Here is a 202,255-nt window from a genome sequence, read left to right as displayed (position 1 = left end):
GTCTGTGGTCTTTTATTTCTGTCTTCCCTGTGGGTGGGCGTGTTCCAGTGAGGAACTCCTGGCGAAATTAGTCTCGAGACGCAGCCAGACCTAATCTACTGCTCCCACCTCCGCAGCCGTTTCTCCCCCTCGCCTGCAAGTGCCACGAGGCTGGTCCCCATCCCGGGGCGGTCGGGCCTGCCTGCTCGGGAGCTGACTTGCCTTCCTTCCTGCAGCAGGGCCAAACGGAGGGACGCTCCGGGCACGTCCACGCGTGGCTGCCCACGCTGCCCTTTCTCCTGCTTTGCTCACGTGGCCTAGACGAGCGTCGAGCCCTGTCGGGACCGTCTCAGAGAGAGCCGCAGCAGTTCCTCCTGTCCCGTCGGGCGTTCCTGAGCGCCCCTCTGCAGCCCCGGGTGGCCGCGTGCCCTCGCCCCTCAGCAGCAGCCTCTCCTGCTTCCCTGTGGCTCTGGGGCCTCCGCCCTTGGGGCCCCAGGCTGTGTTCGCAGGCGCGTGCGAGAAAGGGAGTCCTGGCCGGTGCCCTTTTCCCAGGCTGGAGCTGGTTTCTGCAAACTTACGGCCCTCGAAGGTAATTCACCTTGATTAAGAGACGGGTCATCGTTAGAGCCCAAAAGTTGGATTTCCACGGGATGGCAGCTAACAAGCTCTCCGCTGGCTTTGTATATCGCTTCTTCGCTTCTTCTTCCCAGGGCCTACGTCCGTCCGTGCTCCTACTTTCAAAAAGGCGCAGACAAAGGCAGGCCAGAGGGCCCCTCTGTGTGCTGTCCTGGTGGCACGCCATCTCCGCCGCGGGGTGATTGGACGGAGCGGATGCCAGGGGCTTTGTCAAAGTGCTTTTCCTGCCCAGGGTATTAGCGGCCGGCTGGGCGGGTGAGCCAGCTTCCTTCCCAGATCTGCTGCCTCCCCGGCTTGAAAGGCCGTGGGCTACAAATGAAGTTCCTTATTCACTCCCAGGTCAAAGGTCGCCTCTGGTGGCAGTCCTTTCCCATAGAGTGGGAGCATCTAATAGACTTCTAATCAGGATCAGAAAGGTCAGCTTGGCTGATGCGCTTTCCGAGCAGCTCGGGCTCTGGTGGGGCTGCAAGTTGCCCTGTCCTTGACGGAGTGACGTGCCCAGCCACGTGGGCTCCAGAGGAGAGGGTCTTAAGGATTATCTCGGCTGCTCTTCAGAGCTCACGGGGGGCGTTTGAGGACACGCACTTGGACCAATCTTCCGAAAAAAAGAAATGTGTTTTTAAAATCCAGGAAAGGTATCTTGGTATTGTTATTTTATTTATTTATTTATTTATTTAGCTTTTTGGGTCACACCCGGCGATGCACAGGGGTTACTCCTGGCTCTGCACTCAGGCATTACTCCTGGCAGTGCTCAGGGGACCATATGGGATGCTGGGAATCGAACCTGGGTCGGCTTCGTGCAAGGCAAACGCCCTACCCGCTGTGCTATCACTCCAGCCCCTCTTGGTATTGTTATTTCACGGAAAGAACTGACCCTGACTGGGAGAAAGGTGTAGATGAGGCTGGTCGGAACTGTCCACAAGCCCAAGATGAAATGTGGTGTGTTTGGGAGGACTTTCCGTGCTAAAGGTCGCGTGGGCCCTCCCACTGTGTCTTATCCCTGAAGTCACGTAGCCTTGCCGGGGCAGGTCAGGTGGCTGTGCCCTGCGGAGGAAGCTGCTAGAGAAGCTGCCGTGTTCATTCTGCCAAGTGCGATTTTCTCTGGATGACTTGCTCCCTGCTTGTGTGTGTGTGTGCTGTGCTCACTGTCTTCCTGGAGGAGGCGGTGGAGGGCGGCACGGGGTGGGGCTGGAAGCGGCCTGTGCGCGTGCAGCAGCATGCCTTCCCCTGCACCCCCGAGGCAGTCCCAGAGATGGCACTCGCAGGGCACCCAGTCTGTCTAGGGTCAGTGTTCCATTTGAGGCGAACTCTAAAGCCTCCAGGATGTGGAGACCAGTTGAGGACCACTAACTCCGGCTGCATCATAGTTGCCATATTTTCCCACCACCAGAGACGAAATAGTTTCCGTAACATGGAATGTGGGAAAGACTCCCACCCTTAGTGCAGGCTGACCATGCAGTCGCCTGTCTCGGGCTATTTGTGGTGAATAAGCAAGAGTATTTTTAAACGCCTTGGAATAAAAAAGAAAAAGCCAGGGCCTTAAAAGTTGTTGACAAATAGTTCCTGAAGTCGGATTTAGAAACCTCTAAACAATGGCTAAAGTGCTCTGATTATTTTCTTCGGGGTGGTGGGGAGGGACGCCCACCTGGTGGTGTTCAGAGCTTACTACTTGGTCCTGCTCTCAGGGACCACTGCTGGCAGTGCTTGGGGGGACCATATTGGGGCTGGGGATCGAACTGGGGTCGGCCACATGGTCAAGGACCCCGCTTGCTCTCCTGTCTCTGGCCCTGGATCAAACCTGCATCTGATGTGGCTTCTTGATGCAGTTTTTACTAAGAGGACTCAAGGATTCGTAGCTCTGAGACCAGTTCCCACAGCGCCGTGGAGAGGCGCCCAGAGCCTGTGCGCTGCTTTAGTTCTCCACAGAGCTCGTCACGGCTGGAGAAACATCCCTGGTCTGAACAGACACTGCGGTTCTCTGAGACGGAGCGGCCGAGCACTGACGGTTCCCGCTGCCCCTCCGTGGACAGGGATGGAGGGCCTCTTGCGGGGACAGTGAGGGCCAGGGCTGCCGCCTCTCAGGGGCTGTCAGATGCCTGAGGAGACGTCATGACCCTTTACAAGGACTTCTCAAATACCTGGGGAATAGTTCTGAAAAGCAAAGTCCATTCAGCCTAATACGCCCTGGATTTGAGGGGTGGAGGAAGCAAGTTTCAGCCCGAGCTGGCGGTTCTGTGTGAGGGTGACGGCACTTGCACCTGGAGATGTTCCGGAGCCCGAATGACGCTGACTAAACTGCAACTGGCCCCGGGGGAGGCCTGGACCCCTAACTCGCCCCTGGACTCGCTCTCTGGTCCACGTGGTGGTTTTTGAAGAATGGCACATTTGTATTTCCTTAACTACTGGCAATAGAGGAAAACTCATTTGTTTTTATTTAGTTTGGGTTTAGGGCCACACCTGGTGGGGCTTGGGGGACCATGTGGGGTGCCGAGGATGGAACCTGGGTCGCCTGCAGGTAAGGCAGGTGCCCTCCCCGCTGCACTCTCTCCAGCCCTGCAGGTACAGCTGCGTCCCCCGCATGCTGGGTCTCACACGGCAGGGCTGGTACTGCAGAGGAGCGACGCTCTGGCCTGGGTGTTGGTGCTGATGGCTCCTAGGGGCACTCGTGTTGATGCTCAGGGGTTATTCCTGGCTCTGTACTCAGGAATTACCCCCTGGAGGTGCTGGGGGGACCATGTGGGATGCCGGGGATTGAACCCGGGTCGGCCACATGCAAGGCAAAACACCTTACCTGCTGTGCTATCGCTCGGACCCCAGAACTAACTACTGGCTGAGCTTTATGATGGGCTTTAGATGACGTACTGTTACCCTCTGTCACTGAGAAAATCCAGAACCACGTGAGATGGAACATCTCCACTGGGAATGTTTATTGCGGAAGGAACCAGGAACATTCGAATTTCAGACGGGAAAAGTATCTAATTGCTATTTTGACTAGCATTTCTAGCCTTGTGCTTTTGTTTTGGGGGCCACATCTGGCAGTGCTCAGATGAAAACTGGGACAGCCTCGTGCAAGGCAAACGCCCCACCTGGTACTTGAAAATTTGCCTTCTTGCCAGAACTTAATGACATAAAGCCATCTAGGTTGAAAGTGCTAAGACAATGTGCCCTGGGCTAAGTCAGCAGTGTCTGAGGGACCCCTTGGTTCCACGTGCACCCCCGCCCTTTGAGCCATCTGCCCGGGCCCTGCAATAGAAGTCTCACCTCAGGCCTGTACCCCGAAATCCTGCAGGCCTTTTGAATGTTATCAACGTAAGCACTAATTGTGTTCATTCCCGTAAGAGACTGCCACGAAGCTGACCTCACGCCCGCCCTGCCCCTCGAAGAGCCCTCGCCCGAGCCACCGCTGTGCTACAGATCAAGGTCAAAGTCAGTATTAGAAATGTTATACTTTATTGAGCAACTAATCTACCCTCTCATGTTGACGAACGACAGGAAGAACAGAAGAAATCTAGGATGTTAAATGTGTACGCCACCGTTAAAAATGTTTTAACAACTTTCACGGAACTGGTGAGGCAATTATAATATACCCGCAAGTATATATAGTAATGATACATTCTTGTTCAAACAAGAAGCGATTTCACTCGGGAGTCTGAAGTGAATTTATTCACACTGATTGTGCCCTCGACTTTAGGCAAGTTTTGGCTTCTGGCGCTTCCTTTCTCTGATATTCAAGTTTGGAAACAGTGACGCGCCCTGGGGAGGCCGGAGGAGGTGAAGCGGGAAGCACAGCACAGCCTGCGCCGGACGGGGGCGGGGCTGCACCTTTGTCCTTGCAGTGAAATTCCTTCTAGAGACTCAGCTAAGAAGACAGACTCTTTTGTTTTGTTTTTTTGTTTTTGGTATAACAAGCATTTTTGCTACTAAGAGAAATGTAGAAGTGAAGACGTCTCCAGGTGAAGCTACTGCCGACAATTCCAGACCAGTCCCAAAGTGAAGAGGAGACACTTCTGCAGAGCCGTTGTGACCAGTCACGAGGCCAGAGACGTGTGGAGGGGACCGTGACCTTAAACGAAGACCGTGTCCGCTCACGGGAGCATTACACTTCTCCACCGAGAGACACGAGAATTCGGGGCGCGGCGGAGAGCGGTTTCTAAGGTAACAGCACTGGGATCCCCTCTGCCACCGTCGCCCTCAGCGTGTCCCGATCCACCGTCAGCTACCGATGAGGAAACGAAAGAGTGACAGGCCGGTGCGGCTCCCGGCCTGGCTGCACCCTCATCTTCTGTCTGCAGAGTGCAGCGCCAGAACTAAAACAAGGATCTCCGAGTGCCGAGAGCAGCCGGAGTCCTCAGGAAATGTCCAGATGTCCCTTAGACAGAGCACCAGCCCCCGGCGAGAACCCCAGTGGGGCGTCCTTTGCTCCCGAGTCCTGCCAGAACTTATTTAATGGGTGCTCAGGGGTGGTTTTCGGCTTTTACTCTTCTTCCTCTTCCTCCTCTTCATCGTCATCTTCATCGTGGCAGTGAGTGATTTCCTGGGGGGCCAGTGGGAAGAGGTTGGGAGGTTTGATCTCGCTGATCGACCGTGTCAACTGGTGCCTCTTGTAGTCGGTGTCCTTGAAATCCACCGACGTGCGGTTGCGGGTGGCCAGCGGCGACTCCATCTCGTTGATGTCCACGTGCGTGTGCTCCACTGTTGACTCATGCGGCATCTAGGGCGGAGTCAGAGGTCAGGGGGTCATGGAGCGCCAAGCCAGAGGCCTAAGCGCGCCCTGAACTTGGGCTGTCTGGCCTGGCCTGTCACCCCGGCCTTGAAACAGAGCAGCTAACCTGACGCAGGGGCTGTGTGCACTAGAAACGAGCGATTCGACTCCTGCCACCCCACGAACTGGTCACACACGGAGCCTTTTTGGTTTCGGATTATACCCGGCGATACCCAGGGGACCATACGGGGTGCCAGGGATGGAATTCAGGCAAGCACCCTGCCGCTGTCCTATCACTCTGGCCCTGAGCATCGCACCTGAGAGTGCCTGAGGTCGTCACTCACAGCTGCCTGCACTCACCAAGACGTGCGCGGCCCGGAAGAGGTAGCTGAACGGGTAGTAGAGCAGATTGATGAAGGACGCCGCGTACAGGTCGGCGTAGCGCATCACCTGGCTGGCGAAGAGCGTCTGCCGGGAGCCACTGCGGAACAGGCTCCCCATCATGCCGTAGCACATGTCCATGTCGTGCGTCACTTTCTGAAACAAGAAGCAACCTCAGCTCACCAGCAAACCCTGCCTGCACCCCTGCTCTGGGAGAGGCTCTGAAGGAACCAGGATGTGAGGCGTGAAACCGTCTCGAGCCCGTTCAAGTACCTTGATGCGTCTCTGAATGGAGCTGATGTCTGGGCGCTCGTTGCTGCTGCTGTCGAGGTGCCTGGAGACAAAGGGAAGTGATTAACGGCCCCCGTTCCGCTGCGGGGTTCCCGGACAGCAGACAGTGAAGGAAGCGTAGATTGCAACTTACTTGTAGAGTTCAGCCAAGAAGATGTCCAAGCTCTGAAGTTCTTCAAAAAGCGCTGTGTAGGGTTTGGAAGAAAAGGAAAATGTTAGGATTAAATAAAAAGTGCCCAGTCTGTCCCGGCTGCTGGGCCGGGGGGTGCACTGAGACAGTCTGCAGCAGGTCCGTGCCCCTGTCCTCTTTAACCTGCCTTTCCTCTGCCTACGAGCTGCTTCTGAACCCACACACCCTGTTCTCGCGCTTAAAGTTCCATTTTCAGATAAACTGAGAATCGGGTGACTTGTCCAGAGTGGCAGAGGTCAAGAAATAAGAACCAAATCAGCAAGATGCCTAAACCAGTAGAGCATACGTAATGGCAACAGCCAGCAGGCCACGTGCTTTCTACGTGTTCTACCTTTTCTCTAGCTGGGCCCCCCCACACACCCCAAAAGTCAGTCCTATCCTCTGTCACTCACTTTCCTTACTACCTTTGGGAGAACTGACAACCGTTCGCTACGTCTCACCCCGGGATGAGGTAGGTTCCTCATCCCTCACACTTGAAGAAGGCGAAGGTAAAGGCGGGCCAGAGAGACAGCACAAGGGCTAGGGTGCAGGCAGCCAAACCCAACTCCATCCCGGGCCCCCGAGCACTGCCTGGGAGCGTCTCAGGGCCCTGCCCGGAGCACGCTGCTAGTACAGAGTCCGAGTCATGGGCCAGGGAGCACTAATCACACGGGGCAGATCGGGCTAGGACGGGCGAGAGAACGTCCACGTTAAAGCATCTTTCAGTAGCGAGATCTCCCTCCGTACTCGGAGCACTGTGTCTCTGCCCAGAGAGAGCGATCTGGCTCCATTCCCTACTTCTCAGAGAAGGGCTGGCGGGAGCCGAGCATCCCGGCCTGGGTCCCCTCCCTGGCACCCCCCACTCCGATCCCAGCATTGAATTCCTGGCCCAATCAGCCAAGTATAGCCAGGAGTGGTACCTGGACCCCCTGAACACCACTTGGTGGTCTCGCCACCCCAATTTGCAAAAAGCACCAGAAGGTAATGAAACTTAAGGCCATCAAGGCCATCCTGTCCATACAGGAGCTACAAGCTCGGGTAAGGGGCTTTAGCAGCCATGGCTGGAGAAAATGGGCCACAGCAGAAGGGGTAGTTTTCAGTTTAGCTGCTTCTGTAACTGAACCCTGGGTAGTGCCATTCTATACTCAACTTCACAGAGATTCACGAAGGTGAACAAGACAGACTGTCATTATTCCTACCAAGCCTCGACTTCAGTTAACTAGCGAGCTATATGAGCAGGTGCAGTCTGGCATCAATACCCCTGCCCCCCTCATCCCCCCCCCCACCCCGCACAAAGGACGGGTCCTCAAACTCTGCCAACACGCATGCAGAAAACGGCTCCTTACAGCTCTTGTCAGTCCAGACGTGCAGCTCCTGTGCAAGTTCAGGAATCACCAGGAAAGTTCGCCAGCCTTGCCGTTTCTTTGATTTTAAAATGTCCCCGAAAATGTGGTCTCCAATGTACAAAATGTCCTTGCCCTTGGCTCCCAACAGATCACAGATGGTATCAGAGGAACCTGAAACAACGGGGCAGACAGTGAAAATCAAAATCCCTCTGCAGTAAAGATCAATGTTCCAAGTGCCACATCATCAAACTGTGCCCATTTCAACCTGAGCATCTACAACCCTCCAAGTACCCCCACCGTTTCTGATCTGCCATCAGGCTGGCTGTGTTCAACTGTTTTCTGCTCCAAAAAAGTGTGCATCTGTGCCCACGGGGGCACCTCAAGAACCCTCTGGGCCTCTTGAGAGCCACCCCCAAATGATTCCAAGTCTCTGAGAAAAAAGCCTCAAGTAAAAAATTAAGTGTTCTTTCCTGCGCCCTCTTCAGGTGGACCTGGGGCTTTTGGAGGCGACACAGAAATGTAAAATGAGTCTCCACAGGACCCAGAGAGAAGATGGCACAAATTCCTCCCTGAATCCTGTAGCTGAAAAGAAAACAATCATTTCAGCCCAAAGCAATGAATCATTAGGACACACTGGAGGCCAGAGATACGGTAAAGGGGCAGGGAACCTGCTGCGTGCAGCCAACCCCAGGTCAACCCTTAGTACAATATGGCCCCTGAGCACCGTCTGGACAGCACCAAAACAAAACATCAGGACATACTGTCACCGTCTCTCTTTTTTGGTGTTTGGGCCACACCCAGCGATGCTCAGGGGTTACTCCTGGCTCTGCACTCAGGAATTATTCCTGGCGGTGCCCAGGTGACCATATGCGATGCCGGAGATCGAACCCAGGTCAGATGTGTGCAAGGCAAGAGCCCGACCCACTGAACTAACACTCCAGCTCCCCTCACCTCAAATTCACTTCTCCCTACTGCATCAGTAACTACCGAAATATTTGCCTTCAGTAGATAAGCAAAGAATACACTCACGCTGTGTCAGGAGAACAAAGCCTTTTTATACCAAATACAGGGAAGCCTGGGGGCGGAGAAACAGTACAGGGGTTGAGGTCGTCGTGCAACCAGCCCAGCCGGATTCCGGCACTGCCGGGTGCTGTCCTGGAGGCCCTCAGACGAGAGCCACCAAACAGCGGCTCCCGGGCCCCCTGAGCCCCAAACCAATGAACAAATGAAAAATGCAAAAACGTAAAGAATAAAGGAAAGTCTAGGACTCACCTCCCGAGTAGACGATGCCGTGCTGTAAGGGGCCTGTATAGGTACCAATTTTCAACTTGCCAGTTTTCTGGGGGAAGAAATGATGGTCTTTGTATGTGTCATTCTCTCACGATCTCCACCCAAAGGGCTGACTAGGCAGCCAAATGCACAGCAACTTTGAGTTCTCACTCTTTTAAACTGGGTGCAGATACACAGACCAGAACTTGGATTAATTTCCAAGGAAAGACGTGGCCAAGAAGTCAGAAACGCCTGTTTTCCCAGGAGAGTGGGAGCGGGGGAGGGAGAAGCCTGGTGGGCAGTGTCCTGCAGACGCCGCCCCTCTGACTTACAGTGTCCACCTGCCGCAGCACCGTGCCCTCTCCGAAAAAGAGTGGTTTCCGTGCATCCACCAGGATCAGGTCAAAGTAGGACTGCCACGGCCGATGGGAGCTCCCGGGCTGACGGGGAACCAGCAAAAGGCAAACATCACTCAGAGTCCATCTCATTCAGATGCAATGAACATAGAAATACTACTAAGTGTAGCCAAAGATCTCACCATTTTATCTAAAACACGCTACCTTATAAATAAACCATAAATAAAACAATAACAACTAAACCCTACATTTAACAACGTCTATCGGTGAAAATTTAAGTCGACAACTAGTAAACCCCACATTGAACATCTATTTATTAGCTGAAAATCATTTGCTTCCATCCATTATTAGCCTCACTGCGATTTAAAATATGAAAGCTTGGATCTAGAGACAGTACAGCGGGGAGGGGTTTGCCCTGCACACGGCCGGCCCAGGTCCCATCCCCAGCATCCCATATAGTCCCCTGAGCACTGCCAGGAGTAATTCCGGAGTGCAAAATCAGGAATTACACCAGAGTGTAACCCCTGAGCATTGCCAGGTGTGACGCAGAAATATGAAAGCTCACACTTTGAAATGGGCCGGGGAAAGATGCAAACCTACACTCGGGAGACCCATCGAGGAAGGGGCTGCACACCAACGAGAACGGCCAGGAGGATCGTGTTTGTCCTAGCGGGAAACCAGACTGGGTGTGTCCTCAGCACAACGGCCCTATGTGAAACACGGCCCACACCTCTCTCTGCCTAACTAATGTCTAGTTAGGCATTCGTTTTTTAAGGTCATGCTGAAGAGCTTTGCACGGTGCTTCTGGGTGAGCTCCGAGCAGGATTTCTGGGGTTTGTTCCGAGGGACAGAACTGAACTTCCCAGGGATGTAACTGTCTCAGAGACTAACGCCAGGTGCAGCCACACTGCAGCTGTGAAGATCCTCGAAAAATAAATGCTGACTCTTCTCAACGCAAAACTCAGCAACAGTTAACAGCAGACTACAGATATTGTCAAGAACCTACTCATTTTCTGTTTTAGTGAGGTATCTTCCTCAACCCAAAAATCTCTTTGCCACATAAGTATAACAGTTCTGCTTAGACTTTCTTGGTCCTAAAGTTATTCTAGACCCATCTTACTAAATGCTGAATGAGTATCACCCTCCTGTCTGTGGACTCAGTATCCAGATTGCTACTGACTCCTGATTTACTTCTAATTTTAACAAAGATTTCTATATGGTTCCTGACCTGTTTCTTACCCTCAATATTCCAGGATAATTTAAGTGTATTCAACATTATTAAAGCAATGGTTTATTACGTTATGTGTAGTACCTTGGGGCCGTGTGGAAAATCAAACAGGTAAGTCATAATTTTCTGGAGGAAAAAAAACAACAACGTTAAGGTCCATATATTTGCAAAAGACATGTAACATCTAAAGAAGGTTTTCTTTTTTTGTAAAATGTCTGTTTCAAAACCATACTCTTTATATTTTCTAAAGTTTATGAAATCATGTCAGAAGGTCATGCTTCATCCTAATTAACAATCATTCCTGCACTCCCAGAGGACAGGCTTCGAGAAGACAGCTGGGGACAGAAATAGTCCAGGACAAGGTGTGCCCTGCATGTGGCCAACCCGATGCCTGGGCACCACCAGGAGTAACTCCTGAGCACAGACGGTACAAGACCCTGAGCACTGCTGGGTGTGGGCCCAAAAGCAAGTTAAAAGATATTTTTGCATTGGATTTATCCATATGTCCCTATTTAACTCTCGAGGAACCTGACAAGTCCTATGGAAGAGCTGAGTGCCTCGGTTCCACTGCAGGTCCAGACCAGGTCAGTCAAGGCTTCATAAGACGCTTTGGAGGCCAGAAACAAACCAGGAATTCAGGCGCTCGCCTTGCCTGGGGCCCACCCCAGTTCAAATCCCCAGCAACACATACTGGCCCGAGCTCATCAGGAGTGACCCTGAACAGGGAAAGCCCCCTGAGGATGGCCAGGGATGGCCCAAATCCCCTGACCCCCTCCCATACCGTACCCCAACCAAATGGCTGACTGACTCCAAATAATGGATTTCTAGATCGAGATTTTAATACGGAAAAGCAGAGAGGGGCCAGAGCGGTAGTACAGTGGGGAGGGCATTCGCCATGCACGGGGCTAACCCGATTCCGATCCCCAGCATCCCATAGAGTCCCCAGAGCACCACAAGGAGTAATTCCTGAGTGCAGAGCCAGGAGTAGCCCATGAGCATTGCCCTGGGTGTGACCCAAAAAGAAAGGAAGGAAAGAAAGGAAGAAAGAAGGAAAGAGAGAAAGGAAGGAAGAGAGGGAGGGAGGGTGGGAGGGTGGGAGGGAGAGACTGCCAAGCTTCTGGCTAGTACTCTAAACTTGTTAATGCATTTAACAAAAGTCCTGTTAACTCTTTTAACTAAAGTAAAGTGAGGTTAAGAATCAGCTTCTCTCTATGCTACACCCGCGGCATGACCACGTTTCAGAGATCAAAGGCGGCCGGTCTCCATGGCGGAGAATCAAAGCCCCTGCACCACTGCGCCAACTGTGATCCCAGAATTAAAAATATCTATCTTCAGGATGCTATGATGATTACTCTGGTGTCATCTTTATCCTCCATTATTTGCTGCTTTTCTTTTCACTCTGAAACGGCAAAATGAAGCTGCTCCCCTCCCCTCCGATCCTCTCCTCAATAAACAACTCCCCTTCTCATTAACGCCTCAAAAGACAAAACTATTTCCCCTACACAAATAAACAGACATCAAGAGCAAGCACTTACATCTGTATACTTATAATCACTGTTGGTGGCAAGAAATACCTTCCCGACTTCCTTCATGCGGCTCAGAAGCAAAGGCAGCTTTCCCTGAAACATAATTATTACGGTGAGTAAGACGCTCCAGCACAAGTACTTCGCCATAAACAGCGGAGTGACTACGTTACAGTGTAACCGCTCCCCCGACACTGCCCGCAGATCGGAACGCTGGACTGATGTCCACTGGGAGAGAGGCAGGGAAGCCCTCAGGGTTGCGATGCTTGTTTGGTTTCAGACTTGTAGGGAGCCAGAGCACATGGAGCAAAGATGGCGCCGACATCCGGCTGCCCTAGGTGGTAAAACAAAGTAAAGATGGCGCCGACTCCGGCTGCCCTAGGTAATAAATAACCTCCAGAGCGCGGGCCCTGGCATCGCCCCCCATGGGGTGATTGGAAGGCAGCCAACTGGCGAGCAACACGTCAGAAGTGAGGGGTCTTCTCTATAAAAAGGGTATCGCTCTGAGGGTCGGGGCCTTCCTCCCCCATTTGTGTAAGTGTGGAGATCTCCAATAAACTGCTGCAGAAGGACCCTCAACCGGTGTCGTCTCTCTTTGCTGGCAAAGGGAAACTGCGACAACGCGATTAACAACTGGTGCCGAAACCCGGGACGCCGGGTAAGTTTCATTCGCACCTTGGGGAAGGCCCCTTCGTTCCGAAGGGAGGGTTCAGAACTGCAGCACGGGATGCCTCGGAGAGGCAGACTATAAGTCTGTCAGAAACCGAGGGGTGCCTCGGAGAGGCAGACTATAAGTCTGTCAGAAACCGAGGGGTGACTCGGAGAGGCAGACTACAAGTCTGTCAGAAACCGAGGGGTGACTCGGAGAGGCAGACTATAAGTCTGTCAGAAACCGAGGGGTGACTCGGAGAGGCAGACTACAAGTCTGTCAGAAACCGAGGGGTGACTCGGAGAGGCAGACTATAAGTCTGTCAGAAACCGAGGGGTGGCTCGGAGAGGCAGACTACGGCCTGATTTCGTTGCCAGAGGTATGCCTGAGACCTAGGGGGTGGCAGCATTCCTTGTCCTCTTTCTGAGTATTGTGCTTTTGTTCTGCTTCTGCTGTTGGGACGCTGCCGCCGCACGTCAGCCTGACGTAGATAAGCAGCCGTGCTTGGCGGACTGAGGGCTCGGGAATACGGTCCCAACCATCATGGGGACCGTGCAATCTGTGCAGGAGACGCTTAACGATCTCCTCCGTCAGAGGGACATTCGTATTGCCCGCCGGACACTGCACAGTTTTGTTAAGGAAGTAGACCGTGTTGCTCCATGGTATGCGGTCTCCGGGTCCCTTACCCTCCGTTGTTGGAACAAGCTAGGGAAGGACCTAGATGCAGAACATAAGAAGGGCACGTTAAGAAATGGCACTAAGGCTATATGGAAGATGGTCAAAAACTGTTTAGAGGATGAGGCTTGTTCCCTGGTCGTCAGTGAGACTCGGCAAATTTTAGAAAAGGTCCAGGATAGTCTGTCAGAAACCGAGCGGTCGGAAAGATTAAGCGCGCATGAAAGGGTACCCGGGATTAAGAAAAAAAAAAAAAAAAAAAAAAAAAAAAAATTGCCCGATGATAGAGGCAAGGGCGAGGGAAGGGGGAGGGGAAAGTCCTCACCCCTCGCATTTGTAACAAAGGAAAAAGGACCGCCCGGAGGGGGCGAGAATGAGACGGGAGAGGAGGAGGCCACACCTCCCCCCACAGTTTGCGTACTTGCAACAAAGGAAAAAAGACCGCCCGGAGAGGGCGAGAATGAGGCGGGAGAGGAGAAGGCCACACCTCCCCCCACAGTTTACACAACTTGCTCTAGGCCGGGTGGGCCAAGGAAAATCTATCCCTGGGGGGATATGGCTGCAGCCAGCCTGAAACCCAAAGAGAGCTCTTCAGAAGACTCCCTTTCGAGCTCTGAAGAAGAGCAAATTCTAGACCAGGAAGCGGCACGCTACAAAGCGGCACACCGCTACGAAGCGGCACGCTATCGCCCCCCTGACCTCTGTAATCGAAACCGAAGCAGCAGAGCGCACTTACCGCGCCCCGTACCCTCGGCTCCCCCGCCCCCGCCGTACGCACGGGGGACGGAAGGAGCCCATGCATCCCAAACATCGTTACTTTCTGCTGAACTACATAAGCAGATGAGACTAGCAGGTTTAAGAATTTCTGTGTGAATGTACTGCGTTGGGTGCGCACCGGAATGAAAGAGGACCGGTCCGAATGAGTGCAGGAGTGTGATTTGCGCGAGTGCCTTTAGCGTGTGTGTATATTTGTCTCATTATATTTCTCTTAGTTATGCTTATTATTATCAGCAGAGAAGTCAGGAAAATGCAAGATCATGTGGTTGAGTGTTTAATAATATCAGGAATGAAAAAGAGTGTCTCTAAGGTGGTCTATCCACCTCAGAAGTAGTCTTGATCTTAAAATTGTAACATCTGACAACTTAGGTTTCAACAACTTGGTCATAGTTTTGCCGGCTTGTATCAACAAAAGCGCTTTCTTGACCCGTTTTTAACAAGCAGGAAACTGGCTGGTCAGACAGAGAAACGGGGAGCAATGTTCCCAATCGGCCGACAGGGCTCAATTTGCCCTGGGGACTGCTCTTTCCTTTCTCTGTCTATCAGTTTTTCTCCCTGCCGTTTTTGAAGGGTCAGATCGATCGATCAACTGCAAATGTGTGCATGTGTAGTGGTGTTTTTTAGTCAGTTCATTGTCTGTCTGTCTGTCTGACTGTCCGTCTGTCTGTCTGTCTGTCTGTGGAACACTCGAGTGTTAGAGCTAGTTTGAAGTCATTAATTCTTAGAACTGAGCAAACAAAATCAAGGGAGTCAGAGTGATATGTAGTCCAGCAATTTAAAAGATTTAGGTATCTTTGGAACTTGTTAGATCAGGTTTAAAGAAAGATTTCTAATCAGAATGTGGCGACCACGAAATAACTGATATATGAAAACAGGCTCAAAGAGTAATGCTTAGGTTTAAAATATTATTTTCTAGAGTTGCAATATTGGTTGAAAAACTTATCGTACCTGTGTTTTATTAGATCTCTGAGATTTCCGGTAACAAAACTTTTTAAAGCTACTTAGCTCAGGGTAATGAAGGGTTAATCTTAGATGTCAGTTTGAGAGATTTTTTTTTAAGATTTTCCCTGGGTCTACCCATCCCCCTGCTTTTCCAGCTCAGCAGGCTCTGCCTCAGTCGGACTGGATATGCAGACCCTCCCTCAACAATGAATTCTAATTACAGGTTTGCCCAGCAAATAAGACTTGCTAATCGGGTTTCTTAACTCTTCCAGGTATCTGGTTCTTGCAACTTTGTGAATGAGAAAGGGTCTGGGAAAACAATTGATTCTTATGTTCGCATTAAAATCTGACAAACACACAAAAAAAAGAAATAGTGTGAAACCCCTTGTAGGAGGAAAAGTCTATGCTTATATTTTAACAGATAACACCTACTATGTACTCTGGGTCCTGCTATGGCTTGGCTTCATCTGGAGTAAACTTCATTTTCCTGATAAAGACCCCAAACCACCTCAAACAGACCTCAGCTGGAAGTCACAAGGAAATCTGAGGAAGAAAGAACAGGCCGAATTGGCCTGAGGGTTTAGTCTGGGTTTTACGGTACCAACCTTATCCTGAACCGAGAGAACTTTGTATGCAAGTGTGAGATCCTTAATGTTTTACGGTAATCTATGAGTGTTTTAATCTTTATATTTGTGTTTTCCTAGAAATCAGAATTCTAAGATGTCTCCTGGTTAATTTCTATGTGGAGTGAACCTTTGCCCAATGAATATGTTGTAAGAACTTTAGTTGTGAGCATCTTTAAATTTGTTGAATATCTATAGAACTGACCTAATGCTTTTGAAATAACACTGAAAGTAGTTTTGTCATGTTAAATGAAATGATTGGTAATTTGTGCCCAAACTTGGAAGATCATGTTGTACTAAGTTCAGTAAAAATAAGAGTTTAGACTTGTGGGACTATAAAGAATATAGATGTATGTCTTAAGTCAGAAAGATAATGGATGCAGATATCATCAGTTGGAAAAAGGAAAGAAACTGATCACTGTTTTAAGAAACTCTTTAAATCACATGCAGAATTGTTCTAGTATGTTTTTGGTAGGATCTATGGAAAAGATATTGGATGGATTGTCTGGAACTCCTGTTACAGTGCTCTTAGATTATTGAATTCTTCAAAAGTTGTGGAAAATCAAGTGTTTTTTTTTTTAATGGGATTAAATGAATTAGACATGTTTAATTGTACACTGGACTCCCAGTACAGTGCTCTTATTAATGGGAAGTCAAGGTTTTCAACATGGAATTGAATGGGTTAAACATGATGTAAATTGTACACTTTTCCTCTACAGATTTTAGCTTCTTTGACTAGGACCCACAACAAATGGGTGTGTTGCATCTCACTGTGAGTAAAGTGAAATGTTTGCTTTTCTCTTCTTTTGTACCTTCAGTATGTTTTTGATGCTTCATGGCACTATGTTGGTTTGCATAAATCCAGATAAAAGTCTTTCCTCTCTGTAATAGGGTCTACCCCTCACGCAGACAGGAAAATCAGTTATGAGACCCCAAAGCCCTCTTTCAGGGAAAGAGTCAAGGGATTGGTCTAAATGACAGGAGCATGTATTTAACAGGTACTGTTTCAAGTACCCTACAAACCTCAGGGAGACCCTAGAGGCAGGCCGGCTCAAGGAAAGAATGGAAATCATCACTGCTATGGAGAATGAGGAATCCGGAAATCTATGTGACTGACATGGCCTGGCCTACTCTCAGCATCAAGAAAAACCCTGGAAACTAGGATCTCTCCCAGCCCTGAAGAAGGGAGGGGAGGGACTCCTTTCTGCCAGGATGCCTCTATGGCAAATGAGGCTCAAGGTCACCTCCAGTTCAACCTGAAGACCTGAAGCCATCCAGTTCATCGTGGGACATTTATGGCCAGGCCTGGGTAACTCTGACGTGCCACATAAGATTAATGCCGTTATTGGTATGCCTCCTGTCTTTAGCCAACCCCCAGGACTTCTCAGTAAATAATGGGGTACCCCAAATGGAGAGTTCTCCAATCTTGCTGTATTTATGCAAAAGAACAAGTCAGATTTGTTAAGCCATCAGGCAAATTTTAAAATGAAGGTGGAGAGAAAACCATGTTTCTGTAACTTGCTTTTTAAAGAATCAGATTCAAATTCTACAGAGTAATCTAGTAAATGTATTCTAATCTGGATCTAAAAGGTATCCCTTTTGGGTAATTCAGGTATAATGTGTTTTGCTGACTGTAAAGTAAGCAGCCTAGTCTTTGGGACCCAATGTTGAACATGCTGTCACTAGTCTGACCAGGGTATTGGAAGCCAGAGCTTTAGTGGGGGGAACCTCAGCTCAAAGTGCAGAATTAATGCTTTCCCCCAACCTGTCAATTGGCTACAGTGCCAAGTGTGGACATTTAAACTGGTTCTAAGTATTCACTTTTAGTTCTATGAACACAGTCATTTGGAGAGAACTAGAATTTTAACAGCTCTTAATTCTCGTTCCATCATGGGATTAATACCCCATCCAGAGAATACTCATCTAAGATACTCTGCAAAAGAGGAACAATAGGCATTGGAACAAGGTTTTCAAAAGGAAATTGATAAAGGGTTACACTAAGCTTCCAACACAAGTGAAAGCCATCTTTCATGGGAAGGAACTCAGAACTGTGCTTTCTGTTTCATTAATGAATTGTGGGCCTCCTTTCCTAACACTTGTAACTTCAAGGAACTTGCCGAGGAAAGGATTGGCAGATTGACATGCAAATGATCAAACGCTCATATATTCAAGATACGAACATCTACTGCTTCCAATTGATAGCTTTAGTGGATGGATAGCTTTTCCAGTCTGAGAAGTAGCTTGGTGTTTCTATGCCACTAGAAAAATCTGGACATGAGAAGTCATTTTCTATCAACCATGGGTGAAGCAGTTATTCCTTTTTCATTGTATTTATAATAGAAATGGGTATGGCATTACGTTGCTTTGATTTCTGTTGCTTTAACTCTTATGTTTTCTAAGACAGCAAACTATTTTGTCCTTACTAGGTCAGAAAGGACCTTCCACATCTCCAGGGTCTAATCATTTCAAAGTGCCATCCCTCAGTCTAATTGATCTGATCTTTTCTTTCAGATAACTTCAGGATCCCAACCAGTTCATTGCCTGGGGCCCACTAAAACTAAGGTAGCATGAGGTTTCACCCCTTACATAGGCAGAGTCTGCGCCCATCTGTCAGCATGAAGCAGCTTCAGAAGATGGATCACCGACCATTTTCCCCTTAAAGATTTAAGGTGGTGAAATCTCTAGGGGGGAATATGATGTAGACAGGTAGATAGGAAAAGGCCCTTGGCAATGAAAATTGAGATTTAACAGAGTCTCTGGGAAGGAGGCTCTTAAGATGTGCAGATTCAAGAAAACAAAAGACCCGGAATCTCTTTTGGTCCTTGGGCATTCCAACGCCTAACTCAGTTTATTAAAGATCAGGTGAATGCCGTGACCTCACGCAAGGTGGAAGTGTACTATCACCGACTGGTACAAGCCTATCCAGAAGAAGAGTTTGCATGAATTTTGTACAATAGCCTATCCTGCATAATACTGTGCCTTGTTTTTGATTGCGTATAATACCGTGCCTTGTTTTTTGATTGCGTATAAGACCGTGCCTTGTTTTTGACTGAATCTTGGCAGAGTGTAAGCTGGCGTAGGTGATGATGCCTAGTCTTTTTAGATCGTTTAGTCCCAATGGTTGCTCAGCCTAGGTGGTCTGTTCCCCCGCCGGAGGCATCGCCGCTTTAAATCAAGCTGCTCCGTGCTTTTTTTTATGCTGAGTGTAGCCCCTGCACACTCGGGATCTGTGGATCCATTGCACGAGTTTGGGTGCACCAGCAATGGTCTCAGGGAAGTGTGTCAGACTAGATGGTACTGCACTGGGTCTCTCTCCTCCCTGACCCAGGGCGACGAGCCGCTTGCATAGGGCCGCCCGTCGAAATTTTGCCCTGCCTGGAAAAGCGGACGGCGGGACAGGAGGAGCCTCATCGGATCCTGAAGAGGGACCCGTTGAGGCCACCTCAGTCCCTGATATTTTTACAGGCAGTGGTGTCCGTCGCCCCCTTTCTCGCAGAGACCGGCTCCTTAGTAAAGAGATAAGGGGGAGTTGTAGGGAGCCAGAGCACATGGAGCAAAGATGGCGCCGACATCCGGCTGCCCTAGGTGGTAAAACAAAGTAAAGATGGCGCCGACTCCGGCTGCCCTAGGTAATAAATAACCTCCAGAGCGCGGGCCCTGGCATCGCCCCCCATGGGGTGATTGGAAGGCAGCCAACTGGCGAGCAACACGTCAGAAGTGAGGGGTCTTCTCTATAAAAAGGGTATCGCTCTGAGGGTCGGGGCCTTCCTCCCCCATTTGTGTAAGTGTGGAGATCTCCAATAAACTGCTGCAGAAGGACCCTCAACCGGTGTCGTCTCTCTTTGCTGGCAAAGGGAAACTGCGACAACGCGATTAACACAGACTTTGTAATATAAAAGATAACACTACTGGGGCCAGGGAGATAGCTCAAAGGACTGGAGCCCAAGCTTTGCACGCAGGGGCCCTGGGTTCAATCCCCAGTACCGCCTGGTCTGTGAGCACCAACTGGGACTAGCTCTCGGCACCACTGGGTGCGGCACAAAAAAAGCGCAGAGAGAAAAGAGATGTAAGTGCAGGTCAAACATGAATCTGTATCGTATTCATGGTGCATGAGCACGAGTCCCTTAGCTTCTCCTGATTTTCCAGGGCTCAAAGTCCTCAGCTCCGGAGTTCGTGAGTCGAGTGTGTGAGATACCAAAGTCTCCATCGCCGGCAGCCAGAGCCCTGGGGCCGACTAGACCTGCTTCCCCACGAGCCCTCCCTGCCGGCAGTGCTCTGAGGAGGGGCTGGGGAGACAGGGCTCAGGAGGCTTCGTGGAGGTGTGAGGCCCAGGGTGTATCCTGGGAGCCGGTCCCCAAGCATGGTGGGACCTGGCGTTGAGCTGTGCAACCCAACTGGCTTGGTCTTGCTGGGCACTGCTTGAGAAGTGCCCCACCCCTACATCAGTGCATGATACAAGGACACGGGCATGATGCAACCTAGAAATGCCTCCACCCACCTGAAGAAAAATGAGGAAATTCTCCCAGGAAATATGTTCCCTTCACTCAAATTCTCCTAGAGCTCTCCTGAGCCCCTCAGTGCTTCTTTAACTAACAAGGGTACAGGTAGGAATCCGGCAGAAATTCTCACAACAAGGAATCTTGTACCAAGAAACTTTTGAGACAATATTACATTTATCTGCCTTTCTTTGGTGGGAGAGGAAAGAAGTAGCTTAAGCCTGGGTGTATATGCACATGTGTTATTTTTTTACTTTAAAATAATTTCAGACTTGCAAAAAGCTGTGAAATTTGTCGACATGTCCCCATACACTCTTCATCCAGCTTTTCTTAATATTATCATCTTATATAAACAGAATTAATATCAACTTTAGTATAATAAGATTATATCAAAATCAACTTTAGTACAAAATTAGTACATTATTAGTATAATATAAACAAACTATATCAAAATCAACATTAGAACAATAATATTAATTGGATTTCTAAAATATAAGGTTTTCCACTCATGTCTTTTAAAGGTACTTTAACATTTTCTTGCTGATAAGGCATGTGAATTAATCACAGACAATCTTTAGACAGCAGAAAGTCTCTTGCCCGCACGCCTGGCTGTCTTCCCCCGGCCCCTCAGAGGGGATGGGCTCCAGCTTCCCTCCCCACCCCGAGCAGAGCTCCTGGTGGCCGAAAACCACCAGAACCTAGCCACAGCCATGCTCAAGGCCCCTCTCCACACATTCGGACAGGCCTCACGCATGAAGGTACAGGCAGAGGAACCCAGGTGTGTGTAATCCCATCAACGGCCAATATCCCGAAACTTAAAAGCGAGCTCCCAGAAGCACGGCCACTCGATATTTTATAACCTACTTCTTCCTCTGGGAGAAACTTGCAAGCTACTAAGAGTTCCTGCCCACACAGGTCAGCCTTGCAAGCTTCCTATGTTGTATTCATAAGCTAAAGCCAGTATAACAAGATATATCTCATTCCTCTGACCCTGAAAGAGCCTCCAATGCGGCTCTGTTGGGAAGGCCGAGTGGAGAGAGGCTTCTAAAATCTCAGGGATAGGTTTCTGAGCTCGCTCAAGAAATCGATGATCAACGGGATTTCGTGATAATGATTGTGAATCTTTAGACGATTCAGCACGGTGGTTATTTGGAATAGGTTTAGGTGTGATTCTTACTGTATGAATTTTGACAAGTTACAATGCCTTAGTCAGGGTTAAACACTTGATTAGATAGGGTGACAATCATTTATCCTGGCTTATCTGTTCAGAGGGACCACTGTGTCTATTATCATAATTAGAGCCAAAAAGACAAATGAAACCTAGGTCTTTGGGCTTATCAACAAACAGAAAAAGCTGCCAGACTGCTGATCTGTCTGAAGTCTCCTGGTGATCATACCTAGTACATAAGATCCAGGGTATGGAAATATTTTCCATTTTTTTAAGTTTTTTTTTTCTCTTTTTGCTTTTCGGGTCACACCCAGTGACGCACAGGAGTTACTCCTGGTTCTGTGCTCAGGAATTACTCCTGGCGGTTCTCAGGGGACCATATGGGATGCTGGGAATCGAACCTGGGTCGGCCGCATGCAAGGCAAACGCCCTATCTGCTGTGCTATCACCCCAGTCCCCGAAATATTTTCCTTTTTTCATTTATTATAAATAGGCATATCACTCATTTTCCTGTTAGATAAAAACATAGATCTGTGTTCCTCTTTAATACTTACATCTTTGACTACATACTTCTCAAGATTTTCAACCGTCTTTTCCTTAAGAGAGCCCTAGAGGATAAGGAAATCAGGAAAAAGCAAAGTGAGTTTTTAAAAAGTTCTAAGAAAAACTGTGTCTACTCTATCAGCCCACGTGCATTCTAAGTATTGACCAGACTGGAAGAGTGAACAGGCTAAAGGGGGTCTCCACGAGGCAGCAAGCACGATCTGGTGAACTCTCGCTGTCCCAAACACAGATTCGGCAAGGGAAACTCTTTCTGCTAGAAACTAGACGTCAGAGCCCGAGACACCCGAGGGGAGGTGCTTGCCCCGGTGCACTCAGCCCTAGCGCCACACACACTCAGGGGCAGCACTGCGTCCTGAGCACCCCCGGGTGTGGGCCAAACCTCCCCCAAGTGGACCATGGTCATCCTCAAAGGATCTGGTAAGTACATTCTTAATACTGAAAAATCACTCTAGATTAAGTTGGGGGACACGCACACAGAAAGCAGGAGCCCAGCACCGCCACTGAGGCAGACGAACATTTCCTTGTAGAAGGAAGAAAACCAAAGCCAAGAACAACATCCTTGAGGGGGGAAATCCATGTTTCCTTTTGGTAGGAGAGGAAAAATTCTGCTCTATTTGTACTTTAGAAAGTTAATGTCAGGGGGCCAGAGATAGGACAGCGGGTGAGACGACTGGGCCTTGCACACAGTCACCTGGGTTTGGCCCCCAGCACCCCACATGTCTTTTGGGCACCAAGAAGAATGACCCCTGAGCAGACAGCCAGGGGCACGCCCTGGCCCAAATGACTCCCTCCAACCCCAAGGAAAGTTCTTTTTTGGGTCACACCCAGCAGTGCTCAGGGGCTACTCCTGGCTCTGCACTCAGGAATCACTCCTGGCGGTGCTTGGGGGACCAGCGGGGATGCCGGGGATTGAACTCAGGACGGCCGTGTGCAAGGCAAACGCCCTGCCTGCTGTACTATAACTCCGGCCCCCGCGAAAGAAAGTTCTTTTTCAATCATAAAACAGCCAGAGCCAGGGAGGTGCCACAGCCAGGGAGGTGCCACAGCAGGGTGGTGCACATGCGTGGCAGGTGTGGGGTCCTGTGTTGGGACTCCAGACCCACATGGCAGCTGCCCTGGAGCACTGCTAGGGCTGAGCGTCACAGGGAGCAGCTGCCGACGAGCAAGGGAAGCGGCAGCTCCCGGCTACCTTGTAATGCACCCAGTCAACGGCGTCTCTCACGTCCTGGAACATGCTTCGGTAAGACATGAAGAGGTCCCCGTCTTTGAATCCTGTCTCACAGCTAGAAAGAGATGGAAACAACATGACAGGGAGCCCAGGAGAAACGGGAGAACCAAGCACTGCCCCAGGGTGCCCAGAACTCCCACCATTACCACATGGATAAAGGCTGCAGCTAATAAACAACACCCATTACTGCGGCTGCCAATCCATGTGACCTCCAGAGATGACTCCCGTGTCCAGCTGCACACAACTGTAGACAAGGACCCATTAGAGAAAACTAGACTGATGGGCAGCTTAAAGGGCAGTTCCAAAATGATCAGATTCTTGAGCTCATCATTTAAAAAAAAAAAAAAAAAGCTTGCATACAAAAAAAAAAAAAGAGAAAAAGACAAAAAACAAAAATCCCTTAAAAGTGGTCATTTCGGTTCCCTCCACTCGGCCTTTCTGAGGCACCGCTTGCCTGTCTTCTAGCTAGCTTAGAGTCTCAGGGTCGGCTCCACCAAACCCAGTGCCTTGAACGGAAAAGGCCTAAGGAGGGTGACAGGTGAGCCAACCAACCCGGCGCCCGTGGCTGCAGGTTCAGCAACATCAGACAGTCCCCCTGGAAACCTGAGGATTCCCTGGCTCAAGACGGGCAAAATGTCACCTCCGAGAGGATTCCTTGTCCTCTACATTTATTCTTCATAGTGAATGGCTTATTCTTGATTTATAATAATCTACTGCAGTGAACAATAATGTGCATCTATTCTTGACGGAGGTGACTCTATCCCTCCACCAAGGCTGGGGGGCTGGGAGGGACACCGGATCACCCTCCCTGAGTGGCTCCTGGGTAGCTGCTGTGAAATGAGTTGGGGGGTTTCAGTGTAATTCTGCTTGGACAGATAAGCATCACACAAACCTCCCACTCAGTTGTCACAATTAGCACCGCTGCTGGCCGTCTTCATCCCCAGGAGAAGCCAATCAGAAGTGGTCCCTTCCGAACACGGCTGCAGCAGCGGCAGGGAGGGGCCGCGGGGGAGGTGAGGGCCTGCGTGAAGCTGCTGGTGCCGTCCCATCTCTCAGGCTGGCAATGTGGCATCTCTCACTAGCACTAAATTCACTTCAGAAAAGCAGAAAAGACCTACAATGGCCAGTTCTCTAAAACCCTGTACATTCATTTCAAAATCAATTGATCCAAAGAGAAAATCATAGATTCTACATACCTGGTGTATCTGGGACAATTAGTAAAAAAATCTACTAGGCAGGCCAACAGGTAGGTCTCTGAAAAATGAAGAACAGGTATTCATAAGCCCCCGCGGGGAAAGGCAAAGGGACGTCACCATCTCCCTTGAGCAAGGACAAGAATCGCGAACCGAGGGGAAGCATCAGTCCACGGAAACATAGGCGGGGTCTACCTGGTAGGTTGAACAGTGTATTCAGAATGTAAAATCTTTCAGTATCATCTCGTTGGATAAATTTATTTGGATATTGCTCTCTAGTTTCCGGTCTGAAAGAAAAGTTTTGAAAAAATTAACTAACATTCAAACAGTAACATGATGATAATCGTAAGAAATATCCATCACTCAAAAATTTCACTCTACAACTTTGCTGGCCACACACACGCCTGGCAGGGCTCCAGACAGTGCACGTGGGCAGCTATGGAGATGAGGTCCGGGGTCCAGCCCTAAAAAAGGTCTCAGTAAGGTAAGAGAAGTGAGTTACATGCAAGACAACTGCAACAAGGTAAAAAATTTTAAAAATTAAAGAATTAAAAAATAAAAACCACACACATAAATACCACACGGAAGAGGCAGAGAGGACTGAGGAAAGGAAGGAGGCAGAGGAGGATAGTCCAGCAAGGACTCCTGAGCACTGAGGCAGAGACCAGCCATTGTAGATCAGTGCAGGAAGGGGCCGGGGACAAGATGAAGCCAGAGACGACTGAAGCAGACTGTTGCTTTTGTTCTTACACTTTATTGAAGGGCAACAGAGGGCAGCAGTGGGACAAAACTATTTTAGTCAGACTGCACAATTAAAGTAGTAACAAGTGTTAGAGTAAGATGAAGAATATGTGGGCCAGAGCGATAGTACAGCAGGTAGGGCGCTTGCCTTACACACATCTGACCCGGGTTCGAGCCCCGGTGCCCGGCGTGGTCTCCTAAGCCTGGCCTCCAGTGATCCCTGGTTGCAGAAGCAGGAACAGGCCCCAGAGCACTGCCGAGTGTGACCCCCACGTCCCCATCCCCCTCAAAAAGAGGAAGAAAATGTGCTATTACAAACCTGGCTATAGTGGGGCCAGGGATGCAGCAGCAGAGCACTTTGCCGTGCACGTCTGAGGCCCTGGCTGAATTCCTGGCACTGCCAAAAATGCTACGAACTCTTCCTGGCCTTGGTAATGTGACTGCCGTGCCTCCAGCTGGCTCTCACAGCACCCAACAGGATCCAAGGAAAGACTTGAAAAACACCCATGTTTGGGGTGTGCCAATGCAGCGATACACAGAACCGCGTACATGAGAACGAAACAATCCACCGGCTGCCCAGAAACACGGAGCGCCACACCCCCACGGGCCAGGGTGGGAGCAAGGCTGTCCTAGCCCCGCTGAACGACCTCGGAATGAAGTGCCCAGCTAACTCCGCGTTTCGAGCTAAATAAAACGGCTGCTGTTTTAAGATACTAAGTGTTGAAGTCACTTATTGTGCAGCAAAAGCCAAGTGACACAGAAGCAAAGGAACAGAAAAGGTGGTGGTTCCGGCAGTTCCCACGAGAGCCGTCTGTCCAAGAGTGGCGGGAAGGCGATCAACAGGGAGAATGCATGAAGGGACGAAGGGACACTGCCAGGGAACAAGGAGCCAGGCGGGCGGCCCTGGGCACGCCGCTGCGGAGCGACAGAAGTCTGAGACCAGGCGCTCACACGAATGCATCTCGAGAGGATGGTGGAGCCGGGAACAGCATCTGAAGCTGAGGAAGATGCGGGAGTTTTACTCTGCCACACTAAACTCGAAGTAACCAGGTGTTTCACAGGCAACCAAGCACACAGGTCAAGAAACTCCAAGAGCAACTCAGACCTGAGAGAACAGATCCCTTATGCCAGAGACTGTGGGAGCAGGAGAGGAGAGAAGGGAAGAAGGCTGGGCTCAAACCCTGAATCAAGGACATTTAGGGGCTAAGGAGAGAGCCAGTGAGACCGACAAGTAGTATTAAGAGACACATGAAAATTTTGCAGAGTGAAATCAATAGTACTTCAAAGGACTATGGTATAAAAAAAAATGCACATATTTCCCAGTGAATATATGGAGATTAACCTAATAAGGCATCAAATTTAACATTCCTACTCAAACACACGGCATGAATCTGTGTTCATCAACTATCAGTAGTATAAACTCCAGGTAGGAAATAAACTCACATTAATTCCCTGTCTTGGTCACGCTTTCACGTTAAGAGATACCTCCTCAAAGAATAGCTATCGTATCTCATTTCTATAGTCTTCTGAGGCTCTCTGCTTATAAAAATTAGGGCGAAGGTAATAGTAATTATATGCTCTCTTTGGTCAGGTTTAGAAAAATGAAACTGTCCCTTAGGTCTATTTTCCTATCATCTGTTATTAGAAAGCAATTCCTTTCATGAGGATAATTCAGTTTTGCTTGTTTTGGGGACACACTCTGCAGTGCACAGGGCTTACTCCTGGCTCTGTGCTCCTGGTACCCTATGTGGTGCCAGGGATTGAGCCAGGGTCGGCGACATGCTAGACAGGTCGCCTTAATCCTTAATTTCTGGCCCCTGAATTATTTATTAGGCAATTAAAATCCAAACTGACACATATATAAAATATAAACAATTACATTTTAAGTTGTCAAATCATGCTAGTGTAATTATCCTATTCTGAAACTTAAAAAATCTTTATTATTTTCCAAACTAAGAAGTCTTAACTCACTGGCAGGCGGGTAAAGCAACAGGGGATGGTGCTGTGACAGGCCCTGAGGGCTTGGTGTCCGGCAACACTGACTCCGTTCACCCTCCCCTCCACCCTCAGGTTCCTTCCTTTGTGGCTTTCCCATATGACTCCTTTTATTTTCACAGTGCTAAATGCTGTTTGAATAGCGACATCCACTCATACATGCTTATGTTCCTTTCCTTTTTCTTTTGGTGTTAGGGCCATATCTAGTGGTACTTGGGACTTACTTACTCTTGGTTCTGTGCTCAGTGATCACCCCTGGCAATGCTCAGGGAACCATATGGGGTGCCAGGGATCAAACCAAGGTTGGCTGCATACATGGCAAGCACTTTAACACCCTGTATTCGCTCCCCAACTGGGGTCTTCTTTTCCTAAATTAGCAAACCTGACTTGTGATTCAAATTTATACAACTAATTCTCTTCCCTTTCTCTTCTCCCACCGCCACCCCCTACCACCCGCCATACCAAGTTCTTTTGCAAACATTAATAAACTAGAATTCTGGTTCATCGCCACTGGATTTCTTAATTATTGTGACAATAACCATAAATAAATTAGCTCTGGATGCTAGTGTTAGTTTCAGTTACTTCACAATCTAAATCCTGCTTCCTGGGACTTGCAGGTCCTTATTAACAAACCCAAAAGCATGAAATGATGATTTAACCACTGCCAGTCCAGATGTGCCAAGGTGGGATGCTGACTTTATTCTAGTCTCACTACACACACGCGGCATCTCCGAGCCACTGTCCTGCCAGCTAAAGAGTCTGGCATCAATGCTTCAGTTTCACATAGCTCATTGCCGTGAACTCAGATTTTCAGGAAACCGCTACAGTTCAGTTCCTGCCTCATAATGTCATAAAAGACATTCAACAAAAAAGACTGGTTTTACTACTCTGCCACTGAGAATACTACATGGAAAAGTTACACAAGAGACTAGCATACAATCTATTTTGGTTTTAGGCAAAGTTGCTCTGACCCTAATACAGTGACAGTAATAAATCAGCATAAAAGTAGAGATACTGCTCGTTTGGGGCACTCATTTCCTTTAGAGAAGGAAGAATGTCATCCTGGTGCAGTGCTCTAGAACCACGCCCAGTGCTGCATGGGGGATCTGGGTGATGCCAGGAGTGAAACAGGCTCCAGAATGCAAAGCATCAATACGTCCTGGGTACGACCTCCCCTCCCCAGCACAGGTGCTCTGATCTGTAAAGAAACCTGTGGGACGCTGGTGCCTAGAGACATAGTACAGAGTTAAGGCCTTTGCCTTCCAACAGCACCCCAGTTCAATCCCCAGGAGAGAGCCCTCAGCAGAGAGCCAGGAATAAGCCCTGAGCACAGCCAGATGTGGCTCAAACTCCCTCCTCCCAAATAAAGAACAAAACTGGGATGCTTCACTAAAAAAACACTCAATTTTATCTCCAAGGATAAAATTCAAAAGGATAGAACATCCAAACTTGGGGCTGGAGAGATAGCCCAGTGGTCAGGGCATTTGCCTTGTATGGGGCTGACTCAGCACTGATCCCCGGCATCCCATATGGAGCCCCGAACACTGCCAGGACTAACCCCTGAGCATTGCCAGGTGTGGCCCCAAAATGAAACCAAAAAAAAGTTTATTTGTGTATGGTTTAAATATTATCACCACCATTCATTTTTAACCCCAAAGTTTAAAAATTTGACCACATGATCACCTAAATAGCTAAATACCTAAAGCTATTTAACAGAATATAAAAATAAAGTATTAGGTATTAAAAGTCTTAGTCATTTACACTGCTGTAGTTTTAACTTCCCAAAGCACTTTTACATACATACCTCTTCTGAGCAGCTACCTGAGAACTGTATTAAAAAGGAGAAAATAAAAATCTTAGAATTTCCAAGAAGCCAAAGCCACTACTTTTGGGGCAAGTTTCAAGATTACTTTTGTTGGATGCTATGTAATTAATAGATTCTCAAAATATGATTGATAACTAGAAGTCAGTTTGGGTTCTAAGAGCCTAATAAGTTCCAAGTAACCTTGTGCAAAAGAGCTGCTCTTTGGCGATAAGGAACAGGAACCAATGTTACATTCGGGAGATGGTGTCATCTCCACAGTGACTGGAAACAGAGCCACTAACGGTTCTTTGTACTCACCCCCTTATGAAGTTAAATCCATGTGCACACACCAAAAGGTTTCCATAGGCATCAACTTTCAAAAGATTTCCATATAGTGTGTCAAAGACAAGTCCCCTAGATGAAAATGAAGACAGAATCAACTCCCAGCACAGCACACACCAAAAAATGAGGGGAAAGCTAGAAATGCAAACTGCCAAGGGGCTCCTGATGGCCAGTTAAGCGTACCACAGAAACATATAACCGCTCTCCGATTATCAGAGGGCAGAGGTGCCTGCCGGTTCTTCATTCCTGCACACAGATCTGTGGTGTGTGCTGCGGGCTGGCCAGGGCCCCACCCACATGCAAGGTGCCTCTGCCAAGCTACATCCCCAACTCAACAGGCGTTCTTCAACTAATGCACCAAGTTCAGCTCAGGAATAGTAGAAAGAAGGGGGGTGCTCTTAGGATCAAAAACCCTTTTCATGTCTTCCTGTTTGTCACTGGCCGAGGGTGATTTTGGAGTTACTAATTTGGGAGGTAGAAGGAAGCATCGGATCTTAATGCAAAAAAAGCCCTAAAAAGTCTTCAGTAGTTACCGGGTGGGGAACGTGGAATCGTAAGCGAAGCTGAGCAGCTCCTGGGGGTAGCCGATAGAAACCAGCCTCTCCACGGTGAGCTCGAAGCCGAGGGACTCGTACTCCGGAGACTTGTACACTGCACGACAGGAAGTTTCCAATTAAAGCAGAGGCAAACCAGTGAGCTTCTACCTTTTCTCCTGTCTCCCAAATCTGCCCGTTTTCTCTTTTTCCTCAGAACTCCATGTTCTGTGCTGCCCCAAGCAGTTACTAACTAGCACTCCACCGTCACACTGTGGAACAGCACAGGGCACAGCAAGAGCAGTGACAGAGGATTCCCGGGCACTCCAGAACAGTCCCCTCCTTCAGAAACCTGAGCTACACCTCCCCTCCTCTGCGTTCTTTCACAGCATTTGCAAGGCGAGAAGAAAAACCCTAAAATGCGTAACGTGGGCCGGAGTGGAAGTATAGTGGGCAAGGCGCTTGCCTGCACACAGTGGGCCAGGGCTCTATCCACTGCATCCCATACAGTCCCCAGGCCCAGCCAGGAGTAACTCCTGAGCCCCGAGCACTGCTGGGTGTGCCCCCAACCCCCCCAGTTTAAAAAGCGTAGTATGGTATAAACCACGAGCTAAGAAGCAGGAGAGTGGCTGGGCGGTGTGGGGGTCAAAGACTTCTGTGATGCACGGCTGGCGCAGGGCTTCTTCACAACGGGCTCCTCAATGTAAGTCTCCTGGGCCGGAGTGACAGTAAGGCAGGCAGGGCGTCTGCCTGGCACGCAGCCGGCCTGGGTTCGATCCCCAGCATTCCATGTGGTCTCCGGAGCACTGCCAGGAGTGATTCCTGACTTCAGAGCCAGGGGTAACCCTTAGTGCTGGGTGTGGGCCAACCACAAAGCCCTGCAAAATAAGTCTAAACTTCCATTTGGCCTGAAAGTTGTTTTATACTTCAATAAGCATAGTTCTGTTTGTCAGGAGTGACAACGTTTCTTCTTATCTGCCCAACAATGTCATAACCATCAAAATTTTATAAGTTTTTACTGTGAAAAACAATAAAAGGGTGTCTAGAACAATGAAAGAAATTTGAATGTGATCTGGAAATTAAGACTCATTGTATTAGACATGATTATAGAAGGATGAAGACAGGTGTGTGTGTGTGTGTGTGTGTGTGTGTGTGTGTGTGTGCACGTACTCAAGTGCACACATCCATCCTTTTCTGCCAAAAAAGCATATTGAGTTTTATTTTACAAGGGACATAAAACAGATTTTGGTGTTCCCTGCTACTGTATCTATCTGAATTTTTAGGGGCCAGAGTGGGTAAGGTGTTGGTCTTGCACCAGCCAACCCGGGTTCAATCCCTGGCATCCCATACGGTGGTACCCCAAACACCACCAGGAGTGATTCCTGAGTGCAGAGCCAGGAGTAACCCCTGAGCATCTCTGGGTGTGACCCAAAAGACAAAAAACAAAAAAAAGAAAGGAGATCTTATGTGATGAAAAACCCCTGAAGTTCACAGAGCACTGCAGGGCGGGAGGCACCAGTGCTGCCCCCAGGAGACGCAGGTTTGCTCCAGCACAGCAGCGACCCTGACGCTGACTCAGGAGCAGTCTCTGAGCACTGCTAGGGGCAACGGCCCCCAATCAAAATAAAAATTCTTTAAGCCTTTCAGAATTACATGTAAGTCAGCATAAAGAAAAAGCTGCTTTTTCAGTAGCTGCGTCTTTTAATAGGTTCCTTCAAAGTAAATATTTAAATAGGCATCCTTCCATCACTCTCTGGTTACAGGTGAGCCATATTAGAAATAAAAGAGCTAAAATCTTGCTAATGTGTAAGGAGGCCAAAATAATCCATTCTAGTCATAATGCGACTATTACAGTCCGATCTACAGTTCTATTTTACCTATGACACAAACCAATTTTCACTGCCATTAGTCTGCTTCTCCAAGCTGGTGCTAAGGTTTTAATGAGTAAGATTCAACTTTTCATTCCGAAAACCAGTATTTGAAAATAAAACAAAACAATCTTTTAGAGTATGTCTAGGAAGGATAACAGAGTCAACACTGGCAGCCTCCCGTAGTCCAGGGAAGGGAAGTGAGGAGCTAAGAAGGGGCAAAGATGACTATAGTGGGCCCTCCAAATCTGTTACATATTAATGGTCATCTATTTTTTGGATTAAACTGAATATTTTAAAATGGCACACTGAGCATGCAATTCCTTTCACAAATATTTATGTAGTTACAAAAGACTAAACATCTAAGGCTTTGAAGAGAGGCTTGAGGCTCAGCAGAATAATCCCAAGAGAAGCTGTTGCCTCTTTCGTTGTCATACAATTTAATGCCGCAAGGTATCTCATACTTTACACCACCGATGTACCAGGAGTGGCAGACCACATCTGATGGGGTTTAAAGTAGAAGGCAACCAATCTCGGGGAAAATCTCTCTCTCTCTCCCCCTCCCCACTCCCCTGTCTCCCCCCCCCTCTCTATATATATGTACACACAAACTTTAACAACATGTTACTAATCTCTTATAGAAGGGCTTAATGGCTCCAGGGTGAAATACACAACAATTTTCAGACACTTTCCTCTAAGGAAACTTTTTTGGATCATTTTTAGCAGATTATTCATAACAAGCAATACAAAATAAATTATTTCGGTTCTGCTATGGGGGCAGGGTTTGGGGTTGGTTCAAGGTGGAAACATTGGAAATATGGTGGTGGGAAGGTGTAATGGTGGCGGGATTGGTGATGGAATATTAACTGTAATAAATCACTGTGAACGACCTTATAAAAATAAAATTTAAAAAATTAATGCTGATGTTAATGCTAATATTTTCCAACTAATTTAATGCTAACATATTTCAACTTTTTCCCAAACTGGCTCTGTTTCCCTCGCCGCAGTCGCATGCCTCCATCTCCACCACTCTCCTCAAGCAAAACCCCCTGCATCTAGACAACATTCGTTATGAAGAGGGAGGACTGTGCTATAGATGAGGCACAGAAACAATGTCCTGGGCATGCCGGTGTATTGCCATAAAACCAGAGAGCACAGGACCTAGTAATGTAGGCCTGAAACCTTCTGAGAACAGAAAACTAATTATCTCCTGCCCCACCCGATGTATCTCCCTCAATACAAAGTAAATCTCATTTTAACACTACTTCCACAAAATATTTTATTTTTGCTGTTGTTTTGGTGGGGCAGAGGGCAGGGAGGCACAGTGTCGAGCTTTACACCTGGCTCTGCACTCAGGAATCACTCCTGGGGGGCTTGGGGGACCATAAGGGGTGTTGGGGGTTGAATTGGGGTCCGTCACGTGCAAGGCCAGCGCCCCAACCACTGTACCCGCTCTCGCCCCGAAGCTTACTTCTCAATCCCAACAAAGCCCCACTTATTTCAAACAACATCAAGTGAAACAAAACGCAATTATATTCCAGTACCTTGGACAATCCATTGACATTAATTCTTAAGTTGGACTGAGCCCATATAAACTATTCCAACAAGTTATTTTTCAAAAGGATCATTTGTTGCTGTGATAAAAAGAGCCTAATCCGTCCCAGGCAGGCTCACCCCTAAGTCAGCAACTCCCCCTAAGAATCAACTCTGGAGAACTGAAGTAACTGATGATCAAAACCTTGTGTCTATGAGATAATCTGGATTAAAATTCAATTTACTCCTAAATTTTAGAGGAGCAAAATACATCTGGGGGAGGGGCTTCAAGCCCCATTTTTACCCACACGGGCCCTGGAGTCTGGAAGTGAAGTGCTGTGCTCACTGCAGGGTACTGTCCCAAGGGTTCAACTGGGCCAACTTTCTAGAAATTCCATCTAGAATAAACACCTCATAGAATAAGTACCTCAAGATGTCCTTTCTCTCAAAGAGCTTAGGATACTTCCAGAAAATATGATGTATTTTCCCCATTTGCTGACCTAAAGTTATATAACAAGCACAGAAAATCCAACAGAGCCAGTGTTTCTTTCTCCCCACATCTCATGCAAAGCTCTCTGTGGCAAGGGCTTGTTACCATAGTTAAAATTAATTTCTGGATTACATAAACCATTCAAAATTATGGCTGGCATTAAAGCACTCTAGTGAAATACACTCCCTCCAATTTCTTTCATCGAGTCCAAAGTGATTTGCTGCCACAGGTGGGCACGGGCTGAGCAGAGCCTGAGTTCCAACCCAGACAACACCGTCGCGCTAAGCTCTGTATCAGTCACTAAGACCTACAAGCTACCGACATGTTCTCCTTGCTCCCCAGATAATCATTTCAGCAACATGAACTCCCGGGGCATTAAATCACCTGCCAGAGAACTCAACCATACAGCCAGCGCTGGAGAAGCTGAACTGCAGCTCCGTGGAACACAACCGTCCACGCCAGCCCCAACTCTTGGTTGAGAATGATCCCTACCTGCCCTGAGCTGGCAGCAAACCTGCCAACTTCGGACGCCTACCAAGTGCCCCTCTGCAGGCGTGTGAGCCTGCTCTTCTCACCAACCAGGCCCGGGAGAGCCGGGGGGACGCGTCAGGGCGCACCCCCTCCACGCTGCCTCACCATCTCCTCTCCATCTCCCTCACCAGTGAGCACAGGAAGCGGAGCTTCAAGCTCCACTCTTTCCATGGACCCCAAAGCACCACCCACACTTCAGAGAACGCGTGCATCTCACGCATTCGCTGCTCCGGCTCCTTCCCAAGAAGAATCCTCGGGTCTATCCTCCTTTACACAATACTCAGGGACAAAGGGAAAAGGTCACTTGACAGGCCAGAGCCCCAAGGAGGGGCCCGGCCCACGCAGGAGGGTAGCACTGCGGGTCAGAGAGATGTCTCTGCTCCGGAACCTGCAGGGGCAACAGCAACCCGACACTGCCACCTTCGGGTCCCTGGCTAGGGAAGATGCCACCTTCCTCCACTCGCTCCCGACAGACCCCAGACCCGGGGAGAGGGGACAGTCCCTCTGGCAGGGGAGTCTGGAATTCTCATGCACTTTTTACCTTTTCCACCAAGGCACACGGCATGGCAGTTTAGAGGTTTTAGAAAAGAGAGGGCAAACCTCGACAGAGGCCCCGGCCTAGCAGGGTGCTGCCGCCCGAAGGAGCGCTGGCGCGGCGGGCACACGCAGGTGCAGAGTGCCACTCCAGTCCTGAAGGGCTCACACCGGCTCGCCTGTTAAAAAAAACAAACAGAGCAACAAAACAAAACGAAAACAAAAACTGGTTTTAAAACTGCCGTGACGGGTGGAACAGAGACACCATTTGGCTACGGGCACCGGCAGGAGCTACTCTCCTCTCTGGAAGCCTCGGACCATCACTAAAGTTCACCGAATTAGCAGGAACAAGGCGGGATAGCGAAGATAAGCCCAAGCACAGGGCACTATTTCTTTTCTGGCACCCTGAACCTAGAATTTACGTCAAGTGTGATGCGTAAATGTCAAGCCAGTAGAGAAATCGAAGTATGCATTTATTTTGGGTTTTGTTTTGTTGTGGGGACATGCCCAGCAGTGCCCAGGGATCACCCCAGCCGGGCTAGGAGCAGGGGATGGTGGCTGCGTGCAAGGCAGCAGGCCCTACCCGCTGCACTGCCGCGCCGGCCCCTGTATTCACTTTTGCCTCAGTTTCTTTTCTCTAGCACGTTTGAAGTTACATGATAGAAACAGAATACAGCAAAGCATTTACAACTGAACTATCGTGAAAAAGAAAAAATTAAGGGAAGACCTAAAAAATAAACCAGAGCAATCTCATCTTACTTTCAAGTATCAGTTTAAACTAAGTCTACCTGTACTTAACTACCAACCTACTCTTAACCTTGCAATACCTCATTTTATCACTCCATATAGAAAAGAACCAACTGTATGCTGTTGAAAACCTAACCAGGTTTGTGCAATCTATGTGAAACATGTGTGTGTGTAAGACAGCGAGCGAGCGAGTGAGAGAGAGAGAGAGAGAGAGAGAGAGAGAGAGAGAGAGAGAGAGATTTGTGAATCTATGTGAAACAGAAGGTGTGTCTGTGTGTCCATCTCTGTGTGTGTGTGTGCGCGCGCTGCCAAACATCAAACTTGGGCCTCAGATACGTCGACAAGTGCATCACTACTGAGCCTTGTTCCTGAACCTTGAAGGGAATTTTGAAACGCTGGTTCTGTAAGTGGATACTTTCAACACCCTACTCTACTCTCAAAGTTAAACTGTCTTAACACTGACTTGAAGATACAAACATCTTTTAAAGACACCGACACTTTAAAAGATATGCATTACACATAATCTTAAGAGGAAAGTTGTTTGCCCCGAGACCTGGGTTGTTTTTTCATTTTAAATATGGTCAGATTCCTCTCAACTTCTAAATCTTTTCAGAAAGGGGAGATTGTCTAAATAGAGAATAACTAAATATAGTATCTGAAAGTCCTAAAAATATTACAACTGAGAGAAGCCACCACCACTAACCAAAATAAAAAGCATAAATTCAAGCCCAACACCCCTGAATATTGACTTTTATTTGATAAATATGATGAACATCTACATTGTATTGCAATTCTGATTTTGGTTCTTAGAGACTACAAGTAGAAAATTTTCATTTTGTAATGAACAGTACATTTTCATTATAAAAATTTTAGATAAAATTCCTCCTGTTAGCACAAGACAATACTAGAGGATGATTTAGACTTTTCAAATTATTTGAAAATGCTATCTTAGGATAGGCATAGGCAGAAATTTTATCTCCGACCCTAGAGAATCGGAAATGACTTGAATAAGACTTGAAATTTCTGACAACAATCTCACCTATTTACTTAAAATACAAAAGCCAGATACCCTGCAATGAATGTGTTATTAAATTAATAGTAATATTACTATTATTAGTAATATTACCATTACTATTACTATTAATAAAATTAATAGCAATATTCCTATTAATAGGGAACAGAATCTATTAAAATATGCTTGTACAATTACGATATTCCCATTTAAAAAATATACCACCAATAAAAGTCGATTTACACAACTTATTGATAAAATATAAGGCATACTGAATGTTAAAAAAAAAATAGCATGCCCACGAACGGCTCCTCTGCTCCTGAACAGCCATGATCCCAGAGGCACACAAACCAATCTCGAAACACAGCGACTGCTGGCAGAAATACCTCTGAACTTAATTACTAAAATACCAGAATTCCCAAACCGTGTGGCTGCTGTTTTAGCCATGCGATATCATATGCTCTTCATTATCAGTAACAGAAAACAAATGATTTAATGATGTCTTTTCGGCAGGTCTGATTGTTGGGGAAATATTCCAAATAATAATAGTGGGTTTTCTGTTGAAAACTGAATGTAATCAAAGTAAAGAGAGAGTAAAGTGAAAATCATCTGCCACACAGGCAGGGTGGGGGGTGGGATGGGGGGGTTATACTGGGGTTCTTGATGGTGGAACATGTGTACTGGTGAAGGGATGGGTGTTTGATTATTGTATGACTGAGATTTAAACCTGAAAGCTTTGTAACTGTTCTCATGGTGATTCAATAAAAAAAAAAAAGTGTGCAGAAGAGTAAGGGTTATGCAACTAAATAAACAGCACTGTGTTTATCACAAATACAGAAGGAAGATGTCACACAAATGCTGCACTGGTTCTGTCTGGGTCATTTTATTTCCTTTGCTATTTTAAAATTTTCTACAATGTTTACCATATCCATTTTATAATAAAAAGGCATTAATGCATTTTTATAGAACAACAGCTGTTACTTGACCACACACACAGAATAATTTTAGGTGGATTTAAGATCTAAATACACCACCACCCACAAATCTCCATTATTGGATAATGAACATAAGAATACAAAACTAGGGGCCGGAGTGATAGCACAGCAGATAGGGCATTTGCCCTGCACGCGGCCGACCCAGGTTCAATTCCCAGCATCCCATATGGTCCCCAAGCACCACCAGGAGTAATTCCTGAATTCAGAGCCATAACCCCAGAGCATCGCTAGCTGTGACTCAAAAAGAAAAAAAAATTTTTTTAAATACAAAACTATATTTTTCCAAGTTAAAAAAAGTAGGAAGTTTGTTTAGCTATCATGCATTTATATGTGGAATAAATCCAATAGATATGTAAAAAAGTCTTGAATTCTGGGTAATTTTTAACATGCAAAAGTGAATTTTCTTTCAGTCCTGTAAGCTGACGTTCAAGAGCTGGCTCTGTGCTGAAGAGTGATGAGCATAATGGCCGGCTGGAACTGAGCACGGAGGCCTTGTCGAGTGGCCTTGGGGAGCTGCAGGTGGTGTGTCCTCCAGCCCCCTTGCGTGTCCCCTTCCCGTGCCTCACCTCTGGAGATACCGGGACACACAGGCAACAAACCCAGGTGACGCACAGCACAGGGCCCCCCAGGCAGGGAGAGAGAGAACCCCAGGCAGAGGAGTCTCGGGGTGCCCAGAGCAAGGAGAGAGGAAGGTGGGGTGGGGAGGCGGAGTGGACACCAGGCGGCCTGAACCGAGTCCCAGTGAAGAGCTTGAAGTTTTAGGGTTTTTTGCAAGTTGTTTTTTGGAGGACTGTAGTGATAGCACAGTGTTTGCCTTGCATGCGGCCGACCTGGGTTCGATTCCTCCGCCCCTCTCAGAGAGCCCAGCAAGCTACCGAGAGTATCTCGCCTGCACAGCAGATCCTGGCAAGCTACCTGTGGCGTATTCGATATGCCAAAAACAGTAACGATGGGTCTCAACCACTGAGCCACATCACCAGCCCCTAGAAATCCATTTAAAATACAAGAAAGAATATCCTTTCTTTTAGCCAACAATAAACCCCAAAACAACTTCACTCTCCCCCACTGAACTTTATTTTGCTAATAATTTAGTATTTTTAATTATGATTTTAAATTTTTACATACGTGGTTTAACATTTTAAGTGTGTATATTCTTATGTCTATATTTACTAGTGACAGATCAAAAATTAAAAGATCTGGACTTCTCCAAACAAGTCAGAGAGTTCAGCCTGTAATAACGTAGACCCTGCCCCCGCAGCCGCTGTCTCTCGTCGGACAAGCCGTTCTACCACTGGAGAGGTGATGCCCGACCCAAACTGCAGAACCATCGATCTGAGGCTAATGGTCATAGACACCAGACTGACTCTCAAAACTCACTGGCCGAAAGTCAAACGCTCCCCCAGGAAGAGTATTAGGAGGAGGTGCAGATGGAGAGCGCGTGCCCTCTCCCCAGCTCCAGATGAAAGCCCGATGGCCACGAGCTTCTGGAGGCAAAACCCAGGTATGCAGGTTCCAGGACTAGGGCTCCAGGCCACATGGTGACAGCGGAGACAGGCTGGCCTTTCCCGTGTCCCCACCCGTGTGGGGTCCTGGCTGTCACGCCCATGATCTGCCTCTGGGCACCATCTCAGTGCACCAACGGCCCTGATCCAGACCCCCAAATGAATCTCAAAATGGGTTAGTTCCCTAAGGGATGTCTCTGGCCCCCAACCATCATGATGTTCATATACGCAATAGTGTAGGATAACATTGGGCTTATCCTTTCAGCCTTGCCGCAGGGAACTTCGGTTTATCGAGTTACACCCATCACAGCGCCCCCAAGCCACTCCCATTCCGTCATCTGCAAACTCTTCTCCATGCTCTCCTCTCCAGCTAGTTGATCAGACCCTTCTCAGAACACTGAACTTGGATGGTAAGTTATGCCTTTTGCACAGTTTACCTTAAAGCAATGTCCTTTCTGTATGGACACAGACAGAGCTAATATTATGCTTTTGTAACTTGGGAGTTAATTGAATCTGAATAATATCCACTCTGGGGCATCTCCTTTCTCGACTCAGTTGCCCTTAGTTCCTAATATCCCAAAAGCAGGGTCCCGACGAGGGACTGAATGGACCCAGGGCAATCTATGAGCTACCCTGGCATCAAAATGGGCCAGGCCAAGTGCCATAATACTTCACTTAACTATAAGTAAAGAGCACGTTCATGGACAAACTCTGTCATGACCCAAAAGAGGTAACTGGATAAGGACCCTGCTGGGGTTAGGAAGACTAGCCTGGCCTAGGACTGTGGTCTGGAATATATAGTGAGATGTCCCCAGGAAGAACCAAACTTTAAGTTTGATATATCTCTTACTGTGCCCATACAGAATGACATTGCTAGAAATATTAGAAGTAAATTTACTACAACTATTACTAGCTGAGGAAAGAAGAAAGCGACACATCCTGGATGGAATCCCACCCTTGGGTGGATCTCCCAGTAATCTGGAGTAATCTCCTTAGATGAGATTTTGTCCTTGAGCCAATCTCCTGGAGGAGTGGCCTTACCTCTCTGTTGATTTGTTAATGTTCAATCCCACCTTTGTATCACCAACCTACGTGATTGCTATATAAATTAAGACTGTAAGATCGGAGCAAGATCTAGGAGTGAAGAGTGTATGAGATGGGAGAGATGAGAGACTGAATCAACGGCAACTAATCAGCAACCAGCTTGGTCCTCATTCTTCCTTCGTCCAACCAAGGCAACAGCCGTCCCGGGTGGAGAAGCGGCTCGAGAGCACCAAACGTGGGGAGGAGAGGGAGAGAGAGACACAGACAGACAGACAGACAAATATATATCCTTTCATGTATATATTTTTTACACAATAGTAAATAAATTATCTAGCATCTGCCCCTGGCAGGTAGGTTTGAATGATGGTGGGATTGGTGCTGAAATATTGAACGTAATCAATTAATGCAAAGAACCTTGTGGAAATAAAATTTTAATAGTAAAAATTTAAAAAATTTGGGGCTGGAGTGATAGCACAGCGGGTAGGGCATTTGCCTTGCACACAACCAACCTGTGTTCAAATCCCAGCATCCCATATGGTCCCCTGAGCCCCGCCAATTATTTTCTTAATTCCTTAAATTCTAAAATCAAATATTGCCGAGTTAATTTGGAATTTCCTTTGGGGAATAATGGTCTCCGAAGAATAACTCCACATTTTATTCTGCAAAGAAAAATGTTATTTTCCACAACTCTTGAAGAAAGAAAGTAGGCTGATAGAAAAAAAAAGTGAATAGAGCCGGAGAGACAGTGCAGCAGGTAAGGCACCTGCCTCTCGTGCAGCCAGCCCTGGCCTGCTCCCCAGCATCCATTATGGCCCCCAAGCACTTCAGGAGTGATTCCTGGGTGTAGAGCCAGGAGTAACCTCTGAGCAATTTCACTGTGGCATAAAAACAAAGAAACAAATTTTAAAAAGCAAATGATAATAAAAGAACACCAAGAACACAACTGAATTTTAAAAATGGAAATCATGTGATAAGAAATATGTAATAATACCTATTGGTTTAATATATTCACAAGCCATAGCTGACAAAGGCCCAGAATTCAGAATATACATAATAAATTTCTGCAAGCCAACAACAACAAAAAGTTCGACTTAACAATGGGCATGTGAAAAAAAAACTTCACTTAACGGAGCTGGAGAGACAGCACAGAGAGAGTGTTTGCCCTGCATGCAGCCAACTTGGGTTCGATGTCCAACATTGATATTATTTATCCCTTGAGCATCGCCAGGAGTTAACTTCTGAGTGTGGGTGAACCCAGGAGTAAGCCCTGAGCATCACTGGTGTGAAACAAAAACCAAAGGGGATATACATATATAATTATAAACGTAGCTGACAAGGAAATGAAGATTTCTGACACTAGTTATGAGATAAAGACTAAAAACCAAAATGAGATAATATTACACAATCACTAGAAAGCCTGAAAATTCAAAGGACTTTGGAGAGGAGGAACGGAGCACCTCGGAAGCTCTTGCCAGCAAAAGGAACCTGAATCAGCATCCAGCCTCTGAGAACCACTCCCCAATCAAGTAAAAACATCATCTACTAACCCCACTCCTAATGTACTGGGGAGCAATAAAGAATCATCTCTGCAGAGGTTGGGGAGACAGTTCAAATGGCTGGAGCAATGCTTTGCTTGCAGGAGCCCTAGAATAGGTCCCCAACACCGGGCTGTCCAGAGAGCACAGCTGTGAGCAGCCCCTGAAAGTCACTGGGGGGGCCCACACAAAGTAAATGTTTTAAAAAGGGGCTGGTGTATCACAGCTGGGCTCCACAGAGATACTGACCTCCTAATGTTTCAGGTACATGAATTTATTTTCAGCTGCAAACTCCAGGCCTCCTCAGAGTCGGGGGGGGGGGGGCACCTCCCCCTAACTCCCCAAGCCCCGACAGCCACGCCCATGTCCCACCACTCCGTGTCAGCTCACCTACTGACCCTGCTCCAGAGACTCATAAATAAAGCTCAAAAGAGATCAACTACCCACAAAAATTTCTTAGATACCAGGTTCAAGCTGATAGGTCCCAGGGGATCTCGGGAGGTCGGGGTGGGCCAAGTCCCTGTCCTGCCAAAGCCCCCGCAGCCACACTCACACCCGACAGCTGCCGCCATACCCCTCACCGCCCTGCCCCTCACTGCCCTGCCCCTCACCGCCCTGCCTCTCACCGCCCTGCCCCTCACCGCCCTGCCTCTCACCACCCTGCCTCTCACCGCCCTGCTCAGTTGAATATTCTGGATTTTCTGGAGCAACACCTCCCATCTCGACAGCACCGGCATCCCAGTAGGAGCACACCAGACTGGATGGGGATGTAACTTAGCAGCCAACTGAGCTCGACTAACAAAAACATCAACACAGAAGGCTTAGCTAGCAACAACAGATTAGTAAACTTTCAGACAAGGACTTAATGTCCCCATAGTGAGATGTGACCATTTTCACAAATTTTCTTTTATTGACATAATTTTCCATCATTCCGTTAGCCATTTAGTGGTAATAAGCAATATAAAATAAATTATTGTGGGCCCACTATGGGCAGACTTGAAGGGAGGTTGGGGAAATTGGAGAAATGGTGGAGGAAGGTGACAGTGGTGGGGGGTTGGGGTCGGAACACTGAACGCCTCTAACAAATCATCATGAACAACTTTGTAAACCAGTGTTTAAATAAAGGGAAAAAAGTTGGAGAGCTGGGGAGCATGTAAAGAATAAATATGAATACATACACACATGTATTTCCACAAAAAGACTTATAAACAAACAATAGCAGCTTTGTTCCTAACTGATGGTTCAAACTAGAAACAACTGAAATGGCCATTAAAAGATAAACGGATTAACAAATGACGGTATCCCATACAACAAAATAGTTCTTGGCACCTCCTCCATAAAAGGAAAAAGCGTTTTTTAAAAAATATATATATGACAACAAAATGCAACGTGAGCATCTAGATTGGATCCTGCTTGAAATAAATAACTCCAGTGGCAAAACTGGTAAAAATGGAGTAAGAAGAATAGTTTGGGCTGGAAAGGGGGCAGGGAACTCGCCTTCCATGCAGCCGGCCTCAATTCAGCGCAGGATGCTGGGATAGTAGATGATTCCGACAGCCAAACAGGACTGACTCCTGAGCACAAAGCCAGGACTAAGCCCTGAGCTCAGCAGGTTGCAGGCCAAAAATATAAAGAAAACTATTATTTTGCCATCTTTTATATAGATCTAAAATCATTTCAAACAGAATCTTTAAAATATTTTTTAAATTTAGGATTTAAAAAAAAATGAATTATAGAAGTCCTTCCTTTAATTATGGTGTTGCTTTCTGCTGTTTTAATACTCTACACTCAGCTATAGCCCAAAGTATTAACCTTCAATTACCTTCAACTACATATTAAATGGGCTGGTGCGATAGCACAGCTATAAGGCGTTCGCCTTTCACGCGGCCGACCAGTGTTCGATTCCTCCTCCCGTCTCGAAGAGCCCGGCAAGCTACCGAGAGTATGGAGCCCGCACGGCAGAGCCTGGCAAGCTACCCGTGCGTATTGGATATGCCAAAAACAGTAACAATAAGTCTCTCAATGAGAGACGTTACCGGTGCCCGCTCAAACAAACTGATGAGCAACAGGATGACAGTGACATATTAAATTCAACGATAGCAAAAAATACAAGATATTTTGAGAGAAAATGACTATGTTCACATAATGTTTATTATAGTACATTATTATAATTCCATTTTATTAGGAGGCCAAAGAGCTAGTTCAGGGGTTAAGACTTGCCTTGCTCATGGCCAAGTGAGATTTGATCCCCAGCACCACATACGATCCCCTGAATACGCCCAGGAGCAACCCGGGAGCACAGTGCAAGGAGTAGCCTTTGAGTACAGCTTGGTGGGGCCCAAGGCACATCCCCCAACCTAGCTTACTATTGGCCATTACTGTTTATCTCTCACTGCGCCTAACTTAGGCATTAAACTCTTTCACAGTTTCCTCTACACAGTGCATATGACGAGGAAAACAGCAGGAATTCAAAACCACCTGCAGTTTCACGACTCCACTGGGAGTACTGGGACTCAGCCCCAGAGAACAAACAAATGCTGCCCCACTTATGAGACCCAACATGAATGCATCACAATGGGGGGGGGACTCCAAACATAATAGTGAGTTTTTTATTGAAATATTGAATGTAATCGAAGTAAAAAGAAAGTGAAGTGAAATTTATCAGCTACACAGGTGGGAGAGTGGGGGGGACGAATACTGTGATTCTTGGTGGTGGAATATGTGCACTGGGGAAGGGGTGGGTGTTCGAGCATTGTATAACTGAGACTTAAGCCTGAAAGCTTTGTAACTTTCCACATGGTGATTCAATAAAAAAAATAAAAAATAAAAATAAAGCATTAATGCAAAAAAAAAAAAAACCAACATGCTCACAACAAAGTAAGCATGCAACCAAAAAAGAGACTAAATATCTGCATGACTTCTCCAAAGGAGAGAGACAAATGATCCATTACACATGGAAGTAAATGTTCATTACTACTTATTAGGGAAATGCAAATCCAAATCACCATGAACTAACACCTTGTGTTGATGAGAACAGTATCTATAAAAAAGATTAAAACAGGGGGCTGGAGCGATAGCACAGTGGGTCGGGCGTTTGCCTTGCACGCGGCCAACCCGGGTTTGAATCCCAGCATCCCATATGGTCCCCTGAGCACCGCCAGGAGTAATTCCTGAGTGCAGAGCCAGGAGTAACCCCTGTGCATCGCCGGGTGTGACCCAAATGACCCAAAAAGCAAAAAAAAAAAAAAAAGATTAAAACAACCAATGTGAGAAAGGCTTGATGAAAAGGAACTCTGGTGCACTGCTGTGGGAATGAAAACTGGTGTTGCCCCTACAGAAAAGAGTACTAAAATTCCTTTTAAAAAATTAAAATCAATAAAATAAATAAATTAAAAAATTAAAAAAAAATTAAAATCAACTGCCAATGAGAAACTCAAATAGAGGACATGCCAGGAGCCAGGTGGATCCCCTGCATGGTACCATGCCCCAGTAGGACTGGGGGTAGCCCTGGAGGTCCCAGCACTGGGGCCAACCACTAAACCAACCAGTCCACATAGCTGGGCTAAAAGTTGCTGGCATTGACCTTCACGAACCCTGAGTTATTCTTCAGAGGCCATTAAAAAAAAAAAAAAGTAATGTGGAGTTCATGCCCAATTCAATCAGCTTAATAATGGCTGAATAAATAGCAGTGCTCCTACATTATAAAAAATAAAATAAATAAAGTTGTTCACAATAATTGATTACATTTAATATCTGAACACCAATCCCACCACCATTGCACCTTCCCACATTTCGAATGCTTCTATCCCGAACCCTAAACCCTGCCCCCCAAGCAGACTGAAGTAATTTATTTTGTATTGCTTGTTATGAATAACCCGCTAAAAATAATCCAAAAATGTTTTCTTAGAGAAAGTGTGTGAAAATTGTTGCATTTCACCCCGGAGCCATTAAGCCCTTCTATAAGAGATTAGTAAATATTGTTAAAGGTTGATCCTTGTGCGCTTATATCTATATTTGTATAGCACAGCAGATAGGGCGTTTGCCTTGCACGCAGGCTGACCCAGGTTCGATTCTTCCACCCCTCTCAGAAAGCCCGTCAAGCTACCGAGAGTATCTCGTCCACACAGCAGAGCCTGGCAAGCTACCCGTGGTGTATTCAATATGCCAAAAACAGTAACAAGTCTCACAATGGAGACATTACTGGTGCCCACTTGAGCAAATCAAGAAGCAATGAGATGACAGTGACAGTGATATTTCCCCCTAAGACGGGTTGCCTTCTACTTTAAACCCCACCCAATACCAAGTGCTACTCTTGGTACATCAGTGGTGAAAACTGAGATGTCCGGGAACAGGTTCACTCAGGGGTGGTGGGACTGGAGTCGGAACACTGAATGCCTGTAACACCTGTATTATGAACAACTTTGTATCATATACTTTAAAAGCATGCATTTAGTATATACAATGTATTCTTCAATAAATGTTAACTTTTAAAAATTAAGTTCATACTTAAAAGTATTTTGCTTGAATAACAAATGTGTATATTATTGGGTAAACTAAAGTGCCTTGATTCTTAAACTGTTATATTAAAACCAAACTGTTTGCTTTTAATACCCCCAAACTGTTCATGAATAGTTTACTTAGCACTTACTAAATTTGCCAAGCTTTCAGTAACACTTGGGATATAAATATGAAAGAAAGCTCTTGCCCTGAGGAGCTCAGAGGTCAGTGGGATACAGGTCAATAAAACAAAAGTTGCAAATGCTATGTAATTGCTATGAGGGAATGACAGGCAAAGGTGACAGGCTTGCAGAGATTGTTTCAGGATGAATATAGATGCTCTTAAAGAATTTATACCCTGGGAACAATTATATTACAGAAATATCCATCTCAAATACTTTAAAGCTTTCTTAACAACCACTTGTTTTAGTCTTGTCTCTATATGGCACACTTTTGTGATTCAAAGTGCAAAGTACTCAGTATTTCAGATGTTGGCTATTTGTTTTTGGGGGTGTCATGCCTGCAGTGGCTCACACTCAGGAATTACTCCTGGCGGTTGGAACCATATGGGGTGGGGGTCAGGCGTGCACAGGGCATGCACCCCACACACTGTATTAAGATGTAACTGGTTTCTAAATAACCAGATGCTACCTGCTGTTAACTTTAATGAACATCACTACAGGAAACAGAAAAGATCTGTCTCTAAAGTCAAGCTTGTTTCATACATGATGAAATGACAGTACCATAAGAATTACAATGCTTTTCAACCAGCACATTCATTCATTAGAATAACCCGGTATTTCAAGTGGGACTGCATTAAAGGACTTCTCAAAGCACCTTTTGAGTGCTTAAGTCCTGGTTTAAGTGAGAGAGCTTATTAATTTAAAATTATTTCTCAACCATGTCTTGGAAGTCGGCCTCACGTGCTGGGGGGAAAGGCAACTGGGATAGAGATGGGACCACTAAATAAATGAAAGTGGAAAGTGGAAGTAGAGTATGGACCAAACATGATGGCCTCTTAGTACCTGTATAGCAAACCGTAACACCCAAAAGGAGAGAGAAAGAGGGAATGTGCCTGCCCCAGCGGCAGGGGATGGGAAGCGGTGGGGGTGGTGGGAGGGGTGTTGGGAACACTGGTGGTGGAGGGATGGGTGCTCGATCACTGTATGACCAAAATGCACTCATGAAAGTTTGCAAGTCTGTAAGTGTATTTCATGGTGATTCAATAAAATAAATAACTAAAAATAAAATTATTGCTCACTATATATTTCATTACTTAAAAATTGTAATTTGTCTGTGTAGTGGCAGGATTGAACCCAGGGTTACACACATGGGAAAAGTATATCGTCTATTGCTAAACTATATCCCCAGCGACGCCTCAAAAAAATCTAACATACTACACACACACACACAAACACACACATATATACTTAAGTATATGCTTTGACCAAAGCTCTTAGTGTCATCTAGGGGAAAAAAAAAAGAGCAATCTGGGGCCAGAGCGATAGTACAGCAGGACAGTACAGGACACCTGAATTGAACAGGTTGAAGCCCCAGCACCCCATCTGGCCACCCAACACAGTCAGGAGGGATCCCTTACTACTAGGAGTAAGCCCTGAGCACCACCGGGAGCTGCCCCAAAAACAGAACAAAAAAGGGACAATATAGTAATATCTGCCTTATCACACTCTTATCTGTTTCATGTAGGCAGTGCTGAGGGGCTTCTCCCAGGTCCCAGGACCCTCAGGAAGCACCATGTCCCCGGGGTTGAACAAAGGCCTCCCACATGCAAAACACAGGCTCAGGCCCTCAGGCTCTCTCACTGGCCCCTTGGAACAGTTTTGTAAAGATTAAATAAATGATCTTGCTCTTTAAACCCATGTTCTCTCTTGAACACATATGTCTATATGTCTCTTTGAGGCTTTTTCCACTCTGGAGAAAACATATTTCTCTCTTGAAAACATATTTCCTCTTTTTCTGTCCCCTCACATCTTTATAAGTAAGTTTCATTCGATAAAAAACTACCTTGTTTTGGGCTGGAGCGATAACACAGTGGGTAGGGCATTTGCCTTGCACGCGGCCGACCCAGGTTCAATTCCCAGTATCCCATATGGTCCCCTGAGCACTGCCAGGAGTAATTTCTGAGTGCAGAGCCAGGAGTAACCCCTGAGCATCACCAGGTGTGACCCAAAAAAGGAAAAAACAAAAACCAAACTACCTTGTTACCTTGTCTCACTTTTTAAAAATTAAGTGTCATGATAAAAGTATAGATCAAAAGAAATCATTTATGTAAAATATTTAGAACAGGGCCTGGCATATACTAATCACTTAATAAATGTTACTAAATATTATTATAAGCCTGCTATAGTAGTGTCTAGATTAAGAATGAGCATTAAAATGTGAAATGGAATTTAAGAAAAGGAATAAAGAAATTATAAGGTATTTTTAAAGTTCAGAAACTAAAACTGAATGACTTTCCCCCCCCGAACATGATAATCCATTATTTCATTACTCTATAGGAATATACAATGTATTGTTAATATAGATGTGCCGGGTGTATTACCAGTTTTCAATACACTTACTGAATTAACAGTTTTAATATAATGATACTGTCTTAATAATGGGGTAGGGGGGTGTGACTTAGACCCACTGACTTCTGTTTCTGCCTTAGGAAATATTTCTTTCAGATGCCAAACTACCAGCCATTCTTTCCTCTGGAAAACTTTTCATTGTCAGCAGGAAAAAGATTATGAAATTTTCTCCCAATATGAACCACAAGAAAGTACACAGCATCCACCTAATTCCTAAGAAGTGCTCCTAAAAGTGTCTGTATCCAATGAGGAAAAAAAATATGAAGAATTTAAGTGCTGGAAAAATAACTTTAAAGCAAGCAAAAGCGAAAAAAGCTTATGCAGAGAAGAGAAACTCAAATTCAATCAGTGTATGTTTTTAATATGTATCTTGCTGATAAATAGTCACAGCTGCAACAGCATGGCAAGTTTCTACAGACTATAGGAGTAAAATTTTGTGTGCTGGTTTTATTCACCTGTATTGCAGCGACTGAAATCAAATTGAGATGTGTCTAACTTGAGAAAGACACAGACTTCCTTTGTTGTTGCTGTTAACTGTTTTGGACACGGGGGGGGGGGGGGGGGGAGGGGCTCGAGCTTCCCCATACACCTCCCCACCCCTCACTGAGGACTACCAGGCAGGGCACCTGCTGCTCCAGGGATCCCAGGGCCACACCTAAGGGTGCAGGGGGGCGGGGAGGGGAATGGTGCTGGGGATCGAACCAGGGTCCCAAACGTGCAAAGCATGACAGCACCCCACAGTGTGTACTATCTCCCTGCTCCAGAGAGCAGTTTTCTAACCGCTACACAAAAGGTTTCTTGAAGATAAGTGGCCGTATCAGTTTTTAAAGACAGTTTTATGATCTAAAGAGAGTGTCAGGAAGACCATACAGTATGCGCATAATATGACCGTTAATAATCAGCCCCTCATTCTTCTTCTTCTTCTTCTTCTTTTGCCTTTTTGGGTCACACCTGGAGAGCACAGGGGTTACTCCTGGCTCTGCACTCAGTTATTACTCCTGGTAGTACTCGGAGAACCATATGGGATGCTGGGAATCGAACCCGGGTTGGCCGTGTGCAAGGCAAATGCCCTACGCCGTACTATCACTCCAGCCCCTGCCCCTCATTCTTCTTAAATAAATCTTCACAGACTGTAAATATTTTAATAAAAATTTCATTTACTGGGACTAGACACCAAGTACCTCACCCCCATTGTTTTTCACACATTTTGAAAAGTATTAAAAATACTGAGTGATACACTGATTATTTAAAATATATTTTAGAGGGGCTGGAGTGAAAGTACAGTGGGGAAGGCATTTGCCTTGCACTCAGAAGATTCAAATTCGAGCCTCAGCATCCCTTATGGTTCCCCGAGCACTAGCAGGAGTAATTCCTAAGTGCAGAGCTAAGAGTAACCTTGAGCACTACTGAGTGTGACCGCCCACCCCACACACACACAAAAATTTAGAGATTGGAAGGGGAAAAAGCAACAGAGTGCTGGTGTCTGTAAAGCTGGAGCGATGGCTCAACGGGCAGAGGACACACTCTGCAAGCAGGAAGCCTGGGTTCCATCCCAAGCACCACCAGGAGAGGCCTCCGTGTACTGAGCTGAGCGCAGCCCTGAGCACTGCCCCTCGTAACCACAACTCCAAACTCTACAATAAAGCCTCAATCAAGAACAAATGCTAACAACTCAAGTCTGTTTGTTTTTAAAGTTTTTATATGGTGTGTGTGCGTGTGTACATTTCAATGGAAAATAAATTTCACTTTGGTACATCGACAGAATGGAATACTATGCAGCTGTTAGGAGAGATGAAATCATGAAATTTGCTTATAAGTGGATGGACATGGAGAGTATCATGCTAAGTGAAATGAGTCAGAAAGAGAGGGACAGACATAGAATGACCGCACTCATTTGTGGAATACAAAATAACACAGTGTGAGACTGACACCTAAGGACAGTAGACACAAGGGCCAGGAATACTGCCCCATAGTTGGAAGCCTGTCTCATGAGCTGGGGGAGAAGGCAGCTGGAATAGAAAAGGGATCACTAAGTCAATGATGGTTGGAAGGATCGCTCGGGATGGAAGATGTGTGCTGAAAGTAGATAACGGACCAAACATGATAACCTCTCAGTATCTGTATTGCAAACCATAATGACCAAAGTAGAGAGAGAGTATGGGGGAAATTGTCTGCCATGGAGGCAGGGGGAGGTTTGGAAAAGGGGGGTAATACTGGGGACACTGGTGGTGGAGAATGTGCACTGGCGGAGGGATGGGTGTTTGATCATTGTATGATGAAACTCAAACATGAAAGCTTTGTAACTGTATCTCACGGTGATTCAATAAAAAAATAAGTAAATTTCAAATAAATCCACTTTCCAGTTTTCTTAAAAGCAGCATCATATGGGGCTGGAGAGACAGTAGAGCAGGTAGGGCGCTTGCCTTCCACATGGCTGACCCAGGTTCAGTCTCTGACAGCCCAGACGGTCTCCCCCAAGAAATGAGTCAGAAAGCACCCCCAGAGTAGTTTCTGAATGCAGAGCCAGGTGCAACCCCTGAGTATCACTGGGTGTGGCCCCAGCACACCCACATCCCTCCACACACAAGAAAAAAAGGCAGCATTTTATTTTTTAATTGACTTTGTGGGGGCCGGAGTGATAGTCCAGTGGGTAGGGCATGCCTTTATGCAGCCAACCCTGGTTCAATCCCAGACATTCTATTTGGTACCCCAAGCACTGGCAGGAGTAATTCCTGAGTGCAGAGCCAGGAGTAACACCCAAGCATCGCTGGGTGCAGGCTCCAAAACAAGCAGGAACAAAAAAGCTGACCTGGTGGTAAAGTGAAAGAGAGAAAATTCCATCTTAGAAGAAAAACTTAGCGAAATAAAAATAAAAAGTAATGTGTTCAAATTTACACACTAGCGTGTGGTTTCATTATATCATTTCTTAACCAGGATTTCTTAATTTATTATTTATCCTACCTATGTGTACGAACCAAATTTCAAAGATATATGATAACTTCAATGTTAACAAAAATCAATGAAAGTATCTTGATATTAGGAAACTGTGATGATTAAATTAACAAGTGTTCATTGAGTTGCCTGTTGTTATAATTCAAAACATTGTTCTTAAGCAATGAGAATGTGCTACTTACCAGCAAGTGTGTAATCCATATCAAAACCAAAACACTTAATTTTTTCCATGGCTAAACTTCGGTTCACAAATACCCTACAGAAAGGAATAAAAAATGATAACCCAATTAATAAAAAAAATTCCTAAAATTTTAATGGGATTATTTGACTTTTTCAATCTCATTTAAATAATTTTAAGATCATAATGAAATTTACTCAAATCCTTCATATACAATTAGGAAAATCAGGTATTACACAGAAAATATATGGATTTTCTCATTCTGTCTTGGTATCAACAATGCCATGAACTCCAGACTTCAGAGTCAAATCTCCTTACATACGCCAAATACTAAACATCGTTGTTGGACATTAAGCATATTCATTTAACAATTACTGTATATTAACTATATATACATACCCAAACACAAATACATGCCAAGTACTGCAACTACCTTTCTTCATGTGACTTACATATTATAATCTCTATCCTTAAGTAAGAACTCAGGCAACATAAAACTTGAAAGGCAAAGAACTACAATTCAGTAAATGCTATAAAGTACCATGAGGAAGGGGCCAGAGATATAGGACAGCAGGTAGGGAACTTGTCTGGCACATGGCTGACCTTGGGTTCGATCCTCCGAACTCCGTATGGTCCCCCAAGCCCGACAGTGATTCCTGAGTGCAGAGCCAGGAGTTAGCCCTGAGACCACTGGGTGTCTCAGGAGAGAGAGAGAGAGAGAGAGAGAGAGAGAGAGAGAGAGAGCGAGAGAGAGAGCGAGAGAGAGAGCGAGAGAGAGAGCGAGAGAGAGAGCGAGAGAGAGAGAGAGAGAGAGAGAGAGAGAGAGAGAGAGAGAGAGAGAGAGAGAGAGAGAGAGAGAGAGAGAGAGACGGGGGGAGGGGGAGAGAACCCCTTGTTTAAAAACCAGAAGAAATACCTGAGCTGAATGCAATCAGTAGTCTCTGTCCAGGTAGGGTGAACCGAGCAACCCAGACGGGACCACCAAGCAAGGACCACACAGGCCTGCACCGACTACAGGATGTATGCTATGGGCGAAACAAGACGTTTCCTTTGGTCCTGTTTTTCTGATTGCTTTTTATTTTATTTTATTTTATTTTATTTTATTTTATTTTATTTATTTATTTATTTTTGCTTTTTGGGTCACACCCGATGCCCTGACCTAGACTAGCACTTCTTAACCAGGCCCCACATGGCCCCCCGTTTGATACCGGAATTTTCCAGAGGAATAGGGGTGAAAAATTATACAAATGTGCAGGAGCCAACTGGTAGGCCAGGGGCTACAAGGGAAGAGAACAAGGTCAGAAAGGGGGTGTGGCCAGAAAAAGGCTGAGAAACATGACCCGAGGTCAACAGTCTCTGAAAGGGAGTGACCACGCTGGGGGGCTGCAGAAGCTGCGCCAGGATTCAAGAAGAAAATAAACCTATGGATACTTAACCCAACATCCAAATAGCTCTAATTTGTGTCCGTTTCCTTCTATGAAGTTACAGCAGCATAAATAACTTATCAATAAGTACATTCAGAGATAAGTAGTCCACACTTTATCTGACAGAATAGCTGAAAACTTGGGAAGCATTTTTTAAGCTCTTCAATTCCTAAGTTAGCTTCCCATGTGAACACAGGCCAGGAGTATTGTCCAAAGGGCTACAGTGAACGAATGCTTTGCATGCAGAACCCCAGGGCTCAGCATATACCCAGCACCACACAGCCCCTAAACACACTGGGAGTAACCCCAAAATACAGAGCACAGAGTAGACACCAACTCCATCAGGTATGGCACAAAAAAACCCACAAAAAAGTAATTACAGATAACCTTTCATCTAAGGATACATGCACCACTCTAAAGGCAAGCAAATTTTCCTAATTTGCTCAAAGTAGTTTGAGGAAAATATTTATAGGTTCTTTAATTCAGAATGTTGATCCTTTGAAACTGAAATTGTAATTTTCTATAGTATTCTACACACAGAGTTAAATAATTTATATGTCCTTTTCCTAAGAAAAGTCTTCTGGAAAAATAAATATTTTGTCTTTGATTAGTTATCTATATGAGGAGAAAATGAGAGGAGATGGGGATGGAGCGAGGACTGGAGCGGTAGCACAGCAGGTAGGGTGTCTGCCTTGCACATGGCCGACCTGGGTTCGATTCTTCCGCCCCTCTCAGAGAGCCTGGCAAGCTACCGAGAGTATCCCGCCCGCACGGCAGAGCCTGGCAAGCTCCCTCTGGCGTATTCGATATGCCAAAAACAGTAACAACCAGTCCCACAATAGAGACGTTACTGGTGCCCGCTCAAGCAAATCGATGAACAACGGGACGACAGTGCTACAGACAGGGGATGGAGCAACAGGACAGTAGGCAGGTGCTTACTTCGCACACAGGCCACCAGCGTCAGTCCCCAGGAGGCCATATGGTCTTGTCCCAAGCACCACCAGGAGGGATTCCTGAGTGCAGAGCCAGGATTAGCCTCTGAGCATTGCGGGGTGTGGCCCACAAACAAACAAATAAATAAAACTTAAAAAAAAAAAAAAAGAATTAGAGGAGAAATGACATGGCACCAAAAGCTCTTAAACACTCCACGACCTCCAAATACGCTGTCATCATGATTCTACCATTTCATCTAAATCCTCTGTCTATACTGACAGACCTCATCTCCTGTACTGGCACCTTCCTAGTTACATACGCCCTTTCCCTCCCACTGTCATCACTGCCCCTGGTCACTACTGTTGCAGTGACTGGAAGTCACAAAGGTGGTTGTGGAGGCTGTGAAGTTCAGCAGCAGAACTGGCTTCAATGTGCAAAAAAAAAAAAAAAAAAAAATCACAAACTTTTGTCGTGGCACAAGAGATCACACACAGCATGTGACAGAGACTGACCCGCGGGCAGCTCTCCCACTCAGCCAATACCCCCTTGTGCAGGCCCCACACGGGTAAGACGTACGTGGTTCTAACTCTCAAAGGAAATAGGACCACTGAGGCTTGGGCTTTCCAAATACATTCTCAGTTCAGGCTGGGGCCAACTGGAGCAAATCCATAATCAGATACTGACATCAAACAGCTGACATGCCTAAAATGTTTGCTGGGAATTCAGGCAGGAATCAACCAGGAGTACTTTTCTTCCTTGTGATAATATCCGTAAGAGACCTATTTGAGACCACATAATTTAAAAAAAAAAAAGTTTCGATTCAGAGAAAACCACGTGAGTTGTTCTGGGCCTGGAGTAGAAGAGGTACTCACTAATCCCACCCATCAGCGTGAAAGGAAGGTAAAAACTAGCCAACAGGCGTAGCAAGAATTGACCAGATCCTTTCTTGACCAGGAAAGAGACTGAAATGCTTTCCTGTCGCCCCTGCCTCCCGAAGCGGTACCCAGGCAGCCTCCAGGCCACTCTGCCAGTCCGGCGGACACTGAAGTGAAGGGCTAGAGCGGGAGGATGCAACACGCCTCAGGCCCTGAAGTGCTGGGAACCACCAGGGCCACCCCCAGCAGTGTTTGGGGGCCTGCAGGGCCACACACGGAGATGATCAAGAGTGATAACACCTGGGTAGGGAGCATTCAAGACATACGCCCTAGCCCCCAGAACTGTCTCCCCACCCCAATTCTGTTTTTTACGGCTTTAAAGATCACAAGCTTTTCAGGTATACAAACTCTGGAAATGATACCCAAAGAAAACATCACAATCTCCTGCCCTACAGTGAGAGTGATGACTACTTACATATCCACCCAATGCAGTCTTCTCTTTTGGCTAGCTCCTCGACCACCCAAACGCACACAGAATGCCTCCTGCAAAGCCACCTCCCGTGACACACCCCAGCAGCTGCCCTTCAGCGAGCAGCCAGAGCAGGAGAAGCTTCCCGGGCAGAGCTGTTTCCCTTTGGAAGACTTTCACCAAACAGCCTTTTTCTTTTTCTTTCCAAGACAAGTTTGAAAATAACTAACTTATGTCATTCAAAATAAGTACTATCACTCAGAGAAATAATTCCCAACTGTAAAAGAGAAATAGTCTCAGAGCCAAAGCAATAGTAGAGGAGTAGGGGATGTGCCTTGCACACAGCCGACTCAGCTCGATTCCCGGCCTCCACATGGTCCCCCAAGCACTGCCAGGACTGACCCCTGAATGCAGAGCCAGGAGTAAGGCCTGAGCACTGCCTTGTGTGGCGCCAAAACCAAAACACCAAACCAAAACAAACCAACAAACAATATTCTTGTCCTCTCTAAATAATCATCTATTATAAAGTGAAAAACCTCATATGTTCATCTCCTTATGTTATGAAACATGGCAGGAGAGGGTAATAGAGAATTAAATGTAACTTGTATGCAAACTAAATCTAAAATGTCTAAACAAAGCTACTGGTAAATGAAAAACCTCCATTATAGTGCACTGGAATAATATATATGCAAAGATATACAAAAATAACAAACATCCAAACACTGAAAGTATGCACTGACTTCAACAGAGAGGCAGCCGGGAGCCAGAAATACCAGCTGGAGGATGGAGGGCTCTCAAGAGAATCTGTCTCCGGCCTCACACTTTCGGCCGCTCTTGACTGCTACACACAAGAAAGCATTAGGTCCCGCATCAATTAGAGCCATGACCAATGGCACACGACACAAGGAAAACAAAGATCAGACTGACCTACAGCACCTAAACGTTTCTGCTGGTCCCAGTACCCGAAACTGTCTTTGACCATGACAGTTTACTTGAGTCACTTTCTAAACCATTAACTAATGGAACATACTCTGTCTCCGTCTTCTAAGTGATATGTATCTTGAATATATTTATGAAATTAATTTTTAAAGCTTGTTAGTCACTCCAGAAACACGACTGAACCAGACATACAACTTTAAGACACAATTATCAGTCAGAAATTCCTACATACCAAATCCTTTCCAAGGTCCAGATTTGAAACCAAATAAGAGCAACGATCTTCAGAGGCACACGGGATCGCTCCCCACCCGACAGCCACCCAGACAGCACAGCAGCCTGTAACTAGAACACCCCACTGCAGAAAGGCATGAAATCTGAAGAAGTTCCATCCAAACAAGTAGAGCTATTAGCCATAAGAAGTAAGACTAATAATACATGTGCCTTCAGAAAAGGGATCTAATAGTCTTACACATAAGGAACATGAACATGCAATTACTAAACTGGAAATTCCGTAAACAGTTAACAAGCTCCTAATGGTTTTGATTTAACTCTAAATTCAAAGCAGCATTACCTCATCTGTCACTGGTTGCCGTTTTTTGCAAAGTGTGAAACTATCTGAGCCAACTAGTTCTTGAAGTCACATAACAAAAGTCTTCAAGTCCCTGGTATTAAAACTACTCTTTTGGTGTGTGCCTTTTAACCTAACTTCAAAGACTGGGTCTGAATCAGGCCTTCCGACAGCACGGGTCTTCCCGACAGAGCTGGAGAGAACACCTCTGTGTCTAATTTAACTTGTCATTGGATATCACTGTTGCTCCGGCAAATCCATTTGGAATAGAATTTCTCTGGCAATGGTGAACTTTATCCCTAACTCCTCCCCCCCGCCTCGGAGTCACAGTTTCCTGGCACAGCGCCCAGCAAGTTACTGCAACAACAAATGAGCCTGAGAATACATGCAGGAGATCTTCTTGGGAATGCTTCGGTCAGTGTTAGGGTTTCTGTAATTATACACTCAAAAGTCTGTCGCAAGCAAAGAAAGTTACCAGTGCTTTAAGAAAGAGTGAAAATTGAGATTATAATACAAATGACGTGTCTCTGTGTCCCTGTGTGTTTTACTGTTTTCACTTAAAAGGAAAATGCTGTAGATTTTTATTCTAAAATGTTTCTTTGCCCCCAAGACAGCTGCTGTTTCTGCACTTTCATTTTCCCACTCAAACCTAAAATCTAGTTAACAACCTTTTTTTTAATTTTAATTCTCTCCTCTCCCTCGAATCCACATCATCTCACATCTATGCCTTCATTTAAATTTCCAAATGTCTCTGGGATTTAGATGTTACATTCAATTTCCATGTTAACCTTTATCCAGATACTCACTACACTCATTAACTCTTCAGTAAGCACCTCCCATTTCTTCCTCCTGCAAACTAATGCCCAATTCATCGTTTTGAAGCATGTTATCAAATGCGGCCCATGGACCAACGTTCGTCTTACTAGTTATTTCCAATCCAGAACAAGATATATATAAAAATTTTAAATATTCGGACTTGTAAAGGTGTTTGACAGAGAGGGTTTTTTTTGTTTGTTTTTTTGTCAACAATAATGATAAAGAGCCAGTGCAACAGGTGACAGTACAGTGGGTAGGGCATGCAAGCAGCCAGCCCAAGGTAGATCCCTGGCACCCCAGAGGGTTCCCTGAGCTCTTTCAGAAGTGATCCATGAGTGTAGAGCCAGGAGTAAGCCCTGAGCACTGCTGGGTATAACCATAAAAAAGGAAAGACTTCATCGTGTCTCTTCTTCTTCCTAGCACTTTATTTTTATTACGTCTTGTAAGTGTAGTAAATTACTATCTAATAAAACACCCCTTTATATTATTATAAATATAGTACAAGTGACAGCATGTTATAATATTATAAGAACAATTTTGGTTTTTTGTTGTTTTGGGGGCCATACCCAGTGGTGTTCAGGGCTCCTATCTCTGCACTTAGGAATCACTCCTGGCGGGCTCAGGGGCCCATATGGGGAGCTGGGGATAGAGCCCGGGCTGGGCGCATGCAGGGCAAGCACCTTACCCACTGTACGATCTAGCTCTAATTTTAAAAAATAGTATTTCACTATTTTGAAACAGATGAGTTTCTTAAATCCTCCATTATAATTTGAAAAGCACTATCCTAAAACTCATCTCCAATCAAATCACTCTCCTATTTATTAACCTTTAAAAATTTCTCCCTGCCCAACTCATAAATTGCAATTTTTTATCTTCAAGGAGTTTCGGGTCTTTAGTGTCTTTCCCAAATCAGCTCACTGCTCCGGCTCACGTAGCACAGGGTGTGGCACAAAAAAACAAAAGAAACAAAAATATGACCTTTTAAAAATCAAAATGAACTACTATTTCTTCCCAGTACATTGCAGCTTTGCTTATGCTGTTTCAAATACCTGAACTGGCCTCCTCAGTTTTTCTACCTTATTTTCCAAGACCCAGTAGCAAGCTCAAACAACCTCTTCAAGAAACTGCTGTTTATGCCACAGGACTGTGTGACCATTTCTGAGGCCAGGATCTGTTGTCTTCCCAACATTTCTGAGCCTTGTAAAAACAGATATAATATTTAACAGAACTAAAAAAATCAAACTAAATCTTTAATTTAGTTAGCGGTTGCCACAGGCTGCAGGGGTAAGGAATGTGGGGTTTCTGCTAGAATGAGCACAGGATTTTTTGGGGCGCGAGGTGAGGGGTCACTTTTTGTGTCACACCTGATGATGTTTAGAGATTAATCCTGGCTCTGCACTCAGAAATTACTGCTGGTGGTGTCACACGACCACATGAGATGCTGAGGATCAAACCTGGGTCAGCCACATGCAAGGCAAACGCCCTATCTGCTGTGATTATAGCTCCGGCCTGAGCACAGGGTATCTGAAGGAAATGTGAGCGCTCATAATTAGTGGCAATTCTAAAAACACTGAAGTCACCCTTTCAAAAGATGAACTGACTGGCATCCAACCTTTCTCTATGAAAGCTGGCATGCCAGGAGAGGCCTCTGCACTCAGGGGAGCCAGGGCCCACCACTCCCAGTGACACCCGCCCAACTGTGTAAGTGAGAGACAGCTGGGTCCCGGGGGCTAGAGGTCCTGGGGGCACACCCAATACTGCTTGGGAGCCACAGAAGAATGGGCCGCAGGCAATGCTGGGGACCAAACTCAGCGCCTAAGCACATGCAAGGGGGGTGCTCAGGGGACAGTCAATGATTTCTAAAATAAACCATGAATGACAATATTATTCTCACTCAAATATTCAACATCTACAATTTTCAGAGAAAACAAGTATGAAGATGTGCACAGAACAAAATGAAATTTAATGATAAAATAAACTGGACCGTGGGGGGTGGGGGGTGGGGGGAATAAGACTAAGAGGTGGAGAGGTAGTACAGCAGGTAGGGCATTTGCCTTGAACACAGCCAAGCTGGGTTCAATCCCTGGCATCCAATATGGTTCCCTGAGCACTGCCAGAAGTTATCCCTGAAAGACAGGAGTAAGCCCTAAGCATCACTGAGTGTGGCCAAAAAAACAGAACAAAACAAAAAGTAGATTAAAATGTTTAATTGTAAAACCTCCCCACATTCTGGATGACTAAAAAGTTAGGAAATCCCAAGAAGACAGAGCCTCAAAAAGTTAGGCCATCAAAGGGCTTTAACCCTCTACTACAGATGCTCTGTACTGTTCAGCTCCAGGAGGGAAAAGCATCTCCTTGAGATTTTGAACAAGACAAACGTGTAAGGCCTGTAGTCTGAATTTATACTTCTAAAAATAGGGGCTGGAGTGACAGGACAGTGGGTTCGGCACTTGCCTTGCAGCTGCTGACCCGGGTTCGATCCCTGGCACCCATATGGCCCCTAGCACTGCCAGGAATGATGCCTGAGAGTAGAGCCAGGAGTAAACCCTGAGCACTGCCGGGTGTAGAACAAAACCAAAAGCAGTAAAAATAAATTTATTGTTCTAAAATGTACTTTAAACAAAGTTTTTCCAAATATCATTTTCTCTAATTTTTTTTTTGAGGGGGGAGTGGTCTTGGACACAACTGGCTCCTTTCCAGCTCTTTGCTCCAGGGGATCACATGATGCCAAGGACTGAACCAAGGCCTCCCACACGCAAAGCATGCACTCAGCCCCTGAGCAGTGTCAGGGGACCATGTGATGCTGGGATCAGATGGGCGCTTCCTGCAGCCAGGGCCTTCACTCACCGCAGCCTGCTGAGCTCTCGGCCTGTACCACTCCCCAGCCCACACACACACAATTGCTCGAAGTAAAGATCGTTGTGAATACTGTAGAGATTATTTTAAAATGCAGCAAAATACCAAGGCTAAACCCTGTGGGATAAAATCTGAGAAAAAAGGACGATTACCCATAATATTTTTAAGTCAAATTAACAACTGCAAGTGTTATACATAATGGCCAAAATGTAGTATTTGAAATAAAAGTAATTCATTTGGGCCTCTTAAGAGACAGAAACTCTAATAAATAATAATAATAACAATAATAAAAGTAACAGCAATAATCATCTAACTCTACAAAGACTAGTTTGATTCTTACATCAAGAATGCATTCCCCCCACCTCCTCCCACTTTAAACAACCTTTTTCTATTCATACCCTTTCTGTAGGATTTTATTTTTAGTTTTATTTTAGGCACCCTGGCTTCTAACAGTGCCAGTGGTCGGGCAGGACAGCATCAAGAGGAACACACTTCCCCGCATCGGTCCCCGTGCGCCCGAGCTTCCTACTGCAGCTCTCGGATTCTGCTGCCTTTGAGCATCTATTATTCCCCTGCTATGTTTCATCTAAGAAATTTTTATGCAACTCTAGGCATACAGATAAACAAGACAGGTATATAAATCATCCCTTTTCTGATAATCATTTTTTAAAACAATTTTTTTTTTAATTTAAGGTTGTGACCCACAGTTTTAAGAAGCTAGGTCTTAGGGCACCTTATCTCCCACCAACTATACTCCCTTGGTTATAAACAATAACTAATTAACAGCATTCTAAAAAAAAATGAGTTTGTCAGGCCTCATACCCCCAACAATGTTAGTGGTTTTAAAATTTCATCCATTTTTTTGGGCCGAAGCGATAGTACAGCAGATAGGGCATTTTGCTTGTAAGCGGCCAACCCGGGTTTAATCCCCAGCATTCCATATGGTCCCCTGAGCACTGCCAGGAGTGATTCCTGAGTGCAGAGCCAGGAGTAACCCCTGAGCGTAGTCAGGTGTGACCCAAAAAGAAGAAGAAAAAAAATTCATCCATTTTTAAGGGTAAAGTTTGTTAAGTTAGTCAACTGTACTGACTAAACATGTAACAATGACCACAATCTAGAATATGTCCTTCAACCAACAGTATTCTTTACATCCTTTTACAATAAATAGCTTCCCTAACCCTGGCGCCAAGCCACCACTGGGCTATTCTATCACTGCGCTTTTCATTAAAGCAGAATCAAGTCGGAGTCTGGCCTATTAACACAACTCTTCTAAGATTCGTTCCCATGGTAACATATAGTCCATTAATTCCCTTTTAAGGGGTGAGAGGGCCGCTCTGGGCTCTGTGCTCAGGGGCCAAATGCTGTGCCAGGGATCAAATGGGGGTCAGCTGAATGCAATGGTCACTCAGCTGCCTTGCAATGGCCTTATCCACTGTAATATCTTTCCAGCGGAGTTTACTTGTAAGTGGTATCCTTTTGTATGGGCAGGCCACATACTGCTTACCCATTCAGCTAACGTAAATATGCAGATATTCTCCCCCCCCACCACCTGACTCAGGGACTCACACACTCAGGACATGTGCTCTACCTCTGAGCTACACTCCCACAGCCTGGCTACTGTAGATAATGCTGATCCCAGACCAAAACATTAAAGTTAAAAATGTCCAATACTGGAAATACTTAGTTAAATAAATGCTCAGTTAAATACTCAGCTAATACTGGAAATACTTAGTTAAAATACTGGAAATACTTAAGAGTTGGCAAAGGAGCCAACTGAAGCTCAATAAACAAGACAATAGCCAGGGAGGCTCAACTAGCAACAAAAAAGCTCAGCAAACCTTCAAGGACTTTGAATACTCCCTTGGTCAGAATACAACAATCCTCACAGACTTCCTGCATTCTTTGATAATTCCATTAGCCATTTTGTTGTAACAAGCAATATAAAATAAATTAATTTTGTATTGCTAAGAGGGCAGGTTTGGGGGTTCAGGTGGGAAACTGGGGACAACGGTGGAGGGAAGGTCTCACTGGTGGTGGGACTGGTGTTGGAACACGGAATGCCTGAAACAACTGTATTATGAACAACTTTGTAAACCAGTGTTTAAATAATCCCTTTTTTTAAATGTATAATACTAAGGGCCAGGGAGATAGCAGCACAGCAGTCTTGCACAAAGCCCCAGGTCACATGAGGCCCACCAGGTACTGCCAGGGGAGAGCTTTAAGCAGAGTCAGGTGAGCACTGCCAGGTGTGCCCCAAAGACAAAACAAAAAAAAAGTATACTACTATTGTAAACCTCAATAAAAATAAGTGATCAGGGGCTGGAGTGATAGCTATTGGGGGAGGGGGCGTGAAGACGGTGGTATTTAAAGAACTTGCACATGGCCCGCAAGGGTTCAATCCCTGGCATCCCAGATGATTCCCTGAGCACCGAGTCAGGAGTAACCTGTGAGCAGTGCCAGTGTTGCCAGAAAACACAAACAAAAGAAGTGGGTGTTGCCGGAAAAACAAACAAAAGAAGTGATCACTTAAAAAAAAACAAAAACAAAACAAAACAGGCCGAGAGATAGCACAGGAGGGAAGGCGCTCAGCTGGCAGGTGGCTTCAGTGGCTGTGATCCTGGTTCAAATCCCCAGGGCCACAGGTGGTTCCCTAAGCACAGACAGGTGTGGCCAAAAAAATCAAACACATAAAACAAACAAACAAACAAACAAAAAGGAAATCATTAAAGCCTATGACTATTTTTTTTAATATTTAAATATAGGCAAAAGCTCAGTGGCCTTGAATTAGGTAAAGACTTCTTAGATAAAATACACGTAGACTCAAACAAGAACAAAAACTACAGGGGGTGGAGTAATATAGCACAGTGGGCAGGGCATTTGCCTTGCATGCAGCCGACCCGGGTTCAATTCCCAGCATCCCATATGGTTCCCTGAACACCGCCAGGGGTAATTTCTGAGTGCAAAGCCAGGAGTAACCCCTGAGCATCGCTGGGTGTGACCCAAAAAGAGGAGAAAAAAAAGAAAAAAAACTACGAAACTGGGTTTAAATTAAAAGTTAAGAAATAGGGGGTGGAGTAATAGCACAGCGGGTAGGGCGTTTGCCTTGCACGCGGCCAACCCGGGTTCAATTCCCAGCATCCCATATGGTTCCCTGAACCCCGCCAGGGGTAATTTCTGAGTGCAAAGCCAGGAGTAACCCCTATGCATTGCCGGGTGTGACCCAAAAAGAAAAAAAAAAGTTAAGAAATAAAATAAAACTGCTTTTAGAATGATACCATTAAGAAAAAACAGACTAAGAAAAATTGCCAAAAGAGGCACACATATCATACTTCAAAATTCTGGTGATGTCATGAGAAACCTAAAACAATATAAAATTATTTATATATACACTTGTTCTTTTTAGTAATAAAGTTTTAAAACAGCAGTAAAGAGGATAATTTTATTTTGTCAAATATTCAATTAAAGTGAATTTATTAACACAGGGATCTGAAACTACATCAAAATTTCTAAAAGAACAAAGAACTAGAGAAACAATTATATGCTCTCAGAAATTCAAACCCATAATTCTTCTGTAGTGGTCCATGGATGTCCCTCTGTGGTAGAGGTACTTATTTGCAAGTATGGGGACTGAATTCACTCCCCCAACATCATTAAAATAAACTTTTTACTGTGCTTTTGAAATTTTTTTGAGGAAAAAAAATTGTCTTATTGTCTTATTTAATCAAATAGAATGTCTCTCCAAAACAAGCAAGTCTAGTTAGCTATGTTTAAAGGCTAGAAATGAGAAAATAAACAGCACAGAGATATTAACTTACAATGTTACCTATCACACTGGCCGTGAAAAAAAAAATCAGTAACACTTTAAACTCTGAAGCTTAAGAATAATACAAAACAATAAAAACAACACAGAATAATTAAGCACTGCAAAGTGGAATGGGGAATTTTACTTAAAATTATTTTTTGCCCAAGCAGCAGCCCTAAAAGAAACAAAACCACAGGCTTCTTTAAAAACTGAAATCGTTCACACTATTTTCTAAAAGCCCTACTTATTTAAAAAAAAAAAAAATCTTTCAAACTTCACTCATTTCTATGTAAGTAATTTGGTAATACTCTGGCTTTTCGGTAGGAAAATTGGAACCGTTGTAAATTTCCCGCAGGGTAATGGGTGAGCCCCTCCCCTCACTGAGGCCTCCTGAGCATGACCCACCCTCCTGCTCCCCTGCAAAACTAGCCGAAGGACCTTAGCAAAGGAAACGCTCACAAACTCGGCTTCCAGGTCTCTCCCCTCCCTCCTGATCTTGCAGGTCCCCTCTTCACCGAGAAGCACGAAGGAGAAAGAACAAAGTCACTTACCCTTCCTTAGACATTCTCAAGACCTACTTCCTCTGGATGAGAACACAGGATCAACAAACAAGCCTCGCGGATCTCCTGAGAACTGTGGCTCATTTGTTCGAGCACAGAGAGCCGGGGCCGGAGAGGCCCAGGAGCTCGGGCACGGTGCCGAACCCTAGCCAGGCAGCATCGCAGGCACCAATAGCCTCCGCTCTCAGGACCTCACGCTGGAGAAGAATAGGGGACACGGACAGCAGGAGAAACCACGACTGGCCTGAACGGCTTCAGACTCGCAGCTTAGGAAGGAGACAATCCAAATGGCAAATTCCCGTAAGAGACAGGAATGGTTACTGGCAAACACACAGAAAAAGCAAATTTACCCCCTAATGAGGCCCGCCAACTGAACGCAAACAACGAGCGGCCCTCGTCAGTCCAAATCATTTTTAGTTTACTAAGAAAAAAAATCAACAAGATAAATTATTATTATAATTGTCATTTCGGCTATTCCTCTCTTAGAAAATGAACAACATGAACTACAAATGAAGGGAGTATTTATGCGCTGATCATATTACAGGAGGAACAAAGTATTTCCACAGAGGTCTTTTTTTCTTCTGATCATTAAGTACTTTTAAGGAAAACATCTGCTCACAAATAATTTGTGAGCTCTAAACTGCCTAAAAAAAATTTAGCTCAAATGAAATGTTCAAGTCTTTGGCACATGGGAGATAAATCCACAACATTCTAAAGGTTAATTTCAAATCTTAGCGGAAGTTGAGCTTTCAAAGCAAAAACATCTGCAACATTCCTGCCTCCTGACCAATCCAATGCATAGGGATTATGCAAGAAGGAGGGGCGGGAAACAAGTGTGCTAAAATAAAACCTAAGATTTTCTCTCTGAGATGGCAGACCCGTGTGATTCAGATCAAAAATAAAATATACATACCTTGGAGAAGTACTATTTGCACTAAAACTAGAATTTGAAAAATACATACCCAAGTATCTTACTAAAATTAGAGGCTACTGCTGGTCACTGAAATGTTTTAAAAGCCAAGTACTTGTAAATAGCATTAAATAACTGGAAAGTCCCCCCAAAATTATTTAGGAAAGCCGTCAGAAAGAGGAGAGGCAGTGGGGCAACCGAGTTTCCAGCTGGCTTCCCGGCGCAGGGCCGAGAGCTCCCTCCGGGCCAGGGGCGCCTCCCGCGGACCCCCAGCACGCCGTCAGGTGCGGGCGCTCAGGGCGCGGGAGGGGACGCAACCAAAGCCCCTGGGCGAGTGCAGCGGGCTCGGCTTCACGGCTTCCGGCAGCCACAGCTGGGGGCCATTCAGAAGGGATCTAAATACAAAGGACCAACCGAAGGGGCGAAAGGCCAAGAGGGCGCCCAAACAGCAGTGCCCCTGGGATCACACTCCACGTGTGGAATAATGCCAGAGATTAAACCCACTGAGCCTCACCCCTGGTCCCAAGGAACACTTTTTCAGTTAATCTGCCTGGGAGCCCACTGGTGCCGGGGATCAAACCAAGGTCGGCCACACGCAGGGTAAGCACCTAAAGCCCCTCAGTCACCCTATTACATCCCTCCAGCCCCTAGAGGAAACACATTTTTACCTTTTTCTTTTTTCGTTTTCTCTTGTTTCCAGGTCACACCCACTAGTGCTCAGGGTTCACTCCTGGTTCTGTGCTCAGGAATCAGTTCCAAAGGAAACTTTTTAAAAATTCCCATATTGTATATCAAAGATTTTCATTATTATCTTCAAACCAAAGATTTTCATTGTTATCTTCAAACCAATAAATATAAGACCCTGAACTGATTCTGGAAAAATGATCTGATCCTTACAAGTGCCAATTTCATATCACTTTTCTGGGTTTTCAACTTTGGCATCACAGTTCAGAGTGTTCAGAAATGTGATTACCACTCTAAAAATGTACAACTCACATAGAGAAAGGGGAAAAAGCTCACTTGAACAGAATTTAACACATCTATTGAGCTTCCCCTGCAAAAGATATTTTATTGTCAGATAATTAGTTCCTTCAAAAACAACTCGTGAGTTTTCTAGAAATAATGAACCTGTATCTGCCATTAGTAACACAAAATGGCAGTTCTGGTTGGTGCCTTTGAAAGAGATTTTAGGATTAGACGAGGGACCAAACCAGGCTGGGCACACGCCAGGCAAGACCCTCACCCCCCTGCATCATCTCTCTAGCCCAAGAGGACCCTTTAACACTAACCTTATATTAGTTGTAGAGATCACGGGCAGAGATGAAAAATAACACAGCTGCCTGGGGGTGTGACTCAGAGGCAAGGTGCACGCCTCATATTTGTGAGGCCCAGAGGCTGAGCAACAGCCATGGGGGAAAAAGTGGGGGGAGAGAAAAAAATAACATGGAGACACCCCTGTAATATCTGTCACCTAGCTCCCCCCAAAGGAACTTCCTGCATGAGTATATTACAGGTAGGCCAAGGATGTGTCTCCAAGGAGAAGTGCCTTGCACATGTGTGTCTCTCGGTTTGATCTCCAATACTGCCCCCCCACACACACACACACAAATCACAGCACAGAAATTGATATTGGTAGAGTTTACCAACCTTATTCAGATTTTACCAGTTTTACAGGCTCTTGGCTTGTATGTGTGTAGTGATTCGTGGAACCACCACCAGAGTTGAGATTACAAAACATTTCTAACACAGGGAATCCTAGTGCAAGTCCTTTCTGTTTGTTTTAGGGCCACACCCGGGGGTGCTCAGGGCTTACTCCTGGGCCTGTACTCAGGGATCACTCCTGGCAGCACCGAGGGGACCTTATGTGGTTCAAGGGATTGAAGCCGGCTGCGTGCAAAGCAAACGCCCTCCCTGCTGTACTCGCACCCTACTCGACACCACCCACCCCCAGTGCTAGTCTCATAGATGCACCCATCTCCCTCCCACCCTAGTCCCTGAAGTCCCCAAATCTCTCTTCTCTCTCTCTTCTCTCTCTCCTCTCTCTCTCTCTTCTCTCTCTCTCCCCTCTCTCTCTCTCTCTCTCTCTCTCTCTCTCTCTCTCTCTCTCTCTCTCCCTCCCTCCCTCCCTCCCTCTCTCTCTCTCCCTCTCTCTCCTCCCCTACCACCCCCCTCTCGCTTTGTGCTCAGGGATTACTCCTGGCCCTGCACTCAGAAATTACTCCTGGTAATGCTCAGGGGAGCATATGGGATGCCAGGGATCAAACCCTGCAGTCACATGCAAGGCAAACGTCCTACCTCTATACTATCACTCCAGCCCCACTATTCTATCCCCAATCTCCATCACTGTCATTTCAAAAAATACTCAAAAATAAAATCACACCACATATAACCTTTAGAGATCTATTTACTCAGATTTTCTTCTGCATCAAGTTGTGTGTTTAAACAGATGACTCCTTTTTTTCAGTGCAAATAGTATTCCACAGGTAAAGTTTTAGGCAAAATAAATAACACTGCAGCACTGTAATTCCATTGTTCATCGATTTGCTCGAGCGGGAGTAACGTCTCCATCCTGAGACTTGTTGTTACTGTTTTTGGAATATTGAATATGCCACGGGTAGCTTGCCAGGCTCTGCCGTGCAGGCAAGATACTCTGGGTAGCTTGCCGGGCTCTCCAAGCAGGACGGAGGAATCGAACCCGGTTGGCTGCGTGCAAGGAAAATGCCCTACCTGCTGTACTGTTTAAACTAGGCTAAATAATTTAGTGGTGTAGGCAAAATAAATAGCTAAAAAATTATTACAAGACCTGAACTCTCACCTGTCATTCCTTACATATGGAAACACAAACCATAAAGCACTAGATATACTAGACACTAAGCAAAGCACCAGAATCACACACTAGTCAAACCCTTTTAACAGTTCTAATATTCTACCTCATTCTATTCTGACAGACCAGCTGCACATTATTTAAGAACATGGATCCTCAGCATTACTGAAGACCTAATTTTCCATGAATTTTTAAACGGCTACTGAAATTTTAACCACCTATCCATTTCAACATCTGAGCCCATACAAAAATGACAGGTGAGAGCTGGACGACAGTACTGTGGGCAAATCACTGGCCTTGCACGTGCTGACCCAGGCTTGACTCCTGGCACTGCCCATGGTCCCCTGAGCCCGCCAGGAGTGATTCCTGAGTGCAGAGCCAGTGGTAGGTCCTGAGCACTGCTGAGTATGACCAAAAAATAGGAAAAATAATTTTTAATTACAATTAAAAAATGAAATGACAGATGAATTCAGCGTATATTAACAACTAAAAGGATAAACCTATAAGTGGTTACGACAGAAGAATGTATCAACTTGGGCATTTGCATACCACCTACTCACCTACTTCTAATCTGAAGTTTAAAAAAATGAAATAAAAAACATTTTTAGTTCTTCTTGTGTGCCAACTTATAGGAACTACAAAGTGTGATTTTGTACATATATATTTATATTTTTTACATACTTATGTTCCTTTTTGTTCCTTAAACATATAAAGTAAACTTCTTTTGACTGAAGAAAAAACTATTCAAAGAAAAATACGACTGACTGACATAATCTGAAGGCCTACATTTCTATTTTAAAAAATAATTTCAGTTAAAAAGACAACGAAATTTAAAGACAACAATTTAAAATAAGGAAAAAATCAGCTAACCATAAAATCACCAGTCCAACTACTTATCAAATATCAATTCAACATAAAAGCAATTGCAGTGTTCATAAACTGTATTCATTTACCAATAGTCAATTCCCCTATAAAAGTTCTTCTTACTAAAAGAAAAAAAAGATCACTGAAACTTAAAACATAGTAAAAAACAAATACCTGAGTTCAGCATCCTGATCACAATCAATGTGAAGAGCAGACGAAAAATCTAATTGTTCCATTCTTGGATTCAGTAGATATAAATTCCGATCTCTACTGACCACTATCAGATTCTCAATGGGAAACAAGGAGCTATTTGAGACAATGAGGTAATCTGCCTCCTTCAAGCCACTGTAACTTCTGAGTAGTTCAACCTACCAACCAATATATAGCAGCGCATATTCAAATGAAGGGCTGGCCCGTGATCACCCTCCTCGGCCAGGAAGATGCAGCAACCTTAATGAGGAAGTGAAGAACAATCGTCATACACATTCCAAAAGCCAGTTTCTTAATAATGACACCTGACCATATTGAAATTAAGAAGACTAATATGAAGCAAGGAAAGGGCTGGAATTTGGAGTTTATTTAGTTAAGTAAAAATAAGGAAGTTCTTCTAGAAGAACTTCGAAAGCACATGCAGTGTACCAGTTGATGCAAGATCAGTATATATTCTAATTTAACCAATGTATTACCAATTCCCCAAAACAGTCTTTAATTTTTAAAAAAATGAATGAATACTACACAATATAAAATAAATTACTGCTGGGCCTGCTACAGGGGCAGGCTGGAGGCAATGGTGGAGGGAAGGGGCAGTGGCGGGGAGACTGGGTGCGGGGAGAGGGTGGTGGGACTGATCTTCAAAGCCTGGAGCAAAGCAGCTCTGCAAACCACGGTGTTTAAAAATGGAGAGGGAAAAAAAGAATACAAATTGATTTAACTAGAAAATTAAAATGGATTTCTTCTTGGGGTAGGGAGACAGTACAAGAGTTTTCGCACATGCTTTGCAGGCCGGAGGCCCCCCCCCACATGGTCCCTGAACTGTCCCTGGAGCAACCCCCTGCCCTCCCCCCACCACACACATGTGAAGTGGAAAGCAGCATTCCTGGCTGTGGCCCAAATACCAACAGGCTGAAGTAAAACACAGTTTCTCCTAAACGCGTTCTCATTCTTAATTAACAGAACAAGTACCTGCCCAGAGTTCAAGAATTTAATTTTTTTTAATTGCAAATTGCATTATGCTGCAACACACACACACACACACACACACACACACACACACACCCCAGAGTCCACTGTGAAGAGGCACACAGAGTAGTCCAAGTCGGAAAGGCGGAGCCTGGAGGACAGGGAGCGCTGTCTTATCGGTACAGTCTCAATGGCCCCAGACAGCAAGTCAGGAGGGTGGCTGGTGCTGGCGACGGCACAACAATGCAATGCACTTACTGCCACTGAGCCCTACTCAGGAAGGCAGGAACAGACGGAAAGCTGGGGAGGCAGCGTGGGGGTCGGGGCACCAGCTTTCCACATTCAGCACCTCATGGCCCCTAGCGTACCCCGTGTAGCCCTGGAGGTCCCAGAGCACCACGAAGGTGGCAGTCCCTGGCCCCAGAGGGCCCAATTAGCACAATATTCTTCTTTCTTTTTTTGCTTTTTGGGCCATACCCAGAGATGCTCAGGGGTTACTCCTAGCTCTGGCCTCAAGAATCACCCCCGGCAGTGCTTGGGGGACCTTATGGGATGCTGAGGATGGAACTTGGGTTGGCTGTGTGCAGGCAAACGTCCTGCCCGCTGTATTTGGAGCAATAGCTCCAGCCCCTACCACCATATTTTTGATCCCTGCATTGACGCACCGGGACCCTGAGCACTGCTGGGGAGATCCCCAACGAGAAAAGAAGAAGATGGGGTTGGGGATGCAGCTCAGCAGCAGACTACTGAGCCGGAGTGAGAGGACAGTGGGGAGGGTGTGTTGGCCTTGCATGCAGCTGACCTGGGTTCAATTCCCAAACCCTAGAAGGTCCCCGAGTCCACGGCCAGGAGTAACTCCAGAGCGCCACTGGGTGTGACCCAAAATCACAGACAAACAAAAAAGCAGTACAATACTTGTGCTGCATGTATGAGGCCCCTGGATTCAATCCCTCCCACTACAAAAATATATAAAGATAGCAGATTTTATATTATGTGCCACCAAATCTCGGGCTAACACCTAGAATTCAGCTCAGAAATTAAGCTGGCCCTGGGCACTTTCTAAGCCACTAAGCCATCTTCTGGGCCCTTTCTCAAGGAGGGTCCTAACTTTAAGGCTGTCGGGAATGCCTCAGTATAGCTAGGTTTGAACTCCTAGCCTTGCACTTGACAGGCAAGCGTCACCTGCCTGCAGCGGACACATCATACTCACAAATGGAAGGCAAGTGCTCTACAAGTAGGTACATCCAGCCCAAAAAGTGGTTTAAAATAACCTAAAATTCCAATCTCTTGGAGATGTTATGTTTGTATTATTATAGGTTGCGCTACTACTATACAAAGAACATAGGACATAGCAGACTATCTAAAATCTTTCAGAAAATATTTCGAATGGCTCAGAGGTACCATCAGGCTATTATTACATACAATTATGACACTGATGTTTACTAAATGATCTCTTCATTGCATCACTCTAGCCCTTGTTTCCTCCACTATATTAATCATAATCCAATGTATACTTTACGGCGTAAAGGCTTAAGAAATTGACAGACAGAATTAAAACATCTGAGTAGCTTTCAAATGCAAACATGACCTTATTTATATGTAAGCACTTTTACATTTAGATTCCTATACATATCTATGGAGCAACATGTCACAACGCAGTAGATTTTTACCCAATGACTCATGAGTCTTCACACTTGTTCCTTTGTTTTTGGACAACAGCAACTTTGCTCATGGCTTACTCCTGGCCCTGTGCTCAGGGATCACTTCTGGCAGGGCTCAGGGACTATATCGGGTTCTGGGGATGAAGACCAGGTGAGACGCACGGGAAGCAAGCGCTTTCCCCGTGGTACTATTATCCCCAGCCCCAGAGTCTTCACATCTTGGTGGGGACCTGAAATGCTCAGCCTAAGGAGCAGCAGCAGTTGAAACAACCAGACATACTACATAACCATAATGTTTTATAGGATTAAATAAATTTGTCATGAAATACTTTTGAGTAAGCACACATGAAAACTATCGTGAGAGCTGAAATTATGACCTGCTAGGTCAGATATTAGAGGCGTCCCAGGCCGGAGAGACAGAACAGCGGGCAAGCGTTTGCCTTCCCTGGAGCTGACCAGGGTTTGATGCCTGATAACCCATATGATCACCCAAGTACCATCAGGAGTGACCTCTGAGCACTACCAGGTATGGCCCAAAACCACAAAAAAATAAGGAGCAAAGGGCTGAAGTGATAGCATAGTGGGTAGGGCGTTTGCCTTGCACGAGGCCGACCCGGGTTCTATTCCCAGCATCCCATATGGTCCCCTGAGCAGCGCCAGGGGTAATTCCTGAGTGCAGAGCCAGGAGTGACCCCTGTGCATCGCCGGGTGTGACCCAAAAAGCAAAAAAAATAAGGAGCCTGTTGAATAAATGCTCAGTCTGTTTCCACTCGTGAGGGAGTTGCCGGAGACTCTAGCAAGCAGCGTGGCTCATAAACCCCCAAGTCAGGAATTATTAATTAGCAATTACTAAGTCAAAGCAACACTTACTGAACATGAAGTTGTTAAAGTTGGAAGAAGCCTTCAGAGATTTTTCTTATTAATCCCATCACTTTATAAAGTCACCAGCCAGAGAGGGGTCAGCATCACAAAACCTGAACCCATCACAAAACCTGAAAATCTGGGGAATTTTTAGTTCTTTTCACTGCTTTGAAAATTTCAAATTTAGCGGGAATATTATTCCCAAGGTCTGGAGTGATAGCACAGCGGTTGGGCCTTTCACACAGCCAACCCTAGCTCGATTCCTCCGCCCCTCTCGGAGAACCTGGCAAGCTACCGAGAGTATCGAGCCCGCGCAGCAGAGCCTGGCGAGCTACCTGTGCGTATTGGATATGCCAAAAACAGTAACAATAAGTCTCTCAATGAGAGACATTACTGGTGCCTGCTCGAACAAATCGATGAGCAACGGGATGACAGTAACAGTGATTATTCCCAAGTTCAGTCTATCATAAACTCTGTATCTGACTCTTGAACGTTTACATTAAAAACGTTTACAAAAATAAAAATTGTGTGCATTTTTGCTTGGGACCATAACCAGCAGGGTTCAGGGTTTACTCCTGGCTCTGTACCCAGGGCTCACTCCTGGTGGGGCTTGACGGGGGCATATGGGATGCCAGGGATGAAACCCGGGTCCCAGGTCTGTGATGTACAAGGCAAGCACCCTATCCACTGTATCACTTGGATCCCTATTTGCATTTTTTAAGTGATGAAATAAGTTATGTCTTTTTAATTTCAAGTAAAATGAAGATAATACTAGCTCTGTTCATGGGACATTATTTTTTTCTCCTCTCTGTCCTCCCAAGCAGAATCCCCTCCCAGAGCCTCGGTTCTTGGCCAACCAGTGAGGCAGTTCAAGGCAGGGAGCACAGATGTAGCTAGTCGGGCTCTCGGTGCTGGGGTTACCCAGGGTCACCCCCAGGACTGCACCTGGCAATGTTTCAGGGACCATGGGGTGCCGAGGATGGAACTGGGGTCAGCTGCGTGCCTTCAGCCCTAGACTGTCTCTCCGGCCCCAACATACAACTAATCCAAAGATGAAAAGAAACTACAAACTTACCGATGGTAGGCTTCTCGACGATACTTTTTCAGGGCGTGTTTATCCATGTTAGCAGGCATATCTGCTGCATTCTGTAACCGATCACTCCAGGAGGTTGTCATTTTACGTTAATTGCAAGCTGAACTCTAGAAAAGAAAATCAGTAATTTAACAGCTTATTATAAGTATCTGTATGCTGAGATTTGATTCACGGGGGAGGGGAGCGGTCTTCCCAGGTCTTCCCAGTCCTGCCCAGGGGACCTGAAGCCTCTGTGGGCTACACTCAGTCCTGAGGATTCCTTGATTTTCATGGCTGACAAGAAAACTAAGATCGAAATTTTGTTGCCATTAAAATGATTACAGTATGGGGTCAGAGAGATTGTATAGCGGGTAAGGTGCTCTCCTTGCACATGGCCAACCCCGGTTAGACCCCCAGCATCCCATATGGTCCCAACCCCCACCAGAAGTGATCTCTGAGTGCAGAGCAAGGAGAAAAGCACCACCAGATGTGACCCCAATACAAAAACAAAATACTGGAGCAATAGGCTAGCGCACGGAGAGCCTGTCCTGTGCGGGGCTGCCGCAGGATCAACCCCCAGCAGCCCATCCAGTGGTCCCCCCAGGCTCCTGAGCAGGGTGGGAGAGTCTTGGTAGTTCCACATCCAGCAGTGCTCAGGCATCACTCCTGGTTCTGAGCTCAGGCATCACTCCTGGTGGGCCTGGGAGGACCATAGGGGATGCTGGGGATGGAGCCAGGGGCCAGCCGCATGCAAGGCAAGCGCCCTGCCTGCTGTACTCTCTCTCTCCAGCCCCCAGTATCAGGTATTCTTGAAGCTCAGTGGGGATTCACTGCCCTCTGCATCCGAAAGTCACATGGTCACACTGGCTTTTGTAGGAAATAAAAAGGCTTTTTATACTGTAGTCTGGAGCACAGCAGAGGTAGGAACAATGCTCAGAGCTCCCACCTTGACCCTTTAAGGAATAGTTTATGCAGGTAGAAGTGGCTTGAAATTTTCATTTTGTTTCTTAAAAAGGAGGAGGTGATGCGCTGGAGAGATAGAACAGGGGTTAAGGTTCTTGCCTGGCACACTGCCAACCTGGGTTCTATCCTTGGCACCACATACAGTCTCACAAGTCCTGCCAGAAGGGATCCCCGAGTGTCGAGCCAGGAGTAAACCCTGAGCACTGCTGGGTGTGGCCCTGAACCAAACAACATAAAAAACAACCTCCCCTCCAAAAGACAAAAATGAAAACAAAAACCAGGAACTTTCAGGAAAAAAAGGAGACAGTAAAAAACAGCTCTCATGAGCAACAGTATATATTTTCTGTGCATTACCTCCTAAAATGTAAGATAACAGATCAGATTCTTCTGACAAGGTATTTTGAAGGTAAAAGGCATGCTGGAACAAGGCGGGCCAAGTGAGTTTCTGCTTGTTTGTATTCACTGGGTCAGCAAAACAGTGAGCTGATTTAGATAGTTCGGTTAACTTTTTTTTTTTTTTGGGGTCACACCCGGTGATGCTCGGGGGTTACTCCTGGCTCTGCACTCAGGAATCGCTCCCGGCGGTGCTCAGGGGACCCTAAAAGATGCTGGGATGCAAAGGCCCTACCTGCTGTGCTACCGCTCCAGCCCCTAGTTCACTTAACTTTGAGCTATCAGGTACTGCGAGGGCTAAGTCTTATTCTTTTCCTTACTGGAAGAGACACACGTGGAAGACCTCAGGTATTACTGCAGAAGGACTGCTCCCTTCTATGTTGTTGATGCTGGCTGGAGAGCGAGCACAAGGATTAAGATACCTGGCTGCATGCAGCTGACCCCCTGATCCAGCACACACCACACAAGGTTCCCAGAGCACTGCCAGGAGAGATTCCTGAGCACAGCCAGGTGGGCCCCTTGCCCCCCACTGCTCCTCATCTAGGGTCAGTTTGCTTCTGGGGCTCTGCTGGGTGCATATGCATTTAGTATTGTCATATCTTGGTGACTGACTCTTTTAATATGTAATACACTGAGATAGGTCAGGAGTGAGGCAATGAGTGAGGACCCAAGTTCAATCCCCAGCACTGTCGGCCTTTCCCTGCACCACTGCATCTAGCCCTCATGGTCCCCAGCACCATGGGCCACAGAAGTGCAGTGTTTGGGGGGGGCCCAGCACTGAAGCATTTGGCCTGGTGGGTGAGTGACAGCATGTGTCTGTCGTGAACTTAGGAGGACCCTCTACCCTCTCAAAGAAACAAAAATCAGATTCCTGTATGTGGTCCGGGTATATAGATTGCATGCAGCTGACACTGGCTCAGTGCCCGTGAGCGATCCCTGACTGCAGAGCCAGGAGGAAGCACTGAGCACCACCAGGTGTGGCACCCCGCACCCCACCCCTGCCAAAAAAAACAAAAACAGAAATACTATGTCATAAAAAGAAACAAGTATTACTATACACTGCACTGTACTGTCGCCCCGTTGTTCACGGATTTGCTTGAGCGGGCACCAGTAATGTCTTCATTGTGAGACTTGTTGTTACTGTTTTTGACATATCGAATATGCCACGGGGAGCTTGCCAGGCTCTGCTGCGCGGGCTTGATACTCTCGGCAGCTTGCCGGGCTCTCCAAGAGGGACAGAGGAATCGAACCTGGGTCAGCCGCATGCAAGGCAAACGCCCTACCTGCTGTGCTATCGCTCCAGTCACTAAATCTCAAAATTATGCTGGGGGGTTGCAGGATGACAAAAAAAAAAAAAAATGAGTACCTACCACGTGGTTTTATTTATGTAAATTCTAGGAAATAACAACTAATCTACAGTGAGCAGATCAGTGGCTGCCCCATGTGATGAAGGAAGAGGCCCTAGTAAACTTCTGGTGGCGACAGCTTATCTTGATTGTGATGGTTGCTTCAGGGGCCATAAGCAACATATGGTCATACATGTCAAAACTTACTGAACTTGGGGCTGGAGCAACAGTACAGCGGGGTAATGTGCTTGACGTGCACTTGCCTGACCCAGGTTCCATCCCAGCACCCCATGTGGTCCCCTCCAAGCCTGCCAGGAGTGATCCCTGAGCGCAGAGCCAAGAGTAAGCCCTAGCACTACTGGGCGTGACCTAAAATAACAAAAACTTATGATGATAATAGTAATAATTTTTGAATTTAAAATATAAAATCTCCAGTCTACAAAATACTTGACACTCTCACAAAGAGAGCAGTGACTAAAGGAACTTTCATTTACAGCACTGTGGAGTTTTAAATGAAAACATCATCACTTTCCCCTAAAGAAAGGAAAGTTGGGGGCAGTCAGGCGACAGCAGCTCCCAGCCTCTGAACGCAGGAGGAGGGCAAGTGAAACCTAGGGTCAGCCTGCCAGCAAAGGCAGGGGCTTTCAGTGTAGTTGGGTTTTTTTTCCCCCTTGTTAAGTTTAGTTTTAGTAAACTCATTCTAAATCTTTCAGGTCATGTCACTTAAACCACTTGGAAAGAAATGAGTAACACATAAACACAACATGTAAGTTGTGTCTAGTAGGCAAATAAGTCTAGTAGGCAAATTGCTTAAGACATGGCAATCTGAACCAAATACCCATTTTTAATGAAGTGTATTAATATCAATAATAAGGTATTATTAGCATACATAATCAATATATTCTCATCCACATAACAGATAATAGTAAGAGTGTTGGATAACACTTTGCTGCTCCCACAGGGAGCTTAAGGTCTATTGAGCCACTCTTACAATTGAGCAACTGAGACACAACTAATAGTCCTAAATTGCTTTTTTTTTTCCTTTGTCATTTGTATGGTTTATTTAGCAATGTCCTTTTTGTATAGACACAGGAAGACAGTTGATGCTACGCTATGTAACATGGGAGTTGACTCCAAAATACTATGTACTCCTGGGCATCAGTATTTCCTTGACTTAAGCCTTAGTTGCCCTTAGCTCCTAGCACTCCAAGAGCAGGATCTCGACGAGGAACTGATGGACCCAGGGCAAGTCGTGAGCTACGCTGGTAGTGAAACGGGCCAGGCCAAGTGCCATAATACATATCTATAAATTAAGAGCATGGTCATAGACAAATTCTCATGACCCCAAAGAAGTAACTGAACAAAGATCCTACTGGGGTTAGAAGACTAACCTGGCCTGAGGACTGTGGTCTGGAATATATAGTGAGATGTCCTCAGGAAGAATCAAACTTTAAACTTGAATATCTCTTACTGTGCTCATATAAAATGACATTGCTAGAAATATTATTAGAAGCAAATTTACTAGGATTATTTAATTGGATTACTCGACTATTTAATTGAATTACTTGCTGAGGAAAGAAGCAACACACTCTGAATGGAATCCCACCCTTGTGCTTGAGCGGATCTCCTAGTAATCTGGAGTAATCTCCTTAGATGAGATTTTGCCCTTGAGTAATCTCCTGGAGGAGTGGCCTTACCTCTCGTTGTTGATTTGTTAATGTTCAACCCCACCTTTGTATCCCCACCCTCCGTGATTGCTATACAAACTACGCTGTAAGGGGCTGGGGGGAAGTCAGATGGTGTCGGAGACTTTGGAGACTGTGAGATCCGTGAGACGAGGATGACGGAACTCTGATGACTGAGACTACGACATAACAACGAGCGCCCTAAAGGGAGAGATCGGACGACGCTGGGGAGTCCGCCCCTTGCCCATTCTTCGCCCGTCATCCTGGAAGAGCCTAGGGAGGCTGCGCCCAGTCCTCGGAACGCTGCGCCCAGCCTGCCTTCGCCACAGCCCACCAATCCATTTCTCACTTCTTATGCATCCCATAGTGGTTGAGTTGAGTGGAGACGAAAAAACTCAACAGTAAGAGCAAGAATATTCAGTGCTTTAACAACCGTCACTGGAATTTGTATGTGCTGACAATATAAAACAGCAGAGCAGGTAAGGCCTCCATTGACCTGGGTTCTTCCCCTGGCGTCTAATGGGAACCTGAGTCCCACCAGGAGTAAGCCCTGAGCACAGCCTGGCGTGGCCAAAAGGAAATTAGAAAATAGCAGCTTCAATTATACTCGCTACAAGAATATTGAAGACTGTTGTAAAACTTAAAAGGAAAGGAAATTTTGTGAAGTTTTCGGGCTATTTTGGGTCACACCCCACAAAGCTGGGGGGTGTGGTGCTGGACACAGAACCAGGACCAAACACATTACAGCAAGCAGGTGGCACTAACAAGGGTTGGGCACATGCCCCGTGTATCTCTGTGGCCCCTGAAAGGGTATTTTTGTTGTTTTTTGTTTTGTTTTGTTTTTGTGCTACATCCAGCAGTGCTCAGGGACTACCCCTGGTTCTGCACTCTGGGATCACTCCCGACGGCTCAGGGGACCCATACGAGGTGCTGGGGATTGAACCGAGTCAGCCATGCGCAAGGCAAATGCCCTATCCACTATCGTTGAGGCCTGTGAAAAGGGTAATTTTGAATGGCTTTAACTTCTCATCGACCCAAAATTTAGTCTTCATACATATAATTTTAACAGCACATTACACACATTAAACATTTAACTACAGAAAAAGTTAAAGCTGTACAGTCTACCTATAAGCCCAGTTAGTAGGCACGTTTTACACATAGCCCTTGACAGTCCTGATCTTTGACAGGTGACAAGAAAAACCAAGAAAATGAAGTGGTGGAACTGGGAGTACCCAGCATGTGGCCCGCCCCCGGCACTTCCTGGCCCCCTGAGAAACACCAGGATGGTCCTGGAGGTCCCCTGAGCATTCCCAACCGTGGACCTGGTGGGCCCTGGTCAGGGTCCTGGCAACAACATACCCTTAGACCTCCACACTGAGCCGCCTGCAAGGCTGGCCAAGGGCCTGCAGGGATGCTCGGTCCCGGGGCATGAGGGGGCGGGATGGGGGGGGATGCCAAAGAAAAAAAGAGTACAGTTAGTTTGGTCTTCAAGCTGCTCTCAAGGGTTCCCTCTGTAACATGATCCACAAACCAGCTCACCTGCAAATAAACTCCCCTGAAACAACAGAAATCAGGTCCAAATCTGGATTAACTTCTTCTAACAATACTGCTTAAACACATATAACTTAATGTCACTTAGAAGTCAAAGAACACTTTACAACATAGTTCTGAAAGTATTTTTGTCATTCTTCTAATTAAAATATACATACAAGGAAATAAACATCTAAAATATTTTATGGCCAGAGTACACAAGGACTAAGGTACTTGTATTTCAAAAGGCCACGCCTCGTTTGGACCCACTTCTACTCCCCGGCATCATCAGGAGTGACCCCTGACCACAGAGCCAGTAGTGACCCCTAAGCAGTGACAAGAGTGGCCAAAAAACTGCTTTGTTTTTAATGAAGAAATGCAATTTGCCCCCCCCAAAAAAACTTTAAAAAATGTTGTGCGTATGGCCAAAGGACCGTGCTCAGGGGTAAGTGCATAGTTCACAAGTATGAGTCCCTGTGTTCAATCACCAGCAAACAAAATAATCTTGTGTTTAAATTATTTAATTGTTAAATGTGGGGGCTGGAGTGATAGAACAGTGGGGAGGGCGTTTGCCTTGCATGCAGCCAACCTGGATTCAATCCCAGGCATCCCATATGGTCTGCCAGATATTGCCAGGTGTAATTCCTGAGTGCAGAGCCAGGAGTACCACCCTGAGCATGGGAGGCCCAAACACCAGATAAAAAATTCTAATTTAAAACTGTTAAATGTTGGGGGCTGGAGTAATAGCACAGTGGGTAGGGCATTTGCCTTGCACGAGGCCAACTCAATTTCGATTCCCAGCATCCCATATGGTCCCCTGAGCACCGCCAGGAGTAATTCCTGAGTGCAGAGCCAGGAGTGACCCCTGTGCATCACCAGGTATGACCCAAAAAGCAAAAATAAAAAGTTAAATGTTTTATTACTTGGGACCTGAGAGCTAGTACAGCAGGAAGGGCACTTGCCTTGCATGCAGCTACCCAGACTCAATTCCTGCACTCCAACTGGTCCACTGAGTACTGCCAGGATTAATTCCTGAATGCAAAACCATAGACAAATGTGGCCCGAAAAAAAATTCATTACTTTTTAAGTAGCTCATGATCAAGTGTTTATTTTTCATTGTTTGTTTGTTTGTCTGGGGGCCACAGCACTCAGGAATTACTCCTGGCATTGCTCAGGGGACCAAATGGGATGCCGGGGATCGAACCTGGGTTGGCTGCGTGCACGGCAAACACCCTATCCACTGTACTATCTCTCTGGGTCCTCATTTCATTATTTTCATTGAGAGCTCCCATCTGCCCCAGGTTTCATTATATCTCTCTGCTGACAGTTTCCACCAGGGATGCAGGCCACTAACAAATTCCCACGAATGATGACACTCATCACTTCTTGTCCTCTCCTCTTGCTTCTCTCCCACAGGAGCCCTTCCAGACAACCTTCACAGCAGTCAGTCCCTCTCTAAAACGCACGCCCCATCAGGGTCACATGTGCTTATCTCCTGCTCCTAAAATACAGAAATAAATGAATGCCCAAGCCCCTACACTGGAGCTCTTTGCCTTTAAAAAAAAAAAAACAACTTCTAAGAAAGGCCAAAAAATGCAAGAAAATTACACAAGTTCTTCTTAACGTTCTAAATCTGTTTCTCAACCATTTCCTGACCATGTCCCTCTTGCGACCTTGTTTCCTTCCTATAGTCCATTTACAGGATTTTCACCTGTGGCTCCCTTCCTCCCCCATGGACTATCCTGGGGGTACAGGGAGAAGGGGACATATACCCCCAGCTGAGAAATACTGCTCTAAATAAACCTATGTGAAATCTTATGCTTGGTTCAGAAAAACGTAGATTCTTCAGTTAATATTTTCCTAAGATTTCAACATCAGGCCTTAGAACAAAAAGTTCCTTGTTCTCATGGAAAAATAATAAAGTTGAGAAAATATTTTGTCAAATGAAAAATGAGTTCTCTTACTTATTGCGCTGACAATTTCTCTTCTTCAAGCAACAAACTCCAATATCTAGGGAAGATGTAACTAAAATAAACATACCTAATATATCCATTTCAAAAAAACACAAAAATCTACAATTCCATTACTTCTGCCATACTAGACTACATAAATTCTCTATCAGTATATTCAGGTTGCTTCTTTGTGGTTTGTTGGGATTTTTCTTTTTCTGGAATATGAGAATCCCTGGGTTGAGTAATACCAGACATTCATCAATAAAATAGCTACTGATGAAATCAAAAGGAACAAAGTGCCAAGGAGAAGGCGTAAAGGGCTCAAGCACATGCTTTACATGTAGGAATTCTGGGTTTGATCCCTAACCCCACATATTACACACACACACACACACAAACACATTCAATTCTGGGAGCAGCCGTTGAGCACTGAGAAAGGAGCAGCCCCCAATCATGATGGCAATAGCCCAAAAACCAGAAAAGGTTTGAGGGCACATGTAAGAAAATAGTTACTCATGTTGTACTCATGTATTGACATTTTGTCCTCCCTTCGATTGTAGGTCCTGTTGCACACCTGTGAATTAGAAGGGGGAGGTGGGGGAAACAACGGGATAGCAGATATGGCACTTGCCTTGCATACGGTTGATCTGGGATCAATCCCTGGTACCCCATATGGTCCCCTGAGCACTGCCAGAAGAGATCCCTAATTCAAAGAACATGACAACTAAGTGAAATTTATCACCTCTGAGTCAAACCTGAACCAAGGATGGGCAGGGGAAACAGCTCTAAAGCTCATTATTGGGGGGCCAGGAACTAGGGTTGAAGTTAGGGTTCACGCCTGCAAGACATGGGCTCAATTCTCAGCACCTCGTGGTCCCCCAAGCATCTCCAGGAGCAGCCCTGAAGGGCCCAAGCACCACCAGCTAGAGCCCCGGATGCCCCCACAAAACCAGGGTGGCCTGTTTGCCACAAGTACCATGTCCAGCAGCATTGCACCCTGGGCCCGTCAATGACTCACCAGTCTGGCTGGCAGAGAGCTGCAGGGGTGACCTCAAGGCTTGCTAAGATTTGGGAAGTCCCAAAACTTTTTGTTGTTGTTTTTTAAAGTCATTATTGGCCAGAGATGTAGTTCAGTGTAGTGTGGGTACCCTGCATGCATGAGGCTTTGGTTTAATCCAAGGCGCCCAAAAAATAAATGGACAAATAAAGGCCATTACTGGGGTAATAGAGAAAAATCTTAAATGCCCCAAATAGTAGATATTTCATCCATTCTCAATATAATAACTGTACTGTAGCTTTGAAGAGCATCTTCTTTGGATATCCAAGTAGCTCTGCTCAAGTAAGAAATGTCAGAGGTGTCTGCAACTTCCTATTACATGGTTGAGGAGAAAATGTACATAGGAGAGCTGGTGGGAGCTCAACAGGAGCGCGTGCTTGGCAAGCAGCAGGCGCAGTTCCATCCCCCGACACTTCCAAGAGTGGCCCCCAAGCACAGGGCCAAGAGTAGGCCCCCCCAAACCCAAGAAACTAAAAGCATACAGGATAAGGTAATATTAATATTAATATTTGAGGCCAAATGTTAATTAGCAAATCCAAGTAATATTGTCACTGAGCTATTCTCATACTTTTCTGTATGATTTAAAATATTAAAATAGGGGCTGAAACAATAGTTCAACAGGCAGGGCGTTTGCCTTGCATACGGCAGACCCTAGTTCGATCCCCAGCATCCCATTATGGTCCCCTGAGCACCACCAGGGGTAATTCTTGAGTGCAGAGCCAGGAGCAACCTGTGAGCATCACCAGGTATGTCCCCCTCCCAAAAGACAGAAATTAAAATAAGAGGGACCCAGGGCCATAGTATGCTGAGGGGTAAGGCGCTTGCCTGGCTTGTGGTCATCTGGGTTCAAGCCCTGTCACCACATATGATCCCCCAGTCCTGCCAGGAGTGATCCCTGAGCATAGAACAGCAGTAAGATCTGAGCACAGCTGGATATAACTAGTTTGGAATAAAAATGTAAAACCAGCCAAGGAGCTAGCACAGGAGCTAAGGAAGGCGCTTACCTTGCCATGCAGCTGACCCTGGCTCCAACCCCGGAACCCCAAGCACTGGCAGGGGTCACTCCTTAAGCACAGGGTAGGAAGTGCCCTTGAGAACTTCTAGGTATGGCCCGATCCCCCCGACCCCCCCAAATGTGAAATCTCTGGGTCAGAGACAGAGCTTAGCAGTGGAGAGCATGCTTCGTAGGAATGAGTATATGACACTCTGAACTTGATACCCTGAATAAAAAAAATTGCTTTAATAGTGAAAATAGCTGGGGAAGATGACCCACAGGGATGGAAGGCAAGCTTTATAGGTGAGAAGACCAGATCTGAACCCAGCAGACGCTGATTCCCAAGAACCAAGACAGGAATCACTCTCAAGCACTACCAGATGTGGCCAAATACAAAAAGAAAATTGTAAAAATAAATGTAAACTTTTACACACACACAAAAACAAAAACCCTAAAATAAAACCTGAGGTTTTGAAAAGGTATTCTGAGAATAGTACTTTTGCATATTATAGCTAAGAAAGATTTAGTATTAAGTATACAGAGAACTAAAACCTAATGACTAAAAAGCAAAGAAGCCAACAGAATAAGGATATAGAATATAAATTGCAACTTATAGAAAAAAAAAGAAATTCTGGGGCCAGAGTGGAGTGAGAGCACCCAGGCGAGGTGCCTGCTTTGTACCCTTGCATGTGTCGACTAGCACAAGGTCCCCTAAGCACCCCCAGGAGTGACCCCCACACAGAAGCAGGATCAAGTCCCAAGCACTGCTGGATGTGGCCCAAAGCCAAAAAAGAAAAACCTTACAATGAATGGTTTCTTTGTAATGATGAAACCATTGAATGGATGTAAATTAAGTTCAATCTCACTATGATCAGAGAAAAGCAAATGTTTAAATGTTTTTTTTTTCTTTTTGGGTCACACCTGGCGATGCACAAGGGTTACTCCTGGCTCTGCACTCAGGAATTACCCCTGGCCACGCTCAGGGGACCATATGGGATGCTGGGATTTGAACCCGGGTCGGCCGCGTGCAAGGCAAACGCCCTACCCGCTAATGTTTAAATGTTTAAGTCTTACAGTATAGATTGAATTTTCAGTGGTGAGTTTAATGTGGTATATATAGACCCATTAACATACCTGGGGCCAGAAAGATGGTACAGCAGGGAGGCACTTGCCTAGCTCCTGGCCAACCTTGGTTGGATATCCAGCATTCCATATGGTCCTCTGAGCACCATCAGGAGTAATCCCTTAACACAGAGTCAAAAATAAACCCTAAGCACCACCAAATGTGGGCCCCCAAAAAATACACACACACACATATCACTGTATCACTGTCATCCCATTGTTCGTCGATTTACTCGAGCGGGCACCAGTAACGTCTCTATTCCTCTCAGTCCTGAGATTTTAGCAACCTCTCCTTACTCATCTTTCCCAACGATTGGAGGCTCTTCCAGGGTCAGGGGAACGAGATCTATCATTACTGTTTCTGGCATACCAAATACGCCACAAGTAGCTTGCCAGGCTCTGCCTATGCAGGGATACTCTTGGTAGCTTTCTGGGTTCTCCGAGAGGTATGTATATACTGTCATCCTGTTGATTAACGATTTGCTCGAGTGGGCCCAGTAACGTCTCCATTCATCCCAGCCCTGAGATTTTAGCAGTCTCTCCTTACTCATCCTTCCCAACTGTGCCGCATTAGAGGCTCTTTAGGGTCAGGGGAATGAGACCCATCATTTTTACTGTATTTGGCATATGAATACACCCCGGAGAGCTTGCCAAGCTCTCCCATGTGGGCAGGAAACTCTTGCAGGAAACTCTCGGTAGCTTGCCAGGTTCTCCAAGCAGGAGAACTAGGCTATCAGATGTCGTGCGGCCACATCGAGCTTCCAGGAGCTTGGTTTTACAGTCTCTGGATGTTGGCCTTTAGTGTGATTACTCGGCACCGGAGGCAGTTTCTGGGTATGACTGCCAAGCTACTGGAAAATAGGGGATCTGGGCAGAAGAGGCCCAGTCCAGATCCGAGCAGCCTTGGAGATCTCAGCCCTGGGTCCTGCACACCTGGGTTCCTCTGCCAGTTCTTTCATGCATGAGGCTTGTCCAAACGTGTGGAAATGGCCTTGAGTATGGCTGTGGCTGGGTTCTTCAAGTGCCAGGGCTCTGATCAGGGCTGGGAGGGAAACTCAACCCTATACATATATGATACATATTAACATTTGAGGCCAAATGTTAATTAGTAAGTCCAAATAATATTGTCACTGAGCTATTCTCATACTTTTCTGTATGATTTAAAATATTAAAATAGGGGCTGAAACAATAGTTCAACAAGCAGGGCGTTTGCCTTGCATACGGCAGACCCTAGTTCAATCCCCAGCATCCCATTATGGTCCCCTGAGCACCACCAGGGGTAATTCCTGAGTGCAGAGCCAGGATCAACCTGTGAGCATCACCAGGTGTGCCCCCCTCCCAAAAGAAGTAAATTAAAATAAGAGGGGCCCTGAGTGTAATAGAGTGTAATACACTGAATGTAATAAGACATTACTGGTGCCCACTCGAGTAAATCGACGAACAACAGGATGACAGTGATATATGAGATATATATATACATATATATATATGAATATATATATATATATGAGTGCTGGGGAGCTGGCATGCTGGAACCCTGGGTTCAACTCCCAGCACCACCCAATCACTGTGCTACATGTAACTTCTAAGCACTGCTGGGTGTGACCCCAAAACCAAAAATGCACACATTAAAAAGAGAAGACACAATTAGAAAATGAGTGGGGAAACAGTAAATATAATGCTCTCCAACTGAAAGGTAATTACATTTGATGTATGTTTGAAATATTTCACTTTATTTTTTTGAGCCACACCCAGTCATGCTTAGGGATCACTTCTGACAGTGCTCAGGGGACACTGTAGGATGCCAGGGATCAAACCCAGAGCAGCTGCGTGCAAGACAAACACCCTACCCACTGTATTATTGCGCCAGACCTGAAGATAAATTTAAGCCATTAATGAAACCCGATTACAATGAACCAAAGAGCTTTTAAAGCCATGTATTTCCAAGGTTTGGGGAGTGTAGCTATTTGTGGAGAAATGAATTTACATGTATGTGTAAAGCTCTGGTTCCAATCCCCAGCACATCCCCCCAAAAAACAATCCTGTGCATCTGAAATAAAAACCCAGTATTAATATACAACAAAGTTACTGAATTATTGACAAACATGTAAACATAAAATGTTTAAGCAGTTAAACTTCAAACAGATTTCTGTCTTTTTCACCCAGCAGTTCCAACACAGTGGACTTTTGTCAGTTCACTCTGGGTCAGGGAGATAATTCAAAGGGCTGGAGTTCATGCTTTGCATGTGGGAGCCCAGAGTTTATCTGCCCCACATGATGGCACCCATAGAACCGCGGGGAGCCATCTCCAAATAGCCCAGAGAATCACTAGGTGTGTGGCCCAAAGCACATGAATACATGAACATGTTCACAAGCACATGCGCAAAGTACACACACACGCTCACACATGTTCACATTCTTGATAATGCTTGCCCAAAGTGAGATCATCAAAGCTATGACACTCCACTCTCCAAGTTTTTTTTTTCTTTTTTTTGGTCACATGCGGCAATACACAGGGGTTACTCCTGGCTCAGGCACTCAGGAATTACCTGGTGGTGCTCGGGGGACCATATGGGATGCTGGGAATCGAACCCGGGTTGGCCACATGCAAGGCAAATGCTCTACCTGCTGTGCTATCGCTCCAGCCCCTCCAAGTTCATTTAATCCTTCTAATTCAGTATTCTGCTTTAAAGGGGGCAGTTTTATTGCTCTGCTGGAATTTTGCTATTATTGGTTTGCTGCCAAAGTCATTTTCCATCAGAAGAGAGAAAACAGCCACTGCAAATCTTCTAACCAAATCACAAGATTCAACCAAACTTCAACCCGTTAAAATGTCCCAAGACTGTGTGGGGTTGGGAAGAGATCTCAAAAGGCTGGGAGCAGAGACTAAGTTTTGGTGCATAGTTCCCCAAGTACCACAGATGTGGAGAAAAAGCAAGCAAATGAAAAGCTTACCAGTACCCAATGATAAAAGCATTAGCACTCCATAGCAATTTGCTACCAATATCCTAGAAGCAAATAATTTTTTGTTTGTAAGCCATACCCGGAGGTGCTCAGGGGTTACTCCTGGCTCGGCACTCAGGGGACCATATGGGGTTGGCAGGGATAAACCCTGGTCAGCCGTCAGCCACGTGCAAGGCAAATGCCTTACCCACCATCCTATATCTCTGCAAGGCAAATGCCTTACCCACCATCCTATATCTCTGCAAGTCAAATGCCTTACCCACTGTACTATCACTCTGGCCCGAAGCAAATAACTTTCTTAAAGTTTGAATCTGAAAAACAAAACACCATTCCTCATTAAAAAGGATGAGCTTCTTTATGCTCTATCTGTAAGAAATTCATGCAGTTCACTAGAATCTTCTCTTCAGTTTTACCTTTTACTATTGCTCTACCAAGTCCTTTGTTTTAATGAAAGCAATCTAATCACTAAACCCTCAATGTGTCCACTTCTGCATCGTCCCCCTATTCTGTTTTCCTTGACCCCAACCAACCTGTAATAATCTCTTCACTACAAACCTAAAAAATAACATTGGTAGAAAATTTAACAGATACCAATAGTACTTCAACAAAATGATCTCATTCAATCCCAACCTGTAAAATTTGTTGTACTTTTTTTCCTTTTTCATAATAAAATAAGCAAAACAAGGCCCTCTAAAGTTAAGTTCTCCAAGGTTTCCTGGGTATTTAGTCAGGTCTGAACCCCAGATTCCAGAACACAGGCCAGCCCTTAAGTATCCTTTGTAACGCTATCTCCAGCTCATACAGAATTTACCTGGGAAATGTAATATTTTTGCCTTCACAACATACTGTTTAAACTGCTAAAATATGACACTAATTCAACAAAAACTTAACTGAGAATAAGTTCAAGGTACTGTTGAGCGCTGTGTATAAGTACATATGACGGCCTCTACAAATGTCCAACAGCTGAGTTCTCAGGACATTCAGGCATTCCATACATATAGGTAAATATGCAAAACTCAAAACAATGTTTGCACAGCAATTACAGCTCCATAAAAACTGGTTTAGATAAGAGCTGGAAAAGAGCACAGTCCTAAGTATGATAACAGTGGGGTGTGCCTGTTCTATTCTATGCAACTAGTGTGTTGCACTTTTTTGCTAAGAATAGAGCAACAAAAAAGGCATTTTGAGTTCTCCTTTCATTCTCATAAAAACAGCAGAAATAGCCTAAAAACAAATCCTTCACAGCCCACTGTAGTCTCTCTCTCTCTCTCCTCTCTCTCTCTCTCTCTCTCTCTCTCTCTCTCTCTCTCTCTCTCTCTCCCTCCCTCCCTCCCTTCCCCCCCTTCCCTCATTACCTCCCCACCCCCCTCTTTCTGCAATTATAAACTTTTAGAACCATATCAGCTGTCAACTTTCTGGGACAGAACGAAATCTTAGACCTGAATGGAAAAAGAAAAAGAAAATCTCATCCGGGCTTCTCTTTTACAGTATATGCGATTGGGGTTTTAGTCACTAGATGTGACTGTCTTCAAGTTCACCTCTCCAGGCCCGAGCATGTCTTCATCTGGATGGTCTAACGGTCGTGCAAGGTGTCCCGGTAAACATTTAAACGACTTCCCTGACGCGGGAAGTCACTGGCACGGTTTCAACCAGCCCCCCAAGCGCATTCCAAGTCCCCGTCGTCGCGCTGCCTTGAGGAGGCAAAACCCAGGCAGGGTGGTGGACGGGGCACTTCCAGCAGCAAGCCCGGGTCCGCACCCAGCCCCGCAGCCGCACGCCCGCGCACGCGCGCACGCTGCTCCCCGCCGCAGAGTCTGGAGCTCCGCAACCCCCAAACACCTGGCGACGGTGCCCGGGGAAACCGGTCGGGTGGGCAGGAGTTAGCCACTACTCTGAAAAGCGGAAGCCTAGCGGAGTCAAATACCCCACCCCAAAATACGACAATAATAATAATGATGACAATAATAATAATAATAATAATAATAATAATAATAATAATAATAACTGGGCGCGTGCAGCCAAGAGCACAGATCTCTGGGCTGCAGCTCACCCACGGCTCCCGGGGCGTGGGGGAAAGACTGGCACTAGCCTGCGGGACCACCGGGGAGGGGGCGTGTTTCCCGGGGCGGGCGCGGACCGTCCAGGAAGCAGGCCGGGTCCGGGGGCTGACCTGTGGGCCCTGACCACGTTAGCCCGCGCGCGCGGTCCCGCCTGGAAAGCCGCCCCCACCCCGGACCCCTACCCCGCTCCTCCCGAGCCTCCCCCCCCACGCCCGGCCCCCGCCCCGCGGGGCTGCTGCTCGGGGGTCGGCGGGGACGGCGCAGGGCTGGGGAGGGCCCCCGGGTGCGGAAGCGCCGGGGCCCGGCGTCGGCCCGAAGGGAGGAAGAAGTCCCGGCGGGAGCCGGGGGTCCGGGGAGGAGAGCCCGGGCCGGGCGGGGGGCGCACGGGACGGCGCAGGGGCGCTCTCCGGGGGCCAGGCCGGGGCCAGCGCGCCGGCGGCGGGGAACAATGGCGCGAGTGTGACGTGGGGCCGGGGGCGTCGCCGCGGCGCCGGACAAGGGTCCGCTCCGAGCGTGGACCATCCACCCCCCCCGCGATGGCTGTTGGGGGTGGGGTGGGGACGCGCAGAGACGCGGGTGCCGAGGACCCCCCGACCCCCGACGCGCCTGGCGGGCGCCCGGCCCCGAGAAAGGGGCCGCAGGGGCGCAGCGGTCCGGGGGAGGGTCGGCCACGGGCGGGGGGCCCGCAACGGGCCCGGGTCGCGCGCCCCGCCACGCACCCGCCCCGCCGCGCCCCGGCCCCGGCCCGCCCGCTCCCTCCCCTCCCACCCGCGGGTCCCGCCGCACTCACCGGCCCCGCCGCTCCGCCGCGATCCCAGCGCGCAACTGCCGCAGCCGCCGGCGCGCGCGCTCCCCGCCCCCGCCGCCGCGGCACCGCCCCCCGCTCGCGCCCGGCCTGAGGGAGCGCCGCGCAATTCCGCGCCCCGGCCCGACGCGCAGAACCCGGGCCGCCGCCACGCTCCCCGGCGCCACTGCGGCAGCGGGGCGCGCCGCGGACCTTCGCCTCGGTCCCTCGCGGCAACCTGGGCATTTCAAGTCGCGGAACAGAAACTTGCAGGCGAGCGGTGGGATGAGAGGCACGTTGACAGTCCAAGCCTTAGGCAGCCTTGGGCATAGCAGCTTTACAGCCCCCCAGCCCCGACCGCTCTGCAGGGCCCGGCGCTTTCTCTCTGCGCTTCCCGGCCTTGTATCTGAGGCTTTCCCTGCGCTGGGGAGGTGGCTTCCTTTTTCTCAGTCCCAGAATCTTCTAGTAGAACGTCTCTGATGGACCCCTCCCCACACCCCCGAATCCAGATCCTTGAATCCCCCAGATAACTATCAATACTGACTTTGGAGTTGGCCAGAACGAGATTGGATCCCAGTGACCTGGCCTGGCTCTACCCACTTCCTCTACTATAACTGGGACTAGAGAACAATAGTTCCCAACAGTGTCACAGCCAAGGATGAAATAACAGAGAGAGTCCTCAGCACTGCCCTGGCCCATGGTTAACATTCAGAAAATGTTATTTTACCAACCCACTCACCCACCACCAACTCACGGTCTGCAAGGAGACGCCAATGACACACTATTTCCAGAGCCTTGAATGCCTCCTCCTCCTCCCAGTGCTGACCTGTTAGAAAGTACTTGTTGGTACTTGTTAAAAAGTACTTGCTTTCACACGGCCCAGGTTCTGTAGTCTCAGAGAATAAACCTCGTGGGCCTTCTACCTTTCAAATATTTCATTGAAGGCTTCTGCCCCCAAAGTGTCTCCACTCAAGATCAGAATCTCTGGCTAGGAAGTTGCTGTGCTGTTGAGCACTTGCCTTCCTGCTGAGGCTCTGGGTTCCAGGGTCAGCACTGCGGAAAAGCAAGACCAGAGTCCCCTAGGCACTCCATTGTTCGTCTTTTCCCCTTGCTCCAAGAGTCTTTGTCCTCATTTTGATAGAGGCTCTTTTAGAGTAGTTGTCCAAGACCGAAGTAAGTAAATATGTGCGATCCTGTCCGAACGAAGCAGACCTAAAGCTGCTTCCTTGTGGAACTTACTCACGCTATAGAGTTCTTGGCACCCGCGCTCGTGACTCCGTGAGCCTCCAGTCAACTGAATCTGCCAAGACTTTCAGTAAGTGCTCTGCTGGAACACTTCTACCCCCTCTCGTGTTTCTGAGCCAGCTTTAACTCAGGTCAACTGAGGACAGACCTGGGTCACCTACAAGATTATTCAGGATCTGTGAAAAATAAATAGCTGAAAATTCTAATAACACTTTGGGGGAGGGGGACTGCCACACCCTGCAGTGCTCAGGGCTTACTCCTGGATCAGTGCTCAGGGATCACTCTTGGAGACCATATGGGATACCAGGGATTGAACCTGGCTTGGGTGAGTGCAAGGCTCACTCGATCTCCCCCACCTGTACTCTCTCCAGTCCCTTAACACCACCTTTAAACCAAGTGCATTTGGGCAACGGCCCTAGTTGTGTCTTGAAGACTATGACACTGAATCAGTAACATGAATGTGTAATGTTGCAGGCCGTGTGTATGCAACATAGGTGCTCAGCATTTTGTATGAACAATATTCAAAAGACCAAAAGGATAGATGTAATTGGGCATATTAATAGTGTCTTTCAGTGATAAGATGTGAATTGTTTCTTATACATTTTCATAAATTTCCAGATTTTCTTTTTTTTTAATTTTCATTTCTGGGCCTCACCTGACAGTGCTCAGGACTTACTCCTGTCTCTGCACTCAGGAATTACTCCTAGCTGAGCTCAGATTCTGGGGATCAAAGCCAGGATAGCTGCATGCAAGGCAAACAGCTTACCCACTACACTATCACTCTGGTCCCAAATTTTCAGGTTTTTGGGGACTGGAGCGATAGCACAGCAGGTAGGGCATTTGCCTTGCACACGGCCAACTCGGGTTTGATTCCCAGCATCCCATATGGTCCCCCGAGCACCCCTAGGAGTAATTCCTGAGTGCATGAGCCAAGGAGTAACCCCTGTGCATCACCGGGTGTGACCCAAAAAGCAAAAAAAATTTTCAGATTTTCTACCTTGTTTACTTTTATAATCTCAAGGATACTTTTTCAGAAATAAAAGATTATTTTATTATAATATTTTATATAATATATATTATATCAGAGATATTGGCAAAAGGAAAGGAAAAATGGGGGGAGAGGGCACCAGAAAAATAGCTTAATAGGTTGAGTGCATGCTTTGCACTCATCTGGTTCCCTGAGCACCACAAGGGGTGACCCCCTAGCTTCAGTTTTCATGTCTTAAAAGATAAAATCTCTTGAAACCTACACCCCAAAATGTTTAATGAAAAATAGTTAAAGCCAAAAAAAGAAAAATAGACAAGAAATTGGGCCTTGTGACTTTCAAGCCAGGCCAATGTATTGAACCACCTTCTAATCAAGGGCCGGGGAGCCTGAGGAGGCAGAACAGAGCTGTAAGTGGCTTGCTTGGGGACTGTAGTGACATTAGCGGAACTGCCTAGGCACTGCTTGGCAAGAGAAGCCATTCTACAGTGGCCTTGGGTGGCCTTTAACCAAGCTTCCCGCCCACGCGTCCTCACTGTTTTCCCCAGAATACCATCAACTCTGAGTCACGCAGAATGTGAGCACCACTCTCGGGTCACTCATCAGTTTTCTGCTGCTTGGCAGAAGCTCGCAGGGAAATAGAAGCATTGCTCAACACCCTGGCCCGGGGCCGGGGAACAGTCTTGCGCGGGCCAAAAATGCTTCTCCTAGGAAGTGCTCGTTCTGGTTCCAATCCACCCGTCCCAGGACTCCTCTTCCTCCCCCTGCTTCCTCTCAAAGTTCAGGCTCAGCACATACCAGGACAGGGTCCCAGGGCAGGCCTGATGAGTAGAAGACCAGCAGAAAACATTCAGTCATTCCGAGTTCAGCCCCAGAGACAGGATATCCACAGAACACGCGGGAGCACCTGAATCTCATCTTCAAAAATCCACAGTGAGCTTCCGCCATGTGCTAACTGGGACCAGCAGCAGTGTGGATTTCCAGCCCACGGGTATGTTCTACCTGTTTGGAAACATGGGCTTTAGACAATAGTTATGGACCCCAGAGATGATACAGGGGTTAAGGTGCTGTCTGACTTGGGGCTCACCCCAGTGCCATCCTCAGCACTGCCCAATTTCCCCCGTTACCGTGGGGAATCACCCTGAGCACAGAGCCAGGGTGTGTGGTCCCAATGCTCACCTTTCAAACAATTTATTTTACGACAACGTTGAGAGCTTGTTTGGAGGTTCTAGCAGGGGAGTGCAGCTACTCGCATACTCTCCACTGAAAACCGAAGACCGGTCCATCTCTATTTGGGGAATGCCGTCCTCTTTGACCAAGTGCGAAGCTTTGGGAGGGATGCACACGGAGCAGTGAGGGAGGAAGGGGACACCCGCCTAGCCAGCCAGATCAGCCGAATCAACCCTGGCGATCAATGGGGTGACAGATGTCGCAGACAGATTGCTCTCACATGCGATAGCACAGCGGGTAGGGCATTTGCCTTGCACACGGCCGACCCAAGTTCGATTCCTCCATCCGTCTCGAAGAGCCCAACAAGCTGCCACATGGCAGAGCCTGGCAAGCTACCTGTGGTGTATTTGATATGCCAAAAACAGTCACAAGTCTCACAATGGAGACATTACTAGTGCCCGCTCGAGCAAATCGATGAATAACGGGATGACAGTGATACAGTGATATGACAATATTGGTAAGTACTGTGCAGGTAAATTAGAAGATACTTTGAAGGAAGGAAAGGAAGGGCTATTCAGGGTCAGGAACACCTCTATGAAGAAATGACATTTCAGCGGTGACCAGAATAGGTCTCAGAACAGGCGTTAGGGAAAACTCTAAATACAGGACTGATTTGAAGGAGTGGAGAATTCTGGATAGAGGGAACAGTAGGTACGAAGACCCTAAAGTCGGGGTGGAGAGATAGTTCAGCAGGTTGGCATTGCCTTACATGCAGCCAACCCGGGTTTGATCCCCAGCATCCCGTATGGTTTCCCGAACACCACCAGTGCTGACTCCTGAGTGCAGAGCAGAAGCCCTGAACATTACCAGGTGTGGCCCAAAACACAAACAAAGGCCCTGAAGAAAGAAGAAAGAAGAAGCCTTTGTATCTAAAGTCTGCGGCTAAAGGGAAAGACAGGAAGTGGCAACCACAGTCCTGGAGGGGAAAGGGCTGACCTTGCTGGAAGGGACAGGCATTATAAATGACCTGCACGTTCAGTTCAGTGGGAACTATTTGAGGGCACACAGCAGAGGGTAGCAGGATCAGACTTGCCATTTGAATGAATGTAATGTAACCAACCAATTACCTCACACATTCCTGAAAATCAGTTCATTGGAAGCCAGAAAAAACTTCTCAGGTGTTGTTTGCAGATGTACATTGTGTGTTTACAATGTGGGACAGGCAAGAGCTGCAACCTTTATCACAATCTTTGGACTACTGGATGGCTTTTGCAGCAGATACTGAAGAACCAAACTCATCCTCCACCCACGCTTTAGCCCAGAATTGGCAAGTAGCTATGCAATGTTGAGAACATTGCATTATCAGTTCTGGGACAAATTAATGACCCCAAAGAGTTTCAAAGTTTCAGGAGAAAAGGATTGCTGAGGAGACAGCAAAGTCAGAATCTAATATATAGGATTTTTCTTCAGACTTACAAAGATAGTTATAATTTTTTTTAAATATTGGGCACACCTGGCTGTGCTCAGCACTTACTCCTGGCTCTGTGCTCAAGGATAATTCCTGGCGGGCTTGGGGAACCATATAGAATACAAGGGATCAACTCAGGTTGGCTGTCTGCAAGGCAACCATTGCTCTGGGCCCCAATTTAAAAAAAAAAAAAAAAAAACTAAAGAAGGTCAAAGTGAGGCCAAAGTGATAATGCAGCAACTAGGACACTTGTTTTGTATGTGGTTGACCCAGGTTTGATCCCTGGCACCCCATTATGATCCTTGAGCCCGTCCAGGAATGATCCCTGAACCCAGAGCCAGGAGTAAACCCTGAGTACCTTTGATTGTGGCTCTAAAACCAAAATCAAGGGGCTGGAGCGATAGCACAGTGGGTAGGGCGTTTGCCTTGCATTCGGCCGACCAAGGTTTGATTCCCAGCATCCCATATGGTCCCCCGAGCACCTCCAGGAGTGAGTCCTGACTGCAGAGCCAGGAGGAACCCCTGAGCATCACCGGTGTGACCCAAAAAGCACAAATAAATAAATTAATAAAATAAAATAATTAGAATAAAAGAGGATCAGAGAGAGATCAAAGAGCCAAAGCAGTATTCCCAAGTGGGTGATATTGCTCTCTTGGGGGGCACAGGAACAGGGGGAGTGCTTTAGGTGCAACTGAAGGGCATTTTTCATTTACTTAGATAATTTTTATTTTAAGATTTTCAGGGGGTGCCGAGTGATATTTTTTTTTTTTTTTTTTAGTTTCTGAAAAGGCCAAATAAGTTTGGAAATCAAAATTTTCTTAAATTGGGCTGGAGTGATAGTATAGCAGGAAGGGTGTTTGCCTCACACGCGATTGACCTGGGTTCATCTCATATGGTCCCCCGAGCAGGAGTAATTCCTGAGCGCAGAGCCAGGGGTAACCCCTGAGCACCACTGGGTGTGACCCAAAAAAGCAAAAAAAAATTTTTAATGTCCTTAAATTGCTGGGTGGAGTGGGTGAGGGGGACTGCCACATCTGTGGAAAACAATTTGGCATAGAATGACCCCTTGACCTACCAATTCTTCGTCTTCTGGCGTAAAGACCCCATAAGACTGACAACAGAGACTTAAAGCAGTGATCGGTCTGCCAGTGACCACTGGTACCCGAGTTATTACATCAGCAGCAACGTGGTGTCATCAATACAAAATGAGATAAACAAAACTGTGGGACAGACACGGATGGACTGTATCATTCAGCCATGGAGTCCAAGCTGAGGGCATAGCTCAGGGAAGAACAACATGAATGTGTGAGGCCAAGCATGTGATGCCCTGGACCACCACTGTGATCCCAGGTGCCACGAGTATGAGAAGCCCCCCGAGCCCGGCACAACCAAGCATGTAAGCAGCAGTGTGTAGCCCCTGGACACGGCAACAGCCAGCACAACGAAGGGAAGGGAAGCGAGGTGAGGGAAGGAGGGAAATTCTGCTGCTTCTGCAGCACAGAAGGAACCTGAACACACTGTGTAAAGGCCCAGAGGAATCATGCAGTGGGTTGCAAGTGTGGGGTCACAAGTTCAAATCCCTGGTGTCCCACATGTGCCACGAGTGAGTCTCACAGCTCTGCTATCCACAAACCCTGGAGGCATGAACAATTTCAGGCCATACCACAGCAAAGTGTGTAAAAGCACCATCTGCAGGCACAGAAACTCAGATGTGACAGATCCCTGGTGAGTAGGCAGGTGTGTGATCACCAAAGTGACCCCAGACAAGAACCACAACTCTTGTGTCTCAAATAAAAAGAGTATTGCTGGAGGGGCTGGAGTGATAGCACAGCGGGTAGGGCGTTTGCCTTGCATATGGCCAACCCAGGTTCGATTCCCAGCATCCCATATGGTCCCCTGAGCACCGGCAGGGGGTAATTCCTGAGTTCAGAGCCAGGAGTGACCCCTGTGCATCGCCAGGTGTGACCCAAAAAGCAAAAATAAATAAATAAATAAATAAAATACTGTGATTTACAAAGTTATTCATAGTTGGGTTTTAGACATGCAATGTTCCAGCACCAATCCCACCACCAATGTCAACTTCCCTCCACCTGTGTTCCAAGGTTCCCTCCCAAGTCCCCCAGCCCCCACAGCCTGCCCTTTTGACAGGCACCTTTTTTAAGTTTGGTTGTTCAAGTTCGTGTCTCATGATTTCAGTGTTGTTGACTGTGTGGTTTGAATATTTGGCTCTTTCATTCCTTGACACTATGGATAGACCTGAATCCCCATGACCTTTACCCCCGTTGCTTCCCTGAATCCCCATGACCTCTACCCCTGTTGCTTCTCATCTGTCTCTTCTCTCCCTCCCCTTCGTTCTATTTCTTTCCTTCTCCTCCCTATACTCTGGGGTGACTAATGATCTATGCATACCCCGGGGCCTCTTTAAACCATTGTACTCCCTCATCTACTTACTCTAAACGCCACATATAAGTGATATCACCCTGTGCTTATACTTTCTCTTCTGGCTTACTTTATTTAACATGATATCTTCTAGTTCGTCACCCTCAGTTCTTGCAATAACATCAACCTCAACCAACGGAGGTCGGGGGCAAGAATAGAAAAAAGAAGACAACCTTATGCTAAGTAAAACTCAGCCAGACACAAAGGGACAAATATTATATGTGATTCTGTTTATTGGAAATGACCTAGCAGAGGCAAAGTCAGTGGCAGAAATCAGATTCAAGTCCCCAGGGGCTGGCAAGAGGGAGGGATGGAACCATGATGCTTCGTGAACAGTTCCTATTTGGAGGGATGAAAAGTTTTGAAAACAGAAAGTGATGATGGTTGGACAACACTAAGAATGCAATTAACATCACTGAATTATACACCTAAAAATGGTCAAAATAGCGTATTTTATGTTGATGTAACTCAAAATACTTTTTTAATATTAAAAAGATATTAGGGGGCCAGAGTGATAGTACAGCAGAGTACAGCCTACAAGCAGCTGAGCCAGGTTCAATCCCTGGCACCCCCTATGATGCCCCAAAAACCAACAGGGGGGGTCTCTAACCCCAGAGCCAGGAATAATCCCTGAGTACCACCAAGTATAGCCCTAAAACAAAAAACCAAAACCCTTTTTTAAATATTTTTGTGTGCAGGACCAAAGCTATAGTACAGCGGGGAGGGCATTTGCCTTGCACACGGCAGACCTGGGTTTGATCTCCGGCGTCCCATATGGTCCCCCTAGCACCGCCAGGAATAATTCCTGAGCACAGAGCCAGAGGTAACCTCTGAGTATCGCTGGCTGTGACCCAAAAAACATTAAAAAAAAAAAGGAATTTTGTGTGTGTGTTGTTTAGTTTTGGGTCCACACTTGGCAGTGCTCAGAGCCTACTCCTGGCTCTGCTCTGAAGAATTATTCCTGGTGGGCACTTTACCTGCCCACCTAAATAGCTATATTTTTAAAAATAATTCTTTTTAATATTCACAAAACTTTTTTTAAGGGGCATAAGGCATCGGTACTGTGGCAAAGTGGCTGCCGTACAGGTGCAGGGTAGAGCTCTACCCCAGCACCTCCCCACTAGCCGAGTGCAGGCCTGGGGGCACTGCCATTGTGACCCCAGGCCCCACCACAACTGGGAGGGTGTCCCAGCACCAGATACCACAACATCAACGAAGGGCAGGAAGGGGAAGTGCTTTCAGGAAGGGCCCAGCAGCAGAGCACTGCCATTGGCCCAGCCAGTCACCAGGGGTGGCCCCCAGGTCTCCTGAGTTCACCCCCCAAAAGCAGGGGGGAGAAAAGGAGAATCAAGGACACAAATAGGACCGTTTCCGTCATGTTCACTGGACTCCTGCAGTCACCACTCTCGGTGCCTGGCCCCCCGTCTCTGCAGATACTGTGCCCTCTGCCCCCAAACCTCTATCTCTCTGTTTACTTAGATTGCTTGTTCGGGGCAGGACCCCGCAGTGCTCAGGGCTTACTCTTGGCTCTGCACTTTGGAATTCTTCCTAGTGGGACTCGGGAGACCTTCTGGGGGGCTGGGGATAGAACCTCGGTGAGCCACATGCAAGGCAAGGGCCCTACCTGCTGTACTATATCTCCAGCCCTTTGGTTTTGTTTTTTTTTCAATCTTTCTGGTTTGGAGCCGCACTCAGCAGTGCTCAAGGATCACTCCTGGTGGGACTCCTGGCATGGCCCCAGCACTGTCCAGCAATGACCCGGGTGGCCCCCAAAACCCTAGAATGTGGGCAATACCACAGAGCCAGACTGAGCACTAACCACCAAGCCCACTGCAGGCCAAGCACAGGAAGTCCCCCTCTCCCCCGCAACCCAGACAAAAACCAAAAACAACAAAGAGAAAGAAAAACAATCAGTGCTCTCATGCTGACACCCATTTGCCCCACCTTGTGACGTCATCAGCACTCTCTTGCCTCAGCATCCGGAGCAGGACACCAGTCAGAGATCTGGCCTCACCAGCCCCTCCCGTCTCCATCTCCAAACCGTCTAACTCGTGACCCACTGTTGGACTTAAAGTGGAAAGCTTTTCCCCGTAGGACAGGAACTGACAGCCCACCCCAAGAGCAGTGCACCCAAGCACCCACAGTCTGGGATTAAGCACCCCTATTCAATCAGAGCTAAAGAACAATGCACACTTCCTCATGCCAGGAAAACGAACTTCATTGGGGACTGTGTGTGGTGGGGATGGGGTGGGGAGGTGTGTGTTGAGGGGTCGGGGGAGGGCTTGGTGACAATTTCCTGTGATTTTCACAGGCTCCTCCTGGTTCTGTGCTCCTGGGAGGTCAATTCCACGGGCCTCGAGGATCAGCAAGGCCTTGCCCACCCGCCGTTACTCTCTCTCTGACCTGCTTATAGATTTCACAAATGATTTGCAGTGCTGGGACTTCACACATGCCAGACAACTGCTCGACCTGAGACTGAGCCCCCGACCAAGAACATTCATTGGGAAAGCAGCACAGTGGAAGGTGGTTTCCCTGTGGACGGGGCTCAGGGTCCCCGGGGAGGAAGCACCTGTTCCTGCGGCCACACTTCCCCCTGCATGCTGTTCCGTCTCCCAGCCCACAGTCCACAGGCCCCTCTCTTTGTCCTTTGGGTTGTACTTTCAAGACAAAGCTGAGGGTGCAAAGTAAACAAGTGGCCGTAGCCATTACTTGTGAGTACAGGTGACAGGAAACACAGCTGGGAGGCCGCAGCTGGAGAGGGCACCATGAATGAGCTCATGCTTTGCACACAGGAGGCCAGGGTTAAAATCCCAGGTCCTCAAGGCTCTCCCCAGCAACCCCGTCTCCAGCACCAAGTCAGAAATAGTCCCTGAGAACCGCCAGGCGGAGCCCCCAAATCAAAAATCCAGGAAAACAAACAAGAGGATTGGGGGGTTGTTTTTTCTCAGTGGGGGAAGGGCTGGGTTATACTTGGTGCTGAGGGCTTACTCCTGGCTCTGTGCTCAGGGATCACTCCTCAATGTGCAGGGGAACCACATGGGGTGCCAGGGATGGAACCAGGGTCAGTCATCGTAAGGGAAACGCCTTGACCCCTGTGCTATCTCTTAAACCCAAGAGCTAAGAGATTTAAAAAGAAAACCAAAAGGTCTGGAAGACTCAGGGCATCTGAGTCAGTACTGCCGTCAGGAACAGGGTTATTTCTCTGCAGCTTTGGAGGATCCTTTCTCCTCTAATAGACCCTCTTCACACTTATGGGACGGCCCATTTCCTGGCTCATGGCACCTCTCCACCACCACTGACTCCAGTTCCCTCCCTTCAATATAGCTGGAATGAGTCAGGAGCCGCGCCGACCTGAGGGGCCCATCGCTGCTGAAATGAAAGGTGCTGTTTTTGGATTTCTCTCATCAGTGATTCTCGAACTTTACCAGGCATCAGGGTTGCCTGGGGACCTCTCTAAGAGGCAAATTCCAGACCCAAAGCCATTCTCTGGCCCAGAAATTCACCATTTAAACAAGCTCCCCAGGTAATTCTGATGCAGGTGGTCCAAGTGTTCTCTGACAATGCTGTCTACCTCATGCCTGCGTGTGGCAGGAATCGATGTTGCCATGGCAGCAGCCAATCTGAGCCACCTCCTGCAGCCTGCTGCCCAGGCAACAACTGACTTCTTGGGCCTCTTCCTTGTTTGCGAGCCCAAGGAACCATCTGCCAACAGTCTTCAGAGTATTGCAGAAATGATTCAATTGACCCGTACAGAGGCACTGACTCACGGCTGCAGGAGCAGGGATTACACATTCAGACGTCACCTCCCCTCTAGGGCACGTCTCTTAATTCCCCTTCTCCACTCCCCTGCAGATATTAGATTCGGCCCTTCAGGAGTGCATTGCACTGACCGTGTAGAGGGCGTTCCCGGAGAGCCAGCGTGCTCAGCCTGCCGCCAGCGGGGGCCCTCCCTGGCCTGGTACCTACTGAAATGTTCTCTGCAGCAAAAAGCAAGGACAACTTCCATCTCAGGAATGCATTGCTGATTTTATTTTATCAGGTTGTGGGGGCACACCTAGTGGTGCTTAGGGGGGGCTCCTGGAGGCATTCAGGGGGCCGTGAGGGGGCTAAGGATCAAGCCTGGGGCTCCTGCTTGCAGACATGTGCTCCAGCCTTTTGAGCTGTTCCCCAGCTCCTACTACTTTTCCTTTAAGGAAAACTTAAAGCCTTTTTCTCAACTAATCCTTAGGTAATATCTAAAAGAAAGTCCTTTAAGGAGTTAGAGATCTTAGAAGGATCCTAATAAAGATAAATACTAGCATTTGCATCTAATCTTAAGGGTGTGGTCAACAATATAAAGGTACAGTCACCCGGCACAGAGGCATAAGGGACCAAGAACAGTCACCTAGCACCGAGGCATAAGGAACCAGGAACAGTCACCTAGCACCGAGGCATAAGGGACCAGGAACCGTTGCCCAGCACTGAGACATAAGGGCCAGGTACAGTCACCTGGGACAGAGGCATAAGGGAACAGGTGGAATTGAGTTCACCAATCAGTTGACCTTCTATAGGAAGTAGCACCTGAATTCTCTAGGTGGAGAATTTATTTATTTTGGCCACACCAAAGCTGTGCTCAGGACTTACTCCTGGCTCTGTGCTCAGGGTGCCAGGGCTCAAACCTGGGTCTGTCGCACGCAAGGCCTTACCCCTTGTACTATCTGTCTAACCCATGGATGGAATCAATTAACCATCAATTAACCATGAATGTAGAAATGAGAGGAATGAGAGTGTCAGAAGGATGCAATATAAGATATGGTTTCCCCGGGTCATTAAAGTGACAGCGGGGTGATGTGGAAGGAGGGAAGGTGTCAAGCAAGGCCTATGGCCTGATGACATTAGAAAGAGGCAGAAAGCAGATTCTCCCTGGAACCTCAGAAGGAAGTAGGAACATCTTAGTTTTAGCACCATGCCCTCCCTCCGTTTCAGGCTTCTGACCTCCTGCACCAGCAAGCAATACCTTTGTGTTAAGCAATACTTAACTCCGCTGAGTGTGATGATGGACTACATCAGCAATAGGAAACGAACACACAGGGAATTCAGGGAAGGAGACCAGAAGCAAGCACAGACTCGCGTTGGAGGTGAGCCTCTCTGAGCGATGCCAGACTTTCCTTCCTGCTAGCAAGGAAGCCTCCATTCTCTAAGCTCTCCTGGAGGCTTGCCTTCAAACCACATGGTCCCCAGTACCCACTGGGGCAACCTCTGAACACAGAGTCCAAGAAGATCCCCAGCATCACTGGGTGAGGTCCAAAACATTTTTTTAAAAAAAATGAATAAAGAGTGGCTTTATTCCCTTTCAGGACTTTTCTGAATTTATTTTTAATTTTAATTTTTATAAAATTGTTCACAACTGGGGCCGGAGCGATAGCACAGCGGGTAGGGCGTTTGCCTTGCACGCGGCCGACCTGGGTTTGATCCCCGGCATCCCATATGGTCCCCCAAGCACTGCCAGGAGTAATTCCTGAGTGCAAAGCCAGGAGTAACCCCTGAGCATCGCTGGGTGTGACCCAAAAAGCAAAAAAAAAAAAAATTGTTCACAACTATTTATGACAGTCAATATTCCTACACCAATCACACCACCATTACACCATCCCACCACCATTATTTCCAATTTTCCTATCCACCACCCAAGCCTGCCTCAAAAGCAAGCCCTAGGCCTGAGCCCATGTGCTGCTTGTGCCCACATGGCCGAGCACATGTGATGCCCGAGCACATGTGTTGCCGGCATCTCCCCTCTTGAGATGTGTACTTTCAAGCTTTCGTACTTTTGTGTCTAAAGCTCGGTTATGTGTAGGGGCTTCCTCCACCATTGGAGAAGCCCGAGTTCTCTCTTGAGCACGTTATTTTCACTATTCTCTCTCCCATTTATCCCTTTCTCCTTCCCAAAGAAACCTCTAAATAAAATCTATTTACTTCACAAAAAAAAAAGCAAGCCCTAAATGATTTATTTTGTATTGCTTCTTATGATTAATTCACTAGAAGTGATCAAAAAGGATTTTCATAGAAGAAAGTGTGTAAAGATTGTTGTATTTCACCCTGGAGCTATTAAGCCCTTGTATAAGAGATTACTAACATGTTGTTACAGGTTAAGCCTTGTGTGTTAACGTTTTCTTAATCGAGACTAGTTGTCTTCTACTTTACATCCCATCCAATGTGGTGTGCTACTCCTGATACATCAGAGGTGGAGAGTATATGATGTCACTCCAGGAATTCTTAAATTTTGATGGGGTGATACAGCTGGAGTTAAGGTGTTTTTTTTTTCTTTTTGGGTCACACCCAGCAATGCTCAGAGGTTACTCCTGGCTCTGCACCCAGGAATCACCCCTGGCGGTGCTCAGGGGACCATATGGGATTTGAACCCGGGTTGGCCGCGTGCAAGGCAAACGCCCTACCCACTGTCCTATTCCTTCAGCCCTGGAGTTTAGTTTTTAACTGGATGGTGACTTTGGGGTCCAAAAGCGTCTCTGCAGCTTGCTGATCTCTTCTGAGATTTATTTATGAGTCTCTGGGTCATGGCCAGTTAATGAGCTTATATGACGCTGGAGCAGTTCATGGCCATGACTGTCAGGCTCCCGGAAGAACAGGGGAAGATGCGGAGAGGTGGCTCCTCCCCAACTCTGTGAGAGTCTGGAGATTTCGGTCACAAACCCTGCATACCTTAGTTTTTCAACAGATTTATTCCCGAATGAGGTTTGCCCGGGCCTGTGGAGTCCTGCCTGAGCGTGGGGGCAATTGGGTTATGGAGGTTTTCAGCTGCCGGGGCTGTGTTTGGGCAGGTGGAGGGCACACCCACCCCTCCCCGGGGTGCCCCATACAGGAAATCCAACCTGGCGCAGGGTCTGGAGATATCTCTGCAGCTTGCTGATCTCTTTTGATATTTTTGAGTCTCAGCTTTTCAGAATCTTTATCTGCTCTAAAATATTGTAAGTACCAAAGATAAGAAAGAAAACATCCAGTTCCCAAATGCATTTGACCATGAAACTTCTTCCTACAAAGCTCTGAGACCAGTATTCTGTGGGACATGCTGTTCAAGATATCTGGGTCTGGAGTTACAGTTTTCAAACATTGTACATCAAAACTCTAGGGTCCCAGATAATGCCAAAAGGATGATAATTAAGTCAACGGTTGCCACACTTCTACTCACTGTGATCTCCACCGGACTTGTTTGTATTTTTTGTTCTTAAGGATTTTTTTTTGTGTTTTGTGTGTGTGTGTGTGTGTGTGTGTGTGTGGTGGGGGAGTGTTGGGCCACAACTGTGAGTTATTAGGGGTTTAATCATGACTCTATACGCTGGGGGCCATGTGGTACCAGGGACTAAAGTGCCAATCAATCAGCAAACTCTGTGTGTGTGTGTGTGTGTGTGTGTGTGTGAGTGAGTGTGTGTGTGTGTGAGCTTGAGCTACTTTAGGGGCCACTGAGACAGTACACGAGGTAAGGTGATTGCTTCAAACACCCTGTTTTGAATCTCTGGCACCACATATGGTCCCCGGAGCACTGCCAGGAGTGACCCCTGACCACCACTAGGTGTAACCCAAATCTCCTCCAAAAGGTGTTTGAAAAGTGCCAGTCTAGGAGACCTCCCAGATGGGTTTTACCAACATATCCCCAATTCCCAGCTTTGTCTCTATTTGCCAAACTCTGTCCATGGCTTGCCGGCCCTGCCGGGTCTCACAGTGGTGCTGTGGAAAGGGTCCAGAGAGATCACTGACAGCAGCTCAACACAGACCAGGCAGCTAAACCCACAGGCAGTCTCAGTGCTTGGAACCAGAGGCTGAAAATAGACCATGACATGCCACAGAGTCTTAAATTGCTTCTAACTAGGCGGCATGGTGCCGGGATTAAGAGCACGGACTCCAGAGCCAAACTCCCTGGCTCTAACTTCTGGCTCTTCTGCTAATGAGCTGTGACCTTGGGCACGTTTCTTCATGCCCTCTTGTCCTGGTTTTCTCCTCTTTAAAAATGAAGGTAAGGTTAACAGCAGCACCTACTCCGTAGGCCTGATGAGGATTAAATGAGCTCATATTTGTCTCCTGCTAATCCTTTGCCATTTTTCTTTAGAAGAAAAGAGAAGTCAATGTCTCAAGGACACTTAAAGAAGACACAGTTTAGCAAACACCAATGGTATCAACGCTGAACAGCAGAGCTGTGGGCTTGCATCAGGACTGGACCCTTAGCCTCACTATCAAGGGCTTCTGCACTGAGCTTCCCCTGGCCCCAGAATTTTCATTCTTTCACTGTTTAACAGTTTAACACAATTCCTTGATTTGTGGGGAGGGGGGAACATACCACAGTGCTCAGGGGTTATTTCCTGGCCCCATGCTTGGGGGCAGGGGCGGGGACCTCTCCTGGGAGTAACCAGGCCACCGGGCCTGGCCAGGGATCAAACCCAGGCCTCTGCCTACTGAGCTCTCTCTGGCTCATTCCCCACCATTCTGGTGGCGAGGTTCACTCTGCAGCCTGAGTAAGCACTCCGGCAAGTGGGTGGCTGCCAGGTTTGACATTCCCTGTAGCACTGATATTTCAAAAACAATGCTGGGATTTACATAGGATGGCATGTTTAAACGATGTCATTCAGGGCATTAAAACAAACTGTCATCTAGTAGCATGATTGTTTCATAAAAAGCAATTCTTACACAATATATATATATATATATATATCATATATCTGTATCACTGTCATCCTATTGCTCATGGATTTGCCCAAACGGGCACCAGTAACATCTCCATTTTGAGACTTGTTGTTACTGTTTTAGGCATAACGAATATACCACAGGTAGCTTGCCAGGCTCTGCCTTGAGGGTGAGATACTCTCGGTAGCTTGCTGGGCTCTCCGAGAGGGCAAAGGAATCGAACCCAGGTAGGCCGCGTGCAAGGTGAATGCCCTACCACTGTGCTATCACTCCAGCCCCATATATATGTATTTATATTTATATGGGGGGGGGGAGAGGAACCTTATCTCAATATAAAATACAGGACTTTCAATTAAGTTTAAGTTAGTGAAAATTCACTTCCTTTTCCTGGGTTTTTCACTTCATCCTGAGCCAAGAACCAATGGCTAAGAACACACAATTGGCAAAGACTATACTGTGGGGTTCCCTGAGTGTCTCGGGGCAATAGAACCTTCACTTCCTTGAATATACAAGCCATAAAGCCATTACTTACCGAGCACCCCAAGTTTTGTGAGACTGAAGGTATTTTCCAGCAATCCCAGTGAGCATTGTTATGCCCGAGGAGGCCTGGAAGGAGTTAATTTGCTTGTTTATTAGCACATTTGACAAGGGCTTTTAGAACCTTCAGTGCCAGAGCCAAGATCTCTGAGCGACCTGAGTGTCTTAGAATAAACCTTCAGAGGGCCGGAGTGATAGCACAGCAGGTAGGGCATTTGCCTTGCACGCGGCCGACCCGGGTTCGATCCCCGGCATTCCATATGGTCCCCCAAGCACCGCCAGGAGTAATTCCTGAGTGCAAAGCCAGGAGTAACCCCTGAGCATCGCCAGGTGTGACCCAAAAAGAAAAAAAAAAAAAGAATAAACCTTCAGATTGTGCTTCCTGTTACTTTTCTTTATGCAAACTACTACATTTAGGACAAGTCTTGGTTTTGTTTTAAGGAAATAGATTTCATTAGGGGTTGGAGAGAGAGGACAAAGGGTCAGGCACTTGTCTGCACACAGCTGCCCTAGGTCCCATCCCTGGCACCACATCTGTTTCCCCCAGGCACTTCCAGGAGTGATCCCTGAGCACAGAACCAGGAGCACTGAGCACTATCAAGTGTGGCTCCCCAAAACAAAAAGAAACATTATTAAAATCCCAGTGTAACCCTATTATCTAAAGTATAATAAACAAAATTTAATGTTATAAAGATTAAATATTTTTAATAGAAATTTTGGGCTGGAGCGATAGCACAGCAATAGGGCATTTGCCTTGCATGTGGCCGACCCGTTCGATTCCTCCATCCCTCTCGGAGAGCCCTGCAAGCTACCAAGAGTATCCCGCCCGCACAGCAGAGCCTGGCAAGCTCCCCGTGGCTTATTCGATATGCCAAAAGCAGTAACAAGTCTCACAATGGAGCTGTTACTGTGCCCACTCGAGCAAATAGATGAACAATGGAATGACAGTGACAGTGACAGTGACAAAGAAATTTTATTAAAAAGGAGAAAATTTTCTTCTAAAGAAATTTCTTTTCTTTCAAATTTCTTTTTTAAAGAAAAGAGAACCACATGACTTCAAAGAAAGACTTACATGCCGCCAGATACTTATGACTCTACCTGTGTGGGGCTTTTTCCTCGACAAAAAAAAAAAAAAAAAAACAATTCTGTGATATCAGCTGGTATCTAACCTCTGTTGTTTTCATTTTTGCGCACACTCTGTAGTGCTCAGGGCTTACTCCTGGCTCTGCGTTCAGGGATCACTCCTGGCAGGCTTGGGGGACCATATGGGGTGCTGGGATAGAACTTCAATCACTGCCCTACCTCCGTCCTATCTCTCAGGCCCTGGTGTTGTTAACTTTAATTCAATTCTGACACTGTCGACCTGGAGAAACCATCAGATGCCACAGGTGAGAGGTCCGTCCCACACACACCAGTCCCCCGCTTACAGATAACAGCGGCTGTAGGTGCCCAGTTACCCACAACGTCTCTCACTGTCAGACTGGAGGTTGCCATAACTTCTCCCCCCTCTAACTGGTCAATGATTTGCTAGAGGAGCTCACAGAACTCAGATATTTACTTAAGCTGATGAGAGGCTACGATAGCGGATACAGATGAGCCGCCGGATGAGATTCAAAGAGGAGAAGGGTTTCAGTTCTGTCCCTGAGAGAAGTACCTCCCCCACCCCCACACGGCCCATCTGCACAGGTGTTCAGTCACCTGGCAGTGCCCTGACCCCAGCTGCTGGGATTTTCGTGGTGCCCACATCACAGGCACGACTGATCATTAACTCCATGTCTAGTCTTTTCTTTTCTCAGGAGAACAGGAGTGGGGCTGCGAATACCAAGCTTCTCTTTTAGGCTAGGTCTTTCCGTGGACCAGCCGCCATGGACGGGTGCACCCAGGGTACTCTCACTGGAGCGAAACAGCCCGATCGTCCAAGAAAGAGGGGCTTCAAGGCCAGAGTGATATAGAGTGTGGGTAGGGCACTTGCCTCGCGTATGCCAACCTGGGCTCAGTCCCGGGCAATCCATATGGTCCTCAGAGCACCGTCAGAAGTGATCCCTGAGCTCAGAGCCATAAGGAAACCCCGAGTACCACTGGATGTGGCACAGCCACTCCCACACCGCCTCCCACTACCACCACAGAAAGAGCATGGGTTTCAGAGCCTGGCGTGAGGAACAGAAACCAGAATATTCTGTGATCTCACACCGAGTAATGATAAAGTGTGAGGGGAACCGGGGCACTAGCACACAAGTCCCCCACCCCCAAGAAGGATCTTCTGGGGAGCAGAAAATTATGGAGCATTTATTTCAAAGGTAGGGGAGGAAAGCGACTTAAGTTAGCACCCAGCGGGGAGAAAGTGTTTACTGAAGGAAAAGAGAAAAAAGTGAAGATACTCAGAAGACAAGAGCAGGGAGTGGAGGTCCTGGGCACACCTGTGTTATCTCTGTCTCACATCTTTTTAGGGTTTCCGGCTTCCTGACTTCCTGTTCCCGCCGTGCTCCTCCCAAATGCACCAGGACTGAGGCTTATTTGGTTGCCATAGTAACTGTCAACTGTCATGGGGTCTCTGTCAGAGCAGGACAATGTCCCAATAAAGAGCTGGCGTTCTCTCAGCTTCAGCCGGGACTGACGAAGGCTTGCAGTCCTGGCTGTAGCAAAGAGAGTTCTAGCACGGGGACACAAACTGGGTGGGCCTTTCTTCTCACCATAAACTTGGCCTTGGTGTCTGTCGCCAGATATTTAAACGCTGAGGTCCTGCGCTGCTTCTCACAGTCACTGCTCACCCCCATGGCCTCACCCCTGCCACCTGCCATCTGCCTCGCGAACAGAGAAAGAGCTTTTCTCTCTGCACACAGCGAGTGAGCCCAGACAGGGGAGAGAGGACACTGCATGGACCCACTGGGTCGCTTCTGAAAAGGCTTTTTTTTACCAGGTTTCCTCTTGTGCAAAATGGAGGCAGTAATGCCAGCTCTGTGCTTCTAGTCACTTGGTGACTGAAATAAGTAACGGCTAGTGAAATAAATAATGGGTGTTGAATAATGGGTGTGGTGGACTGTGAGAGGACTGGAAAGGAATCACTTTGAATTCTCACTCCCATCAAGTCAGGCTTCCAGATTTCGGTATCAAGTTTAGACTAAGGCTCCTTTCTCTCCCACCCCACGTCTGGGCCCACCTTCTGCCCAACGCTCTGTCACACACTATACCAGAGCATCTGGGCCCCTGGGCCTTGGGAGTGAGCCGTGGGGAGTCCCGTGCTTCTCTGCAGCACCCTGGTCCCCAGAGTCTCCACAATGGAGAGAGCTGCTGAGGATTAAACGCTCAGGCCTCTACCCTGGAGAATTCCAGCTGAGCATGCTCACTGATGCTTCCTGCCCAACCAACAGTGGGTAACAGAGAAGAATGCGGGGAGGCATTCCATCGCAGACCTCCAGGGAATCTGGGCAGCAGCACTTACTGCTGTGTTAGAGCTGGAAGAACTGTAGATGAAGGGCCTCTGGGCCAGGGCTTCAGGTTCGAATCACTAAGGAAGCTTGTCAAAGATAGCCTGGCCAGGTTATATCTCCCACCAGTGAAATTCTGGACCTTTGGGGGCAGGACTTAGACATCAGAGATTTTTTTTTTTTTTAATTTTTGGGTCACACCCGGCAATGCTCAGAGGTTACTTCTGGCTCTGCACTTAGGCATTAAACCTGGCGGTGCTCAGGGGACCATACAGGATGCCGGGAGTCAAACCCAGTTGGCCACATGCAAGGCTAATGCCCCCACTGCTGTACTATTACTCCCACCCCCGAACATCCATGATTTTAAAGCTCTTCCTTGAACTGTACAGCCTGTTCAGAAAAACAACTGTAGTGGGTCACTTGCATTGCAGAGAAACTGAGGCCCTAAGAATTAAGGAGTTTTGTCCGAACACAATGGATTTAAGACATCAATTCAATGAGCCGACGATCTTCACAGATCTTTTTGGTTAGCATTTTATACTGGGCCAAAGTAAATAGCAAAGTTCCGAAAGGTAATCTCTGTCCATCCTTACACTATGAGAAAAGTGAATCAGTGTGCTCAAGGTCAAAGCAAGTGATCTGGGCAGAGGCCCTTGTTTAACGGTGCCATCCAATTTGAGCAGGATGCAGTGACAGGCTAAAGATAGTAAGGAATCCCTCCCCAATGTAAGGAATTCCTAGCTTAGCTGGAGGGACAGAGACAGCTGTACCAACACAGTGTGACAAGCATCGCAGGGAAGGTGACCAGTAGAGCCAGGGAAGGCATCTATCCCTGGGAAAAGTCAAAAGAAATGTTCTGGCAGGAGGAGATACGTGAAGTCTTAGGATGAGTGGAGGCAGCTGGCGGTAAAGCACGCAGGCTGGCACAGGGCAGGGCGCTGGCCCTGAGTTCTCAGGAACGAAGAAAACCAAGATGGGATTTCGAGAAACTACTCTGTCCCCAAAGCATGACGATCAGACCTTCTCTATGGACACAGGAGTTGAGGCTGACAAGACTCTAACTGGCACCAGTGCTGGTCCCCAAAGAAGTCTGGACCCCCTCCTCCAACCTAAGAGAGCGGATCCAGGAGAACTAAAGACTGACCTGAACATGAAGGGGAACCGCTGACAGTTCAAAGCTCTTCCCCTTGACAACACCTCGCAACAGACTTCTACCTAAAACTTACAAAACCAACTTTGCCAAGGCACGTGAAGGACATATATCTCCACTTGGGACTTGTAATCTTGGCTCTCTCCCCCGAGAAGCCTGCATTCTCTCTGAATGTACCACACACTCTCTCTAGATAAAACCGCTCTAGTTCACAGACCACCAGCTGAAATTCCTTTCTGCAAGGGTGCAGGGACTTGCCATCCTGAGCAGAGGTCGGGAACGACCTTCCTCTTCCTGCAAATAGCCATCCCTACAGCCCAATGCTTCAGGTTCCCTGGGAATCTGGGTGGTGGAGACCAGTTCTGTGCTGTGCAGACCAAGTGAATGGCAGATGTGGATGGATGGCCTGCCAAGCAGGGCTGGTGGGAGGCCAGTGTCCACACCACACCAGGGCTGGCAGCAGATTGCACTGGGCCAGACCCACAGAGAGTAGAGCAGGAAGGTGGCAACACTGTCAGGGCTACTACTTCCCTCATGCCCCTCTCTTCCACCAACATCATTTGAGGAAGACCCAGGAGGACCCACATCTCTTGGGGCACCACCCAAATCCCCGACATCAACAAGGTGATGTCAGAGCCTGGCAAATGTTCAGTGTTACTTAGTGAGTCAGAGTGACTTGAGAGGTAGAAGTGGGTGGAGATATTAACAAGAGGTGAGCGAGTGAAAAAGTCTATTCCATGTCATTAAGGGGTTTGAAAGAAGGGAGCACTAACGGATCATAAGCTAAATAGTAACATGTTTATTATTAAATGATATGACACCAAAAGAACAGGAAACAAAAAAATACCCCACGTAGGGCCGGGACATAACTCAAAAGGGTTATGTGTCTTTTGCATGTTCTCTTGAGTACTGCTGAGTGTCACCCCCCCAAAATAATAACAAAGTGGGATACAATAAAATGAAGAACTTTAGGGGGCCAGAGAGATAATATAGCAGGTAGGGGGTTGGCTTGCACACGCCCAAGCAGGATTGGATCCCCGGTATCCCATATGGTCCCCCAGCACTTCCAGGAGTAATTTCTGAGTGCAGAGCCAGGAGGAACCCCTGAGCATCACTGAGTGTGGTACCCAAACCAATAAACAGCTGCCTTCCTCGGAGCAAAACAAGCCAGCCCTTCCCCACAACTGATATTTAACTGTTAAGGGTGGGTTAAAGGGAGATGTCTGCAGAGACAAAGGGAAGCTGGCAGCTACCCTACATTTGAATGGATCAGAGACCCCCCAGTAGTCAATACAGTTACATCAAATGATCTATGCAGCGTCCAGAGATACTTGTATTGATTGTTGTTGTTGTTGTTGTTGTTTGCTTTTTGGGTCACACCTGGTGATGCACAGGGGTTACTCCTGGCTCTGCACTCAGGAAACATTCCTGGCGGTGCTCAGGGAACCATATGGGATGCTGGGAATCGAACCCAGGTCGGCCTCGTGCAAGGCAAATGCCCTACCCGCTGTGCTATCACTCCAGCCCCGAGATACCTGTACTGAGCATTGAGTGGGATCTCAGATTTGATCAAACTGAGAGTAGGACCACAGGATGTCCTAAGGGCTGGTTTGAGATTGGGAGTACAGACTGCCAAGTGCTGGCAAACCCTCCTGAATAGCACGGCTGGGCTGGTGCCGTAAACTCATGATGGCACATGCCAGCAGCACTGGAACCACTATAGGTCACACTGCAGCTGCTATGGGTCACTGCAGATTCAAAGGGCCACTCAGGCCCACACAAGCCATGGGCATGAACACAATTTGGTAAATGAGTCTTTTTTCTCACAATAGTTTATGCTTGATCTCTACCCCTAGCATTCACATAGCAGCAAGGAAAATGAAGATACAGAGTTCACTCTTACCAATCCATGGTGACAAAGGGGCATGCCAGAACTTTCTAAACTATCTAAGGAATACTTCTGAGCAATACTCCTATGAATGTTCAATGAACTGAATAAATCAGTGAAAGAGGCTCTCGAGAAACTTGGAGAAAGCATAAAAAAACTCATCTAAACAGAAATGCGTAAAGTTTCTGAAATTGAAAGAAAAACAACTCATTGGTAGGACTGGACAGTAGAATGGAAGAAGCTGAAGCTCAAATTAGGGACCTTGAGGGACAAGGTATAGAACATCATCAATAAAGAAGAAGAAAATGAAAGTTAAGAGTATGAAGACTATAGAGATATATAAGACAGCGTTAAGAGAAACAATAGTCACATCATAGGGATAACAGAAGGAGGCAAAAAGAGAAAGGGGAAGAAAAGCTGGTGAAGAAAGAAGAGGCAGGAATTTCTCCAGTCTGAGGAGGAAGACATACCCTGATTCAGGAAGGCCAGAGAGCTCCAAATAGGGACATTAGAACAGCATTAGAACAGAGAACAGCACGTCAGAACAGCAGGGAGGGTGTTTGCCTTGCACACGGCTGACCCAGGTTCCATCCCCAGCATCCCGTATGGTCCCCTGAGCACCTTCAGGAGTGATTCTTTTTTTTTTTTTTTTTTTTTTTTTGCTTTTTGGGTCACACCTGGCGATGCACAGGGGTTACTCCTGGCTCTGCACTCAGAAATTACTCCTGGCGGTGCTCAGGGGACCATATGGGATGCTGGGATTTGAACCCGGGTCCGCCGCGTGCAAGGCATACGCCCTACCCGCTGTGCTATCGCTCCAGCCCCTCAGGAGTGATTCTTGAGTGCAGAGCCAGGAGTAACCCCTGAGCATTGTTGACATGGCCCCAAACCAAAAAATCAAAGTGTTCCTAACAAAATATACCCAAACAGAAGAACACTAAGAGACACTAAAATAAAAAATAGCAAAGAGTCAGGAGAGAGAGAGATAGACAAGACTCTGAAAAGCATCAGAGAGGAGCAGACTCACATATAAAGAAGCCCCCATAGGACAGACAGACACCAGATTGAATCTCTGAACAAGAAGGGAATGAGCAGTTGAGCGTCTGTGGGTTCTGAGTGCTTCTGGCTCTCTGGGGCCTCAGTGAGGGTTTCCTTGCAACGAGTAGAATTTCCCTTCTGTCCCTTGTCACAAGCTTAAAATTTTCAGTATGTATCAAGTAATAATTTGAGGTCTACTTTTAAGGAACCCATTTAGTCTTCATCCCTGCTTCTATCACCGAGAACCACAGCTGTGGCATCCCCCTACATGTGGCGAGCAATAAAAGTTTCTTTTTTTTGTTTTTTAATTTTATTGAATCACCATGAGATAGTTACAAGCTTTCATGTTTGGGTTAAAATCTCACAATGATCAAACACCCATCCCTCCACCAGTGTACATTCCCCACCACCAATATCCCTGGTATACCCCCCCTTTCCCACCCTCCCCCACCTCCATGGCAGACGATATTCCCCATACTCTCTCTCTACTTCTGGGCATTATGGCTTGCAACACAGACACTGAGAGGTCATCATGTTTGGTCCATTATCTACTTTCGGCATATAGATAATGCCGGGAAAAAAAAACACAGTAGAAATGACATCTGTACCTATATGTTCCTCGCAGCACTGTTCACATTAGCCAAAATATGGAAACAACCTGAGTGCCCTAAAACAGATGACTGGTTAAAGAAACTTTGGTACATCTACACAATGGAATAAAAGTTTTTTTTCTCATGTTAGTAGGTGACATTTTCATTGCGGGTAAAGACTTGGGCAAACCTGCCCAGGAAACTGAACATGAGTTGAGGGTTGAAATTTTCTGTTTTTGGGGCCACACTTGGCTGTGCTTGGGGTTTACCTCTGGTGGGGGTCCGGAGATCATATAAGGCAAGAACCTTTCCCTCTGTACTCTCTCTGGCCTGAGAACTTTGGAAACTTGGCCCCCGACATTCAGATCAGGGGAAAGGGGCTGGAGATCCAAGATCCAAGCAATCCAAACCACTGGCCAATGATCTACCCACCAGGACCCAAAGGGGATCGTGTTGGGGGGGATCTTCCCGGCTGGGGAGAGAAGCCAGAGCAGCATGTCCAAGGGCATTCGAGCTCACTCCCGCCCCTAAGCCTCTCCGTGCCTCTGGCCAGGCCTGGGGTTACATCCTTGTACAATGAACAGATAATCCAGTGACTCATGTGCTTCTCTATTCTGAAAGCTTCCTGGGCAAACTAACTGAACTCAGGGAAGGGCCGGGGTGGGGGCAGGGGGGTGTCACTTGGCATCTCCAGTTTGCAGTTGGCTGGCCAGACGGACAGGGTTACAACCCACCCGAGCTGAGTCTGCGTCTGAAGTGGAGACCAAGTCTCACGGCGGGGAGAGGGGGGTGGGGCCTGAGTCTTCACCCTGTGGAACCCGCCTGCCACTCTCTGCAGGGAGACAGTGTCCGAACTGAGTGGAGCCACAGAGCACTGGCTGGCGTCTGAAGATGGCTGGCTGGCATGGAGGAAACGCACACTCATCACAATTGGTCCCACAGCCTTAACTGGACACCAGCAGGAAGGAGGAGCCTATAAAGATGAGTGAAGCTGGCCGTGTCCACGTGTGGGAGGAGAAGAGCCCAAAGAGGGACGGGAAGCAGGTGAAGATGACGGCTGGCTGTCCGGAGGAAGGCCCTCCTGGGCAGAGGCTTGCCTACATGACCCAGGGGGCCCCAGGTCAGAGTCCGTGAAGTGGGGACATGGGTGGGGGCAGCCAGCAATCAGAGATGAGGAAGAACTGGCTGGTGACGCCACATTTCTGAGCTGAGTCAGTGGTGACAAGTCCAGGGTGTGCCTGGCTGAGGTGGGAGCCACGTCAGTCACCGGAGTTAAAAGGTCAACAGCACTCAGGACATGCAGCTCTAAGAACAGGCCCCAGGGGTGGCACTGCGGGGTAAGTCGGGAGAGACCAGAGCGGGAGCTCTCCTATCAACATGCAGCATAAAGAAACGAAGGGGCTAGAGCGATAGCACAGTGGGTAGGGCGTTTGCCTTGCACGTGGCTGACCCGGGCTCGATTCCCAGCATCCCATATGGTCCCCTGAGCACTGCCAGGGGTAATTCCTGAGTGCAGAGCCAGGAGTAACCCCTGTGCATCACCGGGTATGACCCCAAAAGAAAAAAAAAGAAAAAAACAAAGCGAGCAAACGGGCACAGCCACACAAATGAAGCAAGCCTCCTGGCCTCTGGCCAGAGACACAGGTTACCCCAGGGGAACAGGTGCTGGTGGGTGTGGTGGTGACAAACATCTTCCAGAGGCGTGAAATTACACCCTTATAATATATACAGTCTTTAAAACGAAAGCTACCTCAATAAAAATGAAAAACGAAAGCCCAAGTATCAGAGAGATACAGGTCGGGCCCTTAGCTTGCATGAGGCTAACCTGGGTTTGATCTTCATACGGGAGCCCTGCCAAGAGGGATCCCTGAACACTCCCAGATGTCACAAAAATAAAAACCCTCAATGTTAGGCTCATTTATTTTTCTGTCACTTCCAGTACTGCAGCTGGTGTTAACAGTGTTGATGTTTGTGGTTTTCACACACGGAGGCACTGACTTGACTCACCTGTGCCCAACACCAGCATGCCCCAGACCCCACCCGCTGTCCTTGCATCCTCTCCAGCCTGCTTCCGTCTTCATCCCCCTGGCCCCTTCCCCCCACTGTGTGGTACTCTCGGTTCATAGTCCAAGTCCCAAGGTTTTTCATCTCCTGACGCTCTCCATTCCCTTTGTCTTATTTCCCTGTAAAGCACAGATGCGTGAGCGCATCCAGTATTTACTCTTTTCCCTCTGATTCATTTCATTTAGCATGAAATCCTCCTGTCCTAGCCAAGATACTGCCAGCTGCATAATTCTACTTTTTCTTATAGTCAAATCGGATGTACTCCATTGTGTGTAAAATACCACAACTTCTTTCTAGTGGAGGAGGGGTGTGTTTGGACCACACCTGGTGGTGTTCAGTGGCTGCTCCTGGCTCTGTGCTCTGGGGTCACTCCCGGTGGTGCTCTGGGAAACCACGTGGTGTCCAGGATTGAACCAGGGCAGGCCACATGCAAGGCATGTGCCTCCACCCCGTACTATCTCTCTGGACCCTTCCTCTTGCTATATGCCATTCTCACTGCTCGGGGATGATGTCTCCCTGTCAAAATGCAAATTTTGATTTGCATTTTCTTGATAATCAGTGATGATGTGAACTTTTTTATCTACTGGACATCCATATGTCTTTTTTGGGGATGTATCTATTCACCCATTTTTTATAGAGTTATTGTTTTAGTTGTTGTTGTTGAGCTTCAAGAATACTTTATACACATTTGCTAGTAGTCATCTATATGATGTCTGCACTGTCATGCCGTTGTTCATTGATTTGCTCGAGCGGGCACCAGTAATGTCTCCATTGTGAGACTTGTTGTGACTATTTTTGGCACATCGAATACACTACGGGTAGCTTGCCAGGCTCTGCCGTGCAGGCGGAATACTCTTGATAGCTTGCCGGGCTCTCTGAGAGGGACAGAAGAATCGAACCCAGGTCGGCTGCATGCAAGGCAAATGCCCTACCTGCTGTGATATTGCTCCAGTCCCCAAGATATTTTCCCCATTCAATATAGTATCTTTTAATTCTAGCCTGAGTTTCACCACACAGAAACTTTCTAGATTGATGACAGTGTTAAAAGAGTATTGTGAAATGACTAATCGCAGGAAGAGAGGTGCAGAGGAGTCTGGTGGGTTATATCCTCAAAGGGATAAAAAGAATGCAGTTTTAGGACTAGAGTGATAGTACCATGAGTAAGGCTGATGCTGGTTTGATCCCAGGCACCATTGTGGTCCCTTGAGCACTGCCAGGAGTGATATGAGCACTGTCAGGTGTGGCTCAAAAAAAATCAAAGGAAAAAGGGGCTGGAGCAATAGCAGAGCAGGTAGGGCATTTGCCTTGCATTGCAACCCACCCAGGTTCGATTCCCAGCATCCCATATGGTCCCCCAAGCATCACCAGGAGTAATTCCTGAGTGCCTGAGCCAGGAGTAACCCCTGTGCATCATCAGGTGTGACTCAAAAAGAAAAAAAAATCAAAGAAAATGCAGTTTCTTAATTTACCACAGAATCATATTTTGAGATTTTTTTTGGGGGGGAAGTCCTCCTCAGCTGTGCTCTGGGGCTCTCAGGGCTACACTCCACACTACTTGAGATGTGATGTGATTTTAGGGATCAAATTCAGGGCCTTGTGCATGCCAGGAATATGATCCAGTCCTTGAAGCTGTCTCTTCAGCCCACAGTCACGAATTTTAAAGATTAATTTTATGGGCCGGGCCAGCTCCTGCTCCAGCAAGGCCCCAACAGCCACTCCCACACCCCAAAGTTGCCATCATGCCTCTCCCAGATCCCACCGCCTCAGGACTGAGCAGCACAGGGAACCGAGTCGGCCGAGAACTTTGTGCCAAAAACTTCAGGTACTTCTGAATCAGGTTAACAGGCCTTCTTGGAGTTGGGGTGGACAATCTCCTCCTACCCCTGCCCTCATACTGCCAGAAGCCCCGGAAGCCATGCCTAAACCCCAACTTGTTCCAGACTCTGGAGTGTGCAGCCTCAAATGTGGCCCCACAAAACCTCCAAACTCTACAATAACAACATCCCAGTAGGAGCACACCAGACTGGAGGGGAATGTCACGTAGAAGCCAACCAATCTCAACAAACAAAAACATGAACACAGATGGCTTAGCTTGCAACAACAGCTCAGTAAACCCTCAGACAAGAACTTTATGTCCCCATGGTAGGAAACAATTTTTGCAAATTTTCTTCTCTACTGGAGCGATAGCACAGCAGGTAGGGCATTTGCCTTACACATGGCCGACCCGGGTTCGATTCTTCCGTCCCTCTCGGAGAGCCCGGCAAGGTACTGAGAGTATCCCGCCCGCACGGCAGAGCCTGGCAAGCTACCCGTGGTGTTTTCGATATGCCAAAACCAGTCACAACAAGTCTCACAATGGAGATGTTACTGGTGCCTGCTCGAGCAAATCAATGAACAACGAGATGACAGTGCTACAGTGCTTTCTTCTACAGAAATATGTCTTGATCATTCTTTTAGCCATTTAGTGGCAATATAAGATAAATTACTGTGGGCCAGCTATGGAGGCAGACTTGAGGGGTGGTTGGGAAAATAGAGACAATGGCGGCGGGGCGGGGGGAGTGACAATGGTGGTGGGATTGGTGTTGGAATATTGAATGCCTGTAACAAGTCATCACGGAAAAACTCTGCGAACCATGGCGTTTAGATAAAGTAGTGGGAGGGGAAGGGGGGGTTAGGGCCAGAAATAGTAGATGACCCCAGTTCAATCCTCAACATTGTACAGGGTTCCCCAAGCACTTCCAGGGGTGACCCCTGAGAACAGAGCCAGGAGTCGCCCTTGAGCAACACCAGGCATGCCCCTCCCAAATAAACTCATGGTCAAGACTAACCCCAACCAACCCTAACGAGCTTTCGCCAAAACGCGAGAGTGTAGCTCACTGCAAGGACAAGGAGCAGGCTGAAAGGAGGAACCAACTGCGCACTCAGTCCTGGCTCTGACACCGGCAGTGGGTGACAGCTGCCGCGCTGAGCCCCAGACACCCATCTCCAATCACTCCTTCAGCGTCCCCTTCCTGCCAGCTGCTCTGCCTCGCACGCTCCTTCAAACACCAGCCGCCCGTGGTCTCACTGGCGCTCGCAGAGGGGTGTGAGAGCCAGTCCTGGGCCTGCACGAGAAGGTCAGAGCGTAGGAGGGCCCGAGGGCAGGGGCCTGGGGTGAGCAGGGCAGGCAGCCCCCCCTGGAGAGGGTGCCGAGGCACAGAGGTGGAGGCAGGGCGTATGAGGAGGAGCGTGAGAAGGAGCGCTGAGTCAGACAGCCCAAACAATGTGGCCACACAGGGTTTCTTTGCTTCTCTTTTTAATAGGGGACACACCCAGCAGTGCTGGCAGGGGGCCACGCATGGCCAGGGATTGAGCCAGAGCCTCACGCGTGCAGGGCCTGTGTGCTACCACGTGAGCTATGTCCCCAGGCCTGGAGCAGTCACTCTTAAGAGGGTTTTTCGGCCCAAGAATCAACTTCAATAAAATGACCTCAGGGGCTGGAGTGATAGCACAGCAAGTAGGGTGTTTGCCTTGCACGCGGCCGACCCAGGTTCGATTCCCAGCATCCCATATGGTCCACTGAACACTGCCAGGGGTAATTTCTGGGTTCAGAGCCAGGAGTAACCCCTGTGCATCGCCAGGTGTGATGCAAAAAAATGAAATAAAATAAAATGACCTCAGACCAAATTGATTCAGGAGGCCCAGGATGTGCATCTTGGGGGAGGGGGATGCACCATGATTTACAGACTATTATTAGTCTAATTTCATACCTGAGCTATTCCAGCACCACATCCTCCACCCAAGTGTCCACCTGCCTCCACCCTTGGCCCAGTGTCCCTCGCCCACCCCCCACCCCCACCCTCAGAGAAGCTTCCTACTGAGGACAAACTCTCAGTTTCCGTTGCCTTTGGGCATAAGTACATTGATTATTTTTTAGGTTTTTGGGTCACACCCCGTGACACTCAGGGGTTACTCCTGGCTCTGTGCCCAGGAATTATTATTAAATTACTATCATTAAAGTATGAATCATTATTAATTATTAAAATCTTATTAAGGAAGAGCAGCTGACTGCTCGTGTATTTCTTGTAACTTCGCTTTCACTGCCCGAGGGCTCAGCAGTCCATGTGGGATGTTGGGGATCAAACCCAGCTGAGCGCAAGGCCACCCCCCTACCTGCTGTACTATCCCTCCGGCCCCTAAGATGTACATTTTAAAACAAGGGGTCCTGGGGAGAGAGCTCCCTGAGGCCAGGGTGAATACTTTGCATGCAGAAGACTCAGGTTCCATCCCAGCTCTGCGTTTGGTTCCCTGAGCATCAAGCCTGGAGTGGACCCTGAGCACCATAGGTGAGACCCAAAAATTAACAACAACAACAACAACACACAATCGAAAACTCAACTATGGCAAACAGATGGCACTGAGAAAACCAGGGTGGAAGGAGAGAGCTTGGGAAGAGGCAGAAGTTCTTCCCAGGACCAGCCTGTGCTAAGGAGTTGGAAGGGCCCCTGGGGGGAGGTGATGATGTGTTTGGAAAGCCCAGCAGGGGGCTGGAGCAACAGAACAGTGCTCGACGCTTGCATGAAGCCCACCTGGGTCCATCCCTGACACCCCATATGGTATCCCGAGCACCACCAGGAGTGATCCCTGAGCACTGAGCCAGGATTAGTCCCTGAGCACTGCCAGGCGAGACTCAAAAAACAAAAAGGGAAAGAAGAGAAGGCACGGCGGGGGCAGCACTGAGCAGGGCCCTAAACCTAAGGTGAGGCTTCCTTCCTCAGAGACCAAGCCACAGTGAACTGGGACCACCCAACACCTCGAGCCAGGTGTAGCCAAGGCACCAGTGGGCGCCTGGGAGAACAAACCGCCCTGAGCAGTGCCAGCTGCATGGCCCTGGCACACAGGATCTGATGCAGAACCAGGCTGGGGGGCCAGAGCTGAGCCTCTTACACTGCCTGCTTATTCACAAACGGCTGCCTCACTTATCACGGTTTCCACATTGCAAAAGAAAAAAAAAAAGAATAAATATTAACCAAAGGTGCTTCCATGCCAGCGGCTCCTCTGTTGTTCTGGTTTTTTGTTGTCTTTAGATTTATGCCTGCACGCCCCAGCCTAGACCTGATAGAGCCCTTGTGGGGATTCCCAACTCCAAGGGAAGTGCTCAGAGGGCCAGCGGTCAGACATGGGTTTCACAGTGCTCCTTACAGAGGTGAGTGGGCCCAGGGTGGCCGGCTGGTCGGGGCTAGCCGCACCGAGCACTGTCAGGAGGGCAGAACAAAGGGCGGCTGTGTGCAGCGCAGCCCTGAAGGGGAGAACGCCTCCAGGGGAGTTTCTGCCCTCACCCTGGGAACTGTGTGGAAGTGACCAGTCCCAGGGTCAGCCTGGCTCCCCGCCTAGAAGAGTTAATGCCCTGACCACAGCCCTTCCACTCTGCACAGCACACGATCTTTCTGGAGTGTTACCTGCCGTATCCTCGTTCTGCAAGTCAAAGAGGCAGCTCAGCTTCATGAACAGGATCCCCCAGGCCCCCCCACCCCGCCAGACCCTCGAGACCGAGGAAGGAGAGGGGGAGTTCCAGTGGGGGAAGGGCAGTGTGGAAGTCAGGAGCACCCTGGGGCTGGAGCAATAAAACAGCAGGTAAGGTGCCTGCCTTACACACGGCCAACTCGAGTCAAGCCTCTGCATCCCATATGGTGCCCTGAGCACCACCAGGGGTCATTCCTGAGCACAAAACCAGGAGTGACTCCTGAGCATTGCTGGCTGAGACCCGAGAGCCAAGAAATCGCTGTGTTTTTTAAGTGGGGACTGGAGGATAGCAAAGCAGGTAGGGCGCTTGCCTTGCACGCAGCCAGCTGAGTTTTATCCCAAACATCCCATATGGTACTTCGAGCGCCACCGGAAGTGATTCCTGAGCACAGGGCCAGGAGTTTCCCCTAAGCACCACGGCTGTGACCCCCTACACCAAAAACGAACAAACAAGTCAGTCAGAGCTCTGAGGTGTGTGACAAAGGCCTGTAGGACTGGTGTGACATTATGTGAATAACCAGGGATCTGGTTACAGTGCTCTCTGGGCAGCCTGGCATGTGTGCCACCACACAGCACCTCCAGGGCCACACGGCTCTGTCAGCACTTCTCCGGCTTGTGTCTGTCACCTCCTTTGTAAGGAGGCGGAAAGCAGATTCACTTTGGTTCCAAGCAGCGACCTTGTGACTGGCCAGAGCTTCCCACTGCAATCCTAGACCCAGGGTCGCACCCAGGGGACTTGGAGGGTTGGAAGGTGGACTCAGCGGCTGGCAGGGCAGGTATCCCTCCAGCTGAAAGACGCACTGGGCAGGGGCTGGAGAGATAGCACAGTGGGTAGGGCATTTGCCTTGCACGAGGCTGACCTGGGTTCAAATCCCAGCATCCCATATGGTCCCCTGAGCACTGCCAGGAATAATTCCTGAGTGCAGAGCCAGGAGTAACCCTTGTGCACCGCCAGGTGTGACCCAAAAAGAAAGAAAAAAAAAAGACACACTGGGCACTCTCTTCAGGATTCTGCCGGGAAAGTAGGTCTCCCATGGCCAGAATAGGCTACTGTGGGCTCCAGCATGCCTCATCAGAGGGAAAAGGTCACATTATATACTGATTTTTTTTTTCAGGAGTCCATCTCATTAACCCTGTCGTCTCTTGTCTCAGGCTGGTATTTCTTGAGAAATTCCACATCTTACAAGTTGACTTGTCCAGTTATTCCACAGAATCAACCCTCTTAAAGAGCTGTGTTTCAGAGCCTTGAGCAATAATAACACAGCGGGTAGGGCTCTTGCCTTGCACATGTCTGATGTGGGTTCGATCCCTGGTATCCCATATAATCCCCTGAGCCGGACAGAAGTTATCCATGAATGCAGAGTCAGGAATAACTCCTGAGCACCACAGTGTATGGCCCCCAAAGAAAAATAAACGAAAGTGTTGCATTTCAGTCCTTGATGCTGAACAAGAAAGAGTTTTAAGGGACCAGAAAGACCATTAGTGGGTAGAGCCCATGGCCAACATGGGGTGGATGCCCACCATCCCACATAGTCTCCCGAGCACCACCAGGACTGATCACTGAGTGTGGACCCAGGAGTAAGCCCTGAGCATCACTGGATGTGGCACAAAAATTAAATAATAATAATAAGGCAAGAAAGGAATCATTTTATAGAGGTAAAATGTGAAAGGGTTTAAATGGAAATAAAGCCAACTCTGCTGGGAACTCTGTGAACACCCAGGGGAGAATTTCTCTTCGTTCAGGGAGAGCATCTTGGGACCAGTGTCCCCCAGAGGTCAGAAAAGAGTCCTGCCAAGGGTAACCATGTGGAGGGGGGGACATTTCTGCAGCCAGTATCGCCAGGCCCTGCTTGCATGCATGCTCTTCAGAAAAGGACAGGCTTCAGTTCTCAACCCATGCAAGCCAACCAGGAAAAACTGGAAATGTTTATTTGGAAAGTCATAGTCAGATACGGGAATAATTTAGGATTATTCACAAGCTTAAATTATAGATAAAAGGCAAAAACTTTAAAGATAGTTTAGCAGAATCTAATTTAACATGCACAAAGGCATATGTTACTGAACACACATTTTTTTCCCCAGATTACCAAATATGCGTAAGGGACTGGAGAAACAGCACAGCAGGTAGGAGCTTGTCTTGTACATAACAGCACAGGCACTGCACATGGTCCCCTGAGTCTGCCAGAATGATCCTTGAGCACAGTGTCAGGAGTAAGCCCTGAGCACTGCTGGGTATGACCCCCAAGAATGATAGCAACAACAACAAAAAAGTGACACAGGTTTCAAAAACAACACAAAACTTCAAAGAGTTTGCTTAAAATCAAGACTAAAAATATCAAATCAGGGGGCTGGAGAGATAGCACAGCGGGTAGGGCGTTTGCCTTGCACGCGGCCGACCAGGGTTCGAATCCCAGCATCCCATATGGTCCCCTGAGCACCGCCAGGGGTAATTCCTGAGTACATGAGCCAGGAATGACCCCTGTGCATCGCCAGGTGTGACCCAAAAAGCAAAAAAAATTAATTAATTAATTAATTAATTAAAATCAAATCAGATCTTAAGGCGGTGAGGTTATTCTGATAAACTTCTTTATTGTCTGGTGAGATTAGACAGGTTTACAATCTGTTATTAAAGCTCACCACAGTCTTTTTTTCTTTATGATATTGACATTCATTATTATAGTTTAGATAATATATTAATTTAATATTAACATTTATGATCTTAATGTACATAGTTACCACCCCAGAGCTGATCACAATCTTGATGTTATCCCTGCACAGAGCCAGAAGTCAGCCCTGAGCAGCCCGGGCAATGCATATGATCTCCCTGAGTGCCCCCCACTCCCCCACCCCCGACAGTGATTCTGGATCCTAGGATGCCTTCTCTCCCAACCCGGGAAGCGCAGCCTTGACTGCTGGTCTCCATAGCCCTTGGCAGACACCACGTTGCAGTCTATAGCCTCATAGCAGACACAATGTTGCAGTCTATAATCCCAAGACACAATGTTGCAGTTTTTTATATATATATATCCTCACAATAAACACAATGTTGCAGTCTATGTCCCAAGGTAGACACAATGTTGCATACTGGCACGAACCCACTCAGCAGTGGTATGGCTGCTAACACCCCTAACAGGAACCTGTTCCTCATCCCACCAACACTCACAAAAGTATCTGTGGGGGTAAGAAATCATAGAATCCTAATTTAGGGGTGAAGAGATGAATGAGAAGCAATGGGGACAGGGGTCACAGGACTCAGGTTCATCTGTGGTGTTAAGGAATGATAGAGCTAAACATGTAAACCACAGTCAACAAGAGGAAATTGTCAGGTCGAAACTTTAATAACCAGATTTTCAAGGTGCCTGTTGGAAGTGAGAGAGAGGGAGGGGGAGAGAGACAGAGACAGAGACAGAGACAGAGAGAGAGAGAGAGAGAGAGAGAGAGAGAGAGAGAGAGAGAGAGAGAGGAAAAGCACCTGCCATAGAGGCAGGCTTGGGGTGGGGGTGGGGAGGAAAGGGAAACTGAGGACAGTGGTGCTGGAAAATGTGCACTGGAGGAGGGATGGGTGTTGGAAAACTGTATGACTGAAACCTAATCATGAACAGCTTTGTTTTTATTGAATCACAGTGATTCAATAAATAAATAAATACATAGGGGCTGGAGCGATAGCACAGTGGGTAGGGCGTCTGCCTTGCACGTGGCCAACCCAGGTTTGAATCCCGGCATCCCATATGGTCCCCGCAGGAGTAATTCCTGAGTGCAGAGCCAGGAGTAACCCCTGTGCATCGCCAGGTGTGACCCAAAAAGCAAAACAACAACAACAACAAACCATAAAAACAAATAAAAGGTGCCTGTCAAGATTCGAGCTGGGGCTGGGGTGGGGGGAGGAGAGGAAATTTGGGAACTCTGGTGGAAGGAAGTTGACCCTGGTGGCAGATTACTGATGGGATATTTATGTCAAAAACTCAACTATGAATAACTTTCCAGTACTTTAATAAAATAAAATTTTGGAAAAATATAGAAATCAGTCATAGAGCCCTAAATTGTGGCTGGAGAGTGGCAGGGCCAAGGACACTGAAGCCTTCCTGAAAGCCCCACGTGAAACTCTGAACAACTAGTTAGTAACGACAAGACTGGCTGGAATAGCTCCAACAGGAAACTGCACACAGCTGATCTGAGTTTGATCCCCAGCACCTCATATGGTCCCGTGAGCCCCTCCAGGAGAGATCCTTGAGCACAGAGCCAGGAGTAAGCCCTGAGCACTACCAGATATATTCCCCAAACCAAACTACAATTTTTTTTTTTTTTTTTGCATTTTGGATCACACCTGGTGATGTACAGGGGTCACTTCTGGCTCTGCCCTCAGGAATTAGGAATCCTGGCAGTGCTCAGGGGACCATAAGGGATGCTGGGAATCGAATCCGGGTCAGCCACGTGCAAGGCAAACACCCTACCTGCTGTGCTATCACTCCAGCCCTGAAAATAAATTTTTTTAAAAATAAATTTTTTAAAAGGCCATTTTTTAATGGGGAGGGGGGTCATTTTCTCCGAGTGGTGCTTAGATACCTCTTGTGCTATCACCCCATTATTTCCTTTGTTGGGCATCTGCACCAGCAGACCCTCCAAACCAGTCAGCATTTCCCAGATTCCCCTGTTCTTGGGACGGGGTAGAGGGACGGTGCTCCTGTCCCAAGGCACACAGACGCGGGCCCACTCTGGGCTCAGCCAGAGCAGCCAGGACCCCTGCTGCCCCCACCCCCAGCCATGGCATAAGTTTCTTTGGGCTCCTGTCAGACGTCCCAGTCAAATCGCTGCAAGCCTAGATCTGAGAGAGCCTGTGTGGTGAGTCCTAACTCCAGAGAAAGTGCTCAGAGGGCCGGCAGTCAGACACACGGACACCACCGTGTTCACCTACAGAGAGAGAGTGGCCCCAGGATGGCCGGCTGGTCCAGGTCAGCCGCACCTGGCGCTGTGAGGCGGCTGAGACTCCACACAGAGCCAGGGCAGAACAAAGGGCGGCTGTGTGCAGCCCAGCCCCAGGGGGAGAACGCCTCCGGGCGTGTTTCTGCCCTCACCCTGGGAACCGCGTGGGTCTCAGGGTCAGCCTGGCTCCTGGCCCAGAGGCGGGGCTGCAGGGGGATGGGTGTACCGTTCTTCACTTCATTCCCCCCACGCGAGCTCAGTAGGGCTTTGTGAGACTTAAATGCTTCCTAAGAGTTGTTTTTAATTCACAAGTGGTTTTATTTTTTAATGGGGAGGGGGGTCATTTTCTCCGAGTGGTGCTTAGGACAGCCAGGGAACACTCCCAGCTACTCTTGGCCACCTGGGTGGGTGGGTCAGTGCAGAGGCCCAAAGATTTGGTGCAGATCAGGCCCTGAGATGCAAGGCTTACCTGGGTGCAATCTCCCCAGGCCGGGGCTCAGGGGGTTGAGAGCTGCACCAGATGGTGATGGGGGTCACGCAATGCAGGTGGAAGCAAACATGCCCAGGCATGTTAAAGGCATGTGCTTTAACCCCTGTACCATCTCTCTGGTTCTTCCTAAGGACTTTTAGAAGGCAGCTACCAATATATAATATCAACGATTATCATTCAGTGGATGTTATATTGCCATTTGGTTTTTGTTCAGAGGACGTGGGCATTTGGTGATGTTCAGGGATTACTCCTGGCTCTGTACTCAGAAATTATTCCTGGAGGCGCTCAGGGGACCATAAGCGATGCCAGGCCAGGGACTGAACTCAGCTGGACCACGTGCAAAGAAAGCACCTTACCTGCTGTACTATCTCTCTGGCTAATATTTACCCGTCCTACCATAACGCGTACAACTCATCGGTGTCAAGCACATCCAGATGTGCAACAGTCTCCACCATACAGTGCCTGAACTTTTTCTTCTCAAATTGAAACTCTACTAGTGGAGTTTAATAATTAGTTATGTAGCTCAATCTTATACTAAGTACTTTTTCTTTGGGGAATGGGGGTTAGGGGCACAGCCAGCGATGCTCAGGGGTTACTCCTAGCTCTACACTCAAGAATTACTCCTTGGGAGTAATTGCTCAGAGGACCATATGGGTCAGCTGAACCTGGGTCAGCTGTGTGCAAGGCAAGTACCCGACCCACGGTACTACCGCTCCAGTCCCTATGCTATGTATTTTTTTATGCTACCATCTCCTTAACAGAGTTGTGGGCTGCAGCGGAGAGCAGAGGGTAGAGCTTTTATCACTGAGTTCAATTCTAGACCCCTTCAAGGAAATTCACTTAAGAGAATTTGAAGAAATTTAAATTTCTAAGAAATCCACTTAAGTAACCCTCAATGCTAGCACCTGCTTGGGGCTGATCCTGATCCCAGAGAGGACTCAGGAGGTGATTAGCACCAACTGAGATAACTAGGGGGCAGAATGCCAACCTCCATGCAAAGCACCCCCACAGGCTTCAGAACTTACACCGGTCAGCAAATATTCAAACTCCACAAAGCCAAGGAACTCCAAGTTCTAAACTAACGCAGCCTCCAAACTATAGGCAACACCGCCCCCTGGTGGCAGATAAAAACACTCAGCATCTCCTGGCATGGGAACAAGCTTTTTCCCCCTTTGCCCCTGAACTGACTCACCATCTCCAAACACTCCCCAGGCCTGCCCCTTCAAAGGGGTGGTCTCTCTACACTCTTTGTTAGTACTTGGGCACACGCCGCTCACTTCTCCACCAGTGGCCCTCCTGAGCTCCAGGACTCTGTGGTGACAAATCCCCTTCTCTTCCCCACACCTCTGCAGAAGAGCTTCCAGGCTGGACCTGGTCAGGTGCCTGTCAGATTCACTCTCCAGGACTCTCTGATGGTACTGTCCTGAGTTTCTTGGTGTCTTCAGAACATAAACAGAAAAGACAGATTTTCTTGCTTTTTTTGGGTCACACCTGGCGATGCACAGGGGTTACTCCCGGCTCTGCACTCAGGAATCACTCCTGGCAGTGCTCAAGGGACCATATGGGATGCTGGGAATCGAACCCATGTGCTAACATCCCATGTTCTGTCTCTTTTCACCCAGGGGCCCCAGTGAGACGCCAGAGCTTGATCCCAGGTCAGTTGTGTGCAAGGCAAATCCCCTACCCACTATGGCCCTGAAGCCCCACATTCATTTCTAGCACTACATGGTCCCCTGAGCACCCCTGGGAGCAACCCCCCAAATACCGAGCTAGGAGTATCCCCCAAGTACCACTGAGTGTGGCTCCAAAACTTAATAACAACATGAAATGAACAATGTAGCCTGTGGGCTTAGAGGTTCGTGTTGGGTTTGATTTATACTGTCGTCCCTGAGTGAGGCATGAGGGGTGCTAGCCGCCTAGGACCTACCACCCATTTATTGCCCAGTGCCAGACGGTATATGCGAGGATGTGCTGCCTTTTATTCTGAACATGGTTTTAAAAAGACAAGATATGTGGGGGCTAGAGTGATAGCACAGCAGGTAGGGCATTTGCCTTGTATGCAGCTGACCTGGGTTCTATCCCCAGCATCCCATAGGGTCCCCCCACGCATCCCAGGAGTAATTCCTGAGTGTAGAGCCAGGAGTAAACCCTGAGCATCGCCAGGTGTGGCTCCAAAACCAGAGGGGAAAAAAAGACGCAGTATGTTAAGGAAGCATTAATTTTATTTAAGACTGACCTATACTAAACTTCAGCTATTAATTTCTGGGCCTGAGAACCATTACACAGCCTTAAAACCTTAGATTCCATCTGAGTGGAATGAGAACGGTATGACAATCCAATGGAATGATTCTAAAGACGCCCTTGGTACAGTCACGCCTGCAAGTTTGCCACAGGTGTCACTGACCTCTCCTTTCCCTTAGAAACAGAATCTGGAGCCGGAGAGATAGCAGACTGGTTAGGCACTTGCTTTGTACCTGGCTGACCCAAATTTGATCCCCAGCACCGTATCTGGTCCCCTAGGCCCTGACAGGAGTGATCCCTGAGCACTGAACCAGGAGCAAGTCCTGAGCACTGTTGGACGTGGCCCAAACACCAAAAACACAAACACGCCTCCCCCCCCACTGAATCTGGAACATTCTCTACCTCAGAGATTCACTCATAATTCGATTCACTCTCCTTTCTCCCTTCTGTCCCTTCCCTCCTCTCTCCATCTTTCTCTAAGCAAATTTCTTTAAATTAAATTCATTTACTTAAAAACAAAAACCGACGTAGCCTGTAGGTGATCCTGGGAGGGGAGGTGTTCCCGGCGCGCCTTCCGCCCAGAGATGAACCAAGAGCCGCGGCACGAGAAGCAGAGCCTCCCGCCTACTGACTGTGATCCTGAGGTCTCCTAACCCATTTTGGCACCAGAGCAGACTCTTGCAGCCATGCATTTTGACTGCGAACTGAACTACAACCTCGTGCAGCCCGGGAAGGGATTTTTTTCCCTCTCCACCCCATTTTTCTGAGCGAAAATGGCGGCAGCGGCAGCAGCCACGCGGTGAGAGCCACCCTCTAAGACCCCTACACCAGGAGGTAGGACTTTCTTTAGTGACGTAGCCTGTAGGTGATCCTGGGAGGGGAGGTGTTCCCGGCGCGCCTTCCGCCCAGAGATGAACCAAGAGCCGCGGCACGAGAAGCAGAGCCTCCCGCCTACTGACTGTGATCCTGAGGTCTCCTAACCCATTTTGGCACCAGAGCAGACTCTTGCAGCCATCCATTTTGACTGCGAACTGAGCTAAAATATTAGAAACCCAAAACCGCGCGGCCGCTATCGCGGCCGCGCGGACTCAAAGTCTTCACCTTTGCCAAGGAAGAGAAATTATTAGATGATGCTTATTCAGCAGGCCTGATTGTTGGGGAAAATTTCCAATCAACAATAGTGAGTTCTGTATGGAAATATGAAATGTACTCAATATATAGAGAGAATAATGGGAATATCATCAGCTACTTAGATGGGGGGAGGGGTGGGAGGGGGATGTATTGGGGTTCTTGGTGGTGGAACGGGTGCACTGGTGAAGGGATGGTGGTTTAATCAGTATTTGACTGTGACTTAAACCTGAAAGCCTTGTATTTTTTTTGTTTTCACGGTGGTTCAATAAAATATTTCTTTAAATAAAAATTAAAAAAAAAAAAAAAAAAAAAAAAAACCAAAAAACCAGGGCTGGAGCAGCGGGTAGGGCACTTGCTTGTATGCAACCATCTGGCGTTCTATCCCCAATATCCCATATGGTCCTCTGAACACCCCACTGGGAGTAATTCCTGAGTGCATAGCCAGGAGTAACCCCTGTGCATCGCTGGGTGTACCCCCTCCCTCCAACAACAACAACAAAAACAAAAAACTGAAAGCAAAGGCCAGAGAGAGGGGTTAGTGCACTTGCACTGCTTGTGGCTGAGACCCAGGTCCTGATTGCCGGCACCACATACGGTTCCCTGAGCACCACCAGGGGTCACTCCTGAGCGCAGAGCTAGGAACAGCCCCTGGGCGCGGCCTGCTGTGGCCAACACCCGCTGTCCCTTCCAAATAAATAAGAGCAGAGTCTGTCAGTCCCGAGGCCAAGCTAAAAGCAGTTCTGCTGAGGGAGCAGAGCAATGCCCAAATCAAAGAAACTTGTTTTTCTCAAGTCTTTCAGGCAGTGATTCTGACAGTGAAAGTGGTGAAAAGCAAGTTATTTCAGAAAACTCTGTACAGAAGAACCTGTGCATATGCCTGGTTCCAGAGCTCTGTCCTCCGTCCTCTGCTGAGAAGCTGAGAGCACCACGGACTTCAGAGCTGGGTGACACCAGCGCAGGCCATCGAAGGGAAGTCCGCTGACAGAGAATATTGACTGGATCCAGAAGTGAAATGAAGCCAGGAAGGAAGGAGGTGTTTCTGTACGTCCTAACAGATAATGCAGGAAAGAACACTGGGAAGCCAGAACTGTATAAAGTCTGTCTCATTCTAGTTGTTTTAATCTGTTACGTTGGCTTTTGTGTTCTAAATGTTGTTTCCCAAGCGTTTTGGTTTTGTTTTTTTTTTTTTTTTGCTTTTTGGATCACACCCGGTGATGCACAGGGGTTACTCCTGGCTCTGCACTCAGGAATTACCCCTGGCGGTGCTCAGGGAACCATATGGGATGCTGGGAATCGAACCCGGGCCAGCCGCGTGCAAGGGAAACGCCCTACCTGCTGTGCTATTGCTCCAGCCCTTCCCAAGCATTTTTATTTAGATTGCAGAACATCATCATCATCATCATCCCGTTGATCATCGAAGTTGTCAAGCAGTCTCAGCAGCCTCTCCATTCGTCCTATCCCCGAGATTTTAGAAGCCTCTCTCTCTACTTGGCCTTCCCAACAATGTCGCATTGGAGGCTCTTCCAGGGTCAGGGGAATGAGACCCAGCTTGTTGCTGGCTTTGGCATATGAATACACCATGGAAGGCTTGCGAGGCTCTCCCATGTGGGCAGGAAACTCTCAGTAGCTTGCCCAGTTTCTCCCAGAGGGGAAAGTAGGTTATAAGATATAACCGGGAGCTTGCTTTTAAGTCTCTGGATGTTGGCCGTTGATGGGATTACACACACCTGGGTTCCTCTGCCGGTACCTTCATGCGTGAGGCTTGTCTGAACGTGTGGAAGGGGGCCTTGAGCATGGCTGTGGCTAGGGTCCAGGGGTCTTCGGCCGCCGGGAGCTCTGCTCAGGGTGGGGAGGGAAGCTGGAGCCCATCCCCTCTGAGGGGCCCCGGGGAAGACAGCCAGGTGCATGGGCAAGAGACTCTCTGCCTAGATTGCAGAACAATTTAATCAATACAAACTTTTTATGGGGGGGCGGTGCACACCAAGAGATACTCAGAGGCACTGAGGGGCTCTGTGCTCAGGGATGACTCCTGGTGGGGCTCATAATCAAACTCAGGCTTGCTGTATGCAAAGCAAGTGTCTAACCCCTGTACTATCTCTCCTCTGCATTGTAACCTCTGCAGATCCAAAGAATTGCAACTTCTGCAGACCCAAAGATGAGTTCTGTGGTTTTTTTTTTAACATGCATTATTTTGAATGTCTGAGTAAATCTAATTGTCAACTTTATTAAGAAAAAAACTGCCTTGTGTCCACTACCTATTGTAAAATAGAACAATGTGACATAATCTTATCTTGGGGTAAGGGTGTTTAGGCTACAACTGGCAATTCTCAGAGACTACTCTAGAGAATGTGCTCAGGAATGACCCCTGGCAGTGCTGGGGACTTTTTGGATCTGGGGATCGCACTGGGGTCAGCATGCAAGGCAAGTATCTTACTTTCTATACTATCTCTCTGGCCCGTTAATTTGGGGGGGCTATGCCTGGCAGTGCTCAGGAATTATATGTAATTTGGGGGTACTGAGCTTGATCAACTTCATGCAAGGCAAATACTTAACCTCTGTGCTATCTCTCTAGCCCCTCACATATCTGTATGTCAAAAGTAACACAAAACAAACCCATAGCAAGCTGAGACTGTGTGACATGCTAGCTTACAAACAGGGTGCCATAGGAAAGACAAGAATCTTTTATTTATGTGAGGGGACAGTTCCAGTAATGGATGAGGACCACCAAAGCTACATCTGACAGTGCTCGGGGACCACGAGGGGTCAGCATGTCACACAAGCTTTGCCTGAGAAAGATTCAGACAAAGACAAAACAATTGGTCTGAATGCCTGATAATCTCAATGTAATAAAAAAGATAGAAAAGTTGGGGCCGGAGCGATAGCACAGCGGGTAGAGCGTTTGCCTTGCACGCGGCCGACCCGGGTTCGATCCCCGGCATCCCATATGGTCCCCCAAGCACTGCCAGGAGCAATTCCTGAGTGCAAAGCCAGGAGTAACCCCTGAGCATCGCTGGGTGTGACCCAAAAAGCAAAAAAAAAAAAAAGATAGAAAAGTAAATAAAAGATGGAAAAGGTATCCTAGATTCAAGGGGATGAAGGATTACGTGTAACAGTCAACGGCATGTATGGACGCAAAAACAACCCCCCAAAAAAAACTATTGTAAAGGATGACGGTACGGAAGTGCACTAGACAGCCTCGTGGATCCGAGTCTCCCCAGGACACAGGTGTTGGGGGAGGAACACAGCCAGCACCTGAGGAGACACTCACTGAAGCCGGGGAGCAGAGCTGTGCCAGCACCTCCAACCAGTTAGTGTCCGGGGGAGAGACGGTACATCCAGGCATGCAGTAAGCGCCAACACGGCAAAACCACTGCAGAACAATTCAGTCTAAAGGACCAGCACTGCACTATTCATGACTTCTCTCAAGGCCTGAATCTTTTTTTGGGGGGTGGGGGGTGGGAGAGCATACCCAGCAGTGCTCAGGAGTTACATAGCATGAATATTTTATATTCATATATTATTCTAGTTACTCAGTTTTAAATTTATTTTACCTATATATTCATTAGGCTGAGAACACCTGTAAAGGTGATTAGAGGCCGCCCCAAAAGCCTCCGTTCCTCTCAGAGAGCCCAGAAAGATACCAAGAGTATCCTGCCTGCACGGGAGAGCCGGCAAGTTGCCCATGGCTTACTCGATATGCCAAAAACAGTAACAAACAATGGTCCTCATTCCCCTGACCCTGAAAGAGCCCCCAATATGCCATTAGGCTACACTAGCATGCAATAGGGACAAATGGAGACGTTACTGGCGCCAGCTCGAGCAAATCCATTAATGACAGTGATATAGTGATACAGTGATTGACTTTTAAAAATATAATATTGTTCGCATATATGCTGCCTGAGCCCATGTGTTGCTTGCTCCTATGTGGCCGAGCACATGTGTTGCCCACATCTCCCCTCTTGAGATGTGTACTTTCATTCATTTGTGTCTAGTGCTAGGATGTATGTAAGGGCTCTCTCCACCCTTGGAGAAGCCCGCATTCTCTCTTGAGCACGTTACTCTTACTATTTTCTCTTCCACTTATCCCTTCCTCCTTCCCTCAAAAAGCCTCTAAATATAATCTGTTTACTTCAAAAAAAAATATATATATATATATAATATTGTTCTCTTTTTTCTCTCTCTCTTTTCTTTTTTGGTTTTTGGGTCACACCTGACAGTTACTTTATACTAACTCTCTGGCCCAAGTACTGCTCTCTTCCCCTTCCCCTCTCCTTTCTCCCCCCATCTCCCCACCTCCCATGCTCTTCAGTTCAGATAGTACAGAAGGTAAGACACTTGCCTTGTATGCTGACCCCAGTGCGATCCCCAGATCCAAACAGTCCCTGGCACTGCCAGGGGTCATTCCTGAGCACATTCTCAAGAGTAGTCCCTGAGAATTGCCAGTTGTAGCCTAAACACCCTTACCCCAAGATAAGATTATGTCACATTGTTTTATTTTACAATATCTTTCTCACCACTTCTGAGGACCCTGGGTAAGTTCTAGAAGCCCTTTGCTCCAAGCTCTCCATCTACTGTCAGAGAGCAGACTCAGGAGAGCCACAGACATGAGGGAGAGTCCAGCGCTCAGAGGCTGCTCTGGCACAGTGCTCACTTCTGGGGAAACACAAGGCATTGGGGCTCGAACCCAGATCTCCACTATGCGCTGCATCCCACTGTGCCATTGTACCAGGCCTCATACATGTTTCAAATAGCTTTCCTGGGCTGCTGATCCGTGCGGCCACAGCCGGTGGTTCTTGAAGAATACTCCGGGCAGAGGGCGAGGCACCATCTGGTGCCAGAGACGGAACCCAGGACTCCTGCATGCACAGCATGCCTCCCACAAGGTGGGGTTGGAGAGCTAACACAGGGTTAAACAGGGGTTAAAGTGCATATCCTGCATTTGGCCAACTCCTGTTTGATCCCTGGAACTGCGTATGATCCCCCAAGCACAGACAGGAGTGACCTCTGAGCACTGCTGGGTGTGGCCCAAACGTCCTCCTCAATAATAAAAATGAGAGTCCATCAGGGCCAGGCCTGTGGCTCAGTGGCAGAGTACACACCAGTGACTGGAGTCCTGGGGCCAGTCCCGAGAGCCACAAGACACGGTCCAGTGCATGCACCACTGCCCTTTAACTGGCATGTTTTCAGTTTGGTTTTTTTTCTGGCCACAGTTGGTGGTGCTTGGGAATGAATTATTCCTGACTCTGTGCTCATGATCACTCCTGACAGTGCTCAGGGGACCTGTAGTATCAGGGAATTGGACCTGGGCTTCTCACCTGCAAAGTACGCAATTACCTTTATTGTTTTATTTTGTTTTAGGGGCCACTCCCAGCAGTGCTCCGGTGTCACTCCTGGTTCTGCACTCAGGAATTACTGCTGGTGGTGCTTATGAGATAATGGGGATTGAGCCCAAGTCAGCCAAGAGGAAGGCCAACGCCTGATGCGCTACACTATAGCTTTGGGCCCCAGCAATGACCCTTGGTGGCATTTTGTTTATTACAGTGTGGCAACTCTGGAAACCACGCTTTTTGGATTACTCTCCTGAGCAAATTTTGTAAAGTCAGTATTTTTTGCACAGCAGGTAGGGCATTTGCCTTGCACGGGGCCTACCCGGGTTCGATTCCTTTGCTCCTCTCGGAGAGCCCAGCAAGGTACCAAGAGTATCTCGCCCGCACGGCAGAGCCTGGCAAGCTACCCGTGGCGTATTTGACAGTAACAACATAGGCGTGGCGACTGCCATCTTATAAGGACCACTAAAGAGAGGTACGAGCTTGCAGCAATGGGATGCACACAAGATCTCGGGATGGGGGCGTTACTGGTGCCACTCTCTCCCGAGATGTGACCTGAGTGGCTGCACATGTGCAGCCTCTCTGTTTGCTGGATGGCCATGATCCCGGAGGTCAGCTAAACTACTTTTGGTACCACCAACTTCTTTCAGAAATGTCTCTAGACTGCGAACTAAGCCACGGCCCCATGCCACTACACAGGTGGGGGGTAGGGGGTGGGTGGGAGGGGAGGTAGACTGGGGTTCTTGGTGGTGGAATATGTGCACTGGTAAAGGGATGGGTGTTTGATCATTGTATAACTGAGACTTAAGCCTGAATGCTTTGTAACTTTTCACATGGTGATTCAATTAAAAAAAAAAACAACCAGTAACAAAAAATCTCACAATGGAGACATTACTGGTGCCTACTCAAGCAAATGGATGAGCAATGGAATGATAGTGACAGTGACAGTGATATGTTCATTAAAGTCTTTCTTTTTTTTTTGTGATCACCTAGAGATCGAGGCATGTGCCCTACCAACTATCCTATCTCTCCGGTCCCTCCTTTTCACTTTTTATTCAATTTTTAAATTATATCAATCAGTATGAGATCATAGATATTTATTTCATTCGCTGACTCATAATCTATTCGATGATAATAAATTTTGCTGGTCAATTTTTTCCAGCATTTATTATATTTATATTTAATTTTTTCCCTTGGGGGCATGGGTTGGGCGACACACACTTACTCCTGGCTCTGTGCTCAGGAATCAGGGTGCTTGGGGGACCACACATAGCACTAAGAACCAAACCAGGGTCGGCCGTGTACAAGACAAACCCTGCACTATTTCTTCGGCCCCTAATATTTTGGGGAGATACTGGGGGTGTTTGAGTCACGGCCAACCATGCTCTGTGCCCAGGGGTTGTCCCTGCAGTACTCAGAGAACTGTGCAGTGCTGGGTACCAAAACTGAGTCTCCAGCACCGAACTCTCTCTTCCTCTTCAGGCTCTATTTAATTTTCATTGAAAATTAGTGGCTTATTGTTCATGCTTTTGTTCTGGTTTGGGTTTTTGGTGGTGCTGGGTTTTCTCTGGCCCCGGTGTACATTTTTTTAACTACACACAGATGTGCCCCGGGCGGAGTGAAGACAGCCGGCACCCAGCTCTGTGATGGCTCTTCAGCCATCTCGCCCTTGCTCGGCCTGTCCATTTGGAGAATGGAGGTCACAGAACCTTGCAAAGTGTGTGTGAGGAACAATGAGGACTGAGCGCGTGAAGTCATCACCTAAATATCTGTGGCTGGTGAATCTCGGGGGTTGTCTGCTGTGCATGCTCGAAAGAAGGGACCCCTGGCCTCCACATTCTCTGCTTAGGAAAGCGTGAGGCATCTTCTCTGACAGCGGGGGGCGCTGGTAGGAGCAGGGTGAAGCCCACATGCTCCACTCCCCTACCTCACCCTGCCTTACCCTCTGCAGCCTTATGGGGTCCCTGTGTGTGCACGGAGACCAGCCCTGATGAACGTCCCCATTGAAGCTGGACTCCCTTGTTTGTCTCCTGGAAGCCAGTCTTTTATTCCTCTTCCCAGGATGTATGTGATCCGGGCTGTATTTCTAGCCAAGGAGGGAAAAAGAACATGATTCTCATAAAGGTGCTGAGTTGCACTGGGGTGGGGGGGTGGGGTTCCAGACTCAACAGAGATGAGGGATGCTGGGAAAGGAGCCCTCTGTAGCTCCCGCAGTGGGGCAGGCAATGATCCTGAAAAGGATCTGCCAACTGCAGTTCTTTCTCCGGGCACCCGCAAAGGCAGGGGGGGACCAAGAGTTTCTCAGATTCAAAAATCATCTGCCAGGGGCCAGAGAGATAGCCCAGTGGTTAGGGATTTTTGCCTTGTATGTGGGTGATGTGAATTTGATCCTCAGCACCCTCTAAGGTTGCCCGAGCACCACCAGGAGTTAATTCCAAGTGCAGAACCAGGAGTAAGCCCAAGTACCCCTGGGTGTGGCTTCAAAACCAAAACCAAGTAACCAACCAAAGAAACCATCTGCCGGTCTGCAAAGCTGTGAAGAGCAGGACTCACCAGAAGGGCTGGGAGCTGCCCGAGATCCTGAAGGCCAGCAGACAAGTCTCCCTGTGTCCTGTCAGCCTGGGCCCTGGCCACTCTGACTCACCCTAGTTCAGGATTCAGAAGATGTGAAGGAAGAAATAACTCTGAGCGAGAGGCGAAGCGGAGGGGACAAGGATACTGAGACAGATGCATCACCCTGAGGCTTAGGTAGCCAGACTGCAAAGGCCAAAGCACAGCAACTTTCGTTCTGATTTTATTCTCAAAATAAGAATGGTCAGGGGCTGGAGAGATTGTACAGCGGGTAAGGCGCTTGCCTTGCACGTGTCTGACCCAGGTTCAATCCCCGACACCATATATGGTCCTCCTAGCCCCGCCAGGAGGGATCCCCGAGTGCAGAGCCAGGAATAAGTCCTGAGCACCGCCAGCTGTGTCCCAAAAAGAAAAAAAGAATAATAATGGTAGCTAAGAAATCCCTGATGCCCTGCACAAAAATACGGGGCAAATGGGAGGGAGCCAACGCTGTACATGAACAATGCAAAACGGAAGCCGGAGAGGTAGTACAGGGGCAGGGCACTTGCCTTGCATGTGAAACCAAAACCATGTAAAAACTGCAGAGCAAAATTACCACCACACGGGGCAGAGCACCTGGCCTGTGAGCTGAGGCAGGACATTCACTCCCCAGCACCACCCCACACCCCTGAGCCGGGCCAGGCACTGCCGCCCGTGGGATCCCAACAAAGCCTGGAGTTTGGATGCTCCAAAACGGAGCGTGTGAGCCCGAGATCACTGCAGTCAACATGTGCGCCAGGGGCAAGAGGAAAGATCATGCACCCTAGGGCTCTGCGACAAAAACAACCAATATCCCCCAGTCCACCCTACCCCCCAAGAAATGGGGAGAATGATGAAGAGACAATTCCCCAAAGATGACACAGACGGCCAACAGGCACATGGGGAAAAGGTTCATCTCACTGATTATCAGGGAAACGCAAATCGAACCGGCTGTGAGGTGTCACCAGCGAGAACAGTGAGGGGAAACAGGAAGTGCTAGGGGGGTGGGGGGAGAAACTCATCAGCTTCTGAGGAACTTGGTTCAGCCTCTCTGGAAAATGGCCTGGAGACTTCTCAAAACTGTCAGAATAGAGCAACCACATAGGGACCAGAGGGGTCATACCATGGGTAGGGCACTTGTATTGCACACAGCTAACCCAGGTTTAATCCCCAGCTCTCCATACAGTCCCCTGAGCACCCCACTGCCAGGAGTAATTTCTGAGTGTAGAGCCAGGAGTAACCCCTGAGCATTGCTGGGTGTGACTCACCGCCCCCCAAAATGTAAAAACATTAATTAAAAATAAGTTTCACTTGGGGCTGGAGCGACAGCACAGTGGGTAGGGCATTTGCCTTGCGTGTGGCCGACCCAGGTTCGATTCCCAGCATCCCATATGGTCCCCTGAGCACTGCCAGGGGTAATTCCTGAGTGCAGAACCAGGAGTGATCCCGGAGCATTGCCAGGTGTGACCCAAAAAGCAAAAAAGAAAAAGAAAAAAGAAGAAGTTGCATACTGGTGCTTTCACTGCATAATTTACAATTGCTAAGATATGGAAAAAATCCATGTGCCCAACAATGGATGAGTGGATACATGAAGTGTGGTATGCACACACCATGGGCACACATCATGCACAAACCCTGGGCTACTACTCAGCTATGAGAAATGATGAAACCCTCCCTCACTCCCGCCCCACAACATGAATGAAAAGCCATGCTAAGTGACAAGAATCAGAAAGAAGGCAAACACCAGGTGATCTCACTCATGTACGGAATATGAAGAGACAAAGAAAGGGCCAGAAAGATAATATGGGGGAGAGTCACCTGCTTTGCACATGTCACCCTGGTTCAATCCCTGGCACCCTGTACAGTCCCCCCAGCACTGTTGGAAGTGATCCCTGAGTACAGAGTCAGGAGTAAGCCTTGAGCACTGCTGGATGGAGAAGAGAGAGGAGGGGAGGAGAGAGGAGGGAAGAAGAGAGAGGAGGGGAGGAGAGAGGAGGGAAGGAGAGGAGAAGAGAGTGAGAGTGGAGGAGAGGGAAGGGGAAGGGAGGGGAGGAAGAGAGAGGGGAGGAGAGGAGAGGAGAGGGGAAGAGGACGGGAAAAGAGGAGAGGAGAGGAGAGGAGAGGAGAGGAGAGGAGAGGAGAGGAGAGGAGAGGGGGAGGGGAGGGGAGGAGGGGAAGGGAGGGGAGGGGAGGGGAGGGGATGGGAGGGGAGGGGAGGGGAAAGGAGGGGAAAGGATAGGGAGAGGAGGGGAGGGGAAAGGATAGGGAGAGGAGAGGAGAGGGAGAGTGGAGAGGGGAGAGGAGAGGGAGAGTGGAGAGGGGAGAGGAGAGGGAGAGTGGAGAGGGGAGAGGAGAGGGAGAGTGGAGAGGGGAGGGAAGGGGAGGAAAGGAGAAGGGAGAGATTAGTCAATCCCCAAAGAAAACAACCTGGAACATGTCCCATGGAACTGTGATCTGAGAGTGCTGAGAATGGCAGGAAGGAGGGGACGTCCTGACACCCTGGGGTGCACGGTGTTTATTTCTGGCAGCACTACAAATATTTAAAACAATTAAAAGTACAGTGGTGGTGGGGGGGTCTCGAAAACATTGGTGGCATTGGAGGTATGGAACTTTGTCCATCAAAACCATAAATAGTAACAATTGCATCTGTGTTATGTAAACTATAAAAAAATTAAGACCTAGAGAGCCAGAGAGATCATTCCGGAGGGTTAAGGCACCTGCCTTGCATGTGGCCAGCCAACGCAGGTTTGACCTCCAGCACCACATACGGTTCCCTGAGCACCACCAGGACAGGGCACAGAGCCAGGAGTACGCCCTGATCACACCTAGGTGTAGCCCCAAAACATACAAATAAAACTTTCAAACTAAAACAAAGTAAAAACAAAATGTGTGCGAGCACCATTAACTAACACATGTGCCCCCACCCCACCCCCGCCCTGCCTCCTGCAGAGAGCAAGTGTTCGTGACATTGCAACCAGCACTTCTGGCCATCCCGGCAACAGAAAGGGGAGGGAAGGTAAAAAGTGAATTCATTCTACTTTTGATTTTGGGGCCACACCTGGCGATGCTCAGGGCTTACTCCAGGCTCTGCACTCAGAAAACCACTCCTGGCAGGCTTGGTGGGGGGACCATATGGGGTGCCAGAGGTCAAGCCTGGGTCAGCTGCCTGCAAGGTAAATGCCCTCACCATTGTGCTGTCGCTCCAGCCCCCAAATGAATTAATTTCCTAAAACTACAATCACACAGATTGAAGTATCATCATCAGTTAAGCCCTTCCAATGGACTTAAGTCTTTATATTTTCTTTTGGTTGTGTTTTATTTGTTTTGGGGTCACATCCAGCAATGCTCAGGAGTCACTCCTGGCTCCGCACTTAAGAATTACCCCTGGTAGTGCTCGGGGGACCATATGCGGTGCCGGGGATGGAACCCGGGTCAGCTGCATGCAAGGCAAACTCCCTCCCCGCTGTACTATCACTCTGGCCCAGTTCTTAAGTTTTCATCAACACATAGAGATAGTTTAATCTTAGTTGGGGGTGGTAGTAGTGGTTTTGGGGTCACACCCAGCAGTGCTCAGAGGATACTCCCAGCTCTGGGCCACTTCCAAAGATGCCTAGAGTGCCATGCGGTGCCAGGCATTGAACCCAGGCCTCTGCTTGCACTCAGGCGAGGCTGCTGAGCTATTCCTCTGATCCAGCTTAACCTTTTTTCTTTAAAGACACAAACCACACCCACAGTTCTGGGAGTCACCAGGGCCACAGCTGATGGTGTCCAGAGGCCCAGGCAGTGCTGAGGGACTGAGCCAGGGCTCACACAGCAGGCCGTGTGTTCTGCCATCTGAGCTACCTTCTGGCCTCCACAAGAGCTTCATATTTGTGGACAATGAACAACGATGACTTTTCTCTGGGTTTTTTGTTTATTTGGTTTTTGGGCCACACCTGGCAATGCTCAGAACTTACTGCCCTGAGTCTACCAGGACTGATCTCTGAGCACAGGGCCAGGAGAAAGCCCTGAGCGTCACTGGGTATGGCCGAAAGCAAAACAAAACAAAGAAATTAGTAGGGCTTGGGAGACAGCTTAAAGGGCTGGAGCACGTACCTGGGCACCGGGTTTGACCCTGGGCACAGAGTGACTCCCAAGAACTGCCCAGAGTAGCTCTGAAGCCCTCAGCACCCCAGGGATCCCCTCCACCAAATCCAATGAACCAAACTGCTGTAGTCCTGGCAGTTAACATACAGCTGGGGTTCCCTGAATGGTAAATGGAGCACTTAAAATACTAAAGGGAGCAAGGGGGGTATGGGGGGGGTAGGGAGCAATACTACAGCAGGGAGGGTGTTTGCCTGGCATGTGGGGGGGGGCACAGGTTTAATCTCCAGCTTCCATAGGTTCCCAAGGCACTACCAGGAGGAATTTCCCAGTGAAGAGCCAGGAGTAAGCACGAGCTTCATTGCAAGTGGCAACAAAAATGACAACACTGCTCAGCAGGAGAGGCCTCGCCTTACACGCCTGAGTCTGATTCCCCCACACCCCAAATATACAAATGTCACTGTCACTGTCACTGTCATCCCATTGTTCATCGATTTGCTCGAGCGGGCACCAGTAACGTCTCCATTGTGAGACTTGTTGTTACTGTTTTTGGCATATCATATACACCACGGGTAGCTTGCCAGGCTCAGCCAGGCGAGCAAGATACTCTCGGTAGCTTGCCAGGCTCTCCAAGAGGGGGCGGAGGAATCAAACCCGGGTCGGCCACATGCAAGGCAATGCCCTACCCGCTGTGCTATCACTCCTGCCCAAATATAAAAATGAATAAAAATAAGATGATATTCCTAATAGACTATCTCTCTTGACCTCTATGTGCTACTTACAGAACACACTGGGGTTTTCCTAGCTCTGAGGGAAGGAAAGAGAGATACTCAACAATCAGCCAAAGGTGGAAAAGTCGATCATTGGTACAATCCTCGATTTGGGTGGTACTTTTATTTTTGCTTATTTTAACCATATTAAACAATTTTCCTAACTTTTTATCTTGTAAAATTTCAATCTTAAAAATGTAACGAGGGGGGTGGGAGGGAAAAAAATGTAACGAGGGTAATGCAATACACATGTATGGCCTCACCTAGATTCAACATTAACTTTTTTTTGGGGGGGGTGCCCACACCTGGTGATGTTCAGGAGTTACTCCTGGCTCAGCACTCAGGAATTAAGCCTGGTGGTGCTTGGGGGACCGTACAGAATGCCAGGGATCAAACCCTGGTAGGCCACATGCAAGGTAAGTGCCCTACCCTCTGTCTGTACTATCACTCTGGCCCATCACCATTGACTTTTACATTTGCTTTCTCTCCCTTCTGTCTGTGGGTACAAACCATCTGAGAGTATGTTATATAAATCATGACACTGAAACTATGTGTCAGAATGTATCTACAAAGAACATCTGCCTATTTATATTTCTTCAAAGAGCTTTTTCTTACCTTGAAGTAAAAGACTTACAAGTTGAAAAAAAAATAATACAAAAAGTTCCCAGGTACCATTCACCCAACTCTACAATGATGACACCTTACATAACTAGAGTACATGGGCACGACCAATACAGTGATATTCCACAGCTAATGAATTCAGCTACATACCTTCCTAGGGTTAACTCCGTCTTTCCCCTCCCCTCACTTTCTCTCTAGCTCCATGAATTCTGTAGGGGCTGGAGGCAGGTCAGAGCATTTGCCCTGCATATGTGAGGCTCTGAGTTCCTTCCCCAGCACTGAAATACAAAACAAAACACCAAAAACTTCCCTAAGGATTATAAATCCCTAAGGATTATAAACCAATGTCAATTTGACTGGGGGGTGGTGGTTATACGTGGCTGTGCTCAGGGCTTCCTCTTGGCTCTGTACCCAGGAATCATTTTTTTTCCCAAGAGTACTGCACACATTTTACAGGGTTTAAAGTAGGAGGCGACCAATCTTGGAATTTTTTTCCTTTTTACTGAAACATCGTGAGAGCAGTTACAGAGTTTTTGGTTTAAGTCTTGGTCATACAATGGTGAAACACCCTACCTTTCACCAGTGGGCATTTTCCATCACCAAAAAATCCACTATCCCCCCCATCCCACATCCTCCCCCTACTTGTGTGGCATATGATGTCCACGTTACTCTCTCTCTCTCTCTACTTTGATTACATTCAACATTTTGACACCAAACCCACCATTATTATTTGGGATTTTACCCCAACACTCAGATCTGCCAGAGAGGCAACATTAAACAATTTGTTTTCTATTGCTGATTATGAATTGCATATGATGATGTGCGGCCACGCAATTTTGGAATACTGAGGTTTTAATAATTAAATCTAGAGGTATTTCTGCCAAAAGCTGTTGTGTTCCAAGCTTTGTTTCTGAGTCTCTGGGATCATGGCCGATAAGGAGCTCAATCAGCATCCAGAGGGCTCGTTCATGAGTGACAACTTGGGGTCTCATCGGGGCAGGGGAGGGAAGGACCAGCTCTGTCCCCATCCCATGAGGCCTCACATTCCTCATCACTGCAAGCCCCTCCCTGGTTGTCCCTAGGCCTCTGGAAGATGTCAGCGGCAACCGAGCCATCAGGGGAAAACAGGCCAAGGCATGAAACCCATTCCCACCTGGGGTGGTCTGGCGCCGGAAACCTAATGCATAGTCCAGACACATTTCTGCCAAAAGCCGTGGGTTCCAAGGATCATTCTTGATGGTGCTCAAAAAAATGTATATGGTGCCAGGGACTGAACCCAGATCAGCCACGTGCAAAACAACAGCCCTACCTGCTGGACCATCTCCCTAGCCCCAGTAAAACAATTTTTAGAGGCTCCTCAGGTTGCCCCTCTATAATCACAACTCAGGAGCTCAGGGATTACTCGTGGCAGGGTCAGGGTGCCAGGAATAGAACCTGGGTCAGCCGCGTGCAAGGCAAGCGCCCTACCTGCTCTATCACTCCAGTCCCTGAGTTTTCTTTTCTAAAGGAGCCAAGAGGTCAGGGAAGTTTGGGAACCTCTACCACACCCTGAGAATGTTCTATAAAGTGTCACATAGCGAGTAACATTTGAGATCAGTCTTTTCCACTCATCAACGCCCTAGTTCTTCAGGACCTCACACCTGCACGACCTGTACAAGTCTGCTGAGCTACACCCTGGACCCTTGGCGGAGGGTTTTCTTTAACTCTTATTTTGTGGTTCTGGGGATCAAGGAAGGACCTCACACATGCAAGGCAAGCAAGTTCTACCACTAAGTTATATTAGCACCCCGGCCTTTCCCATCAAATGTTCTGAAACCCCAATTCAGGGGGTTGGGGTAAGGCACAAAAATATAAATTTAAACTCCCTAGTAGATTTTGTCTCTTTTGTTTGTATTTTGGTTTGGAGCGACACATGGCTGTGCTCAGTTCGTGCTAACTTCTGACTCTGTGTTCAGGAATTACTCCTGGCAGGGCTCAAAGGACCATATGGGATATCAGGGATCGAACCTGTGTTGGTCACAAACAAGTGACAACACCCTACCACTGTAGTATCCCTCCGGTCCCTCCGAGGTACTTTTAATGATCAGCCATGTTTAGAGACCACTTGAATGGCTTTACTGCAAAGTTATAGAGGAATAAATTAAGGCCCAGGAAACAAAGGTGGCATGTGCAAAGTCCCATGGTTAAGAACCCTGGCACAAGACTAGATGTCCCAGAAAGAGACATTTTTCAGGGCTGGAGTGATAGCACAGCGGGTAGGGCATTTGCTTTGCATGCAGCCAACCTGGATTTGATTCCCAGCATCCCCTATGATCCCCTAAGTACCATCAGGAGTGATTTCTAGGTGCATGAACCAGGAGTGACCCCTGTGCATTTCTGGGTGTGACCCAAAAAGGAAATAAAAGAAAAAGAAAGAGACATTTTCCAAGAACCTCTCTGCCACTGCCAGACCTAATAGCTAAGGAACTGCTTAAGAGGGCAGAATGAAAGACTCAAAAGCTGGGAGGGTGGTGAGCACTGCCAAGGCTGTGGGGAGGCCGCAGGACTGTGGCTGAAGGGAGAACCCAGGCACCATCAGCCAAAGTGTCTGCAGCACCCGAGTCCAACATGAGAGGAATAAGACAGGGACTTTGCAAAGGGCTGGGCTCTCCCTCAGGAAACCCAGAGAGCTGGAAGGAATTGTGGTTTGAGGCTCAGCCAAGATCCCTCCTTTGTAATGCCGCTTGATGCTGAAATGATGAAAGCTAACAGTGGGGCTGGGGTAGGATGCCAACAAGGAGATAAGGAAGTCCTTCAGCAGGAGCATCTCAGAGAAGCTTGTGGACCTTGCAAAATGCAGCCCCCTGGAGGTGTTTCCAGAACCCACCCTCTTTAGCTGGGCCTCTTTCGCTGGGCTATTCAAGCCTTTTGGAATGTGTGTGCTGCCAAAGCAAGCACTTATTCAAGTGTTCACTCTCCTCCTCCATGTAAATAATGCTTTTGGAATATTGCTTCTACTGGAGTATGAAAGAAAAAAAAAGTGAAACCCTAAGCCATTCATTCTGCTAGTAGTAGTACGAATTGAAATGGAAATGAGGGTTAAATGAGATTGGAACTGTGCCCCCCCCACCACCAAGTAAGATTTTCTAATAACCTGTGGTTGTTTCCATTAAACTGATCTTACCCTGGCCCTGGTACCACGTTCTCTCTCCAAAGGAGCAGTCCAGCCTTGAGGCCTGTGTAGATACACTGGGTGGGGTGGAATCTCCTGTGGTGGTATGTGCAAAGCTGTGACCCTTTATTTAAGAGGATGATGATGACAAACCCACACACCTTATAGCCCCTGTATACCTCTCCAGCTTACACAGAACCACCACAAGCAGCCACCTGAGTGCTTCAGGACCTTGGAGAGGTACTGTTACAGCCAGCCCCTGAGTGGCAGAAGCCATCATTCAAACCCACCCTTTCCACTCTGTCAGCCAACCAGCCTGCCACTTGCCCTCTGTTAACCCTCTTCAGAAGCCCCTTAGGCTTATCCTAGCTGCACTGAAACTAATGAGTTTCACAGCTCTAAGAAGTAGAATTACGCAGGTAGGTTGCCTCACATGTGGCTGACCTGAACTCAATCCTCAGCACCCCAGATGCCCTGTGCCTGCCAGGAGTGATCCCTGAGTGCAGAGCCAGGAATAAGCCAGCTGTGTCACCAGTGTGGCCCAAAAACTAAAAGAAAAAAAAAAAGCATAATGGCCAACGGCCTTCTGCAGAGTTGCAGCCGAACACCCCAGGTAAGCAGCATCATAAAGAGTGAACAGGAGGAGGTGACTCCCTGTGAAAGTCCTGGCACAATGGCCAGTGGGGAGGATGCACAGAAGTGCTGGAATCGGGTCAGTACTCATCTCTGCCTCACCTAACCACGGAGGGCTGAGTCCAGAGGGGTCAGAATTGAATCCTTCCAGCTCATATTTGGGTTGATAAAAAGGAACCAGAGGACCATGCTGTGGTCTGGCCTGATCCGTAGGTCAGTCCATGGTCCCCTAAAATTTCCCTTCCTCTTCCTTCAGTAGCCTGTCTCAGACACTATTTCCTCCTGGGAAAGGAAAGCAAGTTGGAAAGTTACACATCTGAGATGCCAAAATCCAGAAAAGAATCTGTCTGGAATCCTGCAATCTAATCAAAGTTCTCCTGCTCCCTCTCTAAAGCCACCACCACATCTTAGGAGGTATTGCAAGGTTGGTGGCAAATATCTACCACAGACCCTCCAAGAATGTCTTTTCAGGGACCAATTGTATAGTGGGTAGGGTGCTTGCCTTGCAAGCAGCTGACTCGGGTTCAAACCCCTGAAACCCAGAGCGCTGCCAGGAGTGATCCCTGAGCTCAGAGTCAGGAGCAGCCCTGAGCACAGCCCGATATGGCCCCCAAACCAAAACCAAGAATGTCTTTCCAGGGGGGGCTAAGCACAGCAGGTAGGGGCGTTTACCGAGCAGGCGATCTCAACACCCCATATGGGCCTTGCAGCCCACCAGGAGTAATTCCTGAGTGTAGAGCCAGGAGTAACACCAGATGTGCCCCCCAAAAAAGAACATCATTCCAGATCCCATTACTGGATATCCCCACCAGTAAATAAAGGTTCATCCTCTTCCACGCTTTTCCACGATGATGGTCAATCCATGTGTAGAAAGGGCTCTCGCAGCCAGATGAGGATTTACAAAGCCCGGGATCCCCACTCCCCATGAGGCAGAGGGATCAAGGAATCAGGAATGTGGGTGGATGCAATGAGAAGGAGCATTGGCGGGCGGGCGGGCGGGACGCCTCCCTTCTGCCCACTGCAGACATGCCAGCTCCTTCCCCCGCCCCCGCCGCTTCCGTGCCCCATCACCTCCCTCCTCTCCCTCCCGCGCCTTTTTCTCTTTTGGGGGTGGCTTTTCCCCAGAACCTTCCATCCCGGCCACTCCCGGAGCTGCAGAGGGATCCTTGACGAGAGTGCTCTCTGACGCACTTGTCCTCGGGGCACCCTGAAGGGGCTGAGCCAGAGGACAAAGCCTCATCCTGCGGGTCCCCCACACTGGCTTAGGAGGTCCGGGCTGGGGGCGGGCGCAGGGGAAACCTCTCCGCAAACCCTAACGGCTCCGCGGGATGAAAACGGACCTGGGGGACACAGGAACATGGGCTGTGACCGAGCTGGCTGTTCTCGGGGCGTGCCACCTAGTCGTTTAGGAATCTCTTCCCTCCAGTCACTTCCAAACCGGCCGATGATTCTGGGGACCTCGGGGTGGGGGGAGGTGGGTTGCGGACCGGGGCTGGCCGCTCCGCAGAGCGCTCGGTCCCCGCGTCCCCAGCTCCCGGACGCGCGCAGCTGCGGTAGTCACTGCGCTTCCCCGCCCCCCGCTCCAGGGAGGCCCCCCCTTTCCCTCGCTCCGCCCCCAACGCGCCGCCCCAGCCCCCCCTCCCCGGCGCCTTAAAAGCCGGTGCGCACCGCCCCGCCGCGCCCCGCGCGCCGCACCTCTCCTCGCCTCTGCAGCCCCGGCCGCCGCCGCCGCGCGCCCGACCCCGCTCCCGGCACCATGAGCTTCGGCTCCGAGCACTACCTGTGCGCCGCCTCCTCCTACCGCAAGGTGTTCGGCGACGGCTCGCGCCTCTCCTCGCGCCTGGCGGGGGCGGGCGGCGCGGGCAGCTTCCGTTCGCAGTCGCTGTCCCGCTGCACCGTGGCCTCCTCGGCCGCCTGTTCGTCCGCCTCGTCGCTCGGCCTGGGCCTCGCCTACCGCCGGGCGCCCGCGCCCGACGGCCTGGACCTGAGCCAGGCGGCCGCGCGCACCAACGAGTATAAAATCATCCGCACCAACGAGAAGGAGCAGCTGCAGGGCCTCAACGACCGCTTCGCCGTGTTCATCGAGAAGGTGCACCAGCTGGAGACGCAGAACCGCGCGCTGGAGGCCGAGCTGGCGGCGCTGCGGCAGCGCCACGCCGAGCCGTCGCGCGTCGGGGAGCTGTTCCAGCGCGAGCTGCGCGACCTGCGCGCGCAGCTGGAGGAGGCGAGCTCGGCGCGCGCGCAGGCCCTGCTGGAGCGCGACGGGCTGGCCGACGAGGTGCAGCGGCTGCGGGCGCGCTGCGAGGAGGAGAGCCGCGGGCGCGAGGGCGCCGAGCGCGCCCTCAAGGCGCAGCAGCGCGACGTGGACGGCGCCACGCTGGCGCGCCTCGACCTGGAGAAGAAGGTGGAGTCGCTGCTGGACGAGCTGGCCTTCGTGCGCCAGGTGCACGATGAGGAGGTGGCCGAGCTGCTGGCCACGCTGCAGGCCTCGTCGCAGGCGGCGGCCGAGGTGGACGTGGCCGTGGCCAAGCCCGACCTGAGCTCGGCGCTCCGGGAGATCCGTGCCCAGTACGAGTCCCTGGCCGCCAAGAACCTGCAGTCGGCCGAAGAGTGGTACAAGTCCAAGTTCGCCAATCTCAACGAGCAGGCGGCGCGCAGCACCGAGGCCATCCGCGCCAGCCGCGAGGAGATCCACGAGTACCGGCGCCAGCTGCAGGCGCGCACCATCGAGATCGAGGGGCTGCGCGGCGCCAACGAGTCCTTGGAGAGGCAGATCCTGGAGCTGGAGGAGCGGCACAGCGCGGAGGTGGCGGGCTACCAGGTAGGGGCCGGCCGTGCCTGCGCTCTCCCGCGCAGACCTGCGCTTTCCCGGGGCCCCAGCGCCGAAGGGGGAGGGCGCGGGGTGCTGGCGGGGGCGGGGCAGGGGACGAAGAGCCCAGACTGGAGGCCTTTAGCGATTTCAGAGCTCTGAGGTCCGCCAGGATTTTAGGGCCCTGGACGCCCACTTCCTTCCTGCACCCCCTCATTTACGCCTCTACCTCAGACCTATTGGTAAAGAAGCTCTTACGCTTCGGTTTTTCGGAATATAAATTCCACCCCATGCCTCTCGGTTATGAAGGGGTTAGAGGCACACCGGCCTCCCCCGCGCCCCGGAGCATGGAGGAGGGGGACCCCCCCGAGAGGAGTGGCTGATGGGGCTCCCTGCGCTGTCCTGCTTCCTTGGTTGATTTTGAAAGGTTTCTTGAGCCGCTTTTTGATATTGATGGAGTGCGGTGCCTGAGGACTGGGGGAGGAAGACTAAACTGCAAGGTTCTGTCCCATTTTCTCCATTTCGCCAAGGAGAGAGCCTGAATGCCTGAGAACTGCGGGGGAGACCTAGAAAGAACCGCCAACGCGCACACGCACTTCCCCTGACGACCCGCCCCTGCTATTCTTTCCCCAAGAAAGCTTTACACGTTATCCCTAAAAATGACACCGATCGTTACACTTTTTGTTAATAAGGTCACGTATTCTTGCAACGGTAATTTAAAGATTGTAAAAGAAAAAGGGAGTACCGCACCAGCTAGCAAAATTAGTGGCTGCCCGGGCGCTGTCCGCGGTGCTGATTTGGAGTTGGGCTTGTCTCGGAAAAGATGCCTCTGCCTTCTCGTGTCCCAGTTAGGACTCCCTAGGCAATTAACGACTTCCATTTCGCCCCGCAATACCGGCACATCAGTCTTGGCAGCCTGCAATCAAAGGTCAGCCCGTGCACGGCATCAATTCTCACTTTCCACGGATGGCTGAGCACTCAACGGAAACCACTTAACGTGCTCAGCTTCAGTAAAGCCCCAGTAGAAAATGCCCCATGCCTTAATATTTTTGCATCGTGAGTGAATGTGATGAATCACAAGTAAATCTTTGTTACGGACCACTTGTTTTATTCTGTCATTGCCTGTCCTCTGAGATCCCACGAAGGTATTGATTGCCTCTCCCCCCTTCTCTGGCCAGACAAAGGCCCCTCACGGCCTCTTCAGCCTTCCTGTATAGGGCGTTCTGAGTTTATGGCCACCGAAGGTGGAGAGGAAGGAGAATGGTGGAGAAAATAATCTAAATAGTGTGGTTCAATTACAAGATACAAAAAAATCCCGTGGGACAGAATTATTTGGTTCAGAAACTGGCAATAATTGATTTTAGACATCATCAAAGCTTTATTTGACAAGAATGTCAGGTTTGGGAGCATCAATACAGCCGTGAAAGGTCTGTATTTGAGTGAAACCTCAACTGTGATTTCATTCCAGCATTACAGAATTACTTATATGCAAGTAATTGGCTATTCATGATAAATGACAACCTTTGGGGAAAGAAGTGAGCTTGTTTGGAGCATTAATTTTAGTGGTTTGGAACAGCAGTACTAATCAAATCAATATTTCCCATTTGCTTCTATTTTCTCTTTAAGTATTTCTATTTTGCTCCACAATGCAGTTCAAAATCTATAACTCAAACTTTTCACTGTTGGCTTGGCCCCAGGATGGCCTGAATTAATCTCATTTAGTTCGTTGAGCCTGCATGGTCTGTGGTCTCTTTCAAAGGATGAGCAAGGTGGTGGTCTTCTGAAGGGCTGGCTGGGAATTCCTGCAAAAAAAGATCAACTTCCCTGCTGCACTGCCACCTGAATTGGGCTTTGTCAAGGCCTCTGCTTATTATTTCCCTGCGAGGCCAGGAGTCGTGACCACATTGTTTGGCACATTTTTGTTTGCTTTGGAAAGTTTTCATTGTTTGCCTTAGGGTCATGCAGACAGTCTGCAGAGAAGCAAAAATGAAAACTGTAGCTCTGCAGTATTCCCTTCTCTGCTTCCGTAAAGACTCAGTGGACCTCAGGTGGTGTGGCAGTGGAGATAGGCGGCAGAGAGTTCTTTCCTGCCCCTGGGGCTGCAAGGCTGGGGCTGTGCTCTGAGCCTTGCCTGCAGATCCCCAAGGTCTGAGGCCACCAGGCTGTTCTCTCCAACCAGTGACCAAGACAAAAGGCCTCCTTCCACAGTGAGAGTCGCCATTGTTTTCTTGCCCTCTCACCCTGCCCCTCCCTTTTGCTGCAGTAATGGGAGTTGCTGGCTTTCTTCTGCTTCAGAGATTAGTGACAGGCCCATTTTTCTTTGCAAGTGAGTGTTCCACCATCTAAGACCCCATTAAAGTCACGATTTCCCTACCCTAGAGAACTGACAGGCCTGTTTTGGGAGAGCAAGGCTTCTTACGCCTGTTTGAGAACACTCATTACACGTTTGAAGGGGTGAAGAGTAATTCAAGGTGAAATGGTGTGCAGTGGCGCCGGAGAGACTTTGAATCAGGCTATAGGAGAAATTAGAATGAGCTACGGCTATTGTCTTCAAAAGCCAAGTGTACCCACCCAGGCTCCTTAGCTTAAGACTGCTTTGGTCTGCTGCATAGCTGCTCACTGCCTTTTGCCCTTCTAGTCCCTGAGATGCCTCAGGAAGGTCTTGATGAGTGCTGGGGGCCCTCACCCTACACCGGGGTTGTCTTAGAAAGCTCAGACTTTTCCTTGAAAGACCTTGCTGAACAATCAAGATTGCCATTAGTTAATGCTCTCCAGGGAGAGGAGCCAAGTCTGCCTCTTCCCTCCATATGCGATTAGAAAACAGCCTAATTAAATAGCAGGAAGGGGCTGGTCCCTTGGAGATTGGACGTGGCAGCGGCTGCATATAAATCTACAGCTTGATAGATCCATTTCTGAAATTAGAATTCAAGAGGGAAAGGAAAAGGCTACCTTTGACCTTTCTTATTGTCACTCTTTCCTGTGCCTTTTGTATTTGGTCTTGCCTGTCTCCACCTCCCTGTCAGACTCACCAGGCTACCCTGGAAGCCCCTTTACAGAAATCAACTGGAACTAGTGCTTCCTGAACCTATTGAGACACCCATCACTTAAGGGCGGATAACAAAAGATTCAGCCCTGGGAGATAGATTCAGTAGTTCACAGGCAGGGTCTAGGAGCATGCTTCCAAAAACAATACTGCGTCCTGTCAATACTCAGTTCTCAGAACACACCAGCCTAAATCGCATCTCCCAAACCAGCTCAGTACAAGATTTGAAAATAGAGGGGCCAGAGTGATAGGATAGGGGGCAGGGCGCTGGCTTTGCATTCGGCTGACCAGGTTTGATCCCTTAGCCCCCATATGGTCCCCCAAGCTCTGCCAGGAGTGATTCTTGAGCACTGCTGGGTGTGCACCCTCCTTCAAAAAAAAAGATTTGAAAATATGGTAAGAAAACAAGAAAGAAAGCAGAGATGGGGTCAAAGTGAGACGAAGGAGAAGGCATGCCGCAGAGCCTAGCGAGGTCCTCAGGCTATTGGGCAATGCAGTCCCTTAGTGGGTCCATATTTCAGAGCGCCCCCTCAGCCAGAGGAGAGTACAGTGGGTAGGACTTGTGCCATGCATATGGCCAACACAGATTCCATCCTGTATGGTTCCCTGAGCACAGAGCCAGGAGAACTGAGCTGGGTGTGGCCCCAAAACCAAACCAAACAAGAACCGCCCCCCCTCTGCCTCAGGATATCTAGCAGAGCCGTCCAGCCATGCTGCCCCAGGACCCCTGAGACGGACAAAATCCATGGTACCATCATACCATCATTCCTGTTCTCCAGAGCACAGGCCAGTCCCAGCCTGCCTCCTTCGAGCCCCAGGAAAGGTGCTCCACACCTGTGCACTGATTCCTGACCCTCCAGGAGGCCCCAGCTGCAGGCCGAGCACCCTCCTTTCGTGGTCCCCCTCCCAGACAGCAGCTGCTAGGCGGGGGAGGGGCAGCCGCAGCTGCAGGCTCAGATTGCGGAGCCGGAGGCCATCTTTGGCAGGGCTTTTCAAGGGCAATGCAAGACACTGGCTGGAGGAGGGAGAGTGCAAACAAAGAGACGTGGTCAGCGGCCAGCACTGTCCTCTGGAAGGGAGCAGCCATGTGTTCTGGTCCCTAAAACACACGTGTGAAAACAGAAATCGCATCTATGGAGAACTCCACTCTGGCAGTGCTCAGGACCCCACAGACAGTGCTCAGGGTGCTGAGAAGATGGGTGCTGGGGATGGAACACGGGTCGGCTGTGTGCAAGGCAAGAGCCCGAGCTGCTGCACCATTGCTCTGACCCTGCCCCCAGACAAGTTCTTTTAAAGGACATAACCAAGCTGCTGAGGGAAGGCGGGCCCTGAGCGGTAGCCTTTGGTGATATCCGTGACAGGCCTGCAGCAGGAGAGAGAACAGGGGCCACTGGCATCTGGCCATTGTCACAATGGGGAGCAGCAGATCAGGGCAGCTTGCAGGACAAAGAAAGCCAATTAGGGGGCCATCGTGATAGTACAGCGGGTAGGGCGTTGGCCTTGTACGTGCCTGACCCCAGCTCGATCCCGGCATCCCATATGGTCTCTCCCGAGCACTTCCAGGAGTCATTCCTGAGTGTGGGGCCAGGATCAATCCCTGAGCATTGCTGGGTGTGGCCCCTGAAAAAAAGAAAAGAAAACCAATAAGGAGCATGAATTACATGAATTTAAATCCTGCTCTTTGGGACTAGTTAGAGTAAAAATAGCTGAGACTAGCCCAGTTGACCCAAAACACAAAAGGCATCACAGAGTTATAGAAAAAGTATTGATCATTATCATAAACCTAGTGGCTGAGAAAGTTGCTTAATGTCCTAAGTCAAAGTAACCACTTTAGAAAGTCCTAAAAAATAGTGCTGGAGGAACAGGTCAAGGATTCAACTCGGCCTCACATATAATTTGGCCTTATTATTAAGAGGGTATTAAGAGGGTAGAGAATCACATGGTATAATAATAGCAATAATAAAAACCACTCACATTTGGGGGCAGAGAGGCAGTACAATAGATAAGGTGCTTGCTTTCCATGCAGGTTTGATTCTCAGCAGGAATGATTCCTGAGCACTGCTGTGTGGTAGTCCCCCCTGAAAACCCACATTATGTTGAAAGCAGTTTCCTATATGCCAGGTACTATTCTAATGCCTACTATTAGTTTAACAATAACCACTTGAGGTACATTAAGTTGTAGGCCTTTGTGAATATCAGAACACCTCAAAAAGGAATAAATGTTGCCATTTTCTACATGCAGAAATGGAAGTGGGTTTTTTTGTCCGGTTGGCTTTTTTTTTTTTTTTTTGGAGTAGGAGTGCACCTAGAAGTGCTCAGGGTTTACTTATGGCTCTATACTCAGAAATCACTCCTGGTGGGCTCAGGGGAAACCATATGGGATGTCAGGGATCAAACCCAGGTTAGCCAAGTGCAAGGAAAGAGCCCTCCCTGCTGTACTTTTGCTCTGGCTCAGAAATGGAAGTATTAAGGATACTGAAATGGCTTAGGAGGTAGCACAAAGGGCTAGGGCATCTGCCAAAGGTCAGGGTTCAATCCTTGTCACCACTTGGTCCCCCTAGCACCAATCTGGGAGTAGTCTCTGAGCATCCTTAGATGTGTTCACAAAATAAATAAACCTCCAAACAAGGTGACTAAATAAATTATATTATAGAAAACTGAGTGAGGTATATTAGATATTTGTGTCAGAGCAGAAATTGCAACCCGAAGATACTAATGGAAATCTCTTTCCTTTATATAACATTCCCCTGCTTCTTGCAGGAGAATGAATTAAGTCCTTATTTTGCTCTCACTTTAGCCCCTTTGCCTTCAGCAAGGCAACATAGATTCTCTTCCATAATCCATCACTAAAAAAAAATTTTTTTTGGATGGGAGTGGGCAGGGGAAAGAGAGTATCACACCGAGTGATGCTCAGGGATTCTTCTTGGCTTTGCAGTCAGAAATTACTTCTGAAGATGCTCAGGGGACCATATGGGATGCCGAGGATCGAAGCCGGGTTGGCTGCTTGCAAGGGAAGCGCCCTCCCTGCTTCATTCTGTCTGACCTCGATTATCACTAGCACTCATGCTTATAGGTCAGTTAAAATGTCTTGGTAAGGGTCAGGGAGGTGGCTCAAAGGACAGGAGGGCTCATTGCAAAAACACTAAATTCAGTCTCTTGCACCTGGTAAGGCCCCCCTAGAACCACCAGGTATGGCCCAAAAAGGACAAAGAAAATTCTTGCTAAGAATCCTTTACGCTCCCACCATAGTTTGGAATATTCCCCTCACTGCCCGGCAAAATATGCATTTTCCCCGATGCTTCTCGTCCCTTGCTCTGGACCATCAGGCAACTGCGTCTCTCCTTGGCGGTGATCTGTCAATATTAATAGAGCAGGTAGGTGGTGTGCATTTTCATTTTTCCTGCAGATTCTCTTGGTTTGGAAGCTCCGTGATGACGCAGCCCTGGCTTCAGTCACGTCCTCATTCCCACAGGGGGGCGGCACAGGTGCCTGCCAGCGTTTGTTTCCTTAGGGCTTCTTCTGATAGGTTTAACTGCGTGGCTGTTTCATAAGAGTTACCCCAGTCACTGTGTTTTCACATCAACAAAACTGCAACCAAAGAGGCTGGAGACTAGCCCAGTGGACTGAGCACCTGCTTTTTATATGGAAAACCTGGGCTGGATTCCTGGAGCCACATGACTCTTCAAACCCTGATCTGCGGGTAGTCCTTGAGGTATTGCCCCGCTCCAGAAAATTAAAAAAAAAAACAAAACACGTTCATTTTGCAGCTCCAAGAGACAAGGATTAGTAGTTCAGTATATGACATTGATTTGAGTTTAGAATTTGCCCTGCTTGGGCCAAAGTGATAGTACAGCGAATAAGGTACAGCCTTGCATGCGGCCAACCCAGGTTTGATCGCCAACATCCCATATGGTCCGCAAGAGCATTGCCAGGAGTAATTCCTAAGTGCAGAGCCAGGATTAACCCCTGAGCATCACAGGTGTTCCCCCCCCACCAATAAAAAGGAAAAAAGAATAAAAATAAACTAAAACTAACTAATTCTCACCATGCATCCAAATCTCCTGTGGACTTTGAAGGAAAAAGCACAGATGCTGGCAACCAGCCATCAGAGTGAGCCGGCATTTGGGTTGGGAACTGGATGGACGTTCTGATGTGTATTCACAGTTGAGAATCCAGCCCTCCCGGAAACCTCCATGACTGCCAGCGGTGTGGTCTAACTGCTGTGCCATGCATGTGTCTGTTTTCAGGACAGCATCGGGCAGCTGGAGAATGACCTGAGGAACACCAAGAGTGAGATGGCGCGCCACCTACGGGAGTACCAGGACTTGCTCAATGTCAAAATGGCTCTCGACATAGAGATTGCAGCCTACAGGTACTTCAGGGGGCATTCTTCCTCGAGCAGACCAGCCCCTGGGGCAGTACGACCCAAAAGAAATGTTTCTAGTCTACCTGATTTCTGATGGGCATCAGGGGGCAGGGGAGGGTGTGAGAAAAGACATCACTGGTGTCTGCCAGGTGCCTGCACCCCTCTGTCCCTTGACTCGTTTATATTCAAGCTCTACCTTCCTAGACCTGAAGTCCACCCACCTCTGCTAGGGCTTAAGGAGAACATGTCGTATGAGAGGTTGAAAGCAACACCCAACAGATTCTAACTGAAAAGAAGAGTTAGGGCCCAAGCGGGTAGGACTCTAGCCATGCATGCAGTCAACCTGGCGCCATCCCTGGCACCTCATTTGGTCCCCTGACCCCCGCCAGGAGTGATCCCTGAGCGAGGAGCCAGAGTAAGCCCTAAGCCTACAGCAGATGTGGCCAGAAAAAAACCTGAAAAGAAAATTAAGGTTATGGGAAATGATGTGTTGGAGTCACTCTTTCAGGATGCTACTTGAGCCTGTTTGAAACTAACAACTGAAAACAGCTTCGCTGACTCTTTTTCTTGTGGCTGGTTTCTCTCTATTTTCACCTCTCGGCACTAAAACAGAGAAAGCAGGCAGTTGCTGCCTTCTTTGTGGACTCTGCCCTCCTTATCCCTGGTATACTTAATGTATTAATTAGAAAAGTTTTTTTCTCAGAGTTTTGCACTCTCAGTGCCAAGCATGAGTGTGATCAGGCCAAGGAAAATTGTCGGTGCTTCCTCCTTGAATTTGTGAATGAAATAATTTTTCTTTGACAGTGTAAGCATAGCAGGTGCTAAAAATAAGTGTGTGTGTACATGGATATGTGCTCGTGCACTCACATGTATACATAGGACAGCCTTTGGACTTCAGTATTTACTGGTCTCAATCTCATGTAGAAATGTTGAAGTTTAATCGAATATTTCTAAAATATGTAGGGAGTGGAGGAATAAGTTATTTTATTTTATTAAATTTTTTTGTTTTGCTTTTTGGATCATACCCAGCCATGCTCAGGGGTTCCTCCTGGCTCTGCACTCAGGAATTACTCCTGGCGGTGCTTGGGATGTTGGGAATCGAACCTGGGTTGGCCACGTGCAAGACAAATGCCCTACCTACTGTGCTATTGCTCCAGCCCCCTATTTTAAAAATTTTTTGCTTTGGGGGCTTCATCCAACTGTGTTCAGGACTTACTCCTGATTTAGCACACAGGGATCACTCTTTTTTTTGCTTTCTGGGTCACACCCGGCGATGCACAGGGGTTACTCCTGGTTCTACACTCAGGAATTACTCCTGGCGGTGCTCAGGGGACCATATTAGAACCCGGGTCGGCCGCGTGCAAGGCAAACGCCCTACCCGCTGTGCTATCGCTCCAGCCCCAGGGATCACTCTTGAGTGGTCTCAGAGGACCAAATGGGATACTAGGATTGAGCCTGGGTCAACTGTGTCCAAGGCATCTGCCCTACCCGCTGTATTAGCACTCCTGCCCAAGGAATAAGTTATTTTTTTTAATTGTAGCACTGTTGAACTGTCAAATTGCATATATTCCTGAGACTTTTTTTCTTCATTGAATTTACAGGAAACTGCTGGAAGGGGAAGAGACACGTTTTAGCACCAGTGGATTGAGCATTTCGGGTCTGAATCCACTTCCTAACCCAAGTTATCTGCTCCCACCTAGAGTCCTTAGTTCGACAACCTCAAAGGTCTCGTCCACTGGGCTGTCCCTTAAGAAAGAGGAGGAGGAGGCTTCCAAGGAGGTGTCTAAGAAAACCTCCCAGATAGAGGAAAGTTTTGAAGAAATATTGGAGGAGACAGTAATATCTTCTAAGAAAATTGAGAAATCAAGTCTCGAAGAAAGCACCCTTTCGAGCCAAAAAATATAATTATGTTCCTTAAAATTTTTCATGCATAAGAGGGATAGTAATATGCACTTGACTCGTTAAACAGCCTGTTCCTAAACCAAAACACCTGTCACAGCGATATACTGTCTTCCAGGCTTCCGTCTCACAGCTAGCATTCAATCCTTTCTCTAGTCAGATAACCATCCCTTAGGTTGGAGCAAACTGCAAGCCTCGAACAGTCCTAGAGGAATTCTCTAAGAATCCAGCTTTCTCACCTAATGCTCAGGCTTCACAGCATAGATGATTCAGGTACAGAGGAAGTACGAACTAAGGTGCTAAATCTGTGATCATTGTCATATGCTGCAAATTGAGGTCAAACCTGTATTCATTCACTTATCCACAGCCATTATCCCATGATATTATCTCACTTTCTGCACCTCCAACATACAATCACTGCCAAAAACAAGAGAATTCCCCCAAGCCACTCTCCTGGAACCTGCCACCAACAGTATGTTAATCCCATAGAGCCTTTTCTCCCCACTAGGGAAAAAAACAACAAACAGACTGGTAATAACCTTGCCTTTCAAACACATTAAGATTTTTCTCAAAAGAGCATTTCCCCTTCAGCCCTCTGGGGGTAAAATTAGATGCATGTTGGCCATTTCTAAGATTCGTGTAAAACTGCTCCCCGCCCACTTCATTCTGTAGGTGTAAGAAAATGGCAGTGGTAAATTTTACTAGTTGCCCCAAGAAATGAAATAATGAAGAATCCCTGGATTTTAGACCTTCTGCTTATTTTAAACCCATTGCATTAGAAAACTACTAAGAATGTAGCATTGTGACCTTAAGTTTAGAAGCTCACTAATAGTTGATCCCAGGCTATGGCCACAGAAACCTTAGATTGAGTAGTAAAAGCTAGAAACGGTGAGTGTTTGTCTGAATGGGAAAAGTGAGGGTCTCATTTATCTGTGTCAGTTCATTGTGATGGTCCAGAATTAGCTCAGATGCAGTATCCAAAGGCCCCTCTCCCCTTAGTCTAGGTCTGAAAGACACTTTGTTTTCACTCTCCTCTGCCTTTTAAAAGTACTAAATGCGGGCTATATTTTATCACCAGGACACAATGCTACTACCCCAAAAGTTAGTCACTTCTGGTCAATGAACACCACCAGCAAATATGAGGGAAAAAAAAAAAGGAAAAGAAAAGAAAAGTTGTCTTTTTTTTTTAATTAAGAACTTTGCCCAGCAGTTTGCTGCAGCTTCCTAGTCGGGGGCTCCCTTCCCCAATGGATGGGAAGAAATAGCCCAGAGAGGGGACGCGTGTGCTCTTGCTCATGTGCTAGGAAGCAGACTCTGAGGTCAGCTTCTCACCCACCCCGTCTGGGAGCAGCTGCAGCACCTGGCCTTCCAGCGTGCGAGGTCTGATAGTCCATTCTCTGCCAGCAGTCAGAGCTAAAGCGTTGCCCTGTGTCTGCCACCCACCTCCATAAAGCACACTGGGGATAAGGATGCCACGCTCTTCCTCGACTTTTCTTACCCTAGCACACGCTTCAATACTCCAAGGAACTTGAAATACACTTCTCTCCCTTTTCCTTCTGTGGACCATCTCTTGCCCTTTCTCCCTACACTTACTGAAAAATGTTAGTAAAAATAGGAATTAAAGTGACATGAATCCCATCCAAATCATTTGTGTCCTGTGGTCTTTCTATTGTTTTGATGGAGAGAGATGACTGTTCTGGTGCAGTGAGTTTTGATGGAGAGAGATGACTGTTTTGGTGCACTGAGTTTTGATGGAGAGATGACTGTTTTGGTGCAGTGAGTTTTGATGGAGAGATGACTGTTTTGGTGCAGTGAGTTTTCAAAAAATATCGGAGGAGATAGTACTATCTTCTAAGAAAATTGAGAAATCAAATCTCAAAGAAAGCATCCTTTCGAGCCAACAAATATAATTATTTTGCATAAAATTTTCCATGCATAAAAGGGGATAGCAGGGGCTGGAGCAATAGCACAGTGAGTAGGGCGTTTGCCTTGCACGTGGTCGACCCGGGTTCGATTCCCAGCATCCCATGTGGTCCCTGAGTACCGCCAGGGGTAATTCCTGAGTGCAGAGCCAGGAGTAACCCCTGTGCATCGCCAGATGTGACCCAAAAAGAAAAAAAAATGAGGGGATAGTAATATGCACTTGACTTGTCAAACAGTCTGTAAAAAATACAAGCGCAAGCGTGCAAGGAAGGGGTGATGTGATGTGTGTTCGCGGGCTCTCGCACTGGCTCTCTTTCTCTCGCAGCTCACATTTAGTGCTCTCGAGCCGCTGTGTGTGGACTGGATTGGGATGGCTCCTCCTTTGTGCTCTGCTTCTGTGTGTGCCACTGTGTTCTCTCCTGTCTGTCTCTCTATCTCTGACTCTGTCTCTGTCATCTCTCCTCTGGTCTCTTCTGATCTACCAGTCTCTCTTCTTCCAATCCCTCTCTCCGAAGCCCTTCTTGCTCTCACTTCTGACTCTGACCCTTACTTCTGACTCTGACCCCCTCTGGTCTTACTTCTTAGTTATATAGCAGTCAAATAGGCTGGTGATACAAAGGTAGGTTGAACATTAACAAATCAACAAAGAGAGGTAAGGCCACTTCTCCAAGAGATTAACTCAAGGACAAAATCTTTTTTAAAGAGATTACTCCGAATTACTAGGAGATCTGCTTAAGGGCAGGATCCCACCTAGGGTATATCGCTTTCTTCTTTCCTCAGCTAGTAATCCACTTAAACAATTATAGTAAATATACTTCTAATATTTCTAGCAATGTCATTCTGTATGAGCACAGTAAGAGATATATCAAACTTAGAGTTTGGTTCTTCCTGAGGACATTCACTATATATTCCAGACCACAGTCCTCAGTCCAGGTTAGTCTTCCTAGCCCCTGCAGTCCTAATTAGTCCTAGTCTTGTCATTACTTTTGGATCATGACAGTATTTGTCTATGACCATGCTCTCAACTTATAGTTGAGTATTGTGGCTCTTTGGCCTGGCCCATTTCGATGCCAGGGCAGCTTGCCCTGGGTCCATTCAGTCCCTCGTTGGGACCCTGCTTTTGGGATGCTAGAAATTAAGGACAACTGAGTCGAGAAAGCAGTTGCCTGAAAGTAACTATTACTCAGAATCAATCAATTCCCAAGTTACAAGAGCATAATATTAACTGTCTTCCTGTTTCCATACAGAAAGGACATTGCTTTAAGATAAACTAAGTTCCCTCTGGCAAGGCTGAAAGGACAAATCCAATGTTATCTACAGAGAGAGGTGAGTGTTTTGGTGCAGTGAGATGGCTGACCCCCAGGTGACGCAGAAATCCTACATGCTCTGTGCCATGCATCCCCTTTCAGAGTTTCCCTCCTGGCAAAGCCTGGGGCCTTTGTGAGGTGGTTTCAGACAGCAAAGCGCACAGTTGATGGCAGAGCCTGGGGAACGAGAACCAAATGGTGAATGACCGAGAATGGGATCTTCACTGGCAAACATTTCTGAGAGTGAGTGAACAGAATGTACAGAATAAGCCCTTCAGAGTCAGAAAGATAATTCAAATGGCTAGAGGACATGCTTTGCATGGCAATGGTCTAGGTTTAATTCTAGACACCATGTGGTCCCCTGAGTGTAAAAAACTAAGGCTCCCTGAGGGGCGTGAGCACTCGCGGGCTCTCCGGGCGGCTGTCTCACCGCCCGCGTTCGGTGCCCTGGAACCACTGTGTATGGACTGGATCGAGATGGCCGGTGGTCAAGGACAGGCGAAGGAAGAACGAGGACCAAGCTGGTTGCTGATTAGTTACCATTTATTCAATCTTCCATCTTTCTCATCTCCCGCACTCCCAGCTCCAGCCTCTCTCTGGATCAACTCTGCTTCTTTCTGGCTTCTCTCCTCCTCCTTCTCTCTCCCACCTAGCCTTCTAGCCTACACCCAGCCAGGTAGCAAAATCAACATAAGAAAGCCCTTCCTGAGGGCAGGGCATTCCAAAGCCCTTCCTCACTCTTAAGGTTTTTTTTTTTTCTTAGTCCAGGAACTTATTAACATCTTAATACTAGTTATTTTTGTATGGACATAGCAAGGGATACATTGAGGCTTGCAAGGCAGCTCTCCTGGCAACATCTTGCCGCAGGCTCAGACCACAGCACTCAGGCCAGATTAATCATTCCTCACCCTAGCAGGGTCCAAATCTAGTATCACTGTTTGGATCATGACAACATTTGTCCATGATCAAGCTCTTAACTTATAGTTAAGCATTAGGCACTTTGGCCAGGCCCATCTCAATGCCAGGGTAGCACACAACTCACTGCTTGCCCTGGGTCCTTCTTGTCCCACATCGGGACCGTGCTTTGGGGGTGCTAGGAAGTAAGGGCAGCTGAGGCTTAGGTCAAGAGAACAGATGCCCTGGAGGAAAATATCATGTAGAGTCAAATGACTCCCAGGTTACAAAAGCATAACATTTGTTAAGTCTTCCTGTGTCCATACAAAAAGGACTTGCTCTGAATAAACTATGCAAAGGACTCAAGGAGAAGAGAAAAACATTATTTACAAGTCAACAGAACACTAAGAAAGAAGCTACAAATAAACAAAGAGGAATAGGAGCACTGTAATGGGAGTAACCCAATAAACCTAAACTACCTAGAGCTATGTTATCCTACACCTGAGCACTACTGAGTGTGGCCCCCATAGACAAAGAATTAGAGTCAGAGAGATAGTGTAGCAGGTATGACCTGTGCCTTGTATGCAAATGACTCGCATCCAATTTCTAGCATCGCATATGGTATCACCAGTAATGATCCTTGAACAGTGCCAGGAGTAAACCTGAGCATTGCCAGGTGTGGGCCCCCAACAAACAAAAAAAAATGTCCTTTAGGGGCTGGAGCAATAGCACAGCGAGTAGGTAGGGCATTTGCCTTGCACGTGGCCGACCCGGGTTTGATTCCCAGCATCCCATATGGTCCCCTGACCACCACCAGGGTAATTCCTGAGTGCAGAGCCAGGAGTAACTCCTGTGCATCACCAAATGTGACCCAAAAAGAAAAAAAATTGACCGTTAGTGCTCAATGGGCCTAGAGAGAGAGAAAGGGGTCCCTAGCATACACAGGGACTGGAGTGTGATCCTGACAGTGGCACTGTGTGGTCCCCAACCCGGCATGCCAGAGTGGTGGCCCTGCTGACTGACCTTAAGCACTGAGGGGCCATGCATTGAACATTGCAGCAGGCCCAAGGTCCTGACCCTCCCCCCACTCAACACTGTCCTTTGGAACAAGAATCCTTTTTCATTCTCTTTTACAAACGGTATAATCTCAGAAGTATAATTCTTTTGTGGAACCCAGATGTTTAGGTAGAAGAAGGAAGTTAGTCAGTTTCCTCTACTGTGATGATTCTCAAGCTTTTTTGGACTACAGATCTTTTTGAGAAAGGCCTGGCCCTTTTACCAGAATAATACATCCGGCAGCTTGCAGGGGCTACTCCCAGCACTGTGCCCGCTGTGCTCAGTAGTGACCCCTGGCAGTGCTCAGGGACCATCAGGCATTTTGATGGTCAGGGGGGATGCAAGGCAACAACCTTAACCCCTCTACTCTCTCTCTGGTCTTTAACATGCTTTCAAAAATGTATTTTAAGATCGTTGAAACAGCTGTTTCCATTCTGGCAAAGCCCATGTTCTCTCTTGAACATGTATCTCTCTTTCTCTCCTCTCACACTTCTCTAATTTCTTTAAATAAAAACTACTTTGCTTCAGTGAAAAAAAATTAAATTAAAATTAAATCACGGAAGGGTTACAGCAATAGTACAGCAGGTAGAGCATTTGCCTTGTATGTGGCTGACCTGGGTTCAGTCCTCGGCATCCCATATGGTCTGGGAGTAATTCCTGAGTGCACAGCCGGGAGTAACCCCTGAATATTGCGGGATACAGCCCCAAAACAACAGAAACAACAACAAAATAACTAAATCATTGAATCAAAAAAAAAAGATTGATAGCTACCAGCACTGGAGAGAAGGGACAATTCCGTGAAAACAGAGGATATTTTATTCTAGAGTGATGGAAATGTGCTCATGGAACTAGATAAAAAGTGGTAGCTGCGTGCTGGAGCAACACACAGCAGGTAGGCACGGCCGACCTGGGCACCCCATCTGGTCCCCTGAGCCCTGTCAGCAGAGATCCCTGAATGCAGAGCCGGGAGTAAGCATTGAGCACCACTGCGTGTGGCCCCAAAACCAAATAAAAACGTGGTCACTGCACATCATTGTTCATTTTATTCTGGACAGGGGGAGGGGTTTGGGCCACACCTGGAAGTGCTGAAAGACAACTCCTGGGCTTGTTCCAAGGGACCATATGCAGGGGCTCCACTTGGGACCACTCACGTGCAAAGCACCTTTACTGTCTCTCTGGACCAAACATTGTTCACTTTTAAAAATGATTACTTTTATATGTTACTTAAATTTTTAAAATTCATTGGTAGAGAATTTATGGAACTATCAGGAAAGCGTAATCACAGCAAATCTGCTATTCCTTTGTTCCAGCTGAGCCCCCTATGTACAGCGCCCACCCACCCCCCCCAGGTCAACCCGTCAGAGCAATTCCATTAGAATAACTTCAGCCAGATCTAATCAAAGTATTGATTTCAAAACAGAGCTAGGAGAAGGAAAAGAAAAAGAAACCTCCCTGGAGGCAAACAAAAGGAAAAAAGCTGAGCTGTGATTTGCTTATGAGAAACTACCACTGATTCCAGCTAATATTATTACTATATTATCAGAAATCTCCGCGGTCTTTAAAAACATCTAAATCATGAGAATACATCCCCCACCCCACCCTTAAAACCAACCGGTACATGGGAAACTGCAATCATTTAAAATGGAAATAACTGAAGCTGAGCTTGGTAGGTCCTTAAAATAGAACTCAGATAGGAAGCTTTCTTTTTCCTTATAAAATTCAACATTACTTTGCTGCCTGCTCAAATTAAATGAAGAGGTTCCAGTGATGACCTCATGCCTTCTGTTATTTGCAAATATCTCACAAGAATCTGCCATTTGCAAATGGGGTGCGAGTCCCCCTGACTCCAGCCAAACAAAGGACAGCTTTTATTACATCACCGTGCCCTGCTGCATACCAGCCAAGGAAGAACAGGGTGGTTGCTATGTAGCTCAGGAGGCTTCTCTACTGCTCCATCCAGCTCTGAGAAGATGATGTGATTTCCTTTTTGTGGATATTTCCTGAGATAGCTATGTGGTGGTATTGGTGATGATGTTAAATAGCTAAAATGTATCAATTCTTTCTTGCAATCCTATTACACAGAGAGAGAGAGTATAATAAAACACTTAGACTAGAGCTACTTAAAGATACATGTTTTCACAGTATTTTCCTGATTCCCAAGAAAACAAAATGGAGAAAAGCTCAGACAAACGAAGAACAATGAAGATTGATCTGGATGAGGGCTCCAGCCTGGGTTAATTACTATAAACCACCACCTGGCCACTCTCCCTTGAGGACACAAGTGGTTTCTGTTCTGCAGAAGTCTGAGTGAGCCTTTTCCAGATCCATCACTTGCTCCTGGGGGTTATAGAATGCTCAGTGGGCTGTAACCAGAACCATTAAAGGCCTGGAAGTCTTAGAATACAACCAATAGCTGGTTCTAGTCAATTGCTGATAATTACAGCGCAGGGGGTAGGGAGGACTTCATTTTCCTTAGAGGTGCTTATAAAAACAAATTGAACTGACTCATTAAGATTCATCTGCTATGCTATAAATGCAAAAATGGGAGAAATGTAACCTGTGTCTCCCACGATTTCCTGATATAAGGATTTACATGCGATATATAGAATGTCTCATTTCCTTTGTGGCTACAAAATCTCTATCTTAAGCCGGGCTTTGAGCTCAGCAAGAACTCCCTTCTGGCACTGTCCATAGGCTAATCACAATCCAGTCTGCAAAGGAGAAAGCAACAGCAACATCCAGATGACAATTAGAATGCAGAATCCAAGGCCAAGTTTAGAGTCTGTATCCCACCCTTCTCTTCGTTACTGACAGGCTGGAAAGAGAAGACCCGTGCGTGAAAGAAGGAAGGGGGAAATACACGGTTCAACATCAACCTTTGTGGTTTGGTTTGGCTTGGGGGCTACACCAACCTGTGCTCAGGGCTTACTCCTGACTCTGTGCTCAGGGATCACTCCAAGAGGGGCTTGGGAGACCGTATTGAGTGCCGGGATCGAACCCAGGTTAGCTGTATGTAAGGCAAGCCTGGCATTCACTGTACTCTCTCTCCAGCCTCCACCCCCGCATCAGATTTTTTTTATTAGTTTATTTTTAATTAGAGAGTCATCGTGAGGGTACAGTTACAGATCCATACATCTTTATGCTCATGCTTCCCTCATACAAAGTTCAATAACCCATCCCTTCACCAGTGCCCATTCTCCACCACCCGTAAACCCAACATCCCTCCCCCCCTCCCCAGACCCGTCTCCCCCCACCCCACCCTGCCACTATGGCAGGGAATTCCCTTTTGTTCTCTCTCTCTGATTAGGTGTTGTGGTTTGCAATAGAGGTGTTGAGTGGCCATTGTGTTCAGTCTCTAGTCTGTATTCCGCCCACCTCACCCTTCCCCCACATGACCTCCAACCACATTTTACTTGGTGGTCCCTTCCCTGAGTTACCCAGAATGAGAGACCAGCCTCCAAGCCACCGCATCAGATTTTTAAATATTATTGGACCTTCGTAGTCTTTAGAAAGGATCTGAATATATAATACGGGGGTTTTAGGCGCTTGCTCTGCATGCAGTCAACTAGGGGTCAACCCCTGGCACTGCATATGGCCCCTGAGCACCGAGAATGACTGCCCAGGCATTGAAACTGAATTTGAAACTTGCCTCTATTCCAGTCACAGTTGTGAATGCCTTACAAGTGGTTACATTTTCATAGCAAATCTGAGTTCAATACCAAGGTCCTGGTTAGAGATTGCTCAAAGAGATGAGCACATCCTTTGCATGGGGGAGGCCTGAGCTTGATCTCTGGTACTATAGTCTTTGAGCACCACCTGGTCCCACAAGCACAGAGCTGGGAGTAGCTCCTGAGCACCACCTGGTGTGCCCTTCCAGCACCAAATAAATAAATAAATAAATACGGTGGTCCCTATGTGCAGGTAAGAAAAGGCTAAAGCAGCTGCATTTGCCTTAGACACGACTGACCCAAGTTTGATCCCTGACATCCTATATGGTCCCCTGAGCCCAGCAGAAGTGATTCCTAGCACAGAGCTAGGAGTAAGCCCTGAGCATTGCTGAGTGTGGCCCAAATATAAGTAGAGAAAGAGGTGGGAGGAGGAGGAGGAGGAGGAGGAGGAGAGGCTTAGAGTAGTTATAACACACACACACACACACACACATCACATCACATAACTTGTAGGTAGCAAAGCTGTGGGCTGGAGCGATAGAGCAGCAGGTAGGGCGTTCACCTTGCATGTGGCCGACCTGGGTTCGATTCCTCCACCCCTCTCAGAAAGCCCAGCAAGCTACTATTTTGCCCACATGGCAGAGCCTGGCAAGCTACCCATGGCATATTCAATATGCCAAAAGCAGTAACAACAAGTCTCACAATGGAGATGTTACTGGTGCCCACTCGAGGAAGTCAATGAGCAATGGGATGACAGTGACAGTGACAGACAGCAAAGCTGCAGTCAAGCTTATGCAGAAACTGGGGCCAGAGCAATAGTACAGTGGGTAAGGCACTTACTTTGCTCATGGCTAACCCTGGTTCAATCACTGGTACCCCACATGGTCTTCCAAGCATCACCAGGAGTGATCCCTGAGTGCAGAGCCAGGAGTAATCCCTGAACACGGGGGCCATGGCTCCCAAAACAGAACAACAACAAAAAATCCTTTGTAGTCCTTAACCATTTTGCCATACTATCTCTGTCTTTCAGGGGACAATAAGGGGGTATCTGTTCTTGGCAATCTATATCTTCTTCACTTTCCAATTCAAAATATTTGTTCAACTTGCTTTTATCTTATGAAAAAGTTTTCTTAGGATGTTTGAAAAGAAAAAAAAATCTCATTGAAGTGAAAATAGCGTCACAATAAGAATCCCTACAAAACCACAGACACACTAGGACAGGAGCAAGAGTACAGTGGGTAAGGTGCTTGCCATGCTCGTGGCGGACCCAGGTTTGATCCCTGATATCCCATACACTATCCCCGAGCCCCTCCAGGAATGACCCCTGAGGTCAGAGTCAGGAGTAAGCCCTGAGCACTGCTGGTTGTGGCCCCAAAACCAAAACCAAGCCAAACAAACCAACAAAACCACAGACACTAGCAGAACAAAATCCAAATGTACTAAAGATAAAATCATAATATCCACACAAGCAGCTGCTTGGCAGGCTTTTAGGAGATCAATATAGCATTTCATTTGTGAGTGGACGATTAATCTCTGTGGGTAATGAAGTTCAGATCCCATCAGCCCACTTCTGAAGAGCAGCCAATAATCCACCTCATTCCTCAAGCAAACAACACCCTGAATAAGGGCATAAACAAGACCTTCTCTTCAGCCTGAGCCTCCCAAAGGAAAGAGTGAGCCATCTGAATGAATGACTCCCTGCTCAAGTCTTTAACTATAGGGGTTTCCACGATGACAGAACGATCACAGAGGTCACAACTATGAGAACTTTTCCTTCCTTCCTTCCTTCCTTCCTTCCTTCCTTCCTTCCTTCCTTCCTTCCTTCCTTCCTTCCTTCCTTCCTTCCTTCCTTCCTTCCTTCCTTTCTTCCTTCCTCCCTTCCCCAATTTTATTCTTTCCTTCTTTTTCTTGAGTGGGATTTGGGTCACACCCAGAAGTGCTCTGGGACTGCTCCTCAACCAGCGCTCAGGGATTGCTCTAGTGGTGCTTGGGAGACGATGTGGTGTTAGGGATTGAACCCAGGCCTCCATCATGCGAAGCACCCACATGTGCACTTTGAGCTACCTCAATGGAGATATTACTGTGGACATTGGGGGGAGATCAGGAGCAGCTCGGAGTTCAGAGGAGGACTTGGGCTCAGTTGGGAGGGAAGGCACAGGGAACAGGGAGACCATGTACCTATGGCAGACTCAATAGAGAGACACAATTGGCATGGCATCTTAGGGCTGCCAAGTGCACAGTGTCCCAAAGGCAGTCATCCTGCTGGGCATCTCTGCTTGGTGTCGCCATGGAGACAGCTAAAGCAAAGCCCAGTCAAAGCAAAAAGCCCATAGGAACCAGCAAGTTGTATCCAACCAACAGGTTCTGCTTCAGCCTTAGTTAGGCTCTGGCATTTGCACTTCATCTACTCTTCTGGGGGGTTTGTTTGTAGGTACCACATCTGGCCACGCGGAGGGTTTGCTCCTGGCTCCTGCACTCGGGATCACTCGTGGCAGCACCGAGGGAACCATATGTGGTGCAGGGTACTGAACCTGGGTCGTTTGCAGGCAAGGCAAGCACCTTAGCTGCTGTACTATCTCTCTGACCCAAGAAGCCTGGATCTTACAACAAAACTAAATATAGGCAGGGCTGCTGGCCGTGAGACTGAGCCAAAGCAAACAAGAGGGCTCATTTGTACTTGCTTTGCTCTCCCATCAGCAAGCCTTTCCCCCCTTATTCTGAAGACAGCTATGCCCTGCCTCCTCACTTTTCATGTCTCCAATTAAGCAGAAGCAACTTCTCAACACGTGCTCCTCTTCCATCGGCTTCTGGGCCTCTCTCGCACAGACCCCGCATCACTCTCCCGTCTGTTAATACTTTTGATGTATGCTACCAGAACTGGACACCGAAGCACCGGAGAGGAGAGACGTTCACTCCCATGATATAAAACTCGATGTAGAGATACCAAGAGTACCTTGGTTTGGGGGGTAAATTGATAAAAACAGTCCCTCAGCTTCTTAGTTTGTTACCTGGTGGTATGGCCAGGCCAAACAGTTATTTCTTTTTGTTCTTCATTTGTTTGGCGATAATACCTGACAGCACATCGGGCTTGTTCCTCGCTCAGTGTTTGGGGCTTGTCCCAGGCAGGGGTACTGGAGGACCACCCGGTGCTGGGGACTAAACCCAGGGATGCACTCCTTGCCCACTTTTTCTTGGCAGGTGGAGATGTGGGCAACTGGCTGTGTTCATTCTTTACTCCTAGTGCTCAGGGGATCAAATGCAGTGTAAGGAGTGAAACTTGGGTTGGGTGGGTGTATGAAATTTCAGTTAGGCTGTAAGTTACTGAAGGTAGACCACCCACCCTTCGTTAGTTTTAATTTTGTCCATACAATGCCTGTAGCACTGCACTGCACTGTCATTCCGTTGTTCATCGATTTACTCGAGCAGGCACCAGCAATGTCTCCATTGTGAGACTTGTTGTTATTGTTTTTGGCATATCAAAGACGCGACGGGGAACTTGCCAGGCTCTGCCGTGTGGACAGGATACTCTCGGTAGCTTGCTGGGCTCTCTGAGAGGGACGGAGGAATCGAACCCTAGTCGGCCACGTGCAAGGCAAACACCCTACCTGCTGTGCTATCGCTCCAGTAACAAATAGAAATTACTTTGGCTTCCTTGTTGTAGTATTACCAAACAATTAATATTCTGCTAAAAATAATTCTCCTATGATCCTCTAATTTCGGAGTCCTTGGACCACCCCGCTCCGTGTTTTTGCAGGCTACCAGCATGAGTCAGCATCTGTTTTTGTAAGCCCAGTAGGATGGGGCCTCAGTGGCTGAGCTGTCAATTACGCATGTACCAGTTTGTTTCTGCTACTGATCCCCAATAAAACCTAAGAACACTGGGCTCATATGAGCATTCACGGCTGGCAACACTTGGCAACGTGGTATGTCGGTGTTGGGAACTGAACAGTCTCTGCTTCTCCACTGGGACCAGTCCACGGAGAGCATGTGCCTACTTCCTACTGGACTCTGACAGATCTTTTCCTTTTGCTGATTTTGACTGTTTTTTTTTTTTTTTTTTTTTTGCTTTTTAGGTCACACTCTGAGCGATGCACAGGGGTCACTACTGGCTCTGCACTCAGGAATTACCCCTGGCGGTGCTCCTGGGGACCATATGGGATGCTGGGAATTGAACCTGGGTCGGCCGCGTGCAAGGCAAACACCTACCTGCTGTGCTATCACTCCAGCCCCTGGTATTTTTTTATATAGTAATAAGTTACAAGTGTATAGCTTTTCTGGGTTCTATGATCCTCCCAGTGAGTAATTAAATCTGGGGAGTCTTGGGGCCCCCTGACCACATACGTTAACAATATTGTTGTGTGAAACACATTATAAGGGTCCAGAGTGATAGAACAGTGGGTAGGACGCTTGCCTTGTATGTGGCTGAGCCAAGCTTAATATCCAGCAACTCATACAGTTCCCCAAGCACTGCCAGGAATAATCCTGGAGCACAGTCAGGAGTAAGCCCTGAGCAATGCTGTGTCCTGAAAACAGAAACAACAGAAACAACTGATTGCAAACATTAACTTTGTTTTTTGTTTTGTTTTGTTTTTCCTTTCTGAGTCACACCCAGCATGCACAGGGGTTACTTCTGGCTCTGCACTCAGAAATTACTCCTGGTGGTGCTCGGGGGACCATATGAGATGCTGGGAATCAAACCGGGGTCGGCCGCGTGCAACGCAAATGCCCTACCTGCTGTGCTATGGCTCCAGCCCCCAGACACTAACTTTGATTCAGATACCTTGCTCCATTTTGGTTACTTTTTTACATAAGCTCACAATAAACGCAAATAGTTAAATGTAGGTTAAAATAAATTTTTATTTTAAAATTTCATTAAAGGTTAAGAGATTTATATATATTCACAAATTTTTTAACAACTGTCAATCCTTGTCCAATTGTGATTCCTTCTATGCAGACTTAGAAATTTTGCAGCAGAATAGGGTCAAAATGAATTTCATTTTCCAAAGCATCACAATGCTAACTGAAGGCAAAACAATGTTTAAAACTGAAGATTTTGCATGCATGTAAGTACTTACTCACTCGTATCTGTGTGTGTGTGAGATGCCAGGGACCGAATCTTGAGCCTCAGGCCTCCCCACACACAGGGCAATTGCTCTACAACTGAGTTGCATTCCCAGTCTCCATCCACAATTTTTTTTTCTTTTTTTTGGGGGGTCACACCCGGCGATGCACAGGGGTTATTCCTGGCTGTGCACTCAGGAATTACCCCTGGTGGTGTTCAGGGGACCATATGGGATGCTGGGAATCGAACCCGGGTCGGCCGCGTGCAAGGCAAACGTCCTACCCGCTGTGCTATCACTCCAGCTGCTCCATCCACAATTTTTATCTCTGTGACAAAGTACTGGGAAAATGAACATTAAATTTTCTTACTGAAGAAACAAAAAGTATTAGGTAAACTTCTCAAATTCATTATTTTAAAAATTACTTTCAGAAGAAGTGTCATTACAAGGTAATCATTGTATGTATGCAAATAGGATGAATGATAATCAAATTAACATTCAAAGGACAAAATAAATTTTTTGAAGAGCACCCCTGTTTTGTAAGAGATATTAATTAGAGAAGTGATTCTGAAGCTGAAGGCTAGAGACAGAATGATCATCCATTCTGTTTACAAGTGAGTAAAATTTCTTCAGTAGTGTTGTTGGAATTAAAAAAAACAAAACAAAACAGACATACAAGTCTAAAATATGATGGCAACATATAAAAGTAGCCCCAAGTCATGGTCTCTGGGAGATACCCTCTGTAGTTTAACCAAGACTGGCTCAGAATCTTCAGTTCAAAAGCAACCCAAAAGAATAACTTCCCAAGTGTCAGGGTTAGAGAGCAGAACCCTACCCTAACTCGAAGGGCCATGGCTCAAAGCACAGTAACCAATTTGCTTCAAAGACCAGGAAGCAAAATCAGTGTCAAAGTGTTTGAAGTCATAAGGACTTACTTAAAAATTCAATGCTTTGAAAATTTCCCCTGAGCTATGAATGTTTTCAATATACAGTCTCTAGTTACAGTCAGATGCGTTTCATCATTCCAAGCTGCATTTTTAAATGCTCTAATTCTCGGTGCCGAGGATGATCCTGTTTGTCTTGTACGGCGCTAAGTGGTAGCCATGACATGCTTCACCGAAGTCTTTGGTGACGTGCAATCCTGCAAAAGTTGCCTCGTGCTGTTCCCTGCCTCATACTCTTGGAATCTTCAAGCAATTTTCTTCAAGTAATTTTCAGAGGAGAAACCACAAGCCCATAATGAAGAACCAGGAGGCCGTCCTGAAAAGGTACACAGATGCAGTCATTCAGTCAGGTCTGTAAATGACCAAGCCAGAGCTGGTCTATTTTTCCTAATCCAACATTAACGTGAGATTTCTGTTTTATTTAAAAGCTCTTCTGTCTCCCTGGCCCCCTCATGCTTTTCTTTTGGGTGTTGCTGTCCACGGGCCACTCATGGTGGAGCCAAACCAGAACCAACCCTTCAAGGAATACGTGTAACAATTGAACCACATCCCTTCCTCCTCACTAAAGGTCTCGATTTTCTGAAGGGTGGGTTGGAGGATTTGGGTAACACCCAGCAGTGCTCAAGGGTCACTGAGGGTGGTGCTGGGGACCAAACCAGGGTTGGCCACAGGCAAGGCAAGCATTCAACTCCTCTCTTATCTCTCTAGCCCCCTCACTAAGGATTTAAGACAATCTTGGAACTCTTTTTAATGACAGTCTGAAACCATACATTTCACTTCTTTAAGATTGTTTAATACAATCAAACTCTTCTTTGCTACCCAGAGTCAATATTAAGAAGCAGCATCCCACATGGTCTCCTGAGCGCAGAGCCAGGAGTGGTCCCTGAGGTTGCTGGGCATAACCCAAAAACAAAAACAAATAATCAAGAGTCAAAACTCTGCCATGTCCTCAGTTTGGAGGGCAATATAATGGACAAAATGACTTCAGATATTCCTGAGTCTTTTTGATCTCATTTCTTGGGTTTGACCTTATAACAGAGGCTGCACTTCCTGCTACAAGCACACAGGCTTTTAGTTGTCGAGTTCTCTGAGGGTTCCACCCCCTTTCTGTGGTGTCCACATACATCCTGCTGTGGTACAGGCAGAAATACCCAGAGGTGCCAGGCACTGCATGGAGCAGAGTGCCAGCTCCGACAAGAGAACTGTCAAGATCTTGCTCAGTGCATGTGGGACACCACGGATTTTAGCTTGTGCTATGCAGGTGTTCTAAGTCTGTACATTATTCCTCTGGGCTTCAAGGAATCCCCTTGAGCATCACGGAGGTAGCTCAAAGGGCTGAAGCATACGCAAAGCATGCAGGAGCCCTGGGCTGGGTCTCTAACTCCGCAGGGTGCCCTCTGAACATGACCTGGAGAAACCTCCCCCGCAAAAATAAGTAAAGCAAGATACTTGATAAGGCGCTTGCTTTGAATGCACCCAATCCAGATTTAATCCCCATCACATTTGGTCCCCTGAGTCCCAACAGGAGTGATCCTTGAGCACAGAACCAGGAGTAAGTCCTGAGTACACTGAGTGTAGCCCCAACACCAAACAAATGAAAATAATGCTTTGGGGATATAGAGATAAAATATCTGAATACATCTGGTAAAGCACTTGCCTTGCATGTGGCTGAAGCAAGTTTGATCCCTGACACCCCATATAGTTCTCCAAGTGGATCCTGTATCACTGCTGGGTATGGGCCCAAAATGAAAAATAAATTAAAAAGCTTCTACAACGTCTCTTAAGCAGAGACAGCACATGCGTCACACGTGTGAGACCTGGAGTCAGCCCCTTGCACCCCAAAAATGAGATATGAAGGGGCCAGAGCAATAGTATGGCGGGGAGGGTGCTCGTGCGCAGCCGACCTGGGCTTGACCCCCGGCATCCCATCTGGTCCCAGAGCACTATCAGGGTGACTCCTGAGCAGAGGCAGGAGTAGCTGCTGAGCACTGCCAGGTGTGCACCCCATGCCCGCCGCCCCCCCACCCTCCCGTGCCAACAGAGAGACAGAAAAGAACTATCGCCATAGATGTATTTGCCAAATCATCTTCAAAATGCTACCGCGCCATTTGAGGAAAAAGGAGCCGGCCTCTAGAATCAGACCGCCTGGGGTTTAAGCCCAGGCCCGCCCACTAACTCACACTGAGCAAATTATATAAATCTTGGTTTCCTTCTCTTTAAAACAGCAAATAAGACAATACCTGCCTTGTAGGTTATAAGCGATAAAAGTGCTAATCATTCACACCATTTAGAAATGAGAAGCAGTAAGAATTCAACAAATATTACCTCTCATTATTATTTATAGGCAACACAAAACTCTTTTTATTAGGGGGTGAGCACCTCAACTGGTGCTCAGAAAACCCAGTGCCCCTCCAACCAGCCTGAGAACCAGGGACTACCCAGGCCACCCCAAGTGGTACCTGATGCCTCCAGGCCCGTGCCCAGTGATTACTCAGGGGACCAGGAGGTGCAAAGATCTATATGGGGTCAGCCTCATGCAAAGTACGCCCCTGAGCCCCTGTACTGCCTTCCCAGCCTCAGAAACTCGCCTCATTAAGGAACACCGGCCCGAGAAAGCCAAACGCACCTGCATTGCTGCATCACCAATGGCGCGCCGAATTTCCCTGAGAGTCTGAAACCGCTCCAGCAAGTGATCGCCACAGATGATATCAACCTGGGGGAATGAGTGCATCAGATTGCTTTCCGGCTTCAGAAGGCCCCAGGAAAAGCTGAGGAGAAGCTAGGGGGCTGGAGCGACAGCACAGCAGGTGGGGCTTGCAATGCAGCCAGCCCAGGTTTAACCCTGTCTTAATCCCGTATGGTTGCAGAGCCAGGAGCACTGCCAGGTGTGGCCCCCCAAGGGGTAGGGTGGGGTAGGGGTGGGGGAGAAGAAAAATCAATCCACCTCTTTCCACAGTGGACTTGACTATCTGCATATTAGGTAAGACAGACTTTAGGAACAAGTTAAATTACATTTAACCACATAAAAAGGTACAGGGAAGTCCATTTTTTTGTCTGCTCATTGGTTTGTGGGCCACACCCCCTGGAGCTAGAGGGCTACTCTCTAGGAAAATACGTTTTCTTTGGCGGGTGTTGGGCACACCTCTCAGTGCTCAGGCTTACTCCTCACTCTGTGTTCAGGGGTTACTTCTGGTGGTACTCAAGGACCATGTGGGGTGCTGGGGATCCAAAAGGATTTTGCTTTATTCAAGACAAGTGCCTTAAGCCCTGTACTATCTCTCCAGGTGCCCAGAAAGTACATTTAAAAAAAATAAGCATAGGGGCTAGAGTGATAGCACAGCGGGTAGGGCGTTTGCCTTGCACGCGGCCAACCCGGGTTCGATTCCCAGCATCCCATATGGTCCCCTGAGCACCGCCAGGGGTAATTCCTGAGTGCAGAGCCAGGAGAGACCCCTGTGCCTCGCCGGATGTGACCCAAAAAGAAAAAAAAAGGGCATATAATAAAATTAATAAAGGGGTATTTAATGATTTGTATTTGGGGGGAGCCCCTCAAACACTGCTTGGGGATCCAGGGGCCACTCTTGGACAACACTTCGCCAAAAGGACTGGACCATTTAATGCTTGGAATTCAGCCAAGACTGGTACTTGGGCCCAGCAGTGCTTGGGGTCACCAGGTCTACACCCAGCACTGACGGGGGCACGGCATGGAATTCCAGGCATCACGTCTGGGGCTCCTTACGTGCAAGGCTTGTGCCCCTACCCCTGAGCTGTATCTCTGGCCAGAAGAGCTGAACGAGGCTCCAGAAGCTTTCCCTTACCCATGGCCAGGCAGCACTGCCAGACAGCCCTAAGAGCTCATACCCTCGGCCTCTCCCTCTCTTCCCCCCCCCCGCCCGTTATTGGGCCACACCTGGTGGTGCTCAGGGAACCACATGGGACACCAACGACAGAATGTAGGTCAGCCGAGTGGAAGGCAAACGCCCTACCCACTGGACTATCACACCAGCACTCCTCAGACTTTCTTTGATACCAAACACGGCCATCAATGACGCAAGAGACAGTACATCAAATATTATTAAAGTTGGGGTAGGAATCACCGTGTACAATATTCAACTAGCATTTATAATGTCTTCTCCACACCTGGCAATACTCAGGGCTTACCCGGACTCTGCTCAGGAAGCCCTCCTGGTGGTCCTCAGGGACTGACTCTACACGCTGCCGGGACCAAACCCAGGCTGGCTACATGCAAGGCAAGCACCTCTAACTACTGGACTATCTCTCTGGCCAGCTTAAATTCTAGAGATGACACTTCAATGTGCTAATGGTAATTTCTGACAGCATCGCTTATCCTTTCTTTCTTTTTTTTTTTTTTTTTGCTTTTTGGGTCACACCCAGCGATGCTCAGGGGTTACTCCTGGCTTTGCACTCAGGAACTACTCCTGGCGGTGCTTGGGGGACCATATGGGATGCCGGGGATCAAACCCGGGTCGGCCGCGTGCAAGGCAAACGCCCTACCCGCTGTGCTATCGCTCCGGCCCCAGCATCGCTTATCCTTTCATACATATGTCACTACCTGACAAGCTGGATCAAGACCCATTTTTCTTCTGAGGAATTTTTCTACATGCCCAATAGTTGCTTCTCCTGAAACTCGGACAAACTTCTTTTCCAATGGCTACAAAAAAAATAAAGAGAAAACCATTTTTAGGTTAAATATGTATATAATTATATATATTATGCATAAAGCTTAAGGCAAATTCTATAGCAAAGTTATTTCAATACACTTACAGTCTTAATGATTTAATACATGATAAAAACATAAAGCTTAGAATTAGGTTCACTGGCAGAGAGAGAAAACCCAAAGTAAGATGTGTTTAAAAAAACTTTCTTCAGGGGGCTAGAGCGATAGCACAGTGGGTAGGGTGTTTGCCTTGCACGCGGCCGACCCGGGTTCGATTCCCAGCATCCCATATGGTCCCCTGAGCACCACCAGGGGTGACCGAAAAAGCCCCCTCCCCCTCACACACTACTTTCTTCAACTGAAAAGTGGAAAAACATGAAAGGGCTATAAAAATAAGATCTAAATAATTACAATGTATGTTTCTTATCTGAATCCTGATTTATTTTGTTTTGCTTGGGTTTTGGGGTCACACCCAGCAGTGCTCAGGACTTATTCCTAGCTATGCACTCAGAAATCACTTCTGGTGGGCTCGGGGGACCATATGGGATGGCAGGGATCGAACTTGGGTCAGCTGCATGTAAGGCAAGCACCCTAACCACTGAATTATTGCTCTGGCCCCTGAATCCTGATTAAAACCTATGAGGCAAACTAGGAAATGTAAAGATATTTGATCAGTAAATTATATTCATTTTTAAAATGTTCATTTTAAAATCTTTATTTTTTAAATGAATATATTCATTTTAAAATCTTTATCTTTCTAGAAATAAATTTATTTATTTATAAAATTATACAGTCTGGGATTTGCTTCAAAGTTAAATGGGAGGGCAAGTATTAAACTACAGGTGGAAAGTATGACCATGAGTAGACAGCAGCTGGAGCTGAGTGGCGTATACATGGCAGTTTGTGTTAGTATTCTATTTTCACATTAATTGAAAAAACGCCCATAATAAAGCGATTTCTTTTTTAAGCAGAAAAGTGGATGTGACTGACCAGAGTTTGGTTCCTGGTACCGCTTGGGCTCCCCTGAGCTGCCAGGAGTGATCCCTCAGCAGAGACCAGGAATAAGCCCCGAGCCCCTCCAGGTCTGGCCCCAAAACCAAATCCAAGAACACGGGAAACCTTAAGGAAAGCTAGAAGAGTATTTGTCCTGCACTAGCAGGCGAGGAAGCCCAGGAGGGTCATTGCAGGTCAGGCTCTATTTATGCCTCATTCTAGAGCTCCACTTTCTAAATTCTTGTTGAACTCTATACCTCCATGTCTCAGATGTTTGTAAAAACCAATCTGGGGGGCCGGAACAATAGCACAGCGAGTAGGGCGTTTGCCTTGCACTTGGCCGACCTGGGTTCGATCCCCGGCATCCCATATGGTCCCCCAAGCACTGCCAGGAGCAATTCCTGAGTGCAAAGCCAGGAGTAACCCCTGAGCATCACTGGGTATGACCCAAAAAGCAAAAAAAAAACCAACCAATCTGGATCATATGGGATGCCAGAGACGGAACCCAGGGCAGGCTACTGCTATACTATCCTCCGACTTCTCGAAGGTAAGATTTTCACATGGCCATTCTTGATCTCCATAACCCAACTTACAAGTAACCACATCTGGGGCTGGAGGGGTAATATAGCTGGTAGGGGATTTGCCTTGCACATGGCCAACCCAGGTTTGATTCCTGGCACCCCACATGGTCCCCTGAACCAGCCAGGCATGATACTTGAGCACAGAGTCAGGAGTGAATATCGGGTGTTGCCACCCCAAAAATAAAACAAACAAGTAATAAGATTTGTAAGAGTCTATCTCAAAAGCGATTCAATAAAAAAGGTAAAAAAAAGAAAAACAACAGGACATGTTAAATAATACTAAAGATGCAACATATAAGCCCAATCTGTAAGAAACTATAAACAATTCCATTTTATGCACTGCAAAAAAGAAAAAAAGAAATGGAAAACAAATATGCAGAATTAAATTATAGAGCTAATAACTACTCATAATGTGTGAACTTTATTTGAATTCTGCATCAATCTTTGGAAAAGAAAATGATAAACTTACAAGATCGTTACAAAAACCGAAGAGATAGCACAGGGTTAAGGCAATGAATGCCTTGCATGCGGCCATACTTGGAACCCTGATTCAACCCCTGGCATGACACTGTGCCCTGAGCCCTGCCAGGCATGTAACCCCTGAGTACAGAAGCACGAACAGCCCCAGTGAGTGAGCACCCCCACCCCCACCAAATGAAAACAAAATATGTATGGGGCTAGAGAGTTAGCACAGGGGCTGAAATCCGTCTTGTATCCCACTGACCTCAGTTCTAATCCTGGGCACCACACATGGTCTCCCATGCACTGCCAGGGTCACTCCTAAGCAGAGCCAGGAAAAGCCCCAGATACCTCCGTGTGACCCAATCCTACCCCCCCACCCCATCCCTGCCCACTCCCATAAAAATGTGGGGCCAGAAAAATAGGACACAGGCTAGGACACTTGTCTTGCATGCAACCAACCCTGGTTCAATCTCTAGCCCTGTACATGGTCCCCCGGGCAGTGCCAGGGTCAGGAGCAGCCTCTGAGCACTGGCAGGTTAACCCCCACCCCCACCCCAAAAAGCAATCTCACTAGCTCAGGGGACGGAGCACAAGTCTCAGATGTAGGAGGCCCTGGGCTTGTTCCTTGGCATCATATAAAAATTTTTAAAAATCACATGTACTCTTTTCTTAGGCCACTATCCTGAATTAATAATAATTCCCTACTTAGGTCTTTTCTTTATAAACCTGTCACAGAAGAACATGAATCAATTTATCTCATATTTCAGCAACTTTCACTTATTAGAAACATGATTATGTTAAAGACTATTTCCAAGTGATTAATAATCTGGGAAACTCATGTGCAACAGAATCCTTTTGTGATATGAATGAGAAATATAAAGTTAAAATACCTTAAAATGTCCTGTGCCTTCATTAGCACTGAAAAATGAGAGAAAAATTAATCAATAAGATACTTCATATGGTTAATCATTTAACAAAAGAAAGCATGAATATAAATATTTAAGGATTTAATTTTACTAAAGGTCCTAACCCTTCAGGAAGCAGAGCTCATTGTCATTTCTGCCACCTACTGGTAATAGCAGTTTCATCCTGTATTTCAGTACTTTGTAGCGATTGAGGATTAAAGAATGTGTTAAAAAACTTAGTATAGGGGCTGGAGCAATAGCACAGCAGGTAGGGCATTTGCCTTGCACGCAGCTGACCAGGGTTCAATTCCCAGCATCCCATATGGTCCCCTGAGCACCGTCAGGGGTAATTCCTGAGTGCAGAGCCAGGAGTAACCCCTGAGCATTGCCAGGTGTGACCCAAAAGGCAATAAATAAATAATTTTTTTAAAAAATGAAAAGCTTAATATATTCAAAATTAACACATGAAAGTACATAAACATCCATATTTCCACATTATAACAGTTGTAATCTCTGAGCACAGAGCCAAGAGTAAGTGGATTTCTGCACTCTCCAAGATGGTACTGAAAACTCTCAGCTCCTACTGTGCACTGGTGGTAAAAGCTACATCTCCCCAAAATGCTTTTCTTTTTTGCTTTTTGGGTCACACCTGGCAATGCACAGGGGTCACTCCTGGCTCTGCACTCAGGAATTATCCCTGGCGGTGCTCAGGGGACCATATGGGATGCTGGGAATCAAACCCGAGTCAGCCACATGCAAGGCAGACGCCCTACCCGCTGTGCTATCGCTCCAGCCCCCTCCAAAATGCTTTTTAACAAATGCACATTTGTTTCAACTTTTGACTTTTAATTAGAAATGAAGGGGCCGGAGCGATAGCACAGCGGGTAGGGCGTTTGCCTTGCACGCGGCCGACCTGGGTTCGATCCCCGGCATCCCATACGGTCCCCCAAGCACTGCCAGGAGCAATTCCTGAGTGCAAAGCCAGGAGTAACCCCTGAGCATCGCTGGGTGTGACCCAAAAAGAAAAAAAAAAAAAAGAAATGAAAATCAAATTACATAACAAAATTCAAATATCTGAAAAGGCCTTTTTTGCAGGTCTCATTCTTTAAAAAAAAAAAAGACCTTTCATAATAAAAAAATGGAGTGAGCTGTGGAGGTGCTCAGGGACATCAGGTGCAGTTGCTAGAATGGAAGCAGGGTAGCCAGCAAGCCAGGCCAATGCCTTAACCCCTGTACTATCTTTCTGGCCCAGAAAGTAAGACTATTATCTCATCCTAGACTCCAAGGGCCTTTTCTGGCAGCAACTACCAGGAACACATTTTAAGGGTCCTTTCATGAAAAGGTTATGCAAAGAAAAACATGGATATGCAAGTATTTTTGTCTTTTTTTGGGGGGGGATGTTGTTACATCCAGTGGTGCTTACTCTTAGCTCTGTGCTCAGAGATCACTCCGGAAGTGCTCAGGGAACCGTATGGTGTGGTGGGAATCAAACTGGGTTGGCTATATGCAAGGCACACACCAAATATTCTTTAAAAGCCGATCACAGAAGAGGGTAGAATGCAGCTCAGCACCAGAGTATTTAACTTCCAGTGTGATGCACTGGGTTCAACCCCTGGCACTGCGAAAAGGGGTAAAGGAGAGAAGCAACTCAAGGGGCTGAAGCACATGCTTTTCACGTGGTAGGCCTAGGTTTGAGCCCTGGCATCACATGGCCCGCCTAGTACCACCTGGAGTGCTCCCTGACACTGAGTAAGGGACAGCCACCAAGTATCGCCAGGTGTGGCTCAAAAACAACAACAAAATGGAAAAAAGGGGGGCCAGAGAGCTTGTGTTGCAGGTAGGGCATTTGCCTTGCACGTGACTGACCTGGGTTCGATTCTCGGTATCCCATATGGTTCCCCGAGGAGTGCCAGGGAGAGGCAGAGCCAGGAGTAACAACCCTTGAGCTTCACTGGGTATGGTCCCAAAACCAAAAAAAAGGGAAAAGGCATATGCTATATTTTTTTCACTGAACACATCTGGAGATTGTTTCTTATTAGCATATATTCATGAGGTATGTAATGTCATAACTGGTTCTGTTTTGGACACTTTCTTTAGTAACTGGTTTATTATAAGGGCTTTTCTTGCAAGGGGAGGGGCCCACACCCAGTGATATTCAAAGATTATGCCTGCCTCTGCACTCAGAAATCGCTCCTGGTGGGCTCAGGGAATCACATCAGACCAAACGCAGGTGGCTGCATGCAAGCCAAGCTCCCTACCCTCTGTATTATTTCTCCAACTCTTGATTTTTATTAGTATTGTTAACATAAATTACTGACTTCATGTTTACTATTATATGCCTTGCTCTCATTCTCTCCCCAAAAAATATTTCTTTCATTATTATCAACCACTAGTATGAGGGTTGGTAGAGACATAAAGATTTCTCACTTTTGGGTTCAGGGGGGCAGAGGGTGCGGGTTCCAAGGGATTGAACCCGAAGACTCATTCTCAGGCATGTGGTCTTACCACTAAGTTACAGCCCCAACTCCACCGGAGTTTAAAATCAGCTGAGGACAGAAGATGAACACATGAAACACAACCTAAGGCACACAGTGAAGGCCAGGAGGTGGAAGTGACTGAGAAGAAAAATCGTCATCACAGGGGCTGGAGAGATAGCACAGCTGGTAGGGCGTTTGCCTTGCACGCGGCCGACCCGGGTTCAAATCCCAGCATCCCATATGGTCCCCTGAGCATGGCCAGGGGTAATTCCTGAGTGCAGAGCCAGGAGTAACCCCTGTGCATCGCCAGGTGTGACCCAAAAAGCAAAAAAATAAAAAAAAATAAAAAAAAATAAAAAATCGTCATCACAGCTTCTAGAAAGAGTGCCCAAACGGCTGGGCTTACGCTTTGCATGGGGCGGGGGGAGTGGGACTAGGGCTGGTCCCTGACAGTGAGCACGACCTGCGCTGGGAAGAGCCCCCGAGCCCCAATACTGGGTGTGGCCCAAAAAAACAAAACCAAACTGAAAAATGATTAGTGACATAAAATCTAAAATCTGAACTTTCCCAGGAAGGGGACAGAGAGATAGTACAGGGCGTTAAGGTGCTTGTCTCGCAATGCTGCCAACACAGAATTGATCGCCACCCCATGCATGCTTCCCCCAGCAATGCCTAAGCACGAAGTCAAGAGTAGCCCTTGAGCACCACCGGTAAGGCCCCCAGACCCAAAAGGCAGTTTGGGAGTGGGAGAGATGGCTCTAAGGGCGTAAGCACATGCTTGTCCTGCTGGACCCCAGATTCAAGTCTGGATAACACGTGGTCCCGTGAGCACTAGGCTGGGAGTGACCCCAAGCACCACACCTGGGGCAGAATGGCTGAAAACACTGTAGAGCATGGCCCCCAAACAAACAAAAAATAGTGTGATACTAATACTGCGGATAACTTACTTAACGTTGCAATACAACTTACGTACACCATATGCTACAGTGCTTGAAGGGGTTTATATGAATTTGAAAGATGACCAACTACTCAAAAAAATGTCAAAATTCAATGAAGTTGTTGAAGACAAATATGTCTCTTTATTTGGAGGAGGTTACACCCAGCAATGCTCAGGGGCTACTCCTGGCTCTGCACTCAGGAATTACTCCTGATGGTGCTTAGGGGACCGTATGGGATGCTGGGATAGAACCTGGGTTGGCCACGTGCAAGACAAATGCCCTACCTGCTGTACTATTGCTCTGGCCCAAGACAAATGCATCTCAAGACTCATATTTGTGTTTTTTGTTTTTTTTGGAGTCACACACGGTGATGCTCAGGGGTTACTTGTGTCTCTGCACTCGGGAATTACTCCACGCAGTGCTCAGGGGATCATATGGGATGCCAGGGACTGAACTTGGGTTGGCCACGTGCAAGGCAAACGCCCTCCCCACTATCACTCTAGCCCCAAGACTCATATATTTATGTTCTTTGAGAACTATCTCAGATATATACAAGAAGATAGTTTATAAAACTTAAATTTGAAACCAAATATTCAGTAGAAGGTATTTTAGGCAATTTTTATGTGATATATATTATACCTAGCAATGATGAGAATGAATGCTATAAGTTCAAAAAGGATGAGACCCAGGGACCAGAATGATAGTACAGTGAGGAGGGCTGCACACTGCCAACTGGCGTTTGATCTATGGCATCCCATGTGGTCCCCCAAGCACTTCCAAGAGTAATTCCTGAGCACAGAGCCAAGAATAAGATTTGAGCATCACTAGGTCTGGCCCAAACCAAAGCAAAGCAAAAAAAAAAAAAAAAAAAAAAACAACCCAAAATCAACCAAAACCAAAATGGATGAAACCCATAATGTAAAACACTAAGTGAAAAACTAAGTTAAAAAAACAGTTAACATTAAAAATATCTGGGGCATAAAAAAATAAAAATATAATTATACATTGCTTAGGAGTACATACATGGAAAGCATTAATAGTAGAAATGACATCACTACTTTTAGGAGAGTCATTATTAACGTCTAAGGGAAAGGGTGTCAGCTGAGTTAACACGGTTTATTTCTTTTGTGGTGGTACTGAGGGAAGCATAATTAATTTTTTTGTCTTTATTTTTTGTGCCACACGCGGTTGTATTTAGGGCTTACTCCTGGGTTTGTGCTCAGGGAATCACTGCCGGTGGATGGACTGAACTTGGGTCAGCCACATGTAAGGCAAGAGTCTTACCCACAGTACTATCTCTCCAGCCCAAGCATGATCATATATCTTACGCCAAATGATGAAGATACAAGTGGTCATCTTATCTTCAGACCTTTTCTTAGGTCCTAAACATTTTATAAAGAACTTTATTAGGGGGCTGGAGTGATAGCACAACAGGTAGGGCGTTTGCCTTGCACTCGGCCGACCCGGGTTCGATTCCCAGCACCCCATATGGTCCCCAAGCACCGCCAGGAGTAATTCCTGAGTGCAAAGCCAGGAGTAACCTCTGAGCATAGCTGGGTGTGACCCAAAAAGCAAAAAAAAAAAAGAACTTTATTGTATAAAGTATTTATTTATACATTATAATAACTCTATATTATTAATTATAACATTAAGGTGAAGATGTAGATGGCCAGGGTACTCACCCAATAAACTCTAGTAATAAAGACATATCAAGTTCAGGTGGAATCCGAAACACTGATTCCAAGACTTTCTTTGATCTTCCTTTGCTTGAAGGGACTGGCTGTGGAACAGCTATTTGATAGCAACACCCCCCCAAATATTGAGTTAGAATAAAAATTTCAGAAGACGATGATATCACATGACTATGTTGACAGCTGAAAAGACTGTATGGTGGGAACCAGGGGGCTGACAGCATGCTGGTCTGGGCTCAGCCCAAGGCATGATGCCAAGCAGAGCCAGGAGTCCCCAGGTGTACCCCAAAACCAAACCAAACAAAAACCGCACAACATCAATAACAAAATACTGCAAAGCACTCGATTTTGAATAACTTCAATCTGTTAGTGAAATCCGCTCGGTAAGTCTGGCGACCATTCCCAGGGGAAGGCAGAGTATGAGGCTGGTGGCTTCTCAGTCCACAGAGATCCTCTTAACAGCAGCAATTGTTACAAATGACTTTTAATAGCCACTACTATAAGCCAGAAACTCATGCTGAGCACTTTATGTGCATCATCTCATTTAAATCTCATGCTAGGGGCTGGAGAGTTAGAGTAAGGGTTAAAGCACTCGCCTTGCATGGAGGGGCAGGTAGGTTTGATCCCCAGCACTGCATATGGTCCACCTGAGCAACAAGGAGTGACCCCTGATCCAAGAGGCAGAAGTAGCCCGAGCATGGCCAGGTGTGGGGGGGGCGGGGGGCTGGGGAGGGGGAGTCCGCCAATGTCAGGTGTGTGTGGGGGGGAAGGGGAGCTGAAGAGGGGGACCATCAAAATATAAATCCCACAATAAGAGCTACTTTTTTTACTGTAAGAAGCCAAGATAAGGCCAGGAGAGAGTGCAGTGGGCAGGGCACTTGCATTCTGGCCAACTCAGGTTTCCTGAGTGCAGAGCCAGGAGTAACCTCTGAGCACCCCTGGGTGTGGCCCCAAAACAAACAAACCAAAAAACAAAATAAGGGGGCTGAAGTGATAGCACACAGCGTGTAGGGCGTTTGCCTTGCTGACCAGGTTCAATTCCCAGTATCTCATATGGTCCCCTGAGAGTACCGCTGGGAGTGATTCCTGAGTGCATGGGCCAGGATTAATCCCTGTGCATCGCCAGGTGTAACACAAAAAGCAAAAAAAAAAAAAAAAAAAATCAACAAAATAAGGTAGGGAGGTGGCTCAAAGGGCTGAAGTGAAGAGAATCTGGCTTTGATGCTCAAGCAGTGGCTATGGAAATGGCCCCAGAACCACAGGGTGTGGCCCCAAAACAACAACAAATCTGAAATAACACTAGAGAGCAATTAGGAAATTAGCTTAAAGAAAGAGCAGAACCAGTATTAAAATTCAAATCTAAGTTCTGTATTATGACATTACTATCAGCAGTTAATGTGTTCCAGACACTGTTTTAAGTGCTTTGCATTGCTCAAATTTGCCAGAGTCATACAACTAGTACACTGGCAGAGCTAGATCAAAATCAATCTAGTTCCAGGACCTCTACCCCTTAATTCTTATAACTGGATTAACCTTTTTTTTGGGGGGGGGGCATTAAATAACCAGCTAGAACCAAAAAGTATTCAAAGAGAGTAAATTCTTATTAAATTAGTATTCTTTAATCTACAAAAACATGATGGTATATATACTCCCAACTTACCAGGTTTAGGTACTTCTAGACCTCTTTCTTTATAGAAATCATGCATTTGCTTTTTTTCTCCTAAAAAAATGATAAAACAAAAACTAAATTACACTTCAAAGGTAACTAGCAGAATCAGCAGACCACAGTGTGATTCACAATTAGTAATAAAAAAAACTTACTTTCCTCTAGATTGATCACTAATTTGTACACTATGTCTTGTAACTGTCGGTCCAACCTAATAAAAGGAAATGAAGAAAGAGACCTCAGAGTTCAGAAAAATGAATTTTGATATAGTGATCCTCTCTATAAAACAGACTATGTCCTTTCTCAGAAATTAGTTACTTTTCTTTTTTTTTTTCCCTGCAACTCAGAAATTAGTTACTTTTCTTGATTTTTTTTTCCTTTGTTTTGGGGCCACACCAGGCAATGCTCAGGGTTTACTCCTGGCTCTGCACCAGGAATTACTCCTGGCACGGACTCATATGGGATGCTGGGGGGTGAACCCAGGTTGTTGGTGTGCAAAGCAAATACCCTACCAGTGGTACTATTGCTTTAAAAAAAACTCATGTAAAATGAGTTACTCTTGGTTAGTACTACGAAGATACAATTCACCTGAGAACCCTAAGTAATAATTTGTATTCATAATTATAACTAATCACAGACTCCTGAGCAGTTCGCCAAATTGTTCCATGTCTGCTGGTTTTATATCCTTACAAGGGTTGTTTGTTTTTTGCTTTTGGGCCACACGAGGTAGTGATCATGGCTTATTTCTGGCTCAGGGAATCAGTTCTGGTGGGACTTGGGGGACCATACGGGGTACCAGGGATGAAACCCAGGTCGGCCACATGCAAGGTCAGCCTGCTGTACTGTATCTCTGGTCCCAGAAGGCAAGCTTTGATGGAAAGAGAGACAGCTCAACCCAGCCGAGAGCAATCTCTGTATGCAGGAGGCCTGGGTTTGCCGCCACAAACGGTCCTCTGAGCACTGCCAGGTACAACTCCTGAGCCCTGACCTGAGAGTGGCCCCCTATGAAAACAAACCAAAAAATGATCTTGAGAGCAGAGATTGAATTTTAAACTTCCACTATCTGCAAAGCACCCTTCTATAAAAGTAGTAAAACAGTAGCATTTGCTGGATGAAAACAATCCACTTTTAAGGCATTTTTCTTCCTGAAGGAAACTAAGCATTTAATGTAAATCTGGTTATCAAGCCACAATGACCTATTTCAAAGATAAGTTAGATCTTACTTTTATTTTTATTTATTTTTGGCTTTTTGGATCACGTTCAGCAATGCTCAGGGGTTACCCCTGGTTCTGCGCTCAGGAATCAGGGATGGAATCTGGGTCGACTGCGTGCAAGGCAAACGCCCTACCCGCTGTCGTATCGCTCTGGCCCCTAGATCTTACTTTTAGAAAATAAAATTTTAGGGGCCAGAGAGATAGTACAGTGGATTAGGGGCCTGCCTTGCATGTGGCTGACCAAGTTTGATCCCTGGCACCCCATAAGGTAGACTGAGCCCAAAGGAGTGATCTTGGAATGCAGAGTCAGGAGTAAATCCTGAGCACAGCTGGGGATGGCCCAAAAAACAAAAAACAAAGTAGAATTTTAAATATACTAAAAATGGCAAGCCTGAAAATCATCTTCATTAACTTGAGTGGTGAAATTCAAATCCTTTTTGAAAAAGAAGACTGTACCTTTTTCCTTTTGTCAATTCCCAGAAAATATTACAGTACACAGCAAGTACTCTCTTTTTGGGAGGTTGGGGGTGGGTCATTTGGGCCACACCTAAGGAAGCTCAGGGATTTCTGCATTTAAGAATTACTCCTGGGGGCTTGAGCGATAGCCCAGCAGGTAGGGCATTTTCCTTGTACAGGGCCAACTGGGGTTCGATTCCCAGCATCCTATATGGTCCTCTGAGTACTGCCAGGAGTAATTCCTGAGTGTAGAGGCAGGAGGCAAAGCCCCTGTGCATTGCCGGGAGTGACCCCCCCAAAAAGTAAAAATAAATAAATAAATAAATAAAAATAATTACTCCTGAAGGTGCTGAGGGGACCATATGGGATGCTGGGGATCAAACCCAGGTAGTCCATACAAGCAAGCACTACAAGAGAGTACTACTTGCTGTACTATCACTCGGGCACCCTAATTAAGTACTCTATGCATTTCCTTCCAGGATGCAGTGCAGTTCTCTTATTTTTAAATAGGTCAAGAATTGATTCCCAAGTATACAACTTCAGGCTTCCAGAGAAAAAGAATATGTAAAATACAAATCTTACTTTTATATTTTTCTTACCTTATGTTATAAAGAGGTTGAGTCTGATGGACTACTATGTTGCATTTTGGACATCTGTTGCTATAGTAAAAATGTCTTACAATGCAGCTTTTACAAACTGTTGAAAAAGCAAATGTTCAAATTAGATGCCTGTGAGACATTTCAAAAAAACTTCACGTCATTGCAGAAATGTGAGCAGTATGCTTACAGGTATGAAGACATTCTGTAATGGTGGTCGCATCTATCAAGTAACCTTTGCAAATGGAACACAAGATGTATGGGGTCAGCTCAGAGAGATTAATCAGACGCTGCAAATGCAATGGAAACAGCTTTAAAATACAAATCTTTGTCCTCGCTAATTCTTTAAACCTGTAATCCCAAATCCTTATTATAACAAAGTGTAATGTACTTTGCAACATAGAAACATAGTATCTTTAACGCTTTGAAAGTTACAGGGAAAAAAATCACAATGTAAACCAAAGTTTCAAATACTGCCTTTTAAAAGGGGGGGAAGGGGGAATGGCATTGCCAGGGGACCGAAGCGGTGGTGGCAAGGGTAGGGCACTTTCCTCGCATGCCCCAACCAGGGGTTAGATCCTCCGCATCCCAAATGGTCCCCTGAGCACTGCCAGGAGTGATTCCTGAGTGCAGTGCCAGCAATAACCCCTGAGCATCTCCGGGTGTGGCCCCAAACAAACAACACTGCCACATGAAGAGCATCTTTATAAACGAAAAAGCCTGGAAAACTTTCCCAATACGGATGTTAAGTCAACTGTGGCTAAGCGATGTACGCTATTTATTTTGGCTTGGGGAGCCACACCCGGCCGTGCTCTGGGCTTACTCCTGGCAGGGCCTGGGGGAGACCCTAGGGGGTGCCGGAGGTGGAACCCGGGTCAGCTGCGTGCAGGGCAAACGGCCCGCGCGTTCTACTATCGCTCCGGCGCCCGCTTTGCCTAAGTTACGAGCCACCACGTTGGGAAAAACAAGCTAGGGGCCGCCGAGACGCAGAAATGAGCACAGCGGGCAGGGCGCCTGTCGTGCACGCGGCCGACCCGAGTTACCAGATCACCCCTAGGGGGTCCCGCGAGCCCCACCAGGAGCGACCCCTGAGCACAGAGCCAGGAGCAAACCCGAATGGGCACCGTCGTGTGCGCGCGTGCCCCCCGAAACCAGAGAAAGAAAGAAAAAGAAATGAAGGAAGGAAGGAAGGAAGGAAGGAAGGAAGGAAGGAAGGAAGGAAGGAAGGAAGGAAGGAAGGAAGGAAGGCAGGCAAATCGCTCTCCCAAGAGACACGGGCTGGGTGGGAACGTTTCCCCCCCGGAGGGAAACCACCAGCCTCCCACCCGACTGCGCGCCTGCAAGTCGGCACGAGGACGGCTCGGGGAGGGTGGTACGGAGCCGCGGCGGGACCGCCTCAGAGATGCGCAGGAAGTTTCACTGCACTAGTGGGCAGCAACTAGCCGGCGGGGTCGGCAGGCCAGTCCCGCACGGTCCCCGCGGGCCGCGCGTCCCCGCCGCCCCCCAGCACCTCCTCCTCGTCCTCGGAGTCCGGCCGGCCCCCTTCCAGCCTCAGCGAGAAGTGGCTCATCTCCTCCTCCTCCTCCTCCTCTTCCTCCTCCAGCTCCTCGTCCTCCTCCAACTCCTCGTCGTCGTCCTCGAAGCGGCCCCGCAGCCGGCCCAGGCTGCGCTCGGGCTCCAGCTCGGGGGGCCGCGAGCCCGAGCAGCCGGGCGCCCCCGCCTCGGACGGGCGCGGCGGGGCCTCTTCCCCCTCGGCCGGCGCCGGGGTGAGCGCGGGCGGGGACACGGGGGGCGGCGGCGGCATGGCCGCGGCGGCCGCCCCCTCCCCTCTCGCCGAGCCCCCGTTGCCCGTGGCCATCGCCGATACCACCCCCCCCTCCCCGGCACGAGACGCCCGGCGCGCCTGGGTAGCGCGGGAGCTTCGCCGGCCCGACCCTCGCTCCCAGCGCGCAGGCGCCCGGGCCTGCAAGGCCCGCCGGGAAATGTAGTTCGTGGCTTCGCACCCGCGGCGGGGTGGACCCCAGCGCAAACTGAGCGACCCCGGTACAGTAAGGGGAGGGGCTTGCTGGAAGCGTCAGGGAAACTTCACTCTGTCTGCCTGCTGAAAGGTCTTTTTTCAGGGCCTCTGTTTGCACTTATTAAGCACTTTACATGTTCTTGTCATTCAAGTATAGATGATACATAATGTTACCTTTGCAGATTTACGTTTTTTACACAATGTAAAATCACAAGTATACATCCCATCTAGTCAAAGCAATTTTTAAAAATTTGCAATACTATCTTACTGCCCATAACCCCAGACTGTACCCTACATCTCCAAGACTTACTTGTTTCATAAATACCTTTTTGCTCCTCATCATCCCTTTAGCCCATTCCTGACTCCCGTTGGTCACTATCAAACTGCTCTCCGTACCTATAAGTGGTTTCGATTTTAGATTCCCCCCTGGCATTTCTCCTTCTAGGTCTGATTAATTTTATATAATATAATTTCTCAAGATCCACCCATGTTGTTGCAGTTTTTTCTTTATAACTGATAATATTCTGGAATATAAACATATATATATATACATATATATATATATACACACACACACATAAACCAGTTCTTCTAATGGATACTTGTTTCCATGCATGCTTTTGTGGTGGGCAGGGTGCAACAGCACTGCATGTATAAAACAACTTTTGTTCTATTGTTAAAACAAAAATATCCTCAGGAAAATCTTTTAGCCATTTTTTATGTGTTCCAGAGTTAAAATAGCAGGTCTGGTTATTTTGGGTTTTTTTTTTTTTCTGTTTTCAAGGGAACCTCAAACCATGATTGATCCTTGGCCAATCCCCGGGTGTATATTCTCAGAATTTTTTAAAGTCAGTGATTGATGATTTTGCAGTGCACACCTGGAGCAATGGACCATGCAGCCCCAGCTTCTCAGATTCTTTGCACAGATACTAAGATTGATGATTTACATGCCCTCAATTTCACTATTGAGCTCTAGAATTTGGGTTGCTATGGCAGACTACACAGAATATTCTTCCCCTCTGACCTGTTCTCCCTGCCCCCAGCCCATGAAAGACTGAGATCATAAAGTACAAACAAGATTCTTGGGGCAAAGTTGGGCCAAAAATGTCTCTCTAGTATGACATTTTGAGAAAAAAACATTTCCTACATGGCCTTGAATGGGAAAGATACTAAGCCCAGTGCCTGGCCTCTAAGGATTCTGCGAACTTAGCCCCGTTAGCCTGAATGTGCAAGGCTCTGGCTTTGATACCCCTTCCTAGCCCACCAGCACCCCCAGGGTAGCTCCACCTCCACCACAAAGGCATTCATAAGTATTTGCTCTGTGCCCTGGTCCCCTTCCTGAAACAAGCTTCTAAAACTCTTTTTTTTTTTTGGTTTTTGGGTCACACCCGGCAATGCACAGGTGTTACTCCTGGTTCTACACTCAGGAATTACTCCTGGCGGTGCTCAGGGGACCATATGGGATGCTGGGATTTGAACCCGGGTCGGCCGCGTGCAAGGCAAATGCCCTGCCCGCTGTGCTATCACTCCAGCCCCAGCTCCTAAAACTCTTGATACCTTTGCAGCTACAGAAAAAAAACAGGGGGTCTTTGGGGGCTGGTGAGAGAACTGATAGGACAGAGTGCTGCTTTACAGGCAGGACATTCTCACCAGCACAGGCCGCGCCCCCCCACCCTCCAGTACTGCTAGGACCAACTCCTAAGCACTGAGCCAGAAATAGCCCCTGTGCACTGCTGGATGTGCATCCCTCCCCCCCCCCCCACCCGCCAACACCAGAAAAGAAAGTTTCCTTCTGTATGCTAGTGAAATGAGGGAATTGTTGCTGATCCCAGATGGTCTAAGGATGGCTATGTTGCCAAGAGGATCTACCCACTGGATGACAGAGCTGGAAATTTTAGTCTCTCCTTACCTTGAGGAGAGGAGGCATCAAATTGAGCTAATTATGAGCAGACAATGATTTTTATCAAGTGTGTCTACAAAATGAAGCCTCCATTGAGAATCCGAAACTGAAGAAATGCAAAGAACTTCCATCCAGGGGAGTCGATGGTTCTAGGGAGGCAGCAGGCCTGGAGCCTCCATGTTCCTGCCCTCACCTTTGCTCTTGGCATCTTTCCCCTCTGGCTGTCCCTGATTTGTCTGCTTCTATAATAAGCCAGTAACCTAATAAGTGAACTGTTTCATTGAGCTCTGTGGGCTGTTCTGGAATTATTGAACCTAAGAAGGGGATCATAAGACTCCCTGGCTTGGGGACTGGAGCTATAGTGCAGTGGGTAGGGCATTTGCTTTGCAGGCGACCAACCCGAGTTCGAGTCCCAGCATCCCATATCGTCTCCCGAGCACTGCCAGGAGTAATTCCTGAGTGCAAAGCCAGGAATAATGCCTGTGCATCACCGGGTGTGACTCAAAAAAAAGCAAAATAAATAAATAAACGAACAAACAGATAAATAAATAAATAAATAAATAAATCCCCGTTTTATCACTGGTCAGTTAAAAACCCAGGCAATCTGGATTTTGGATTAGCATCTGCGCTGCGGGAAGCCTTGTGAGACTGAGCCCTTAATCTCTGAGCCCTGACGCTGTGGGTAGAGAAGAAGAGAGCTAAATTGTAGCACATTCAACTGGGATCAGAGAATTGGTGAGTATGAGAAGAAACCCACACATCTGATGGCACAGGTGTGGACATAAGAGAAATAACTGTTTTTCCTTTCATTGCCCCTGTTCATAGCTGTTTGTGAATTACAGCATGATTATCAGTGAAAAAAAAAAAAGCACAAATAGGAGCTGGAGAGATAGTACAATGGATAGGGTGCTTGTCTTACATGTAGCTGACCTGGGTTCAATCTCTGGCACCACGTGGTACCCCAAGTTCCTCCTTGAGTGATCCCTGAGGGCAGAGTCAGAAGAAAGCCCTGAGCACTGCCAGGTGTAGCCCCAAAGGTAAATATGTATGTAAATGTAAAAATAATATATGCAAATACAAATATGTAAAAATGCAAATACACACAAATAGGGGCTAGAGGCAGTACAACAGTAAGATGCTTACCTTGCACATTATCTTCGACCCCCAGAACCACATATGATCCTCCCTGAGCACTGTCAGGAGTGATCCCTGAGTGCAGAGCTGGGAGTAAACCTTGAGCACCTTCTGGGGTTGCCCTCAAACCAAAAAAACAAACAAGTTCCCAAGGTCTCATCTTCAAAGTTCCGTTCTTCCAGTTTCTATTCTTGTCCCTAAATTAAGGGTCCTCTATTTTTCTGTTCTTTTTTTAAATTTTATTTTCAAAAGGTTGTTCACAACGATTACATTCAATATTTCAACACCAATACCACCACCATTACACCTTCCCACCACCATTATATTGAATTTTCCCACCACCATTCAAGACTGTGCAGCTGTGAAAGTGGTTGTGCACTTCTGGAATTCTCATATTGTAAATGGTTGGGGTCCAGAGACATCTCTGTAGGGAGCTGATTCATTTCGAGATTCATTTGGGAGTCCCTGGATCAGGGCTGTTGACGTGCTGAGATGGTTCCTGGAGACAGATCGTGGGTGTGACAGCCAGGACCCCACGTGGGCAGGGAGACAGGAAGGGATGGCCTGTCTCCACTGCTGCCATATGGTCTGGAGTCTTTGTCCTTGAACCCACGTGCCTGGATTTGGTTCTGGAAGCTCCTGGCCATCGGGTTTTCAGCTAGAGCATGCAGAGAGGGCACACCTGCTCCATTTGAGGGCCCCCTGTGGAATAGGGTTGGTTCGGGGTCCGGAGAGAGGGGGTTCTCTATTTTTCGGTCCAGAAAAACATGACCTCCTGTCCCCAAATGTGCCATGAGGCCCATAATTCTCAGTCCAAAAGCTAGCATAAAAAGAAATGTACAGGGGCTGGAGCAATAGCACAGCGGGTAGGGCATTTGCCTTACATGCAGGCAACCTGGGTTTGATTTTCAGCATCCCATATGGTCCCTTGAGTACCACCAGGGGTAATTCCTGACTGCAAAGTCAGGAGTAACCCAAAAAAGCAAAAAAAAAAAAAAAGTACAAACACATTGATTTTTCCTATATAGGATCATAGGATGCCAGGAAACTATGAAAAAAAAAAACCCCACAATTGTTACATATTGGAAATATACAAATTGCTATAAATTAGCAAATGAATAACTTAGCATTTTGTTACACCCACTTTAGGAAATGAACACACAGTCCAAATATAAAGTGTACTCAGAGGGGCTATTCCTGGCTCTAGACTCAAGTGTAATCCCTGGTAGTGCCTGGGCTCAAGTCAGGGTCATTCGCATTGCAAGGCAAGGATCTTAAACCCTGTACTATATCTCTGTTTCTCCTTAAAAAAAAAAAAAACTATTTTAGAGCCTGAGAGATAGTACAGTAGATAGGGTGTTCTCCTTGTTTGCACCCAGTGGACCTCCTGTTTGATCCCTGGCATCACATATGATCCCCTGATTCTGCCAGGAGTGATCACTGAGAGCAGAATCAGGAGTAAGCCCTGAGCACCACTGGGTGTGATCTAAACACCAAAACCAAGAGCAAACACACAAACAAAAATATAAAATCCATCTTAATCCTGGTTAAGTGTATAGTTCTATGGCATTGATTCCACTCATCGTTGTACACCCATCATTGCCATGAACCTTCACAATTCTGGTTTTTGGCACTAGGGCAGGGCCTCCAATGTGCGAGATAGTGTACTTAGCTACAGTTACTACCCAAGCCCCACACTTCTTTTCATCATCTCAGACTGAAACTCTATACCCATTTAGTATTTTTTTTCAATTGAATCTCCATGAGATAGTTACAAAGCTTTCATGATTGAGTTTGTCATTCAATGATCGAACACCCATCCCTCCACCAGTGCGCATTTTCCACCATTAATGCCCCCAGTATCCCTCTTGCCACCCCCACTCCAACTCAGCCCCTGCCCCTGTGGTGGCAGGCACCTTCCTTCTTACTCTCTCTCTGTTTTGGGGCATCATGGTTTGCAGTACAGATACTGAGAGGCCATCATGTTCGGCCCTTATTCTACTTTCAGCACACATCTCCCATACCAAGCGATCCCTCGAGCCATCATTGACCTAGTGGTCCCTTCTCCATCCAAACTGCCTTCTCTCCCAGCATGAGGCAGGCTTCCAAATCGTGGATGGATCCTCGTGGCCCTTGTCTCTACTGTTCTTGTATACACATTAAGTATTAACTTGCCATTTATCGCTCCCCCGGGTCCTGACACCACCTTTGTACTTTCTTTCTCTGTAAGTGTGCCTGCTCTGGGTGCCACAAACAGGTGGGACTATACAGTACTTATCTGTTTGCCTGCGATGCCTTGTTTATTTCACCCAGCGTATTGTGCTGTAGATCTAGTCATGCTGAAATATGTGCCAGAATTTCCTCCTTCACTAATGCTCTGTAATAGCCCATTGCATATTTCTATTCATTTTGTTTATTCCATTTTTTCTATCTTTATGATTTTGTAAATAACACTGCTATGAACAAGAGCATAAAAGGATCTTAGTTCCTGCTTTAAATTCTTTTGAATATATATCTAGAAGTGGAATTGTTGGAATGTATGATAATTGTATATTCAAGTTTTTCTTCTTCTTGGTTCTGGCTTTGTAGGTCTGAGGGTTCAGTCTGTGGATATGGCGGTATCAGGGCCAGACCTGGTGGTGCTGGGGAGGCAGCATGTAGTGATGGGGGTGGAGCCTGTGGCCTTGTACATGCCAGCCATGTGCTCTAGTGCTCTGAACTCCCCTGCTCCTCCATGTTTGTTTGAGCTTTGGGTCATATCTGGTTGTGCTACTGATCTATTTCCGGTTCCACCTGGTTCCGTGCTCAGGAATCACTCCCAAGGATGCTTGGGAGTGGTGACTGGAGTCAACCCAGGGTCTCCTGCATATAGAAAGCATGTACTTGGTATTGGGCAATCTATCCGGCCTTCTGTGTTAATTTACCTATTTACTTTTGGTCTTGGGGCCACAGTCAGTGTTGCTCAGGGTACATATGGGGTGTTGGGGATTGAACCCAGGTTGGCTGCATGCAGGCAAACACCCTACCCACAATACTATTGCTCTAAACTCTGTTACATTTTTTGATGAATCCTTATACTGGTTTCCATAGCAGTGTTAACATTTCACATCCCACCATAACCTTACCAGGGTTCCAGTTACCTCAAACCCTTTCCAATAGCAGTTATTTTCTTTTTCTCCTCTTCCTCCTCCTTCCCTCCTTTCCTTCCTCTCCTTCTCCTTTCTTTTGGGATTTTGGGCCACAACTGGCAATGGATTTATTCCAAGCTTTGTATTCAGGAATTACTCCTGGCAGTGCTCAGGAGACCAGAGGGGATAGGGTGCAGGGGATGAAACCTGACTTGGCCGCATGCGAAGCAAGTGCCTTACACACATACTACTGGTACGTCCCTTCTTGTTAAAAGTAGCCATCCTAATTGGGATGAGGTGGTATCTCTTTGTGCGTTTTTTTTTTTTTTAATTTTTGGGTCACACCTGGCGATGCACAGGGGTTACTACTCCTGGCTCTGCACTCAGCAATTTCCCTTGGCGCTACTCAGAGGACCACATGGGATGCTGGGAATCGAACCTGGGTTGCATGCAAGGCAAATGCCCTACCCGCTGTGCTATTGCTCCAGCCCCCTCATTGTGGTTTAATGTGCATTTTTTAATACCTAATAATGTTGGACTACTTTTCATTTGTTTCATAATCCTGTGCATATTTTTTGTTGGAGAAGAGTCTATTCAAGTACTTTCACCCACTTTTGCATCATGGTGTTTCGTGTTTTTGTTGTTCTTGAGTTTTATACATTCTAGATATTATCTTCTTATCACTGCCTAGCTACTGGAAGATGGGGGTTCTGGGTGGAGGAGGCCCTGTCCCTATCCAAGTAGGCTTGGAGATCTCAGGCCAGGTCCCGCACACCTGGGTTCCTCTGCCGGTTCCTTCATGCATGAGGTTCATCCTAGCGTGTGGAGAGTGGCCTTGAACATGGCTGTGGATGGGTTCCAGAGGTCACTGGCTGCCAGTGCTCTGCTCCAGGCTGGAGGGAAACTCAACCCGCCCCCCTCTGGGGGGCCCCAGTGAAGACAGTCAGGCTCGGAGTCAGGAGACTCTGCTGATCTCCTATTATCTAATTCTCCCTCTCGGAGAACTCGGGCAACCTACCAAGAGTATCCTGCCCACATGGCAGAGCCTGGCAAGCACCCTGTGGTGTATTCGATATACCAAAAACAGTTAGAATGATGGGTCTTGTTCCCCTGACCCTGAAAGAGGCTCCAATGTGGCACTGTTGGGAAGGATGAGTAAAGAGAGGCTGCTAAAATCTCAGGGCTAGGACAAATGGAGACATTACTGGTGCCTGTTTGAACAAATCGATGAACAATGGGATGAC

At 47.5% G+C, this 202,255-nt stretch overlaps 3 protein-coding genes across 9 annotated transcripts; 1 reads left to right on the top strand and 2 right to left on the bottom strand.

Annotated features, from left to right (window-relative positions):
* Positions 1-4,046: 4,046 nt before the first annotated feature.
* NT5C2 (5'-nucleotidase, cytosolic II) lies at positions 4,047-151,126 on the bottom strand. 7 transcript variants are annotated; one of them, XM_055119545.1, is made up of 18 exons: positions 150,987-151,126; positions 74,236-74,360; positions 51,624-51,697; positions 29,611-29,728; positions 29,054-29,149; positions 24,391-24,482; positions 24,199-24,256; positions 22,964-23,057; positions 21,765-21,818; positions 11,893-11,976; positions 10,442-10,483; positions 9,106-9,213; positions 8,777-8,843; positions 7,505-7,675; positions 6,123-6,174; positions 5,972-6,032; positions 5,678-5,854; positions 4,047-5,326 (listed from the first exon to the last, which is right to left on the bottom strand). In XM_055119545.1, the coding sequence occupies exons 2-18, from the start codon at positions 74,334-74,336 to the stop codon at positions 5,090-5,092; spliced, it is 1,686 nt and encodes a 561-aa protein (XP_054975520.1). In that variant the 5' UTR covers positions 74,337-74,360; positions 150,987-151,126; the 3' UTR covers positions 4,047-5,089. The 7 variants fall into 7 exon arrangements, with proteins under 7 accessions (XP_054975520.1, XP_054975522.1, XP_054975521.1 ...); XM_055119547.1 differs by lacking the exon at positions 150,987-151,126 and adding an exon at positions 94,111-94,296; XM_055119546.1 differs by lacking the exon at positions 150,987-151,126 and adding an exon at positions 91,089-91,153.
* Positions 150,862-162,967, top strand: INA (internexin neuronal intermediate filament protein alpha). Its single transcript, XM_012934442.2, has 3 exons — positions 150,862-152,027; positions 159,306-159,430; positions 161,026-162,967. Exons 1-3 carry the CDS (start codon positions 150,963-150,965, stop codon positions 161,327-161,329), a joined length of 1,494 nt encoding a protein of 497 aa, XP_012789896.2. The 5' UTR covers positions 150,862-150,962; the 3' UTR covers positions 161,330-162,967.
* Positions 162,968-175,008: 12,041 nt separating this feature from the next.
* Positions 175,009-194,750, bottom strand: PCGF6 (polycomb group ring finger 6). The gene is made up of 10 exons (XM_055119043.1): positions 194,343-194,750; positions 193,023-193,122; positions 192,836-192,932; positions 190,722-190,777; positions 190,561-190,620; positions 188,892-189,000; positions 183,780-183,807; positions 180,749-180,847; positions 178,802-178,888; positions 175,009-176,491 (listed from the first exon to the last, which is right to left on the bottom strand). The coding sequence occupies exons 1-10, from the start codon at positions 194,688-194,690 to the stop codon at positions 176,435-176,437; spliced, it is 1,041 nt and encodes a 346-aa protein (XP_054975018.1). The 5' UTR covers positions 194,691-194,750; the 3' UTR covers positions 175,009-176,434.
* Between the last annotated feature and the right edge of the window lie 7,505 nt (positions 194,751-202,255).

Source organism: Sorex araneus, chromosome 11, assembly GCF_027595985.1.
Source record: "Sorex araneus isolate mSorAra2 chromosome 11, mSorAra2.pri, whole genome shotgun sequence".
Taxonomy (NCBI): domain Eukaryota; kingdom Metazoa; phylum Chordata; class Mammalia; order Eulipotyphla; family Soricidae; genus Sorex; species Sorex araneus.
Note: the sequence above shows the minus strand (reverse complement) of the source record. Positions and strands in the feature narration are given on the sequence as shown.

Bases quoted from the DNA above. Each gene is read 5' to 3' on its own strand.
- NT5C2 (XM_055119545.1), bottom strand. From the start codon at position 74,336: ATGACAACCTCCTGGAGTGATCGGTTACAGAATGCAGCAGATATGCCT. The intron at 7,676-8,776 runs GTGAGTCCTAGA...CCGTTGTTTCAG, and splicing joins CGGCATCGTCTACTCGGGAG to GTTCCTCTGATACCATCTGT. The intron at 6,175-7,504 runs GTAAGGAGCCGT...AACCCTACACAG, and splicing joins CGTCTGGACTGACAAGAGCT to CGCTTTTTGAAGAACTTCAG.
- INA (XM_012934442.2), top strand. From the start codon at position 150,963: ATGAGCTTCGGCTCCGAGCACTACCTGTGCGCCGCCTCCTCCTACCGC. The intron at 152,028-159,305 runs GTAGGGGCCGGC...GTCTGTTTTCAG, and splicing joins CGGAGGTGGCGGGCTACCAG to GACAGCATCGGGCAGCTGGA. The intron at 159,431-161,025 runs GTACTTCAGGGG...TTGAATTTACAG, and splicing joins ATAGAGATTGCAGCCTACAG to GAAACTGCTGGAAGGGGAAG.
- PCGF6 (XM_055119043.1), bottom strand. From the start codon at position 194,690: ATGGCCACGGGCAACGGGGGCTCGGCGAGAGGGGAGGGGGCGGCCGCC. The intron at 190,621-190,721 runs GTAAGTTTTTTT...TCATTTTTTTAG, and splicing joins AGTGATCAATCTAGAGGAAA to GAGAAAAAAAGCAAATGCAT. The intron at 189,001-190,560 runs GTAAGTTGGGAG...GCTATCAAATAG, and splicing joins TCTAGAAGTACCTAAACCTG to CTGTTCCACAGCCAGTCCCT.